General features: G+C 39.3%; 21 protein-coding genes and 2 long non-coding RNA genes across 40 annotated transcripts; 8 read left to right on the top strand and 15 right to left on the bottom strand.

Annotated features, from left to right (window-relative positions):
- Positions 1-772: 772 nt before the first annotated feature.
- pidd1 (p53-induced death domain protein 1) lies at positions 773-10160 on the bottom strand. The gene is made up of 15 exons (XM_088417366.1): positions 9689-10160; positions 8179-8592; positions 7935-8087; positions 6971-7022; positions 6691-6892; positions 6454-6603; positions 6191-6364; positions 5524-5671; positions 5147-5282; positions 4914-5064; positions 4704-4827; positions 4454-4569; positions 4155-4262; positions 3300-3496; positions 773-2406 (listed from the first exon to the last, which is right to left on the bottom strand). Exons 1-15 carry the CDS (start codon positions 10158-10160, stop codon positions 2172-2174), a joined length of 2832 nt encoding a protein of 943 aa, XP_088273492.1. The 3' UTR covers positions 773-2171.
- A 2141-nt stretch (positions 10161-12301) lies between these two features.
- On the bottom strand, positions 12302-31435 carry LOC148422408 (protein phosphatase 1 regulatory subunit 12A). 3 transcript variants are annotated; one of them, XM_088416732.1, is made up of 25 exons: positions 31056-31435; positions 25776-25906; positions 25558-25676; positions 23366-23522; positions 23132-23276; positions 22971-23045; positions 22772-22851; positions 20464-20669; positions 20266-20372; positions 19169-19363; positions 19008-19090; positions 18830-18919; positions 18592-18693; positions 18033-18137; positions 17864-17954; positions 17643-17777; positions 17467-17572; positions 16710-16813; positions 16570-16629; positions 16464-16486; positions 16341-16389; positions 16156-16260; positions 14694-14744; positions 14475-14525; positions 12302-13233 (listed from the first exon to the last, which is right to left on the bottom strand). In XM_088416732.1, exons 1-25 carry the CDS (start codon positions 31329-31331, stop codon positions 13147-13149), a joined length of 2733 nt encoding a protein of 910 aa, XP_088272858.1. In that variant the 5' UTR covers positions 31332-31435; the 3' UTR covers positions 12302-13146. The 3 variants fall into 3 exon arrangements, with proteins under 3 accessions (XP_088272858.1, XP_088272859.1, XP_088272860.1); XM_088416733.1 differs by lacking the exon at positions 14475-14525; XM_088416734.1 differs by lacking the exon at positions 18830-18919.
- A 1715-nt stretch (positions 31436-33150) lies between these two features.
- On the bottom strand, positions 33151-40175 carry pnpla2 (patatin-like phospholipase domain containing 2). The gene is made up of 9 exons (XM_088416736.1): positions 39607-40175; positions 38338-38570; positions 38132-38197; positions 36309-36518; positions 36164-36224; positions 35893-36078; positions 35658-35790; positions 35422-35544; positions 33151-34373 (listed from the first exon to the last, which is right to left on the bottom strand). Exons 1-9 carry the CDS (start codon positions 39791-39793, stop codon positions 34013-34015), a joined length of 1560 nt encoding a protein of 519 aa, XP_088272862.1. The 5' UTR covers positions 39794-40175; the 3' UTR covers positions 33151-34012.
- Positions 40176-41484: 1309 nt separating this feature from the next.
- Positions 41485-50548, top strand: pgghg (protein-glucosylgalactosylhydroxylysine glucosidase). 4 transcript variants are annotated; one of them, XM_088417173.1, is made up of 16 exons: positions 41485-41762; positions 41838-41905; positions 43778-44049; positions 45618-45828; positions 45905-46340; positions 46418-46537; positions 46951-47058; positions 47159-47290; positions 47360-47471; positions 48346-48418; positions 48500-48636; positions 48713-48846; positions 49611-49706; positions 49771-49868; positions 49941-50164; positions 50289-50548. In XM_088417173.1, exons 1-16 carry the CDS (start codon positions 41589-41591, stop codon positions 50363-50365), a joined length of 2472 nt encoding a protein of 823 aa, XP_088273299.1. In that variant the 5' UTR covers positions 41485-41588; the 3' UTR covers positions 50366-50548. The 4 variants fall into 4 exon arrangements, with proteins under 4 accessions (XP_088273299.1, XP_088273300.1, XP_088273301.1 ...); XM_088417174.1 differs by lacking the exon at positions 46951-47058; XM_088417175.1 differs by lacking the exons at positions 41485-41762; positions 41838-41905 and adding an exon at positions 42701-42882 and having other exon boundaries at positions 45890-46340.
- Positions 45453-51117, bottom strand: LOC148422405 (uncharacterized). Its single transcript, XR_015865901.1, has 3 exons — positions 51067-51117; positions 48702-48842; positions 45453-45806 (listed from the first exon to the last, which is right to left on the bottom strand). It is a non-coding gene; the product is annotated as an uncharacterized LOC148422405 (long non-coding RNA).
- Positions 51118-52222: 1105 nt separating this feature from the next.
- incenp (inner centromere protein) lies at positions 52223-60872 on the bottom strand. Of its 2 annotated transcripts, XM_088417104.1 has the most exons (21): positions 60726-60872; positions 59765-59929; positions 59352-59462; positions 58667-59274; positions 58551-58590; positions 57419-57485; positions 57232-57346; positions 57118-57151; positions 56608-56695; positions 56345-56485; positions 56164-56181; positions 55189-55298; positions 54987-55107; positions 54790-54900; positions 54456-54601; positions 53742-53841; positions 53338-53424; positions 53194-53229; positions 52931-52996; positions 52663-52816; positions 52223-52476 (listed from the first exon to the last, which is right to left on the bottom strand). In XM_088417104.1, the coding sequence occupies exons 2-21, from the start codon at positions 59902-59904 to the stop codon at positions 52304-52306; spliced, it is 2466 nt and encodes an 821-aa protein (XP_088273230.1). In that variant the 5' UTR covers positions 59905-59929; positions 60726-60872; the 3' UTR covers positions 52223-52303. The 2 variants fall into 2 exon arrangements, with proteins under 2 accessions (XP_088273230.1, XP_088273231.1); XM_088417105.1 differs by lacking the exon at positions 56164-56181.
- Positions 60873-61836: 964 nt separating this feature from the next.
- On the bottom strand, positions 61837-69789 carry best1 (bestrophin 1). 5 transcript variants are annotated; one of them, XM_088416632.1, is made up of 12 exons: positions 69344-69789; positions 68333-68472; positions 67240-67389; positions 66847-67121; positions 65887-65981; positions 65496-65729; positions 64989-65143; positions 64825-64902; positions 64488-64640; positions 64335-64415; positions 64103-64254; positions 61837-63194 (listed from the first exon to the last, which is right to left on the bottom strand). In XM_088416632.1, exons 4-12 carry the CDS (start codon positions 66996-66998, stop codon positions 62150-62152), a joined length of 2145 nt encoding a protein of 714 aa, XP_088272758.1. In that variant the 5' UTR covers positions 66999-67121; positions 67240-67389; positions 68333-68472; positions 69344-69789; the 3' UTR covers positions 61837-62149. The 5 variants fall into 5 exon arrangements, with proteins under 5 accessions (XP_088272758.1, XP_088272759.1, XP_088272760.1 ...); XM_088416633.1 differs by having other exon boundaries at positions 66847-66975; positions 67064-67121; positions 67240-68472; positions 69344-69782; XM_088416634.1 differs by having other exon boundaries at positions 66847-66975; positions 67064-67117; positions 67240-68472; positions 69344-69782.
- Positions 67656-75265, top strand: rab3il1 (RAB3A interacting protein (rabin3)-like 1). Of its 3 annotated transcripts, XM_088416635.1 has the most exons (12): positions 67656-67807; positions 68250-68487; positions 70802-70985; positions 71070-71165; positions 71272-71349; positions 71992-72204; positions 72462-72590; positions 72673-72785; positions 73245-73268; positions 73579-73678; positions 73764-73830; positions 73922-75265. In XM_088416635.1, exons 2-12 carry the CDS (start codon positions 68309-68311, stop codon positions 74005-74007), a joined length of 1269 nt encoding a protein of 422 aa, XP_088272761.1. In that variant the 5' UTR covers positions 67656-67807; positions 68250-68308; the 3' UTR covers positions 74008-75265. The 3 variants fall into 3 exon arrangements, with proteins under 3 accessions (XP_088272761.1, XP_088272762.1, XP_088272763.1); XM_088416636.1 differs by lacking the exon at positions 73245-73268; XM_088416637.1 differs by lacking the exons at positions 67656-67807; positions 68250-68487 and adding an exon at positions 69217-69531.
- epx (eosinophil peroxidase) lies at positions 74371-81921 on the bottom strand. The gene is made up of 16 exons (XM_088416628.1): positions 81178-81921; positions 80528-80612; positions 80264-80439; positions 79129-79261; positions 78879-79008; positions 78574-78780; positions 78164-78506; positions 77775-77935; positions 77377-77635; positions 77125-77295; positions 76813-77050; positions 76536-76747; positions 76300-76464; positions 76138-76221; positions 75924-76020; positions 74371-75835 (listed from the first exon to the last, which is right to left on the bottom strand). The coding sequence occupies exons 1-16, from the start codon at positions 81197-81199 to the stop codon at positions 75781-75783; spliced, it is 2538 nt and encodes an 845-aa protein (XP_088272754.1). The 5' UTR covers positions 81200-81921; the 3' UTR covers positions 74371-75780.
- A 1177-nt stretch (positions 81922-83098) lies between these two features.
- On the bottom strand, positions 83099-98271 carry hps5 (HPS5 biogenesis of lysosomal organelles complex 2 subunit 2). 2 transcript variants are annotated; one of them, XM_088417419.1, is made up of 23 exons: positions 98201-98271; positions 95693-95822; positions 94679-94789; positions 94510-94574; positions 94247-94439; positions 92941-93071; positions 92589-92807; positions 92413-92484; positions 92164-92252; positions 91909-92087; positions 91430-91588; positions 90875-91034; positions 90421-90538; positions 89885-90031; positions 89738-89818; positions 88293-88819; positions 87268-87388; positions 87048-87197; positions 86853-86972; positions 85809-85922; positions 85480-85586; positions 84894-85167; positions 83099-83459 (listed from the first exon to the last, which is right to left on the bottom strand). In XM_088417419.1, exons 2-23 carry the CDS (start codon positions 95798-95800, stop codon positions 83399-83401), a joined length of 3306 nt encoding a protein of 1101 aa, XP_088273545.1. In that variant the 5' UTR covers positions 95801-95822; positions 98201-98271; the 3' UTR covers positions 83099-83398. The 2 variants fall into 2 exon arrangements, with proteins under 2 accessions (XP_088273545.1, XP_088273546.1); XM_088417420.1 differs by having other exon boundaries at positions 89738-89806.
- Positions 91115-93895, top strand: LOC148422400 (uncharacterized). Its single transcript, XR_015865918.1, has 3 exons — positions 91115-91522; positions 91648-92234; positions 92956-93895. It is a non-coding gene; the product is annotated as an uncharacterized LOC148422400 (long non-coding RNA).
- Positions 98272-98394: 123 nt separating the features above from the next.
- gtf2h1 (general transcription factor IIH, polypeptide 1) lies at positions 98395-104331 on the bottom strand. The gene is made up of 15 exons (XM_088417421.1): positions 104166-104331; positions 103678-103847; positions 103417-103609; positions 102720-102885; positions 102530-102623; positions 102301-102450; positions 102143-102222; positions 101231-101364; positions 101071-101152; positions 100920-101008; positions 100694-100811; positions 100455-100545; positions 100212-100327; positions 99999-100091; positions 98395-99056 (listed from the first exon to the last, which is right to left on the bottom strand). Exons 2-15 carry the CDS (start codon positions 103829-103831, stop codon positions 98970-98972), a joined length of 1647 nt encoding a protein of 548 aa, XP_088273547.1. The 5' UTR covers positions 103832-103847; positions 104166-104331; the 3' UTR covers positions 98395-98969.
- Positions 104332-105171: 840 nt separating this feature from the next.
- Positions 105172-112952, bottom strand: LOC148422397 (uncharacterized). The gene is made up of 13 exons (XM_088418087.1): positions 110047-112952; positions 109632-109870; positions 108683-108854; positions 108342-108586; positions 107599-107782; positions 107300-107501; positions 107052-107230; positions 106846-106915; positions 106603-106742; positions 106488-106519; positions 106233-106398; positions 105808-105931; positions 105172-105717 (listed from the first exon to the last, which is right to left on the bottom strand). Exons 1-13 carry the CDS (start codon positions 112865-112867, stop codon positions 105525-105527), a joined length of 4767 nt encoding a protein of 1588 aa, XP_088274213.1. The 5' UTR covers positions 112868-112952; the 3' UTR covers positions 105172-105524.
- A 414-nt stretch (positions 112953-113366) lies between these two features.
- Positions 113367-129757, bottom strand: LOC148422396 (mucin-2-like). Its single transcript, XM_088416620.1, has 34 exons — positions 129679-129757; positions 128828-128863; positions 127758-128040; positions 127555-127669; positions 126628-126700; positions 126074-126171; positions 125802-126012; positions 125581-125709; positions 124036-124153; positions 123824-123962; positions 123520-123622; positions 123381-123455; positions 123137-123274; positions 122896-123060; positions 122592-122686; positions 121362-121488; positions 121031-121286; positions 120434-120483; positions 120240-120340; positions 119930-120081; positions 119714-119852; positions 119533-119640; positions 118706-118879; positions 118392-118631; positions 118161-118317; positions 117883-118011; positions 117631-117781; positions 117503-117546; positions 117240-117428; positions 116540-117120; positions 116180-116423; positions 115090-115812; positions 114295-114889; positions 113367-113700 (listed from the first exon to the last, which is right to left on the bottom strand). Exons 1-34 carry the CDS (start codon positions 129755-129757, stop codon positions 113367-113369), a joined length of 6351 nt encoding a protein of 2116 aa, XP_088272746.1.
- A 2212-nt stretch (positions 129758-131969) lies between these two features.
- muc2.1 (mucin 2.1) lies at positions 131970-157794 on the bottom strand. The gene is made up of 47 exons (XM_088416619.1): positions 157731-157794; positions 157401-157656; positions 157201-157315; positions 156697-156787; positions 156496-156633; positions 156193-156405; positions 155141-155266; positions 154953-155067; positions 154725-154875; positions 154538-154651; positions 154398-154467; positions 154185-154322; positions 153046-153210; positions 152875-152969; positions 152174-152300; positions 151305-151560; positions 150979-151031; positions 150801-150904; positions 150564-150715; positions 150326-150464; positions 150059-150169; positions 149791-149970; positions 149160-149399; positions 148929-149085; positions 148592-148720; positions 147007-147306; positions 145507-146031; positions 142711-143757; positions 139447-142611; positions 139197-139357; positions 138600-138774; positions 138243-138490; positions 137325-137508; positions 137038-137248; positions 136787-136962; positions 136636-136705; positions 135075-135175; positions 134963-134994; positions 134704-134881; positions 134525-134629; positions 134405-134445; positions 134193-134315; positions 133607-133705; positions 132678-132806; positions 132542-132581; positions 132334-132457; positions 131970-132245 (listed from the first exon to the last, which is right to left on the bottom strand). Exons 1-47 carry the CDS (start codon positions 157792-157794, stop codon positions 132035-132037), a joined length of 10944 nt encoding a protein of 3647 aa, XP_088272745.1. The 3' UTR covers positions 131970-132034.
- A 5113-nt stretch (positions 157795-162907) lies between these two features.
- On the top strand, positions 162908-169267 carry saal1 (serum amyloid A-like 1). Its single transcript, XM_088417211.1, has 13 exons — positions 162908-163050; positions 163449-163624; positions 163769-163864; positions 164696-164779; positions 164884-164963; positions 165035-165094; positions 165171-165286; positions 166597-166759; positions 166917-166999; positions 167104-167289; positions 168086-168243; positions 168337-168429; positions 168937-169267. The coding sequence occupies exons 1-13, from the start codon at positions 163047-163049 to the stop codon at positions 169012-169014; spliced, it is 1377 nt and encodes a 458-aa protein (XP_088273337.1). The 5' UTR covers positions 162908-163046; the 3' UTR covers positions 169015-169267.
- A 7984-nt stretch (positions 169268-177251) lies between these two features.
- Positions 177252-184340, top strand: tph1a (tryptophan hydroxylase 1 (tryptophan 5-monooxygenase) a). Its single transcript, XM_088417172.1, has 11 exons — positions 177252-177646; positions 179315-179446; positions 180044-180227; positions 180307-180407; positions 181370-181437; positions 181519-181715; positions 181786-181921; positions 181991-182117; positions 182190-182285; positions 183196-183329; positions 183404-184340. The coding sequence occupies exons 1-11, from the start codon at positions 177557-177559 to the stop codon at positions 183576-183578; spliced, it is 1440 nt and encodes a 479-aa protein (XP_088273298.1). The 5' UTR covers positions 177252-177556; the 3' UTR covers positions 183579-184340.
- A 117-nt stretch (positions 184341-184457) lies between these two features.
- sergef (secretion regulating guanine nucleotide exchange factor) lies at positions 184458-198019 on the top strand. The gene is made up of 11 exons (XM_088416645.1): positions 184458-184521; positions 184762-184900; positions 185279-185431; positions 185581-185675; positions 185791-185851; positions 185937-186050; positions 186128-186190; positions 187882-188040; positions 188116-188258; positions 191083-191119; positions 193969-198019. The coding sequence occupies exons 1-11, from the start codon at positions 184480-184482 to the stop codon at positions 194139-194141; spliced, it is 1179 nt and encodes a 392-aa protein (XP_088272771.1). The 5' UTR covers positions 184458-184479; the 3' UTR covers positions 194142-198019.
- On the bottom strand, positions 196326-212941 carry kcnc1b (potassium voltage-gated channel, Shaw-related subfamily, member 1b). 3 transcript variants are annotated; one of them, XM_088416643.1, is made up of 5 exons: positions 212773-212941; positions 211652-212656; positions 204244-205159; positions 202630-202803; positions 199315-201708 (listed from the first exon to the last, which is right to left on the bottom strand). In XM_088416643.1, exons 2-5 carry the CDS (start codon positions 212213-212215, stop codon positions 201569-201571), a joined length of 1794 nt encoding a protein of 597 aa, XP_088272769.1. In that variant the 5' UTR covers positions 212216-212656; positions 212773-212941; the 3' UTR covers positions 199315-201568. The 3 variants fall into 3 exon arrangements, with proteins under 3 accessions (XP_088272770.1, XP_088272769.1, XP_088272768.1); XM_088416644.1 differs by lacking the exon at positions 199315-201708 and adding an exon at positions 196326-198863 and having other exon boundaries at positions 211652-212941; XM_088416642.1 differs by having other exon boundaries at positions 211652-212941.
- Positions 212942-215167: 2226 nt separating this feature from the next.
- Positions 215168-228641, top strand: LOC148422390 (CD81 antigen-like). Its single transcript, XM_088417117.1, has 8 exons — positions 215168-215366; positions 217509-217623; positions 225778-225875; positions 227155-227229; positions 227303-227416; positions 227778-227876; positions 227982-228065; positions 228144-228641. Exons 1-8 carry the CDS (start codon positions 215301-215303, stop codon positions 228204-228206), a joined length of 714 nt encoding a protein of 237 aa, XP_088273243.1. The 5' UTR covers positions 215168-215300; the 3' UTR covers positions 228207-228641.
- A 5230-nt stretch (positions 228642-233871) lies between these two features.
- On the top strand, positions 233872-254044 carry pkp3a (plakophilin 3a). 2 transcript variants are annotated; one of them, XM_088417280.1, is made up of 14 exons: positions 233872-233993; positions 237240-237417; positions 241560-241651; positions 242049-242785; positions 244359-244482; positions 246514-246718; positions 247144-247318; positions 248312-248429; positions 248495-248659; positions 249674-249856; positions 249930-250083; positions 251594-251789; positions 251927-252014; positions 253154-254044. In XM_088417280.1, the coding sequence occupies exons 1-14, from the start codon at positions 233991-233993 to the stop codon at positions 253193-253195; spliced, it is 2460 nt and encodes an 819-aa protein (XP_088273406.1). In that variant the 5' UTR covers positions 233872-233990; the 3' UTR covers positions 253196-254044. The 2 variants fall into 2 exon arrangements, with proteins under 2 accessions (XP_088273406.1, XP_088273405.1); XM_088417279.1 differs by lacking the exon at positions 233872-233993 and having other exon boundaries at positions 237126-237417.
- sigirr (single immunoglobulin and toll-interleukin 1 receptor (TIR) domain) lies at positions 253640-259252 on the bottom strand. 2 transcript variants are annotated; one of them, XM_088417281.1, is made up of 10 exons: positions 258990-259250; positions 257941-258216; positions 257639-257846; positions 257442-257569; positions 256834-256974; positions 256624-256767; positions 255387-255489; positions 255165-255315; positions 254803-254980; positions 253641-254727 (listed from the first exon to the last, which is right to left on the bottom strand). In XM_088417281.1, exons 1-10 carry the CDS (start codon positions 259057-259059, stop codon positions 254555-254557), a joined length of 1572 nt encoding a protein of 523 aa, XP_088273407.1. In that variant the 5' UTR covers positions 259060-259250; the 3' UTR covers positions 253641-254554. The 2 variants fall into 2 exon arrangements, with proteins under 2 accessions (XP_088273408.1, XP_088273407.1); XM_088417282.1 differs by lacking the exon at positions 257941-258216 and having other exon boundaries at positions 253640-254727; positions 258990-259252.
- A 1294-nt stretch (positions 259253-260546) lies between these two features.
- On the bottom strand, positions 260547-279936 carry LOC148422387 (anoctamin-9). Its single transcript, XM_088417878.1, has 24 exons — positions 279595-279936; positions 277048-277122; positions 275497-275625; positions 275260-275396; positions 274553-274602; positions 274384-274442; positions 272424-272503; positions 271970-272104; positions 271788-271881; positions 271655-271715; positions 268915-268997; positions 268712-268816; positions 267658-267822; positions 267541-267577; positions 265581-265692; positions 265444-265501; positions 265267-265364; positions 264976-265172; positions 264739-264891; positions 263124-263271; positions 262911-263033; positions 262654-262747; positions 262444-262556; positions 260547-261168 (listed from the first exon to the last, which is right to left on the bottom strand). The coding sequence occupies exons 1-24, from the start codon at positions 279613-279615 to the stop codon at positions 261144-261146; spliced, it is 2352 nt and encodes a 783-aa protein (XP_088274004.1). The 5' UTR covers positions 279616-279936; the 3' UTR covers positions 260547-261143.
- Between the last annotated feature and the right edge of the window lie 2553 nt (positions 279937-282489).

Below are 282489 nucleotides of genomic sequence, written 5' to 3'. Positions count from 1 at the left end.
AGGAGGGTGACTTCATTCATCTAAGTTTTCACACATGAAAAAATATGTTTCCGCATTTTTAAACGAGCAAGAAAGAGCCAGCCAAAGTGCACATATTTTAATAATACATATTCATGTTCATAAGTGATGATTGAAGGATGAAACTGCAAACAAAAATGTATGTGCAAGTCAAAAGTTTGGAAACACTCTAAAAACCTTCACAATTGCATACGGATATTTAGGTCACCAAAATTATGAAGAAAAAACATTTAGATTTATGTTTACCAAATAATCCCATCAATAATTCTGCAACCTGCAAATGTGAACCAAAAATGCCCCGTTTTGTCCCCATTTCATGCTATCAAGATGAGTCATTTGCTATTACCTAATTTATCTTAATGTAAAAAAAAGCTATTTGCAAAATAACAGCCAATTAAAGTATTTACAGCAGTCAAAACCTTAGACACCATCAAATTCAAATTCTTTCAGATGCATAACAATGTCAAAAAAATTCAAGCTATCGAACTCTCGAAAAATACCTGCAGGTATTTAAAAGTCATCCACGTCATAAGGTTGGCCAAGACCACAATGTGCAACGAATCTACGATACAAAACATTTCGTTTGCTTAAGAATTTTACCTTCAGTCAGTGATTTGTTGCTGCATAGTCTGAGTGACTTCAGAATTAATTTACAACATAGGACAAAAACTAAAAACATTGAACTCCAAACTTTTGATTGAAACTGACAGCTGACATGTTTATTTTAATGTTGCAAAATCACCAGAATGTTCATCTTTGCAATTACATTTAATAAACAAACAAACCATACAATGACTTAGATTCCAATTAAATAGCCCTTATTTTTCAGTCACAGAGAGCCACAGCAAAAGAATGTTTGCAGACCACTGGCATAGACAATTAAATGTGCAGCATTTCGCTATTTAAACAGCAGTGGCAGTCCATGCGTTTCACACTTAGGCCTTCAGTGATTTGACTCAAAAACACCTGAGAAGCACACGGCTGGGCTACACAGGCTATTTTCCGGAGCATTTAAACATAAAAAATACGTGATACAGCCAAAACTTAAAATAATTAATACTAATTTCAAATGATTTGTCCACAAAGTTTCATGAAGTCCACTAAGAGCAGGCAACAAGATAGTACACTAAATTAAAAATTGCAGTTTAGTATAAGAACATAATTTTATTTATTTACCATTAATATGAACAAAATAAAATTACGAAAGCATATTAAAATGAAATATGAAATAATAAATAAATCAAATGTTTGACTCACCGAAACAGCTGTCCCCCACTTATTTTTTTACAAAATCCATGCTTTTTTCTTTCCTCAGAAAGACTGCAATTTTAAACACAATTAACAACCTCCAATGTTAAAGAAGTTTAGAACACCGCAAGATTTCTAAACCCAGCAGTCTTAGATCTAGGGAAGACAGTAGAGTGTGCTGTCTGTTACTGCTCTGCACTATTGCTAATGCTCTGCATGACAGTAAAATACACCGCTAAACGTAGTGAGAACATCAAAACCTCATCTCGTTTCATCTTTTTCTTGTCTCGTGAGACAACATCGTTGTATTTGTGTCTTGTCCCAGCCATGATCACATTTATGGTGAGTATGTGTAATTTTTTGCATGCGCCCGTGAGAGCTTTAGGGGCATTACGATAAATGCAGCAATATACACTCCCCCTCTGGCTGTCCATAGCTAGAAGACATGGCAACCCCCCATATAATGTAATTGAATGATAACTAACGATTATATTTAAAAGAAACTGTTGGTCGTTAAGCGCACATTTACTTGCAAGTTTTTAAAATTTAGAATCATTTAACTTATTCATTTTTTGTGAAAAAAAGGTCTTCCTTATTTTCATTTTACGAGCAACAAAGCTATTGTTGTCATTTCATAACTAGCATTCTGTTGTAAAACCAACAGGCAGGTAGAGTAATTATTATGACAAGTTAAAAAAAATACTGAGAAAGCTCAGCAGTTCTTAGTGTTGCTAATCTTATCCTGACAGGTAAGAATGAACCCTACAGTGTCCAGTATGGGCCAATCGAAGGTTTTATAACAAAATTGCAATATCTTTCATCCTGCATGCTATGTTGTGTAAAGTTCAACAACAACAACAACAAAAACAAAACAGGAAAGCCACCTGCACCCAGCAAGATCTTCTCTACCGCTGGCCTTCACGGAGGGGCTGCTGCTCGGCCTCCAGACCCACTCTCCTCAGTGACTCCGTGTACTTTTGCTTTCCCAGACTGACAATGTCTTCCAGCTCATGTGCGAGATCCTTCCTGTCACTCTCGATCATGGCCGCCATCAATCGCGACACCGCCCCAGGCCCGGCGCTCTTCTGTCCCTGGGCCCAGTGGAAGAGCATATCTAGCACCATAGCTCCAAGGTTGTCCCTGGTGAGAAGAGCAGAGTGTCCCAATTACAATTCACCTCAGTAGTTAATGACTACAGTGAACCCCAACAGGGAGTAATGAAGTGATATAACCAGTAGTGATACTACATGGAGATATTAGCCACCATCTGTGCATGAAATGCGTGTGTGATGAAAAATATAGCACTGGAAAGTGCTTTGGGCACAACCGTGCAACGTGAATGCACCCCATTTATCATTTTATGATCATGATTTACAGCCTGCACTGAACGATTTTATCAATGTTGAGCTTGCTAATTACACAGTACACACCAATATGGATACACACCCTGTCTTATAGAAGACATTCTTAAATCAATCTCATATGAAAATAACATGAAGCGCCATGGAAGGCACGGCGTCAAAGCTGTTAGTTTTTGCTTGGGCGCCTGCAGGATGTGTCATGCGAGCAAGCGGAGGGTGGTGGGAGGGAGGGAGATGGGCATCAGACTGCGTGTGTGTAATCTCCTGCAATGTCCCAGATGGCTTAGCAGCCTCTAACAGCGCAGATTAAAAACAATCAAAATTCTCTACCATTTCTCTCCCACTGCTGTCACGTTACAACACGCTCACGTCTTCTCTTTCAGCAGCACCAACACAAACGTCGCCATTGTGTCGTTTACAACTCAATCCTGATGAGCGTTTATAACAGCTTTGACTTTAACATCAGAACCTTACGTTTTTAGACATAAAAAGGCTCAAATTCACCTCACTTGAGATGTAGTCATTTTTTGATGTGGATCCATGACTGCTAAATAAGCCGTATCCCTTCCTACTTGTTTTATTTTTAACTAAAGACAAATGAAGAGGCCATAGTTAGCAGGGAAAAATTGATTTCATTACGATTGGATTTTCTTTTGTTTGCGATATACAAACCTGTATTTGTATTGGATGCGGTCTAATTCCTGGTAGCTTAAACCGAGATTGATGCCAATAAAGCGCCAATCCTGTCCAATCTGAAGGGAGATGGACAGCAGGTTGGCTTCTGTCAGGTAGCCGCTCTCAGGATCTCCAAGGTTAAGAGGCGGAAGCTGGAACTCTTCCATAATGTACTTGTTGTTGGCATCTAGTGCCTATAGAAACAGGAGGAAGCAATGACCTTCAGTTGATAGCTGTGCATTGTCAAGAGAAAGTATCTTGAATTTCTTGAACTCTTAGTGTATATGAGAACATTTGCATTTGATTTTGTTTCCAAATTTTTGACTGGCACTGTGAATATTTTAATCAGTGTTATTTCGCAAATAAATATTTTCCATTAAAATGAATCATTCTGAATTCAATTGGACTGACTGCATGATCCACATGCAATAAAATGATGACAACATTCACATTTCTGGGAGGCTAATTTTGGTTTGTCTTAAATTTGATGAATTAGGAATACTTTAACGTTTTATTATTTCTATTTGCCGCGTTATCCTCACTTTAGATGTCAAAAGGTTTTTGAGCCCACCACGATGTTTTCTTTTTCCTATGGCTCTTTAAATGTTGCCTACCCCTGCCATGATGTCTATTAAAAATCAATGTGAGAGCATCGTAACCTACAATTACAAAAGCGTTCAATGTTTTTTTTTCTCTCAATCTCATTAATGAGGTGCTTGTATTGGTGTTAACCGTGCATGTCTATTAATGAGATGACATAATACCATAATGCACAAGAAAAATACGAGTATTGTATTGGCCAGCATTAGACTCTGAAAAAAAGTGTCAACTGAAAATATGTTTTAAACTGACAGGAAGTCTTAGCGGTAAAGTTGCAAGCCACTGGCTGTCAAGTCCTTTTCTCTTCCTCACTACTTCCTCTGGCAAACCACTGGGAATCTCCCCTCTGTAAAATGAGACCTGTTAAGACAAAGTACACTTTCAGGGAATCATAAAATGGAAGGCAGAAATTCATCCAGAGATGAAGAGAGAAAAAAATAACCGTAATATCTGTCAATTTATTGGGTATGGAAAATGGCTTTAGTAACATTCATATAGTGTACATTTTCAGCCAAAATGGTTACTTGCTATTTAAAAAAAAACACTCTTACTTCTCCTCTAACTGGACCCTGGAGGCCCTTTGCCGGAGAGATGTAAACTTCCTTCAGATTCTTCAGGCTGGAGTAAAACACAAAACACAGTCTTCCCCCAACACAGTCTGGTCTGTCTATTAAGAGCAGGACACCAACATTTCAACTTGAAAAGCAAATACAAATCAAATATATCACAAGAGCATGTCACAAAATTTGAAAATATAAGCAGTGAAAATACTGTAGATGAAGTTAATAAATTACACCTGACCTGTGCAGATATCCAAGCCTCTCTCAAAGCCAGCAAAGAACTGCTCTCCTTCCAGAAGATCACACAGGTCTGAAGGCTGGGGTCCGTCGTACTGTTCAGACAGTGACTTCACTCTGTCTTCCACCTGAAAAGGAATCAGCAAAAAGTAACAGTGTCCCCTTTTACTGCAATCCAGTACTAAGCAAATGCAATCACAAACAGCTCACCAACCTTGTTAGCTGGTAAACACTGTAGGAGGACTTGTGAAGGGTCCGTTTTCCGCTGAAGAACCATGAACTGGACTTTAAACTGTTTTAACTTTTGGTACACTTTTCTTACCATACCACTAACACAGCTCTGAGTCTTGTACCACAGCCAGTACCTGTAATCAAATACAGAGTGAAAACCTATCACACTAAAATATTTAATGTATACAGGAATTGAGATTTCATGAAGGTACTTACCAGGAGAAATGTGTAATGTAGAAAATAGCATACAGGTGAGTAACGTGGAGTGTCACTTGTGATGTTATGTCTGTCCAGGTTTGGGCAGTGGGGTCTCCATGCAGCAGATACAAACACGACTTGTCAACTGTGTGACCTATACACAATCAGTATCATCAGTATAACATGAAATATTTCTACATTTAATGAAGATGTAAATATCTATACAGTGTCTGGATTCAAGGGAGCGGAAAGTAACAATATTTGGGAACATTGTTAAATACCAAGCAGTCTTTTACAATCAAATCCATAAATCATGCCTAGAGATTGGATATGACAATAAAGGCATTCTATTCTATTCTATTCTATTCTATTCAAATCATGCAAGCAGATTGTACCTGTAACCCCTGGTGGCAGTGGGATCTGAACTTTGATTGGTTGCAGGAAATGCATGCTGGGAATTTGTGAAAGACAGATGAGAGGACTGACACTTGCTTGTGGATCACCGCACAGCACCTGCACCTCTGATACTGACACCTGCAGCACCTACAACAGAAAACCACACCAAAGGTATTTGCAGCGCCTCTTACACCTACATTGTGTGTATTCTTATTCGAGAATAGATTACTGACATTCATTGTTCTTCCCTCTAAATTATACACACAGCATTCCATAGAACACATTATTTATGAAGAAAGAAAGAAAGAAAGAAAGAAAGAAAGAAAGAAAGAAAGAAAGAAAGAAAGAAAGAAAGAAAGAAAGAAAGAAAGAAAGAAAGAAAGAAAGAAAGAAAGAAAGAAAGAAAGAAAGAAAGAAAGAAAGAAAGAAAGAAAGAAAGAAAGAAAGAAAGAAAGAAAAAGCTTCAGGGATGACCCATTGTTCCTCAGTGGAAGCCTTTCAGAAGAACCAACCACACAAAAATGTGTTTAATAAACTTGAAATCAACCATAATCAGATAAATAAATTAATTTCATGTTGATATTATGGGGTGTTGTGTGCAGATTTATGTGAGAGGGAAATGCATTAGACATGTGTCCAGCATATAACACCTAATACTGCACCAACCTGTAAAGTTATTGTGCGTGTTTGAGTGGTGGAGTCCGGTGGAAAATGAAGCTTGACTCCAGGATCAGCGCTGGACACTAAAAGGCCCCCTGCTGGTGAAACTGAGCAAGTGTCCCTCACTGGACGTGCGACCACAATAAACCAGGAAAACTCGTTCACGGAACAGCAGGCCAGCTGCACAGACAACATGCTTTATGTAACTGATTATATTTTTTTCAAACACCGATGATATTTTTTTCAAACACATTGTGATATTTATTTACCCTGGCTGGATGTGAAAAAGAGTGAATACTGTGTCTCTCACTTCCTTTCCTGAGAGAAGTAGGCAAAGTCTTCCATGAAGTTCCATCATACTTCCTTACCACCATTTCCTTCCATTTCTTGCGGCGGTGTGCTATGCACACCTCGACCGGCTGCAAGGGCAGTTTCATTTTCACATGAGACAGTTTTTTTTTTTTTTTTTTTTTTTAAGTAAGTCCACACTGTTCAATATGCAGCACCTTGAGAAATGTCACGCCATGAGGACAAAGTTCCAGCGGACGACTGAGGAGAATGTCATGCTCCTCAAGCGACACCCACTTTCGCTGCGGCCTCCTTTCGGCCCACTCCAGAGTTGTCGATGACCGCAGGCACCCCGGGGGGAACAGCAACTGCGTCCCCCCTGGGAGAAACACATGACATCCAGCAGACGTAACACTAAAACTGAATAGGCAAAGGAGTAAAACTGTTTTATGTTTGAAAATGTAAAGAAAACACAAATCATATCATACAAATATCCACCTGTGCTGGTTAAATAACAGATGCAACTCAGGAATGTTTGGTTCTTCTTCATCTGGTGAGAAGACAGTTTCATCAATCATCAATGGACACAAACTGTAAATAAGGCTGCCGATACAATATAGTAGAGGTGCAATGAGTCATCGACTCATTATCCTAATATGGTTGATCTGAAAAGCCAATTGAGCACAGTAGTGATAACTGTGACCATTGAATGGCAGTGTTTGCACACTTATAACACAGCGATTATCTACATGCAATTCAAAGTAAGGAAAGGAAATCAATTTTTCATATTATAGCACCCATGTTTACATAGACAAAGCACACAATATTCTGTTGTCCTTGAAAGGTGAGTGAAAATGCTAAAAATACTGGCCCTGTAGATGTTTCCTTTTCTAATAAAGCTTGGCACTGAAAGAGTTAATAATGACAAACTGAGTACCGTATTTTCCGCACTATAAGGCGCACCTAAAAGCTTTAATTTTTTTAAAAAGCTGATGGTGCGCCTTATCATCAGGTGCACCTTATATGTGGATCAATATTGAGATTGGGATTGGTAGATGGGGAATGAACCGATCAAGTAAGCTTTACCTGTTTCTTTTGTGTGTTTACAGTTGAACAAGGTTGCTCATATTGACATTGAATTATTATACTATTGATAGTTTAGAGTTATTATTTGAGTTATTATTGTTATTACTTTGAGTATTACTATATTGTGATTGAAAAAGTTTTAAAATGTCATTAATTGAGGGTGCGCCTTATATATGGAAAAAGTTTTAAAATATGTCATTAACTGAGGGTGCGCTTTATAATCTGGTGCGCCTTATAGTGCGGAAAATGCGGTGTTTGTTTATATATACTGTATTTCCAAAATAATTGACAGATTCATCGATTGGTAAAATAATCATAGTTGCTGCCCGACAATAAATTGATGGAAGCACGTCTGAACACGGTTTTGCTCACCCACCAGGTGCAGGGGGAAGAGGTGGAGGAGTCGACGGTTTTCCCAGAGGATTATCACGAACATCTATTTTTAGGAACGGCATATCATTCAGGCAAGGTGGTATGAAGCGAAGGTCATTGCTGAAGATGAGGAGCTCTCTCAGGGAACGCAGCGAGCCTGGGCACCACCAAGTCAAGTGAATGATTTGATTATTGATTTGATTCGTCTCACACAAATTATAAAGACACCAAATCATTACAGCTCATACCGATGGTCTCTGGTAGCTTCTTCAGCTTGTTGTGGGACACTTCAAACTTAACAAGTCCTCCCAGGGAGCCGATTTCATCTGGTAGCTCTTGAAGGAGATTATATGAAACATCCAGTGTCTGTAGTTCTTTTAGCTGGCCTAAACTCGCAGGGAGGAAAACCAGCTTGTTTCCAATGAGGGAGAGATAGGTGAGGCTGGACAGCCGGCCTATATCAGGGGACAGTTCTGAGAAGCGGTTGTGACACAGGAGCAAGGCGGACAACGCAGGTAAGCTGAGGAGACACGATGGAAGGGCGGAGAGCTGGTTGAAGGAGAGATCCACGTGCACCAGAAGACGGAGCGAGATGAGGGATGTGGGTAAAGTGGTGAGGAGGCCAGGCAAGGGGTTTCCTTGTGCGTCATAAACACGGTGCCCTTAAAACACAGTAAACCAATTAAATATAACCTAAAAAAAAAGGGAAACTCACCAAATTACAATATTTCTTCAGTCATTTGTTTTGTCCAAGCATTAAAAGTACAGAATGCCCCCGATGTTCTGAAATTGAAGTACAAGCAACATGTTTGGGGAAAAAAATGTCTCAAAGGTCAAATAGGGAGTACAAATCATGTGACATCATGCAAAAACATCAGATAGGTTTGTGAAAACAGCTTGGTGTGTTTTGCAATGTCTTTTTTTTTCAGGGTTTTTTTTTTACAGCACTGGTGATGGCAAAGAGCAAAAGTGTCACGATAACATTTAAACGATCAAATAAAGCTATATAGTAGAGGTTCAAGGATTCCTAATAACTAATGAATGAGCAAATTAATCCGATTATTTTTGATAATCAAGATTTAGACATCTAAAATTGTCCAGGATTTTCACTCTCTCAATATTCTCAAATTATTTTATTCCTCTATTAACGGAGACTATCAATGTCTTGAATCAAAACAAATCACTTTTATTCTGGAAACTAATAATGGTAAATTGTAAATTGAAGTCAATCCAAAATAATCAATATTTGAGCAGATTATGTGATGGTATAGAGTCCAAAAGCAGTAAATGAATCATAAATGAGCTATAAGGAAATTGTCAAGTTGAAAGCAGCAAAATTCGCCCGTTTGTATCCATCTGAGGGGACGGCCATTTTGTCAGTTGCTGTGGATTGAACATGGCATCATAAATGCAGGTTGTAAATATCTCATGACCAAACCCAGAAAAGGGCTGATTGGTCATTAACTGCACCTTACACTTTTGACGTCATGTTCAATGGCATCAATTATCAAGATGGTTAAAAACAAGTGAATTTTGCTGTTTAATTCATATAGCGCATATTAACAATATACATAACATATTGCAATATTAACCAGAATGGTGTTTGTAGACTATTTGGGGTGAAATCACATATTATTGTCAAAAAATGTTTTTACTTGACTCTAAAATTAAGTGAAACCACTAAAAGTGAACTGCGACATGGCGAGGGATGAATGAAGAGTATAAGGGTCTAATAAATGTGAACTGCACATTGCATACCTCGTATGGCAAGTGAGCGAAGTTGTATCAAATGTGGGAGAGCAACCAGGGCACTATCCAGTGCACCTTTATCCTCAGAACCAAGCCTTAGGTAGCGGAGCCCCCTGAGCTGCCCTGGAATGGAACCCCATAGCAGTGGCAGTACAGATGCTCCACCCGGGTAGACATCTAGAGTCAGCCTGGTATCAGTCAACAAAGCTGAAAGCTCAACAGAAGGTGGTAATGGCGGTGTGAGACACACCACAGAAGAGGAGGAGGATGAAAGGCTGGATATGGACGGATTGAAGGTATCCATGCAGCAGGAGGGTGACACGGAGACATCTCTCTTATCCTCCTTCCTCAAAATTTCCCAAGTGGCTGCTTCTCCACATTTGGACGCAGGTGTCACTGCATCATTATCTTCCAATCCGCATCCTTCATCTTTATCTCCATCCTCGTCGTTGGTGGTCACCTCCTCGCTGTTTTTCTCCATAGAAGACACTTGACAACACTTGACTGCGAGCAAAGTCGAGTGATGTGGCCGAATTTTCTTATCGGCTTCATGTAGGACTACGTGGAACACGCCTGGACATGTTCGGTGTCAGTAAAAACGCTAACAAAAGATAAAATACCGAAGAAGAAAATATACATGACGGACTTTCTTAAAATAAGCGAGTGATAGTGTTAGAATAATTACAAATATTCTGACGAATGAACCTGACAGACAGTCTTAACTAGTACTCACCTAATCTGTAAATGCGAAATTCAGCCGCGCGTAAATGAGTTATGTCAAACTACGGACTTTAATTTCACGATTGGGTTCAAAACATGACACTTTTTATTGTGACTGGTGAAGACTTCCTCATATTCGACTGGGTCTAAAAGTGAAACGTCACATGTCACTTCAAGGTTTGCTCGTTTTGTGTATAATCTCTTAGCGGGAATAGTTCCATCTCGGGTCTCAGAGGCATAGAGACAATCTCCGCCCCTCTGGTTTATGTATATAAACAAAACGAACGTCTCTTGGTGGATGCCGCGAAAGTTTCAATTGAAGGCGGGACTACGCACATTACAGTTGAAACAAAAGGCGTCTGGCAGGAGCCTGAATGCAGGAGTTGACGTTTGTTCGGGCTAGTTAAAACAAGGGGCGTCCAGCGGGGGCCGAAAAACGATGTTGACGTTTGTTCTAAGTGACTTGCCCATTGGTTTTAAAAGGTTTATTGTGGTTAAAAAAAGTAATATAGAAAAGTCTGGGATGTAGCAGTACCACGTGTTCCCAGCAGAGGACGCACCGACCGGAAAGTTGGTTTGGGTCAGATATATTTCTATGTTCGACAAATTGTTATAAGCGGTAACTCGCAATGGGGAGCATCATTAATGCCACAATGTAATAGTTTCAAAAGAAAAAATGGCGTTAAGAATTCATATGGGTGGAGCCAAAGGTTTTGGTTCGACCCCCCCCTCCCCCCTCCAGTCTAAGTACAAACTTCTATTTTTGCAGATCAGTTACAAAACCTGACATGGAGTATTTTGTGAAAGGACCGCAAAGATGTTTCGAGGTTACGAACGCGATTGTGCAACTATATGGCCCTGTAAACTTTGGTATGCTCAGGTTTGGCATGCTCAGTTACCGTTTTTTTTTTTTTTTTTTTTTTTTTACATTCGTTGGACAGATGACCTCTTGATTTGTTTTATTATTTTTTTTGCTTTACCTACTTTTACCGAATTTGTTTTCCATTGTGGAGCTGAATGTGTGACACAAAAAGTTTTAAGCAAGGCCTGTGAGACATCCGCGCAAACCACGAACCGCCCTGCGGTCCCGCCGGCTCAAAATACCGTCCCAAATAGTTAATCAAAATCGTATTTAAAACTTTGACATGGGTTAAAATGGCTTTAACGCACTTTTCTCCCAAAGGCAAAAACGGGGTTGGTTGAGAGCATTTTCTTACATATGTTATTAGTCTGCTGCGAAAGTACCCAGCTTCCCAGAATATAGTTTGACTATTCGTTTCCGAATAATACTAATTTGATTTCAAATACCAAACAAAAGGTCGTTAACCACAAATCATAACATTTAGTGCACCTCCTGGTGGCGCCAGGGAGCTGTTTGTGCAGCATCTGGCGTCAAACCGGAGGGGGGTCACAGGCACAAACCCTGGGAAAAGCAATGCTTTGTCCATATAAGGCCGCGATCCATCCGCTTCCCTCTTCCTCCCTGCTTCCCTGCCTTTCTCAGACCTTCGGGATATTTACAGAGAGCTCCTTCCTTATTAGGAGGTCCACTTGTTGTCTAGCCCGCAGGACAGTGGTCCGTTGCTTGACTTGTATGAGATCAAAACTGATGGATCTTGACACACTCAAGCTTAAAAGACCTTGACTTTAACCAAGATCCATCCTCTGCAAACACTAATGCGTTTTTTTTTCTTTTTTTGGAGGGAGGGCGTCTGCGCTCCTTCTCGACCAAAATCCTAAAACGAGGAATGCACAGTGAGTGTGTAAACAAAAGAGCAGTAAACCAGGTAACCACAAATTACAAGTGAGCAGCGTGGTCGGTCGTTAGTACAGAGGGGGGAAATGCAATCATGATGCTGAAGTCCTCTCCATGGACATTTGAAACAAAGCACTACATTTCTTTTCAGGTGCAGACATCCATTTTAATATATTAGAAAACCAACATGTGAAGGGAGGCTATTTCTGACAGTTTACTTCGAGAAGGGTATTATTAGACTAATATTTATACACATGTACATAACCAAGCTCTCTTGGAAGAGAGAAATTTACAATGAAAAACTATGAGATTTGTATTTTTATCAATGATAAAAAAAAATGCATTCATAGCTTAACAGGGTTTAGCTGAACAGCAAATTTGTTTTTTTTTTTTTTATTGCTTTACAAGAGTAAAGTGCTGCGACCGGTTCAGCGGTCTTCATCGAATAACATGGAGTGTGTATGTGGTCAAAAAATAAAATAAAAACATAAGAGTAAGGGAGGGTGAATAGGTGGAGAGGTAGGTGGGTTCAAAAACTTGGCATGTAGTGAGAAAACAGCTTGTGGCTGAAATCTTGAAGAAACCAAACCTTTCCTGCTTGTTAACACCAGATCGGGATGGCCAGCAAGACAAACCTGTGAAGGTGTGATGCAAATGTGTTCACAAAACTCAAATACCAAGTGGGAGTTTTAAGACCAATCGGCCTCGTGCTTCATCGAAAACGTATAGAACAGGAGGGTGCGGGTCCCCTGCGATGTGGACATTTTTGGCATCTGAGGGACCGGTCAGTCACGCCAAAATGCTTCTTCCTGTGACAAAGACACAACAAGGCACACAAAAGCCACTCCAGCTGTTCAAAAAGGCATCACAAGCCAAGTCAACATTGGGCTGCCTCCTCCTCTTGCTCTTTGGCTTTGGGAGGAATGTGTGTGTGGAGGGATGGAGGAGACAGAAAAGAAGGAGGGTCCCTGCTTTCTGGGTCTTGTCCCGCCTATTTGGAGAGTTTGCTGATGACGCGGATCAGTGCTCCGTTCTCATCCTTAAGCCGTTGGTTGTCGGCTCTCAGATCAACCAGAACCTGGGGGGGTTCACAGTCGTTAAAATTTACATGCGCCCTCCTCACAATAAGGCTTTCAGTTAATTAGTGAAATCACAAGATGAACCGAAAGAGAACTATAAACTGACCAGGTGGGCATCATTTCAGCTTCTCTAAATCTCAAAATGAACTACTACTTTGCCTTTTGTGACTCTTCCAGTCTCTGACTGTCTCAAGCTGCTGGTGAAAGTATTTGACACAAAGCTCGGTGGCCACTTCTTAACTCGTTCATTACTATTTAGACCAGTATGGTTAGGTCCCAGAGAGATCATGTGACATTCATAATTCCGCGATCCGACTGAGTTGTGTTAAGAATGAATTTGTTGGTACGGATTATCTTAATTACAAAACACAACTAAAAATCAAACATTCGTGTAGGCTAAATGCTAAGAACTTTTCAATTTTTCCCATAATGCCATGGGGTATTGACGTTAACAAGGGCAAAAAAAAAGAAAAAAGTTCATTTTTGGCTTACATCGTACCAATACATTTGAAAACTAAGTAAGCATTGTTTTTCAGCATCATTTGCACAAGTCAATACCCACAAAATTGTAAAATTACGGATTTAGTCAACAAGTACTTTTGTGACTTTATGCATTTCTTATCTCGTTCGAGCATACTTGAACGCACTTTTGAACTTATTTAAATACATTTATTTACAAGTAATGTTTATTGTGGCTAAATGCTAGACAGCCTTGTTTCCCATACTGTATTACTGTTACAGGGTATTGATTTGAGCATGAACATACCTCATGGCATTATGGGAAACATTTCTGGACAGACATAAAACTTTTACAAATACTAAAAAAAATTGGCAACTTAATTTTGGAACATACTGATCTAGGCCAAATGGTATATATATATATATATATATATATATATATATATATATATATATATATATATATATATTAATTATGCACCTGTGTACTCCAAGGCATTATAGGGGGAAAATGCTATGTTTTTAGCATTTAGCCCACAAGTATGTTTTAATATATTTTGAAGTACGTTTTGAGTCTACCAGTAAAAAATGTTTACGTTACATTGACAGCTCCAGATTGTACATGAATATATAAACAAATACAGCAGATAAAAACAGAGAAAATACATGAATAGCTGTGTGGTTGAACTAGCTGAAAACCATGCCCACGATGCTCCTGCACAGCACACGCTAAAGCCAAGCTAACCAAGCAGAAGCATGCGAAGCACGCGTGAGTGCTCACCTTCAGCTCCTCCTCCAACTCCGCCATCCGCCGCTCCAGCATCCTGCGGTCCTACAGTTTCAAGTGATGAGGGACCGTGAAAGTTGAGTGGGAAAGGGTGATGCCAAGTGGTTTTGGGGAGGAGTGGAATGTCAGCGAGAGTGGGAGGGAGTGGCAATAGTGAGGCAGAAGGCCACAAACAGCAAAAAAAAAAAAAAAAAAAAAGTGAGGGTGCTTTACCTTTCTCTCAAGGTCCAGTAGGGCTGAACAGTCAGTGAAGCGCTCTTGTCTCTGGAATAGAAAAAAGGCACAGCATAAACAATGATATACAGTAACATGATGCCAAGATCAGACTAAGAGCAGGAATTACATGCATATGCTGATAGTTTCAAAGTTCAGTGGTCGGTCAAGTAAAAACCTATTTCACAAAAAAAAACATTTTGGTTTTCAAACAAATAAGGCTTTGTTCTACAAGCAGTTTGACATTTGCGCGGAGCACCTGTTTTGTTTTTTTTTATCTCACAGCGTTACAGATTACAACTGCACATGCATTACTTTCTATATACTGTACTAATCCTTCAGGATAGATGATTATCGGCACCGATATTTGGCATTTTGATGAAAATGTCATTTTGAATTCATTCATTTTGATAGCTAATGATAGATTGTTTTGAACTTAATTTGAGGGAACGAGACAGGAAACTGCACCATTTGGTTGAAAACAAAACTGTGATATTTTACCATTTGTTATTTAGAAATATTGACGAACTTGATTTATTGTAGACAAGTATAGAGAGCTACTGAACTTTTTAAGACGTACTCATGAGCTTGGCAGCTCCCTAAATTTTTTATTAGAATTTTACAAAGATGTATGTTGTGAAGAAAAAAAATATATATATATATATATATCCACTCTTGTATCCATTTTTATCTTAGCACAGTGCTTCTCAATCATAATGTTGAAGACATTTATTTCCACAGAGTGGGAGTTTGTCGAGGGTTTTTGACACCAATGTTTTCCTTTTCAGTTAAAACGATTATTGGTCCCGATGACTACTCATAATTGGTATTGGCCCGGGATGGAGGGGAAAAAGAAGAAAACCAAAAAAACATTTGTCTATCTCTAGCCCTCACTGTGTTGCCAAAGTCTGTGGTAGTGGATATCATAATTTGTGTAGGAAAAAAAAAAGAAAAATCCTAAGAATGGAAGACTTTAAATTATTTGAAAAGCTATTCTCTATTTAAGCCAAAATCTAAACAAAAACAAAATCTAAAGTTTTTTTTTTTTTTTATCATTTGATTCTCTACTTTTTTAAACCGAACCAATTTGAAAAAAAGCAAGCATAAATTGGTTCTTTGACTGAAGCGATAACATTTATTTTTCAAATCATTTTATAGGAATAAAATTGCTTCAGTTTGGCAGTAGTCTCGGTTTCACTGTAGAACCGAATGCACACACTGAAGCTGAAAATGGATTTGAGTTCTGTATTGAAAGATCAATGTCCGCGGTTGTTTAAAAAGTGGTTGTTGTGGTACAAACCAGATTTCATACCCTAAGAAAAAAAAACATTTCTGTTGAAATACAAACTGTTAGTAATGCTTTCCATGTAGCCAACAAACAGGGACATAAGTAGACAGGATGCTGCCCCCTTTAAAAAACAGTCACCATTTGAACCTGGTCTAGAAGGTGGTACTTTGGTACCTGCGTGGCCTTTTCGAGGTCCAGCCTTGTCTGACTGACAATCCTCTGAGTGTCCTGCAGCTGAGACTGCAGCTGGCTATTTTCTCTGGTCACCTCCTCAAACAGCTGAGTCCATGCGCAAAAAAAGCAAATTTAGAACAATAACGAAAAAGAGACTGTGAAATAAAAATAACTTGTGCGCTGACCTTTTTGAAATCCTTGCTCTCGCCGCCTTCATTACAGTGCGCACTGAACCTGTGAGGAAGTGAGAGGCGAATCTATTGTAGCACTGACAGGAGGAGGAAACATGTCAAAAGTATGAGTCATACCTGGAACCTAAGAGCTGGTCTGACTGTAAACAGAGGAGACAGACCCACAAGTTATGAGTGCTCTTTGATTATGGGTCCGTTGAGACCTAAAATAAAGCACACGCACCTGCGGATCCAGCCGGCTGCCTGAAGATTCTTCCTCCCCGCTGGGATCATTGTCGTCAAGCTTTGAGATGACAGTACTTTTCAATGAAGCCCTTCGCAGGTGCTGTTATCGTTTCCATTTGTCGAGAGTTAAATATGTACCTCCCCGCTCCTCTGAGCCTTCCTCCTGGCTCGAGCTTGTCTCCTCTCTCTGCGTTCCTGGGCCCACCGCTCGGTCTCGCTCTCCCCGACGCCGGCCTCCGTCGCTGGAATAAAGCCAGTCGTTTCAAGCAGAAAGTATCTTTCAAATTGCGAATGGTGAAATTTAGGGTAAAAACAATGACTTTATTTTGATTAGTAGACCATGGAGGGAAAAAAGCACTAATAGGACTTTTTTTATGATGTGTTTACTCGTTTGGCAGGTAACATTGATTGTCTCTTAAATAAATGCAGTCATTTGTAAGTGTCTTATTTTGATTCAAAACAATGATAGTAGGCTTTTTTTAGTAATTACAGAACTTAAGAAATTTGATAGAATTGTATATATACACCTCATACAAAACTCTAAATACAGTAAATGCAGTCCACATATTGATTCATGGACCCTTGTTTTATGTGCTTTGTTGTTTTCAAACTGGTACAAAACAATGACTTATGTTAACTTGCACTTGACTATTTAGTGAAGTTGCTGTAATAAAACCTGCTATTTTAATCATTTGTTTTTTTTAATTAATTGGCCAATTAATCAGCAAGCCATTTTTCTGCTCATCACCAGTGGCTTAAAAACAACCCATATCAGTCGAGCCCTGCTTAAAAGATGAATTGATTTGCCCTTATTTTAACGCAAGTCTAACCTGTAAGCAGCAGGTACTAATAATAAAGAGGATAAGGGGGCAAATACAAAAGTGGAGAAGTCTACCTCTCCCATCGGTGGTGGTGTGAGGCCGTGGTGTTCCAGCAGGCTGCGTGAGGCCTAGCAGGTCCGACTTCTGCAGGCTTGCTATTCGAGACCTCCAGCTCACCTCCTGGATATCAAAGTTTCTAGAACTGTTAAGTCACATGACACCATGAAAAGCAGCAAGACAACCAACTCACCCCTTCCTCTCCCTTCTTAGACTTTGCTTCTTTCTCTTTTTCCTTCTCATCCTCCTCCTTCTCTTTTGCTTTGTTGTCTTGCTTCATTGTCTTCATGGTCTTCTCAGCTTCCTGCAGATCTGTCAGCGTCACCCCCTTTAAACCACAGAGACACATTTGCGTAAGACTTCACAGCTGGATTTGCAGTCACGCGTCCTGTAGTGTTTTGATTGGCGACGTACCTGTGTGGAGCGACGAGACTGCCGGGCATGTCGCGAGCGAGCTTTCCTCTGCGCCTCTGCCTCCTCATCTCGAACTGGTGTAAGGTAGGACCTAAATGTGCCAAAGGTAGGTTAAAATCACCTCCAAAGCTCCAGGAACATTGTTCCACGCATTACTCTGTTGACTTACTTGCGCCGCTGCTTGGTCTCAGATTCAGGGCCGGTTGTGTTCTGAAGGTTGGAGCTGATGTCCACCGCTGACTGATCCTTCTTCTCATTCTGTTCCTGAGGAAGTCTAAATATAAAATAAAAAACAAAGGTTATGACAACAAGATATGGTGGAAAATATTCCACCTCAATCCAACTGTGATCCTATACATACGTGACATATTGAAAGACTGTCAAAAACACGTTAAAGCAACAGGTGGTGCTGTAACTCCAATTGTATGGTTTCAGCTATTTAGGCAGGATCAACACAAAACTAATAAACTCTTAACCTATTTTGAAAATGAAAATCCCACACAATGAGAAAAATAACCAGGCTTACTGCTATCATTGTGTTATACTCAAGATGACCAACACGGCACACCAAGAACATATGACTTGACTTGCAACTAGTTATTGTGACAACCTACTATTTTTTTTTCAATTTTATACGGAAAAAAACTGGTTTTAGTCTCCAACTTGCTCAAAACCAACTCAAATTGTTATAGGGAAAAGGACATTGATTACCGGCTTGTGAAACACACCTTTGTGCCAAAGCACTGTTAAGGCGACCGAGTCCAGATGTGCTAGTTCCTGTACTACCTGAGTTCACACTAGCTTCATCCAGTCTCCTTCCATAAGAAGAGCTGAAAATAAGCAGAAGAAAACCTCTTTACTCTGAAGCCCTCTAAAGCTGCAATAAGGTGGAGGCGTAGCTGCCGGTTTGTGTCAAGGACAAAAAAAAAAAAGCACACAAGCGTAGGCCAGGCATCCATGACCAACCTGCGAGGCAAACAGGGGTTGGAGCTGGTAAGATCATTCCCCGATTGGCTGTGAAGGCGGCGGGTGTACGATGAGCTGCGACTAAGCCAACTGACAGACGAGGTGAACAAAGGGCACGAATGTGGTGAGGAAAACATGCTGGTGACAAGTATGGCAAAGCGGTAGAGCCAAGACTCACCTGTTGGAGTTGTCAGAACTACTGTCTGGAATACTAAAAAGTCTTCTTGTTGGAATCGGAGGAACCCGGGCAAGTCTTGGCTCCTGTAAAGAACATATGATGCATTTAGAAAATAACAACAACGTACATCGATGGACAAAGACAGTCTCTCCGTTCCTTACCTTGGGTTCCGTCTCAGAGCTGAGACGTGGACTAGAGGCTGAGCGGGTCATCCCCAAGCCCGATTCCGGAGTCTTGTTCTGGTCTGGGATGGAGTCAGAGAGTCCAGCTGAGCCCAGAGTGACAGAGCTTCCTGCCTTCCTCAGTGATGTTCTCCACGAACCTGGAGCCTCAGTAGCTGCAGGTTTGCTGGCTTCCTATTAAACAGAAAGCGAGGTTATTTTGGTGCATAGGGTTAGTGTTAAAGTGTTGAGTTTATAAAAATGAATAAACTAATGAAGATCATACAATATTTTGCTTCTCATTGCAGCAAAACCATTTTGAAGTCTAAAAAAAAAACAGACACTTGGTTGATGGTTACTATCAAATGAGGCAATGTCTACTGGACTGTTCGTGGTCATTAAATTTAGCAAAACTTATGTTGTTTTTTTTTTTTTTGCCATTTTCAACAGGAAAATGTTAATATTAGGCTTGATTTGTTTGGTAACCATTATTTCAATGACAAGTGTTCAAAGATCAACTACAAGTAATCACGGATCAGCTTGTAAATGTCGCATGACAAAACCTAATAAAACAAGCAAGTTATGATTGTTTTTTTTTTAAGTCATCAGCACATGGTAAAATCACTTTTAAAAGGCATTAATTGTACATACACAATAATGACACTTACATTAGCTAACATACTGTAACATTTTACAGCTGAAAACGGATCAACAAATTATCCCATTCATTGTTTCCATACTACTGTAAGCAGTCATTTGACGTCTAAGTGATGTTAGTTATAAACTAAATCCCAAAGATTGCATTAGTGACACTCCAGACATTTAATCCCAAGAATTTATTTGTTTTTAATAAAGGAAAGAAAAAAAAAAAAGTGTTTGGCAACAGGAATGTCTGAAACGGCTGATACTAAATTAACTACTAAAGAAATTAATTACTTTATACATTAATGTAATCAATGACTTTAGTTTCTAAAGTAATTACTTAGTACTTAAAAACCTAAACTAATTTGAATACATATTTATTTTCCCAAGTCTGAGTTACCCACAGGTTTCACTTAGGCCTCCCCTAAAATACTGTAAATGACTGCACAGTTTACCTTTTTGACTTGGTTTGCAGTGGTGCCTGCAGGCATGGAGGTAGGAAGGCCACTGGTGTTGCGCTTGTTGTTTAAGTTGTTTATGATCTCTCGGTTCTTTGCTTTCTCTGCAGCCGTACCAAATCAAGGGATTATATCAACTTCATGTATAAAAATGTAATGCATAGATCACGCAAAGATAAACAACACATTTCTCACCCGACTCCGCGTCACTCTCCGATTCGCTCTCCTCTTCCGAGCTGGAACTACTGGAGGCTTTGGGCTGACTTTGCGACGGGTTCCTTGAGGTCTGGCCTTCGTCCTCCTCATCCTCTGCTGGGCTGCTCTGCAGGGCAGGTGGGGGGTGCTTCTCCCGCTCGTGTAGGCAGATTTTTTCTTTGCTGCTCATACGAGAGATTGAAGTCCTGAAGGAGTAGAGACACAGGTGGCATGCCGACAGCTAATCAGGTCCATGTGCAGCCAATTACAATGACCACACACACACACACACACACCAATCAACACTTGCGACACTTAAGGTGCTTAACAACCATGAAGAGAAACTTCACTCTTAGATCACTAATGTACACTATCCAGGACAGTATCAACAATTCTGCTTTGGGAACATTTGTCCATGGCGAAATCGTGTCTAACATTAATATTTCATTTCTCAACATGGGACGAAATCTTATTGTTTAGGATTTCTCAAAAAGGTTGATTAAACTAGCACCACTAGGTAGGAAATCCATTATACGTAATTGTGCAATGAAAATCACTGACAATCCAGAGCTCAAGTGAAATCCATTGTGCTTTTATATTCGTAACTATTTTAATCCATACTTTACATTTGTTCACATGAGATGCAGATGTACCAAAAAAAAAAAGTACACTATTATTATTGAGGTGATTTTTCCATAACCTGAATGAACAGGACTGTTTTAGCAAAAAAATGATTAAGTATAGATTCTAAATGAGCAAATAAATAAAATAAAAATAGAGTAACTATAAGCCACATCTTGTTTGCATTTCAAAGTGAAATAGATATGCAACATTTAAATTATTCCCCATTTTTCGTTGCAGCCTTATCGCAGCAAATATTATCCAATTTCAGTAGTCATCCACGAAAGCTGTCTTATTTTTGTGTACTTTTGTCCATTTTGTTTATTAATATATCAAAATATATTAGGGATCATTATGGGATGTTGTATGTAGAAATATTCGGGGGGGGGGGGGGGGGTATATAATTTCATTTTGGAAAGAGGATGTAACAGAATATGGAAAAAGTGAAGCACTGTGAATATTTTCCAGATGTACTGTATGCAAGACACGCAACAAATCAAGTTGAACCTGTTCAAGAGATCTTAGCTGACTCAACCAAACACCTTCATGGTAAAGCACTCTCACAGCTGTGGTTAGCATTAGGATCAATTGACCCAGGTTTGTGTGCATGTTCACATGAAATATGATATGAAAAAAAGGTTCAGGTGCCACATACGTCACCCAGTCTGGGCAAATCATATCGCTTAAAAAAATGATTATATTTGAAGCATGGAAATGCAGGAAAACCTAGAGTAGTGTTTTTTTTTTTAATGTTATTTCTGAATAAAAATCACAATCTATCAAGAAACATCATCCTGAGGTATTCTAATATGGTAGGTCGGACTGACTGAAAATGTGAATTAACCTTAAACTGCCATGCCATTTTAATATTCTTATTTGTTTATTAAATATGCTAAAACTAATCCAATGTAGGTCAACAATTTGTACTTCTTTTCTATGTGGTTCTAATCCTCCTTTGTTATGATCTGATGTGGGTCATGTTTGTTTATAATATGCCTCAGGCCAAAAAAAAAAAAAGTGCTAAAGCCTGTAAATGGGCCCTCAGGCTGGACTTACAGTGAAACCTTGTTTAAGAACAATTTGATTAAAACAATAAATAAATAAATAAATGGAAATAACACATTCGCTTTAGAGGTGCCGCGACTATTGGCAATTACTCAATCAAATTAATATTTTTGATGATCTAATAATCCTTTAGAGATCTATTGACAACACTGATTGACCAATTGTTAGAATCCTCGGAATTTCATCCTCTCATCAGTAAATATAGACCCATCATAAAATATAGACCTATATATTCCAATATAGCAGTTTCTTTCATTTGTATTATTCTAATTTGTAATTTCTACTTCATGATCGCAAAACTCCTCCAAGAAAGTGGCTGATACCAGTATCGGCTCCCATCACAAGAACGATACTATGAAAAAGGTCATTTATTGGCCCGATACTAATACTTGGCATCGGCACGCGCCCGTACCTAGGCTTTTTGTGCTTTTTATTTGTGGTTGCTCTAAATTATCTTTTAGTACGGCCAGCAGTAGTGTTATTAGAAAGAAAAAAAAAACTTGTATTTTTAGTCAGCATAAAAATATAACACTGCAGATTTAAAAATATATATATTTCCAATAAGATAATGTTGTTACTCTGGTGCATATTAGCTCTGTGCCCGCCGACAACTGGCACTAACCTGCGTGCGCGTACTGGTACAGTGGAGATTTGCAGACTGGTGTCAATGACAGGAGTCTGTTTCTCTTTCTCGGTACGTAGCTGAAAAGGAATATAAACACACATAAACACAGGGGACATTCAGAGCTCTTGCGTTATCAGTCAAATCAGTTTCATCTGACAGAATAAGAGTTGTGTCGTCTGCGTGTGGGCACACTCACAGCATTCTGTTTTTTCTGCAGCTCCTCCAGTGTGTCCACTAGGTTCTCATCTGCAACATCTAAAGGTGTTTGGCCCTACAAGGACATTCACAGCCCAGTGCGGGCGCTGAGCAATGGTTTTATACGTCACGTGGTTCAAGGAGAGTTTGTAAACAGCTCACCACGTTATTGACAGCACTCATGTCGCACATGTGCTCGGCAAGCAGCGTGCACACCTCCTCCTGTCCCCAGTGTGCTGCAGCGTGCAGGGGCGTCCAACCGTCAATGTCCTTGCAGTCCACATCTACTCCACACTGTAACAGCACTCTGCTCCATGTGGGACAAACGGTTGAAAAGACCACGTCGAACTCAAACGATCACAAATGAGGTTTTGACTGGCACGATTCGAGTCTCACTTTAATACTTCGATGTATCCTTTGGCGGCCGCGACATGCAAAGCAGTTGCTTTGGTGTTTGGGTGAGGGGTCAGGGTGCCACCGCCTTCTCGCATGGCCTTGGCGTCCTGAAGCATGATCCTCTCCTCCTCTTTTCGGGCCTGGTCCACATCAATTCCTGTAACGTGAACATGAGCACACCATTGAGTTCAAGCAATGACTGAACCCATCCATTTTCTATACCGATTGCTAAATTGTGTTACTTTTTGTGAAAATCGTCAGATGTCTTTATTTTAGCTTTTATATGGATGCGCGTTGTCATTCGTTAGATCATTTTAGGGGGTACATGGCAAAAAAATTAAAATACAAAAAAAACCTTTTCACAGGGTACATCAATGAAAAAAGGTTAAGAACCACTGTTCTGTCCAGTCCAAAAACAAGTTAGTTATTAGGGATACAGCAATTATTCACCAAGACTATGATCGGCACCGAAATTCAGCTTTTTTTTTTTTTTTTTTTTTAGTCTGATGTACAATAAAGCAATTTAAAACTTCATTTCACGGAACCCTTGGTTCAATTATTGAGTCAATTTTGGAAGTAATTCCGCAGACATTGACGAACACCACACTGTTATTTGTTTGAGATTAGTGAAATTTTAACATTTCAGTTTTTTTTGTTTTTTTTTTTTTACTGTAGAATACTATAGAGCGCTGTTTGTTTTAGTTTTCATTGTACTTTGAGGACCTGCTCATGTCCCCTGAACATGTATATTCCAAAGATGTTTACAGTGAAAAAAAGATAATATAAATAAATAAATAAATAGACATGGCATTTAACATTTTACAATCTGAAAATTTGAGCAGTGAAAACTTAGGATCACTTAGGACATTTCCCCAAAATTAAGAGTTGGTCGTTGGAGTAGCACTATTCACTATGTTTTCATCAATCCATCCATCCATCCATCCATCATCTACAACATCTTTATCCGAACTATGTTTTCAGGTTGTCATACCTAGCCTACCATTCACACATGCATATTATTTAAACCTAAGATGCACACTTTTGCATTAAATTGCATTGCAAAAAACATTCCCCCCAAATTAAAATCTACTAATTCATCTATTCTTCCACTTGATTCGAGGTCAGGTCGCAAGGGTAGGAGCTTGATCTTGGGCAGGAAAGCCCAGACTTTCCTCTCCCAGGCCACTTCATCCAGCTCCTCCAGGAGGAACCCCAGGCGTTCCCAGGCCAGCCGAGAGACATAGTCTCTCCAGCGTAACCTGGGTTGTCCCTGGAGCCTCCTTCCAAGGGAGAACCAGAACACCCTGCGGAGGAAACTCATTTCGACCCTTTGTATCTGGGATCAGCTCAGCTCTCTCATCACCATGACAGACCAGTACAGCGTCCGCACTCCGCAGCACAGCAGACGCTGCACTGATCTGCCTCTATCTTCCATTCCATCTTACCCTCACTCGTGAACAAGAACCCAAGATACTTAAACACCTTCACTTGGGGTAGGACCTCCACCCTTTTCTGGCTGAGGACCATGGTCTCCAATTTGGATGTGCTGATCTTCATCCCAGCTGCTTCACACTTACATTTACGGTTTATATATTTATTTATTTATTGGAAAGAAAAAACAACTGAACAATTACGCAATTATGTTGTACTGACCAAACTCTTTGTGAGTTACTGGCTCGGCCATCGTTTTCCAAAGTAAAAGCAGATGCTTCTCAGTGTCTTATATTGATTAAGCACAAAAGACAGTCTGCTTTCATGACAGACGACAAAAATCAGAGAATAATTACTGGTAAAAGGTAGAAATCAGAAGATTTAGATCACTTTAAGTCATACAATGGTTTTAAGCAATAATTAGATTATTGAAATAATTGTCAATTATTTAGATTATCAACTAATTTTTTCAGCTGTAAAAGTCATTTAAATATAAAAATACATTTAAAAGAAAAAGCTAGCTATGACACCAACTAGTGGTTCACAACACCTTTGCTGTTCAATTGATTTTGAGTATTTGATGAAATGTCATGTACCACTTTTTCTTTGGATCGCAGCCTGAATGGATGCTAAAGAAAAGCAAATCCATAGCAAATGCACCTTTTTAAAAGTGAACAGCAAAGAATTTGCTCTCAAATGAAATACAACATATTTGAATCAAAATTAGTAAATACATTTAACTTTTCCAGCTAGTACCACACCTTGCTTTTTGATTTCTGCTTTCAGCAGTCTTTCCATGGGGTCCTCCGTGGCAACGTCAAGCGGAAGTTCTCCTTCACTGTTCACCGCTCCGACATGGGCGCCATGTTCTATCAAGTATCTTCAAAAAGACAAGCAAACAAGTCACCCAAGAGTCAAGCTGACCGGAACAAATTGCCTCTACTCTACCCCCATGTATAGACTAAAATCCGACACTCACTTGGCGATCTGGATAAAGCCACAAGATGCGGCAGCGTGCAGGGGGGTCCAGCCCTCGTTGTCACCCGTGTTGACGTTGCTTCCACTCTCCACCAAAAACTGAACCATCTCTGCGTTCTCATCTATACAGGCCTGCAAAAAGACAGAGAAGATGGAGAACTTTATGACATTATATTATAAAATGCTGTGTTGTCAATAATATTTATAATTCTGCCAGCAAGGGCAGTGTTGTGGCTGTGTCCTGCTCCAATCTTCATTTTCATTCAGCTAATTAATAGGATCTCATTGGATTGTGCAGATGGTCCCGATATTGCGTATAGTGCTTTCCCACAGGTCATCACATGGATTGTTGAAGGGAATCTCTTGTATTGAATAAGCAAGTGTACCTAATTATGTGGCCATCCATACATCAGTTATGCTTGTATTTTCTATTGCACCATCTCTGAGTAACATTTAATTCTAGTTCTGGTTCAAAGCATTTCATTTGCTCTGTACTAGTGCTATCACTAGCAAATATTTTTAGAATTGATTGCCCCCCCATTACAGTTTATGAATAATCAGTTTGCTTGCCTTAATGACAACAGAAGCCCAAAGGTTTTTGGTGATGTAAAGGTGTACAATTTTAAGTTATACTACAGCTCAAAACAATTACTCAGTTACTAATATAGTCTATTTGTTTGCCAAATGATTGGTTGTTGTATAATCGATTAATTTTGACACCTCCACTCTGTACAGCACACAGCATGAGAATACATAAGGCCTGACAGACATGGACTTTTTTTTAAGAGGATGGCCATAATTGGTAGAAAAAAATACACATTTCCGACTAATCAGCACATTAAATTTACGAATTATAAAGAATATAATTTGTTTCCACCGATAGCATTTCAATAGCTGTCAATTATATGCAGATTTTCACTATTCACGGTCCATCCTGGCAACGATTCCCTGCAAATAGCAGAGTTCAACAGTAGAGCAGGTAAAAAAAACAAAACATCAAATTTGGTTCCCAGAATGCATTCTGTTAAGTTATAAGGACAGTAATTCTTGTCATAAGTATTTGTGTGACTAGTGGTTTAATGGGTGTCATATTTAACATGCATTTTATGATTTTTTTTTAATACAAACTGATTTTAGGTTGTGTGTCAAGTAGTGGCATCCAGGTCACAGGTCAATTTAATTGGCTGGCCGAGTAATGGGTCAAGCCCTAATCAAGCGCAATGTTACCAATCATCAATTTTAAAATGACAATTTATTCTTATAACATTTAAGATCTGAGGCCTTTCTATTTCCTGCTGCAAATCAGATTTACAATTGCTCTGTTTATAACTTTAACCTCCCTGCATTCTATTGGCAATTTTGTTTGTTAAACTTGAAGTTCCTTAGCCATCATATCGCAGAATGTAAGCATTATATTTGATAACGTAATGTATTAATATTTGTTAGAACCGTGTTCTGCTTTACTTTTCCATTCTGTCTGGACGTTTTTTTAAACTTGTGTCTGAAATATGCATTAGGAATTAAAATGCCTTGAAGCAGAAAATCGTCTGGAAGCAGTTTTGCACATTTTGCCATGTCAAAGGCAACAGAACAGGAAGTGTCGTCACTGAGCTGCAATTCCATTGATTGGAAAAAAGAATCTGAACATCTGTTGAATGAGTATGAGATTTTTTTTTTTTGCCACGAAACATTGTCAACATTTCAGAAATCTGACATGTAACAGTGGCGACAATCCATGCAGTCTGGCAGCCTTGAGTTTTAGTTGCCTCCATGTGTTGTCAGGCCTCAAAAGGATGAGGCAACAGCCCAACGTGTTCAAAAGCAGTGATTCGAAATCTGTTTTGGCTCCCTGGCACCCAAAATTTTCTTGTCATCAGGTCGTGAAGTGACAAGATCCATTTGAAATTATGAAGTCATTTTATGGATAAATTTCCGTTGTTCAAGTGGAAACTCATGAAAATGGGTGAATTATGTACTACAACAATGATTGTCCTGCTGTGGGCTCCCAAACTCACATTTTTGACACAAGGACATTTTCTACAATAAAACTTTGTAACTAATAAATTAAGTGTTTTTTTTTCTTGGCTGACTATTGGGGGGGAAAAAAATCTCTCCTTCCCAATCCCGGAAAGAAACCGAAAGTTAAAAAAAAAAATAGAATTGTCTCCTCGGATAAGGTGGGCATGTATTTACTCTTGTGTGGGTGCTACAGGGGTGGTATAGAGGTGGTAAGAGAACCAGCTATTTTCATCATCCCTGTCGCTAGATATTTTTATCTGCTCAGGCGGGGCTGGTGCTGAAGGCAGAGAATATGAGCAAGGAATTCTTAGAAATGCATCAATAAAAAAAATAACCCTTTGGGGGTGATAAATTAATATTGCAACATGGTTAAAAGGTCCAAAAGTTGGTTTTCGATAATAATCTCCTTTTAAATAGGCATCAAAACACTGAACAATATTCAGAGCCATAGCATGCAATTATTATTTTCATCAGTCATTTGCAGACCTGTCCAGGAAGCTCCAGGTGACCTTGTAGTACGTTCACTAAAGTTGAATGGCTGCCAAGACGCAATGTGCGAAAAAAAGTTTTTGTTTTTTTTCTATTCATAAAGTTTCGGCCAAACATTATCATTTCAGTGCATCCCTAATCTTTACACCATCCATCAAATCCATACACTGTGCGCTGTATGTGACATCAAAAAATCGTATATCAATCCAATCAGCATTTGAGGACTTGTAGTTTTTGTTTTCAAGCTGTTCACAATGCACCTTTGGACCCCGACCAATCAGTTGCGAATAACTGGTCGAAAGTATAAGACGAGCACACCCGCTGTTGCACCGTTGCTCTTTAGCACGTTCTCACTACAGCTACGTCGAATCTTGTCCATCAGGCTGTCTTAAGCCACCTAAGAGGCTTTGCTTTTGGGCTAAATCACAAAGCCTCTGTCCTCATTTATATTTCCAATCAAGCCTGCCAGTTGGGTGTATCGAATAAAAGACCTCCAGATGGGCAGTGAGTAATCAGGCTGGATGAATGAACAGAGGGTACTTGTGGTACCCTTGTATGTTACGAGGGGGGCAAGCGCAAGCGCAGCCTCCTTCCCTCGCTCATCAAGTGACTCATTGTGGAACGCGCCTTGGACAAGAGCAGCTCCTGCTGTTGGGGGAAAGTTTTCCATTTCCTCATCTTGAACTCCCCAAAGTCCCCTCTATGGGGAATTGCCGAGCGGGGGAGAAGGTGGAGGAGGGGGTGGCAGAGGAAAGAGAAATGGCGAAGAAGACATAAAGGCTTTGGATGGAGGGGACGGAAAGTTTGGAGTGCGCACGACTATATTTAATTCCGGTCGCTCGGCAACTGATGAGCAACACTGGGAGAAAGGGATGGAGCGCAGCGGAGGGACCACACTGGGTGACGCGTGTGACTCAACCAAAAGAGGGCACGTTTGCGGAATATTGTTGGCACACACAATTTGCACCATACAAGTCAATCAGGAGGCGGGAACAGAATGATGTCACCGGGTGCACGCGGGCCAGCGAATACGGAACAGAACAATCTTTTAGTGTGCGCGGACACTTAAATAGCAATTTTACAACTAAATCCATGCTCATGTGGGGACTTTATAAGGCGAATGGTGTGTTTATGACATGATGCATGGTAGTAAAAGGGGAAACAGTGCATCACTGAAGGCTTGTGTGACACTGAAGATTTCCAGAGTGCCTCAAGAACAGAATACAATATCATGGCAGCATGTATGTGTGCGTTAGAGGGAAAGTCAAGCGAAAAATTTACCTTACGAATGTTCTATGCAGCCGCATTTGTCTAAACACAGCACTGGAATTCTGATTAATATTGTGCTTGAGGAATATGAATTAAATAGAAGTGGAACAGTTCATCAACTGATAATCAAATTAATAAATATTTGTGATAATTAATCATTTAGAGATCATTATATATTTAAAACTGTCCAAATCATCAGAATGTTAGGCTCTCAACAGTAAATATCCTCCGAGTTCTATCGCTCCCGACGACAGCATACTGTTATGTTTTGTTTTAAAATAAGACATGTTGTGCTTCTATTTTCTATATTTCAGAGTCAGTTTCCTGACATGTAACAGACCGAACATTGAAGTGAACCATAATCAAGTTTTGCATTTTCTGTACTTTCAATTGACATATCAAGTTTCGTTTTGTTTTTAATTAAAGAATGGAAAATAAAGTCTTTTTAAAACCGGCTTCATTGACAAAATAGCTCTGGAACTGAGCAACAAAATCCACTCACTTTTAACAAGCTCAAGGGGGGCAGCCATTTTGCCACCTGCTGTCAATAGAAAACACAGTCGACAAAATTGCTCGGAACTCAGGTAACAGTTATAGCTGGCTTGTCACATGACCAATCCAAGGAAACAGGTGCTGGGATTGGTTCATCACCTGAGCAACTGCAGTGTCATTTTCGGTAGACAACAAGTGACAAAAATGACCATGAGATGGATATAGATGGACGGTTGCTGCATAAATTACAATCTACCAACACAATATTACTCAGAATGCAGTTTTTGGATTAGTGGGTGCAAATATAATTGTAAATACCTTTTTTACTTGACTTTCGCTCTGAGCTCATGATAGTATGTATTTGGGATGATTAAAATATAATTAATTGAGCACGTGAGTCCAAACTAGAAAACGATATCAACCAATTTCACTGAATGAGTCTAAAATGAATCTAACAAAAAATGCGTTTCGTGTCTGTGTCAGTGATGTATAGACAGGCAGAATAACTAAACATGCTTTGCCTAGTTACACTTCATCACCAGTGATGTGCTGCTTAAATGCTGTGTGACTTAAAAGATGAGCCTTAGCTCAAACATCGCTGCGAACAGAGCGGGTTTTTTGTCTGTTTGTTTTTTTTGCCAGCTGATGAAACAGGCAACTGAATGCAAACAACCAGCACACCCCATTAGGATCTTGTCATGTCCAAAAAGTGCATGCAGTTCGCCCTCTTGTTTGCTGTAGATGTGACGTTAAATGCGTCACCGCGAGACAAAGTGTTCAAGCGCGACACATATGGCGCTGCTAATGACGAGCTTGTTTGTTTGTTTGTTTGTTTTTTTAACACAACCTAAAGCGAACAAAGTGATGGGCATAAGTTTTAAGCGCCACGCGCGGCTAACGGAAATATTTCCATTAGCCCCGTTGTACATTCTTTTTCCCCTTAGACGCCTTGAACGTCGTTTGGCCACTTTGCGAGTGTTTTGTTCAAAGTTTCCAAAGTGCTTCGACCGACCTGGTGGAGCGCCGTCAGCCCGTCTACGTTGGCGTGGTTGATGTCAGCTCCCTGGCGGAGAAGCGCCGCCACCTCCTCCCGGTCTCCGGCGGAGCAGGCGGCCATAAACACTGCTCCCTGGGCAAAGCGGACCCTGGCCCGCCGAGTTCCCGTGTTGCTCGCGGTATCCCGAACTTCCGAGTCCGTCTGGTCCGTCTCCGAGCCCAGCCATCGCTGCAGCTGATCCTGCCGTCGCTGTTTGGCAGCTTCGGACCGGGACTGGTCAGTGGCCGCCATCTTCCCTCGTCTGTCCCGGACCAAATCAGCTCATGGTGCGGGAGAAGTTGTTTGGATGGGCTTGGATTGGGAGCCTCTCCTGGGGTGCGCCCCCTAGCGGAGAGACGCCCCAAGTGACGATGTTGAACTTTACGACAAAATTTATGAGTCGAAGTCAGGTGCTGCATTCATGGCGCCTCGGAAATCATCCACTCAACCTAGATATTTTCGATTGTAGAAAACTTGCGCGAGAAGAATTAAAAGCTTGATGACAACATTTTGACACGTGGAATGACTTTTGAGCGATGTGAAATAATAAAAAACATGAAAAAAACATGGTCCGAAAAATATTGTAAAACTGTTTTTCCAACGAGTCGTTATGAATGAATGTGGACTATTTTTGGGGGAGTTTCAATTTTAGCGAAATAATTTTCCAAAGTGGACAAAACAAGCCAAACGTTATGAATTTGTAATAAAAACGACGTGAATCTGTTTGGTTGAATTTGTTATGTGGGTGCTTAATTTGGGAAAAGGATGATTTTTTTTGTTTGGAAATCTGAATTTTTGACAATGCAAATTGTATGAGCTCAACGTTTTTTTTAATTTCAAATGGAGACAATGTGAATGTTTTTGGAAGGTGTCATTTGGAAGAATGTATTTGTGGGTATTGTCATGATCAAAATGTTGAATTATACGTCAGTAAAAATTTTTGACAAGTTAAAAAACAGGGTGATAAATTATATAAATGTAAAAAAAGTCGCAATGTTTAATATGCCTTAGGACTTAATGATAGAGAATCTCATTGGGAGTGACAGAGCTATTTTTAAGGTGAAAAATGTTGAATTTGGGGAAAAGTTGAGTTTTCAAAGTAAATAACTTAATGACATTAATTTTGACAGTGGGAATAAAAACTGAACATTATCACCTTCATTAATACATTCATTGGATCGCTTCTCACCAGCGCTTGCTGGTGTCCTTAATTTTGTGAACAAGTGAATGTCCAGCTAAGAGTTTCCCCCCACTTCCTAGAAGGTATTCTCAAATGAACTGTAGCAACCCTAGGAGCGTGAGACACTGACGATTGTGGCAGCATAAGCATTTTTGTAACCACCCTCAGTTTATCAGGAGTGACTCATTGTTTAACCGCTTATGCAATAAAGCACAACAAGATAAGCGTGTGGCGACAATTATGTAACGATTAGTGAGAGCGATAAATCACTTTGTGGAAGTAACTCAAATGTTGGCATTGATCTATGGCTGATCAATGACACGAATCGTGCTGTGATACTTTACAAACAAAAATATTTGTGCACTGATGATTTTAAACTATAACAATGGCATCGATGAATACAGAAATGTATAGCAAAAAAAAAAACTGAGTTTTGGGTGAAATTTCAGAATGAAGGTAACATGCACCACTACCTTTAGAGGCAACCTTTTCTAACCTCTTGAATTTCCAACTATCCCTTGTTTCAGATACTGTATCTCTAACATTTTGTGAGGTGTGTATATTGTCAATAGAACTGCTTGCCTGGGATCACCAAAACAAAACATTATTATCCCTAGTCAGTTTCATTGGTGTTTGTTTTGGGATCAACAGTTGCCTGAGAAGGCTTTTAAAAATTACAATAATGTCTTTATCTCAGTGCTTTCAAAATCATGAATCATCGCTGGAATATTTGTAACTTCCATTGGCTCCTTTCCCAAAAACTCCAATGGTAGTATTTAGTTAGAACTGTGTGTGTGTTGTTCTCCATTCAGTGAAAATGAGCCATGTCAAATCAGAGCTTTTCTCGTTAATGTGTCCGTCTATAAACACAAGTCAAAGCAGCTGTGGATGGTAAACAACACCATTTTTTTTTTGTTTTCTTCAGTTTCCCCGTATTCGTTTAATTACACAATTAATGCACTTGTCAATTGTAAAATGTGAGTTAACATTGAGGCTCAGTCACACAGTTAGTTTCACACAATGCAAAGTCCAAGACAACGTAGCTAGATACCACGAAATGAATTCAGTGATAAAGTATTGCTCATAAAAGGATGATTCTTTGGTTAATTAAAATTAGGTCGTATAGATAACCTGAGGTAAACAGACCTTTAGAATACTAGAAGCACATGTTATTACATGTTTCTAAAAGCTGTACATGGTTGTCATGTAAGATTATGGAGGAAAAAAAAAAAACATTTGACAGGTATAGTTTACACATGTGCATCAATTACATTTCATTCACATCCAGTATAGACTACACACCTGAAATAAAACACTGTTTAGAATAGATATTGCTGCATTGACAGTTGCTTAAAATATATGGAGTAACTTCCTGCAAAAGGCTGACTGGTGGCTTCACCATTTCCTTCCTACAGTCTCAAAAGAGCACCGAACAAACCAAGGGCCCGACTTTCATGCGTAGGGCCAAACTCCGACCCTAACCTATGCTTACATACAAGTCAAACCACATTCCGTGAAAACAAACTCCTCCTTGAACTATGTCATTTCAAAAGAGTGCATTTTTGTTTACAGTATCTCACTATTCAAGTTTGCGCCTGACTTTACAGAAAACACATCTTGGACCTTCTCCAGCAATACTGAGCAATTGCGAGCATATTGCAAGTAAGGGCTCATTTGAATTGTGTACAATAATGGTAAATTGTTACCATTTAGAATCATTAAACGCCTAAATACTTTGCTTTTTCCAACATACTTAAAACTGATAGTAATTTGTTTGATGTGCACCTGGGTTTAAAAGTGGCAAGTCAGAATCAAAGTGTCGCATGGCATCTTTGGAGTCAATTAGCCCATCTGTGTGTGTTGGAAAGCCTTCCGCAGGGAGGAAGGAAGCAGCGTTTTTGTCCACTGACACTGAGCCTGTTTGGAAGGAACCTTCCAGATCCATGTTGACGCAAAATGATCCAGACAGCAGCTGTCTCTTGTACTGGTCAAGACGCGAAAAGATGTCCTGGACGGAAAGGTTGCTGCTACCCACCCAGGTGGCGTAAAGGCTGGTGGAGCGGATCTGGGATGGGAGCGACTGGTAGTATTGCAGCTCCAGCTGACAGGAGAATCTAAAGTATCGGCAGAATGAGTAGAGTAGTAACAGTTCATCTTGGTTTTATTCTACTGTTTTTCAAAAGAAAAAAAAAAAAAGAGGACATTATCAGTTTTCATAGAACATTGTGAAATGGTTGGTCAAGTGCTGAGCAAGAACCACTTAAATGTCGGTGCAAAAACCAAGGCCATTCATTGCCCTCTACTGCGTTGTTTCTGTAAGTGTGCGCTGCGCTGATCACAAAACTTGCTGCTTACTAACATGAGAAGGGAATATTGGGTTTATGTATATGATATTGCATAGAACATTTATTCTCAAATGAAGGATTATCGGAGGAGGAGGGGGGAGGATCTGAACAGAGTTTCTGCAGGTATAAGCAAATAAAATATTATGCTAAGAAGAGTATATTTTTGAGCTTTAAAAGAAAAGCATCAGAAGTTACTGTTTTCTTGTGTAAAGACCCCAGTAATGTGCTTTGTGTGGTCTCACAGCATCTGTACACCAAGTAAACGGACGCCCTGTAAGAAAGCAATAGGCGCCTTCAAGCCATGAGATTTTCCCTGCTCTCAATCAGATTTGGTAGTTCTCTGTGCTAAATTTAAAATAACATTAAGTTTAAAGCATTAAGACACAAGCTATATATCCGTTAATAGACTGACAGTAGAGTGTTGGCATTCTGCCCATAATCGATAAACTCATTCCCAAAGACATATTTTTACATTTTCTTCAAGAGTCCAAACATTCAATCCCACGTAGTGATATTTTTTTCCCTTTTTTTTCTTCAAGTTTTTGTGTAAAGGAGGGTTTAAAATAGCTGGTACTAAGTCAAATACTAAAGTAATCAATTACTACATAAGTATAGTACTTAAGTATAAAGAAATCAATTAAGTACCAACCATGTTTACACCCTTGTTTAGCCAAATTCTTGATTAATTTCTTAAATAAAAATAAAAAATAGAAAAAGTAAGTCTTTGAGATTGAATAAGTTAGTTAATCACAGGTTGCATAAGTGACAAATTCATGCATCATTACACTCAGTGGATAGCTGTTGAAAGCACACTTACCGGGCAGAAAAATGCTGTGTAATGCTTTTGGAGGCCTGGCGCAAAACGTGTTGGAGGACTTTCACCAGCTGCTCTTGAATCCACCCAACATCCTCCTGCACATCTGGCAACCACTCTAAAAGCCTATAAATGAAGTTAGAACAATGTAACACCATGTAAAGAAACACACAAAAGAAGTGACATTTTCAGATGGGTAGGTAGACATTGAGTTCAAATGTGATGAGGGCTAGCAGTACCTGAGAGTCAAAGACAAAGCTGATTCAAGAGGGAGAGTGTAGGGGAGCATCATGGCAGATGCCATCCTGAAAGGAAGCAGGTTGCTAAGCGACTGCACCAGGCTCCTTCGCTCAGTGCAGGCCTCAATCAGGGCTACAGAGGGAGGCAAAGAAGCACATGTTAGAAAGAAGCACACTTTCCACTATTAAGTATTGATTTTGTGTTTGTACGCACACTTTTGCAGTCAGATGTTACCTTTGTGCAAAGTTGGCGGAAGGCGAACAATGATGTGTTCCTCTATTGAGGGATGAACAGTATGCATCTTTTCCTCCTCTCCAACACCTTTGGCATCAGTATGAACATAGTCAACATGATCCTCATGCTCTTCTCTGTTCGCCAGCAGGGTACGGTCTATGTGAGGGTCACTGTAATTGAGCAATCCTGAAACACATTAGCAAGCCAGTAGTGGGTTATTTTATGATGGAAAATATGGCAATAAGCACTAAATCAAAGTGTTGATTCCTACCATTCTTCTTCAGGAAGTGCAGCGCGTCATTATATCCCTGTTTACACATCGCTTTCATAACCTAGACACAACAAAAATCATTAAGTTCACTTTCGTTCACGGAATGTGTACATAGATTGGGGAAAGTGCCTTCAAGTGACCTCACCATTGGATCGGGGGGGAAAAGTGCCCGGGAAATTCTGTAGAGGTTGGTGAGTGTGAACTGGATGCTGGTGTTGGTGAAGCGGAGCTCATGTATGTTGGTGGAGGTGTCTCGCGGGCAGATATCGCTCTCGCCGGAGAATGGAGACACGGTGATTGTGTTTTTCAGCTCATAATGAGGCAAGTTGTCTGAAATTCCTCCATCCACATATCGCTGTGTAAAAGAAGAATAAGACACAAATTGTGCTTGAGGACAGTGATTCTCAATCTTTTTTTTTTCAGTTATATATGTAAAGTATTTTTGCAGCCAGGAACCTGGAATGAGCTCATATATCATTGTTTTAATGAAGTGGTGTTATGCCATTTGAGTCAGATTTGACGACATACATGTTTAGTGGCATATAATGTATATTTCCTTATGTCACACCAGAAAACAGACCATGCAACATCATCTGTTTTATTTCTGGCTTGTTTCCCGCGAAATTGTGACACTAATGACAATCTACATCCATATAAAATTTAACAAAATAAAGGCATACAATGTTTTGCAAAAAAAAAAAAGTTTTGTGACAATAAATTTGCCTCTTAATTTTAAAAGAAAACCATCCCGCTCTGGTCCCGGCATTAAAATTATTTAAATTAGATTTGCAGAGAACTACAGAAACCCTGTTAAAATCTCACATGTGCCCTAATGTGCCTTCAGTTATTCCCATCTAAGAACCACTGTTTTAGGATACCGTAAAAACAGGACAAACTGCTAGATTAGAACGCCACGTCTCCGTTAAAGCTGTGGGTTTAATTGTTCTGGAAGGACAAGCTATCTATGAACTTTGAATGATATCCAAAGAAGACTGAGGTAGTTCGGTTCAAAAGGACGCATCGAAGTAATTTTTCTGCAGTCAGCAGTCTCCCATAACTGTTAAGCAAAATTATACATTTTGCTTTGTGTTACTCTGCTGTCCGTAGCATACTTAGCTTGGCAACTTTGCTGAATGAAAACAGTTTTTTAAAATACATTTTTTTTAATTATGTGTGTGTGTGTGTTTTTAGGAAATCTAAGTTGGTTTGATGCATTCTTTTATACCAACCAATGTTTTTACGAGAATGTTGATCAGGTAAACAGGCCCTAATTGTCAGCAGATCAGTGACATTGGTTTCTGCTCCACAGAGGGGAGGAGAGGACAGAACGACCTGAAAAGTATGACCTAACATGCTCAAAACTGGCACTGCCAATCTAGAATGTTGATCACAAACCCTGTGCACACACCAGCATGCACGAGCTTGCCAAAATCCATCACAAAGGCCACAGAGGGGAGGGTGATGGGCCTGCCATTACTCAGAAATTTTTCGTAGAAAACCTCATCGGTCCTCAGCAAGTACGTCAGTAGCTAACAGAGAAGCGCAAACTAAATCCTGAAGTGTTGTTTCAACACATTTATAGATGTTCACAAAAATGTTTCCAGCGTAATGGATCATTTTGAAAGTAAATAATTAGAATTGAGCAAAACACCAACCAAACTCAAATCTCTGTTTCCATTAAAATGTGTACATAAAAGCCACTAATTTGTTTCAGCACACCGAAAAAACATTACAAAAAATTGAATATGAAAAAAAATCCCTTATAATATTGTATTTTATAAAAACCATACAATAATGCCATAATTAATTAGAATGTATGTCAATTTTTTTGCCTACATGTAATGGATATTGTGTTACCCCTTCTGATGTTGATGATTTCCTAATTACCGAAATGCACCTTCATGCTCATTTGAATGAGCTATCGATTGCTATTGCCCTTTGGCATGCATACATAAGTGTTCCACTCACCACTCCCTGCAACGTGGGAGGAATAATGCCACAGTACACTGGGATGTAGGCGCTGCAAACACATGCCTGAAAATAAGACAAGAAACTTGATAGCTGTTCCCAATCTGAACAATTACTTAATTGCCATTCATGAACTCATTCACTGCCAGCCCATTCAATGGTAGTGCAAGAGTCATAAGATAAATTAACCTCAATAACAGTCTTACCTGCACAATCTCCTCCTTGTTGTTGAAGTGAGATACAAGCACATTTTCTCCATCTGTTACTCTAGTCAGAGAGATTCCCAGTCTCCCATTGGCAATCTGGTGAGCGTTAGCGGGAAGAGTGCGCTGCAACATGAAGCGCACGATCTTCACCAGGTTGAAAGAAGGATGCATAGGACCGAGGAAGCGCTTTCTAGCTTCCTTGGCAACTTCAATGATACTGGCGCCAGCTTCTCCTGCGTATAGGAACAAGGGTTGGTAAAAATGAGACAACAGTACTCTCCGGGCAACTGCCAAAATGTACAGTAGAAATTAACCACAGTGGGCAATGGTATACGAGAGGTCTTGCGCACATTTGTTGTACTGTGTCACAGCATTCACTGTTGTATTGTGATAGCATGTCATAAATAATGTCAGATAGAGATTTGCCGACTTGTTAATTTTGCTTTATTATTATTATTTTGTTTTTTACATCTAAATCAGCTGGGATAGGCTTCAGAAAGCCCGCCACCCTCGTGATGACAAGCAATTAAGAAAATGGATGGATGGATGGATGGATGGATGGATGGATGGATGGACGGACGGACAGACAGACGGACGGAAAAAAACACTATCATTTGGATTCAAATGTCCAGACTTTGAACTAAATGTGAGGTGAATGTGCTAAATACTAGGTCATTGTGCTGTCTGAAATTAACTGGAGCATGAATGTGTGCATAAATGGGTAAATGTGAGGCTTTGTATAGCGCTTCAGGCACCATATGTTCCAGAAAAAGTGCTGTATAAGTGTACTCCTCCTAAAAATAAATATTGATAACAAAATGAAAATAATCAAACTCCCTTCAGAAAAATATTTTCACTTTATTTTGATACTTAACACTAAGATACTTGAATATTTGCTAATGTATTACTCCAAGGCATATGTTCAAGTGACATTCTTAGAGGTGGCTAAATTCCACCAAAGTTGTTTCTTGTTGTAAGATACTAGTACTTTTTACTGCATGGTCACTCTTTTTTTGTCACAACAAATTGCAAGTTGCACTGAAGAGTATGTACTTTAATACAAAAATTATATATATGTTAGTTTTTTGGAGGGCATGAACCCGACCACAAAACAAGTGTCCGATATGCTGATTGTGACATAATTCAGGCTTAAATTTTGCAAGCACAAGCTTTCCCTTGCGAAAGATTAGCTGTCGTGTGTTGTACTCTAGCGCTGATTCCAGAGGCCAGCAGGCAAAAAGGCTGATTAGCTACAACCGAGTGACATACCAAGGCAAACACCGGTGACCAGCGCGGTGGCGGTGAGCGCTCCGGCTGAAGCCCCATAAATGTGTTTGGCGTTGTGCACCAGGAAAGGTGCTCGCTCCAACAGGCAGCTGGCGACGCCGACATGGTAGATGCCCAGGAATCCGCAACCTGCGAATGAGATGTTCCAAGACGAATCTAAAGGGAACATAGCGTCCGTTGACAGGCGGGTCGAAGGTCGCCTGCCGGGGTCCCGACGAGAGCACACTGTTCCTTCCCGGATTTGGGGGCTAAATAGTTTTTGTTTTTAAACGGTCCGCAGTTGTTCGATCTCAATGACGCTCGGGATTTTGCTAGTTGCCTGTTTACATGCTTTGTTCAATCTGGCGGCGAAAAGCTTTAACTCGCCCGGTTAGCCCGCAAAGTAACCTTTGTCCCAAATAAAACCGATAAACTCACATGTTTTAAAAAAAAAAACTGTATGCCGAAAATACGCTTTTACTAAGTGAATATATCCTCGTACAAAATTAATCCGACACGGTGGTTTACCCTAGTTTGCTGCCGAGTACAGTTACGCTTTTATGCACGCAGAAGGCGGGCAATAAGTAACTTCAGTGTCCATTCACAACTGAGGACGCAGAGCACGTTGACCAATCAAAATTCACGTATTACCCGTGTGCCCAATTACAAGCGGTAGTGTTGTCACTCTACTCAACCCGATCGTGATTGGACGACATACATCCACAAACAAACGTCACGTGAAGAGCTAAAATTTGGTTGTTTTGTATTTTTTTCAAGTTGTATTTGTCCATGCGATTAATATCTTCACTTCATTGTTGACGTTGAATATGTTGACAGTTTAGTTTACCCTCATACATGTTATTACCCAAAGAGGCATCCATTTTACGTTCGAAAAATCTCACTGCGCCTCACTAAACAAAACGTCACAAAAAGTATTTAATACTGTAATAATGACGATCTCGTTTCAATTTAAACAAAAAACTTAATGACACAGTGTCGAATGATGATGATGAAAAGCTGATGTAATCTCGGGAAGTCGTTAGTAAAAACAGGTTTATAATGCCCTCTGCCCAACAGAAGTATATAAATAATTTTCGAACAAATTGAGGATGGATATGGTCATATCTAGCGGGCCACTGATCTAACAGTCACTAGATAATATTATAATTAAGAATATTCTTAGTGGTTTTGTGGGTTTGTCAGTGCGGGTATCTCTGTATTTACCTTTTAATTACTTTGTTGTCATGGTAACAGTGATAACGCAGTGGTAGCAAACATTGTGGGAACAGCACAGTGTACAAATGGGGCCACTGGGAAAATGACTTGGTCGCAATGTCACAGAGGGCCTGTTTCACAACAAGTGTTGAAATTCAGAATCCCATGCATTCTTGGAGAATGTCATCCTAGTATTTATGATTGTTTTGTGTTATGTTTTTCTCGAATGTTCCTTTCAAAAGGTTGAAGTGACAACACAAATCCCAGAAAAGAATATTCCATTGTGCAACTACTTCAGAGGATAGTTAAAAAAAAGTGTACAGTATTGATTGTTGACAGTCAGAAGATTAGATTTACCTAAAACAAAAACACCATCTGATCCACACTGTGACTATTCATCTATTTTTGTCTTATATTACAGGAAGTTTTAAAACACTATAATAATGTAAATAATGTAAATTAATAATAAATTAATAAATATAATAATAATGTAAATTTGAGCATTTTATGCTTATATACTGTGTCATGTATTTGGTTCAAAGGTATCAGTACATTTAATTTGTACGATTTATTAACAGTTGAAAATATAAATAAGTTCATGATTAGTTGTGATTCGTAAATAAGAAAAGGTTTACGGGCTACGGCTAAAACGTTACCAGTGAGATATCATTCCCGGGGATCGTTTACGATCAGCAGAGGAGCAGAGTGAGTACTCTTCCTTTTTAACCAATCTTTGAAGTTCATGTCAAATAAACGGTGGAGACCGTACGATGGAGAAAAAAAGTAAAAAGTTAGAAACGAGGACAAAAAGTCGCGTCAGAACTGCGGATGGAATCTGCTGTAAATGTCGAACTTGGAGAAAAAAATTATGTAAAAGCACCGAATCTACGCAAAGTTGTTTTCTGAGTGTTTCAAGACGTTCGAAGTTTGCTAACGGTACTCAGGTATTAACCAATTGCTAACTTTAGCAACACACCAATGTTCGTAAAGTAATTGCATTGTTTTTCTTACTGTAATAGGTACCTCACAAGAGCTCCATAAAGCAAGAAAAGAAAGCCTTGTGCTGCACACTGTCACAGACTCACAGGTATAAAAATCATTTTTACATAGTGCCGTTTGTCAGGGAATCTGAGAATTTTAACCTTGTCATTGTTAATATAATACCTGCTTTGTTTTGTTATTTTATCTATAAAGGACAGCCACTATATCAAGTAATCAGATTATATTTTATTCATTTCGTAATGTACATTTTAAAAGAGACCAAACTATACAGTCACTATATTAAGCAATAAGATTATTTTGTATTCATTTCATAATACTGTACCTTTTAAGATACCAAACTATTGAATGTTCAGATTTCTAACTAAATCGATCTTCTCTACTTTTTGCAATTAGACAGGACATATTTTACAAGTCAGTTAAGACGCATGGGAGGTTTTTTTTTTTTTTTTTTTTACTTCGCTGATAAAATTATCATCACTGATAACATGAGCTAAGTAGGTTACCTGCCACATTATCTTCTCATGTTAAGGTAGTGAGTAGCTTGACACAATGGCTTACAAAAACTTGTTGACTGCTCAATAAGTGTCTAGACTTAAACTACTCGAGTAGGCTATACATAAAAAAAAAACATTTAACAAGATACTGTCTGTTTCAGTTTTTCACCAAATTACTAAACGTGGTAAGCTCATATTTTAAAAGTACTTTATATTTGCCGATTCCCCACCCCCAACAAAAAATCTCAAGCTTTAACCTGTCCGTGGTGATTAAAAAGTTTGAAGATCCATGCTTTAAATTACAGTATATTCATGGCGCACAAGTGGCATGGAGAAGTAAAGAGCGCCCCTGGCTGGCCAATAGAAAAACACTCATGCATACAGACTCCATTGCAGCCAGGGCTCTAGTTTTTCTCCGCTGACCTCAAGTTTGGGCTACTTACAATTGTTCGCATTTCCAGAGACAGAGCTGCAAATTTCAAGTTATATACGCTTTACTCCAGCTTTAAGCATCGCTCACCAACTTTCCACTTTGTGGCAGAAATAGATGTGCCCGCTTCCCAATCACGTGAGAGAGCAACGTTACCGTTATATTTGTTGATTCACTTCGAAATGTAATGCTAGACTAGTCAAATACATGACTGTGTGTTTCATTCGTTAGAAAAGTCCGTGTGCAGGGCTTTCTGCTGTACAATCAATGTGCTATTTGTTTTGCTCAGGTTCAGTCGATCGGGTCCTCAGTTTACGACGTTGGTAGTAAAAATAAATCAGAAAGATCACTAACCCAAGCAAACGGAGTCGTAACATCTTGACTTGATTTTAGGCATTGAAAAATAATTACATGAAAAACAAGTAGTGCGGTTGCAAACGAGCATGCTTTCTTGTGCTGTACAATCAAAATTCGCTTACACAGTCACTGCGGACCCCGCAGTTTGGTACCCACGATCCATGTTTTTTCCCCGTTTTTTAGGGTTAGTTTTTGTTGTTGTTGTTCAACACCCCCTCTCCAATTACAGTTTAAGTAGCTTCAATTAATTGCTTCAATTAGTTGCAGATATTTGCTTTTCGCAAACACTTCTCGGTCATAAATGTACTGAGCGTGCTTTCTTGTGCCATGTGACTAAGTATCCGCAAAAATTGTGGTTATTGTGCGTATGAAAAAAATCTGTTATAAATTCCAATAGAAGTTGGTAAATACAGTATATCAAAAAAAGTTTATAACATTTTTATACGGTGTTGTATATCACTAAGTAACAATAGCACCAATAGTAACGTCATAATTACATTAAAAGTTAGTTAAAAGGTACTGTGCTGTATTTGAAAGTTGTATGCATCACCCCTAAAAAGCATACAAAAAGTGTTCATGTATATGGTTACTCCCTGACCTTATCAAAGTTGATTTTCATGCTTTCAATTGAGGATTGATGCCAAATAGCTCTAAAATGTTACCATATGTGACACAGTTCAGCCTCCCCTCAAGGCAATCACCAGCTCCACATGTCCGGCGACCCTTACATCTTCACCAGCGATTCTCTCCCCACCAACATCCGCTTTCTACCTCCGCTGGCCAATGGCGTTTTGGGATGGCGGGTGTACAACAACACTATGCACATGGGCGGTGTTTACAATGGGGAAGGAGGGGAATGTCACCGTGCAGATGTTCCTTGTCCCTTAGCTGTGATGGTTGAAACAGAGGAAGCTGGTCAAGACTCCTACAGCCTGGATGCCCACACAGGTTTGCTCTTGAGTACTTACCTTTTTTAGTTATCTATTTCTACAAGGACTTCCCGTTATTAGCATGGCGGATGAATTGAGTGTTCCAAATGACTTTAAAAGTCAAGAGGTCATCATGTGTTATCCAATCCAATCCACTTTGTTTATAGCAATTTATTATTTATTTATTTATAGCAAATACAGCCTTGGCTGATGGCAGTAATAAAACAAATAGTGCCGCATAGTCCAAGATTTCATCGGGTCTGGTAGGGTCTGATTTCGTAGGGTTATACATGTCGTTTCTAGGAAGTTGTCAATCATAAGTCAATCAAAAATTAGGTTATAAACACACATTGCCAGTGTTTCCTAACCTACCAAAGCAGGTGTAAATATCCCATCCACCGCTAGGGTTTCCGAAAGTGATGATATAATAAGTAAGAACGTAAGCTACGCCATAGAGACATTTATGCATAAACAATATATTGCACTTTTTTTTTTTTTGCACTACATGATATTCTGCACGACATTATTAGACCATAGTCTCTGTTTGTTATATATTGCTATTTATTGCTATTTATTTATTGCTCGATTATGGAATGTAGTCTGCTGCTCGGGGAAGTGAACAGAATAATAATACATATGACAATAAATCTCTTGAAATGTTTTGTGAAAGAGCTCAAGAGGTCTCTAGAAGACAAATTTTCAATCTTTGCCTACTGACCTTTAAAGACCCTTTCAAACTTGAATCGTTTCAGCCATTTGATCAAGTACTCATGCGCCAAAACCTAATAAATTACATTTTGGTAAAATGTCTTTCTCTTTCCATTTAAAAAAATTAATAAATTGTAAATTTAAAGTTGTTTTTTTTTAACCTAAGGTGTTGAATTTTGCTTGATCACTGTCACAATACACTGCTAATGGTTGAACAAAAATTATATTTCTTAGTATCCCCTGAAGCAAACGATGTATTTATCATAGCAATGGCAGAGGAAGTAGCATTCTTCTTTTGTCTTCATAAATACTATACTGCCTCCTTGTGGCCAAGGTGGCACAACAGAAGGAGCGGCAAAATAAACTTAATTTCTTTGCATTCTATTTTTTTAAAGTACACTTAGTGTACAATGCACTATATTTGCAATTATGAACATGCACAATACATAAAAATGGTACATTGTTAGACTAGGCTTCTTTGGCACAAATTGATTAGATAGTTGACATGATCTAAGCCGTCCTGTCGCCGTGACCTTTTCTTTGCCCTGCATCTTCATATCTATCTACACCCTGGCAGTTGTTCCTAGTTGGAACCAGTTTAAACCCTAAGAATACGCATAGTCACATGTGTGATAGGCTGCGTTGCCCTCCCAAGGGCAGAATAAGAGTAGGAACCTTTTCATGAGGGATCAGACTTTCTTTCGCCTTGAGCAGAATAAGTCTCCACAGCTGTGGACTCCATCTTTATGACATACAGTAAATAGTTTAACAGAGATCACACAATTTTCTGGTAATTGTTAATAGCATAGCGAGCATTAAAGATAAAATAACCAGATTACAGAGAAACCTTTACACAATTTTCTGTTGATTCTCATACAGGTGTTTTCACATACAAACTGACCTCACCCAACGTCACGGTCTCCCAGTCTTTCTATTCGCACCGCTACTACGGCAACCTGATGGTGATGGAAATTCTGTTGGTACGCCACATGACATCAACGGCGGCTTTCTCAGTGAAGTTGGCCACTTCCTTCACCCCTCAAAGCAAAGACATTGATTTTCAGGCTTCTGCTGAGTACAGAGGTGGGAGGTCAGTTTATCCCCCTCCCCCCCAAAAAAAAAAAAAATCATTTTTCCGTGCAAATTAATAGGTGTCTGTCTTCCAGCCATATTCAAGGTCACACACACACTGCGGAGTTCCCAGGAGGTCCCTGTCCCACGGTTCATCTTATTTGGACCCCTATTCCCTCCATCTTAACACTGCCACCTGAGCAAAGCCAGAATCACTGGTGCTTCATTGTGGTGGTGGCGGACTCTTTAGATGTGGCTAAGGCCACTTTTGATAAGGGTCTAGAGCTGATGGTGGCGGGTGACTTGCGCTCCTCTCATGAGGCGGCGTGGAATGAGTTGTGGTTAAAGAGCAAGGTGGAGGTCGTGGGATCCAAGCACCTCTTGAAAGCTGTGATAAGCTGCATGTTCTACCTCCTCAGTGCCTTTCCTTCCATTCACGACACATCCGGATTTTTTGGCGGCGTCAGTCCAGGTGGACTGTCGAATGGCTCGGAGGCCCAGGATTATTTTGGTCATGTGTTCTGGGATCAGGTTGGAATTGTGCCGCAAATGTCTACTGTTGCTTTTTATTTTGGTATGTCAAATAATAACAATATCTCACCCAACAGGAGAGCTGGATATTACCAACTGTAGCATTATTCTACCCCAAACTGGCCCGTGCAGCATTGGAATACAGGGTGCGGACTAGGGACGGAGCGAAATACAATGCTCAGCAGCAGGGATACAAGGTATGTTGGTGCATAGTTGCTTGTCATAGTTTCTCTTATTGGACAAATGTAATGAATAAAATTCAAAATCCAACTTACTGTACTAACGAGGGTTGTCCCTTGACTAGTGATATCTGACATCAGTCTGATAGCGAAAAAAAAGGTATTGTATTACATCTATGTCGCACTTACTGTATATTCAAGCAGATTTTTTTCGTATACCCTCCTCCTCCCAGTTTAATTATCAAAGCTTAATTGACCAAATTTTCTTCCGCTCATTCCCAATAAAAATAAGTTTAAAAAATGTGAAACTTAGCTGACATCTACTGACGTTGACGCTGCCTTTCAGTAGGAGTTCCGATTGATGTCTTTTCACTTTAATGGAGCTCAAAGTTTTAATTTGTGCTTTTTTTTTTTTTTTTACTATAGTCCAGGGCAAGATTGCCTGCCTGCTGCTGCAAATGCCTTATGTGAAACATTGTTTTAGCAACACCCAACAACAACAAAAAATTTGCATCCGTTGGAGGCACCTTTATTTGAAAGTATGCGTCCTTGGCAAAAATCATGCTTCAGAGATGCAGGCAAACGAGAGCACTAAGTGTGTTTTGAGTTTAAGGAATGCCAGGTGTTTCCTGTACACAGGGTCTGAAGTTTGCATGGGAGAGTGCTGTGTCAGGAAGGGAAATGTGCCCTGAGGACATTTATGGACAACAAGAAATTCACATCAATGGAGATGTCGCACTGGCCTTCCAGAGTTACTACCAGCTCACTGAGGTGTCAGTACCACCACATCATCTCACCTTTCAATAAATAAACGCACAATAACTTGGGTCTTTGTGGTAGGATGTGACAATGTTCACAGAAGGACAGGGCAGTGAGCTGATATGGGGCGTGGCTGATTACTGGGTGTCCAGAGTTACCTGGAGCCCTGACGACCAGAAGTATCATCTATTAGGTAAAGGTCACGTGGTAATCAATACCTATTGTTTTAGATTTTCTGCCTTTAAATCAACCAATTTTTGACATAATAACATTTTGGCATGAAAAAGGTGATGTTTTTATTGCATTTTTTTACTGTTCTAAAACATACTCCAAAATGTGTTGAAACAACAGAAATAAAACAGAAATATTGTTCCAACAGTGCAACAGTGTACCAATCCCTCAGTCTGTACTGGAAACAAAGGCTATTTTTTCAAACCAACACCTTATCATCTCATAAAATGCAAAAGACCAGCTTATACTTTCAGTTTGGCAACCAATATTTGCAGATTAGTTTTTAATGTCTTTTTTATTTTAAAAATTCACAATGCAGAACAGAAGCCTGACTAACAAATAGCATCTGTGGCCATTGTTCAAATCTTTTAGCAACACATTTGAACACAAATCGTGGAGTAACAAATGTGGAAAGACGGATTACAGTATATTCTTTATGCTTTGTGAAAAATGACAAATATTCCGTAAATTGATTGATTTATGAGTTATGGGTTATGAAAGAATTCGTCATGTGTCTCTCTGCATTGTACTTTTCCCAGGTGGCCAAAGCGCACAAAACAGAAGCATAATGTTAATTAAAGTGAAAGAAAAAATGTCAAACTTTAGCACTTGACATAGTATTTAATTATGTAATTCCTGTATGTTCCTGGTAGGTGATTTATTAACGTACAGGCGTTTACTGTAACAGGATTTCCGTTCAGGGAGGCAGCTGTTCACACGCTATGCTGTGTATGTGGATGGCAACATCACCAAACACAAATAAGCCACAATATCATGCATGTCGAAGACAATGATTAAAATGCAATTATAAAATTGCGAATTGTTGTTCTGTTTAGGTGTCATTCCACCAGATGAGTATTACTCCAATGTCAACAACTCTGTCTACACAAACACAGTCGCCAAATTAAGGTACTTGAATATTTCTTCCATTCGGATTTGTTTGTTTGTAATTGGAATTCATCGCTGATGAAATTACAATCTTGTTTTCAGTCTGCAGTTTGCAGTGGAATTAGCAGCTATTCTCAAACATCCCGCACCAAGGGAATGGCAAGATGTGGCAGACAACCTCCATATACCTTTTGAACAGCAATCTCTCTACCATCCTGAGTTTGATGGCTATTCTAAAGGTTTTTTTTAACCTTTTACCTTGCTCATGACGCACATTGAAATAACATATATATAGATGTTCTACCTTACTTCCAGGTTATCCAGTGAAACAGGCCGACAGCGTGATGCTGAGTTATCCTCTTGGCCTGCCCATGTTGCCTGAGATCCGAAGAAATGACCTTGAAGCTTATGAAGCAGTCACTGACCCTCATGGACCAGCCATGACCTGGGTGAGGCACAGATTCATAGTTTTATTCCACAGTAATCATTCCTGTTTATTATTAAGGTTTTAGGGTTCTGCACTGACTTAAGGATAAGGATGAGTGGCCATGGCAGTCGGAATTTTGATCTCAATTTTAACTTCTCATGATCATAAAAACTACTTCTGTCAAGAGGTAAAAGAAAATGAGGGATTCATAAAATGGAAATCTGCAATTTATCTAGTTAGTATCTTTTTAATCCCACCTAAAAGGATCAAATATTTCCAACCATTTTTTTTTCATTTCGAGATATTATTGTGGCAGATCACATGATTGATATAGAATGATCCCTAGCTGCTCATCTTTTGCGGCGTCGGTGCTTCGCAGTTTTGTTTTTGTTTTTTTCAAAGGACCTTCACCTCACAGCAGCGCATAATGCACAGCAACCCTCCCATGCTCAGTCCTAACATGGAGTCTGAAGGAATCTCACAGTCCTAAAACACAATCTTGTTCAAATGAAGGCACTTTGTTTTAAAACTAAACCACTGCTTTTTGACATGTGGCATTATATAAGGGCGACAAAAACTCTTATCAGACTTGCACCGCAGTGAGCTTGTGTCTAACGGACATGTACATGTGGGGAGGCGTAAAGTGTAGGCAGATAGATGACCTTCCATGTGAAAATTGGGGTGGGGGGCACTCAATGGGATGAAGCCACAAAAAAGTTTTAACTGCAAAAAATGAAGGAACACACACACACACATATATTAACTTTTGCCTTTTTCATCGCTCAGGGTATGTTTGCAATTGGTTGGCTAGAACTGGGGGAGGCTGAGAAAGCGCAACGTTTGCTTGATAAATGCTTCAGAAACATTCAAGGACCTTTCCAGGTATGGCTCCAGGCTGCACCAATTTCTTTATTGCATACTGAGGAAATGTGCAATGGCCTTGCAGGTGTGGAGCGAGTCAACAGACGGTACGGGCGCAGTCAACTTTCTTACGGGCATGGGAGGATTCTTGCAGGCCGTTGTGTTCGGTTACAGCGGCTTCAGGTCAATCGTCAGTCATCCCACCTTGATTGTGGAATCAAATCAATCAATATAAAACATGCTTTCAACTTCTAGAATTCAGAAGGACTGTCTGGCTTTCTCCCCTCTTCTTCCTGATGAACTGAGTGAGCTCTGCATCCAAGGTGTCAGTTACTTGGGCCATCAACTGGACTGGCTGTTTTGGAGAGATGAGGTGCGCGTCACATTGAGGGAGCAGGAAAGCGGTGCTGGAAATGCTAAGATCTGTGACCTGCAGGTGGTCCTCAAAGGATCAGGGACTAAAATCCCTTTAACTCCAGGTAACTCACACAGTTGGGCTGTCTTTTGACTCGCAACATATCAGGAGGCTTCACAATAGATTATGCCTACTTAATTCATTACATAATATACTGTATTGTTAATTGCTGGTATGTCTATTTTCAGGGAAGCCAGTGACATTTCCACGAGAGCCTGGATGTATTTGCAGACTTGAACTATCATCTTTCTGTTGGCCTTTCTAAATAATTTCACAATAATTCATTTTTTACCCCAAACTCAAGTCAGTAACATTTCTTCTTACTTAAAGGCAGGGAAAAAGAATGTTTAACATTGGGACCATATTCACTGTACTTGTTTAAAGACCCTGTAAAGTCATTTTATTAGTTGTTTTTAAATGCATTAAATGTTTAAAAATAAGTGCTAAAGGCATGTCCAACGACTGATGATTTTGGATTGCACTATGTATTAACCACTTTTAAACTTCAGCTGTATGTTTTTAAGTATCTTTCAGTATTATTCAATATAACCAACCAACACAGGCAATACAATCGACACAAAATTCCTATAATATATCCTAACTACAGTGTATTAGCATGCGTTCACGTTCTGTATTTTGACCATCAAAATAACTAGATTACAGTATAATGAACTATGTACATTTTATAGCGTAGGCCTATGCATCTAAAAAGTGAATTAACTGACATCAGTAATTTTAACTTTAGCTTAGCTAGCTTCACAATTAGCATCCAACAATTAAATATTGTCATAAGTAACACGAGCTATCGCAGCACTGATTCATTTTTAACATTAGCCTACTGCTAATTGCCAATTAGAATTCTACTCGTGTAATACAACAACGTATGTCATGGTGGAGCTAAACATTTCTAACCGATTGGTTTAAAAATGTTTTCAACAAAATCTATATAAATTTCAAATTTCCTACCGAGATTGCTTAGCCGTAGTTAATCATGGTCACTAGCCAAGTCACCTTGAGCATGTTATTAGGTATGCACCGCCTTGTGGCAGAATTAGGTATTACCTCAAAAATATTTGCAGATTTAGCAAACCATACATTTTCATGTGGACTACAAATCAATTTCTTTTTTGCTTTATATCAAGACGTAAAAAGGAATATCCATTCAAAACGATTCATCTCTTTTGTTTTTTAACTGACCCCTACTCTGTCATTATTTTAACGCACTTAAAAAGACACAAGCAGCATTGATTATTTCACATTAATTGTAGTAACAAATATAAAGAAACAGAAGGATGCTTCATTTTAGAAATTAGTATGTTTAAATGGAGATTTATTTTCTGCGTTTTTAAACTCTGAAGATTTGTGTATACAGTAGTACTAGGAACTGGAGTAAAAATCAAAACGTTGTCAATTTTTTGTTGAGACGAGGACTTAAATACAGAATGCTATGGTAATATTTAGAACATGTGTTTATAAGTTCCAAACTGCTTCATTGTGACATTTGAGCAATCATGGACGCTTTTTTTCTCAACCTGTGTTGTTAACCGCAAACTGCTTTAAAAGTGGTACACCTTGTCTGAATATGTCACACGGGGTTCATTTTAGTAAATCAAACATTCCAATAAGCGTTGGGTTTATTTCCTCTATGAAATAGTAATCAGTGATATTGACTGGGGGAGCAAATTTGGGATAAGATTTTATTTTTTTGTTCATGGCCACTCAACCCTACTTGATTTCATTTTTATTTTTTTAAGTGATTTAAAGGTGATGCTAGCTGGGATATGAGCTTGGGTTGAACCATTCTGATAAAGAGGCTGTTTTAAGGGTGAAACAGAATAGCCTATACTGAATGAAAAAAAAAAATCATAAACATAAACTAACTCTCAAATATCCACATACATTAAAAAAAAAAAAGATTTTTGGATGGCTGCTACTTTTAAAATACATATCAAAATGCCACATAGCCCATTTGAGAACCGCCGTTACATGAATGAAAGTCTATCTTCAGCAGTTAATCGCAGAAACTCAAGGTATTATGGGGGCGCATATAACATCGTGAAGAAAATTTGGGGGCTAATAATAATAATGTCGGGGGGAAAAAATGATGAGTTAACACATGATGTTTAACACAAACATTTATTTTCAAAAAAACAAATTTTATTGGAAAGTTTAAAAAAAAAATTTACAGCACAGTGCAACGAAATCAAACTTTGTTAGGGGGTGAGTGCCACACAGCAGAGCTAGTGCGTTTAAAGTAGCGTGGTTTGCTCTTGTAGAACAGGTTCTCCAGCTTTGGTGGTTCAATTTTTCCGAAAAATTCTTCAAAGTCAGGAGGGTTGAAGTATTGCCTCATAATAATCGTCTGCAGATTATGACCTGGAAGGAAGACGTTCAGATCATTTTATTCCCTTTCCGTAAACCGGCTGGGCTATATTATCAGCAGTAGTATATAATCTTATAGCAATAAAGACTGAATTACAAAGCTAACTCTTTAAATTCAAAAAATAAATAACGTCAACACTTTAGTCATAAAAATGTTTATGCGATAATTCATATGAGTACCATCTGCCCAAGATGGAATGGGCTTTCTTGGAGCAGACTCATCATCAGTTGAATCATCACTGTTTTGATCCATTCCGTAATTTTCAATATTTTTGGCCAAAGTCATAGTTTTGCCACCTCCCTTTGGAGTGATGGAGTATGACTGTGGTGATTTCTGCCCAGGAGGAAAAACACTTTGTTAGAGTGTATAGAAACGATCTCAGCGTACGCTGAAATGAGACTCGAGCACAAACATGTGCCAACGATGCACATCATTTTGCCCAGTTACCTCCAGATCCACAGTGGCATTGAGACTGCAGGCGCCTTTTGCCGCAGGCGTAGTTATCACAGAATTCTGCAAAATGCCATTTGACAAAGAACAGTCATCAAAAGAAAAAAATAAATAAAATAAGACTAAAAAATTGCTAATTGAACTGCCTAATCTCTTTATCTTGTGAGGATAATGCAATACAAATCTATGCATAGAAGCATAGAAAAAATCTCACACAAAAAATAAACGGCTGTTTTGGTAAAGTCATCTATTGATGGTACCTCAATATCCACAGTCACGTTGAGGGCGACAGCAGTCTATATGTGAAAAGTGACAGGAGGAGGGGAAAAAAAAAAAAAGACAAATCTCAGATATGGAATACAAAACACAATCATCGTGAACTTCCCGCCCTTAAGTATGTTTACATTCAGCTTGGCATTGGCAACTTGTCGAGCAGCAGCTTCTTTCTCTTTAGCAGCTTTCTCCTCTGCAGCTAACCTCTGCTGCTCCTCCTGGTGGAACAAATCACAATTACATTCAATTACATAAAACATTCAGAATACAAGTGAAAAATCATTGAAGAAGCTTTCATTTTTGTCATGTTGCTCAAACAAACAAAGTTGAGTTAGGTGTTGGTATGGATGCATAATTATTGGCGAAAAAAAAATCAAAATCGGTTATCAATTTGGAGAAGCAGAAAAAGTTATGTTATTGTTGAGGGGGGGCAGTCATGGTGCATCCCTGGTTTTTGGTATTTCTGTACATTAATGAAATTTCGATTTCATAGCAAACACTACATGCTTCTTGACAACAGCTAGCTTTACTTCACCTGTTTTCGTTTTTCCTCCTGTTCTCGTTGCGCCTTCTCTCGAGCTGCTCTCTCCAATTCCCGCTGCAGAGCAAGCGCCTTCTCTTTTTCGACTCGCTCTCTAAAGAAGCCACATAGCAATCAATGAGTATTTTTGTACGGGATTTGTCATATTGGGGATGATTCCTAATATTGTTTTTAAAACGCTAAATTTAAATCTGATTCACGCATATTTGAGGTTAATAGAGATCTTTCATGAGCTAACGTTATGAGGTACAGGAGGTTTTAATATTGTAGATGGCCAACATACAACATCCACTGGAGCACTGAAGCCAACTTTCAGACTCGCTTTTGTGACGTGATAATTCTATTGCAAACCGTATCATGTTTTAAGTGATCTTTTATGGGTTCAAAAAGGAAGATTCTAGGTCATTGAATAAAACAATTAAGAGCAAGAAGAGAAGCAACGAAGGTCCACAACTAAACTCCAGTAACATTTTGGTGTGGGAGATTTTAGATTATTATTGTATATTCCTTGCAACAAGAAAAAAAATAAATAAAAACTGCAGGCGAACTTTTGGGACGTTGAACAAACCATGACTTGAACACACATTTGCTCGCCTCCTAAACATTTTTAAACACCCTGTATTGTAGGTTGTCCTGTTTAGTTGATGAGTCTACACTTTTGCTCGCATTCAAAGGGCATTCACTTCATTAGTGATTTAAAAGTTTGACCTTTCGGCAGCAGCTAAGCGTTCCCTCTCCAGCTCCTGCTCTCTTTTTAGCTCCAAGGCTCTGTGGGCTTCTGCCAGCTTTCTCGCTTTTAGTTCGTCCTCTTTGGCTTTCTTAGCCAGCAACTCTTCTTGCCGCTTCTCCTCCTCCTAAAGTCCAAAAAGACATAAAGGAGAGTTCAGAACCAAACTTTTCCTAATGTTGTAATGAGACCAAACATGTCCATGTAGGGTGGAGCATACAGTTAACAGTGTGTGCTATATTCTTTCTTTATTTTTTTTGTACAATGACACAAAAACAGGCTGAGATGTGAAACGACCAATAAAATAGATCTCACCGCTTGTTGAATCATCTTTCGTTTAATTTCTTCTTCCAGCTTCCTTTTTTGCTCAAGCTCTTCCTGCCTTTTGATCGCGGTTCTTTTTTTGGCCATCTCTGCCGCCTGACGCTGGAGTCATGGACCAAAATTGAGCAATTTTGACATGGCACAACCAGGCCAAGTAGTTAGGCTCACCATTCAACCAATTTACTCACCTTGTCATTTTTCTCATCAATGTGGGCCATTTTTTGCTCAATCTTCTTTTTCTTTTCTTCTTCTTTCAGTTCTTCTTTCACTTTGGCCTCAAACACCTTTCTTAGCCTCTCATCCCGCTTCCTATAAAAAAAAAAAAAAAAAAAAGAAATTAATTCACTTTCACAAATTAAATGACATAGCCAGTTTGAAAACGAACTGGACCTTTTGGTTTCCTCCTGTTTCTTTTTCTTCTCCTCCTCCATTTTCCGCAGTCGCTCCTCTTCTTGTTCTTGCTTTTTTTTAAGCGCCTCCAGCTTTTGTCGCTCTTTGGCCTTTGGAATAAGTGACACCAGAAAACAAACATTGAAAGCAGGTGGCACAAGTTAATGAGAATAAAAACAAGACATTCCGGGAGCCTTGACCCAGACACTCACAGGCCAAATCACGGTCCGTGTAACATCTACAAAAAATTGTGTTTACATAAAAGTGGTGCGGAACGATTTTGCAGAAGCTACGGTAATTGGGAACTTTTAAAAACATCTCCCTCAAAAATTGCGATTGCAAACAAATGTGATTTTTTTTTTTATTTAACTTTCAACAGACAGAATGTTTGTTTCAACAAAGAATATCATATCTATAATGCATGATATCGATAAGATATCATTCACGAAAGGACAACTTTTAACAAATGTTAATTTCTCATCCTTAACACCCCCAAGTGTTATTTTCCTTCAATTCCAACGATGTAAGGAAGGGGTCATGGCAACCACACGGTTCAAGGCATGGGTTCAGTTAGAACCAGCAAAGACCAGTGAAATCATAGCCTCGGGGTTAGCAAATCACATTTGATCAAGTTGAGATCATATTGCAAACACAAATAATTGCTCAACCTGCAAAAAGGAAACGTCAGGTTTTTGTGAGTGAACTGCTCCTGCATTACAGAGGAATACTCATAAAAGAGCATGAACATTAGAATCCCAAAAAATGCCCTCAACTAACAAGTGAAGTTGTGGGCATTTTTGAAACTGGAAAGCCCGCACACAAGTTGGAAGCAACAATGGAACTTTACTAACAGATCTCATTACAAGACAAATGGAAGGAAGTAGACAGGTTAGCAGGTGTTGGAAGGGGGCTTTAGTTTAGTGATAAATGAGTAGACACTTTCATCATATAACCACACAGTGCTCATGCACTTACCACTATGTTCATGCTCATCTGGGGAGAGGAGATAAACATAAAGAAATAAACAAAAGGTATCCAATGATTCACTAATTTACTTTGGGAAATCAATGGTTAAATGACTATGGCAGTTGTATGTGAAAACTTACAAAGGTTTTTTTTTTTTATGTTGGGCGTGGTGGAGGTATTTAATACTGACCTTTGGATCAAACTTCAGAGGAGTGGTGTTTTTAATGAAGGACTTGACTACAGTGTTACGGTTGAAGGCATTCGGAGTCATCATCAGAATCTGATTCTTTTGGACGGTGTGTAGAAATGATTTCATGTTCGGTCTGACAGCCTTTGGGAGGGGGGGTCAAAACAAAAAACATCACACTTATTAATTATCATTTTGCAGCATGCCTTTATAAAGAATATCTAAATTGCGCATTGTCATAGTAATTATTTATTTGGGCATCTTACACTCTGACTCTTCTTGGCATGAGAGAACCTCTTCATTGGAGTTTCCGTCGTGATATAGGATGCTTTACGCTTGATGCTCTGAGTCGACCTGTAGAAATGGGAAGTGAGGTGAGAATGAATACCATAATAAGCTAAAAAATGTGTCAGTTGATTTTTCGAAGTAACATTTTATCAGACATCAACAGGGAGTGTTCCCAAGACAAATTGGTCAATTGTAACGAATGCACTCCAAGAAAATATTAGTTGTTTTAATTCTGTGTTGTCACTGCTTGGTGTTGCCGCTTATGGATTTATTTCCACACAAATTGGGCATCCGCACATGCTGTTGTTTCATGTGCTTAGTGAACAGATACAGACATGACACAGTAATGTCAAATACACAACAAAAATTCAATACAGTCTATAATATAAGCATTAAATTGAAACTAGTCACTTGAAAGTGCATTCTACATCCAGCCAGAGTGGGCCATGAGGGTATGGGCCAAAAGCATTTAGCAGTGTGAAACTCACCTTTGAGCAGCCTGCGGAGTATGTTGTGTGTCAACTGGAACAAAGGCAAAACAATTCGGTCACTTCTAAGGGTCAACGATTATAAACAAGTCAAAATAAAACAGAAGCAAATACCTGCTGTCTTTGGCGGATTATTCCTCTCAGGGGTAAACAGTGAAGGGGGGGCCAGTTTAGGGGAGTTTGCTGCCACAGAACGAGTGACACGTGCCAAGGATGGCGGCACACTTGTCTGCAAAAATTTAAATGTATTTATATGAGAAGTTGAAAAAGAACTGAATTGCGCATTAATATCTATTCATACCGGTGGAGTATCCACTGAACCATCAGTCACAGCAACCTCTGGATCTGCAGCCACAGGGTCAGATATTCTGTGGAAATTATTAATAAAATAATAATCACTAATACTGTAATCCTCTAAATATAAGACACACCTGTGTGTGACTTAATTTGGGGGTCAAATTCTGTTATTTTATTTTAGTGCGCTGTAGTGTATAATACGCACACAGTCAACAAAGTAAAAATGATTGTAAAACAGAATAAATCTCATCTTCCTCAACTCATTATGTTTTCGTGTTTATATCCGTAGTTTATATTTGTTGCACATTGAGCTAAGCATGTTTCAGATTTCCTACATTGTGAACGTTTTGCCAATGTAACAATGTGCATAAAGAAACTTTACTAACTTTACATTTTGCAGGATTTATATAGGCTACATCTTAGTCTGAATCTGAAAAAGAGCCTTAAAAAAAAGTCTATCCTTATTCAAACGAGAATCATTTATGACCAACTGAATCATTTTCATGCCACCTGTCTCATTGACTAACTTGTTTACTTGTGTTGACTTAATTTTTAATCGGGGTTCTACAGGTTACTCTGGAATTTAAAAAGCCTAAGTGTCTGATTTTTTTTTAAGGTCAATTTAAACTAAAAAAAAAAGGACCAACAAAACGAAAAAGATTAAATTAAATAATATAGTTAATATTTGAGAATGACTTCATAAAGGATAGACTGATTATCAGCAATAATATTAGGAGGTTTGAGGAATATCAGCATCGGCGTTTATTGATTTTCCATCTGATAACAGATAAATCAATTTAATACAGCTAAATTCTGAGAACTATTTAAAATTTCTGTTGACTTCTTGAAGAAATTTTGCTGAAGTTGGGAAATTGGGAATTTTTTGGAGAACTCAATCCAATAAACTAAAGCGAGTTATTTACAGGATTAAGTTATCATTCAACTTTTACAGATATGCTAATACATTTGGAACATTTACAAAAATGTATAAAGAAATTTCAACAAAAAGAAATGGCTTTTTTTAAAATACCAACTTCCCCCCTTGTTTACATTTTTTTTTAAACAAATCAATTTCATGATTAATTCAATTAAACAATGCAAGTAAATATAGGAAAATGATTCCTTTTAGTACTTACACTTCGTCTATCTCTTCCATGGACTCACAGGAAGAAGTTGCTACAATCAGAAAATTCATGAAATACATACATAAACTAAAGCTTGGGAGACATTTTTCAAAAGTTTTGTTTCTCACCGTCAATACTGCTGCTACGCGAAGAGTTGGCTTTGCGAGCCGCCTTCTTCATCATGGATCGCCGTGAGGTTCGGCGCAGGGACTCTTGTATTATGCTGTGTCGCAAACCTCCCAGGGAGTGACGCACCTTCGAGCACCTCACAGAACTCCGCCGAGAGCTTCTGCCTTTGCCGGCTATGGCAATTTTGGCAGCAGCACGCCCAGGGGAGGGCCCAGGTTGCAGTGCTTGTTCAGAGGACAAACGCTCCTGTGCAGGGATGCTGACAGTAACACCAGGTGACGGTATCTTAACTGGCGAATGACTGGCGCTAGATGGCTCATCCGGCTGGACTTCTGCTTCGTCCACCTCTCTATTCTTATCCACGCAGTCATTCTCAACAAACTCTGCCTTTTTATTACACTCCTCTACACTTTCAGAGCTTGTAGAGGAAACATGTGTCACATCCTCAGCAATTGGTTGGGTTTGTTTATTTTTGCGAGTTGCACGTTTTGGCCGCGTGGTTGAACTGTTTTCAGCTGCGGAAGCGCCTGCGTTGGCATCTTCAAATATGGAGTTTAGCGGTTTAACAAAAGAACCGCGCAGATTACTACGGCGTCCTTTTGAGTACCTGCATGACAAAAGGCAAATTAGGCCACACAGGGTTTAATAAACATTGAGGTGGGAGAATGTATCAAAGAATCAAACCTTCGCCTGGCTTGACCGTCCTCCTGCCGTCCAAGAGATACACGCTTCCTGCGAGTATTTCTCTTTTGTGATGGCGTTTTGGGCATCAATTCAGGCTCAGAGTTAAAATTCCTACAAAATAAAGAGCACTTATTATTAGAAGAATCACTCCATTGCTTATGCTAAAGAAAACATGAAAAATTATTTGGATTCTAATACAGCTCAACTAAAATAAATTAGAAACTTAATCAAAAAGGATTTCATTTCTCTCCCATGTTGACATCGGGTTGACTGGACAAGTACAGGTAGCAAATGCAACCAGTCAAAAGAAAAGCTGTGACTTGAATGTCCGGTTCATCGCAACAAAACAGCGATGTTGACAAAAAACAATAACTGGAACAAATCCATTTTTTATTAAATGATTTTACACCCACCGTGAGAACATGTCTACGGCCTCTTGTTTGATCTCTTCAAGCCAAACCATATGAACTGTCTCAATTTCATTCAAAAAATCTTGTGTTTTATCTTCAAACATCCTGATTAGGGACTGCAAATTCGATTGCACGGAGCTCATGGTGGCAGTCGGGGAGGTTCTCGATCTGAAACATATCAATGTAAGAAAAATACATATACATTTATTTTGTTTATAGGACCGAATTGGGGATTCTTCTGTTTGGGCAACAAAATCGCCATTGACATGCTGTGTGCATTTTATTTCACTGGTAAATTACCTTACATAGCAGCGCAGAGATTTTTATGCATTAAAGTGGTTAAACAGAATTACTAAATCTGATGCTCATTCATTTCAAAGAACCCATAAATGCTCTAACAGTTGCATCATTGTAGCGGGTCAGTGCGAGGGAACCAAGTCAAAACATAACATTTCGACTACCCTGCGGCGTAAATAATGTAAATATTTTAAAGCAAGAAATAAAAACAAAAGTCACAATACAAAAACATGGATAAACGTTTGCCGTTTGATTTATTCAGAAGCTGACAGGAAGTCTCTCCATTTTGATGTTACGAAGACTTGTCCACCCCAAACAACCGAAAATCAGCACAAATGTCGGATGAAAAAAAAAAATCAACTCAGACATTTTAATCGCAAGTACCCGACGTAATACTTGACAAGGCAGAAATTTGATTCTGTTGCATTCGCAGACGCTGTCCGAGCCTTCGCTAAAAGACGACAGCACAACATAAGATTATGGTAACGACTACAAATATTTTCGAGAGGTATTTTCTCACGTTAAATACATACACCAAACATGTCAACAATGAGTAACAAAACATAATAATTTCTCCATCTTTCTATTTCTTTCTTGAGCAGGCGCCAAAGATACACCCCACCACCATAACCTAACTTTGTTTAACGATACATGTCACGTGTTTTACCTTTGAAACACGAACCAATTCCAACTCAATCCAACGCTTACTCCTTCGAGAAATCGAATATTATCTCACGCAAGAGCCATACAACAAAATTATATAGCAAAACACAGCGAGCATGAACATGCACCTCTAACCCAACAATACTGCCGAGTGAAAACTGTTCAAATTTTAAACTGCATCAGCCAATAGGAAAGCAGAGGACTGTGGCGTCATTTCCTCTAAACCTGTGTTCGTTTTGAAAACTGCTTACCCTGAAGAGGACGGGTGTCTCGGCACAAAAAAAAAGCACATTCAAACGATCAGTTTAAGAATAACCTCCGTGGGAGTCTGATAACGATGATGACCATATGAATCAGGCATGCTGGGAGAAAGAAATTAAAAACTTGCAAGATTTGGCTCTCGAGGAACCAGAGTTTGCTACCCGCTGGGACAGTTCTGGAAAAAAAAGAAACAAATCGAACAAACCCCAAGGAAACTTTAAAGGCGGGTTATAGCCACATTTAAATCTACCACTGACACGCACGCAATGACCCACTCATTTCACGCTGCCAAATTTTAATTCATTTTGCATCGTACATAATCGCATTTACACTACTGCGCTATAACTGGGAGTTAAATCATGGTAGTGATTCACATGCAAATGAACCAAATACATATATATTTTAGATAAACAACAACAAAAATCAGCCCACTTATTCATCTTTGTCATAAGGCCGCATTTAGAAAATCGATTAAACGAGTTTGATTGATTTGATAAAGACCACAAATTGATCTGTAGCCATATAAAAAAATCCATATGTATATCTCTAATACAGTGTTCCATTGCCACTTAGCAATTCATCTTTCAGGCCCTCAGTGCTTCATGTTTTGTTTTTTCCCCCATAAAAACAAGGTATGTTGCGGAAAGATGGATGCACGACGGAAAGATGGATGGAAAAATGTACATACATTGCAGTTCATTGAAAATTATTCATTTCAATGATTAAAATGCAGAATGTAAAATGTGAATGGATGACAACATATAAATAACACATAAAGCATAGACAAAATATGATATAGCTATTTACCAAGGAGACAGATTGTTACCTTGTAAAAAGAAAACAAAGCAACAAAATACTATTTCACAGTTTTATTAAAACTAAAACAAAGCATTGTTCATAAGGCATGGAAGCAACAATCTTAAGGCCTGGAAGTTTTAAATAATCCACTTTTAGCGTTTGCATTTATTTCTTCCCCATATGTTAACACTTAAATCTTTTAAGGTGCTTTGTGCCTCACAAGTAGGTTAATTGTTCTCTTAGCACTCCCCAGGAAGTGGAGATTACTTGTTATACTTGTTGCGTATAAGGCTCCAATTGAGTTTAATACTCATACACCTAAAATAGTTCTTAGCGTGGAGTGGCATGTGACATACAAACGGCATTTTCTCAGTCTTGCTTCCTGCTTGGAGCTGCTTTGTTCCCGCCGCCATCTACTAACACACCCAGCAGGTCTCCTTCAGCCAATGAAATTCCAGAATCATTGGGGGAATTTTGTTGATTGGCTTCTTGTTGCAAAGGTGTCACACTTGAAGCGGTCAGGGTGTTAAGTCCGCCGTTGCTCGCCTTAACATTGGCGCCGAAGTTACTGAAGCTGCTAAGATTAGTGTTGAGATGACTTCCTGTTGTGCCCGTGCTGTTGCTGCCTGTCACATTAATGCTGTTCGAGCTACTGTTGGGATTATTTGGATTTGCTAGTCCGTGACGCAAGGGAGTCGTGAATGAGAATGCCCTTTCCCCCCCGCTAGTTGTCGTTCTTGCACTCGGGGGTCCTGTCTGGCTGTCGGCGGACGGCAAGGCATCCAACGTCAGGCACGGAGGCGGAGGCCTGCGAGATAGCAGGCCGTGACCACGCCTGAGTTTCGATATGGGGCAAAGCTCAGGCGGAGGGTCGGGAAAGGAGAAGGCCTGGGCGGCGGGCCCGTCGCCATCTTCGCTCAGCCAGGGGAAAGCCGATGAGGGTGGCGGGATGTGATTGGGCGTGTCAGGGGGCAGAAGCTGTGAGCCGACAGTCGGAGGAGCAAGCGAGCTACAACTTTGATCCCATTCGTTATGAGGCCGCCGGGCAGGTCGAGGTCGAGCCACTGCTGGAGGAACGCAATGGATGGGAGTCTGGGGGCAGCTGTAGAAACCTGCTCTCTCATACAAGGGCAGGCAGGGGAAGGCGTAATCCTGATCCCGCTCTGCGTTTAATGGTTGGCGGGCTTGATTTGTGACAAATGGAGCCTCTGTTTGTAAGTAAAGGGGGAAGCGACTCAGTGGCGCACCGGGGCGGCGACGTAGCAGCGAGACCCGAGAAGAGCGAGGGAAGCTGGGGGACTGGACACCCAGAAAGCGACCCAAACCTCCCAACAGTGGTGTGGAGTAGTTGGCTTCCTCGTTTTCTTTTATTTGCTCCAAGTTGGACTGAAACTCCATCTCCTCTTTAGGAACACTGTAAAGCACAACAATGTCACTAGGGCTAGAAAGAGCCTTCGGATAATTCAAGTAACTCAGTTAAAAAAAAAAAAAAAAAAATCCGTGAGCCATTTTTTTTCTTGCATACCTGCTTATTTGTGTACATGTCAGAAAAAATGTCAAGCCAAGTGAAGCAACGATTGTAGTGCTCCGCATAGTATTAAAGGGCCTGTATCATGAAAATCCAACTTTTTTTATCGACTTGTGATTTTCCTTCACAAATATATTTCTAAGAATTTGTTACTTATTCTGTGCTCTCGGCCCGAGAGGATAAAAATGGATTGAGAGACAATATGATAAATGAGCCTATACATCTCAGTAACACCCTTGCAAGATTAAATACACATTTATCTTATCCGAGGAGACGTTCCCGTTTCACTTTTCTTTACTTTTGTTTTCATTCGGGGGTTGGAGAGGAGAGACTTTGCAGCCTAGTAAACAGCAACATTTCAGTTATTAGACTTCGCCCAGACAATCAACGTTCCTATACATATTTCAGCGGGAATTGTTGAGTGGTGTTTTTTTCAAGGAGACCAATTTGATAGGAGAATGGGTATTAGTGTGTGTTCTCTTGACATGCCTTTTGCTTTGTTGGCACTGCAGTTCATTTCAATGTCAGTCAAAGAGAACTCACTCTACCTTTTGTTGTTGCTTCAAATGAATCCTGTATGTTAAACTTGTAGATTTTCAGTTATTTTAAAATTTTGGGAAAAATATTGAGAAAACCAAAGCGAGCTACAGTATTTAGTAGTTTACGTTTTTCATTAACTTTTTAAAATATATGACACTGGGATATTATTTTAATATAAAATGTCTGTTGTCTAACATGTAAAAATAAATAAATAAATAATTTAAACAATACAATTTATTTTGCTTGAAGTGTACCTGATATCCAAAGCAGAACCCATGAATGACGGTTTGCAATGATCGGCGCTGGCAGTTGTGTAGGGAGGGCGAGGCTCGGACTCATTCCAATACATGTCCTTCTCAACCAGCGGGAGATTGTCGTACATTTCATCTACAGACAACAAAGATACCTGAAACACAATGAAAAACATCAGCCAAGGTGTAAAGTTTACATTGCAGACCGATCACAACTTTCTTATAGCATCAAAACCTGCAAATTGCGATCGACAAGCCAATTTGTCTCAAAGTCGTCATCATCTTCTCCAAAAGGATTGATGAGTTGCTCGGCTACCTAAAAGCAGAACCGGGTCAGACACAAACCACTTGTCAAACTGCCTGGATGACAACATTTGTAGCGTCAAACCTTCAGCCAGCCAACGTAGAAGAAAAACTGCAATAGAGTAAACACAGGTAAATAGAAGTCCAGGTCGTGACCAGGGTAGCCTTGGGCTGGATCCAAAAACTGACGACCAATCAGACAAGCCAGGAAGAAGCTGTACACCGCCACAGTCGCCACCTAAGCAACATACACTACTCAAGTAGGGAAAAAAGTTGGCTTTCCATGTCATGTGACTCACGTCTAAAGAATGTAGTTTAATGTATGACTACTCCAATCAAAGGTGATCAAATTGAGGTTCGTGAAGCCAAATATATTGCATGTGTCGGACACATTATATTGAGGACGTAAACAGAAACAATACCTGAGTATACACGAGAGGGAGGCTGATCCAGTCGTAGCCATACAGCTTCATGCACTTTGCACGTAAACTGTTCAGCTCCTAAATAATGAGAAAGAAAAGACATGCTTTACAAATGTAATCTCAGTCGTTCGTGCCCACAGTCTGAACAAACATACTGTACGTACAGTGAGAATGGCGGTGAGAGCCACATCGTTGTTGATGCGACCGTCGGTCCGGGCCCGTAAAGCCAGACTGACAAACCACATGCAGGGAACCCAGAATTTGTTATGAGGGGAGGGCAAGTCTTCCAGATGCTTCAATTCCTCTGATGTCATCAAACCTGATGAGCACACAAAATGCATGAAGACAGATGATGAGAAAACATCAAGTTTAGATTACAAAATAAAATTAAAAATGATATAGAACAGAAAACGTCTATTATATTCTCCAGTAATTAAGCCTGTATCATTTTATACGTTCTTTGCAGAAGATATAGAATACATGCCTGAGTTAGCCTGTTGAAGGGGCTTTGTGTTGTTTGTTAACATTAGGTCACCAGACCGTCCCATGGCAAAGTTAGCTAATTATTTTGAATTCAGAGCATGTAATTTTCTTCTTGCAAAGTTCAGACTGACAATACCCCAAAACAGGGAACGGTAACCAACGTCCGGCGCTTCCATTTGCCAGCATACCTGCCTGCACCAGGTGCTCCATGGTGGGAAACCTCTTGTAGACAGCTGTGCTGACCGAACGGTAGATAAGCACGCCAGAGAGGTTGGCATACCGCATCAGAGTGCGCCGGGTCAATCTGGCAGACTCGTCTGCTCCTCGCACATGACCTCCCACCAGTGACGCCAGGCGGTCGGGCCAGGGGACGTTTTCAAACTGACCCCACCAGCGAGATACCACCAAGGTCACATAGAAACCTGTAATGCGGTTAAAGTTGGTACCAACTTGTGATTGTTTACTTTAAGGAAGCCTCAAGCTCAATGTGATACCCAGTCTAGAACTCTTGCCGGTTACAATGCTGGGGTACATACCCCTAAATTTTTAGGCCGAGGAAGCCAAATGAGAGGGACTCACCAAGAACAAAGGACACAGGGATGAGCTCTGCATAGCGGTCACAGTACATGGAGAGCTTCTCAAACAGCCTCTTCTGCTCAACATTTAACAGGAACCTAAAGTAGAAAGCCCTTTGAAGTTAGCACATAACGTCATTACGTCAGCCCTGAACACAGGTGATATCATTTTCTGTCGACAGCAAGTGGCAAAATGAAAAAAAAAAAAAAAACTCATCAAATGAAATATTGTCAAAATGTTCACTTTTTTTTTTATCGGCTGAAAATCACTAAATAAGTAAAACATCCATGTGAGTGAGGCAAGTAATGTTAAACAAGATAATAGTATTTTTATCCAGATAGACCTTGGTAATTTTTTAAATTCTTGTGTAACTTTGTTTTTTTTAAATCAAAATTCTTTTTAATATTAAAAAAAAACTTTCCATTGATTTTAAAGATGACATTATTTACACATTGTTTGTTATAATGTAGTACAATAAAAACACCCACAAGATGTCTTCTGGATTATAGATTTTGCGCTAAATCTGGCACATCCATTTTAGACTTGACATGGTCAAAAAAATCCAAATTCAGTCCTTGAAAACAGGTTGTATATGTTATAGCCTGTCCAATATGGTCCATTGACTTAAGATGTGGTTGACTGCAGTTTGAATCCTGTTCAGGGTGAACTGAAAGAAGGTCAAAGTTCTAAATAGCACAACCGCTTAGTTATCACACTACCAGAAGCGTGGCTAAAATACTGTGACAATTACGTGGAAGAAAATTACCCAAAAATGATCAAAATACTGCACAAATGTTGAAATGGACCTTTGACAATGAATGAGATAATTGTGGAAACAATACAGAGCCTGCCACATTTATCAGTGCCCAAGAAGAAACAACCTTCAAAACTGTTGGTGATCCCTGCTCAAATGTTTTCAAATGGTGATGCCAATTTGAAGAAGAAAGCCATTTTTAGCAGTACCTATAAACAACGCTGAAGAAGTAGTAGAGCAGAGTGAAGATGATGAGCTCTCTGTAGAGGAGCTTATAGATGCTGCCTTTCCAGCGCAGGAGCAGGTTGAAGAAAGTGCCGAGGCCTGCATCCGCCACTCTGCGGGAGTAAGTCACTGTCATTGCCGCTGCCGCTTCTTCTTAAAGGCCGACTCTCTCGTTTGGCATTGGCCTGACATGAAGGACACCTCTGTTGTCTCGTCAGACCACAGAATCAGCAATCGACCGGCTTGGTCTGCTATCTACCTGAATCCAGATGGCAAATATTTGAAATAACAATACAAAAATGATATGTTATTGTGAAGCTAAATCAAAACAAGAGGTCATCTTGACAGCCTGCAAATTCGGAATGGCTACTACTCACCGCTGAAAACTCAAATATTTTGCCATGGCTGCAAGTGAGAAGGAGGCGTATGGTCGACCTCCTTGGAGTGGGAATGTTGGCGAAAGAGAAGCAGGACCAGTAAAAGGAGAGAGTGGAGCTTCTACACCTCCGGTCACTTGATGTCTTAAGCTGTTTTGAGCAACAAAGCTGCATTGTGAGCTCCCTCAGGCTTTGTTAATCTCAACAAATCACACACGGCCGTAAAACTGGTTGCTAAGATACGTGTATCACTTTATGAAAGTTATTTAGAACACTCAGGTGCTCGGAATGCAAAATCCGTCTTTTATGAGTTTATGTTTGAATGAGAATTATGATTTCATTGTTATCATGAAAAAGCAGGAGTGTGTTGAGCCCTCTGATGGAAAAAATGTGCACAGCCGTACTTGTGGGCCAGGAGGTGTTAGTGATCATTAACCCTTGCTGTCTAACCAGAAAAGCAGCGGCAAGGGTGAAGTGCGGACAGAGTCCAATCGTCTAACCGCCTCGGTTACTCTAACCTATTTCGTTGGAATTACATTTAAAACAACCGAACAGTTAGTTCCATCGGGTGAGTGTGACTTTTTTATGTTATTCAAACTGCATTTGTTTTATGCCAGATTGGCTTCGGTTCACACAGGTTGTGAACAGTCCCTTGACTCCTGCATTGAACACTTTGAACAATGTTATTGTGACCTGTCAGGTGTGCTGGCACTCGTGAAAACATTTAAAGGTTTTTAGGGTCACCAACCTTTTTGAAACTTTGACACTGAGTAATACGAAGGGCTACCGCTTTATGTGAAGACCCTGATTGTGTTATTACTTTCTCACAATAATTATGAAGAAGCTGCAGTAAATATGTAAATCAAGTGTAATATGTAATGTATATGTCATATATGCATAATCGTTAGTAACATTTCCTAGAAAATCACAATGTTCTATCACTTGTAAACTATTTGCAGAACAGGTCTGCATTATTGTATTAAGCCTTGTTTCCTTCTCTCTGTTTTCAGGGGCCATCCTTGAGTTCTGGACTGGATAAAATTAAAACGAGTTAATTTTCTTGAGGGACATGGATGCTTTCGAGGGAGTTCACAGTGTTCAGATTTCCTCCTCTCCGCCCCCCGTAACGTCCTCCGGTCGGGCCTACGAAGTCCTGAAGGCTGGGAGGTCCGGAATAGCAGTGTATTCCTCTGCAGTCTTCTTTGGAGCGCCATATGAGACTGAGGAGAAGGGCTGCGTGGTAGGAAGGTATGTCATGACAAATACTGATCAGGGCAAAGAATCGGTTGACATTTTGCGATTTATGGTGTTTGAAAGAGATCAGAGTGGATTTTATGTGTCTTTCATAATGGACAAAAAAATTAGAATGAATTGTATTTTTTTTTCCAAACACCAAGTAGAACCACTAACTCAAAAAATACCCTGCACCATCATGCAACATTAATATCGCAAAGTATGCCGAAGTGTTTTTCAAAAATGAGGCAAGAGTTTTATTCCTAAAAGTATATTTAATAGTATTGTAATCCACCAGAACAATTTTAAGCATGAACACCTCACCTATATAAACTCCAGTCCTCGAGGGCTTGAGTCCTGCATGTTTTCCAAGTTTTTCTTTGCAACGCACCTGATTCCAATGATCAGGATAATTATGACACGCCTGAGGAGCTCGCAAATGAGCTACTTATTTGAACCAGGTGTGTTGCAAAGAAAAACTTTGATGAGGATACAGACCCGTGTGGATTGGAGTTTGACGTTTAAGCGGGTTAACTGAGCCTTGATCAACTGTGATATAATTCGTAAGACAAGGTACCACTAAACATTGTACTTTTAATGTCAGTAAAAAAGAGCTACGACGCTTTAAATAAAAAAAAAATATTTATATATATACAGTATATATAAACATTTGCAACCAATGTGACGTCACGTGGGACACGCAAGGACTGGCGTAAAGTGGGTGCGCTGTCACGTGACTTGGGAACAGGCTAAAAAGTGTTTGTAGTTGTTTCCGTCGCCTGGATTCATAAATCACGAATAAATTCAAGGCAGATGAAAATGTAGATATACGACAGGGAAAGGTGCAAAATATGCATTCGTGGTCACTCACTATTGTTTGCTTCGCCATCGTTGATGACGTCAGCATCCGCATTCCTCCACGTTGTGTGTGCGGCACTGATTTTAAACTCCCGAGCTAGTCACATTTCGATGACTTCTCAGCACGGACTGCCGGAGGACGCAGGCGGCGGACAAATCGAACTTTCGGCCGGCTCTTATTTTTTTTAGGAAGCTGTCAGGGTAACTGTGTCACTCTTTCTTTGACATTAACTAACATTAAGAAAGTCGCCTTGTTACCTTGAAGTGTGACTGCTCGTTAGCGCAAGACTGAGACTGGCTTTGAACTTTCACGTCATGATGTTTGGAATCATAAAATAGGCAGGAATTGATTTGTTGTTTATAACTTCTATTATTATCGTTCAAGTTTATAACGATGCTATACTAGTAAAGTTGACTTGCGTTGTCCCGTTTATGACAACCAGATGTTTTAAGTCACGTGAGTTCACTTTTGAGCCAAAACCCTGACAATACTCAAAGTCGATACTCGAGTACAAGTGCTGATTCAATTACTGTAATAAAGTAAAACACAACGATTCAAATAGTCAATAATTAAAAACACTATGTAGGTATGTGTGTAAAATGTCAAAGATTAATTAGTTGATTTAAATGAAAGCACCATTTTCAGATCGTAATGACGAGTCCGGTGATAGTTTATCTGCATTTGGCCACACCAATGAACTGAAGCAACTGTTGCAGGATCGTAAAAAAAAAAATACTACCAATGGTTCATTTACTCTGGAACATAAAGGATTAACTCGCATAGTGGGAAAAGGTTATGCTATCTCATGGGTTCCGGTCAATGGAATAATCTCGATTTGAGGATGACGTGATGCAACCGTTATGCACGTATAGCCTGCACATGCCTTATGATATAAGTTTAGTTCAGTTGGCAACGTTGAACATATTTTCCTTCACAAAATGGATATTATCTATAAACCAAATTATGACGGAATTGAGTCAGGCACAATCCAGGGCCTCAACCCTACAATGATGTGAACAGTCAGATCAATTCAGAAAATGACAACAATAAATCTGATGACATGGCAAAATTGAGACAATGGTGCAGAGATGTAGGCCAAAATGAACAGCGGCGCATCATGTGATATTTTTTTCCTCTCTTGGTTGCGGTGCTAACTTTATGAAAGTGATATATGGAGGTATCACTGCCCCACGAAGCATATTTTTTTTTAGCATATTTCTAGACAAAGCAGTCTACTATTGTTGCACTAGGTCTACATGACTTGCTTACAAAATTTTTATGGGGCAATAGTATCACATCTGTGAGTGTTGTGCGACATGAAATACACCGAGCATGAAATCACATTTACCGGTACATTCCAGACCAAAACTACAAGCAAAAACTTTTTTTTTTCTTAATTTGTCGTAGGGCGTCAATGGAGAAATGTCATGATGTTGAACCATGATCAGTTATGTTTATGATCCCATACAGGTTGGTCGATCTGGATCCTGAGCCAGACCCCAGATTGGAGGGAAGAGACCAGATTGGGCCCGCAATGGATATTGACCATGGCGTCCATTCCCGCCTTCGCAGCTCCTCATTGGAAATCCGAGAGAAAGAAATACGTGAAAAGGGCTCAGAGTTCCTCAGTGAACAGTTAGATGCTGCAAAGAAGGTTTTGTCATTATTTTAACACACCCACATACAGTCGAGTGAAAAAAAGGGAAGTGGCACACTTACAACTTCTAATTTTTTTCAGGAACTAAAACTAAAAGATAAGGAATGTGAGCGGTTGTCGCAGGTCAGGAATCAGCTGGAACAAGAACTAGAAGAGCTCACCGCTAGTTTATTTGAGGTCAGCATCTCAAAGTTCTGCTTCTTTAAATGAATTGTATGCTAGATATAATTGTATGTATGAAATTGCATGTTGAAATGAATCAGATTTTTCCTCCCCACAACAGGAGGCTCACAGGATGGTGCGGGAAGCCAACGTCAAACAAGCAGGAGCAGAGAAACAACTGAAGGAGGCTCAGGGGAAGGTTTGTGTCATAATCTTTTCCAAAGATTTGATGATATTATAATTTACGAAATCAACTTCCTAATTGTAGTCTATTAAGACCAACAACAGTCTAAATTAGGGGATTTTTAAATGATTTTGGTGAAGTTGAGTTTTTAAAGCAAAAATATCAGCTTTGAAGTGCATTTATATTCAGGAAAGTTTGTTTTCTTGACTGAGAAATTTGTTTTTGGTGAGACCAACCTGTGTTCTACTGTTTATGTTTAAAGAACATAAAGCTTCTTTTCTGGTAAAGGTAGAAGAGTGCACCCTTTCTTTTGGAAGATTCACTGGTATATTTCACAGAACACAATAATGTCTGGTTCTTTAAAGATCCGAAAATGGCTATCCCTGAATGTTTTGTTAGTTTATTTATTCAATGAGGCGAACAAAGAAAAAGGTCAGGGTAGATAAGGAACTCTGCTGTGAAAATGGCTATCCCTGAATGTTTTGTTAGTTTATTTATTCAATGAGGCGAACAAAGAAAAATTAAACGAAATAATAACACATCTGTTGAAATGGCCCACAGATCATGCATATGCCATTTCTGTTCTAAAAATATTTAGATTCAGAAAGCCTTGGAAAAGCCTGAAAGTCTTTTTTTTTTTCCGTATCCCATTGTCAGATCGATGTCCTTCAAGCCGAAGTGACGGCACTCAAGTCCCTGGTATTGACGTCCACACCATCCACGCCTAACCGTCAGCTGCATCCCCAGCTGCAGCTCCCGGTCAGCGGACACAACCGCAACAAGAGCGTGAGCGGCAGTTTCCCATCCTCACCTGGCAAAACCGAACCTCCGTCAATTCCGGTTCAGCCCGTGGTCCAAGAAGACAGAGAGGTATGAAATTGATTTAATTTGTGCCCCTTTTTTCTTTCTTCTCTTAAGCTTTCTTCTCTCAAGCTTGTTTATTCTTCTTGTAACTTTCCTTTTTTTCTCTCAGCCTGCTGTTCCTGCTCTCGTCTTATTCTGTCTGCTTTCTGGCCAGTTATTCAGTATTATTGCAGAACCGGTGACAGGGGCTTGGGTGAACAGGTAAAACACCCATCATGTGTCTTTGCTGACAAGATTATTGAGGGACTGCCTTGCCTCCACAGTTGGACTCAGTCCTGTACGCAGAGTTCCTAATGTGGAAAGAGCATCCAAGTTTAGATCGCTCATCTGCCCTCATAAGCCGCATCTACAGAGAAGACATCACACCCTGCCTCTCTTTTACACGATCAGAGGTCAGAATCTCCTCACCGCCGTCAGCTGGGAAACATTCTCTGAATATGAAAGTCTAATAGAGGCAGTCGTTCTTGTCCACAGCTGTCCCAGCTGGTGCAAAACGCCGTAGAAAACAACTCTCTGACAATCGAGCCTGTGGCCATGTCGGCGTTACCAATGGTTAAAGCCTCGGCCGTAGAGTGTGGAGGACCTAAGTGAGTTTTTTGTGTGTGTAACAACAGCCACACTGTTGTTACTTTCACCAGTCACTGCTCAATCTGGGCAGTCAATACATTATCAAGTGGAACCTCTGAGGTCAAAGACTGGGATGCTGGTCAACTTGTTTCAGCTTTGAAAGTGTTTGTCTCATAGGTAATACTTAAAGGAGAAATATAATGGGGCTTTGGTTTCCTATGGTAGCCGATGTTTGTGTTTAAGATGGGCCATTGTAAAGCAAAACCTCAATCCCAAAAATGTATGTTATGAGATCAGTCATTCCAAAGTATTTGTCTATTTTGTTTAAGAAAAATTAAAAGTTAGTAAATGCAACTTTAGCATTCGACTTCATGGGTTCCAGTTGTAGTTTAGATTCTAATTCTTAATCTTTAACAGGAGAATTAAATCAATGGGCCCTTTTCCAATCATTGTTTCACGGCCAAATCTTGTGTTTCCAGTTACTTTAGGGCTGCAGTGGAGACGTAAGTCCGCTCAGAAAGCTTGTCACTCTTTCACTAATCGACATTTACCGCAGCATGAGATGACCCCTGTTCTGACGGCATGGAGAGGCCAGCTGATATCTCTGTGACAAATGTTAATAAGTGCATCCGATGCATGTATCTCACAACGCTAACCTTTAACCTCTGACATGCCCCATCATTTTTGTTCTCATTCTCAGCCTGAATGTGCCTTATAACTAAAGGTGCATCGATTCATGTTTATTGTCTGCTGGAATGACTCAAGAGCATGTTGACATTATTGAATTCACTGAACAGTCCAATTTCCTGGCAGAAAATGTGCGCTAAGCGGCGTGTCCCGACTGTGCAGACATCGCATTAAACTTGGCGACAAGGGCAACTATTACTACATTTCCCCATCCAGCCGAGCACGGGTAAGTTCAGCTGTGTCTCTTTGTGCCTTGTCAGCATCTGCTGCTGTTTCTAATAATTCACATGGCCTTATTTTTGCCTTTCCAGATCACGGCCGTGTGCAACTTTTTTACATATATCCGCTACATCCAGCAAGGCCTGGTCAGGCATAATGGTAAGTTGATCAACAAATGACAATTTTTTTTTTTTCCTGCTTTCTCATCTTTAACCAAACCTAAAATAAGATTTGTTTTGCCGGTGACCAGCGGAGCAGATGTTCTGGGAGGTGATGCGTCTCCGAAAGGAAATGAGTGTGGCCAAGTTGGGGTTTTACCTCACAGAGCAGAGTTAGAGAATGAGGACCGGGACATGATAGGTTTATAAGAGGTCAACCAAGGCTAGGCTCACACTGCCAAATTTTTTTGGGTGAAATCGCATGTTTTTCGCAAGGTCGTTCACATTTCCACATAAATGTGACCCAAAACTAGCCCACATGGCCAATGAGGACATGGTGATATCACACAGAGCGGGCGTGCTTAACGTTAGTATTTAGGGAAGTACCTGGCGATGTTGAAATAATGTCATACCGGAGCCCAGAACATTTTCAATCTGTTACATTTAAGGAGGAATTTGGCCATGGCATTTTGTGCAGTGCCAGCAATCTCTCGCTCGCTGACTCTGATAGAGAGCGAGACAGAAACGAAATACACCTGGCTCTCCCACCTCTGCAGAGTTGTCTCGGTTACGCCCGCTATTGTTGTTTTTGTTTTTTCCAACCTGCTCCCGCCTTTTGAGTGCACAATTGTGAACTTTGTCGCTTGTTTGTTACATGCGAGTCAGACAATCCGTTCTAGGACTACATACCCAAGGGGCCTGAATCGCATTTGAAAAAAAATTATGCATGTGTCATTCATTAGGGGGCAAAAAAAAAAAATCTGAATTGGGTCGCTCCCAGGCTGCAGTGTGAACCTAGCCCAAGAAAACAGTTGTACTATCAGAATAAGACAATGAAAGGTAAAGTATATTTTTAATATGCATATAATGTCTCCATGCCTAGTTTTAATCTTGTGCATGAAATCCCCACAATCCTGTTCAACCCTATGTATTATAGTTAAGGCATTTGTGCCCGAAGACTTAAACAAGTAAATATCCAACAGAATTTTATTAATAAACAATGTTACTTATGTATGTAAGTGTCAAAAACTATACTAATATCATTACCTTTTGATGCCCACACCACTTAAGCAATTGCTGGGTGTTGTTCTGGAAAGAGATGTATTGCTCTGCACAATTTAGCTCTACAAACTTTATCACGCAAGTCAAGTTTTGCACATCCAAAATCAACACGTACTATCCTGTATGAGCCATTGACAACAATGCATAAATGTCATAAATAGCCATGTTATGTGATTAGCAATGGCTGTTTTACCTCACAGTACAGTATATATGCATGATTGTAGTTATCTTTAATAGTCAACTGTATTTTTGATGGTAAAAATGAAGAAATGCGATAAGTGCAATAGCCACTTCTTGGTCTTTAAGGCTTTGAAGTCTTCAATGTCAGTGTCCTGATGAATGCCAACACTCCATTAAAGACTTGCTATGCCACACTTGTCATTTTCTAAAATGTGTTTCTTCACTTTGTAACACACGGATTAGTTGGAAGTTTGGGAATGAGCTCTTGAGTTGTGGTCATCCCCATGAATGCCCTGTTTACAGCGGCATAAACCGCAATTGGGACACACCCACAGTTGTTCTACAGGTTTGTAAGCAGGAATTCAACACGGGCGTACTGAATAAACATTGAGGCCACGTCCCACTCAGAGGGGCTTTATGGAAAGAAAATCTTTCTTACGACGCAGACATTCCTGTAAGCCTGTGGTTTCCGGCTTGAAATACCTTTAGTAAGCTTGCTGCTCTGCTTCCGTGGTCTCTCGATGCAGCTTGCAGGAGACCTCAATAAATCATTTGTTAATAATTGAATACAGTGACTGTGTTTGGTGACATAATGGCACAAAGAACAAACCAGTGTCACTCCTTCATTTTGTTGATGCTGCTTCAGTAAATTTCCATCACAGTGGAAGCTTGTCCACAGTTTTTTTTTTTGGGGGGGGGGGGTGATTGCTTAGCTTTGCCCTGGGCAACATCCAGCACGGACTGACTCTTTGTTTGGCAAACACCTGAAACACAAAAACATTGCGAGATTTCTGTCACACCTTTTACAGATGGACGATGAATGAAAAGTCACTTGTATCTGTGCTGACTTGCCTTCGAAAACAGCAAAGGATCATCAGCATCCCGGCAACACCGCCGAGCACGACGATGACAGCCGTCACGACAGACACGGTGGATGGCGAGGAGAACTCTGAATCAGTATACGCAAACAGTCAAAAGAGAAGTTAAGCACTCAACAATGCATAGTGCGCGATGTGTAGATTTGCAGTTTGGGGCATTTCTTTGAGAAATTCCAAAATCAACCGACCTGAGCAAGAAAAGGAACCTGGCAGGTTGAGACACTCCATGTTTTGGGGGCAAACAGGAATTAGTTGTTCACATTCATTTACGTCTGAAATGACATGGACAAGTTGAATGTGATTGCTCTAGACACATTGACAACTTTCTATTAAAATTAAGATTTGAATACCTTGGCATGTTGGAGGTTGTGAGTTCCACTGCTGACTTTGTGCATCACAGCTGACAGTTGAAGAACCTTGCAGCTCAAAACCAGCTTGACACTCATAGATGATCAGAGAGTCACAGAGCAGGGAGTAGCCGGACTGAATTCTGGGTATGGGACCGCAGCGTGGATCTTTGGGAAAGGTCACCGCACAATTTTCACAACATGATGGACAACCTTGTTTTTTTGATCATACTCTTCACCTGAGTGTGGTTCTTTCCAGGCGCTGAGGTCAAGATTGGGGATGAGTGGACTGGAGCAGGCTAGCATGGTATCTAGGTTCTCGGTGCGTGAGAAGGGGTCTTCTGGCACGTGGGAGATGTGGCTGTTGTCACATATGATTCGGGCTAGAGAGACAGCCTGTAGGTGTGTCCTCTGTGCGCTGGTAAACACTCCCTTCCTCTCCCACCAAAACCTTCACATGAAAGATTTTTGTCATTTATAACGGTTTAATGGAGACTTAGCAAAGACTTATTCTACCTGTCACCGTCTCTCAGGGCTCTAAATTGTCTTGCTAGTAGGCAGGATAACAACGGTCCTACTCTGCCTCCATGTAAAGCTGGTTCAGAGATGGCCCCCACCCACACGTCGATATTGTGTGGTGTCCCGTAAAGTTGCTGGAATTTGTCGGCTAGAGTTGGATTACCCAGGATGTCTGCAAGCTTCGATGTAGTGTTGGGAACTGAGAGACCGCAGAATCTTCGCCAGGAGCTATATCCTGGTTGAGGATTAGGTGAGGAAGGTCAGCAAAAGTTTGGTGCTTTTTTTTTTTTTTTGAGTCAACGCTGGTACCTGGAAGACCGTGGTCCCGGCCCCTCTGAAGGTTGAGGGCCCCAAGATCCAGAGGCATTCCACCTTGTGCCTGAAAAAGACGCTCTGTAAGTTCCTCCACCATCATCTGACCAGGAGTTTGTAGTTTGGCGGGAGACAGCAGGAGGCCACGCAGGACTGGGTCGATACCGCCTGAGAGGACAACAGTTAAGCGTATTTATCATTAGAACAATAGAGGGCACCACTTAAATGGTGCCACATGCTAAAGCTTACCCTCCTGGACAACCCTCCATGAGGCAAATAAAGAATGATGAAGGGGGAGCGAGGGATGCTGGGAATTTGCGGCATACCCAGGCCCGAGCCTGGTCACGGTCGGCTGCACGGTGACGTGAGCAAAACGAAAAGCTGCCGTAGCGAAGATGTTGGCAATGCTAGGATCCACATTAGGGTCATAAGCCTTGTAGGGAGGCATCAGCCTGGACATGGCCTTCTCTCCAAGAATGCGAGGTAGGTAGCGCTCCCACGTAAGGATCTGGAAAGCAATGAGAATTGTCAGGCAGGAAGAGTGCCAAAATCTTTGAAGTCCTGAACTCTAATAGTCCAAGTGTTAGTATAAGAAGAAAAAAAGATATTCAAAGTCCACAGCTACTACCACGTTTGAAACGTTGTACCTGGTGCATGGCTCCAATGATCTTCCGAGCCTCTTGGTAGAGGGTGTTGGGACTCCAGTGGGGGTTGAGGTCATGAAGATCTTTGACCAGACGATTGTGTTCCCGCAGGAAAAGCGTGTGAAGGACCACCATGCCGAGATGTTCGTTGGCTCTTGAATCACCTGTCAAACGTAACTCAAAAGCTAACCCTAATACTTGGTGACTGGAGATTCCGATATCGACTTGAGTGTTTGTTTTTCTGATGACTTTTTTTCTATCTGCAGCCACCAAAGAACGCAAACCAAAAATTTGTTTAAGGACTATTTCACTGAGGGTACAATACTGTATATGTTTGCCAAATAAAATCCTGCTCTGGAGCTGTGGGTTGCACAACCCTAGATTACACTCACCAGCTTGGAAACAGGAAGTGGCGTTGTCACGTGACGGGGTGCCTTCTCTCGGGCCGCAGGGATCCGAGCGAGTCTGCGGGCGAGGCAAGAAAGGCAGGTAGGCCAGCTCCCCGTCCGAATGCTGCGAGTTGCAAGCCATTGAGCCGAGAAGCGAGGAGCGGTCACGTAGCTCCAGAGCCTGAGCATCGGAGCTACCATACACCATACTGGCGTCCACAAAAGAGGTGATGGCGTTGAGCTGCTCACGTCGCATGGGGACCTCAGCTCCATCCACACAGCTCGGAGCGGAGCGGAAGAAGGGCATGCAACTTTGGATGCCATAACGAGGGTCAGATGGTGGAATCTGGAGAGAAAGGTTTTTTGGTTTTCGAACCCCCAAATCCGCCTTGACAAAGCTAGCGAAGAAACACCTCAATGGGGAAGCAGGGCGACTCCCGGCTACATGTCCGGGTGCAATCCGCCCCGGTGCGGAAAGACACCGTGCTGGGGCTCTGCGGGGTCAGCACCAGGTCGTGGTCAATCCACTGGCCCCACTCCACCAGCAGGTGGGACAGAGTGGAGTCCAGAGAGATGTTGTCATTGTGAGTAAAAAGAATCTCCTGAGACACCAGTCGCACCTGCGCAAACCAACAAGGAGAGGTGAGGGAGGCAAACCTTCAGGCTACAGTGAAGCGGCGGGGTGTGGGAGATGCCGGGTTTGCTACACGGGTCTTACCGGCGGCAAGCTGAAGTTGTGGTAGGTGTGATCTGGATCCCAGCCTTTGGGTGTCCCCCACGTGTCTTCGTACTCTGGAGGCAACCAGCGACAATAGGGAATGTTCGCCGAGCCCCATCTGGGATGTTGTCTGGGCAGCAGGAACAGCAACCCAATAGACCTTGCGTCATTGTTTTGTTTTACGGAAAAGTGACGATGCAATATCTGAGAGCAAGAACAAGGTCTGGTTTTTCGAAAATGATGAGCTGACCTGTTGTTGCAGTGGGCGGTGATGGACCTGTAGCGTTCTGCCACACAGCCAGTGGGACAGCTGACTGTGTGCATTTGAGCCAAGCAGCCAGTGGCTTGCTGTAAATTTGCTTCGTCTGCTTCACTTAGCAGTTCTAACGCACAAAAGTGATAAGAATTAAAGAGCGTGTGCTTATGTTATATTACAAAAGGTTGTATTTACATTTTTTACATTTTTTTAACTTGTTCCAATAAATATCTAGAGTACATTTTATTCTACAAAACACTTTATTACGTCCAGGTCTAAACAGAGTAAAATTTAGTATTGGATTTACTGTGAATATTTTATTCTCAAATCTCATCTTCAATATATTATATATTAAATACTATTGTGTTTAGGTTGCTAGTACAGTACAAAAATATGTTGAGAACTTAGAAAGAAAGGCATTCAAGTACAATTTTATATTAAGTTTTTAAGTGAAATACACTGTAATTGAGTCATTAAGTATGTATAATTTGGGGTTCCATACATTTTTTTATTTTAATGTTCGCTCATTTATTGTGAGGGTTCGTTCCCCAAAATATCCTCTGTAACAAAAATTGGCAAAGTAGCAATTGAATTTTTATTTATATTGGCTTTGTTTTAAGATTTTTTTCTTTTGTTAAAACAATACATCTAATCAAAATGTTTTTATCTGGGCTTACTTAGAAGGAGGATAAATATCAAGAAAAAAACCTTCAATACATATGGCCAGTGATAACTCATGCATTCTAACAGTGGCTGAATTTGTTTCAAAAATAAAATTGCTATTTTTTGACTGGTCCGACTCAAAAGAGAAGAATTTTAAACATATTTTCTGGTTGCATAGATATTAAATCTAATTGTCTCATTCCAAACGCCCTTGTGTAAAATAACGACTGTCTCACAGGACAATATATTAGATACCAGTTCTGCATATAAATCCAAATCCAAAGTTAACTTAAACCTAATTACATTTACACAAAAAAATCATGCTGCTGTTTCTTTTTGACCATTCATGTATTGAATGTATTGATAAATAGAAAGTTCTCCACAGTATCTACTTTATACACCTCGGCTCCTATACAACACTACTAAACGCATTCCAAACATGATGTCTTGGTTTGAGATTTTGTACCGTGGCGACTGGGCCGCATCAAAGTGTGCGTGTAGACCATTTCTCGGATCAGCTCCACCGTGTTGTCCAGTAGCTCGGCGGCCCGAATGTGAGTTCTGCTTGTGCTTTGCGTCTGCTTGAAGTGAGCCAGCAGATCAGTCGGTCTCAGGGCACCTTCGGACAGAGACTTCGTCACCCTACAAATTGCGCGTTATTAAAAGGACTGAAAGGGTCTCCTCCTAGGAGATGATGCTATAGTGCAGGCGAGATGTTGATGTGGTGGACCTTGCGCTTGTGTGAGCGTAGGCGCTGTCCGTCAGCTCCGTGGCTCTGCCAAAAGCCTCTTTCATAAATACAGAGCCCACATAAACTGTTGCAGACAAACAAAGAAAATAAACGTAGATTATCAGTTGGGCCTAATTTGGAAATATCTGATATATCAAATACAGTAGTAGGCTTAGGCAATAAATTGATTTCATTTGTCATATTAATAATCAAAGATTTGAAAATGAGCTAAATTATGTAATTGAGATTCAGCATAAGTGGTGATTTACAAGACATGTTGAGAATAGGTAATAAAAACCTAATTAGAATAAAATAGAATGCTTTTAGAATGTTTCCTTTTACAATTTTTGGGATTGAGTGAGTTCATTGGATAGCATTTTCTACATGAAAAATAATGTCGTTATCAAATTGACTATAAACAAAATATCTTTTTACTACTGAAAATGGCAAAATAGACCTTTCAGCAAATTATGCATGTGATTTATTTATTTATGTATTAAAAAAACATTGAAATACTGTTTGTTTTTTTTCCCTTTAGTCGTAATCGTCCAGAATGATTGAAGAAAACGGAAATTGAGACGGTCATATTACCCAGCCCATTTGAAAGACACTCAAAGCAGCTTTCCATTAGTAACAAGTCAAAGTCCTACCTGAGGTATTGTCAAATGACATTGCTTGTCGTAGGAGGAACAAGTGCAGAATGATGGTGACCTACAAGGAGAAGCAGTTGAAAAGAAGACACCAAGCACAAAAATAGGAATTTCAACCAACTTACGCCATGTAAAGTGTCCATCTTGATATGTTCCGTTATAATCGGGCTCGCTGGTACAGAACAATATCTTACTGCTGTGCTGACTGAGGATCACGGCCAACGCCAGCAGGTGTGTGTGTGTGTGTATCAAATAGCCATTTATACACTAGCAAGTATGTGCAGAATCCCCTTATCAGACCCACTGGTGACAGGAAGGCAACATCAAACATAAGCCATGCTGCCTGCACCTCACAATCATTTTTTTTTAAATTCAATTTATGATGAAAAGCATTCTGTCATGTTAGGATCATTTCAAAGAAATCAATTCGACAGTTGTGCTTCAGAGGCGCTCCATCAGGGCTGGGCAAACTTTTGCACTCAAGGGCCACATTTGATCTGGGAAATGCCCAACGTCAGCTAGGAGGAGAAGAAAGTTTTTTAGAAAAAAATAACATAAAATAAACAGAGTGGTGCCCTGGAATATTTGTGTGTTGACGAGTTAGAAGCTGTCACTTGACCACTTGTCTTGCCATTTCAACCTTAGTTCAGATGTAGTGTGGTTCAAATCTCCACCACTAGATGGCGGCAGCAAACTAAAACACCCATTTATGCCCATCTGATCAACTTGATCTAAAATCAATGCATGTTATGTGAAATCGGTGATCGGCTGCATGCCATAATTTGTCGCGCGATCAATTATGTCATCGATCAATTCGGCAAATTATACGTTGTATTAATGTTTTGAGAGGCAACATTTGACCTTATATTATGAATTATCATAAACTAAATGTTCTTACGTTGCTTTCCCCAGTGCTACACTGCATTTGCATTTTTAAGACCTATGCTGGGACAATGTTTCTTTAAAGCAGTGCTTCTCAAATAGTGGGGTGTATGACCCCAGTAAAAAGGCTTTGTTTTTGTCATGTGAAGTATAATTGCAATAAAATAAGAATTTTCATCTTTTTTTTCAGATTTTTTTCAGTTTCAGACTAAGCTTTAATTTATATTGCTTATTTACTTTTGTTAATGTTAAGAAGGATAAAGGTTTAGCTATACTACTATACAATTTTTATAGATAATCTTATTTAAAGTTAGCACGTCCAGAAAAGTTTTCTTTTTCCTGGGGGACTCTGGCAATAATAATTGAGAAGCACTGCTTTAAAGCACTGTGCTTTAATGATGCAAGTCTGTAAAAAAAACATTAAAGAAGCTGATTGTTTCTGTGCCAGAGTCAGAGGAAGGAATCCTGCCAAACCGAATACAGGAATGAGATTGAAAAGGTCGAGATGACTCATAAGAAAGTTAGAAATGAGAACATTCAAATGTGAATCCCCAAATTAGTCCCCTCTGCTACAGCAGGTGTGTGATACAATCACAGGAATCTTAAGTCGGGTTTCATAAACTTTCTTATCAACATTGATCCACATTAGCTTGGTCTGCTTGTGCATTCAAATGTAACACACGAAAATGCCAACTTTTAATGAAGACATAAAAAAAAAAAGGCCTTGCAGTTTTAAACCATTGTAGTAAGCTTAAAATGTACAGTAGTATGAGGACACCTCTCATGTTTCTGCAGATGATTAATAATAGTGTAAATGTATTTATTGTTCCCTGAAAAAAACTGAAACCACAGCCATTAATGTCTAACCCACTGGTATTAATTACATTTTATTATTAAATTTAAATAGAAAAATAAATAAATAAAAATTCTCAGTGTTGTTCCATGAAAATATATCATGAAAATATCTGCAAAAATGTGAGGTGTGTACTGACTTTTGTGAGATATGTGATGGAAAACACTTGAAAATGTCAATGGAACATGAGCTAATACATGTACTTTTTATTTTTTTATTTTTTATAAATAACACCTGGTTATATCCATTTTTACATTGTAATTGCTGGTTAAAGTATTCTCTTCGCGACATGCAAAACAGCCTTTAAAAAAATGAGTATTGCACCAGCAGTACATTCATCTGCAAACAAGTTCCAGTGCAAAATATGAGCAAATGACATTTTTTTTTAAGGGGTGAGTACCTTCATTAGTAGTAAAGCAAATAAATTAATCTATGTCAGTAAACCTCGTATAACACGCTGGCATACTCTCACACCAATGTGTGTGGTCAGGCGTGTTGGGACCAAAGGAAGCGATCACAGCGCTCCAGCATCCTTTGGATGCTCGCCCTGAAACACAAGACGCATTACACGTCAGATGTAAACAAGAAACAATCGCGTCCATTTTGCACTTTTGGTGCTGGAAATAGAAAAACTCAGACTGCATTATTAAGCAGTGTAATTAAAAAATTTAAAAGGATTTCAAGAACTTGCAAATAAATGTGATTTTAATAACCAACAGTATGTTTTAAATATAATCATTGGTCTAGTTATCATGAAATGATATTATATGGGAGGTGGCACTTCTTCGGAGGCGGCCATGTTTGTTAGAGCTATAGACAAAGACAACCTCCTGTTGTTCATAATGAAAAACGGTCGAAATCTTACACCGTGTGTCTTTAAGGCTTATAATTACCGAAACGTCAAAGCTAATTTCATGTAGCTTGTTGATAGCTCATTTTATGTTAGCATTAAGCTAACTTGTAAAAGACGTTTCATAATTTTGCATTGTTTTATTTGTTATTTGTTCGTTGCACAGTAAAAATCACCAAGCATTACATGCCCCATTCAAAAATGGACAGTCCATAAGTAAGAGAGCCCTAGGAAATTCTTTAAAACTAATTATAAGATTAAGGAATGTTGAAAAGTGTGCTGTAATATGTTAGTGTTTTTTTTTTTTTTTAATAAGACCTATTAACAGTTTTTTTATTTTCAAATGAGAACACAGTCATAATAATTTGGGATTTTTCATATAATGTTTTATATAATTGTCACTATAAAAAAATCAATTACCCGGTAGTCATTTATATATATATATATATATATATATATATATATATATATATATATATATATATATATATATATATATATATATAGATATATATATATAGATATATATATGTATAGATAGATAGATAGATAGATAGATAGATAGATAGATAGATAGATAGATAGATAGATAGATAGCAATTTCTCTCTTTTTTTTTTTTTCAAAGCAATAAACACCCAGTAGGTTAATCGTTTTCTCAGACTGGCATTGAAGTTTTCTCAGATTTCTCTTGTTTAATTGTGTTTTCAAAATCAAACCTTGATGAAAAAAAACTAAGTAAATGCTCTATTGTGTTGGTATTAGTTGTAATTTTTTTTTTGTATATGGAGTATTTGTTGAGTGCAAAAATAAAATATTTCGTATTTAAATGCTTGTAGTTCCTCTCTAAAGGGTGGGTTTGGAAAAGCGTCCCCTCAAAAAACAAACATGTGATAATATTACTTGATATGATGACAAAAAGGTGTGTAAACAAAATAATTTCAATAATATTTTTCCTTCTTTGATTCAATTTGAATATCAAGCGTAATCTATGCCATATACTTCATACAGTAAGTATGCACATCAAAACACAACCATTTTTAGAAACAAACAAGTTTAACAACATCCACGTGTGATTATGTGATATGACATAATACCATCAGGACTTTTTGCCGTATTCAGGCCTGACTCACCGCTGGCTCCTCTCAGCCACCTTCAGCAGCTCACACACCAGCTGCGAGTGAGGAGAGAGACTCAGCTGCACCCCGCACTCCTCCAGGATGGCCATGGCGCGCTCCGGCCCGGCCGTGCGGGCCAGGCGCAGCGTCAGGGCCTCCAGGTTGATCTTCCTGCTGCAGTCCGCCGAGCCGTTGGACAAAGCGTCTCCGTTCACGTCTGGCGCACAACCGCCGTCCTGAGCCATATGGATCAGGAGCTTCCACTCGGCCAGGTTTTGAGGCTCCACGCCTGGATGTGAAAACAGTTTTTGACATTTCAACTGTTCAACTGTTCAACTCTTTCCTGGGGGGGCTTGGCAAAATATAACTGAGAAACAATGCTTTAGGTTGTGTGTAAAGTAAGACATCAAGGGTAACTCTTTGCAAACTTCTTAGAATTGCTCACTTTAGCATTGCTTGTAAAAATTAATATTTGCTTGGTTTTAAATGAAAGGTCCCCGCAATGAACTCATTAACAAATCTCAACCCTATTAAATCGTGGATACAACGTTATGGTGAAAAAGCGGTCAGTGTATCGTGAAGAGAGGAAAGTAAAACGCACCATCGGGTTCCTCCAGCAGACTGATGTCATCCAACTGATAGATTGTTGAGAAAGCTTCGGCTCGGCGTTGCAGCTCACAACAGAGATGGATATAGCCTGTCCAGTACCTGCACATACAAATTCAATGCACACATGACATGCATCTATCTAACGTACTACTGATAACAATAATTTGGATAAACATAGACATTTTCTGGTCATGCTAAGACCCAAGGGAAATATTTGCGATTAAATTACTACTGTAATCACGTTTCTCTTCATAAACCCTTGTGGCTAATTCTGGGGCGGATAAATTCGGACAACGCTGGTGCAATAGCAAGATGAAATACCCGTGAGTGCGGCAGGTTTCTGCCATCTTCTCCTTGGATGACAATTCTGCAGGAAGTTGGATCAACAGAGAAAGAAGAAGCCCGTAACCCCAATGGAAACAATGAGAATTCCACCTGCAACGCAGGTATGAAATTTTAATCTTGGAGGCACTACAATGTGGACTCCTGCAGGACAACATACACAGTTCTGTCATTTCAAAGATATTTTTTTTACGGATTTTCCAAATTGCAGCCTATTGTGATTTGGTAGTTTCATTCTACTGCAGTGTAATATTCCTTTGAATTTTATTACCCTATTTCAATGCGCAATTTTAATGAATGGCCTGTTTTCAAAGTGTTTTCATATACATATAGGCCGCACCGCATTATAAGGCACATAGAATAGAAGCTACAGTAGAGGCTGGGTTTGCGTTATGCATCCACTAGATGGAGCTGAGCTAAAGGAAACGCCAACCGAACAATCAGTTAAGCCAGTCACTTTATTCTTAGATGATCAGAAATTAAGAATAAAGATGATTTGTGGAAAGTATGGTATGAAGAATGGGGGGGGAAAAAAAGCCTTTTTTTTCATTAAAAGACTTTGGATCAATGCCAGGATGAAGGGTTTAAAAGAAAATATTTATGATTTAATTAAATATTAAACTTTTTTTCCATCAAATTAGAACCATAAACCTCAGAATATATTGATTTATTGATTTAAAAACAGATTTTGGCTTTATTTGATAAAATAGCACTTTCTTTTACAAAAACAGTTTTTGCATCTTGTCTCCATATAAATTGCTTTAAAATTGGAGCATATATAGCATATCAAAATTTCAAACAGAGTGTTATACAAATTTTAATTGTAAAAAATGCATTTATAAGAACTGCAGATGTAAAAATTTAATTGATTGTATATCATATGATATAATCGTAATATAAGATGCATCGGATTATAAAACGCATGGCCAGGTTTTTAAAAAAAATTGAAGTCTTTAAGGTGCGCTTTATAGTGAGGAAACTACGGTGATTGTTCAACCCTAATTTCGACATTGTTCAGCAGACCTGGGCTGTCCCTCGGGTGTCAGCGTATCGCGGCGCTGAGGTGCATCATGGGTAAGTGCCAGCTCAAGCCACTCCTGCCGCAGGGATTCCGGTTCAAGAAGAGACTGCAGGAATGACAACCTAGAGAGAATTCATCACAACTAAACCTTGTGTTGATGATTTCTCTTCAAGAAATTGTCCATCTGAAAGCGTTACTTGTGTTCTTCAGGCTGGGACTGGACCAGGTTGTCGAGGTAAGCCAGGAAATGACTTTTGTGAGCCATCCGCATCACATCCGCAGGGGTGATGGTGGGGTAGAACGGGGAAAAGGAGCGGACGGCCGCCTCTCCGTGTTTCTCGTACAACCTAGAAATCAATAATTCAGTGATAATTTCAGATGTTTTGCATATAAAAGAAAATGGGGATATTGACTTGCCTGTATGAGTGAGCGAGCAGAACGGGAGGACTCCAGGGATGCAGTTCTCGCAAGTAGCGTAGTGATCTCTGTAAATCTCCTTTGTGAATGATTTCCACCACTTTACTGGACTGTGTCACACCTGTGTTAACACACAATCATAACAAAGCATTGACATTTCATATGGAGAAATGATAACATTTTCTGTTGTACAGAGTGAAAAGGAAATAGAAAATTGTATTCCACATTGCGAGCTTTTATGAACAACTCAAGTTTTCCAGTGTCACAGACTTATTTCACTGAGTTTTTGATAAATGGACCACCGTTTGGCCCCTGTTTGATGAAGCCAGGGAGCAGCCATTTTACATTGCCACTGGCAACACTCAATGGATGTTACACCAGGAACATTGTATACTATACACTAAGAAGAGCCTCTTCTGGGATGATTTCTAGTTTGCAGACCATTCAGATCAAAAGAATAGGTTTTGACATGGACCGCAATGCAAATTTAAAAAAGGTAACACAAATAATTGACGGGATTGGAAGAAACCATTACAGGTGTGAAAAAAATATCCTCATTTTACCTAATCAATTTTAACAGAAAGTCTTGATGTAGCAGTTATTGTTAAATGACTGCATGAATATAGACAACGTTTGATTGGTTGCTTTATTGATTTTTACCATGTTTAATGAACAAAAACAAAAATGTTACCCTTACGTCTTTCAATTTTTCTATAAGCGACCCTCAAAGTAAAAAGTTTACACACCCCCGATTCAGTTTATATCACCCTGGTATTATGAATTGAGACTGACAGCTGTTTGGTTGACATTTTGCAGCTTGCTTTCATTTCAATGTTGTTGGTTTTGACATGTTGCAGATGAATCTTTAAGTAGCACTCAAATTCACCATATAAGAGAAACATTTATATCAAATATTACCCATGAAAATGCATGTAGAGCCAGAATTATTAGTACAATCATAAGCCATACACAGTAACATTCTCGCCATAGAGACAGATAATAATGTGAAAAGAGGGATGTCAGACCTAGCATGGCCTCGATGAAGGAGCTCAGCACGCCCTGCTGCTCCTGGGGGCAGAGCAGACACATGCGTCTAATGCGCTCTTGGTCCAGCAAGAAGAAGTAGCGGCGCAGGAACGTCGTGCAGCTCAACTCCTGGCTTTCTGCCTTCTTACTGAAGCAGCTCATCTCTGTATAAAGCGTAGCCAACTGGGTGAGATTCGTCAGAAGATCGGAGGGCAGCGCTTTGGGAGACACCAATCGCACGGGTTCTTCGGGCGCCAACGTCTCGTTTTCTGAGGCCGGCTGACAGTCATGGTCCACCTCTAGAGGTATCATGCTGTTCTCCTGTGGGGAGCTCTCTGTAAGTTCTTCTGTTGACTCTTCTGGTTTCTGTGACACTTGGCCGGCTTCAGAAGTGTCTGAAGGAAGTCCTGCATTGGACTCAGGCTGAGCCGGCCTGAGGACTCGCACCAACACCTTCAACCATTCTTGTAAGGTGTCCTCCAGGAAGACAGGATCCATCAGAATCAAGGGATCTTGGATCTGGTAACTGATGTCAGAACAATGTTTCACAGATTTTGCATCCCAAAATAAGGTAAGGGTGTGCATTTTAAAAAGTACAAGTTGTGATTATTGAGGCTAATTCAAGGCAAAAAATAAAATATTTGCAATAATTTGTTCTATGGGTCCTCACTAGTCTAAACATGGAATGTTCATGACCTCATTCACTACCATTGGCAGAAGATCCATTTTTACTGGGCTGGCATAAGTCAAATAATAAAAATGCATTGCTTGCGGTAAATAACTACGTTAATCCGACATTTTGTGGAAGAATGTTCACCTCTTTCACAACCATTAACGTCAAAGGCACATTTTTTTTGACTGGCAGTGAATGAGTTAAGATTGCGTTTGTGGAAAAAAGCAATGTCTACACATAGCTGGGGTTTTTTTGAACGGGGGAAATGTCTCCGGTTTGCCCTATCTGCTATATGTGGCCGGGTTTTTTTTCCCATTGAAACTGAAGTTTACATCTTCAACCAAAGAGGAGCTTTGCCAAATTCTCAGAAGTCGCAAATGACTGGTGCCTAGCGGCTTGGCATGCTTGTAAAGGAATAAAACCGCACTATGCAGATTTGTGTAGCAGCAATTTCAGTTAACAAAGGTATTGGGTGGATTTTCTTTTTCTTTTTTTTTACGGTAGCTGGAGGATGCAGGTTAAAATAGCCCTGGTTCGGTGTAGGTAAGAATCAAATTGCATTACTGTTTTCAAACAACTCAAGCAAATTTTGGCACAACAGCGCCCTCTGCTGTTGACTGAAATCTGCCATACTCCCATTGAGCTCGAAATGCGATTGTGTTTGAGCTTGTAATATTTTTCTGGCATTAAAAAAAAAAAACAACAACAAAAAACCCGTTTAACTTAAATAATTCTTTTTACCTCATGATCAGCACAAATCCCTGTACTTACATGGCCTGCTTAGTTGCAGACTGAAGGTCGAGCAATTCAGACTCCGTGTTGGGCATGTCTGTATAAACCCTGTGACAACAACTTTACGGTCATCGATTTAATCATATCCACAAAATTTAAGTTAGAACGGAATCTTTGCATACTCACTCAATATCCGCTTCTTCCGTGAATGGAGCAGAGGTGACAGACGCCTCAGCGTGAGCACTCTCTCTGAAATCAGGTCTCTGCCACAGTTCCGAGTTCATCTGGAGCGTATTGATCTTCTCGGTTGTCTTCTTGACAAAACTAGAAACGCTGAAAATTGGATTTAAAAAAAAAAAGGATGAGCTTCAATTAATATCGAACAGCTAACATGTAGGGTCTGGTTGACAAATTAATGTGATGCTCAAAAATGAAACACGCTCTCCTTTTACCGACAGATGAACGAAAATAAAACTAATGTGGGTTGAAATCTGTACTGGAAAGGGGAAGTTGAAAGCCACTGCTACACCTCAGTCCGTTCTTTTAAGTTTCAGTTCATTTTTCGAATAAAAGACAAAAATGACCTCATTTGCATCACAAAGGTTTTTATAGTTAACGAAAATGGGAAAAAGGTACAACTGGAGATACCATGCAGATTTACAAGCAATATTTGCTACATTCAATAATAATAATAAATATAATTGCTGTGACATTTTGTGCACCTGTCTTTGACGGCCTGCAATGCAATGCGGGGGGGTTTGGTGCGGAAGGAGAGGGGCAGGTGGAACTGCAGGCCTTGCTCGGATCGCTCGCCTTCTGCACGCTCGCCACTCTGTGGATCTGAATGGAGATGGGGCGAGAGCCGGAGAAAAAACACAAAGATGGATGGAACCCTGGTGGAGTACGATGAGAGGGTGAAGACCACATGCATCTAGCTGGAGGACAGGGTAAATGCTGTGTAATGCAAATAAAACTGAACACAGGTGGTGATGCGTGTGTAGGATACAATGACACAAAGAATAGGAGAACATTATTAGAAATATAGCAGGAAAAAGCTCAAATATTGTGTTCACAATTTAACTCTACCGATCACATTTCTTTTTTGCATGTGAGGAATAAATTTTTTTCCTAGTTTTTGGCTAGCGAATATTTACGAATATGGGTATATGGCCCTACCATGGTCCACTTGATCATCTTCCTGCGCAAAGCAAAACTCTTTGAGCCGCTCCTCCTCCGATGCGGACTGATTAACGAGGGAGATCGTCTCTTCGTCGGACTGGCTCCCTCGGCGACTGATCACTCGGTAGATCCCACAGTCCAGGACATTGAAGCTTTCCTGGATTTTAAGACAAGGCGACAGATATCAAGAGTCCAACAAGAGTAAGGTCATATCACACATATTTGGGATGTGATTAAGCATGCGGAACACTTTTTACAAAATTATTTGGAAAAGGTTTGAATTTTGTCAGCATGGTGCACTTGCGGTTAGCAGAGCCGCCTTTAAATACATTTTAAAAATTGTTAACTTATTATGAATTGGTTTTAAAGTGTATAATTAATTAAAAAAAGGCTTTTTATTGTGTGTGTGTGAGAGTGTGCGTGTTTTAAACCTCATTTATGAATACCCTGGCCCTAGGCTCATTTTTCAAAGTCCAAGTGCAACATTTTGCCCACTCCAGGAATACATCATCGTTATAACACACAACTGGTGAACACATGATTTTCACATACGTGTGATGAAATGCTGCTTCTGCGGCTGCTGCAGGCCGAGTCCAGGGGTTCAAGCTTGGCAATCACCTCATCCAATTGAACGATCAACTCGGGGTGAGTGCTGGAACTGAGCTGGGTCCGAAGGTGCTCCAGGCGATCAATAGGAATTGATTTTCTTGCCTGGAGTAGACAACAAAGTTGAGTTCTACCTTTACTTATTAATTTTTTTCCATGTGTAGATTGACAATGTGGCAGTGTGTGCAGACTGGCTCCTCAACACAAAGGAGCAGCGGCTCGACACCAAGTCCCTCCGGGATGGCCGAGCTTCTCACCCAATCTCAAAGGGAGAAACCTTAAACCCATTTCGGCCGCTTGTATCCGGGATCCCATTGTTTCGGTCAACACTGACACAATTTCATTCATCAAGGACATGTATTTCGTCAGATATTCAACTGTCCTGTAACTCTTAAAAACCAAGTGCAAAGCACAAGCCAACCTACCCGACTGATGCAGATGGTGTGCTGGAACATACAGCAGACAGAAGCCGCCAGAGGCCAGGACTCCCGTCGCAGAAGGCGTTCAACGCAGCGTTCCGCGGACAACAGGGAGAGGTGGGACAAACGGCCGCCGCCATGGAGGCAGAAGAGCTCGTTGCGGTACACTGCGATGTCTAGCACGTCTGCAACACCAACAAAGAAAGATGATTGTCTGATTGATTGCAAATATTCACCTGAGTGCACATCAATTACAATTACTTTTGAGTTCTGTCCACAGGAGAACTTGGCCGTTGTGAGGCGTAAAGATATAAATGGCTGAATCAGTCCAGGTAAGCAAATTTTGGTCTCTGTTGAAACAAGATACAATTGGTCAGCTGAATGTCATTATTTGATGTCATTATTCAAAAATATATGCTGTGAATCCATATGAATTAAATGAGGTTCCATTAATCATAGCTGCCAGTATAAATAAACAGAAACAAACATATTTGAAATGCGACTCATTACCCAAAATACAGTAGTTTTGGGAAGGCAATTGATTGGGGGCTCTTCTGGCCTGGATTGTATTGTGGCTCACTTCTGCAGATAGAGGTTTAAAGGCCTTCAGTGTTATTTCACTTAGAGAAGAGAACAGTTGCTTTAAGTTATCGGTAACGTTACCTCTAAGGCCTGTAGTTTATTACCTGTATGTGATGAGAGGTAAAGGAGGGCAGTTGAGCGCCTGTTTGAACTGTTGCGTGCTTAAAACCTCCCCATTAAAACTGGCTTCCCAAATCCGAGATCCCGGCCGGGCGCAGTAGAGCAGCGGGGGCTGGCCTGCTAGCAATCCCTTGTTCTGAGGGAAAAAACAAGCTCCATACTCCCCGTCACGCTCCTTGTTCCCCACACGCCAAAACTTCTCCCTGACGACAAGATATGAAAGCATGAAATCTTGTAAATGTAACTTTCATAAACAATGGGATTGAATGGATTCTTTTTCAATAAAAGTATATTGGTTCTAACTCCTTTTGAAAAAAAAAAAAAAAAAGGACTCACCTCTCTGTATCACAGAGGTAACAACGGTTGAGAGAAGACACCAGCAGCCGACCCTCCTGGTATCCAAGCTGAACCACTTTAGAGTCAACGGTGGTGACAGTCTGAACAGGAAACATAACGAATCCTGATCCCTGTCCAAAAAACAAAACATTTATTAATGCTTAAATAATCATTACACATTCTGCAAGAATGGAATTCATTTGCCACAATGTAAAATCACAATGCAATTTGGTGTCAGTCCACACAGTAAAACTGGACAAAAATACTTTAAATTGGAAGTCAATCACGCCTGTCTCCCCGGACATGTCAAACAAACCAATGTGGTACATTTGGAGACAATTGAGACAATTACCTACCAAGTAAGACAATTACCTACATTTGGGTCAAAAAAAGAGAGAACATTTTGTCTTATCGATTTACCCCAATCAAGTTGGGTTGTTATTATTAATTCATGTTGAGTCAAAAGAAATAACCCACAAATTAATTCAATTTTGGGTTGTTTTTTGACTGACCCAACTTTTTTGGATTATTATCTCCCCAAACAATCAACAATCAATTTTGGAGTTTGCCTTTGGATTAGTTCATATATTTATTAACCTACATTCCTAAACTATTTGGTCAAAAATTACCCAAATTTAAACAAACAGACTGACAACTTTATGGGTATTTCATTTAACCCCTAAAGTTGGTCATTCCTAATTGCTGTTGAGTGAAAAGCAACAAACCAACAAACAAACATAGTTTGGGGATTTAACCAAAAATACTGGGTCATGATTGAGTCAAAGGAAATAACCAACACAATTTTGGATTTGTTTTTGGTCAAAAACCACCCAAATTAAGTCAAAAGGGGACTGATCCAACTTCCTGGGATATTTATTTACCCAAAGAAGAACCACATTTTCAGTTGTTTCATAGGTTATTCATTTTAACCAAACTTTTGGGATAAAATAAGGAATTTGGCGACACCCAAAATTGGATTACAGAACAACCCCAAAACTCAGTATGTTTTATTCATATGACCCAATGCTTCAATATATAACCTAAAATGTCAAGTTGCTCCCTTTTTGACCCAATTTGGGTTATTTTTTAACCAACTATTTTTAGTTGCCTCTGGAATGCCTTTGGAAAGGGGAAAAGGCCAAATGCTGAAAAAGAAAAAGAGGACAAACCCATAACCTCCCAAAACAACAAAAACCTTGAAGACTGATTATGTAATTATTGAATTCTTGAATAAAAACCTTTGCCAGTTTAAACAACACCGAATGGATCAACACTTAATTAAGGCACATTAGTTTGCTGGAATTACCTTTCCTAACTTTGAGGATCCTGCCCGGAGAAAAGACACTTTTCCGGCCGAATCTCCAACAAACAACTTAAGCACGTTGGTGTCCCAACAGAGCGCAGTGATGTCTTGGCCTCTGTGCTCCCAGGACACGCTCACTCTCTCTGGACGCCCACGCCGCTCCAGCTGCAGCTCCCACACCACCACCAGACCCTGACTAAAACCACACATTGTCAATCATAAATAGATGATGAAGGCTAAAACACACTTTGATGTTCAACTACTACCTTGTGGCAACAGCAATAAAATCTTCATCATGAGGACAACATGCCACCTGCGTAATTAATCCTTCCTGAAATGTAGGTCAAATCAATTAATCAGGAATTAATTTCATGAATTCATTTATGTGTAGCAGTGTTCCAAGAAGCATTCTCTCAACATTAAGTTACATGTTACCTTATGAGTAAGTATAAGCCTTTGTTTCCAGCCTTCTCTCTGAATCAGGTGCAACCCCCCAGCCGATGTTCCTAACGCTAGCCACTTCCTTGACACAGCCAAACATGTGCACTAAAATGCAAAAGAAATGCAGAGTTAAATAAATTGGATAGTTCTGATTTCCGTTCTGACACACTGTAACTTGGTGTTCCACAGGGTTCAATTTTGGGCCCCCTGCTGTTTTCGTTGTATTGTATTGGCTGTCAAAGCACGGTATTTTCTTAATGCTAAATGTTATCTTGGATGACAGTTCCTCGGTGCTAACCTGGTCAACGCACTTACCAAGATAGAAACCTTTTTACTTGGGTGTTGTATCAGTATAGTTGAGATGCAGCTGTTATCTTTTTTTTCAAACTCTAGTTCATTAACTTGGCAATGTTTTGGAACATTCTTGTGCCACATTGGAAACACGGCGCCAGAAAGCACAACTTGCTATGGTTTCATTTAATTTCTCATGATTCATCAAAATTGAAGCAGGAAGTAATTTCAGTTCTGCTATGATGTAAAATCTGCTAGGACTTGGGACACAGGGCTCAAAATCTGAACTGTCCTTGTCAAAATGGGAAGTCTGATCACTTCATCTTTCAATTAAGCTGAGTTATGAATAAATATACTTTGAAATATCAAAAAACAATGATGTAACAATGATGTAAAGTGCTTCTCACCCAATTTCAGGCGAAATAATAATAAAAAAAATACAAAAAACCCCCACATTTTTTTAAACATGAACAGTTATTATTTTTACATGGAGCTTGCCAAAAATTGGTCAGGAGTAAATATAATTTCGATGATTTCAACTGTTGCGAAAACCAGACAAGAATGTGATGCTTCTAAAACCAAGGACATACTGTACATAAATAAGATGAAATACTCATCTTATTTATGTACAGTATGTTTCAGCTATCAAAAAAAGGTAAGTCACGATTTATTGTCATAACTTGTAATGGATGTTATGATACACATGATTCCATCTACCTTGAGCCTGCCAGAGTCTAAGCGCAGAGTGGAGAGAAGAGGGTCGAGGCAGTCAAATTCTGCCAAGACGTGACTGTGGACATCTGGTAAGACCGCTATCCGAGGCATCTTCGCTCACGGTCGTCCACAGCTGGAAAAGAACGAGACAGACGGTCTTTGGTAGTCGCGTTTATGCTTGGTCACGTATATTGTGGCATCATATGACTCTCAGCAGGGTTCTTAAGTCTCTCAAATTGGCTAGCCATGACTATGGTTATACAAGCCTACACAGTCGGTGTGAAAGAGCTGAATAGGAAAAAAAAGAGAAACAATCGCATCCTCTATCTAAAAGTGAAATTACCATTTTGCACTAATGTTTTCTTTCAATTTGACAGCATATTGTGATTTGTGTTTGATTTCCGTGTGGTGGTTTTGTAAAGATATAAGGAGGTCGCAAAGTGCTAAAATATCACTCACAGTTTGTGAGAAACAGCAGCCATCTCTGACGTTTTCCTTTATTTTCAAGCACTGTAATCTAAGTGGGTGAATATCTTGCATCATGGGATTATTTGTGACCTAAAAACTACAGGCTGATCATGAACAAGTATAATCCAAAACCTAACTTTGTGCTGGAACAAATGACTAAGTGATCCGTCAAACCTGCTTATTTAACCTGGGTTTTGAAACAAGAACCATTGTTTCGTGAAATAAAAGAGAGAGCGGAAATGATTTGCCAAACTGATTATCCGTGTTCAACTTGTGCCTTACACACACTGGTGGGGAAAACACTAAGGCCTTAATGAGTAGAAAATAGCAATCAGTATCCTCTTTTGCATATGGGTAGAGTAAAACAGTATAAACAGGATTAGTCTCAGGCATCTTAATTGAGGATGACTACAGTCAAAACAGGAAGAAAACTTGAGGTGTTTCCACTCAACTGGACAACTCCAGCTAAAGTGATCAGAGACAGGTAAGAAAGTAGATAAGGAGACATGATGGTGGAATGAGGAGGTGCAGGAGTGTATACAGAGAAAAAGGTTATCTAAAAAGAAGTGGGACACTGAAAGGACCACAGAGCGAAGACAGAAGTACATGGATGGGACAGACAGAGATGGGAAAGACATGCAGGCGGTCAGGGTGATCAAGGATAGAGATGGAAACGTCCTGACTGATGCCAGCAGCGTGATTTTGAAGAATGAACGAGTAATTTGAAGAGTTGATAAATGAGGAAAATGAGAGAGAACTAGGAACAGAAAAAGGTGACTGTGGTGGAACATGAAAGAGCTAAGATTAGTAAGGATGAAGTAAGAAGGGCATTGAAGAGGATGAAGAGTGACAAGGCACTTGGCCCTGTGCTTAAGGAATGGAGGAGAAGTGTGCTGGTGGAATTTTTTTTAAGAACAAAGGGAGATGTGTAGAGTTGAGGTAACTACAGAAGAAAAAGGTTGATGAACCATACAATGAAGTTACGGGAAAGAGAAGTTCAATCTACACTAAGGGCATAAGTAAGCATCTGTGAGCAGCAGTATGGTTTCATGCAAAAAAAAAAAAAAGTACTACAGATGCAGTATTTATTTTGATAGAAAAGTACAGAGAAGGTCAGTGAGAGCTAAAGTGCGTCTTAAAGCCTCTGACAGGGTGCCCAGGGGTGAACTATGGTATTGTACGAAGAGGTCTGGGGTGGCAGAGAAGTATGTCAAAACAGTGCAGGACATGCACAAAGGCAGTGGTGAGACGTGCTGTAGGTATGATAGAAGAGTTCAAGGTAGAGGTGGGACTACATCAGGGATCAGCTCTGAGCCCCCTCTTGTTTGCTATGGTGATGGACAGACTGATAGACAAGGTTTAGAGTTGAAGAAGGTGTGCAGGCAGGCTAGAACGGGTGGAGAAACCTGTCAGGTGTGATGTATGACAGAAGAGTTTCAGCTAAAATGAACGGAAAGGTGCAACAGGAAAAAAAAACCTGGAAAACATGTAGGACAGCAGCCCTCGAGGGCCGACTTTGGACACCACTGGTCTAGGTAGAACCAGTGCAAATGCGCACCACGTGACCATATCAGGAAGTAGTGTACATTCTAGCTTGTTGTAAAATCGCCGAAAGTGACGTCACACCACCGAACCGTACAGTTACGCCGATAAACAGTTGACAAACACATTTGTGATTACATTTATCTGAAAGCAGTTTTGCTCGCTTCGGTCGATTAGTGGCGCTCTCGCAAATAACCTAGAGGGGCGAGTCGGTCACGAGACCACACACCCTTGCCTGCTGACACTGGAAATAAACACTTGTGTTCGAACTAAACAACGCAACAAATTTAACCTACCAATAAACTACAGTAAGTAGAGCTGAAAAGTTGTACATTTCCTCGTTGAATTCTTGTATGAAGACGATAGCAAGCAAGCTAGCTGTTATCGTTTGGTCGTCCAGTTTTAAATGATGAAATGCGAGCATAACCATACATTTAGCACGTTTTTTTTCTTGCCTCGCATCTTCATCTCATATTTTTTTTTCCGAGAAATACACGTTACCGTGGGAGCTGCAGCGGAGTGGTCAGCCTCCCTCGGATAGCGAAGAGTCGACTGACTTCCTGAAAGCGTGCTGACTACTGAGCATGTTTTGAATTTTAAGTGGATGGATGACACGCCTCATGATGAATCAGAAATCAGAAAAAAAAACAACCTCAAAAAATGATCTCTACCTGAAATGAACCCATGAATCAAGATTTCCGTCACCAGACTGCAGCTAACAACAACTTTACTTGTTTAATCCAGAGAAACATTTTTTTTTTGTATATACAGTACAGTGCAGACAGAACCTGACAATGTGAAATGCATCTCACAAAAAACACTCTCCATCATCAGGTGTCATTAGAATATTGCTAAATTCACTAAATCTGGAACACTTTTTCCATACTTTATCCTGTTCCCAGGGGCACTCTGCACTGACTAAAAGTCCGGCAGTCCTCTGCTTGTCATCCTGAGAACCTACATGATCTCCATGAGAAACATGGTCAAACAGTATTGTACCATTATAAAAGTCCCATGACCGAACTCAATCTCTCATTTGTAGAAAGAACACAAAGATTAGGAAACAAGTTTTTGTGACTGAAATGCCATATGCCTCCCGCAAACGTTAACTTAATGCGGCGATGGCGGCAGCATCCATCGATGTCTTCGTCACAAGCCTCCCGTGAAGCCACCTGGCTGCTATCTGTCATCTCAGCAGGCGCCGAAGGCCTCCACGGGACATCCTTGTCCACTTTGTCTTCATTGTCCTTCGCCGACAAAGCGTCTGGCCTCAGGTTTTCCTCATCATGCGACGCGATTGCCAGACGTGAAACTTGCTGTATGCCGCCTGCAGCATCTGCTCTAAGTGTGCTGTGAGCTGCAGGGGATTCAATAATTAAACAAGAAGCTCTGGGTAACTACAGTACTTTACGTTAACATTAATCAGAAATAAATGAGTAAAGGAAGAATGTAAACTCTCAGTGCAACTTGAAACTACTCAAATTAAATATTGGCCTCAAACATGCCACATTTTTGGTTGTGAAGGAAAGTGACAATCTGTGATAGGAAATATTGCACTTGAGTATTAATTGAGTATAGAGTTTTAATTTTTTCTTAGTGTTGGAGTAGTGCTGCATTACTGGTTAACTGGGTGGGAGGGCACGTATGACCCTGGGGAGCAGGCTTCAGTTTTCCTGTGGGAAGTGTAATTGCACATCCACGACACAAGGTGGTGCTGTGGCACTTTCATTGTTAAAGTAGGGGTCCTTTATAAGTGTTGTCAACAGGCACCTCAAGAGACACCATGAAGATATATTTAACAGTAACGAAAAGAAAGATAGACATCTCACTATCAACATGCTCATTGTGCCCATTAATGATTATTTCATTTGTGATATTCAGATAAAAAAGAATAGCACAATGTTTTATAACTTTTTCTTCAGGTTAAAACGTTTAATTTATTGGTGCACCTGTGTGAATGTTCCAAATCAATTTACATTAATAATTATTTAATTCAATATTTATTTCAGCATAAAAGAGATGTTTCTAGTTTAAGTTATTGACTTTTTTTTTATTCAGGCACTGTGGTTCTTTTATTTCTGTGAGAGACTAACTTGTAACCTGTAGAAACCCTGTAAAAAGTCAAGTTAGGTTGGCAAAATAGTCACTGAGGCAGGGGAAATGTTTTCGCTTTCCTTGGGGGGGGGGCTTTGCAAAATATAGTTGAGAAGCACTGCTAAAAGTTAAAGTTTTGGTTGATCAATGTGGAGAAACATTGAAAAGCATTTACCTGAGTCAGTTTACATAATCGTGTACTTACATTTTTATTTAAGTATTGTCGTTGAATCTTCTCTTGAAAAGGACAAAGCTTGGTTGTCTGAAATCTCTCAAGGTTGGATTTCATTTTAATCAACTGGAAAAAGATAGAACAGATGAGGTTGAAAGTATGGAATGGTAGCAATCATGTACTGTGTAAACTCAGCTAAATTGAAAAAGGGTGGCTAGTAATTATTGTGACTCAACAATTAATCACCTTCTCTTCCATGAATGGTGTGTTGACGGGAAAACAAGACCAGAAATGTCTTAACAACTCTCCAGCAGCTGTATAAAGATGTTTCAGTTCCCCTTGAATGTCAGATGGTACCATCTCTGCAAGTATCACAAATGAGAAAGGGCAAAGAAATGAAATCCGTTTGCGGTGGGAAAACTGCATTGTTCTATCGGCAAAACTGGGATGTTTTTCCAATGAGATTTGGCTACGTGCTGCATGACGTACGATTTATGGCTTGCTGCGATCCCGTCTGCATGAGGATGCCGCCGGGAGAAAGCGTCGCAATGGCGGAGGTTGCCTCTGCGCTGGTCAAAACCTGCAGAGAGAGATACTTGTATTATAATTGTGAAATTCCATATCACAAATGTGAGGGTACTTAGACTGCAGTTTTGCTCTCTAAACAACACAAACGAGCACAATTAAAGCGAGGCCACATAATGGGAGTGTAAAGTGGTGGCTCAAACCTGAGTTAGGTTGGGTTTGTAATTGGCCATCTCGTGCCGGACGTGGTTGATGGAGTTGATGATTTCTTGGCTTGTTGTGTACTTAAGCGACTGAAGAGGTACGGGACCATGAGCATACCTTTATAAGAAAAATAATTGTCTGATTTCAGTATGGTTAGCGGTCAGATTTTGCATAATGGTGGCAATTTGGGGACAATACCAGGTGAATACTGTGAATACTACTAACCTGTCTGACTTTTTGAGGTTTAATGCAACCACTTTTGGTCCGTTTTCCCTTTGCAAGTCCTCATACTCTATGGCTTCTTGTAATTTCACCTACAACAAGCAATGTGAATGGTTAATGTGTGAATACCGGACAAAAAAACAAACCATTTTACCTTCTTGATGGGAGGCTGGAAGAGGTCGGAATCCCGCGAGTTTCCATCAGTGCTGCTCGTCTCGCTACCTTGGTCATTGTCCCTTTAAAACAATGGTGGTGAAGATTTAAGGTGATGTCGTTCTTTGTAAAGCGGCAATCTGTAATATTTATATTTTTACCCTTTGCGCGAGCCTGCTGCCAGCACCATGGCACTGTGATGGTTGAAGCGCTTTATAATGGCAGAGTTGCTGCTCTCCTTCACTGTTCTGTTTGAATTTGAAGTGGAGGGCAGTGGTGTGCTGACACCGTAACCCTATAACAAACACGTGACAGAACAAAGTATTTTGTTTTGTTTTTCTAACAAGGACATTCCCACGTCTCGCACATCATTTTACGAACGAGTTACGTAAATTGACACGCGTCACTAAATGTGACAAATCAGTCTGAGACACAGTAGCCACAAATTTACACTTTGCTGCTCGTATATTTGGGCTGAAATGTAAATCACATCTAAGGTATGAGAAGATGAAACCTCAAGATGATTTTCATTTTTGCTGACAAAAGCCTGGTTTTGGTCATCACATTTTAGTTTTTTTCTTATCATACAGTGTCTTTTAATTTATTATTTTCATTTGCTTCATTAGTTTATTTTGTTCATTAAACATTTTTATGTTTTTTTTTCATCTTTTATATTGCATCAAAATGTCTGTTTACATTGTTAGTTCACGGTTTTCCTTGTTTTCATTTTCTTTTTACATCTATGTTTAATGTACTGCATCATTTATCAGTTTTTTCATGTTTCCCTGTTTTTGTTTATTATAAGTCTTTCATTAGTTGTTGTTGTATTGTATGTCTTATGTTTTTTTTCTCATTTAATCATCATCTAGTATACACTACGTGTTTTAAGGCTGTAAATCCTTCCACCACACACATAATATGTAATGCTTTTTTCGGGTAGGCATTAACATTTTGTTCAGTTTCTCTGAGCTTAAACGCTCAAAATATGTGAAACACCAAGTATGCAAAAGGTGAAACACTGCTTGTATGAAATTAATGAAAGTAATACATCATCATTCATCTCAGTAATTTACCTCATCCAAGGATTTATCTTCTAAAGATTGCAGATCAACCAGGGGATTCTTAACTCCTTGCACCACCATTGATTTTAAACCTTTTCAAACAAACAGTTTCTTATGTAATATCACTTAATGACACATGTATTTCTATGTGCAACACTTAACACTTTTACCTTTTTCATCCAGCTTTGCACACTCTGTGAAGATGTCCTGTGTACCAGTGCTGATGCGATCTCGGTGAAAATACTGGGACTGGAAGAAGCGTGTCCAAAACTCCTTCTCGGTCAGTTCATGAGGCACACTCTCACAATACTTTTGTTTTACTGCAAAGGCCAGTGTAAAGTTGACATAGGTTGTGTGCACACATAGAGTATATAGAGACACCTAGTAATCCACATTTACCTGCAGGATAGGTTCTGAAGATCGATTCAATGATATCAGCTGTCAAATTATATCTCAAGCCGTTGCAGCCGTCTGTTTGAGGCCGTATGTCTGCCTATAAACATTAAAAAACAAAACAAAAAAACACAGATTTAAAAAGGAGTTGAAATTCGGGATTAAATTGTACATAAGGGTTTATTGGGTCACTTACCAAAAACGCTCCAGATATACCAACTTCCTGCTTATTGTTGCAAATTGTAGCAACTGCGTGATTTAGGCCCCCTAATCGGTTAGTCCAAAATTCCTCGGCACTGATCACTTGGCTGACAACTAAATCTTTATACAGTTGAAAAAGCATTGGATCTTCTTGAAGCATCCTACAAATGAAAAAGAACGTTTTTTTTTTTTTTTTAAAGGAGTAGGCCCTACCGATTGATCGATCAGCTGATTAAATCGGCCAATTATGGCCCTTCAAACATCAGCAAAATATAATCAGATAAATGACTGATATTTGTAGATTATTTTAACATTTTTATCTTTATGCACTCTAACATTTACAGCAGTTCCACATAAGTAACCCGGTGTGGTTATTTATTACACATATAACATATCATAACATTGTAGCCTTAAATATAAGAATAATAATTGACACCTATTAAAATTGGGAATTTGGGAGGGAACAAATGCAATTTTATTCATCAGAATTTTCAAGGTTAATCAGCCGATTATTCATAATGTTTACTTTTTCTGCCAAAATCATTATCATGCTAAAAAAATACATATAGTTCAGACTCTATTGTGGAGATATGCAATACCAATTGTTATGGATGATTTTAGACGCGTTTGACATGCTCGCTCAATTTTTGGGTTGGAGAAAATTCCTGTTGTGTTGCAACCGAGAAGCTCACCTGTTTTTCTCCTCCAGCTCCTTGTTAGCCTTCTTCTTGAATTTGGGCAGGAGCGTTTGCAGCAGTTCTTTTGCAGCCTCCCGTTCTTTAAGTGCAGTGCTCTCATTAGAAAAGTGGAATGTGGTACTCTCGCCGGAGTGCAGGACCAGTTGGAGCTGAACTTTTGCTTTGCCGTCGGGGCTGATTTTCTGACCTGTGCAGACCAGAAATAACATCACACATTGTCCTTGCATTGCAACGTTGATGTAAAAAAGCACTCACAGCGTATATCCGCATAAAGGTGGCTGACAGTAAAGCGGTCCTTGCCCTCTGGACTCCACGCTATGCGTTCAGCCATCAAATAAAGGGTGCCATCCTGTTTCTTCTGGCGAACCTTTTTCACCACCAGAAGCACCTCTTCTGACAGTGAGGCCATGGCTCGGACGTGTAAACTGAAAAAGAGGAGCGGGTTGTGTCTTTGTTTAAATCGTTATTAATCGTGTATCTGCACACCGACTCAACGCTTGTCATCTATGCAAGATGATTAATGCTGTAACTGCCGACAGATCATTTTTTAATGCATAATCATACCTTCTCTCAAACTAATACCTCTGCTACTCCGACTACGAACAACATAGTCACTTTACTATCTAGAAGTATGTAAAATGAATTATACCAACTCATCTATCCAGCATTACATTACGTTAGCTAGCCCTAAGAGTGAAGAGAACAAGCGTGTGAGCAAAAGTCGGCAGAAAAACTTACTTTACCTTAAAACTGGTGGACCCTGCTGCGGATACTTCACCGTTATTTAACACATTATCGCAAAATGAATACCTTGTAGGCCCCGATTCTAAATAAATGAGCCATCTGGCAAAAAAATGTAGACTACTCTGATAATGAAGACATACTTGAGCGCAGACATAGCTGGCTGACACTGAGTTGCAATCAAAATGTCCGAGTATAAAAGAAAGCGCGACATTAGTTCCGACACGAACACGATCCTAATGCAAGCATACTTTTTTTTTTTATTTAAATTGTAGTTAAATTTAATTTACATATTTGTCATAAATATAAATAAATACCGACATAAAATAATACTTAGTTTTGTAGCTATACTTTGAAGAGGTTTGGTCGACTACTATGACCACTGATGATGGGAGCGCAGTGTATGAAATTTATTTAAATTTACGTGACAGAAATTAAATTACTTACGTTCAGTTATAACGCCTGAAGGGGAATTTCCCTTCACATTTTGCACCTGTCAGGATGGTGCCTCGCTCAAGGGCTCCTCAAAAATAGTCAAGAAGCAAAATGTTTTCTTAGTTCCTTTCATATTTCTGAAGTAAGGACTTTTTAAAAGTGCTGTGTGTGTGTGTTTGCGTGTGTGCGCGCGTGCTTGTGTCCGTGTGTACGTGTATTTAATTCACTGTGAAAGAAGGTTGAAGATATTGAGTTTCCTTTCTGACCATGATGACGATGATGATTAATTTATTGCACCTTTTCACATGTTAACTTTCATAATTTCACTGTCGGAATTTGATTACAGTCAAAAATGATTAATGCATTTTGCATAGTGACGTTATAATAGAGTTATATTTTAATATTTTTTGAGTACGGGTAAATATGTTGAGGGAGGTCAGGTAACGAGAACATAATTCAATCTGACATTTACCTGAATTGATTTTAAATGTTAATGTGCCACATAAAAATAATAATTGATGTATATGACATTGCACAAAATAAATAACACATGAATTGTTGCAATATGGAAATGTTTATTAGAAAGAAGAGTTTTTAAGAATGCCAAGAGGAAAATCAGTGTTTTGGAACTAACCAGCATGTACTGTATGATAAACAATTTCTCAGATGCAATGTACAAATCACAGCTGCGTGATGCCATATTCCATTTATTTACTGGTACAAATATTCTCAAATAAGATGTGAATTCTTAAATTTGTTTAGGCTTGGATGTTTCTGAGCCATGTCCATTTTTTTAACCAGTGGAATAAGCATGCTGTGCGGCTTAGATTGTATACATGTGGTCAATACATGTAAAACCTTGATTCTCTAACTGTTATTTAGCAGAGTGATAACAAAAAAGGACTTCTTTGCATATAACACAGCCTTTAAAAATGTCCAAATTGATGGTTTGTATTTTGTGTACAATGAGTGGGTTGACAGCCACACTTTTCAATTGAGACGTAGGAGTGTTTCTTTTTGCTTCCATCCTTACAAATCATCTCCACTTCCTTCTTACTGGTGACTGTTTCTTGACAACAGGAACAAGAGTGCGTCAGGCTGTTGCTTTCTGCTGAGTACCTGAGTAGATCAATAAAGTTTCATGCATAATCTCTGTTGCCAAACACACCTTACAATGAAGTACTAATTCATCTTAGTGTTAAATCTCACATTGATGTTGACGCCCCACAGGATCCTTCGCAGGTCATCATTTCCACTGGCTCAACTGACTTGCAGTTGTTTACATGCAAGTAGGTGGTGTTCGTATTTAGTTTACATTTGGAAGGAAGAGGAACTGGGAATGACAACAGATTGCACATAGATACTTAGTGGAACATTCCCCACAACATATTACTGATTATGAGGCCATTAACATGAATTTCTATCTATCTATCTATCTATCTATCTATCTATCTATCTATCTATCTATCTATCTATCTATCTATCTATCTATCTATCTATCTATCTATCTATCTATCTATCTATCTATCTATCTATCCATCCATCCATCCATCCATCCATCCATCCATCCATCCATCCATCCATCCATCCATCCATCCATCCATCCACATATACTGTGTATAAACTCAATTTACCACATGTAAGGGTCTGGCAGCAGTCCACTGTTTGGTTCATCAACACCTCGCCTTCCTTACAGGTTATGGGTGCTTGAGTGGGGCACACACGAGGTTCACATCGCACACTGAGCGTGTCCGCATCACAGACGCACTGCTGGCAGCCACTCAGCCACGTGTCACCAATCTTTGGGTGGCAAAACACATAGTTAACCATGACCATTACAATATAAGTAAAGTGAACCAGGAAAGTGATGATCTAATTGCCACATATACCTCTTTGGGTTCGCCATCAGGTCCTGTGCAACCTTTGACAGGAAATATTCTTTAGGACTTTAAATGAATCTAATTACGTATACAATGAACTGATAATTGCATGTCTGTGACTTACAGGCAAAGACACAGATGTCGGAACTGGAACTGAACAAAATTGTGCCTGGTGGACAGAAACATCCCTCCACAAATGTATTACAGTCAGACCTCTGGTAATAGTTTTCTCCCTGGCATGTCTGTGTATACTTGATATTGTATCTACAATGATGAAAGGGGCAGTTAGGAAAATACTAGGACATCACAACAAATGACAAGCAACCATGCAAGTACATAAATAAACATGGAAACCAAATGGGTTTACCTTGCATTGCAAGTTGGTTCCACCATAGGTCCACATGGTTTGTAGACTTTATGTGCAGGACATTTATATTCTGCAAGAGAAAAATAAATTAATTGCAGACAAAATGAAACATTTTTTAACTAATGTTTCAAGTCTGTGACTGTGTAATGTGGGATATCCATGCCCAATCTATACAGTGAGTTAGTTAGTTATTCAAATGCCTTTACCGCACTGCCCCTGTGTAGCGTTCCTCCAATCTACACAGATTGACGCCGCCGTACACATCATGGCGTACGCCTCCAAACTGGAGCATCCTACTTTGGTGTTTGGCATGTTGCAAACATCAAATTTACAGGCCTCATAATAGTCCTCTGGTGCAACGAGTTTGTGGCACTCCTTAAAAACACTGAGGGCAAAATGTAAATAAATAAACAGACAATTATTCATAGGCAGATATTGTATTGTGCTCACTTACCTGCTGATTATAATTTCACAAATTTCAGGGTTACAAGTAGGTTGAGTTGGTGTTGGATTCGGTGTTGGTGGAAGAGGCGGCTTCTCGCAGTAGGGTTTGTTCTTATCTGGTACATGCCACTCATGAGCCATATCGGCGCAAGAGGTGACAATATCCCCGTTGGGTAATCTGCAGTCATTCTTTCTATTATTGTCACATGTACCTGGTGAAAACAGATAATAACCCTCGCAATTGGACCGTAACATTAAAAAAAAAAAGTCTTTCATGTTTTTCTCAGAGCAAATATATGATTGTCTCACCACACTGTCCCTCTGTGTTGTTGTGGAAAAGGGAAAACGGTAAATCAACACTGAATAAAAGTCCCTTGAACGTCACAACAGCTTCAATTGCCGGAATTTTTAGGAGCAACTCGATTGCAGTGCTTGTGATGATGAAGTCCTCATTGGCGTATGTTGGAATTACTTTCTTGCCGTTGACGTAAACCTGTACGCATCATTCGAGTAATGTTCAACACGCATATTCAACTTACTTCAACTTAAGCGTTAAGTGCCAACAAACTCAAATAAATTGAACATGATAAATCAAACATATATAAATCCAACATGATAAAGGCCAGGGGGGAAAAGAGCCATACGAATAGGGATTTTGTGGCTTTTTCACAATGTCTTAGCATCTTGTGTTGATGAAAGTTTGAGGCTTCTGTCAGCTCCTGTATGTCAAAATCTCACAATCTTCACAAATCAAAAGATGTTGCTCGCCATTGATTATTCCATGTAACGTACGAGAAATTGTGCAGTATCTCCATAGTGTAGCCTGCTTTCCTGCTATTACAATGTCAATTCTGATATCCCTAGCAGTGGCTAAATAACTACTTGAGGCATTGCAGGGAAAAACTGGGAATGCTCAAGTGAAGCCTACTTTTTAAACAAACTATGGTTGATAACGTCCTACAAATGACATGGATGTATTGGAAAACAACAATGAAAATATGAATCTGAACATGAAGTCTTTGCCCCCTGACCTTTAAGATGACAACATGTACCGTATTGACTGTAGTTGTGCCCCTCTCCTGTGTGAGAATCACTTCGTAGCTCTTGTAATACACAATCAAGCTGTTAGCACAGGTTATTTCACCGGTGGCATCACAGTTTTCATTGTCAATAAGGACGGTGAAATTGTGTCGAGGAACAATCTCTTTAACCAAGACATAGGTGCAGTTTTTCTGAAAGCTGTAGTATTGACCATCAAATGTTACATAGTGTGGATCTCCCCAGCCGCTGCAAATACCTACAGAGTGATAGAAATCAATGTGGACAAGACTATTAGGCATCTTATGATCAGTTTTGCATGTGGAATCCCTGAAATGCTTTCAATTGAACTCACATGAGCATTCGTAATGGAAACAGCAACCGTCTTCATCATAGACCCTCCGTGGTGGTTGCCCATTTTCACAAACAGGCATGATTATTGGTTCACATGGCTTATGCTCTGTGAGGACTTTTCCATCATCACACATTGAAAAGGTACAGTTGCTGGAAAGCCAAGATTCACCATGCTAAAAGAACAAATTACACATCAACACATGAGGCCCTTTTATAATGGCAAGCCAAGCATTTTTTCCCCACTGTGCTTAAAATGGTAATAGTACAATAAGAACTTTTTCAACTTTCTAAACCTCTTCACCCGTGATCAAGTCTTTAAAATTAAACATGATTTATAATTGGGAACCACCGAGTCTATGTATTCATCCATGTTCTACATCCCTTATTTTCAGGGTTCTAGATTGCTGGATTTTATCCAAAGGGCAAAAGGCAGACCACCCCCGAGATTAATCGCCAGTCAATTATATATACACATATCCCATACAGTATCAGATACAACAACACCCATTCACTTCATCACTGAGTGTGACCGAACACAGAATTCAGCCGAACGCTTCACTCCAGTCAGTCGTAGAATAGATTTTCTGGTTCCGCTACTGGTCAATAAATCTGAATAGTTTATTGAATATAAACCCAGTCCTTGTTTTTTTTCCTTTCGATAATTAATGGAGTTCAAAGCAAACATGGTATTGCAACATTTAGCTGTTCTGCTGCACACAAATGGAATAAGATGCCAAAAGAAGTGAAGTCAGTCCCCGGAGTAAAAGCTTTTAAATCCAGGTTAAAAGTTATGCTCCTCTGACTCCACAAGGTTTAGTTAGTGTTACTTTAACTTTTGGGATATAAGGTTTGAGGATTTTTGATCAAATAATACGACTTGATTCTCATTGCTTTCATGAGCAAATAGACAATAGTTACTCCAAAGGCCGATGTTTGTTGAAGTCAGGTACCTTTCTTGGAGGGATGAGAAAATCGCAATCTTTGGGGGGCGCTTCAGTGGATACACTTGTTGTACTGGCTGTTGTTGTGACAACTTTTGTCGTTATGGCAATTGTTGTTAAAGTGGTAGTAGGCCTTGGTGGAGTGGTTGGTTGACACGGTCCTGCAAACTTCTCAACATTGCAAGTCTTATTGCAGTATGCAATGAAACACCAACCTGCTCCATCTGTCTTATTATAAATTGTTGTACCTAAAAATAATCAATGAAAAGACACAGTTTGAGAAAGAACTTAGAAGAACTGGACAGAGTGACATTATTATGTTTTGTTATGGCTCTTATAGTGATGGATTGCCCCAAATAGGCACTTTGGTGTATAATACCAATATATCACTAAAATATATGAACAAAGAAAAAACAGTATTTACCAGGAGCAAAAATCTGATCAAGGTATCTGCAGAAACATTCAGTGGTTCTTCCTGCTGTTGTCTGAATTGTTGAAGTTTTTTCTGTTGGCACTGTGGTAGGTTTTGTGATGATGGTGGTTGGAGTGAAGGTAACCAAGGGTCCTGTTGATGGCGTTGTATCTGTGACAATTTCAGGGGTTGTTGCGGTCACTGGTTTACCAGTCATGACTGCAGTTGTTGTGGGACCTTCTGGTGTTGTTCTTGGTGGTTTTGTTGTGGGTACTTTCTCGGTTGTTATGGTGGTAGGCTTTTCTGTGACTTCTGTGGTTGATTTTTCTGTGGATTTTGCAGTGGAGCTAGGTAGTTGTGTGGTTGCACCGGTCACTTTTTCTGTAACATTCGATGTAGTGGTGGTAATACCAGCAGTTCCTGAAACTGTGGTTGTGGGGTTTTGTACTATGGTGGTTGCGGTAGTTGGCCTCTCTGTAGCTATTGTGGGGTTTTCACTGGTAGTTGAGGGTCTTTCTGTTGTTGTAATAATTGTGCTTGTCTTTTCTGTTGATGCCATGCTGGGTTTTGCTGTAACTACTGTTGTGGTTTGGATCTCTGTTGCTGTGCTTGGAGATTCTGTAAGAGTTGTTGGTTTTGCTGTGGCTGGGGTGGTTTTAGTCTGTTGAGTAGTAAATGTAGTTGTCTTTGTTGGAGTAGTTGTTGGTATGGATGGCTTTTGTGTGGTTGTTGTCATGGTTGTGGGTTCTATTATAATTGTAGTCGGCGTTTCCATGGGTGAAATAGTTGTTTTGACATTAGTTGTTGACCTTTCAGTGGTTGTGGCTACAGTGGTTGTGGCCTTTTCAGTTATTGGTCTTGTAGTTGTAGCTTTGGTTGTTACTGAGATTGTTGAGGTTTGGGTCGCTTTTGCTGTGCTTGCAGATTCTGTAACAGTTGTTGGTCTTTCTGTTACTGTGGTGGGTTCTTCTGTGGCTTTGATTGTTGTAACAGCCACAGTAGTAGGGTTTTCAGTAGCTATGCTAACAGTAGTGGCCTTTTGTGTAACTGTGGTGGGATTTTTAGTGGTTGTCGTGATAGTGGTAGGTTTTTCTGTAATTGTTGTGGATTGGAGGGTTACTGTGGTGGGTCTTCCTGTTGTCGTTGTTCGACTCTCTGTACTAAATGTAATCAAGGGTTTGGTTGAGGATGCAGTTGGAACAGTTGCGTTTGTAACCATTTCAGGGAGTGTGGTTTTTGGTTTTCCAGTCGATGTGACTGCAGTTGTGGTGGGAGTTTTTGTGGTTGTTCTCGGTGGCTTTGTAGTGGCTACAGTTTCTGTTGTTATGGTGGTAGGCTTTTCTGTTACCTCTGTGGTCACATTTTCTGTGGTTTTGGTAGTGGTTGCAGGGTTTTCTGTTTTGGTTGTGACTTTTTCTGTCGTTGGAACAACTGTGCTTATCTTTTCTGTTGATGCTGTGCTGGGTTTTTCTGTAACTACGATTGTTGTGGTTTGGAACCCAGGTGCTGTGCTTGGAGATTCTGCAACAGTTGTTGGTTTTGCTGTGGCTGGGGTGGTTTTAGTCTGTTGAGTAGTAAATGTAGTTGTCTTTGTTGGAGTAGTTGTTGGTATGGATGGCTTTTGTGTGGTTGTTGTCATGGTTGTGGGTTCTATTGTAATTGTAGTCGGCGTTTCCATGGGTGAAATAGTTGTTTTGACATTAGTTGTTGACCTTTCAGTGGTTGTGGCTACAGTGGTTGTGGCCTTTTCAGTTATTGGTCTTGTAGTTGTAGCTTTGGTTGTTACTGAGATTGTTGAGGTTTGGGTCGCTTTTGCTGTGCTTGCAGATTCTGTAACAGTTGTTGGTCTTTCTGTTACTGTGGTGGGTTCTTCTGTGGCTCTGATTGTTGTAACAGACACAGTAGTAGGGTTTTCAGTGGCTATGATAACAGTAGTGGCCTTTTGTGTAACTGTGGTGGGGTTTTTAGTGGTTGTTGTGATAGTGGTAGGTTTTCCTGTAATTGTTGTGGATTGGAGGGTTACTGTGGTGGGTCTTCCTGTTGTCGTTGTTCGAGTCTCTGTACTAAATGTAATCAAGGGTTTGGTTGAGGATGCAATTGGAACAGTTGCGTTTGTAACCATTTCAGGGAGTGTGGTTTTTGGTTTTCCAGTCGATGTGACTGCAGTTGTGGTGGGAGTTTTTGTGGTTGTTCTTGGTGGCTTTGTAGTGGCTACAGTTTCTGTTGTTATGGTGGTAGGCTTTTCTGTAACCTCTGTGGTCACATTTTCTGTGGTTTTGGTAGTGGTTGCAGGGTTTTCTGTTTTGGTTGTGACTTTTTCTGTCGTTGGAACAACTGTGCTTAGCTTTTCTGTTGATGCTGTGCTTGGTTTTTCTGTAACTACGATTGTTGTGGTTTGGAACCCAGGTGCTGTGCTTGGAGATTCTGCAATAGTTGTTGGTCTTTCTGTGGTTGTGGAGGGTAGTTCCGTGGCTGTGATTGTTGTTACAGCTACCGTTGTTGGCTTTTCTGTTGTTATAGCAACAATTGTGCTGGCTTTTTCTGTAGCTGTGGTGGGATTTTCTGTGGCTGTGATGGTTGTTATAGCAGTGCTGGCTATTTCTGTTACCGTGGTGGGATTTTCTGTGGCTGTGATGGTTGTTATAGCAGTGCTGGCCTTTTGTGTAACTGTGGCGATGGGATTTTCTGTAATGGCCATTGTTGTTGTTGGTACTTCTGTGACTGTGGTAGGTTTTTCTGTGGTTGCGGTTGTTTGATCCTGTTCAGTAATAGATGTGGTTGCCTTTGTTGAAATAGTTGTTGGAACGGATGGTTTTTGTGTGGTAGTTGTCATAGTTGTGGGTTCTTCTGTAATTGTGGTGGGTTGTTCTGTGGGTACAGTTGTAGTTTTGGTTATAGTTATTGGCTTCTCTGTGGTTTTGCCTACAGTAGTTGTGGCCTTTTCTGTTGTTGTGGCACTTGTAGTTGCAGCTTTGGTTGGAGTAACACATTGATTGATGCAACATTTGACTCGAATCTCATAGTCATAACAAATTGGAGGTATGCCTTGCTCTTTGTTATGGCAGATCAGTCCATCTGTTGGGTTGCAGGTTACTTTTTGACCTAGCTGATCCAAAGGTACATCAGGAAATGCTTTCGCTCGACATTCTATTTCGAGTTGTTGTTTACAGTCATTCAGACTTGGATCAGTTATGTTTTCTATAGATTCATAGTCTCCACCATTGAGGGTAGGATCAGGGTAATGATTGTTTATCCAATGTGACGAGTGACAGACAAAACAGTCAGATGGTGTTGGTGATGTTTGGTCTGCATTTGTGGTGGTTTGGGCCTTTTCAGTTGTAACTGTTGTTGGAATTGTTGTTGGTATAGATGGTGTATGTGTAGTTGTTGTGATAGTGGTAGGTTTTTCTGTAATTGTTGTGGGTTGGGTGGTTGCTGTGGTGGGATTTCCAGGTGTCATAGTTTGGGACTCTGTACCAGTTACCAAAGCAGTTGTTGAAAGTGCAGTTGGAACCATTGTATTTGTGATAATTACAGGGGTTGTTGTGGTAATTGGTTTTCCAGTTGATGTGACTGCAGTTGTGGTGGGAGTTTTTGTGGTTGTTCTTGGTGGCTTTGTAGTGGCTACAGTTTCTGTTGTTATGGTGGTAGGCTTTTCTGTAACCTCTGTGGTCACATTTTCTGTGGTTTTGGTAGTGGTTGCAGGGTTTTCTGTTTTGGTTGTGACTTTTTCTGTTGTTGGAACAACTGTGCTTATCTTTTCTGTTGATGCTGTGCTGGGTTTATTTGTAACTACGATTGTTGTGGTTTGGAACCCAGGTGCTGTGCTTGGAGATTCTGCAACAGTTGTTGGTTGTGCTGTGGCTAGGGTGGTTTTAGTCTGTTGAGTAGTAAATTTAGTTGTCTTTGTTGGAGTAGTTGTTGGTATGGATGGCTTTTGTGTGGTTGTCGTCATGGTTGTGGGTTGTATTGTAATTGTAGTCGGGGTTTCCATGGGTGAAGTAGTTGTTTTGACATTAGTTGTTGACCTTTCAGTGGTTGTGGCCTTTTCAGTTATTGGTCTTGTAGTTGTACCTTTAGTTGTTACTGAGATTGTTGAGGTTTGGGTTGCTGTTGCTGTGCTTGCAGATTCTGTAGCAGTTGGTCTTTCAGTTACTGTGGTGGGTTCTTCTGTGGTTCTGATTGTTGTAACAACCACAGTAGTGGTTTCAGCGTTTTCTGTGCTGGTTGTGACTTTTTTTGTTGTTGGAACAACTGTACTTATCTTTTCTGTTGATGCAGTGCTGGGTTTTGTTGTGGTAATTGGTTTTCCAGTTGATGTGATTGCAGTTGTGGTGGGAGTTTTTGTGGTTGTTCTTGGTGGCTTTGTAGTGGCTACAGTTTCTGTTGTAATGGTGGTAGGCTTTTCTGTAACCTCTGTGGTCACATTTTCTGTGGTTTTGGTCGTGGTTGCAGGTTTTTCTGTGCTGGTTGTGACTTTTGTTGGAACAACTGTGCTTATCTTTTCTGTTGATGCTGTGCTGGGTTCTTCTGTAATTACGGTTGTTGTGGTTTGGAACCCAGGTGCTGTGCTTGGAGATTCTGCAATAGTTGTTGGTCTCTCTGTGGTTGTGGAGGGGAGTTCCGTGGCTGTGATTGTTGTTACAGCTACCGTCGTTGGCTTTTCTGTTGTTATAGCAACAGTTGTGCTGGCTTTTTCTGTAACTGTGGTGGGTTTTTCTGTGGCTTTGATGGTTGTTATAGCAGTGCTGGCCTTTTGTGTAACTGTGGCGATGGGATTTTCTGAAATTGCCATTGTTGTTGTTGGTATTTCTGTGACTGTGGTAGGTTTTTCTGTGGTTGTGGTTGTTTGACCCTGTTCAGTAATAAATGTGGTTGTCTTTGTTGAAATAGTTGTTGGAACGGATGGTTTTTGTGTGGTAGTTGTCATAGTTGTGGGTTCTTCTGTAATTGTGGTGGGTTGTTCTGTGGGTACAGTTGTAGTTTTGGTTATAGTTATTGGCTTCTCTGTGGTTTTGCCTACAGTAGTTGTGGCCTTGTCTGTTGTTGTGGCACTTGTAGTTGCAGCTTCGGTTGGAGTAACACATTGGTTGATGCAACATTTGACTCGAATCTCATAGTCATAACAAATTGGAGGTATGCCTTGCTCTTTGTTATGGCATATCAGTCCATCTGTTGGGTTACAGGTTACTTTTTGACCTAGCTGATCCAAAGGTACATCAGGAAATGCTTTCGCTCGGCATTCTATTTCGAGTTGTTGTTTACAGTCATTCAGACTTGGATCCGTTATGTTTTCTATAGATTCATAGTCTCCACCATTGAGGGTAGGATCAGGGTAATGATTGTTTATCCAATGTGACGAGTGACAGACAAAACAGTCAGATGGAGTTGATGATGTTTGGTCTGCATTTGTGGTGGTTTGGGCCTGTTCAGTTGTAACTGTTGTTGGAATTGTTGTTGGTATAGATGGTGTATGTGTAGTTGTTGTGATGGTAGGCTTTTCTGTAATTGTTGTGGGTTGGGTGGTTGCTGTGGTGGGGTAGCCGGTTGTTGTCATAGTTTGGGACTCTGTACCCGTTACCAAATTAGCTGTTGAAAGTGCCGTTGGAACCATTGTATTTGTGACAATTACAGTGGTTGTCGTGGCAATTGGTTTTACAGTCGATGGGACTGCAGTTGTGCTAGGACTTTCAGTAGTTGTTCTTAGTGGTTTTGTAGTTGCTACACTTTCTGTTGTTAGGGTGGCAGGCTTCTCTGTAGCTTGCGTCGTCATTTTTTCTGTGGTTTTGGCAGTGGAGCTTGGTTGTTGTGTAGTTGTTCCAGTTACGTTTTTTGTAACATTAGCTGAAGTAGTAGTAATGCCAACAGTTTTTGAGGCAGTGGTTGTGGATTTTTGTACTGTGGTGGTATTAGTATTTGGTTCTTCGGTAGTTGTTGTGGGTTTTTTAGTAGTGGTTATTTGATTTTCTGTTGTTAGTACAGCTGTGCTTATCTTCTCTGTTGATGCTGTGCTGGGTTTTTCTGTAACTGCAATTGTTGTAGTATGGATCGATGTCGCTATTGCTGTGCTTGATGACTCTGTAACTGTGGTGGGTTTTTCTGTAGCTGTGGTAGTTTTAGTCTGTTCGGTAGTAAATGTAGTTGCCTTTGTTGGAGTAGTTGTTGGCATGGACGGCTTTTGTGTGATTGTTGTTATAGTTGTGGGTTCTATTGTAATGGTAGCTGGGGTTTCCGTGGGTGAAATGGTTGTTCTGACAATAGTTGTTGGATTTTCTGTGGTTGTAGATACAGTGGTTGTGGCCTTTTCTGTTGTGGCTCTTGTAGTTGTAGCTTTGGTTGTCACTGTGATTGTTGTGGTTTGGATTGCTGTTGCTGTGCTTGGAGATTCTCTAACAGTTGTTGGTCTTTCTGTAACAGTGGTGGGTAGTTCTGTAGATTTAATGGTCGTAACAGCCACAGTTGTGGTTTTTTCTGTTGAAGTCTGTTCAATAGTAAATGTGGTTGCCTTCGTTGGAGTGGTTGTTGGTATGGATGGCTTTTGTGTGGTTGTTGTCATGGTTGCTGGTTCTGTTGTAATAGTGGTGGGCTCTGCTGTGGTTTTGGCTACAGTAGTTGTGGCCTTTTCTGTTGTAAATGCATTTGTTGTGGCACTTGTGGTTGTGCCTTTGGTTGGAGTAACACATTGGTTGATGCAACATTTGACTCTAATTTCATAGTCATAACAAATTGGAGGTATGCCTTGCTCTTTGTTATGGCAGATCAGTCCATCTGTTGGGTTGCATGTTACTTTTTGACCTAGCTGATCCAAAGGTATATCAGGAAATGCTTTTGCTCTGCACTCAATTTCAAGTGGTTGTTCGCAGTCATTCAGATTTTGATCATTCACTTGTGCTATAGATTCATAATCTCCACTATTGGGGTTAGGATCAGGGTAGTGATCGTTGACCCAAGATGACCAGTGGCAAACAAAACACTCAGATGGTGTCGGTGGTTGACCTGTTGTAACTATGGTTGGAGTTGTTCTTGTAATTGTGGTGGTTTCTTTTGTTACTGTAGTGGGTTGCAATATTGTTGTGATGGGCTTCTCTGTGGTGGTATGGGCTTTTGTAGTAGTTGATGTTTCTAGGAAAGTCAAAACATAACAATTGGTGTGTTGTTTTACAGGCTTCTTGTTATTATCTATGTCATTCACGGTTGATGTATACCTGTTGTCGTAAACACAAATTCTGTTGTTGTTGGCTTCAGCGTAGTTGAGTAACTACAGACTTTTACTTCTCTTGTAATATTTCCATGTTCTCCACAAGTAGCAGTAATACAGGTTCCGTCCCCATCATGAGTGTCATACACTATATCTCCATAATTGTATACGTTCTCATTATATGAACAAATGCAAGCTGCAAAATATTACAAAACATTATAACGACAAGCTTTAATTCAAAAGAAGTTTGAAGTGCGTCATTGTCTTTACCTTCAACACTGTGGGTACACTGCGTTTTTGATGATGAACATTCGCTAAAAAGCAAATTGAAACAAAAATAAGTAAATTTACACAACTAAAGTGTTTTTTTTTTAATGATTTGATTAAAAATATCTGACCATTTCTGGCAGTTTTCTCTTGAAGGCATTGTCTCTCCTTCTACATAATGCTTTCCGTCATCATCATAGCATCCACATTGCTCCAGTGACACACACTTCATTGTTACCTCTTCCAAATATGCTTGATCGGGGGGGCACCTTGGATAGCAGCCTGAAAAAAAACAAAATATAATTGAAACAGGTGTACAATCAAGGATGTATTAGATGCAACCATTTTATTGACTGATCCTGATCATCACAAATGTACAGTACCTTCTAACGCTGGAATATGAGTATAGCACTTTCCAGAGGGATTTTTGCAGGTCTTCATACAAGGTTTTCCACAAGCTTCATAATGCCATTCACACTCACCGTCAGAATTGTAGTAATCACAGAAAAGAGCTGATCAAAGCAAAAAAAAAAGTTTAGAAAGAATTCATCTTGATAAAAGCTAATAATATAACAATACTGTATATTTCAAATGCGAACCAGTGAGGATCGCATACGCATAGGTTATATTTAATTTTTCTCTGCATAAAATAGGCACTTACGACAGATAGTGGGAGTTCTCCATTTTATACAAGCTCCAGCCTTATTACAAGCAGCTGCATATGCCGCTACAGCCGAGCAGAAGCACTCACAATCCCCTCCAGAATTACAGGAACATGTGTCTCTTACACAGGCATTATAGTAATGCTGGGAATCCACCTTTGAAGAATAATCATCGTAAAAATGAATAGAGTTTGATTTATAAAGCACATGTGTAAGGTGTACAGCATTACCTTCGTATGGCAGCTACCAAACACCGCACTGTTGATGATGCTGCAGCGTTTCAGTGCCCATGCCTGCCTGTGTGAATACAGCGTGCAGGGACTTTTAAGTGCATTTGTGTTGGCGCAGGTCTGCGACACTTTCCAGCTGTTCCCAAACTCAAAGGCATCTACCACCACTTCTTTGTTTCGGGTGGTGAAATCATTCTTGATGTTTCCATCATAGTTCCCACAAAGGCCACAAACCTTTCCCTGTGATGGAATAAGATAGCATTACTTTATATTTATAGACAACATCAAACAATCACAGATGCTGGTTCACTCACCTTAAATGTGGAGCTCAGTTTGATAATGAGTGTTGTCTTCTTATTCCAAATGAGAACAAGACCATTCTTAGCTTCAATGACAAGATATAATCCAATAGTATGGACTTTATAAGGTATATCTAAACCTGTGTTTTGTTTGACTACGGTTCCCTCTTTAAGGACAATTTCACTGTTCTGAAAAAAAAAAAAGTAATGTAAATTGAAAACATAATGAAGCAAAATGCAATTTTTACACAAGTCTAATGCACCAAGCTCAGAACACATCATTAATTTGGAACTCCTGTCAGATAGTGCAGCAGTTGTCAACTGGGGGTACAAGTACCCCTGATGGTACATGAAGGAACTTCAGGGGGCATGGGAATTTATAACAGGGTTTCTGCAAATCTAAATAAATGATTTTTAGCACTGTGACAGGAATAGTACTTTCTTCGAATTAAGAGCAAATTAATCAGAGTATGACGCACCTTATTGCTAAACTGTGTTATAGTGACTTCTTTGGAAAATGCTCAAGCCTGTATTTGGTTAAGTTTTATGCCAATGTGCATTGTCATTAGTGACACAATTTTTCTGCAGATGAGCCAGAAATAAACTAATCATGTTAAGCTATTTTTGGAGTTCCTGAATAAAATATGTATCCCTATAGATACCACTACAAATAAAATTCCATAATTGAATAAATCACATCCAGGTGAAAAAAAAGTCTGTTTTTTTTTCCTTTGAGTTGGTTAGGGGTTACTTGGCAGAAAAATATTTCACGTAGAGAACTTAAAAAAGTTGATAAGCACTGTGATAGTTTGCATGCAACAATTTATTACAGAATGATGTACCCCTAAGTAGAGCTTGATCGCAGTAGAGCAGATGTTTTCACTTGGCCCACATGGAATGCTCTCAGTCAGAACCCTAAAGGTACCATGCATGTTGTCGCCACAGTAATCCTAGATGACAATGAGGTCAGAGGAATATAAGAAATATTCAAAAAGGTAATCCCACATCTAACACATGTGATACCTGAGTAAAGACGTAACCACAGTCTCCATTAAAGGAGAATTTCTTGTCATCGTAGGTGATGTAATGGCCTTCTCCATAAATTGTACAGGTTCCGTCACAATGCTGATTGGTGCATTCCCATTGCCGGCTCTTACAAGTGCTTTCAGCACATCATAAAGTTCACATAAGACAAGTAAAATACAACACTGTTACAAAGACATAAAAGAGTATACCTACCAGGTGTTACAGTCCACTTTAACAGTCTCTCCAGGCTTGTAGGACTGTCCATTATACGTACAGGGACAATGCATCTCTTCAATACAACCTCCTTTACCGTCAGACAACAGGCCAGCAGGACATACGCATCCTGAGACGCAATGTGTGCTAACCTGTACAATGAAGTTACTAAATTATGGACAGATCAAGGCAAAACTACATCCTGACCTTATACAATACTAAAATTCATTCAATTCAATACTATTCATTAATGCAGATGATCTCTATTCAATTTGTATCACCAAATCATATTTTTGAGGGGGAATCTTACACATTCTGTGTCCAGAGTCTGACAAGTCTTTTGGCACTCTGACCCCGTGTCACCGGGCTTTGCACTCGAGCAGTTGAAGAAAGTCATTGGATTACTGCATGCTGGTCAGTGAACAAATTTGTTAGAAAGGACAAAAGTGTACAGTACAAGAAAGAAGATCATGTCCTGATGGGCACTTTTTGTATTGTACTTACATTCAATCAAATGGTTTCCTGTACAGTTGAGTTTCCCACCACGGCAGACACTGAAATGCGAGGAATAGATGCGTAAAATTGAGGTGTGTCCGATAAACAGATTCCTTGCGATCAATTATTGTTATAGTTTAGGCATTATTAGGCATTTTATTTGTGTGAATCTCATTTTGAAACCTGCTTTCTATATGCTGATTGGATCCATTTTTATCATTTTTTGAAGTCTCTTGACAGCACTTATAAAGTTATAGTTGATCCTTTTTGAAAGTGACATTTTATGTTTATTAAGGAAAATAGTCCAAAGAGCTTTATATTCTTGACATCTGTATTCAAGATTAAACCACAGGGAATTCTGTCGCCCCATTGCTCAATTTCACCATGGGAAATATGACAATGATGGATGATTTTTGAGACAACATAAAACTCAATTTTGAGATAATGTCTATTAAGATTAGGAATTTGTAAAGTCATGCTAAAATCAAATAATGATTTTAAATCTTCAAAAGTCCCCTTTAAGTTCACCTTTAAAGATTTGCGTTGCATTTTAGGGAATATCCTGAAGTTTTGCCCAAAACCCGAAGCATCAACTTCGGTGCTCACCAAGTTTGTCCATGGACCCTAATGCTCTGCTTGGGCCGCAACACCATATCCCCCACATAGCAGGAGCACTGAGAGGCTGGCACACACTCGCCCCTCTCGTTGAGGTAAGTGCCCTCAGCGCAACCGCAGCCATCCATGGGGGTCAAATCAGCATCGCAGGTTAAGTCAGGCTGACCCAGAGAGCGACACGTGCGACCACAGCTTGTCATGTGGTAGTCAAACACAAAAGTTTGAGGGCAGGTTGATGTGTATGTCTCTGTCGAAAGAACGCACAATAGCATTAGCCTCAATCCAAATAATCCAACTGTGAATTGATTGGGTCAAAACTCACCACACACGACCTCACGCCATCCTGCCAAAGAGACACCAGCAGCGGCGCATGCATGAGCATAGGACGACATGGTAGCACATACAGAATCCAAACTGTTTTCACCAGCACACGTGTCATATATGCAAGACTGTAAGAAGAGAATGCATCAAGCTGAATTTGTTGAATATGAAATATTGCCTTTAATAAGGTGCTTATGTTGTCGTCTAGGAATTGAAGTTGCAAAATATATTAAAACTTACATGGGGTTCTTGGTCTGTGGCATAAGAATACATGACACAGAACATATTTAGGAGACATTTATTTACCTAATTTGTCATGCGAGTGTGTTATATTTCTGGCATGAAAGCGTCCTTCATACAAATATATTTACTGTTATGTTTTGTGGTTTGGAAATCAGTTTGCACGGCAGTCTGAGAAAATGTCTTAAGTCATAAGATAGCCCACTCAGTTTAATCTATTTTAAATGTATGGACCAAAAGTCTTTTTTTTTTTTTCTATTTAAAAATATACTGAAAATAAATCTTTAAGCTGCTATCCCACTAAGAGGTGAACACTGGCAAGTGTTGGCGAAGTTAGGGTCTGTTTGAAGCGCATCATGTTTTTTTTCAAGTTCGCCAACATTCGCCAAAATGTTAAAAGAGAATGCCAAAGGTTGCCAATTGATGGTGAAATGTCCACCAATGCTTTTAATGTCTTTGTTTTGAATTGTTGGCAAGCTTGAACGCATTCTGACTATATCAAGACCCACTACCTTAATGGACACTCGCCAACGTTTGCCCCTCAGTGGGGCAGGGGCTGCACAATTGGAAGTTAGTTCACACTTCACATTACGTCGCTGCCATTGGAAAAAAAAAATGTAGGGACTGCAATGGACCAAAGACTCTCTGTAGCTATACAAGACCTTGTAGCGTGGGCAGTAATGTGCGAAAATTTCTTCTCATTCGGCATTATTGTAATTTCACGATGAATAATGCAGAAGCTCACAGAAAATGTCCTCCAAATTGTGTCAAATGGTTCCAAATGGCTAAAGTGAAGGATATTAAGTTTGGCCAAAGAAAACCCTACCAAATATCTGTGTGGATCCAAATTACCCATACATTTAATATATATATATATATTTTACATGTAGGAAATGTGTAAGATATTTTCTTAGTTATTATTTTTTAGTAAGCAATGTATTTAAAAAAAAATGACAACTGTTTTCAACAAGTATGTAGCACAAATATCTACCGTTAGATAGTCCTCTGGGTTTATCTCAGAATGGCACTTGGAAAACACCCCTGTTGTGTCAGTCAGTATGGGACACCAGTGATGAGCATATTTCTCTAAAAAAGACGCATAAACATTCTGTTTTAGACACTGCAGAATAATTTTAAAATAAAACTTAAAAATACACTGTTAATGAATTATATCATTTCTAGTTCCAATATTTTCATTGGAATTTTTTTTCCTCCTTTAAAGTGATTTTAACATGATCACTATATTTGATAAAACATTGCAATAATATTGTATTTTTTAAATGACAACAACTTACCCTTGTCTACACTCAAAAGGCAGGGGTCACTAAATGTATTGTTGACATCTGGACAGTCCCCTTTTGTCTTCCATGAGTTAGCAAACGCGGCAGCCGTCCCCTCAATCATCCCACTTCTGGTTCTGAAGTCATTGCATTCAACATCGTTGAAATCTCCACAAAGACCTGCAAAGAGAAAGGGAAAGAGAGAGAATAATTACCTGATAGAATAGAATAGCCAGGCAAGATAATGATAACTTACCAAGGAGTTTGCCTTTATGGGGAGGACTGGCTTTGATATAAACCTGCATGATTGGGATGAGCTGAATTTCAAGGTGAAGCCCATAGACAGTGTGGATCACAATGTAAAATGTAGATGGGCTGAAGATTGTTACGTCATCTGCCGGGAAAACCATACATTATTATTGACGGGATGAAAGTGATTCACATCACATGAAAGTCTTCATTTTTTTGAGAAATGACATGAAGAGGAAAAAAGCACTCACCGTTGAAAAATGGCAGACGAGAGGTTAGTTTATTGACTAAAACTTGACTGTTTGAATCAACAGCAATCATCTGTAGATGGACAATGCATTAAATATAATAGAATATATCTTCTAACATGTTTCAACAAAGCAAACCTTACCGTGGATTTCGGCAGCAGTACGGTGACTGCAGTCAAGCATGTGGATTCATCGGATTTTTCACATTTGACAAGGTCACCCAGGACAACAAAAGTCCCATTCATCTCCTGCAGAAGAGAACATACATGATTACATATATGTATACATAAATAAATATATAAAACTGTCTTTCCCATTCTCTCTAAATATATGTGTACATACAGTATGTACATATACTGTATGTATGTGTATACTGTATGTATTTTAAATATATTTTAAAATTAGAGCAGCATTTTCATTCTGCCCTTTCTTGTTTTACTATGTACCTTTGTTAGAACATAAGAGCAGTCCCCATGGAAAGTGTATGTCTTTCCATCATAGGTGGAGATGTGTGAGCCACCCAGAACAGAGCAGACACCAGGACAGTCAGTGTCATGGCACCTCCATTCACCCTTTGTACACGTGCTGCCGAAACAATTAAGTCGGTTTTATAAAACAGTTTGACTAAACATTAGGAAGAAGTGAGCTTAATATTTACCATTTCTGACAGGCCTTGGAGTAGGATTCACCGGGATTGTAAGGCTTGCCGTTATGCATACAGGAGCACTGGTCCACAGGTAAACAGCCACGATGACCAATGTCATCCAGGAGTGTCCCTGAGCAGACAAATTCCGTCAGGAGGTTGAAGTTCAGATTCAGGAGAAGCAGTGTGGTTTTCGTCCCGGCCGTGGAACAGCGGACGAGCTCTACACCCTGGCCAGGATCCTCAAGGGTGCATGGCCATGTAGTATACATGTGTATTATGTCCCTCTGGCAGTTCTGTGGAGGGTGCTTCAGGAGTACAGGGTACTGAACCCCTTGATAAGGGCTGTACGATCCCTCTACCCTGTACCTTGAGACTTCGGTGATTTAGGGCTATACAAATAAAATTTGATTGATTTGATTGATGTCAGAGTTTGGTCCGCATTTCCGGCAGTAAGTCAAATCCGTTTCCAGTGGCGGTTGGACTCCGCCAAGGCTTTCCTTTGTCACTGATTCTGTTCATTTACTTTGTGGACAGAATTTCTAGTCGCAGCCAAAGCGTTGAGGGTGTCTGGTTTAGGAGTCTCAACATTGCCCTCTCCGAGTCGGGGATGAGGACCTGCCCCAAGGGGAGGAGTTTAAGTATATTGGCGTCTTGTTCACGAGTGAGAGTAGGATGGAAAAGGAGATCAACAAGCGGATCGGTGCAGCGTCTGCTGTAATGCGGACTCTGTACTGGTCTGTAGTGGTGAAGGAAGAGCTGAGCCGAAAGGCGAAGCTCTCAAATTACCGGTCGATCTACATTCCTGCCCTCACCAATGGTCACAAGCGGTGGGTCGTGACCGAAAGAAAGAACGAGATCAAACGTTTTCTTCGCAGGGTCTCCAAGCTTTCCCATAGAGATAGAGTGAGAAGCTCAGTCATCGGGGAGGGACTCAGTGCCGAGCCGCTGCTCCTCAGCGTTGAGAGGAGCCAGTTGAGGTGGTTGGGGCATCTGTTGGGGATCCCTCCCCGACGCCTGCCTCCCTGGTGAGGTGTTTTGGCCCTGTCCCACTGGGAGGGGGCCCCCGGGGACGACCCAGCACACGGAGAGACTATGTCTCTCTGCTGTCCCCACGATCCAGATGGACTTGTATAAGGCAATGCACCTAACACTATGCACCTACACATTAATGACGTTAGAGCCAATGTATGTACTGTGGTGACTGATTGTGGTGACATCATGCTACATGCGTGAGCCTCTGTCATTCTCGCTCCCAAAGTGGCCAAGCTAAAATGTTTACATAGCTCTACATACATTCTCAATAATTAAAGCAATACAACTCTGTTACAGTATTTGGGTGGTTCTATGATGATTAATTTGTTGATCAGTTGATTAGTTTGAGCCACTCCTGCTTGAAAAGTACATCTTCGGTTAAAAAAAAAAAGTGGTCCTATGTTGTGATTTTTGCTCATAGATCATACCAAAAAAAAAAAAAAATCCATTTAACAGCTTGAATCTCAAAAACTCTAAATTGAACCAATCTGGAGGTAGAACTAGTCTGTATGTATGAAACCTTACCAGATGGACAGAAGCATCCATCCACGCAGTGTTCCTCACACACTTGACTCCTCTGTGGGTCGCTGCAGGTGTCAATGCAAGGGCTCCCACATTCTTTGTACTCCATGTTAAACGGACATGTTTTTTTAGCTATTGATTATAAAATAGGAGCAAATGTTAATTAAAACAATTTCAACGAATGAGCATTTGCAGCAAACACAGCAAACATTTGTTTTCCTTACCGCACAAATGTGCATTCCATTCCTTCGGCTCACCACCCGCATGTGCGCATTGGCGTGAGTACTCTGCCATGGTTGAACACAAGCAGGATGTAGAGTTGCTTTTGCAGGAGCACAAGTCCTTCACACAAGCTTCCACGAAGGCCGCACTGTCCACTCGATCTTGACAGCTGAGGAAAGAAGCTCCTGACACGAAGTTCTCACATTCGACTCTCTGTGAAGCATAGCAACATGTTTGACAAATATTCATTTGAGAGTATCCTTCCATTAAATACCTGACTCATGGAGCAGGTTTGGGAAGAGGCTGAAATTTCTTCGCAGTTGATAGTCGGACCGTTGATTTTCCAGGCCTCGGCTAACTCCTCAGGTGACCCTGGAAAAGAAGGTTTAGTACATTTAAATACTGGGATTGCGGTTTCCAAACGGTTCACATAGCCCAGTTTATTTGGCCCAATTACAGCTCTAGTTTAGTAAATCGCAGATGGTGAACTGGTTAGCACATCTGCCTCATATGCGGGGAACGTGGGTTCAATTCTAGCTTCAGCCTTTGTGTGTGGAGTTTGCATTGTCTCCCCGTGCTTGTGTAGGTTAACCATACTGTGACCATAGCATTTTGTGTATATATCACCAGTACTTAAAGCAAAAACAAACAAAAAACCTCAGTAAGTCCATCTCGGTGCTACACTGCAGCAATTTAACATAAACCATCATAAGGATCTTTGCACTCATGTATCTGTCATTGTGGTAATTTGAATTTTATGGATTGAAAAAACAAGTGAAAGTGGTATTATCAGTAGTATCAAAAAGGTCTCTTAGGATATTTACTCACCATCAGTGTGGTCTTCATTGAAGTCACCGCACAAACCACAAGTCTGATTTTTGTACTTAGCATCCAACTCAACCTGAAAATTACACAAAAATTGCATGTAAAAATTAATCAACAATTTATTGCACACACAGGTCCATTCAAACAAAACAAAATACAATCACAAAACATAAATCATGATAAAAGATACAAAGGTGTAGAAATACACATTATTTACTTAACTTACAATTTCTTTATTTACAATTTATACAAAATATTGCGCCAATCAGTCTAACCCTAGAGTTAAATTTATAACAGCTTTTTCAAGGCTTCTATTATGTGATTCTTTGTTTTGTCTAGTTGCCTAATAAAGCTAAAAGTCAGCTGTGTTAACGGCTGGCACTCATTTTTTCGAAGAAGGGGCCTCGGTGCATAGCTGTAAGCAACTTCAAGCCTTTGTAAACTTGACTTCTTATAGCTGGACCACAATTGAGCAGTATAATATAAGTTCTGAACTGAGCATTTAACATAATCAGAGCACAGAAAACTTTCTAATCAGCAAATTAGAAGATATTTGCTGTCGTGAGATATTTTTATCATCCATCCAGAGATGACGGAAATTGAGATAACTATTCTTATTATTTCATTTTGGCAAAATTCCATCATGAACATATAATATAATATAATATAATATAATATAATATAATATAATATAATATAATATATATATATATATATATATATATATATATATATATATATATATATATATATATATATATATATATATATATATATATATATATATATATATATATATATATATTTTTTTTTTTTTTTTTTTTTTTTTTTTTTTTAAATAAAATCCAGACCTTAATTTTCGTTACATTTGGAACAAATTCAATGCACATTCATTCAGTTCAATTGGCGAAGATTATTCCATAGACTTACCCAGAGCGTGTCTTCTCCATTCCACATAACAACCACGCCGCTCGAGGCCTCAAACTTAACATAGGAGAATGTCCCTACGATAGAGAGGCCTGCCTGGCTGAAAGGCAACGTCACACTACAGGACGAAAAGCCATCGCAGGTATGGGTTTAGCTCCATGTATGACCAATAAAAAACATATTTATTTTCAAATATTTACACATACATCTCATCATTGACCATGATGGAGGAGTTGAACATTTCCACCACCATTCCCTCCAGTCTCATGGTGACCCGCTTGAGAGGAGCGGCCCAGCCCGTCTGCTGCCGTTGCACTTGGATATTAAAGTCCTCGTAGCTGTCCTTGCAGTTGGATGCAAGCAGATAGTTGCAGTTGGAACGAAGCTGGAAGAATTTTCCGTCAAAAGTCCTGAAGTGGTAGTTTCCCCATGTGCTGCAGAACTGGTTATCTTGGGACGCGCTCAATTCTGAAATGGTATTTGAAATTAAATGTTAATGGAAAAAGCTGAAAAGTTTTTTTTTTTTTTTTGTACTTTTTTCATTCGAAACTGGAACATTATATTATTTAAAAAATACCTTTCAATGGCCTTCATAAGGGCCATACCAACAGGGATTTTTTGCACTTCGGCACAATAAAATTCAGACAACCAGTTTATTTAAAAGATGCTGTAACGACTAATATGATATTTTTTTCTTGTAATACGTAGATCAATAAAGATATGAATTACAGGCATTTGATAAGTTTATAATACTTTGTCCTTTTAAGTTTGTTTGTTTCATTTTATAATGGAGACAAAAATTGGCAACAAACAACTCATTTCTTTTTTGCTGATAATGTCATGATTTCCATTTTTGTTTTAGTGTGAGATTTTCAGGGCATAAATTGAAAAAAAATATCTGACAAATTTTGTCAAAAAATGTGAAAAAGGCTGTTTATTGGCTCACATAAAATACAAAAATTGCTTTTACATGTGTGTAGGAACATTTGCACTGGAAAGTATTGACTTTAACAAAAAAAGTTAGAAAAGAAAATGGTTAATATCAGCTGATTTAATCGCCCAACTGATTAATTGCCACTTAATGTGAAATTTCATTCATTTCAATTTTCAAAAATACTAGAATTTTTCTATAAATACAAGAAACACGGATTGCAGTTTAGGGGTGGAGTAAAATAATTGATATTTGAGGCATTTTGCTGGATGCTTGTACCAGACATGATATTAAGATCCTTGAGAAGTTACAATCATGAAAAATTGTTTAAGTTGATCTCACCAGTAAATATTGGGATTGATGTCACCACCTGTACTGGGACTACAAAGGAAAAAGAGAAATTGTTTCCAATCATTCATTGATAGTGTACGAATGTGATCATTAATATTTGGACGGAGACTCAAAATCATACAAATACAAGCAGTCCCCAAAAATCTAACATTAAAGCCCATATCCAATTTGCAAACTGAAAACAGACGAAGATTAAATACATATTCTCATTGAACTAAACCAGAATTTTTCTTCAACACCAAGTCATGTTTCACACTCATTTCACACTCACTTGAATAGAAACACTTGCGCACACACTCAAAAGGTAGAACACGAGAGCAGCATTTGAATGATTATTTTATATTTCTAACATTGCTTTTCAACTTTCCGTCATAGTCCACTAGATTAATGCTAACACTGAAACGCTATAAGCCTAATGAGGAGCATCCGCTGTATGTGTCAGTGTTTAAATTCCTTAAAGTTTAAATGCATATATGAACATAAATGTTGCTGCAACACATGTAGACAGAAAATAGAAAGCGCCTAGGTCACAGGCATGTATTCGTTATCCTCTGAGGAAAACTAGATTGCAGCAGTTTATTGCATAATTAAATGAATCTCATTCATTTATCTGAGGATTGTTATACTGACTACAGCGGCCAAATCATGCTTAGTAGAAGTTTACTGCTCAATTATGTGATTATCACGTTTTGATTCAGTAAAAATATATGTACATAGGTTTTTTGTTTTTTTTTGGGAAGGATTGGAACATTTTAATGGCATTTCCGTTGTAACAATAATATAGCTCTTGCATTGGATGATAATGCGGGTGTATCTAATGAAGAGTCCAATATAAGTTTACGTACCACTGGTTGCAGCAGATAGTCCAAAGTAGAGGCTAAACCACGATATCACCCATCCAATCGCCATCCCGCTTGCTCCCATCGCCACCAACTGGGTGAACTGGTCCCAAATGCCCATTGCCATTTAATATAGTTGATTGGCTGTTTGCAGTTAAGGAGGGGTGACATTGTTACACTATGGGTGTCAGCATCTTATCACACGTACGAGGAGTTTGCTTACAACAACACATCTCCATTTCCGTGTGACAAACAGGGTTATATTTTCATGCTAATCTTTTAACATTATAAGTCCTCCTGTAAGTAAAACAAACATTTGTAATGGCCATAATGTATCGTCAATCCAGATGAATCATGGATACGTATGCTTTCCTTATGATGATCTTTTGTTCATGTACTTCTTAGTTTTTTCTACAAGGAAGATGCTAGTGTGTTGTATTGATACTAGAACAAAGCGTGTGTGCTCTTCTCAGTCAACTAGAACAGTTTAAGCAGTGGGTGTTCATGTCTTAGTAAGGTTGTTCTCTATATCAACTGAGTGTACGTTGACTAAATATTAGCCAGCTATCAATTCCAATCAAGCATGGACACAAAAGGACAAGCATGGGAAGACTTAGGGTGAGTTAGCGCCCTTTTTGTTTTTTTCACAAATAACCCTCTGACACTAAATCTGAAAAACACACTATCCCCTCCCCAAAAAAGTCTGAAAACTATCCAGACTATGTGAAAACCTATTCACATATAACCAAAAATCTCTGACATGCTTCAACATTTCAAATGTGACATGAGGCCTTGCTGCAATTTTGATGCAATTCCGGGTCTCCTTTCAAACACAGATTTGATCTCCCTCTGACCATTTTCAGTGTGTGCGTTTTGATTTTGGTAATAAGAGAGTTGCTTTCTTTTAGTTTAGAGTTAAAGCATAAGGTTTTTTTTCCGTGTGAGTGAGGGTTGTTTGGTGCTTATTATTCAATAGAGAGGCAGATGATGTTTGGCTCTTGGTGAACAAGAAATGATTCCCATGTCCACCAGGTAATAGAATAGAACAGCATAGAATGCCTTTGTTGTCATTGGACAGCAGGTATGCATTGTAATTGAGTGTGCTGCTCCAAATGGTGCATATTAAATAAATATGAACAATAAATCGTATCGAAAAAAAATCACTTTCACAGGCGTGTAATTGTTATTTTCAGTTTGTTCGTGTTTTGATGTTTTTCAGGGCGTTAATAGCTGTGAGGGAAAAGCTGTCTCTGAGTCTGTTTACCGGCTTTTATGAATCCTCTAGTGTCCACTTTCCTTTATCCAAAATGCAAAAGTAGTCTTGTCCTGGGCCATCCTACTCAAAGATTTCTGTTTATATAAATCCAATGAGTCAATGATAGCGCAGGTTTATGGAATAAAAACAGATACAGAATTTAAACATCATTATGTCAACACTCTTTCAAAACATTCGGCTCAGTCCAGCCCCTCATCAAGCCTTTCCTGAATGATTTGGCAAACCCTCTGAAAACAAACATTGCCCAATGCTATGCTAAGACTAGCGCAAGTGGAGCTTCCCACTCTTTCATCGTAGGTGAGGCTCACAACAGTGTGTGTAGGATTTATACAATAGTATGAAACAATCCAACTTTTTCCAATACGTAGATTTAAAACGTCTACACATACATGTTCAAATGTCAGGGTTTTGTGCTTAAAAATAAATCAAATAATTTAAAAAACATGTTCTACTATTAATGTGCCTGTACAACACAATTCATAAAAAAAGTGTCAGAGTGTAAGTAAAGCTAAACAACTGCGATATGGTGGTTGCACAAGTGTGCAAAGCCTCCTAACGGGATATGATGGTGTTCAGAATTAACTCATCATATTCCAACCTGCCACCATTCAAAATGCCTCTCATTTACTCCAAATAAAGTTCAGATATTCTAGTAAGCTTTACTTACATTTGATTTGTCATTAAAAAGAGAATTCCAATTAAAGAATTTACTGTGGTGTGTTAGCAACAAAAATCACACTTTTGTTTCATCAAACCGCAAGGCATTTTCTTGCATAAATTTGAAATGTTTTGTTACGGTTCGATGAAAGTTGAAGTTTTTATTCCCAAAATTTCAAAAGTGTGTTTGCCACAAACATAACAGTATGGGTTCATCAAAGGCAATTGGAATTGTTGCAGGTGTGCACACCCCTATTTACCATACGTCTGAATGCGATTGGTTAATTGTGATTCTGCGAGAGTGAAATCCAAAAGCAAAAAGACACCAAGAATAGGCATTTGATGCTGTACTTTTATTTGATTTTGAATGTTGATAACAAGTGTATTAATTTCATTTTTTGAGTGTTTGTTCAAAGTTCAACTTGGAAATTATAAGAGTGTAAAACTTCGCCTCCTTCGAGCTGGAGCTGCCAGAGTTTTGGTGCAGTCGCTGAAGGCGCATCTACACTCGTCCACGTGGATGTAGGAGTAGGGGATAATGTCTCCATTCAGACACAGCAAATCAACTGTGCGATTGCTAGATCGGAACCCCTTACAACCGGAGCAGGTCACCTGCAGCGTGGACGTCTCCTCTGAGTATCTGAAGGAGCAAACAGAATGCAAAATCAATCGATAAAATGACATTTGCTTGAGTTTTTTTTTTTTAAGTGTGTAAATAAAGAGCTTACTTTGTGTAAGTGTTGCAATATCCTTCACAATATGGAATGTCTACCTCCTCCCTAGATTGGCAGTTCTTGTGCATGATCTGCACTTTATTAGGCACAGGCTTGCAAGCCTTTTCCTGTTCCACACCTGGGAATAAAACAAGCATAATTTACTTCTTTTTAATGACTTTACCACTAGGGGCGGAAAAGTAAGGACATCATGAGTACTCACAAATTTGACAGCATCCATTTGCTGCAGTTTGGATGGTGTCCTAAAGAAAGAAATATGAATGCAACATGGCATTTTTCTTTTCTTTTTTTTTTCAATTTGATTGTGAATTGTTTTCCAATCGATTGGTGAAACTTACAGGTTGGCAATTGCTTTGCAGGAAAGGCGGACACACAATTCGTGTGCCGATGGCTGTCAAAGTCTCACCGCTGCTTACGCATGTGTAATGTTCACACTTATTGTCCGGTGGTGACCACGTATCACCTTGCTGGAGACATGATTTAAATCTGTTACTTCTAACTATGAACCACGAGTGTGTATTGCTTGCTTGTAATTGATTATGGTTCAGTCCAAGGTTTCCCAACCTTTGTAGACGAAAGGCATACATTTTACACTTGGACAAATCTTACTGCACACCACTTAACAAAAATGTGCTAAAATGTGTATACTGTCTTCTGAAAAAAATCATCTTATCTGTTATAGCCGCGTCTAGCATAAATTAGCTTCCAGTTCAGTGCTTGAGTGCTCCATATAGGCTGGCGTAATAAATGTAAATGACTCTGCACACTTTGATGACATATTTGCTATTGCTACATTTCATATGTAATCAAGCCTTGCTGATTCAACGTGCTGTTTCAGTCGGCAGGTTTGTCTCATTGACCCAAATTTATGGGGAGAGCATTGTAGGAGTAGGAAAGTAGTGTGTGGCTTAGCACAGTGTAAATTTATTTATCTAAAAAAGTCATCATTACAAAAATTTGGTCATTCATAATGAAAAAAAAGTGTTGTTTGGGCTTTCCCTACGCAAAAAAAAAATAAAAAAAATTGCTATATATTTTTATCCAAATACTCGATTCAAATTTTCTGAAGGAGATCCAAATACCAAAAACACTTGATAGCTGCATCCCTAAACAAAACTATATTACTTTATGTAAATAATACTTTTGTTGATGAACTACTGAATTGTCTCCTTCACTCTGGCATTCCTAACAGGTCACTAGTGCCTGGTTTAGTCTAGGTAGCCAGCTCTTGAATAAAACAAAATAATATTGAAGTCATTCCACTCACCCTGAGCAGCTGCTCACTCCCACTAACATTGAAGATGCAATGTGTCTGTACACACCTTCCACAGCATTCATTTGTTCTGGGCTCTGCATAGCTATAACCCTGAAATGGAGATGTAATGAAAAAACAATGTCAAAATGTATTTTATTATTATTATTATTATTTTAACTTTTTATTTTTTTTTGTTCCAGCTCAATTGCCATTGTGTTTCTGCTTCTAGTGTGTGTCCCTTGGCCATGGAGACAGTCACAACTTCACGGTACACTAGTAATATTAGTTGGTCTTCACAGAGGATAAAGAATATGTAACTGTTATTATATTACTTGTTTCCATATGTCGTTTTACTGTTTGTGCTCAAATATCTGTTGCTTTGAGGGTTACAACGTAGCAACAATTCTGCTATTCACTATTCCACTTATGGCATTTTGAATTGTGTATTAGCATTAAAGGGGAAGTCAACACAAAACATTTCTTGACATTAGTATGTTCTATGGGCCTCAATAGTCCAAACACAAGAATATGTGGGAACTTCATAGAGCAATTAGTGAAGAAAATCTGGGGGTTGACTAGTGTATTTATTTTTACACACCTGTTCACATAGTTGTTGACATTGCTGAACTTCACAATTTATTTGTAATAAACCCGTTTTGGGATCCACGAGATTGGTGCAGACACACTCCTGACATGGAACCACCGGAACTGACTCACCAGGCTGTAAAAAAAAGAGAAAGGGTTCATAATGTAACACTTTTAGCACTTTTAATTTACTGGGGCTAGCAAATATTATATTAAAAATTGTACCTGATATTCAGCATTTTTGTGGACGCAAACATTTTTCGGCTCTAAAATGCAGGAAGAGACATGCACGCATCATGTGAATTGACATGTGAATTAAATTCAACCGTAAACTGAAGGTCTCACCACATGTGTGTTCTGGACAGCATTTCCCCTCTGGCACACTGACAACTACAGTATATCCAATTGGACACTCCATGTCGATGTGTGGACACGTGTTACTTATACACCCTGTGGACGTGATGACAATAATACCTGAGACCAGCTGTATCTTCATGATACATAAAAATGACTGCGCATCTTACGGCAAGCTAGGCCAGAGCAGCATGGGTCTGCTGGGTTGGTCTGGTTGACCAGGACAAAGCCTGGAAGGGTGCAGTTAACCGCGGGCGATGGTGGGCAAACCTTAGGTTGGCATGTTATGCTCTTGGTGCTCTCCTCGCAGATGCAGTTTTGGCATTTGTACTCGAACCTTTCGTTAAACTGACAGAACAAACAGCAGTTAGTCACTGAAATTTTTCTTCCCGGCTTCGATGGCCCAAAAAAATTCTGGACTTGACTCACCTCACGAGGATTACCCTCAGCATCAATACACCCTGTTGGAATATCGGCCATTAGACTTAATTCATAATTGATGACGGAGGTCTGCTCGGTAACAGGCAGAGGATAAGCTCACCGCATTTGTCGACACATATGCCAGACTCTTTGTTGAAGAGCTTCATTCCATCAGGACAGAAGCAGCCTTCCGTCACATAGTCAAGCCTTTGTTTATTTGGACTGTGAAGATTCAAGCATAATTTCCACTTATTTTACTCAATAAACAAATGCACAACAAATGGCAGAGCCATCATTGTATCTTTAAAATGCAGCAGAGATATCCCATGGTGGAGTTCTGTGCCTTGTGCTTGTTTACGTTTTGCCGATATTAAGCATAAATATCACAAGTCACAATTTGGTAAATTTGATATTTTTCCAAAAAGTATACATCCACATGTGTGGATGGGATTTTCACAAATTATTGAACCATCTGTAGTTTTGAAATGGGCTTGCTCTTTAGATATGCAATGTTAAAGGAACCATTTATTTTGTTTATTTTGCCATTTTCTGCAGTCAATTGTTAATATTTACTCTATCATTAACATGATAGCTTGATTATTTTTGATGTACTATTAATACCTCTGAGAAAATCATTTTGCCACTTCCTGTTAACTGAAAATGATATAACAGTTGCTCAGACCCTTTTTGGTCATGTGATATTCACAAACTTAGTCGTGATTCATTGTTGCCTGAGCCCTGAGCACAAGTTATGTCATTTTCAGGTGACAGCAACTAGCAAAATGCATTTTAAAATTATTAATTGTATATGAAAAAAAGTTATTGAATTTATTACAAAGTATTAATTTTTTACTGCTGATATTGCAGGTATTGGACTCATGCCCCCAATTTGTTGCATAAAAAAGGCACACACATGAATACGCTCACAAACAATGACATTATGTCTGCCAAACAATTCATGGAGTAGATCATAATACTGTACATACATTTGGCATTCATAATGTGATTCATCAAATTCAAAACTAATTGAGGTGGTTAATTTTTTTCTTTGAATACCGGTTCTAGGGTAAGTGTGTTGAACCAGTGAACAGGAGGTATAGTTTGCATGCCGCAATGACTTTTCGGAATTTCAGATAATATTCTTGCTTAAAATTATATTAAAAAAAACAAAAAAGAAATGTGTGGCCAAATTATTAATATTTCTATTGTTTAAAGAAAAATGAAAGTAAGTTTTTATAAAGAAAAAACATCCATGTAAATTGAGGTTTTTTTCTGAAAAAAAAAAAAAAGAAAAATCAAGCTGTACACTTCAGTAAAAGATTCAGACTTAAAACGATTTAAAGTATTTTTTCAAAGAAAAAACTGATGATATAAAGAATGGTGTTTTTTTTTTGCTCTTTCTTTAAATGAAAACAATGCCTTCGGACACATCTTATTGATTTTGGAAGCTTTTACACTTCCTGTTGATTTGGGGGGTTTCCAAGTCACATTCTGTTGATTTTGGTTCACTTTTTGTTGATTTCCTAAATTTACGGTGTTCTTTGAAATGCCTTAGGGCTGACTTGGAATGAATCACAAGAAGGCGTCATGCCATATCTGTCGCGCGGTTTTACATCATGCACCCAATTGCCAGAGTAAATGCATAAATGAAGACAAAAATACATCTGTTAATGGGAACATACCTGTCTTCACACGTTGGTGGCTCTGCAGGACCACATGGTTTGTAGACTTTGTCAGGCGGGCAATCACTTTCTGGAAGTGAAGAAAAGATATGTCTGATATGTCCATTAAGTTTCTGATTACACTGAAAAAAAATGTTTTTGTTTTTTTTACCACAGTGTGCTGTATGATTTCTCCAGTGCAAACAAACTCCAGCCTGAGCACAAGCGTCGGCATAGATGTGCAAACTTGTGCATTCTATTGCGGGGTTGGTGACGTGGCAGCTGTCAAAAACGCATCCTTGATAGTAATCGTCCGGATTGACAACGTGGTGGCACTCTTCGAAGACACTGTGGAAGAAAAACACACAAATTAAAGGTGGACGGCAAACAATAAGGTACGCAAATTACGTGTCAATGATCTACCTGCTCAAGATCAGATCACATTCAGAGTCTGGCCTGCATGGGGTTAGCGTGGGCGGGGGTAGAGGTTCGTCGGTCGGAACCACAGATGGTATCTGGCAGTTTGGTTGGTAAATGTCTTTGGCTGGCCAAAAGTCCGCCATCACACTGCAGCTCTGCACAATCTGACCCCCGGGCAGCATGCAGTCATCTGCCTGGTTGTTGTTGCATTTTCCTGGTTGCCGCACAAATCATCTTGATATCTCAAAGTAAAATCGTACAATTATAACCAACTGGAATGGAATTCTTACCACATTGGCCCTGTGTGTTGCTGTCAAAATATTTATAAGGCAGATTGACAGTGAAGTCACTTAATCCAAATTTGATAATGGCTTCTATTGGCACAATCTCGACAATCAAGTCAATGCCTGAATTGAAGATCTTAATTCCTGGTTGTAAATAAGGAAGTTTCAAGCGCTTTTCGTCTTTGTAGGCCTAAAGGACAAAAATGTTATTATTAAAGTGTCATCAATGTTTGGGGTCGAACCGCTGAATCACCATACGTTTGGATTTTATGACGGCTATTTCTGTCAATGGCAGTGAATGAGACAATATATGAAACAATATATAATTCTTTTTAATACAAAATGACCATGAGAACATATTTTGAATGTATCAAAGACAGACCATCAAATATCAAGTCATTAACTCATTCAATTCCAAAGACATATTTTCAGTTTTTTTCAGTTTTTACATGAGTCCAGACAGTTACCGGGTACTTTAAAAAAAGTTTTTTCCAATTCATAATTTTTTTTCTTTTCTTTTTCCAAGTTTGGTTAAAGGAGTGTCTAAAAATGGCTGGTAATAATCAATCAACTCATTAATTAATTAATTACTTCAGTACTTTAGTGCCTAAAATAACTTTCTTTCGTACTCCAATTGCTAAATAGTTAAATACTTTAGTATTGAATTAACCAAAGTAATTGATTACTTGCTTTCAATTATTTATAGACCACCCGTAAGCAAAATACTTGGATTTTTTTTTTAAATTTTTTTTAAACATAACTGCCTGGATTGAATCTCTGGACTCTTTAAACACATCTTTGGGATTGAACGAGTTAATAGGATCCATTTTAGCATTCAAATTATTTAGAATCTACTATTCCAATTTACAAATATTGTGGTGATGATTTACAAAACTTATCTCCGATCCAAACATTTTTTTTTACCTCCAATTCTGATGCTCCCACGAGGTTTTGACTCTTAAGTACAATCACATCCGATTTGTATGAAATAATTAGTGACCGCGGGCAGGAAACATGTTGAGTGGCGTCACAGTAGACATTGTCTACATAAATCTTCAAATTGTGCTTTGGTGTAATTTCTTCCATTAGGACATATGTACAATTTCCTTGGTAGTTGTAGTAAAGGCCATCAAATGTGATGTAATGGGGATCTCCCCAACCTTTGCATTCACCTGTAAAACAACAAAAACAGAAAACGCAAACAAAAACTCAATTCAATAAGGACAATACATAAATATGACGATCAACTAAAAAATCGGTGTAAAGCAATGAATTGCTTACAGTCACAAGCATAATGTTGGCAGCAGTAGTTCTCATCATAAACAAGCACAGGATCCTTTCCATTGGTGCAAGTGATATTCTTTAAGGGCGGGCATTCATATGGAATAATTTCAATTGTATTGTTCTCAATGCATCTTGCCATAGTGCAGTTACACAACAAGAAGGTTTCATTTTGCTGGAAGACAAAAAGGCATGCTCAACTTTGTTTACTAATACAAAAATGTAAAATTATATAGTGTATAGTGTTTATATGTACAGTGGTGCCCATATATCTGACGAGATCAAGGGCCACTATCTTCGCCGACACTTGCCAACTGTGAGATAGGGGCTTAAGAAAATTTGCACTCCGTAATATTGTATTCCGCATAGAGAGAAAAAAAATACCACAGCGTAAATGATTAATGACGAAATTCTTATTATTTTCTATCATGGCCACCGGGGGCAGTATATTGGGACCAGAAGACTCACAACTAGTTTCAGTGATTCAATATGCTGCAATAACAGCAGTCACAATTTATCTAGGTGACATTTATGTCAGAGCATCACTGTACAAATGGCTAAAGGCTTATTAGATTCTAAAGAAATCGAAGTTCTTACTACAACATCCCATTCAGGACACCAAGGAACAGTGGGAGTGGGCTTTGGCAAGGGTGTGGTCCAGCAAGGTTCAGTCTTGTTGTGAATCTCACAAGTCTTAGAACAAATCATTGTGAGACAAATTCCCGATCCAATGTGCTCCATGTCCAAAATGGTTTCACCTGAACATGAGTAAAAATAGTTGACAAAAGGAAATTTTAAAAGAAATGGCAAATAATGCTTCATATTTGACTGAGATAGATGTCTTTACCTGGGTTGTAGTGCTTGCCATTTATTATACAGAAGCATGGTGTAGTGTGGCCTGGAGTAGTAGTGATGGTGCTCGGTTGTACTGTTGTGCTTGTGGGTCCGACTGGGGTGGTTGTGGATTTTGTAGTTGTAGTTGGTTCTTCAGTTGTAGTGCTGACTCCTGATGGTGTGGTTGTAGATTTAGGTGTGGTAGTTGGACCTTCAGTTGAGGAGGCGGGTCCCGCAGTTGTGGTTGTAGATTCAGTTGTGGTAGTTGGTCCTTCAGTAGTGGTGGTGGGTCCTGATGATGTGGTTGTAGATTTAGATGTAGTAGTTGGACCTTCTGTTGTGGTGGTTGGCCCTGATGGTGTGGTTGTAGATTGAGTAGTGGTGGTTGGTCCTGATGGTGAGGTTGTAGATTTAGTCGTGGTAGTTTCTCCTTCAGTTGTGGTAGTTGGTCCTGATGGTGAGGTTGTAGATTTAGTCGTGGTAGTTTCTCCTTCAGTTGTGGTGGTGGGTCCTGATGGTGTAGTTGTAGATTTTGTTGTTGTAGTTGACCCTTCAGTTGTGATGATTGGTCCTTTAGTTGTGGTGGAGTGTCCTGATGGTGTGGTTGTAGATTCAGTTGTGGTAGTGGGACCTTCAGGTGTGGTGGTTTGTCCTGATGGTGTGGTTGTAGATTTTGTTGTGGTAGTTGGACCTTCAGTAGTGGTGGTTGGTCTTTCAGTTGTGGTGATTGGTCCTACAGCTGTGGTGGTTGGTCCTGATGGTGTGGTTGTAGATATAGTCGTTGTAGTTTCTCCTTCAGTTGTGGTGGTGGGTCCTGATGGTGTAGTTGTAGATTTTGTTGTTGTAGTTGACCCTTCAGTTGTGGTGATTGGTCCTTTAGTTGTGGTGGAGGGTCCTGATGGTGTGGTTGTAGATTCAGTTGTGGTAGTTGGACCTTCGGTTGTTGTGGTTTGTCCTGATGGTGTGGTTGTAGATTTTGTTGTAGTAGTTGGACCTTCAGTAGTAGTGGTTGGTCCTTCAGTTGTGGTGATTGGTCCAACAGTTGTGGTGGATTGTCCTGATGGTGTGGTTGTAGATTTAGTCGTGGTAGTTTCTCCTTCAGTTGTGGTGGTGGGTCCTGATGGTGTAGTTGTAGATTTTGTTGTTGTAGTTGACCCTTCAGTTGTGGTGATAGGTCCTTTAGTTGTGGTGGAGGGTCCTGATGGGGTGGTTGTAGATTCAGTTGTGGTAGTTGGACCTTCAGTTGTGGTGGTTTGTCCTGATGGTGTGGTTGTAGATTTTGTTGTGGTAGTTGGACCTTCAGTAGTGGTGGTTGGTCCTTCAGTTGTGGTGATTGGTCCTACAGTTGTGGTGGAGGGTCCTGATGGAGTGGTTGTAGATTTTGTTGTGGTTGTTGGACTTTCAGTAGTGGTGGTTGGTCCTGATGGTGTCGTTGTAGATTTAGTTGTGGTAGTTGGACTTTCAGTTGTGGTGGTTTGTCCTGATGGTGTCGTTGTAGATTTTGTTGTGGTAGTTGGTCCTTCAGTTGCGGTGGTGTGTCCTGATGGTGTGGTCGTGGATTTTGTTGTGGTAGTTGGACCTTCAGTAGTGGTGGTTGCTCCTTCAATTGTGGTTGTTGGTCCTGGTGGTTTGGTTGTAGATTTTGTTGTGGTAGTTGGACTCCCAATAGTAGTGGTTGGTCCTGCAGTTGTGGTTGCAGATTTAGTTGTGGTAGTTGGTCCTTCAGTTGTGGTGGTGGGTCCTGATGGTGTGGTTGTAGATTTAGTTGTGGTAGTTGGACCTTCAGTCGTGGTGGTTGGTCCTGACGGTGTGGTTGTAGATTTCGTTGTGGTAGTTGGACTTTCAGTTGTGGTGGTTTGTCCTGATGGTGTCGTTGTAGATTTTGTTGTGGTAGTTGGACCTTCAGTAGTGGTGGTTGGTCCTGATGGTGTGGTTGTAGATTTAGTTGTGGTAGTTGGACCTTCAGTAGTGGTGGTTGCTCCTTCAATTGTGGTTGTTGGCCCTGGTGGTTTGGTTGTAGATTGTGTTGTGGAAGTTGGACTCTCAATAGCGGTGGTTAGTCCTGCAGTTGTGGTTGTAGATTTAGTTGTGGTAGTTGGTCCTTCAGTTGTTGGACTTTCAGTTGTGGTGGTTTGTCCTGATAGTGTTGTAGATTTTGTTGTGGTAGTTGGACTTTCAGTTGTGGTGGTTTGTCCTGATGGTGTCGTTGTAGATTTTGTTGTGGTAGTTGGACCTTCAGTAGTGGTTGTTGGTCCTGATGGTGTGGTTGTAGATTTCGTTGTGGTAGTTGGACTTTCAGTTGTGGTGGTTTGTCCTGATGGTGTCGTTGTAGATTTTGTTGTGGTAGTTGGACCTTCAGTAGTGGTGGTTGGTCCTGATGGTGTGGTTGTAGATTTAGTTGTGGTAGTTGGACCTTCAGTAGTGGTGGTTGCTCCTTCAGTTGTGGTTGTTGGCCCTGGTGGTTTGGTTGTAGATTGTGTTGTGGAAGTTGGACTCTCAATAGTGGTGGTTAGTCCTGCAGTTGTGGTTGTAGATTTTGTTGTGGTAGTTGGACCTTCAGTCGTGGTGGTTGGTCCTGATGGTGTGGTTGTAGATTTCGTTGTGGTAGTTGGACTTTCAATTGTGGTGGTTTGTCCTGATGTTGTGGTTGTAGATGTAGTTGTGGTAGTTGGACTTTCAGTTGTGGTGGTTTGTCCTGATGGAGTGGTTGTAGATTTTGTTGTGGTGGTTGGACCTTCAGTAGTGGTGGTTGCTCCTTCAATTGTGGTTGTTGGTCCCGGTGGTTTGGTTGTAGATTTTGTTGTGGTAGTTGGACTCTCAATAGTGGTGGTTGGTCCTGCAGTTGTGGTTGCAGATTTAGTTGTGGTAGTTGGTCCTTCAGTTGTGGTGGTGGGTCCTGATGGTGTGGTTGTTGATTTTGTTGTGGTAGTTGGACCTTCAGTAGTGGTGGTTGGTCCTTCAGTTGTGGTGATTGGTCCTACAGTTGTGGTGGAGGGTCCTGATGTTGTGGTTGTAGATTTTGTTGTGGTAGTTGGACTTTCAGTTGTGGTGGTTTGTCCTGATGGTGTCGTTGTAGATTTTGTTGTGGTAGTTGGACCTTCAGTAGTGGTTGTTGGTCCTGATGGTGTGGTTGTAGATTTCGTTGTGGTAGTTGGACTTTCAGTTGTGGTGGTTTGTCCTGATGGTGTCGTTGTAGATTTTGTTGTGGTAGTTGGACCTTCAGTAGTGGTGGTTGGTCCTGATGGTGTGGTTGTAGATTTAGTTGTGGTAGTTGGACCTTCAGTAGTGGTGGTTGCTCCTTCAGTTGTGGTTGTTGGCCCTGGTGGTTTGGTTGTAGATTGTGTTGTGGAAGTTGGACTCTCAATAGTGGTGGTAAGTCCTGCAGTTGTGGTTGTAGATTTCGTTGTGGTAGTTGGACTTTCAGTTGTGGTGGTTTGTCCTGATGGTGTCGTTGTAGATTTTGTTGTGGTAGTTGGACCTTCAGTCGTGGTGGTTGGTCCTGATGGTGTGGTTGTAGATTTCGTTGTGGTAGTCGGACTTTCAGTTGTGGTGGTGGGTCCTGATGGTGTGGTTGTAGATTTAGTTGTGGTAGTTGGACCTTCAGTCGTGGTAGTTGGTCCTGATGGTGTGGTTGTAGATTTCGTTGTGGTAGTTGGACTTTCAGTTGTGGTGGTTTGTCCTGATGGTGTCGTTGTAGATTTTGTTGTGGTAGTTGGTTCTTCAGTCGTGGTGGTTGGTCCTGATGGTGTGGTTGTAGATTTAGTTGTGGTAGTTGGACCTTCAGTAGTGGTGGTTGCTCCTTCAATTGTGGTTGTTGGCCCCGGTGGTTTGGTTGTAGATTGTGTTGTGGAAGTTGGACTCTCAATAGTGGTGGTTGGTCCTGCAGTTGTGGTTGTAGATTTAGTTGTGGTAGTTGGTCCTTCAGTTGTGGTGGTTTGTCCTGATGGTGTAGTCGTAGATTTTGTTGTGGTAGTTGGACCTTCAGTAGTGGTGGTTGGTCCTTCAGATGTGGTGATTGGTCCTACAGTTGTGGTGGAGGGTACTGATGTTGTGGTTGTAGATTTAGTTGTTATTGTTGGACTTTCAGTAGTGGTGGTTGGTCCTGATGGTGTGGTTGTAGATTTAGTTGTGGTAGTTGGACTTTCAGTTGTGGTGGTTTGTCCTGGTGGTGTCGTTGTTGATTTTGTTGTGGTAGTTGGACCTTCAGTAGTGGTGGTTGGTCTTTCAGTTGTGGTGATTGGTCCTACAGTTGTGGTGGTGGGTCCTGATGTTGTGGTTGTAGATTTTGTTGTGGTAGTTGGACTTTCAGTAGTGGTGGTTGGTCCTGATGGTGTGGTTGTAGATTTCGTTGTGGTAGTCGGACTTTCAGTTGTGGTGGTTTGTCCTGATGGTGTCGTTGTAGATTTTGTTGTGGTAGTAGGACCTTCAGTAGTGGTGGTTGGTCCTGATGGTGTGGTTGTAGATTTAGTTGTGGTAGTTGGACCTTCAGTAGTGGTGGTTGCTCCTTCAATTGTGGTTGTTGGCCCCGGTGGTTTGGTTGTAGATTGTGTTGTGGAAGTTGGACTCTCAATAGTGGTGGTTGGTCCTGCAGTTGTGGTTGTAGATTTAGTTGTGGTAGTTGGTCCTTCAGTTGTGGTGGTGTGTCCTGCTGGTGTAGTCGTAGATTTTGTTGTGGTAGTTGGACCTTCAGTAGTGGTGGTTGGTCCTTCAGTTGTGGTGATTGGTCCTACAGTTGTGGTGGAGGGTACTGATGTTGTGGTTGTAGATTTAGTTGTTGTTGTTGGATTTTCAGTAGTGGTGGTTGGTCCTGATGGTGTGGTTGTAGATTTAGTTGTGGTAGTTGGACTTTCAGTTGTGGTGGTTTGTCCTGGTGGTGTCGTTGTTGATTTTGTTGTGGTAGTTGGACCTTCAGTAGTGGTGGTTGGTCCTTCAGTTGTGGTGATTGGTCCTACAGTTGTGGTGGAGGGTCCTGATGTTGTGGTTGTAGATTTTGTTGTGGTCGTTGGACTTTCAGTAGTGGTGGTTGGTCCTGATGGTGTGGTTGTAGATTTCGTTGTGGTAGTCGGACTTTCAGTTGTGGTGGTTTGTCCTGATGGTGTCGTTGTAGATTTTGTTGTGGTAGTTGGACCTTCAGTCGTGGTGGTTGGTCCTGATGGTGTGGTTGTAGATTTAGTTGTGGTAGTTGGACCTTCAGTAGTGGTGGTTGCTCCTTCAATTGTGGTTGTTGGCCCCGGTGGTTTGGTTGTAGATTGTGTTGTGGAAGTTGGACTCTCAATAGTGGTGGTTGGTCCTGCAGTTGTGGTTGTAGATTTAGTTGTGGTAGTTGGTCCTTCAGTTGTGGTGGTTTGTCCTGCTGGTGTAGTCGTAGATTTTGTTGTGGTAGTTGGACCTTCAGTAGTGGTGGTTGGTCCTTCAGTTGTGGTGATTGGTCCTACAGTTGTGGTGGAGGGTACTGATGTTGTGGTTGTAGATTTAGTTGTTGTTGTTGGACTTTCAGTAGTGGTGGTTGGTCCTGATGTTGTGGTTGTAGATTTAGTTGTGGTAGTTGGACTTTCAGTTGTGTTGGTTTGTCCTGGTGGTGTCGTTGTTGATTTTGTTGTGGTAGTTGGACCTTCAGTAGTGGTGGTTGGTCCTTCAGTTGTGGTGATTGGTCCTACAGTTGTGGTGGAGGGTCCTGATGTTGTGGTTGTAGATTTTGTTGTGGTCGTTGGACTTTCAGTAGTGGTGGTTGGTTCTGATGGTGTGGTTGTAGATTTCGTTGTGGTAGTCGGACTTTCAGTTGTGGTGGTTTGTCCTGATGGTGTCGTTGTAGATTTTGTTGTGGTAGTTGGACCTTCAGTCGTGGTGGTTGGTCCTGATGGTGTGGTTGTAGATTTAGTTGTGGTAGTTGGACTTTCAGTTGTGGTGGTTTGTCCTGATGGTGTCGTTGTAGATTTTGTTGTGGTAGTTGGACCTTCAGTAGTGGTGGTTGGTCCTGATGGTGTGGTTGTAGATTTAGTTGTGGTAGTTGGACTTTCAGTTGTGGTGGTTTGTCCTGGTGGTGTCGTTGTTGATTTTGTTGTGGTAGTTGGACCTTCAGTAGTGGTGGTTGGTCCTTCAGTTGTGGTGATTGGTCCTACAGTTGTGGTGGAGGGTCCTGATGTTGTGGTTGTAGATTTTGTTGTGGTAGTTGGACTTGCAGTAGTGGTGGTTTGTCCTGATGGTGTGGTTGTAGATTTCGTTGTGGTAGTTGGACTTTCAGTTGTGGTGGTTTGTGCTGGTCGTGTCGTTGTAGATTTTGTTGTGGTAGTTGGACCTTCAGTAGTGGTGGTTGGTCCTTCAGTTGTGGTGATTGGTCCTACAGTTGTGGTGGAGGGTCCTGATGTTGTGGTTGTAGATTTTGTTGTGGTAGTTGGACTTTCAGTAGTGGTGGTTGGTCCTGATGGTGTCGTTGTAGATTTTGTTGTGGTAGTTGGACCTTCAGTTGTGGTGTTTGGTACTGATGGCGTGGTTGTAGATTTATTTGTGGTAGTTGGACTTTCAGTTGTGGTGGTTTGTCCTGATGGTGTCGTTGTAGATTTTGTTGTGGTAGTTGGACCTTCAGTAGTGGTGGTTTGTCCTGATGGTGTGGTTGTAGATTCAGTTGTGGTAGTTGGACTTTCAGTTGTGGTGGTTTGTCCTGATTGTGTCGTTGTAGATTTTGTTGTGGTAGTTGGACCTTCAGTAGTGGTTGTTGTGATTTTTCCTTCAGTTGTTGTTGTAGGTCTTAATGGTGTGGTTGTAGATTTAGTTGTGGTTGTTGGACTTTCAGTAGTGGTGGGTGGTCCTTCAGTTGTGGTGGTGGGTGCTGATGGTGTGGTTGTATATTTAGTTGTGATTATTGGACTCTTAGTAGTGGTGGTTGGTCCTTCAGTTGTAGTGGTGGTTGGTCCTTCAGTTGTGGTGATGAGTCCTGATGGAGTGGTTGAAGATTTTCTTGTGGTAGTTGGACCTTCAGTCGTGGTGGTTTGTTCTTCAGTTGTGGTACTAGATTTAGTTGTGGTAGTCGGACCTTCAGTTGTGGTTGTAGGTCCTGGTGGTTTGGTTGTAGATTGTGTTGTGGTAGTTGGTCCTTCAGTTGATGTGGAGGGTCCTGATGGTGTGGTTGTAGATTTCGTTGTGGTAGTTGGACCTTCAGTAGTGGTGGTTGGTCCTGCAGTTGTGGTTGTAGATTCAGTTGTGGTAGTTGGACTCTCAATAGTGGTGGTTGGTCCTGCAGTTGTGGTTGTAGATTGAGTTGTGGTAGTTGGTCCTTCAGTTGATGTGGAGGGTCCTGATGGTGTGGTTGTAAATTTCGTTGTGGTAGTTGGACCTTCAGTAGTGGTGGTTGGTCCTTCAGTTGTGGTGGTATGTCCTGATGGTGTGGTTGTATGTTTTATTGTTGTAGTTGGACCTTCAGTAGTGGTAGTTGGTCCTTCAGCTGTGGCGGTGGGTCCTGATGGTGTGGTTGTAGACTTTGTTGTGGGAGTTGGAACTTCAGTGGTGGTGCTTGGTCCTGCAGCTGTCGTAGTGGGTTCTGATGGTGTGGTTGTAGATTTAGTTGTGGTGCTTGGACCTTCAGTTGTGGTTGTTGTTCCTTCTGTCACAACAGGCGCAGTTGCTGGTTCTGTCGTCTCCATGGTAACAGGAGGTCCCGTTGTTGTGCCTGTAGTTTCGCAGGATTCATTTCCGAAAATTACTGTGGTATTAATACATATTGCATAGTAGCACATTCCAAGGTTGTCAGTCACATTGTAAATGACTTCATAGTCGTCATATCTTGTTCCATTGTAAAAGCAACCTTCACATTCTTCAACACATATCTGGTGATCTTCATCGAATATAGGTTTATCCTCTGGGCACACAGGATAACAACCTGCAAATAAAGTAACACAAAAATCATCTCACCTTTATTTCTCTTGCTTTTTATTACCTTGTTAATTAAATCTGTTCAAATACAAAATATGGATGTGTTTAATCTTGAATGACAAGATTTTTCAAATTTTCAATTTTGAGGGACGAAAGATCGAAAATTAAATAAAGAAATGTACCATTAAATAAATATTACAAATTTCATTAATTAATAAATCTTTCAATCATTAATTATATGTTTAGTTAATCAATCAAATATGGAATTAAATGTTAAATGTTTTAAATGTTTTATTCAATAAAAGTTTTTTTTAATAAATTTCAGTTAAGTATCAAATAAAAAAAAATCAGTAAATGTGTTGTTAATTAAAATATATTTTAAAAAATATACATACATATAATTATTTATCTATTTCATAAGTTTTATCACCGTCTGTGATGTGGAGTTTCATGATTTTTTTTTTCAAACTGTCAAACTCTCCCGTCAAAGTTTGATGGGCTAATTTGGTTAACCTGCTTTTCAAGCTAAGACAGAGCAGGGTAAGCAATGTGTAGTACTTCTTCGGTCACTCTTGGGTCAATGTCGTGATCGGAAAGTGCGGAAATAACTCCAACTCCTCCACGTTATGTTGTATAAAATTGTATAAAATGCCCTGGTTCCATACTTTCAACACGGTTTAAAATATCTCTATATAACGCTCTGAAATGTTAATGAAGGTCCTCCCTCATCGTAGCCGCCATGTTTCCAACCACCTCAGGCCATCGCAATGGATTGGACAAGATTTGAACTAAGTAGGGTGTGTATGTGCGTGAGTGTGTATGTGTGTGTGTGTGTGTGTACAATTAATGAAACATTGATTTATTCATTTGCATATTTAAGTAATTATCTAAATATTTAATTAAATGAGGACACTTTTAGTTAATTATTTAATGGTACATTTATTTCTTAATTTAATTTTGGCACTTTCGGTACTCTACTTCATTTGGGAAGGAGTTATTTCATTTAAAATAGAGGCAAAATAACAAATACTAATGAGACATCGAACAGGATATTTCCTGATATATAATCGCAAATTCATATATTCGCAATACTGCACTGTTGGGGCATTATAATGAAATCATATTTCTGATTGATTGAAAAGCTCAGTCTTGTAATGTAATCATGTATCTTAAATTGAAACTTCTAACTTTGAATTTCTAATGTATTTCAAGGAATATCTTCACAAGGCAGCATCACAGCAATAAATGCAATTATCTTTTTGTCCTGTAACATATTACATTAATAAGCTTACCCTCTAGGTTGGGTAAGGGGTTGCTACAAATTCCCTCAGGATTCAAACAGGTCTTGTAGCAAGGTTGATGACATGGGTTGTAGTGCCACCGACATTCTTCTGGGTTGTTATAGTAGTCGCAGTACACGGCTAAGGAGAAAGAAATGAAAACGTCACATTGAAATCGTAAATCCATCCATCCATTTTCTCAACCAGTTTAGGGTCACAGGTAAACCGAATAGTTGCCGCTATTTTAGATCATTAAACAACTTTGAAAGCTTATTCAGTACCTTCAAATAAACAAACACTATTTAATTATTTTAATCTCACTTCTGGTATTGAGGACAAATTTACTCACGACAGATGTCTGGTGTTCGCCATGCAACGCATACACCGGCCTCATTACAAGCTTGTGCATAGGCTGCCACCGCGGTGCAGAAACATTCACAGTCGCCCCCAGTATCACAGGCACATGAGTCTTTCACACAGTTTTCATAAAATGGAAGCGGATCCACCTATTCAGACAAATCATATGCCCAATCAGGTAAACTGAAAAGATTCCAAATTTCTAAGCCAAATCCGCTATTACCGTATTGTGACATGCTTGGAATGTTTTTCCGGTTATAATGCTGCACATCATTTTGGACCAGTGGTGACGGGAAGGTGTCACCGTACAGGGGTCAAGGTTTGTTTCCACATTTGGGCAACTGCTGCTGGTTTTCCAGCTGTTTGCAAATTCTAACACATTTGCCACTACCAGCTGACCCTGAGTGGTGAAGTCATTTTGTTCATTTCCATCAAAATCCCCACATAGACCACATACTTCTCCCTGTGCAAGAAAGCATTTGAGTTAGTACATTTCTTAAAATACTGTTTTTTTACTTAGTATGATATGTATGTGTATATCATATATCATCTCAGAATTTTCCATAATCAATCACATTTTTCAACAAATATTTTCTACAAAGCTTGTAAAGATTTACTTGAGATAACGCTTGAACTTATGGTAAAATCATCAAAAGAAAAAAAGAACCCACACTACCAAATCTGACTCATCATTACAGGCATTTTTTTTGGTTATAGTTTTCGTACAAAAAATATACATACGAACAATGTATCGTCAGAGTTGGTAAATTTGGACTTCAGAATCTCTCTATGTAATTTCGGGTGTCCTAATGATCTCAGGATACAATATTGCATGGTGTTTAACTTGGACTTACACTGAGCTGAGGTTCCAAGAGGATGCGAACAGTCGTTTTGCGATCCCACATCACTGCCATGCCAATGACTGATTCTACGACCAGATACATGCCAACTGTCCTTATTGTGTACTTGATTTGGTTGCCTTGTCCCAAGTCGACCTCCTCATACTTCCCTTTGGATAGTTTGATTTCCATTCGCTGCAATGTGAAGAAAGTTCATGTTGACTGTATTACAATGATAACATCAGAGTTTTCTACAGCATTTCCACCTTAAATTAAGTCTTACCCCTAGCTGGATTCGGACAGTTTTTGAGCATGTGGTGCCTGTAGTGCCACAGGGGACGTTCTCTGTGATAACTCCAAAGTAGTCTTCTACTGTTTTATTGCCGCATTTGTTCTTAAAAGGGAGAAAAATTATATTGTGAATCAATGATTTGTAATGACTTGCGTTGATGTTTGTATCATTCAGACTGTAATTTGATAACAATTCTCCTCACTGACTGAAAAGGCATAAAAGCTTTGGTATTTCAACCAAGTAGTATTCTATATTAACCTTGACTGCAACATAGCTGCAGTGGCCCTGAAAGCCGTACGTCCGCTCATCAAATGTGTTATAATGACCACTTCCGTAAATGATGCAGGTTCCAGGGCAATTTTCCTCAGTGCACTCCCATTTTCCACTTTTGCAGGTACTGAATTAAAAAAAGAGTCAAAACAGTGGTTAATATGCAGATTTTGTAAAACAATCTATGTACCGCACTTTATAGTGCGCAGTAACATCAAGATCCTACCATGTGTTGCACTGATTCGGAATTTGTGCTCCAGGAGCATAGAATATTCCATCATGTTTACATGGACATTGTGACCTTTCTACACAGTAACCTCTGCCGTCATCAAAAAGCCCATCTGGACACCGACAACCCGATTCACAATCGTTGGAGTCCTGCCAAGAAAGACCAAAGAGCTACCTGAAAATTAACTGGAACTCTTCCCAGATTGGAGGGAAACTTGACAAGAAAAGAGCTTACACAATCATCGCTGTCCAAATTCAAACAGGTTGGTGCACACTGGACTCCAAGTTGCCCTGAGCCAGGATTGGAGCAGTTGAAGTAGACTTTGTGTGGTGGACATGCTGGAAGATAAGCAGAATGTTTGCATTGTTCAACCCAATGCTTTGGGCAGTTTACACACACGAGCATGATTTACCTGATGATCGAATTTTCCAAGAGTGGCAATGCAGCACCCCGTTACTGCACACACTAAAGAAAAACACAGATCATATATATACTATTAGAACGCTATAAAAAAAAGAAGCAAAAACTGAAACTTTTGATATTTGAGCAATAGTGTCAGAACGATATTCTATTTGGAAGTTTCCTTTGTAATTTCCAGCAGTGTAAAGCTGCTCCTTGTCATTTTAGAGAAGTGTTTTTTAATATTTTACCCCTTTAACTGTGCCAAATAGGGCAACAAACTATGTCTACAAAGAAAGAAAAAAAAAACTCCCAATGAGCAAAAGCCGTTAAACTAACCAGTGTTCGTCCTTGATGTTCATCGACTTCCCTGGCTGGATGATGGCCTCATTGTGGTAACATGGACACCTTTCTTTGGGGATGCAGATGGCGTGTTCGTCCAAGTATTGACCCTCGGGGCAGGAGCAGCCGTCCACAGGCAGGAAATCAGACGAGACCGTCTGCAGTGTTGAACTCAACGATCTGCAGGTCAGCTCACTTCGTTGATGCTTGTATGAGAAGATCTGAGATTCTGGGCAGGTCCTTGTGTATTTTTCTGTATAGTAGCAAAACGTTAAAAGCTTATGCTGAAAATATGTTTTCAATGCAACATTTTTAGCCTTTAGCTCACAAATATGTTCAAATGTGCTAACAAATACATTATAGGTAAATTTGTATTTTCAAAAATGTTTGATTGTACTTGCAAATTCATTTGAACATACTTGTGAGTTAAATGCTTAAAACTGCATTTTTTTTCCCCATAATGTTACAGGTTATGTTCATTAAAACACCGAGCCTACAAGAATGATCGGGTGTATTTGCAAGTACTTTCAAACGTATTTTGGGGGGTGGGGGGGGAACTTATCATATATATTGCGGTTGTGTTTTTTCTATATTTGAAAAAACATTCAAATGTATTTTTGAATATGTGTGAACAGATTTAAATACGTTCACATACTTCTAAATACGTTCAAACGTGTTTGCCAGTCAAAAATTTTGTTATCGTCTAATATAATATTATTTTGCCTTAAAAAAATGATACAAATGTTTACCAATTATCTATCGAGCTATTTTTTATAAAACAAGGATTTAAAAAAGTCGACAAATAGAACACAACCGGGTCCAAGTCCTATGTAGAGGCTCCACTATAGAGTATAGGAAGTACTTACCGCACACGTTGGCTCTCCAGTCTGTCAAGAAGATCCCTTTTGATGCACAAGCTCGGGCGTAGGAGGAGAAAACTGCACACAGGCAGGCTTCACTCTTGTCACAGTTGCAGCTGGCGTAAGTGCAACGCTGTGGTGTGTAGCACACAAAGTGGTAAAGTTCAGTTCGGCACAGTGCCAGCGAACAGTTACGACCCCCAAAAAAACTTTTCTCGTGTCCCAACGTAAGTTCACATGTGGCTCTTATGATTTTGGTGTGTGAAATAAATTATAAAATGTTTCCACATATCCCACACACTAGTAACTGCTGTTTTGTGGATTGGATTAATATTTCTATTGATGTTTGAGATGTTATACTTTATGACTGGTCATGGAACGTAGCCCGAGCCCGCAGCCGAAGGCGAGCTAGTGCAGTACTTGCTCTCTTTTCATTTCTTTTTCTCAAAAGCTTGCTTACAAAATCGAAAGTCAATAATCACAAAAATTTCTGCATGTCTTTAAATGAAAACGAGCAAGTAATAACATAACAATGTGAGGTCGCAACCGTAGCACTTGATACCATTTTTTTCAGGGGTGACCACATTGGCATAAATCAGCATTTCCATTGTCAAAAATTGTGAAGGGTGACAATTAAAATAACCAACCGTACTAGGCACATCACTTGGAATACCAAGTATACATACTGAACTGCATTAAATAAATACCTTGTAATATGCCTGAGGATCCACGAATGAGTGGCACTGTTCAAAAGTGCTATTTGGATTTAACAGCAAGGCACACCAATGTTTGGCATACAAGTCTGCAAAAAATTGAAAACATTTTAAAACAAAATCATGACAAACAAACGCGAGGGTTTAAACGGTGTCGGCGAGTACCATTGTCCACATTGAGGGAACAGGGGTCATCAAGTCTTTCCCTGGTGTCTCGGCACATGAGGTTGGACTTCCAGCTGTTACTAAACGCTGTCGCTGTTCCCTCGACAATCTCCTGAGGGGTTTTGAAGTCATCAGACACCACCAGGTTGTAGTTGCCACATAAACCTGATGAAATCAAGGAATTTAAGATACGTTTTACTTCATCGATCGGAAGAGGCATTTGGCAGCTTATGCTTTGCATTTTTGGATAATTGAAAGGATGGTTTTACAATGACCAACATTTTTTTACAGATTTTGTCACATGCTTGGGTTATTTTATTTTTCTTATGTTTCAACTACAATTTTAACCTTTTGGGCTACTGGGAAATGAAAATAGAGACATTAAGGGGGAATTAATGAAGAAATTGGAGGATTTGAGAATGTTCCAACATACTTATTTGAACAGATTCACAGGTATGTTTGAAAGAGTTTTTCAGTGAATTTTTTTTAGTCTACATTGGCTCCTCCACACTTCTGTCCCAGCCGCTCGTCACAAGGGATCGGGCTACATATTACAAAACATGTTCAAACGTGCTCAACATTTTACAAAAGACAACATTTTAAGCACAAACAGGCATATGTAAGTCTTTAGTTTGATTTCATGATGGAGGGTAACATGATGATGTATTATTGACTTAATATGCTTATTTGTTTATAGTATTTGTGAAATGACGTTTGATCTTAAAAGAGCTTGCTTGTCAGATAAAAACATCTTGGCAATGATGCGCATCACCTGCTGATTCCTTATTTTAATACATTTTGACTAGGATTTAGACAACTTTGTCATTGCATTATCGATTCCAAATTGTTTTTTTTTTTTTTAAATAAAGGGATGGAAATTAAAACACGGTTTTAAAAGATCTGGTTCACTGATTAATCAACAAGACAATTGACAGATTCATCGATTCTTAAATAATTTTTGTTGCAGCCCTAACAGCATTATTGAATTTAATCACAATTTGAGCCTAAATGTCCAGCCAGAGTACTTCTGTGTACCAGTCATACAATCCAAAATTCATCTTGTTTTACTGTATAACTTCACCTTTTACATGTGTATTGAGAATTGACATAGTTTCCATTTTTAGAAAGGTCCAACTCACCGCGCGTCTTGCCATTGTAGCTTTCATTCAGCCGCACATAAACTTGCATGAGCGGCACGTGCTGAATCTGAATTTGCAAGCCAAAACTGGTTTGTAGCATGATGTGAAAAGACGAGGCGTGGAATATGTTGATGTCCGCTTTGAAACACAACAAGTATCACTTGATGACAGAAAGGGACAAAGTAATGATGAGGTAAGAATTGTGCGACCTACCTGTATGGTACGGCAAAGTGATGGTTTGCTGGTTCTGCTTTACTGTCCCATCAGAAATGAACATTAACACCTAAGCATAATGAGTCAGTTAAAAGCTGCATCCAACAGGTACAACGCTAAGGTAAGAATAATCCACTCACATTATTTCTGTCATTGTTTAGCAGGACTTTAAGTATCTTGAGGCAAGTGTCAAAGCGTTGGTTTATACAAGGCACTAACTGCACTTGGAGGGTAAACTTTGGACTTGAAGCATCCTGGAACGCACATCGACATTTGAATGAGACTCATGTCGTAGTTCCCAACCAATCAAAACGCGGATCTATTCACCTTGCTTTCCACTTTGGCTAGTGTGTAATAACAGTCTCCATGGTAAGTGTAAGATTTGCCGTCAAAGGTGGTTATGTGAGAACCCTCTTCCACTGCACATGTAGCCGGGCCTTGAAGATACTCACAGGACCATCTGCCCTCAAAACATGTACTGAGACGACACATGCAATTTAAACACGTGATCAAGAGGAAAATTTACCGTAATAAATGATGGAACATCCCCCTTACCATATCTCTTTGTCTTGTTGGTAACCTTCACTAGAGTTGTAGATCCTTCCGTGCTTGCACTGACATTCAGATTGATCAATGCACCCTCTCATGGAAATGTCATCAAACACAGTGCCTAAAACGCATACAAGTTTAGGAAAACGAAATTACAATTATAATATTAGAAAAAAAATGGGAAGTGGACCAACCAGGCGGGCAGAAGCAGCCATCCATTCTGTGGTCCTCACACAATGAACTGGTGTCCTGGTGTGTGCATGTGTCCATGCAAGGAGAACCGCTTTCCTCATACACCATGTTGTAAGGACACTGCTTAGCTGTAGGCGGTAACATTCATGTGAGTGACCTTACTGTAACCGATTGCAGTTCTTTTTGCATTAAGCCATTGGCGTTTGGCTTTTTCCTCCATGAGCCGCAAACAGAAAAATAGAAACATGAAAATGCCACTTGATTTTACTTTGACTTGTTAAACACAGTAAAAGCAATCAATCAAGCTTCATGCATCATTTACTATATCATGTATTTATATAGAAAAAATGTTACATTAAAGCTATCTGTTAAAAATGTTGCTGAGGATTGCTTTCTTTGTTTTGTCTTAGGCTTTCTCATTTGAACAGACCCCCACACATACACACACATCCACAACCAAAAATAAAGAGCAAATCTGACCTGATTTGAGAATCATTAATCTGATGAATTCATTCATCAGAATTTAACACAAAGCAGAAAGTGGAAGAAACTATTTTTGCTCATGAAATGAAATTATCTTCATAGATTTATACTCTGAAACTAGTTGGATCAAAAATCATCCCATTATGGTTCTGAATTGACGAACCCAATTTTCGGGTCCGTAAGATCCACCTTTCTGGGTTGTTTTGCACAAAGCAATCCCCCAGAATGGGTCATTTTGTTCCCAAATAGAATTGTAAGGCATGTTAAAAATGTATTTTTCTGTGGGCTGCAAACGGTCATAGTTTGGACACCACTGCATCAAGTCGGGCATTTGAGAGAGATAATACTAACCAAATCGATTACTTTCATTTGTTGATTGAGTTTCATGAGTGATATTTTAGAATTCATCACAAATATCTAATGCACATAGTTTAGAACTGCTGCTGCTAAATGAAATTAGAGGTTAAGGTAAAAGAATATCACACCTGAGAATGCTGTAAATTTCCAGCTATAAAGCCTAAGTTCTTATAATTTAAAATGTGAAAATAAATGATAAGAAGTAAAACTATACCACAGAAGTCCGAGGTCCTCCAGTTAGGCGGCACTCCGCCAGCATGAGAACACTGTCGCGAGAACTCGGACAGTGTGCTGCAAACACAGGTGTCGTTTGTGCGGTTGTTGCAGCCACACATGTCCTGCATGCAAGCAAGCACGTATGGCGCCGGGTCGATAAGTTGGGTGCAGGGGCGCCAAGGATCTGAAAGCAGCATTTGGTTGCAAGTGGCTTTCTAAAAGACAGCCGAGAACCCAGGAGACACAGCTATCATTAGGTTTTGAATAGTACCTATGCTACTTTTGATAAGCCAAATAAAACTCACAAATTCCTCGCACGAAACCTCAGCCGGAACATCTTCAGGAGATTCTGCCAACTCCTCGAATGGGTCCTCACAATCAAAATTTGGGTTATGAATCTTCTGGAGATTGCCAAACTCGATGTGGCTGATTATTCGATCTGCAATGGATTTTATTCATGTCAAGTGGTCTAGATAAATGAGGATTATAAAGATAAACCAACCATTGTACAGCAACTCATTGTAGATAGGAATGGCGTTGTAATCGCCACAAAGGCCGCAAGTGCGATTAGCGTAGTCACGATCAACTTCCACCTACATTTGCAAAGATAATTGAAGAATAATAAGATTAGTCATGTCAGACGATTGTAAACTTGTGCAGAGTCAAGAAAAATCATAAACTTTGTAGTCACACTGCAAAATTATTGACTAAAATGGTAATGGTAATGGTAAACAGCCCAAAAAATCCTGACATTTCAGTAGCTCTCTCTCTCTCTCGCTATATAAACACAGTACATTTAAATACATTTATAAGTACATATATAATACATATATTACCTCATTCACTGCCATTGACAGCTATAGATGTACGCATTGCTTTTATGTGGGACTGGCAGTGAACAAATGAACTCATTCACTGCCATTGACACACCGTAATATCCATTTTTACAGGCTGGGCAGTCAGTAAATGACTAAATTTTGCAAAGTCATAACAATCTGATCCTTACCATAATTGCATCGTCCCCATTCCACATGACAACAATGCCAACTTTGGATTGCAGTTTGATGTAGGCAGCATTATTTTCCACTTGAACTCCGCTATTAAAGTATGGAAGAATGACCCTAAACAAACAAAGGAAGACATCTCATTATACAGGCATGAAATTCTAAGTACAGCTTCATTTTTTTGCTTTGTTTTTGGACTCACTGATTCCCATTAACAGTGACCGCTTCCTTGGTGAGGTGGAAGGCAAGATCATTGATAATGACCACCACATAGGCGATAGTCGGGTTCCCATCATTCTGCTCCCTCCTCATGTGCACCGCAAACTCCTCCATGGATTCATGGCAATCTGAAGCCAGGTTGTATTCACACGAGCCGGAAAACTGGTAAACGTCCCCGTCGAATGTCTTGAAGTGCTCTCTGCCCCACGTGCTGCAGATACTGCCGACATGGTTGCTGACTGAACGGGATGGAAAGTCGGGGTGAGATTATGTTTTCGGACGAAGTGACGAAAAGGTGTTTGATTGGTCTTACCCAGTCTGGCCTTGACTTCGATGACAACAGCGAAGAAACACAAGGCCAGACATTTCCACCTCATGGCTGCCACGCTTGCCATCACCACCGCAGGTAATGTCGACTGACTCTTCTCGGCAGCTCCTTATATTTAGACTGCTCAATTTGATCACACCTTCTTTCAGCCAAGTTTTATTACCACCACATGGAAAACGTGTTGAATGGACTTCTGACGCCAATGTAATGATACCCACATCCTCCTTGTGACATCATTAAGCAAATTTGCTTGCAGATCTATTGAGAGATTTTCAGGAACAAGACATTCAAAAACATGACCTAATGCGGTCACTCCAATATTAATCATGAAGAATTCATAAATTGAAAGATATTTTTTCACATAGTTCACACCCTAGTTTCACACATAACACAGTAAAAAAACCAAGGCCTTCCTATCAAGTGTGGCAGATATTAAAAGTAAAAAGACACTATTGCAAATCAAGCAATGTTTTACAGTAGATCATACTTTTGACAACACCAGACACACAGAAACACACCAGAAATAAGACATAACACTCCTCACACAAGCATCACACAGCCCACTATCAGCTTCAGCATATCTCAACACACGCAGTTCCCAAAACTCAACAGATAAACACAGCTAGGATATGGCACCATTACTCTAAACACAAAATAGATTAGGTCAAAGAATGCGTCATTATGGGAAGGCTTATACAAAGTTTAGGTGATTTGCAAACATGTAAACATATAAATGTGTCATTATCATATGCATATCCGTAAAAACCATCTTAACGTTGTGAATTTCTTGGATAGAAAATATACAGTGTTTCACTGAGCAATTTTAACAAATACATAGAGGTGCAACAAAAAAAATTGGTTAGTTGTTAATCAAGTTAAATTGTTTAAAGAACTAAAATTGTTGAAATCCTCAAAATTTCAGTCTCTTGTTAGATTATTCCTTCATAAAACAAAATGAGACATTTACAAACATCTCCATTTATTTTGGAAACCAACCAAAATGTTTGCCTTTTTTCTGGCATTACAAATCAAAACAAATCACTGAATTAAAGTATTTTTTGATTGTATAGTTGATTAATTGAACATACAAACACATTTTGAGATTTCAAAACAAAATCCAGAGGAAAAAAGTGTTATCAATGGATATCACAGTTCAATACTAGGGTGAGATGTCTCGTGAGATTGAATCCACGAGAAGGAGACGAGATGAAATTTTCACACAATTTGTAATATACAATAATGGCCAGTATAGATTTTCCAGTTTCAGTTTTCTTTTCATGAAAAAGACTGCAAGACAATCAACAAGCTAGCATGCAAACGTAAACTTAAACAGGAGAGGCCCTTTCGTTCCATGCTGATTTCTCAGCTGCAGCTGTGCTGGTTTAACAAAGCGCACACAGTTTGTGTTGGCTGCAGTAGTTGGTGTATATTTTTGTTTGTTTGTTTACTAACCTTTTCTGTTTGATATGCCAATACTTTTCCAGTAATTTCTTCAATTGGAAAACCAAAATTTTGCCACGCAGGTGATTTAAAAGTGATACGTGCACCTTGTAATTCTCCTTTTATTAAGTATGCATTTTGGTGTTTGGATAAACAAAACCTTATTTTTGTGTGTGGTGAAAAACAATGACAGACACCAGAGGACCAAATAACACATTTTCACCTAAAGGAATTACCCAATTCTATATATTTTAGAACACATTTTTAAATTAAATGTAAGCTGTGGGAATTTAGGCAACTCTCTCCTCATCATTACTTTTTCAATGAGACAAGAAGATGTTGAATTGCGATCAGCAGCAACAGCAAACGTGTCAGGATTTCAGGATCAAAGTGTACAGTTTTGATTTACGTCTTTCAAACTGCCTCAGCAAAGTCATCCGACTGCTCTCAGGGGCATTTGAGCGATGCTAGCTAGTGGCTAATTGATGCTAAATGCTGCGCTAAACGTTGGCAACAGGCACTGTACAATAAAATGTCAGCACAATTAAGTCTTTGTTTATTGCCTTGAATAGGCCATTGAAAGTGATTTCAGAACAACTTTGTGTTGTCTATGTTGGGGATCATAACTCGCAATTCATTCTGGAAGGGAGGAACAGTTTGTGCAGTAGAAAGAGTTGCCACCGGCTGACGTGCTTTTGGAAAGAATTTCAAGATAAAAGAGTTCCAGGGTGTTTGTGTTCATGCATTATTTGGACATTAGCATTCGCATCATGTTTTATTATTATTATTATTATTATTATTATTATTATTATTATTATTATTATTATTATTATTATTATCATCATCATCATCATCATCATCATCATCATCATCATCATCATCATCATCATCATTATTATTATTATTATTATTATTGTTGTTGTTGTTGTTGTTGTTGTTGTTGTTGTTGTGTTGGAGTGCATTCCGTTTCACTTGTGGCCCAACAAGCCCAAACAAATAAATTAATAGAGCTTGTGCTGTTCAGGAACGAGAAATCTTATCGTCCCATCCCTATTCAGTACAGTTTACATGATTAAGAAGTAGTACAAAAAATTGTCTAGACATTTTCACATTTTCAAATGATCAGCGTTCAAACTTTCTTAGGAAATCAGAATGCCCCAGCACTTGTGGGCTATTTTCCGAACATATAGATGACCCTTACTCTATTCTTTTTTTTTTTTTTTTAAACATGGCAATTCAATAATAAGAGGTTTACAATGTCATGCGCATATCTTGATGCATTTAGTATATGATTGAATATATAAAAGGCTGTTAAAGTGTAGTATTTTATTGCCGTTTGTGTATCTTGTTCAGTAGCTACACAAAAACTACATACGACTTAGATACTGCATGTTGTGGTGATTATAATTCTGTTCGGGTTGTGTATGTATATACAGATTGATAATTAAGTGAGTATTATATTGATTAGATCCCAAAGAGTTAGCAGAGTTATTTAATACCTTTTCAGTGTATGCGCTTGCACATGGGCCAAGCTTGACAGCCCACCATGCTTTAGCTAAAATCATTAAAATTTTTAGTATTGTTCAGTTCTATTTTGGAGCACAGTTGCATGTGATTTGCACAAGATGTTTTTAATTGTATGATGGTATTTTTAAATAAATGGATTATTGTTGAAATACCAGAATATTTTATTAACATAAAAGTACTTGGTATTGGTATCGGTGATACTGGCACCACTATTTACTTGGTATCGATCAAAAACAAAATCTCAAGTATCGCACAGCTCTACTGTTTAGAGTGAATGCTGTATTGCACAACCACCTTGCACAAATCCCACTATACAAATGCCTAACTCGCTTTCTTATTTAGTCATTCTCCATTATTTGTTCACTCTCATTCTATAGAATTAGTTTTATTAATTTATGGATATGGGTAACTCCCAATACTAAGTGTTGTATTCGGCACTCAATCTGGCAACTGATATTCATATTAGCTGCTCCCCAGGAGCAGTTTTATGATCACAAACTAGAAAATAAATATAGAAGAAGAACAGAAATATGTATTTAATTTCTTTAAATTTGAAGGAATATTGCTATATTGGAATTGGCATATATATATATATATATATATATATATATATATATATATATATATATATATATATATATATATATATATATATATATATATATATATATATATATATATATATATACATTTAATTTATTTATTTTTATTTTTTTTAATGACATGACATTGTTTTGTTTGGAGGGGTGGAGTTTTGTATATCGAAAGTTCTGGTGGTATCAGTACACGCTGACTACTAGCGTTGAGTTCTCTTTTAGTCTGAGTTGTATCTAACATCCCTAAATAGTTACATTCTTTTTTTTTGTAGATTAATTCCTTAACTGGACAAGTACCAAATCCCATTTTATAAATTTGTATGGATATGATCAGAAAAGTTGGATTTCATTGGTCATTTAAACTAATTGGGGGGGTAAATATGGTGCAAATGGATGAGCGATGTGTGCATGTGTTCATTAGTATTAGCCTAAAGATGCTCCAAAAGTTTGTTAGTATTCTTATCACATCCCACCATGCACGCTAAGTCTATAAAATGTGTTTACGCATGTGTTTTATCTGTGATCACTTTTTGAAAACAAACAAATGGGTTATTTTGCATGAGCCCAAATAGTGATTTCATGTAAGCTCCTCCAAGTGCAAACAGGCTTTTGGACTACTCCCACTATTGGACAGCTGTATGATGAGGATGTGAAGAATCCTTCTTGACTGACAGCTTTTATTGTGTTGACCAAAGGAGGACAGCCGACGCGCCAAATTGCTGGATAGAAGTGTTGATTAGCATGTGGACAATTTCTGACTGAGCATTTCTTGTTGATGCCATTACGATTAGCTTTCAACGGGTTAACTGTAACTCAGATTTGAATGTCTTGTCCTTTAGAGGTCTATACACTTGAGCTTGCTTTAGTTTTTGTGAAAATTTCAACCTTGACAGCACCACATTTGCAAATGTCAAACAGTGCTTCTCCAGTATTGTCAGAGCTTAGTGTTCTATTTGCATATAACCTTACAAATAAAGCAGCTAACCTACGTAAGAATATTTCCGTTGACATGACAAGTTAATGCTGTTCCTTGGCGGTGTTGACCGGAGCAAAACAAACAAATCGTAACTATTTGATTTGGTATGGCTGTTTGGTTTGACATGACTTTGACATAGGTCAATGGCTTAATAGTCATTCATCTAGGTTTGCACCAAAGAATTTTACTTAACTATTGACAGTGTTTTACTATTGAACTTAAGAAAAAAAAAATCAATGTTAAAGGGAGAACGTTTTAGATTTAGATCGTTTTTTAATTAAAAAGGGATAAATTAAATGTTTATAAATTTCAAAAACTTGCAGATAAATGTTTTTCTAATGACCAACAGTATGTTTTAAATATTATCAAGCAATTACAGCTGCTTAGTAACAGCAATTATTCTGCTACATTTTCATGATGTTTTAGAGATATTTATTTGGGGAACCGACCGATTCTTTAAAAAGTATCACATTTTGTAAAAACAAAGAGTATGCAAACGTAATGTTAGATACAGTAGATACAGAACCAGAGGGCTTATACTTCCACAAGTAGAGCACATGTAGGCGCGATCTTTCACTTGTACATGTGAGGGCGACATAGCTTATCTGTGACGCGTAGATAAAACGAAGAAGACAATGACGTTATGAGTGCGCATGCGCTCGTGTTCCAACCCGCTGCTTGGTACCTGTAGTCGTGAACATTGATTCCTAGGCAGCACATAATAGTTCCCTATTGATTATGTCGACCAAATAAACGGTAACAATGGGTGAGTAGAATTTTTTACATCGTTGGCGTGCACACATAAAATTGCTTACTGCAAAAATTTGCCAATGGTTAGCCGCTAGTTAAAGTTTTAAACAAGTTGATGCACACTGAGACAGTCATCATAAAGAGCCCTGAATGTTTTTTTTAAAAACTATTTCTCTTAATTGTCATAATTGGGTCGAACATTATCTTGGACTGCTAAGGTTATTTCGGTTTAGGTTAACTTCGTTGACGGGTTGTAGCCTAAATTATGCCTGTGTTTATGTACTAAGATTTCGTGCAGTTTTATTTCTGTTTTTTTATGTACTTTTGACAAAAACAGACTGCACTCGAGGAATACATTATTTCACATTCTGTATCCTTTTCTACTTTCAATTTGCGGTATTGATGGTGCTGAAGACGTAGCACGTGAGTCATGCTCGCCACAGAGAGGAGATCCCTCTCCAGAAATGGAACGTAACCCATCACCTCCCCCGGACACAGCCGTTGACGGCGAGACTGAAGATGCAGATGCTATTGGAGACACAATATACAGCAAGCACTGGCTTTTCAGCACACTGTCTCATCTAATTCAGGTTACACGATTGAAGTCATTCTTTGCATTCTTGGGAATACAAGTTTGGGAAAACTATGATGCATGGCTAATCTGCAAGTTTTGCAGTCTTGTAATATTAGGCTTTTTTGTATGTCACACTTTAATTGTGTCATGTGTCCTGCAGATGGTCACAAAACCTCCAGAGACAGACGGTCAGATGCAACTCACTGATGAGGAGGAAGAAGATCTGTGTCGAGTTTGGGACATGGCAATGGATAAGGTGACTGCTTCACGCATGCTCAGCATTTTGTACTTGATCTCCCTTTCCTAATCTGTACAATATCATGGATAGCTGAATTCATGCATTAGTCTTTAACGTGGCACTTATTTATAAAATAGGATCAGAGGGATGGACTGTGAAAAAAGCATGGTAAATGTAAAATAAAAAATAACACTGCCAATGTGTACACGGTTGACTCCATGTGAACACACTTTAAAAAAAAAAATAGCACCAACCATTCTATGGACCACCTGCATACCCAATCGTGTATGTATAGAGTAGAGATAGACTGATATAATTTTTTTATACGTAGTGAAGGAGTCTGTGATCAACTGTATTTGGAGCTGACATTAATTTTTCCTAGAAAGGGAAAATTTGCCATGATATATACATGAAAAAAAAAATCAATACAAATTTTAAAGTCCAAGCACCTGCTTGTTGAGCGACTTTTAGATTTGCACAATGTTGATGTTACTGTTTTAAATTAAATTTTATGCAACATAAATTTTTAGTGTAGAATTCTAACAGAGATCAAGGAGCTCCCGGGGTCATCACCATGACTTTAAAATGGAAAACATAACAGGTAAATCGCTCCTGTAATTTGCAAAGCAAGTCCTCAAGTGTCAAAATAACCGAAATGTTGAAACTTAAGTTATGTATCGCAAATAATCAGCCTAGCCGCAAACCTGTCTATCCTTCATGGGGAGTAATCAATACAGTATGTATCATGGATGATAGAAGATAAAATTCACTTGGCAATTCAATTGGCAGGTTTTAGTCAAGTGCTGTATAAAGTATATATTTATTTTTTTAATTGACTTAAATGTGTAGGATGTGGCTGGTTTCCTGCTGGAGTTCAAAGCTCTAGACATCCTTCTTGGAGTGATAGCCAAATCTTCTAATCCACGTCTGACTGTGAGTGATCCTATTATGTCCATTCAGATCTGTAACATTTTAATTTTAACTCAAATTACAATCACAAATGAGCTTCAAAAATGTTTTTTGTTGTGCATCCTCAGGAAATTTGTGTAGGAATACTTGGGAACATAGCTTGCTTTCCGGAAACTTGTTTGACTCTGAGCCAAAATGAAGATTTGGGGTAAGTGACACTGTGTGTGTGTTAAATTGTCTTATGATCTTTTGATGATGCAAATCCCCGTTTGTCCACAGGGCTGTGCTGTTGCTTCTTTTCGGCGATACGGATCCGCCAACTCTTCTTGAGCTTAGCAGGTGTCGTGAACATTTTCGGAGAGGGAGTCAGACAACCCTCAGCAAATTTCTTTATTTTCTCTTGTGATGTTTCCAGGTTGCTTCTGACTTGTATTTCCCAAAAAGATGTCACTTCTCTTTGGCTCCAGCGAATACGACAGCAGACGTCCTTACGCGCCAATCTCCTTTTCATCATGTCCAGTTCAACCAACAGTTTGTACTTTTACTCCCTTATACACATTTCTACAGTGCTATGTGCATTCACCGGCCACAACTTCAGCTCCAAATGCACAATGTAAAATTTGCCTTGACAATGATCTCTGCAACTGGTACTTTGTCACAGCTGAACTAGTAAAGTGAGCCCGAATCGCCTGATTTTGATGGTCTGGGGTGGCGTTATTTTTAACAAAACTCTTTATTAACTTTATTTATTTATTTTTTTCCCAAAAGCTACCTCAACATGAGACCTTTTAGTAGAGTAGTGGTTTACGCCAAGGTAAAATTTTTAATCCTTTCTTTTGGGGGGCATTGTGCAACATGCTCAATTTGCACTTTTTGCAAGTCACTGATCTATTGTTTTCGTTTTCCACATAAAAACACACACACACACACACACACACTTAAAACATGTGAGTTGCACGGAAGGGTATCAGAATTTGACGGTATGAGAAAATATCACTGCTATTTCGGCATGAAAAATACAGCTCGAAAATATATCTTTTTAAAATCTTTTGTTGGTAGCCATATTTTCTAGTTTAAATCAACATTTTTGAACAGAATATATATTGCAGCATTTGCTTCAATAACAAACATTTACCATGCACAATTTGCAATCAATCATTCAACTACTATGTGTATTAATTAATATTACAATGTGGATTCTGTCATTTCATTTCGATAATGGTTCGCTCTTTGACGCACGCTTTAGCTCATTTGACTGCCCGAACGATATCACATAAAACGCTCTGTAAAAGTAGCATGGACATTAGCCATGTTAGCTACATTAACCGCGGTAGTTAGCTACAGTAGCTATACTTACAGTCATACTGAAGCCAATAAACCAGGAAGTGGATGCGATTGGCTGCGGCAACCAAAGAGTATGAGTTTTACCGCTCTTTAAAAAAAAAAAAAAAAAAACGAGAATTTTTTTGCAAAAGGTACAAGATAATTATTGTTGGAATAACCTGACAGAGAAGATGATTTCATATTACAGACATTTGTTTTTCCAGTGTCTTTCTAAGTTATTTTAAATACAGTGGACCATTGTGATGCAATATAAACAGATCGTTTTGAGGCCAAGTAATACTAATAACATGATTTTTTTTTTTTTTTTAAACGTATCAGTAATGTTTTGGAAGTCATTTGCACATTGTTTAAAGGCATGTGACTGCATTTTATATAACATGCAATTCAATTATACAACGTTTTGTCCTTGTCAGCAACTCTTTGTCTGCTCCGTGTTATCGATTGCTGACGTGAGTGCTGACGTGTTTTTTTTTTTTTTAATCTTTTTTTCTTTCCAGCTGACCTGCTTGAGAAAGTCGGTGAGCTCGTTGACAAGCTGTTTGACCTTGATGAGGAACTGATGAAAAGTTGGATCACAGCTCGGCCCGGTGAGGAGGGCGATGATGGCGACAGCTGTCTAGATTTAGCCCCATGCCTTCTTGAAGCTGCCAAGCAGCTTAGGTATGATTCTCTCGCTAAGACTGTGGATAGAAAGTATAATAAATGTGGCATCTAGCGCATATTAATGAGATTTCACATCACTACTGTCTTATATTATTGAGTAACGGCTTTACATCTACTTTTCCTCAGCCCTTATTATTAAATGTCATTTTCACAGAACAGAGAGTCCAAATGCCTTGGAGGTTTACCTTCACATCATGCAGCTCTTAACTACAGTAAATGAGGGCATTCAAATGTTTGGTAAGTGTGAAAAGTACTGCTCTACTTATATTGATCTTATTCTGTTAGTCTGTTAGTAGTTAATGAATGATGAAACAAATAGTTGTCCCATTTCTTTCTTGCAGCTACCGGTGAAGGACCAGGAAAAGCTGTCTGGAATTTTGTGTGTGAAGTAGTCTGTGATGACTTCTGCCAATCAAATGATCTTGCAGTTGTTCTGGAGGAGCAGAAAGGCGCTTTGGTACAGGCCTTTTCTGTTTTGCAAGCACTCTATGGTATCAAGGAACAATGGGGAAGCAAGGAGGACACAAGTAAGTGAAATTGGTGTTGCGACAATTTCTGAAGATCCCAAGTAGAATGTAACTTTAGTGGTATTTGTATGAAACATTATTATAAACTAGAAAATGTTCAATTCTGAAGAAATTGCGCGTGAAGGCAAAAACGCTTCAGGGAGAGGCATTGAAAGGTGGAATGATGTGGAATGTTTGAATGGCTTTAATCTGTGAAGTATTCTGAATATTACAAGGCTGGAACAGTTTGAATAAGCCATAATTATGTAGAATATGCAAGGGAAAACTGAAAAAAGCGGAATTGTGGGAACATTTTGAATTGTGGGAAATCTGTAAATATTTGGAATGAGAAAAATGGAAGCAGTTGTTGCACAATTAATTGGAATAATATGAAATTGGAACGGTGTGAATCGGATGAACTGGGAATGAATTGAAACGAGTGAAAAAACGGGCGGAATACAAAGGAGGAATAACTAATGTCCATTTACGTATTCCCTTCGCTCCTCGAGTAGCGGACTACAATTCCATGCTCGAGCAATAAATACATAGATTTTAAAATCTAAACAATACAACAACAGAAACAATGGTGATAATAATACAGTGCAAATAAAGAAAGTAGATTATAAATTCTGACTTTTATCATCACAACATTGACTGTTAAATATGTCATGAGACGAATGGCCGGTTTGTCATGGCATTGTGGCTACTTTAAAAGTAGATCTTGGGGCAAAAAGGTTGAGGCATCCCTGCTATAAAATTCTAAATCATTTGCTGTAACCCTAACCCTGTGTTTTTTTGTTGTTGTTATTTTTTTCAGGTCTCTCTCTTGTTGGAACCATGTTGCGGGTGATACAATGCCAGAGTGAACACAAAGAAGAGTCTAACAGTAAGGAAGATGCACAAGATGAGCAGCTCCTGACTTTATCCGAAATCACGAGTGAATTTCTGTCTGACATATGTTGTCATATTTCCAAGGTATTGTTGAAATGATAACAGCCTCAAGTATTTTGTAGAATGGTGAAACTGAGGCCGACAAAGGAATTATTCATGGAGTGTGTTTTTTTGCAGGACACAGTAGGAGCCTTAATAAAGAGAGGCTATCTGACAGAGAAGAACTTTCTAACAGCTTTTGGATGTTTACTTCCCAAATATGAGAAATCAGTAAGTGAACCTTAGTCACCTTGTTGTAGCCAAAAGACTCCTTCTAATAATAATAATTAAAAAAAAAAAAAAAACCTCAGTATAATCTATAATGCACATTATGGCCGGGTGATACAGCCCAAAAATATATTTTTCTTCAATCATTTTGGCTAATTATGATTTTAATGAATTTAACCAATCCAACTTTTATTAAAAGGTTGGATTATATTTAAAAAAAAATAAAAACCTGTGGAAAATAAGACAAAATTCATTCATTCATTCAGACTAAATTTGCTGAATGGTATATATATGGTAATGAATGGTTTTTAGCAGTAAAAAATATTTTTCGTCATTATTTTAATATCAAAATTATTATTCATGTAAAATTAATAGCTTTAAAAACACATTTTTCTTGTTGCTGTTGGACATGCACTGCTGTTAGCATGCAAGTCATGGGAAACTAACAAAACATTGTTTTTTTGTTTTTTTTGTCCCCTCCCCCCCAATTTCTTCTCTTTCCTCTCCTAGTTTCAACACCTGCTGCTCATGTTGTCCCAAACAGATCCCGAGTTGGCTGACAAGGTGAGGAAACACTTTCCTGTCTGATGTCCGCCGCAGGTCAGTGTTCAGCACTCGCTTGGACAGTTCTGCCTGCTTCTTCTACGAGATTTGATTTTCCACTCTTAACCTGCCTCAATCTCAATATTTGACTTTCTACTGGATAGCAACATTAAATCATCTGAAACAGAATATGTTGTCTTTAGCGTTTACCCCCATTTTATATTGTTCTGTGAAGGTATTTTTTGTATTTTGTGATTCCCTTTTTTTAAACCATTAAAGATGCTCTCTTTTTTGTAAAGTAAGGTTTCTTGTATTCTAACGGACAGTGATGAGTGATCCTGATGAAATTAGACATGTTCGCTAAAGAAGTGAAACTAAATTTTGGGATCAAAGTAAAGATTAGATCAAAAAACGAATAGCATCTTTCATTCCATTCTTCTTAACATCATAAAATAAAATAGAGCTATACCAAAGACTTTGTCTGTGCTCAGTTTCAACTCACTACTAATATATCAATAGCTTGATTATTGCTCTTGGGGTTCATGTGTTTTTGCAATGTTTGACTTCTTGTAGAGGTGCATCAAATAATTGACAAGTCATCAATTACCAAGTTAATTGATCTTTGTTTTTTGATAATCGATTAATTGTTCAGACCTAACTTTTTCCAAAAGCTCAGCCTCTTAACTATAAATTTTTTTCAGATTTTTTTAGTCCTGTAATAAATATAACAAAATAAAACATTTGCAAACATCGGCTTATACTTTAGCAAACATTGCACATTTGTCCTGACTTTCTGACATTATGGATCAAAGCAGCCACCAAATTAAACAATAAAGAATGTTTTTTTTCCTTGTCTTATTTCTTCATACACTGTATGTGAATGGATGTTAAAACATATTTAAAAAAAAACGGATTCATCGATTAGCTCATTCACTGCAAGCCCAGTTCAAATTGATTTTTTTTACTTATATTCTTATACATGAAGCTATAAATAGCAGTGAATGTGTTAACTTATTTGCTGCCAGCCCACTAAAAACTGTTTTTTTGACATCTATAGCTGCCTTTCTTTTCTGTGTGGAGGTACAAATTGTGGACATATCACATGAATGATTCCAAAGTAAATGCTTCTAAAACGGCGACCCTGTGACAGACTGCACTTGGATATAATGATTGTATTGTGTTTACTGCAGGTACAGATATTTTTAGTGGGTTAGAAGCTCTACAATGCACCCCAAATTCTTGTAAAATTCTTAACAATTTGTCTGTAAAACATTTCAATCAAAGGTGTCCAAACTATGGACCGTGGGCCATTTATAGGCCGCCATCCATTTTTAAGTGGCCCTCAACATTTACTAAAAATGGCATATGTCACAAAATTCAGTAGATATGTTGTAGGGATTTTCTTAATATGCAAAGATGTAAATTAACAACTAAAGTAGAAATGACAGCGTCATGGATAAAATAATTTTTACAAGCAGTAATGGTTTCATCCACTTTCTTTTCTGTGTTGAGGTACAAATTATGCACATATCTCATGAACGATTCCAAAGTAAATGTTTTAAAAATTGTAATCCTATGACAAATTGCTTTTGTTTAGGTTCTGGGTGTAATGCGCAGATACAGAGCTTCAGGTTGCACTTAAAAAAAAAAATACAAACAATTATACCCCTCAATTTTTCCTTAGGAATATTTTTAGAAACTCCCGATTTAAATAAAATGTGTATATTCGTGAATATGATGGCGACGTACGCACTGAAGCCTTTTGAATTCAATTCTTTCATGTATTTCTCCTTGTGTGAGGTGAACCTCACTGAACTGGTATTGAGTCATCTCTCCAAGCGTATGAGTAATGATGCTAACGCTGATGGCAACATCAAGTGTTTACCCGAGGGTGACAGTCACTCAGTAAGGACAATAATGTTAGATGAAAGGCTGGGGCCTGGCAACAATGAGCTCATTTGCTTTCCAAATACACCATTTGGTCCACTCGTGGCAAAGAACAGGCCTGCCTACGTATTAGCGGCGTGCTTACCAGGCCGCTGTGAATATAGCAGCTTTTTAATTAAAGCTCGGATTGATATGTAGAACACTCTTTCTAATGGAAATCTGGAGATGGTGAGCATGTAAGCAGGGACACAGTTCACCTCGTGACGTTTAAATCCACTTCTCCCTTCGCGTAAGCAATATGCGATCGCGCATCGATGACCAAGGCCTCGCTCACGTCTTGTTTGTGTAGGCAACGCATGGAATGATTCAGATAGAAACGTGCATGGCCTTTCAAGATGGCCGCCGGCCGGTGACTTACACTCCAGCGGGCGCTCGGGCCAGAGGCGGCCCTCGCGGGCGAGTCACGTCACCCAGATGAGGCTGAAGCGCAGATGCTCGGCGCCGCCCTGCCAAACTTGATCGGCGGCCTGCCAGTCTTAGGCGCCGCGTGATATGATCGGACGCCGCGCTCGCAACGTCAAGGTGCCGAGCCGCGTGAGGCTGTCCGTCTTGACGCTGATGTCTGATGTCAGTTATTAACTTTTTGAAATTCGCCGCCGCGCACACTGTTCTTTGTCACGGCCTGACATTTCACTGTTCTATTTTCATCGTGTCTTTTGGTGAATGTTTACATGCTAATATCCATCCATCCATTTTCTAGAGACGCTTATCCTCACAAGGGTCGCAGGCTTGCTGTTGTCTATCCCAGCCGGCTTCGGGCAATAGCCCGGGATACCTTGATCCAATCGCAGGACACGACCATTCACGCACCCGATCATACCCAAGGACATTTTTGTATGTCCAATACACGAGTGTGGGAGGAAACCGGAGAAAACCCACATGGGCTTGGGGTGAACATGAAAACTCCGCACAGAAAGGCCAGAGCAAGGTGGATTTGAGCTCATGTCCCTTTATCTGTGAGGTGGATGTGCCATTATTAAACTTTATTAATGAAGTTCATATCATTAATAAACTTGTTTTTTTTCTATTACTTTTGACGAGTAAGTTGTAACAGATATTTCCCAAGGTATTGTTTTGCAATAAATATAACATCATAATAGATGTGATCTGCAGTAAATATGCAGGTACGCAAGATACATGCTGTCTAACTTTCAATTTAGCAAGATAAATACTGACTGCACCCCCAAAAACAAAAAGAAAAAACAATTTGTTATTTATCATGTAAATTAATTTGTAGTCTTGAGTATTTACAAAATAAATTAGAAAAGAATGAAAATTTGCTTAATGCAAAGCTTACAAATACATTGCAGCATTTGCATTAAGTTTAAAATCAAATTATGGTTTTTAGTTGTGTGTGTGTTGTTTCCATTGTGCCTGTAGCAGGTGTTTGCAAGTGCCCTGTTTACAGTCTGCCCTGTCCTTGTGTACACGATGCTTGTCACCAAGTAGCATATGCCACTATTATGCACAAACATATGCGCTGTTTGCCGTGCAACGAAAGAATTGGAGCTAATTAAAGAGACGAGAGGAAGTGCACGTAAGCAGACCATTCACTGTTCTCATTAGTTTGTTGTTCAAACAAGAGCTAGGGTCATGTCAAAAGAGCGGAATTCTATTCATTGAAATCATCCACAGGGCCTTGAGTTCACTTTGGAAATTCAAATAGCATAATGTACAGTACTTTGAAAAAGATGTTGATTTAAAACAGCAGCGCATCATTCTAGCAACTGTTTCGAACACTTGATGTCATGTCTATTGCGGCCATTGCTTTGTATAATTACCGTATTTTCTGCACTATAAGGCGCACCAAAAAGCCTCAATTTTTTTTTTAAAAAAAGCTGATGGTGCGCCTTATAATGAGGTGCGCCTTATATATGGATCAATATTGAGATTGGGATTCGCAGATGGGGAATGAACTGATAAAGTAAGCTTTACTTGTTTCTTTTGTGTGTTTACAGTTGAACAAGGTTGGTCATATTGACATTGAATTAGTATACTATTGAGAGTTGAGTTGATTCTTTGAGTTGTTATTGTTATTACTTGGAGTATTACTATACTGTGATTGCACTGGAGGAAAAGTTCCCTGATATAAATGTTGCACTACATGTTGTACCTTGCTGTTAAAAGATAAACTGTCACGGAAATAATAATAAAATAAAACAAAAGACCATTTTTTTTATTCATTTTGGGGGGGGGAATGGAGTTGTCAAAAAGCTGGTTTGTAATCTACTAATAAACTTTGACTGTTTCTACTGTTGCGCCTTATAATGCGGTGCACCTTATATATGGAAAAAGTTTTAAAATGTCATTAATTGGGGGTGCGCCTTATAATCCGGTGCTCCTTATAGTTCAGAAAATATGGTACATTGAATCGCAATGCTTTGTCATTCAAGCAACAAACTCCCAATGACTTTTTTTTTTTTTTTTTTGCCACAGGCACTGAAAAAAACATGCACCACATGGTATGACGCAAGTCTTTGTTGGCAAAAATATTGAATTTTTATTTTTTTCTACAAATTGTTACTGTATTAGAAAACATTAAGAAGATTTGCAAACCATATTAAAGCAGAAAATGTATTCCGCCCATCTTTTTCCATTTTCATACATTTTTGAAAAAGTTACATGGAGCCACTAGGGCGGCGCAAAAGAGCCACATGCGGCTCTGGAGCTGCAGATTCCCTACCCCTGGTCTAAACAGAGCATTGTGTTTTTGTAATATGTATTAAGTAGCAAATCGTTTTAATGATGATGATGTTTGGCCATTTGCTAACAACTGAAAATAACATGACATTTGCTCAGGTACCGTCTAATCTTAGCTCACCTGTTTTCTGAGTTTGGTTCGGTGACATTGACAAGTTGAGCCATGATTGGTCGTTTGCTGATCGCTGTGCTCCGATGTCATTTTCATTCGACAGCAAGTGGCAAAATGGCCGCCCTCTGAAATGGAAAACAAGTGGATTTTGCCTCCTAATTCACATTCTACAAACACAAAATGAATCAGAATAGCATTTTTAGACTATTGAACCTGCATAAAGAAATTTTAAATTCACTTCCCCTTCAACATAAAATGAAAATACAGTATTGCGAGAGATTGTTGCCACTGACAGGAACTTAAATCTCTGCTGGGATCTTCGCATTGGTGAATTATCAGTGCATTTTGGAGCTTTCCAAGTCCAGTCACTTGTAGTGAGATTTCGATTTGTCGTGAATGTGTTGGGCAGCGCCTTGAGTGAGATTAGCTGTTCAAATCTGCTGTAGCTTGATGCTCAGACACAGAGCAAATCCCTGATTAAAGTATAGAACTGGGACAGACTCACGCTCAGATACGTCTGCGACACAATGGGGAAAGTCTTTCTAATCTTTAGTGATTAATGATTCTAAAAACTTAACATCATTGAGTTAGTGAGTTTTGTCATATTTTGAGGCAACTGTGACAGTGGCTTCGGTTAATGTGTTTTTCAGACTAGCTCGTATATGCGTTCAATCTGCCTCTTTTTATTGCTATTTTTACTGCTATTTATTTATTTGCTCAATTGCGGAATGTAGTCAGCTCCTCGGGAAGTGAACAGAATAAGAATTTCATTGTGTGCTATAATAATACTAATACATACTGTATATTTTGACTACAAACACTATATGCGTACATCGGAGTTTCAGCCAAGCAGCTTTGATTGAATTTTATTCTATTCTCGATTCTCCAATGAGCCACCTTATTCATTAGTTGCCGTCTGGGCCTTCTCTGAGTGCTTGTGCTCCTGAAGCAACTGTCCGTGGGTGTCAGATGACAAAAGCAAGGGCACATCATTAAAGGAACGTTCTGGATCACAAAGATGCTCAAATAAGTGGCGTCTGCTACTTGTCAAAGCCGGTGAGCTGAAAGTGTGCTTTGAAGTAACTCTAGTTCCCGCCCAAACAACCGCACCTTAGAGCTTTTGCGTCATTTGCGAGGACTCTTGCAAGTCAAAGAAAATAATATGGTTCTGATTGTGTTTTTCTTTTTTATTCTGTGATTCATGAAACTATACCACATACAGTGTTTAGGATGACCAGTGCTAACTGTGTCAGTCCCAATTTTGAGACTTGTGTCTTAAATCCTGTTGTTGTTGTTTTTTTTTCCCCCCTAGTCCAGCAAGCAAATTTTTTAAGGCCAAGTGTATGTCAATTGCACTGTTGTCAGACTGATTTTTATGATAAACCAATTAAAAAGGAATCCAAAGTCTTCACATCATGCCGGAACTGGAACTACTTCCTGCTACCTTGTCGACGATCATGGGAAATGTAGTATGAACATCGAGAGTTGTAATTTCTGGCGCTCCATTGGGACATTGAGGTATGTTGTGACCGTTGATTTTTTTGAACAAGGTTTTCCAGAAGACAAAGCTCAATTATTGATAGCAAGAAACAAAAGAAGACAAGTACTCTACTTGTTCACACAGTTGACCAGAGATGCGTTCAATGACTGCTCTCAGAGCAGGATATTCCAAATGTCAATAGAAATACTAATTATGTAAATGCCCCAAACAGCAGTGACTTGCTCGTGAGCACATTGCGGGGGTATGTGGAAACATTTGATCATTTATTTGACCAACGCAAATCATAACCGTTATAGCCAGCCATAACCAATGTTTTGGTCATTAAACTGCTTTGCTTTTATCTATTACTATTCAAATTAGCAGTATTTTGTATTATCATGCACTAAGCTTTTTATTATTAAATATGGTAACTGCTTGGAGCCATAGCTTCGTCATTAAACTTTAATTAGGCATATTTATTACTGTGTGTTTTACAGCCTGGATAATGAATATCCTGTGTTGGAACACATTCAGTTGTTTTCTTTAGAAGAAAGATTCTCTGTGAATGGGAAACACTGTTTTCTAGTTTGGTTAGACAGATTTTTTTTTGCTCTCTTGTCCGGTAGTTTTCCACCTTTTTTCATTGATATAGTCCCAGTGCAATATTTGTTTTTAGCCCTGTTTCCTCGATCCAGTGTAAAGCATTTTTGTATTTAAAAAAAGGCTCAATATTGCTGTTAAAGTTTATGAACTGAATTTGTAGGGGTCTTTCCAGGCATATTTTGTGTTGCAACTCAAGAAATCAGAAAATAATTTGTTTTATTTTTGGCCTGTGTCACTTAAGACAATGCGCATCTGTTTAAAACTTCACAAAATAAAGATATATTGTACAGTGTTTTGCAATTGAGAATTTAGCGATAATTTCATAGTCATAGTTTATAGTTCATCTTCCAATTAATTTGCTCTTAATTTGAAAAGAAAACGATCCTGTCCCAAATTTAAAAAGCATTTTCTGATACCTGCAGAAACCCTGTTGCCTGAAAATCACATCACAATTGCTCATGACTCAAGCAACGTCATGACTCATTTGTTTTCTGAGTTTGGTCATGTGACATTTGCAAACGGAACCGTTACTGGTCGTTACCTGAGCCCTTAGCAACTGTGATGTCATTTTCAGTCAATAGCAAATGGCAAAATGGCCCCGATCTGAGATGGATGAAAATCTAGCAGATTTGGTTGCTTATCTCTTAATCCACACAAACAATATTCATCCCAATACGGTGTTTAGACAAGTGGTGCCACTTATGACTTACTATTACAAATCCAACAATTGATTAGACTTTCACTTTAACCAGTGTGGTTCCTAAAGAGCATTGTTGTAAACACATGTATAAACACTGGCATTATTTTTATGTTTACTGCCCCCCCATCCTCCTCCCCTTTGCATTAATCATATCTACAATAAGTGCTGATCTAGGTTCAGCTTGTGACGGGGGGGAAGTTGGCCTCGCTGCTTCCTCGATTGTGTAAACCACCTGTCACGGGTGACACAGGCCAGGACCACCTGAGACGGGCAGCATGCACAGCCGCCACATGTACCAACACACATCACAGGGAACAGCCCACTACAGTCGTCATCTCATCTGCTCATCTCCGCCGGGCGAGCGTGGCCATGTTGTTTTAAGTATCTTAAATCTTGCACTCGTTTTAATTGGCCTTTTTCACTGATTGCCTTGAGCTTATTAAACGGCTCGCAAAACACGTAGACGATTGGTGTCATGTGCACCCGAAACCCGAAGCTGCTTACGGCGCAGAGCAGTGGGTTTTAACAAGGGGGGCGGGGGGGCACAATGAAGGCAGGTTGTCCACACTTAAATCCTCTTAAACCTTGACCCCTCTTCGGCTAAACAACAGGAATTACATAAAACACAAGGTTATTGAGCATCAATGTCAATCTGCGCTTAAACATGCTTGAGCTCAACATGATTTTTTTCCCCAATACTTCCTGTGCATAAAAATGACTTCTCAACCATGAAAAACATTTTGTTTTGTTTGCCAAAAAAAGACATTCTGATTGGTATCAAAAAGTTTCTTGAAAAAAAAATTAGATGACACTTTATTTGCCACCCAAATTACGTGAGGGATGCTGCTCTTTTTTCATTTGCTGCTGTCCCTGAGATTATTGCCCTCCCAAGCCCCCTCCTTGTTCTCTGGTGGTTAAATAGCAAAGCGTGCTGCTTCATAGGGTTACACATCCTACTTTACATCCAGGGGCTTACTCAGAAAACCCACCTGTGCTGACTGTATAATTAAACTAGAGGTAGAAAAAGGCAAGCCGCACTTTTGAAATGTACTCCAACAGGATCGATGGACCTCGAAGGGGGAGATCGTTTGACTCCATGAATAATGCCTATGAAGAGAAACTATTCAACAACGAGGTAAGAACAAATGCATTCTTCTGAAAAAAAGAATGTAGTCATTTTTGTGTGTGTTTTTTTTTTTATTAAATGAACTGAAATCGAACAGTTACATGAATTTGATATACGTGTTTGTACAGTACACAGGTAGGCACTTCGAGGCAAAACACTGGCAAATTATTACAATAAGCTTTTAGAACTAATAACAGATTTTGTCTTGATAATATTGTATGCATTTAAAAAAATACAGTACTGTATATTTATTTGCCATGAACAAATCATGAGCACCAACCATCCTGTTTCTAGCATATGACTTCCACAGGGGGGAAAAAAAAAAAAAAACCAACATTAACCCCTGGGTCTGTGGTTCACCCCAAAAGGGGTATAAATATCCCTGGATGTATGTAAAGGCATGCCAGGGGTAGGGGGGAACTTTAACAGTGCTTCTTCAGGTAAAAGCAGAGCTAATATTTTTTAATGTTGGAAAGAGAACAGAACACATTTTTCTTTTTTAAACAAAAGGCAAATTAATTGAAACATGAAGCAACTCATTAATAAATTTGTTATCAGGACTTCTTTGCAAAATGTTCAATACCTTTTTTGAAGTTTTAAATGTACGGGCATTATCATTAGTGTTGCAATTTTTCAGCAGATGAGCAGAAATAAAACATGATTTTGTACGATCTAGCTTCTAGAGGTGTTGAATAAAATATTCGAAGGTATTCCACAACAAATATAGTTCCAGAATTCAGTGAATCAAAGAATGGCACAGCATTGTGCTGTAAACTTCTTCTTCTTTTTTTTTTACTTTTTTTTTTTTTTTTTTTTTACAATCCAGCTTTGTTCTCATTGAGGGAATTTGGGTGGAATTTTTTTCACATGGTGAGAAGCACTGCACTAGGTGGTAAAATACATGCTGCCTGTTCAACGCTGAGCCCACTAGGGGTTAATAATAGGCTTTCCCTTATGCTAAAAGCGATCGCTGCAAGGCGATTTGAGGAAACAGAGACAAGTTCATCTTGGTTAAACCGAGACGCAAAGAATTGACCCCGGGCAACCTGGTCCAGTGATGTTTTCAGGGGCGCTCCAGACAACATGGATCCAGCGAAAAATACTCACCCGGGTGGTCTGTGCTACATTTGAAAGACAAAATATGGTAGGCGGCCAAAAATAATTCCACAAGACTTGATTTAATTTTCACGTTTTCCAAATGCTGCATTCATTATATTTTCTCGCCATGCCAATTTGTTAGCGGTTACTCCAACAGGATTATAATGCGTGAGCATATGTGCGTCAACGTGAGGGTACTGTCCCAGGTTCTGAAATGGGAGTCTCGTGACGTTAATCTCTGCATGCGTGCATACTGCTCGGCCTCTTTGTGTCTGAGACATTGACATACTTACCAAGCCCTTATCTGCTTGCATGTAAACACTTGGAAACAATAACCATGTGGTATTGCATGTTCCCAAGCTGTTTCTGATTTTTGGATGTGCCATTATATTTATTCACTGACTGTAAAAATAATTTAAAAAAAGATGTACTGTATATAGTCGAAAGAGTTAAGTGGTAAGTATTCCCATTTGCAATGAGACTGAGTACAAGAGAAGTTGCGAAATCCTTTGTTCCTTGATCGGACTTCTTTCATGATACATCCTTTCACTAGAACTATCAATGATATTTTTTTTTCAGATAAACAAATCAACCTTCACAAAAATCGAAGAAAATACTGAGAAGAATATACCAGAGAAAGGCAGAGCAACGATTATATTTTCGCTCAAGAATGAAGTGGGAGGACTTGTAAAGGCACTCAAACTTTTCCAGGTATGTGCTTGTTTACTTATTCATGTATTTAAATATTATAATAATTATTAATTTTCAGTTATAGTTGTTAGTTCAGCTGTACTGGGGCTATGGGAAGGTGCTTTAGGGGTTGCGTGAGATTTTAACAAGATTTCTTCAGGTATCAGCAAATCTAATTTAATGCATTTTAAGGCCATTACAGAAACTGTATTTTTTTTCAGATTTTCAAATGAAAAGCAAATCAATTTGAACGTATAGTGACTTGAATTGTTATATTACGTTGTACTAAATTCTTTGCAAAGAATTCTATGTCTCTATTTTGTTTTTTTGTTTTTTTCACGGATGGGTTTTATTTAAAATATGCCTAGATACCACTACAGATGTGATTGCAAAGTGTTTGAAATCAAACCAGTATGGCACATGAGTGGTTTTGAGGTTTTTTTTGTTTTTTTTTTTCCCATCCAAATTTGCTTAGTGCTGGTTCGGGTGGCTGAAAAAAAAAAAATACAAGCAATAACTCACTGAAAAGAGATGGAGAACCACTATCTTACTTTACAGCCACATTAACATATTAAATAGCAATTCATCTGGAAGGTCAATTCCTATTTTTGGTTACAGGAAAATCACGTCAACCTTGTGCACATCGAGTCCAGGAAATCTAAAAGGCGCAACTCGGAGTTTGAAATCTTCGTGGACTGCGACAGCAACCACGAGCAACTCAATGAAATCATCCAGCTACTGCGGAAGCACGTCAGCGTGGTGGACATAGAGCCTCCGGATAATTCTTGTCTACAGGAGGAAGGTACAGTATAGATTGTCACATGTATATTTTGCAACCCCAAGCCATGCAGTTTGTTAATCATTTTTGCATGTCTTCCCAGACATGAATAACGTGCCGTGGTTCCCAAAGAAAATATCGGACTTGGACAAGTGTGCTAATCGTGTCTTGATGTATGGTTCCGATTTGGATGCTGACCATCCGGTATGTAAAACCAACTTCGTATAACTATACTAAACCTCTCTTATCCTTTTTAAAACTCTTATCGTGTTGAAGGCTGAAGGACTTCACATTGTTATTCCTTTTTTTTTTTATTCTTACAATTTTTTTTGACATGGGTCTCCTACCACAAAATTCATCAGATTGACTTGATTCTAATTTCTACATATTCCTAAAATACACACAAAAGGGGCTTGTCATTTTCTCATTCCGAATATTCAAGTTTTTCTCAAAATTGAACATTTTTTTCTGTGAAATTCCCAATGCATAGCCTATTAAGCTAAGCTTTGTTAGGTTTTATTATTGTTATTATTATTATTCATTCCAATGACACATTCATCATTCATTTGCACACCCACATTGTTCCTATTTGAACTTTAAATAATGCAGCTCATTCATTTTTCATGATTTTCATCTTGCCAAAATTCCCACTGACAAAATATTCAACATTTTCACCAATGCGATACTAACAAAAAAATTCTTATTCATTCCCAATGGCTTCTCTAACATAACAAATTCACATTTGTGACTCAAAACCTTTAAAACATTCAATTTGCATGCCAAAAATTCTGCTTTACCAGAAATATAACGTTTTCCAAAAGTTTCCACCCCCCTAAAAAAATCACTATTAATTTTAATGACACATTCACCAAAAACAAATTCCTGTTCCCATTATAAGTTCCAAATGTTCATCTCATGCAAGTTACACTGGGAAAGATTTTCAACATGCAAAATTTCCTTGTCCCACAAAAATATTACACATTCATTCTCAATGACACATTTGAAAAAGCATTCATTACATTCAGTATCGTTTCACTTCTATAGCATTTTGTATCATCCCATATTTTTTTATTTTTATTTTATGTTTCTTTTTTTTTCAATAAACATTTCAGCTTTCACCCGCAATTCCTCCAGAAATGTCTTATTTGATATATTTCCTGCTTCAGGGCTTCAAGGACAATGTCTACCGCAAAAGAAGAAAGTATTTTGCAGATCTCGCAATGGCCTACAAACAGTAAGCTTTTGTTAAATCCCATTTAGGAATTAGTTGACTGTTTTCCTCATAACTGATGGAGGATTTCCTGTTTTTGCGCAGCGGTGAGCCGATTCCTCGCATAGAGTTCACAGAAGAGGAAGTGAAGACATGGGGCGTTGTGTACAGAGAGCTCAACAAGTTGTACCCCAGTCACGCTTGTAGGGAATACTTAAAAAACCTGCCACTGCTGTCCAAATACTGTGAATGTCGAGAAGACAACATTCCCCAACTGGAGGACGTCTCTCGCTTTCTCAGGGGTGAGATTCTATTCATTGTGATGTGTCATCACGTTGATTTCGAAATCCTGAAAATGTTTGTGTTCTTCAGAACGCACCGGGTTTACCATCAGGCCCGTGGCTGGATACCTGTCCCCTCGTGACTTTCTGGCCGGTTTGGCCTTCCGTGTTTTCCACTGCACCCAGTATGTGCGACACAGCTCTGACCCCTTATACACCCCTGAGCCGTGAGTATTACGCAGCACGCGAATGTGAAGAAGAAAGCAGGCATTCATGAAAACCTGGTCATTATCCAGGGACACGTGTCACGAGCTGCTGGGTCACGTCCCCCTACTGGCCGAGCCCAGTTTTGCACAATTTTCCCAGGAGATCGGCCTGGCTTCACTGGGAGCCTCGGACGACTCTGTTCAGAAACTGGCCACAGTGAGTGAATTGATCTTTAAATTCATGTTGTATTATCATGACTTTGTTTATTTATTTATTTTTTTGTTTCAGTGTTACTTTTTCACAGTGGAGTTTGGCCTATGCAAACAGGAAGGACAGCTGAGAGCATATGGAGCTGGACTGCTATCATCCATCAGTGAGCTTAAGGTGAAATCATTTTATAAACAAGAAGCCCCTTTAAGACCAAATCATTTCAATTTGGATAAAATTGAAAATTCCTCACATACTGTTCATACAATCTCTGTCAGAAAAGTTCCGGGACTGGCATTTTCTGCTTCAGAGTATTCCGACTGGAAAGCGCTGTCACGACGTGCTCATCCGGCTCACATTTAAGTAGAAATGTGACAAACATGCAAAGGGGTTTTAAATAGCCCAAAACAAATCAATTTAAATAAATGATAAACAGTTGACTACTTTTGTCAATGACCTATTCCGTTGCCCGCATGACTTTTCTCACCAATAATCTTCCCTCTGCGCCATCAAGTTTTTGGGCAAGTATCAGCATATTGAAACAGGATGAAGATTTTGACCTGTTAACTTCTTAGAATTTTGGCTTGCCAAAAAACGGGTGGATTTTTTTTTTTAACTGAAATTTGTCAGAAGTAGAGGATTCCCCTGAGTAGGAGACAAAATCAAAGCATTGTTTTTTTTTCCAATGGGAATGAATGGAGAAAACGTTTGAAAAAAACACTATGGTCAGTCAGAATTCTCAAATGGCTGGCATCAAAAGAGTTAAGGGGAAAACTGGTAGTTTGTCGCATGGGTCGGAAATATACAGTATCTTTCATAACCCCAGTCTTGGAACTTTCCTCACTCATATTGAGATACTCTTTTTCTGCATTTCATGCAAAGGGTTGTCGATGCAGTTAAGCTAGTGGAAGCTAACATATATCATGACACGGTTTATCTTTGCATAAATCAAAAACTTGGAAGTCGCATAAATGGTCGGGCCTCGCATTCCTCATAAAAGTCACCTCATGATACATAGGCAATCAGCCCAGCGATTAGATTCAATCAAATGTCTGCCATTGCTAAAGTGTATTGTTCTCTTTTGCAGCATGCGCTTTCTGGAAAATCAAGGATCATGCCATTTGACCCCAAAGTAACATCCAAACAAGATTGCATCATTACAACCTTTCAGGATGTTTACTTTGTATCAGACAGTTTTGAGGAGGCCAAAGTCAAGATGAGGTAAACACTCGAGAGTCTTCTTCCAAAATTCAGACAACAGATGAGGAAAATGACTCGGATCTCGTTTCTTTCAGGGAGTTTGCCAAGACCATCAAGCGTCCCTTTACGGTACGGTACAATCCCTACACCCAGAGTGTGGATGTTCTTAAAGACACTCCCAGCATCAACAGCGTAGTGGAGGAACTCCGACACGAGCTCGACATCGTGGGCGACGCTCTGAACCGCCTCAACAAGCAGCTGGGAGTCTGAAATTTCAAAGCCCACTTGCGGGCCGTTTGTGTCGTAATTCCCATACAATGCTCTAGACATGCTGCTTTGTGTATCATCTTTGTCATTGCAATGAATGTGCACTAATTTTGGCAAAAACACTCTGTGGTTTCCCCCGCGTGCAGAGACACACTTGCTATGATATTAGTGCAAAACCCAAAGAACACTTTTTTTTTACCTATTTGGCTTCAAACGTGTGACTTGTCAGTCTGCTTTTGTACTAGAAAATCTGCAAGTTTAAGTCAATTTTGTTGTCCAACCTGCTCCTGTACATGATCTTGTGATGTTTGTTTTTATTTTGTTTCATTATCCAATTAATCTTCCTCACAAAGTGATTGAATATAACATATAGCTTTGTATTTTTACTGTGCATGTATTATGTTTCTTTCTATGTAATATTGAGGGAAATTATACGAGCCATGTAACGAAATTATTTTAGTGGTTTATGCTGACAGCTCTAGACGTGCACCGCTTCCAGTAATAGGCCTACATTTTAATAAGTGAAAAGAATCCGAGCCCGCCTGAAATAAAAATATTTTTCTACAAATCAGTATACAAACGTAATACATAATGTATAGGTTACGCATGCAAATATGAAATATATATATTTATTATTGTGTCAAATATGTGTTTATGACTTCTTTGCCTCAACTGTTTAATAATTGTAACGTTATGATTTGTACTGTAGTATGTTGCATTTGTAGTCATTTGCTGGATTCAATTAAAATATTGTTTGAATCACTCTTTGGAATTCCATTTCAAGGACAGATTTGATCATCTAATTACAATGATAGAGTTAGGAATGCGCTTAGAATCGTTCCATTGTATTGGCAACGATGTACGACAGTGTCGCGAATCATCCGAGCGCAAGCATATACGGCCCATGGCAACTAGCTTACGGCAGGAATTTTGTTTACTTGCGTGGGTAAGTTTATAAACTCATATTAAATGTAAACTTAGTTGTGTTTTTATTGTTTAGTCAAAGTTTTCATCCGTTTTGAAAACTTCAGTGATGTTCTTTCTTACTGTTATCGATCGGTGAGAAGGAATTAGCTTGAATGCTCTTCAACTTGGGTGGCGAGCAAACAGATTTAAAAAAATGTTAGACAAATCGAATGTTTTAAAACGTTTCTGTTTGACAGCGAATGTTAAATATGTCTATCAGGGGGCCAACAGTTACGGGCAACATGGACAGGGAGACGAGGAGGACCAGGCAGTCCCACGACTGTCCAATATTGATGCTCTGCATGGGAGGACAGTCCGAGCTGTTTGTGGTGGCGGAGGACACTCAGTGGTTGTCACTGGTACGCCATCAGTAATTGAATCAAACAAGCCTTTACATTGCAAATCGTGTAATCATGTCATACAATCTTTGAATAGTCATATACAGTATTGGTATATTAGCCACATTGGCACTAACTGCTCTTGCATTATTCAGCAAGTTCGTTTCCCACTTTCAACTATGTCTTTAATCAACTTAACTTACTTTTTTAAAAATAACAATTCATCATTGGCAGCATTGACTGTGTGCGTCGTGTGAAGTATGCGTATTTACTAAAGACTGATCAGTTTGTCAATGAGGGTGTACTTTGAGAAAGGTTTTTTTGTTTTTTTTTTTTTTTTTTAAGGAAACATCAAAACAGCGCAAGCAGAGCTTCACGATTGTTTTTGTTTTTGTCCAGACGATGGAGAGGCGTTTGTGTGTGGGCAAAATCACAGAGGCCAGCTTGGACTCGGCCACACTGCCAGCTGCTCAACACTTCAGCATTGCTCAGGCCTGACTCATAGGGTCACAAATGTTGCATGTGGCTGGGATTTTACTCTTCTTCTTTCTGGTGATTAATGACTATATTTCACTTAAGAAACACTGCAGTTCTTTTCACTAATTTCTCTGATGTGTGGTGCTCTACATCGTTTAAAAGAGTTTGACAAAAATGATTGTACGACTTTTCTATTACCTAAATGTCTTGTTTCTTTTACACAGATTGTGGTAAAATATTAGCTTGTGGCTCCAACGTGTTTGGACAGCTGGGTACTGGTCAGATGACTTCGTACTCTGCAGACCTAGTGATCATTGAGGTGAGCACTTAAAAGATGCAGGCAGTCTTTATGAATGATAATGAATATTATTGTTAAGTATGTACAGGAGTTGCGCCTTGCAGCTTGTGATTCACCATTATGTTGCCTTTTTTAGGGTTTGAAGGGACTTGTGATGAACATAGCAGCAGGACTCCGACACGCTCTCGCAATTACAGGTAGAGTATACGTACTATAGATGGATCGCTAAGTTTACTATCAACAAAAAATCCTGCCCAATCTCATCCTCTCTTCTGCTCTCAGACTCAGGTTGCGTCTACCAGTGGGGGACGGGTCTCCGCAGCCTTGCCAGGAGAGCACTGAGTCCAGACCCTGTTCCGTCACACCTCGACTCCAAAGTTCCTTCTTTAGTACCAGGTGAGAAGAAGGTTTATTTACAAAAGCAGAGGTTTGATGTTATTTGTGGTGACAGGATTTTTTGGACCATGTTGCAGGTCTGCATCAAAAGATGCCTCGTGTTGTCTCTGCGGGCTCAGCACATTGTGTGTGCCTTACAGGTATTGCTGCAGCATGTACAATACTGTATTTCAAGGATCCAAAAATATAAGTTAAAAAAATATTTGACATCAGTTTGGCATTGTGAATACAGCTTCAAAAGAAGAGGCTTCAAGCTGTTTAACACAATTCCCAGTTAAGGTTTACTGTCAAACCTATGAGAGAAATATGTGTTCTGTAGTCAAAACAGTCACATAGCTTTGTTTTTAAAATAGCATGCTAAATATCGCACCCATTAATTACTCAACACAAACACATATGACAAGAATTAAAGTCCTTGTAAGTTCCTTATAATGTCTTTATAATGCATTGTGCCTCGCAATGCGTTCTGTGAACTGAAAAGGAGCATCTTTATTTATTTTTTTCAAACAATTTTTATTGTTGACCTCTGCTATTTGGGAATAGATAGCAAGTTGGCCCATGAATAGTGAAAATATGCATATATTTGGCACCTATTGAAATGCATTGGGAGGAAACTAATGCTATTTTATTCATTAGAAATTTTAAAATTCATCAATCGTTTATCTGTAATCTGCTATTTTTTTTCTGACGGTCGGTTTAAAATAATCTACATTGATTGGGCCCTAATCTTTTGCTGATTACTGAGTATCATTATTTGAATAAAACACTTGCTTCTTAGACAAACTATTTGATTCATTCAAATGATGTCATTACTACAGGTTTTTATATACTGTAGTCCTTTATTACACTCTCCAATTTATATTATTAAAAATGAAAGTTGAATTTCACCGCTGTTGCTTCTGAGCTGTCATTTTTGCAGTGGTAAAATAGTTCACCAAGGCCTATTTAAAATCATACATGTATACAGTGGTACCTCGGTACTCGACCATAATCCGTTCTGAGGTGGTGGTCGAGCACCGATTTGTTCGAACACCGAAACCAATTTTCCCTTAAGAAATAATGGAAAGTATGTGTGCACAAGTAAATGTGCACAAGCAGTACATAATAAAGATAAATAAAGCATTATAAACCATTTTGTATAATTTACTTACGTTTTGGAGAGTGGTTGATGGCATAAAGGAATGGATGTGGAGAGATCGGGAGGGGGGGTTACTCCTTGGAAGGGGAATCCCCTTCCATGTTTACGCTAGGTAACTGCGACGCGAGGTTGGACACTCGTACACCACTTTCATATTTTGCTATAATTTCCTTCTTCAATTCAATAGTGGTCCTCGCTGTTTTCCTCTTTGCCTTCACCTTATCACTGTCTTTCTTTGGAGCCATTATTAAGGGCTACAGCAACACAAAAAAGTTTAAATCCGGGAAGAAATACTCGAACAAACTGCGTACGTCTTACTCCGCTGGCGGTCTGAATTGAACTGGCGCTTAGCCGCTGGCCGAGAAGGGCCGAGGAGCGCGTTCGGATCGGCTCGGCTAGTCGAGAACCGAAAATCTGTTCGAGGTCCGATGCATTTTCTACTTGAATTTTTTGGTCGAGCACCGATTTGGTCGAGTATAGAGGCGGTCGAGTACCGAGGTACCACTGTATATAAGTGCATTGCGTATATTTTTCTGCTCGCTAAGCCTCCTGCTTTGCACTTTTGAACTGCGGTGCACAACTTCACCATCTTCTCTTCAGTGTGTCCTGTAATTAGTGCATCGCTGGCTTCTGATTACTTTGCTGCCTCTGCCAAATGAAGACTAATGTTGTCCCCATCTATGTTGCGTGCAGGAGATGGTGATTTATTTCTGTGGGGAAGCAACAAACACAGCCAGCTGACTGGCTCTCAGGCCTTCTTGGCCACTCCCGCTCCCCTCCAGCGCTCCCATTTGAATGGAGAGAAAGTCGTCAAAGTGTGGAGCGGTTGGACTCATGTCATTGCCCAAACAGGTGAGTTGCACTTGAAAGCATCTGATTTTTCTGAGGCTCACATCTGCTGTAATTTAAGAGTGCTATAAATTGCAGAGACCGGGAGAGTCTTCACCTGGGGCAGGGGGGATTACGGACAACTGGGTCGACTTCTGGCAAATGGCCTAAATCCTGAGGACCAATCAGCAGGCAGGGATTCCCTGCCTGCTGAAGTGAAAGTCCTTTGTGGAGCCACACAGGTAATCTCTTTTCAATAATATACACCTTGTGCCATCCATGTTTGATTTCTTAAATGTTGGAACTATGTTTGTAATGTTATCTCTGGGCCGATTTTTTTCAGCAACTCCAGAAGATATATCATGTTACATCATCTGTTTTACAAAAGTGCAACATTTATGACAATGCACATTTGTACAAAACCTTTCAAATTGAAGGCATATCACATTTTGCAAAGCAGCCACTTTTATACAATTTAGAAATTTGTTGTCATGTTCCTATTACTTTGCTCTTAACTTAAAAATTAAATAAAAGTACCTGTTACGCATTAAAGAGCATTAAATTAGATTTCCTGATATGTGCAAAATGTCGGTTAATATATCACATACCTCCTGAAGTGCCCCCACATCTCCCCGGGTAGTCATGCCTAGGGCCCGACCGATAAGGATTTTTTTTTTTTTTTTGGCCAATGACGATTTTTAGCAGAAGAAAAAATACCAATGACTGATTAATCAGTCAATTCATTTTAAAATTAGATTGAAGCGGCATTTGTTTCCTTCCAATGAAATTTAACTGATGTCATTAATAAAGCAGATTCCACTATTCACGGTGCCTGATACTTTTCCCTAATAGTAGCGGGGGTCAACAGTAAATATATTGTTTAAAAAAAAATCCTTTTCGTTTAACAGAATGCATTGCATGGCGCCATTAATATACTGTACAAGGACGCTAATTCTTGTCATACAAAAAATTTGAAACAATCGGCCATTTGGCCAATTATTTTTGGCTGATGTTGAAAGGGCCATAATTGGCGATGTAATCGGTCAGGCCCATGTCGTCTCACCATTTGTGATCTACCGATCAAGTGGTTTGGCAGGTCACTGTGGAATTGGTATGTTGGCCTTGTGCTCGTGTTGCTTTTGTTTTTGGAAACCAGTTTCCTTGATTATAAAATAATTTATGTTTGGTTAATAGAAGGCTCAAAATTGTCTCCAAGTGTAGGTGTGACTTGTGTGTGTGTGTGTCTTGAGGTTATGGTTTTGACGATTTTCATTTAAGATTCGGCAGGGGTCTATCATGTAGTACTTGAGTAGGCCGGAAGGAGGCAGCCAACACCCACAAATGAAAGACAATCTTGAACGATGTCTGGTATGGGATGTGCCAGAGTTGACCAAGTGAGAGTGAGCCACCTTGATGAAATACGTCATTATATGTACAATAAAAAAACAAAAAAAACACATGCACACTTTTCCATTATCGCCCACAAGGGAGAGAACCATTAATATCTTGCACAGTCAGAGGTTTCTTCTCCCATAAGGGCCATTGTATGGCATCAGGGGAACTGCGCCAGTTAACCTGGATCCCAAATGGTTGCTGTATGACAGCAGAGGCCTGCTAATAAAGCAGATGTCAAGGTTGGCCAGGGGTGAACTGCAGATCGTTCTTATCCAACGCGCGTGGACTGTCGATTCCGCAGCGGCGGCGTATGTCATTATGCCGTCACCTTCCGTGCGTAAAGCTAAAGGTGAAGATGGATTTGCTGAGTGGACAATGAATCTCCTTGCCCGCTGGGGCTCCGCGTGACGTGCGCACACACCCACAGAGTCAATGTTTAGTTAGCTGTCACATTTTTATGAGCCATACGAGCATAACAAATAATAGCCTGTCGTTGGTTGGGCTTACATGCCACACTTATACGCTGAAGCTCAAACAGACAGACAGCGGACAAAGTCTGATTATTACGCATGTTGATTAGGATGGGGGAAAGCTATTGCCATGTTAAGCAGCACTTTGAGACCTCTGTGCTTCCACTCAAGTAGAGATTTATACATTTGCTGGTAGGTGTCACTTCCAATTTCTGCTGTTGTTGGGAACTGTGCTTCTTGCATCAATTCCTCTGGCAACACGGTAATGTTTTGGTAGCTCTAAAAAGATTGCTGCTTCTTTTCTTGACCAACAATCAAATTATTAAAAAGATAAATTTACAATTAAATAGCTGATTTATTTTTTAAATCTGTGTTGTCCAAACCATGCATCATGGGCCTTTTTAAGATATATATGTATGTGTGTATATATATATATATATATATATATATATATATATATATATATATATATATATATATATATATATATATATATATATATATATATATCTATAAACAGTATTTGTTTTGAAGTAATTGAATTTTGAGGCCTACAATAGTCCTCGCAACTGGAAATAATCTCAGATTTTAATGAATGCAAGTAGACTGATCGTCATGGTATTGAATCAAAATAAGACATTTGCAAACAACTGCTTTTACATTGGAAACAAAACAATCAACATATTTCTGACTTGTTACAGGACAAAACTAAAAAAAAAGGTTTTCAATAAACGAATGGGACCTAATATTTGATAAGATCCAACCAATCAACAAAATCGTCAGATTCATGATTGTAAGTTGCAGCCCTAGTTGAATCCTAATGAAACATTTGAAAACATCTACTTCAATTTTGAAAAAAACTATGATGAACTTTTTTGCTCTTTTTATGACATGTTACTGACCAAACAAGTCAGTGAATCATAAAACAATGTCAGTGTGTTTTCAGCGCTCTCTATTCTAAAAAAAAATGTCTTGATTTTGAATCAAGCGATGGGAATTCAACCGACAAAATAAACAACAGAATAGTCGATTATTAAAATTATAATTAGTTACAACCCTAAATTCAATCAGTTGATTTCAATGCAATCAGTTGCAGTGTGTGGTGGCCCAGCAATTTTTTTTCCAACGACGTCCTTTGTGAAAGTTCAGTGTCAGCCTCCAGCATGCATTTTAATGTCTTGTCTTTTTTCCCCCCCTGCAGATTACATGTGGATCTGAACATAACCTTGCCATTGTAGGTGAGTACTCTCCTTAAAGATCCTGTAAAGATCTTTGTTGACGATGTAATATTAGCTTGATACAACCAAAAATGTCTGACAATTAGCCGATTATGCCAAATACAAAAAAAAAGAGAGCGAAGACATGAATAATTCTGTTTGACCTAGCAAAGGCTTACTGGGGAGTCGTGCACTGTCTTAGAGATTACACGTGGTTGTGAAACATTTATCCTTCTGTTGGCTTGCGAAGATTTCTGAGGTCATTTCAGCGCTGTGCGGCATTTTCCAGAAGGAAGTAATTACAGCTCACTTGGATGGGGATCACTGACAGATGCGATTAGGCGAACAGGACTGTACAGTAAATGAGCCCAATTGGTCACACACGGATTTTCTGGCTACTTTTTCCCGTGGCGGGATTTAGAGAAGTGTCTGACTTTGAGACACACGACAGCAAAATGTCATTTATGAACCAGGAACCAGCAAATCTTCTTGCGCTTCCTCATCAAATATATAAGAATTTGCGCCTTGTTCATTCCCCACTGCACAGCCACCAACCGAAGGAGAATTTTTAGAAGTCAAATTTTTCTCACATTAAATTTTGAACGCTGACCCAGTTGTTACATCAGAGTGAATATAAATACATCCGAGGAAGATGAAACATGAGCAGAATGTTCTTTCAAAGCGCACGCAGGTATTTTTAAAAGGCTGCACTTTATGCTATTCAGACAGGCTGTCAAAATGTAGAATTAGGAAGCGGCATCAGTATTGGCGCTCACTGAGATCTATGGGCGCTTCATTTATGCAAAAGGCCACATTTTACTTTTTAAACAGAAAGGTGAGCCTGTTATGATAAAGTAAATTTTATTTTTTGGGGAAAAAAAACATTGCTTTTCATTAAATACAAAAAAAAATGTATTCTTCTGAGAGAGCACTAGCCATTTTCAGGACTTTAATTTGGTCAATAATTTGTACAAACATATCTGGACTGACAAGTTGTTTTGTTTGTGGGAAAAAAAACAGGATTTTGTTTTGGACAAGGGAACTTAATAGTCAATAGTTTGGAAACACCCTCTAATTCAGTGTTTGCTTTTCATAATTTCAAAGTTTTGTGATTTGTACATTTAATTTTATATTTAAGTCATTGACATAATGAGTAAATATTGACAGACTTATATGGTAAACAAAAATATTAATCAAAATGTAATGTTTTTCTTTTTTTTTTATAGATTTTTTAAGATAGACCCCTTTTTGCCTTTTGCCAATTCAACACTTTCATATCTTTTTTTTTTTTCCATTCGGCTTTATGATGTAGCAGATGCTTTATGATCTGGAATGACTTTCAGTTCACGGGTGTATATCATCAGGAGTTAATAGGGCACAGCCAATATGGATTTTTTGAGACAGATATTAAATTATCTTTTTTTTTTAAACAAACTTGCCAAACTTTAGGTTGTGTGTAAAATATTGACATCCAGCTCAATTTCTTGCAAATCATTTTTGTATTTCTCACCTAATCATTGACAACAGTGTTAGTTGTATACAACTGCAATAAATTGATAAGTTTACACAATCATAAAAAGTTATAAAAGTTGTAAAATTCAATTCATTCACCTGTTTGACGTCCATAGCCGTCAGTGGCAGTGTACAGTATGTGCTAAACAGTAGACTTTGGTGTGGGCCATATGTGGCCCTTGAGCTATACTGTGCCCAAGCCTGCACCAAACCCTGAGAAGGCAGAAAAAGGGAACGTGAGCGCTGAAATGAACCTCTGCCGGTCTTCCCTTGGTATCCTCCAACCGTCTTGAGCATGGCAGCGGAAGAAGCATTGAAATAGCAAAACAGAATTGGAAGTAGAGACCTGAGTGCTGCTATTTCTGGTGCTCAACTAGGTCAGGCGGAAACCAACCAAGAGCACTGCATGCTGCTTAGGATATCTGTTGCTGGCTCCGCATCTCCATTTTCACACCTGAAGAAGTACTTCTCACTGAAAAGATTTGTGGTCCAAGGTTGAGAGAGGGTCTGAAGATGCTCGTGATCCGATACAAGAAAACATCCTTCATGTTCACTAAAAATTGGATGAGACGTCATCCAAAACTGCAAGTGGTAATTATTTGACATTTAGTTGGCCCAGCAGAAAATTGTTATCAACAGGATGCAGTGAAAGGGAACTTGCTTTTGGTCTGAGCGTCTTGATTTCAATCCTTTTTTTTTTTTTTTGTGCTGAAAGTGCAACACTTTGTTGCCATGGAAACACTGATGTGCTGTATGCTCCTGTCAGTGAGTCCATGAATAAAGCACAGCGCCCAAATAAGGCTCTCTCCCCCATTGAGCTTCCAAAGTGAAAATTCACTGAGAGATTAACACTTGAATAACAAATAGCGATGCATTATGAAAGGCTGTGGCGCATTTTTGTTCGTAGCCCTTGCTGGCAGATTGTCAGACCGACATAAGCTCGCTGGCATGACATCTCGCCGCGCTCGCTGGCAAACGCATATGTTTCGGTGCGCCCGTCCAAATCTTTGAGGAGCCCGGGACGGACAAAGCGTGAAAGACAGATTGGGAGAGCTCGAGGATGTTTTATCCTTGAGAAAGCAAGCTCGCTTCTGTTGCCATGGCAATGGAGCCTATTAGGTAACTGTGTTGCCATGGCACGTGTCTCCTCGGCGATGCGGCCCTGACCACACCCACCAACAAACCGCCCAGCTGTGATGATCAGGGAAGCTTGATTACCCGCTGACTGGGTGTCAGCGTGGGTCCGTGTTTGTTTTCTCATGTCTTTTCTTCTTTGCCGCTCGCCGTCACCCGCCCCCAGGCTGCTAATATTAGCTCACGCGTTGCTACACTGACCCCCTGATCCCTCTGCTTCTCAGGGGAGCATCTCCTATCCTGGGGCTGGAACGAACACGGGATGTGCGGAGACGGCTCGCTGGCCGACGTCTTTGAGCCGCGGGTCGTTCCCGGCCTCCGACCGCGTGCCGTCGGCTGCGGGGCCGGGCACTCCGTGGCGGTGTGCGAGGGGAATATGTGCGGCGGAAACAAGTGATGGACTCAGACTTGCATCTCAATTGCTATAATGTCATTATTTTATGAATGAACTGATTCTCTTTAGGCCACCCATTGTAACATAATGTCTGAAATTCATAAATTGTGCACTTAACTCAATCAGAAATGTCATAAAACCTAATAATGTCATAATTTCACCAATAATGTGCAAAAACAAAACCTGACTGATATTTCGATAAGATTTTTGCCAATAATGTGGTGACTTGTAGCGTGAACATGAACATGTTATTCAGTTAAAAGAAACAGGCGCATTTAATTGAAACCTAGGGTCATAAAGTAATACCAATTTTGGGTCCAAAAGAGACCAATATACTTTGGCTCAATATGACTAAACAATCTAAAAACAACTGGCTAAAAAAATAAACGTTTTGTGTCCAAAATGGTGTCAATTTAACCCAACTTACTTGCTTGTTTTCCACCAAAGAATCTCCCCAAATTGGTCATTTAGTACATAAGACTTCAACAAGGTTTCTGCAAGTATCAGAAAATCTAATCTAATTCTGTGACAAGAACAGTTCATTTTTCCTTTTTGAATCAAGAGCAAATTAATTGGAACATCAAGCACCTTGTTGCTAAATTGTGACTCCTTTGCAAAACATTGTGTGCCTTTACTTACAAAACCAGAAATAAAACAAGTGATATTAAATGATCTATCTTTGGAGTTTCAAAAAATACGCCTACAGATAAAATGGGTTGTGCAATTGTCTAATAAGTCCAGCCCTGAGCTCCATTTAAATGAGGTAGTGTTAAATGAGACACATTGCTGTTTGAAATCAATTCGAAAATATTAACGGTTACACCAACATTTTAACATTCCAGTATTTGCTGCATAGGTGTATAATAGTTTTAGATTCTCTAAACACAAAATGTAGAAGACATTTTGAGAAAAAAGACCCATCTGACAATGTAAATCCCCAAATACATTATTTGCAAAAAAATGATTAAAATTTCAGTCAGGAATTTTTTTCTTTTTTTTACATTATTAGTGAAATTATTACAATTTGGGATTTTATTTCTTTTTTTGTTTGAGGTAAGTGATTTTTTAAATAATAACTTCCACCAAATCTTCTTTTGGTAGAGAAATGGCAGAATCACATGTGTGCCATAAATACCTCTGCGTGTGCAGACATGTGTCAGAGGTCATCACTCCTCTCGTCACTAGTGGGTCCGTCAATTCGGTGGCCATGATGGAGGCGATATGTTTAAGTGACACGGCCATTTCTACACTTGACGGTCCTCCGGCCACCTTGGCCGTCCCGGATGAATGAAGGAAGGCGCCGATAATGTGAGAGATGGGCCCGGCCCAGCTGTGGCTACGGCTTCATCTTTCCATGTCAGCGCGTTTTATCGCCGTCGTCTTGAGTATTAGGAGGCGCTCGAATATCTTCTATGGCCTCATGGTTCACTGCTCGCTCATGCTTACTGCTTGTTAGTTTTTGGCAACTTGACTTTCAGACTGTTCGTGTCATTTATTCCACTTGCGGACGTTTACTTGCTGCGTTTGAGTCATCGTGCATACTGTATTTCTAAGTTATGCAGATATCTGCAGTGCGCTATCTGGCGACCACGTGCAGGTCAAAGGCAATGAGCGCTTGTTGGATTGTTATTTTGACTTGAATTTTATTGAAATGCATTGATGCTTATATAACATGTTTTAAGGCTGGGCAGTAAATCGGATTAATTTGTCATTTTTGGACACCCTTTTTAGCTCACCACTGGACTCTTAAAAAGGTAAAACTCCGTCTTTGGAATTTAATGAGGTAATTTGATAACTCCATGTGCTCAAGGCGCAGGTCAATAACAGTTCATTTATCACATGACCAAAAAGTGAGGCATGATTGCCTGTCTGTCGACAGCAGCAGTAGAAAGATAGGTTTGTAAACGTATTAAATGTACATGAAAAATAATTTACATATCGAATCATATCTAGACAAACATGTACTTTTTACTGCAAAAAGTGGTAAAAGTGGTAAAATGAATCAAACATCCCTTAAAGCATGTTATGCAAACTATAAATGTTAAGGTTTCATGATTGATTTCATTGATTTTAAATTAGTATGCATTATCTTTGAATACTTTCCATATGATTTTTTTAGACAAATCCTTTAAATAAATCGTTGTTAGGTTTATTACTCCCATTAAAATCGATTAAAATCGTTACTGTCATGAATGACAGGCCAAAATCAAGACTTTATTATTTATGCATATTGCACAGCCCTAATATGTCCACAAACCTTTAACCATGATTTGAAGAAAAATAAACAAACACCCCCTGAAAATCTTGTGTTTGTTATTTTTTTAAATTTTATTTAACACTATTTCTTGTACAAGTCCGAGAACCGTGTAGTTCAGGAAATACACCAAAAACCCTGAACCAACAAACCAATCAAAACTACCACTGAACACCCGACTAAGAGATAACACACACACACACACACACTCACACACTCTTTAAATCTCACTTAGTCACTCACTCATTGCCTCATATGTGTTATGATATTATATTATTTTTATGAACGCTTTAATGAGTGTTTTTAATCTTACACTGTTGTTGATGTTATGTTGTGTGTCAGACAGTAATTAGGACACAGTTCCCAGTGGTAGCTTGGCAGTGTATTGGCAGTTGTTTGTTAAAAAGTTGGTCCCTTTCATATTCAACTTTTCCAAACAATGAAAGCTGCACTTAGAACAAGGCTATCGCGGTTGTTATCTACTCGTTACGATGCTTGTTGCCTGTCCGCACCAATCCGCACTGGAGTCCTGCGTCTATAAAAAAAAGTTAACACTCCCCTGTAAGATGTTGGTTTTTCAAAAGTGAAAATTAGACTGTCAAATTTACATTAATCATATCAAAACAAGTAACTTATGAAAAGGGTACTTTTTGACGTCAACTCCTGATTTGTCAAAACAATTTTCCCCAAACCCAGAAAAAGGGCATGTTTGATGTCTTTTTAATCTCACCTCAAAATTTCAGAGACAAACCCTCAACCATTTTTTCAAAATGTAGCTAGAGCTGTGTTCTTTGCATTTATGTGGTAAGCTAAACTTGAGCTGCTTCTGTGGTAAGCAAGCTACTTCATCCAAAGAATGCATTTCACTTTCCCTTTATCAAAGTTGGGACTTTTTTTTTTTTTAGCATTAACTTTATCATTCGTCTGACGGACTTGCTCATCCGCTTTCATGTCTTTCTTCTGCTTCTGAATTTGCCCTCCCAAACACAGCAGGAGTCAGTAGTGACAAACTTTTTGCAGGGTCTGATATGAACCGTTTTTGGGACCAATGTGTGTTGTAGCGCACCTATCAGGACCACCACAGGCCCTGATTAACGCAGTACGTATTTAACAAACTATGTCACTATATCTAGGCCTAAATAGTGAAGTGTGTAGGATCAACAGCTAAAATGTACCCCAGTTTTCACCACCTGGTATATAGAAATGGGATTTAAAACAATCCTTCACACAATTTTAATTGATGTACTCTGTTGGCCTACCAGTGGATGAAGTCATCAAAATGCACAAAAGTAGCACCAGTATAGAGATATTGTGATTCAGAACAATATTGAACAAAACCTATATGTATATGCAATATACTGACTTTGGATGGAAAAGTTTGACAGTCACATGATAGCGACATGCCATCAAGGAACAGTTCATATCGGACTCTGATTGTGTGAGTTTTAGAATGTCACATTTTATGGATAAATCTTTCTGATGTTGACAGTTAAACATCAAAATGTGGTATTTTACAGGAGGTGTTAACTTTATGCAATATATCAACTTGTCTGTGTGTTTTCCGAACCGCCTGTTGAAATGTTTGTCTATGAATTGCTTTTGATTGAATAAAATGAAATTACCGGTACCCTTGGTTCATTATTTCATCACGTTCTACAACTTTGCATGACAGAGGCACTTGTCCAGTATGGTGTTTACAGTGTTTTGGCATCTTTGAGCACAGATATTACTAATTTGAACAGAGGGGAAACTATGCCAATTCTACATGATTGTCAACTAAAAAGTCACTGTAAAAACGTCTTTTATTAAAATACATAATCGTTAGGGTTGGGTTAAATAGCTTCCGATGGAAGTACTCAACTATTTTACTGACTTCTAAACAGCACATTCGACCATTTAATGCCTCAAAAATTCAAGTATGACATTTTTTTGTGGATATTTGCTAAAAAAAAAAAAATCAAAGTGTAAAAGTGCAAAAGTCTAAAAAGAGGTGAGCATGAGTGTGCAAATTTAACGGTGCGTTTCCTCGTGACAGGCGAAGGTGATTTCAAATCAGAGCAACCGTTTTGAACACAGGAACCACACAAATATTTGATGACCACTCCAAAACATTGGTACACACAACATTGTCACACACTCTCACACACACACACACAAAAAGCATATTTACAGCACTGGCACACACGGAAAATAGGCACACAGATTACAACACATTAACCAGTCACAGATACTTAGCTACATAAGGCTTGACAACAAAACGTCCTCAGTGCTACATCTATGCTGAGTTTGTGATGTTCAGGTTGCCACTTTCACACCCATTTAAAAGTACTAAGTAATACACACAACAATGCTACAGCACTATCAGGTGGGTGATGGGCCATTATGGGTCATACACATAGTGGTTGGTACACCATGGTTCATAACACAAACTGACTCGGTTGGTTGTCTGCTCCGGTGTTGTCTCTGCATCTCTATAAACATATAAAAAAAAAAAAATAATGAAAATAAATTATTACACCAAGTATGTTTTATGTGGGAATTGATGGTGATGGCTGATAACCTCTGCGGCGCAGGGAGAGGTGAAATGACACTTGGAGGGTAAAGAAAATGTGCTCCGTTAGTCGTTCATGGTAAAGGCAGCTTTACCATGTGTATTCCCATGCGTAGCCAAGGCATCAGACAAAAAATGTATTGTCTGGTCCGGACTCTTGAGTCGGTTAATCAACATGCCCAATCATGCCGCCTTTACAGCTTGAAGTACACTTTCCAGTCATCGTCATGCGGATTTTTTTTTTTTTTTTGGTCATGCTCTCACCGTCGGTCTCCTTGTTTAGTTTTTCTTCGGTACCCGTACACGAGTATAGACAAAAGGAAAGATGTGTATGCATGTGCAGTTGAAGAAAAATGGAGTCTAAACGCTCATTGAGTACAAAATTTATTTCATGCAAGGACTTATCTGTACATATTTTTATTTGAATACTTTTCTGTTGCATAAATGGAAAATACATGCATTTACCTTTCCCCAAGAAGACCCACAGCCCATAATGTTTTGTATTTTTTTCCCCCACCTGCATCTTTTCACAACAAATCTTCACAATATTTTTTTTTTCTGAATATATAACGTCCATTGATCACCACAAAAGACATGACTTGAATTGTAAAACTCTTCTCATTCAGAAGAAATGGACTCATGTACTTAAATATTCTCCAAATTTGTCAAATTTCTGATTGGTCAACATAAAAGCTTTTAAAGTGCCTTGAGAATAATTGTATATAATTGCTGGGAAAGTATCTGGACATGTGTTGCAGTATTGATACATTTATATATTTTTTTATTAGTGCATGCCTCTTGATAACTGCAGTTTATTGTAACCTTACAGTACCAGACAAAAGTTTGGAAACATACTGTAATTAAGTGTTTTTTTTTTTCCTATCATTTACATTTTTCCTGAATCATAGATTAATCCTGAAGGTATCGACATTATGAAGAAATACTGGTGAAATGTTAACTCATTCACTGTTAAAATGGAAGTTTTTTACTTATTTAGCTGTCAATGGCAGGTTAAGTTGATTTATTCACTGCTAGCCAAGAAAAAAATGATCATTGACATATAGAGCCGTCAAAGGTTGCGAATGAGTTAATCAAATATGTTTATAGAATATGTTTTATAATTTGTTATTTTCTCATTCAGCTTTATGATGAAGATGATGCTTTATGACTTGGAATGATTTTCACTTCATAGCCGTGCATGTTCAAAAGTTAATAGCTTAAATTTGTTGACTTCTCAAACTCTTTTTAAGATTTTGAGAATTTGAAGGTGTTTCCGATTTTTTGACCATTACTGTATACTGTAAATGTTTTGGAGTGGCCCTAGATTAATATTATGCTTCATTATGCAAATATTTTTTAACAAAAATATTTTTTAACAAAATATTTCTAACAGCATAACCAAAAGGACAAATCTCTTGCTGTGTGTCGCGAAATGAAATCTTAGCAGCTTTCAAAGAAATTTATGCTACAACAATGTTGCATTGTGTCACAAATATTTTTTTAGCTTTGCCTTACCCTGTACAAAGGCACCATTGTAATAAATCTTGTCTAAATTTCTGCATTTTAAACGTAAGAGCAGCTGCAGCGGGCGCATTTCTTAAAAAGATCCTAACCACCGATTGATATATTTGTTTAAAAAAAAAAAAACCTCATGCCAGCAAGCTGGCTTTGTACCAAATACGTCCAAGTGAAATATTTTCAAATGTCAAATGAAGTCAAATGAATACAAGAAAAGATATAATATATTGGGGAAAGGCAAAGAATGGTAGCTACATAAAAATCTTGCTGTGACTGAGTCTCTTGTAAAGCTGTCTCAGAAATGCATAAAAATGGCAAAGCTTTTCGATGCTTTTAAAAGACAAATGTTTTCTCTTACAGGTACTGCAATACAATTAGCTTCTTGAAGAACATAATTTCTCATGCAGTTCATGCAAAGGACCAAACAGTTTTAGTTCTGTTGACATAATTCATCACTAGTATCAGAGGAATTGTCATCATCTCCATAGTGCATCGGACATCGTCTTGCTGTTGTTGTTGTTGTTTTTTTTTTTTTTGTGGCCACTCCGATAACATTGGCTGGTTTGCGCTTTCGTAATTGTAACGTCTCTACTTTGCAACATAGGAGTTTCCTTAACACCTGGCGATGATACATTTAGGATATGTTTTCAAAGCGTTAATGTCCAGCATAATGTTTCCATCTTATGAACGTTTCTTTCACATAATTGCCAAAAGCAGATGAGTATTAGAAAAAAAAAGTCGTTGGCAGATAAGTATGCGAGATCAAAAGCAACAGAGCAACAGGAAATGAAGTCAACGTAGGGAAAAAGAGGCGGAGTTAGCCTGTGGAACCGAGCTTTGTCAGCAACTGAGGTGACCCATGCACTTGTGGCGTCTCGCCAATGTGACTTCTAGTCTAGGGGATGATGACACCCCCAAGGAAGAACCCTTGGGAAGCCGGAGTATCGGAACAGTCGAGATGCAGTTTTCCAGGAAAATAAAAATGAGAAATCAGAAACGGTGTCAAAAGAAACCAAAAAAAAAGGAGGGAGGGGGCCTTTGACAGAAAACGATACGGAGAAGTGCGGACTGGCCTTCCAATGGCATTGTATCTGCTACTCAACCATGCTACATAATGGATGGGATGGGAGAATGTGAGTGCTGCATTAGACAGGGTGGGCTGCAGGGCAGGGCGGACACTGAGGACACTCCAGAGGCATCCCCGCTCATGCCAGACATGCTGTTAAGGCTCCAAGGCTTTTCATAACCTTCAGTTGAAAAACAGAGAACGTTCTGAGTACACCGCAGCACTGGATCCATGACATGTTTTTTTGTTTTTTTTTGTGCTCCTCATTGGTAATACTACACCTGTTGCTTTCTTGTTTTTGTCTCCAAAGAGAGGTCAACACACACTTGAGACAGATCAAATTTCTCCATGCATTGAGTGCATCCGGAGTTACAAGGGCATGCACCGGGCGGTACTGGAATGGTTCGGAGTAGAACACCATAAAAGGTAGGCACCTCAGGTAAGGGAATGTACAGCTACTGGCGATACTTGTGTTTTTTGGGACGCACCTGTAGCGTTATTGGGAATGTTTGTTTTCAATCAAAAAAGTGGGACTAAGCCTCTTTAGAGATGAAATCTCAAATTGTGTTGTGCTCCTCCACCATTCTGATAGCACCCATCAGCAAGACACTTCATGCACCATTATGGCCAAGAGCAATGTACTCAAAGTCAGGATCCCACATGGTATTTATCATTAAAAACACATACATACATACTTGGTACACACATAGCACATCAATATATTCTTAAGCATGTAAGACAGCACATTCTAGATCTTATAAATCTTCAAAATATTTTTTTTTCTTACTGGTAAATAAATAGGGGTATTACATTATGCATGGTATCAAAAAATATATTATGTAGATGTAGACAACTATTATTGACATTTGCGGTGATTGTGCTTGGCCTTAACTCGGATTATGTACAATTCCCTAGGGAATAATTGAGGAGAAGCTGTGAAGGTGTCGCATTACGAGGTTTGCAGTTGTGTGAGTGTGTTTTGGTGAGTGTGAGTACTAACACTCAGCAAAGAAGGGGAGATAAAAGGGGGCGTGTCCTGTCTAGGGCCTTAGAGCGTGTCAGTATCTTACGGGGGCTTGTGATTGGCTGTTACTGTACGTACCCCTCCTCACTCTTCCCCCCGTGTGGTTGGGCCGCTCGGCCGTGGTGACCAGGAAGCAGGGCCGCTCTCTTTCGCTGGGGCTGAAGATTTCCTCGGGAGATATGGCCTGGTCGATGTGAGGGCAATCCTCGTTGGCCAGGGCGGCGTTAGCAGCCTCGCCGTTCAGCTTGGAATCTTAACATACAACAAGGAACAAATAAAAGAGCGCATAGGGGGAAAAACATCTAGCCATCTTCAACATTAGGTTTAATATCTGGTGTCCGCGCAGTGGCTCCATATGTGGACTGTTTTATGCATTGTGTAGCTGCTGTGTAATGTTTACCTTGCAATCTGTCTTACTAACGTTTGTGTGCACATATGGGCTCTGTATATTTACCGAGGTAAAAATGTAAGTGCGGGAGGTAGCCCGCTGTTTGGTTTGCAGTTTGTTAGCCAGTTCGTTGGTTAGTGGGATTACCCACTAAGTACAGGGAAGGCACATGTGCTAAGATAGAATACATTAAAGCCCCTGTAAAGTGAAAATGAACATATACGTTTGACACACCACACCAAAATATCACCTTGTCTATGGCTTCAAACATGTTAAAATCTAGTTTTAAATCTCCACTCTCTAACGCTGTAAAAAGGTATATCAACTTAAAGTTAAATTTAGCCAACCATGTAGCTATAGGACTTTCTACAGTACTAGATGCGCTAGCCGCCAGCTAGCTTAAAACAGACTTGCGGTTAGGTATAAAAACTGAGTTCCCCCTTTTTTCGATGGATAACTGCTAATCCAAACAAAGATGCTCAATTTATTATGTAGTGTGAGGGGGAGGAATATATCCAAAAGTGTAATCATAAAACTTTCCACAGTGCAATAAGAACCGCTAGCTTGCAAGCTAACAGTCTTGGGCCTTGTCATAAAAACTGATCAATATGCAACTTCAGTGGATAACTGCTACTGCAAACAAAGCTGCTGAAGATTGTACATAGCATTAGAGGGGAAACTTAACATGGTTTTAGCTGCGTTCAAAACGTCAGGAAAATTCAAATCAGAAAAACAATACAATTGCTTGCTAACGCATGTCATTTGATATGATAGTTGTAGTAGGTTTTCAGTCTCTGTGCATTCTCTTCAAACATATATTATGTATGCAGAAACAGATCTCAAATTTTAAAATAAAATTAAATTACATTTAATAGTAATAATAATAATAGTAATAATAGTTCAAAGATGGTGGAGTCCCGTACTGTGAGTGTTTTAGGTATGTCTTCTTTTTGAGCAGCATGTTCTTACCATTGTAAAACGTGAATATGCCTGACATTTTGCTCTTTACAAAAAGAAAAAAAATGAATGGATCACTGAAGTTCTCAACAGTCAAGCACAAATCTACTAAAGAATTGCCGAAATCTCTATTCCCTCCATTCAGAGTTAGAAAATCATGTATTTTATTGATCATGCGCTGGGAAAGTCTGCTGTTTAATCTCATGCCTGACTCATCAGCTGACTGAAGTGTGGGAAGAGAGAAACAGCCGAACAGTGATATGTGTTTTTTCAGGCCAGCAAGCTGTTGATGAGGCAACAAGTTATGGGAATGTTTTAGTTCCACAGATAAAAAAGCTTCATCCTACCTTGAAACTTTATCTCGAAAACGTCGTCGTGGGCCACAGGACTCTGATGTTGTGAGCTGATGCTTGATTTACAGAAATTCGGAGAGCCAGGTTGTGGAGCCCGTGGGATATGCCTATTTTTTTTCTTTGGTAGTTTCTGTTTCGCCATGGCCAGGGAGTAATACATTCCAAAGTTGTTGACAATCACAGGAACAGGCATAGCGATGGTCAGCACACCTGCCAGGGCGCATAAGGCTCCCACCAGCATACCAGAGGTGGTCTGAGGGTACATGTCGCCGTAGCCCAGGGTCGTCATGGTCACCACGGCCCACCAGAATCCGATCGGGATGTTCTTGAACTGCGTGTGCTCGCTGGCTCGAGGGTCATTGGGGTTGGCGCCGATCCGTTCCGCGTAGTAGATCATGGTTGCGAAGATGAGGACACCCAAGGCGAGGAAGATGATGAGGAGAAGGAACTCGTTGGTGCTGGCTCTCAACGTGTGGCCCAACACCCTCAGACCCACAAAGTGGCGAGTGAGCTTGAAGATACGCAGGATCCGAACGAAGCGGACCACTCGGAGGAATCCCAACACATCCTTAGCTGCCTTTGACGAGAGCCCGCTGAGACCCACCTCCAAGTAGAAGGGCAGGATGGCCACAAAGTCGATAATGTTCAGCGCGTTCCGGATGAAGTCAAATTTGTTTGGACAGAAAGTTATTCGCATGAGGAATTCAAAAGTGAACCACACTACGCAAACTCCTTCGATGTAGGTGAGGTAGGCCGCCGTCTCTGGTTCCTGGTAGGTGTGCTCCACCGTGACGTTCCCCACCAGCTCCACTTCGGTGCGGTTGATGATGGGGTTGAAGGCCTCGTGGGTCTCCAGACAGAATGTGGTGATGGAAACCAGGATAAAGAACAGCGAGGCCAGTGCCACCCACTGGGTAGGAAATCGCAGAGATTGAGGAGAAGGCAACAGGAAAGGAGAGATGGAAGGGAGGGGGGGTGGTAAGAGGGTGAGGAAGGACAGAGAGGAGAGTGAGCACAGTAATACACACAATGTAATCAAGCCCAGGCAGCCATTCTTAGCAATGCAATTTAATCGGCATCTGCTTCAACCGTGACAGTGACGGTTTTTGCGCTCCGCTCTTGATTCCGAAGCGTCATTAAACTGGAACAATCAATGGGAGCTCTCGCGCCTCTCCTTACTGTGCTCAAGCTCAAGGTCACGGCATTTTCAAGGCTGCGCTACGTGCGACTTTTCTCAAGAGCCGCCAGCAGTAACATATGGGACATTTATGAATATGTGTAAAACTCTCGTATTCGGCGCCATACCTGAGCTTTTCCGCTCAAGGTCATACTGACTAGATAATCAACTCCTGGGAATCATGGTGGGTGATTAGAACGAGGTTCGTTTTTATGACAGAGCAACGTCATCCCTGATAACTGTTGAGTGCTTTACCTTTCATCGTCATTGATTTGACGATCGCATTTCATCACATTTAGCCTCTGATATTTCTGATACCTGCTACATATGTAGGTGTAACTGATACAGTATGCTCTCCTGGGTATTGATCGTAGCCCTGTCCTTGCGCTATCCTCTGATCATACCGGATTACAGTATGTGTTACCACGCCTGCGGGTTGGGGGGAAAACAGCTGGAAGCCTGCCACCGGCAGATCAAGTCGATGCGCTGAGAAATGGATCGCGAGATGCGTTATCACTCCATAAAGTCACCAAATTTGTATCAGTTTGGATTTAGTGGCGCTAAGTGCGCTCTCAAGCTAATGCACGGCCTTGTTAAGAGGCTGGCGGGAGTAATGAATGAACAAGGGAGGGACAACGAAGCCGGGCATGTCTAGGCATGAGAGAATCCTATATTCCACAGAGCAAAGGGGGAAACAGCATCTCGGTCGGTGGAATCCATTCATGCAGGCTGAGATGGAAAGCAGGCCCTCATTACAGCAAGTCATCAGTGGCTATTCTTTGAATTGTGCCGAGGAAATTGTTTGCTTGGGAACGTCTGCTTCCTGTTCGGCTAAGAGTTCTCGTTGATTCGACGCTCTGGCTCACTGGCTTTAGTTCTGTCGGCCTGCCCGTCCTTTAGCTTTCACCAATGGTACCAATGGTAGTGCAGAAAGTTTAGCGCTGCATCACGCCTCTGCAAGCTTTGTGCGCGTATACAAACCCCCGCAGCCACGCACTCTAAAATAAAGGTTTAACTCTGCAGTAGCAAACACCACACACATACTTTAACCGCACAGGCTCCATCCATCCATTTTCTATAGCCACTTATCCTCACTAGGTTTGCTGGCTTGCTGCTGCCTATCCCAGCTGTTTTCGGGCACCCTGGACAAGCTGCCAGCCAATCGCAGGGCACACAGAGACGGAGAAAACCTACGCGGGCATGGGGAGGAGATGCAAACTCCACATAGGAAGGTCAGGGCGACACCACCACAGTTGCGCAGGACTCAGGTGATGACCACTCTTGCGAATGTCACATGACTAAACTCAGAAAATATGTGAGCTGTCTTTGGTCAACAATGATGTCATTTTCAGTCGACTGCAAGAGGCAAAACAGCCACTGGCCTGAAATGATTAAACCGGGTAGAATTTGCTGCTATAAGGTATGTTAAACTTATTCTGCAGTATTTTCAGTAATAAAAAATACGTATTTTGCCTTTACTGTGATAGTTAAATTATATATCATGTACAAATAATACATTTAAAAACAAAATTTGCCACTTGCTGTCAACAGGGAATGACATCATAGATGCACAAGTCTTAGGTAATGAGCAGTTACAGTTCAGTTTGCGAACATCACATTCCCAAACCCTGAAAATACGGGAGCCAAGATTGGTCATTCCAGTATCTGAGCCCTGAGCAACTGTGGTATCATTTTAATTTGACAGCAGATGTCAAAATGGCCGCCTCTTGAGACATATATGGGTGCATTTTGCTATTTAAAGGGACCCCAAACTTTATTTGCCATTTATATCAATAAAAAAACGGAATACTTTGTCTATAATATACTAACTACATTTTTATGTACATTTCATACCTTTGAAAACACATTTCGACACTTGCTATAAAGGGAAAATGACATAATATTTGCAAGTCAAAGATAACAGTGAGCTTGCGGATGTCACATGAGCAAACATAGAAAACAGGTAAGCTGTGATTGGTTGTTACCTGAGCCTTGAGCAAACGCAATGTCGTTTTCAGTCAGGAAAAAATGTGTTCTTAAATCACTCGCTGTCACCGACGATGACGGATGCGGAAAGTACACACTTTCACTATTGAATGAACTAGAAACAAAATATAACCTTTTTTCTGCTGAAAATTGTTCAATAAGTTTAGTCTATCTTAAATTTTTCCTCCCCAAATGCAATATTACTCAAAATGTTTTCACTAGTGTGAGCTTATAGAACACATTATTGTGGCTTGATTTCCCTTTTAACACACTTTGCTCTTTTTTTGTCATTTTTGAGAAGTGACACACGCAAACTTCATTGTAATCGTTTTGGTTCCAAACATTGATGTGCCAACACTGTGATGTATTGCATAATGTTGTTGTGCGGTACGCCTCCTCTTCTGATGTGGTGCGCACAAAATAACTCCCTACAATAACATGACAATGCAATAGTGTGCAAACGACAACCTCAAAAATGCAATCCAGGCCACGCAGGCATGTCATAATGTGATTACGATAACAAAAAATGCCTCGGGAATACCTCATCTCTAACTTATAGCTATAATTAGATCATGCATAATTCAAAAGTCAAAAAGGCCAATCAACTTATTACATTGATGGATGTTTGATGTCAAACACGGAGGAGCGTTGCTTCAATGTTTAAAACAATAATGTTTGTATTTTGCCAGCACAAAGTATGTTGTAATGTAGGTAATTGCTTTTGGCAAGTGCTTTTATTATTATTGATTTCAAAGATGGAATCGCTTCCCCTGACTATTAGGCATTGTTATTTTTGGCAAAGCGTAGGTCATTATCGGTCACCCGCCTCTTGGCTTGTTCAGGCCTGCGAGCAATCGCACCCTTCAAACGTTTCATGTCATCACACCGCCCTTCGCATGATGTCCCGGTGACACTTGGGAACATTGCGAGCGTTGGGGGGAGGGTGCCAGGTGAGCACCGTTGCCTGCTCATTGGTTGACTCTCAGCGGTGCCGGCAAGCGGAGAGCTCGCGCTGATGTGCTGTGACAAGGCTTTTGCGCTGATGTATCCACTGTGAATAGAGTCTGTAATTAAGTCTGGGGTTCGCTTCTAATTAATTTTCTTGCCTGTTTTACTGGCGCTTTGTCCAACCTTGCACTGCTTATGTCTAAAGAAAGAAGACGTGCTGTGCATCTTGGCTGTGCTTGATTTCAAGGTGATGGGACGTTTTTTTTCTGCTTTCTAGCAAAGCGAAGGTTTTATGCTAACACTGATTTCAAGTCATTCGCATTCCCAACACTACGTCTATGCCCCAGACATTGTCAGGAAAGGCGCATGAGAAAAACGTAACTTTCTTTGGGTACGGTCTGCTGAGCACTATCTAACGTGACTTTGTGATATATGAATCTGATTGGTTAGTTCTGAACAGTTACATCCGAGTTGAGTTTTATTTGTTTTCCTGCTTCACAACGATTTAATTCAAGGAATTACACTCAATTTTACAGGTTAGAAATCATTTAAGGAGGTTTTAAAAGCCTTTACGTGATCAGGATTGTAGATCTGATAACTGATAGGCGAGTTAAAAAAACAATAGCCAGCGATCACTATTTAAAATCCTGCTTATTTACTGTATGGTCAATACCTGCTTTTCATGGGGATTGGGCCTTGTCCTGCATACAGTGACTCCAAATTTATATGTAAATGGGCCCATTTAAATGCATTGAAAAAACATAGTAACAGTAAATATCCCCAGAATTCTCCCCAAAACACTGGTAAACCAATACATGGAAAAAGAAATTAAGAGCAACTCAACCCAAAGATATTGTTTACAATAATATGTTCTGTGAAGCCTCACTGGTATGAACACATGGTTTCTGATGTTGTCTTTATGGATTATAAATTAAGCAGCAGAATCCATACGGCCCTTTTGCCACTTGATGTCCACTGAAAATGACATCACATTTCTCAATTTGTGAATGTCACCTGACCAAACTCAGGAAACAGGTGCGCTGCGATTTGTTGTTACCTGAGCAACTGTGATGTCATTTTTAGTCAACAGCCAGTCATAAAACGGCTGCCCCATGAGATGGATTCAAAACAAATACAATATTAAGCAGAATGTCATGTTTCAACTAGTTGGGCTGCATATAACATATTGTCGTTTTTTTTTTTACTTGCCATTTTCTTTAATTATTGGGAAAGAATTTGAAAAAAAAAATCGTAAATGCCACGAAACTTTGAATTATTATCAATGACAGCACAAAACATTCCTGGATTGAAGTAGATTGTGTTTACTGTCCATCTGATCAGATCTGTTTAAAGTCTACTTTTAAATGATTTCTCTCTGTCTTATTTTTATAACAGAAAAACCTAGCATACAGGGGTGTGTAGACTTTTTATATCCACCGCACACGAGTGTAAAACAGCTGATAGAATTGGCTACTTCTGGATGGGGGGGCTGATAATCTGGCTGCTGCAGCTGTTAAAGCAGCATGCATCGCAGCAGGCTTCAGAGGAGGACGCTTGTCAAAAAAACATGTGGAGCTGTAAAGTAATTGTCGCTTTCTAGAGGCTCGAATGGGAAACATGCCCAAAAGCAAGGACCAAAAATGTCACCTCCTACAGTAACCTGATTTAGTCTGGAGGCTTGCCACTGAAATGTTGCTGCGTGCTGCAAAAGATACGCTTCCCTAATGTGCTGTTGACCCATTTAGCCAGTCTACCCAGGGAACCTTGTACCCCGGAAAGATTATTCCTAATTTTACCCTCCTTCCTCCTATCGTTCTTAATATGAACTGTGGCCACTGTGGGTTGGGGAATGTTTGCATTTCTTATTCATTACTAGTTTTTAACTGATATAAAATCGCGATTCAATTGAAAATCAGGGTGGATATTTAACTACATTTCCTCAAATGCAAAACTGTACTTATTTCCATACCACTTATCTCAGCAGACGTCGAGGTGTCTCAGCAGACTTTGGGGTAAAGACGGGCTCCAACTTGGACTGTTCGGCAGCCAAATTGCAGAATTAGCAAGCCTCTTTTTTTTTTTTTTTAATGAGATGAGTAAATCTGAACATCTTGAACTGATGAGCGTAGTAATGCAGCGTGAAAAAAAGAACAAGGTTAACTTTCCACAGCTGGCTCTGTTGTTCTTAATTAGACTGAAAAAGTTACGACTTACTCAAGCAAACTTTCAATTCCACTCAATCCTTTTTTTCTTCCTTTAATTTTGAAGCTATGCCAATTTTCACTTATATATTCATTGCTATTCCAAAGGTCTGATGTTATTTTGTTGTGCATGCTTTTTGGAGTATGTTGAATTGTCTTCAATGGTGCATTCTTACTCATTCACTGCCATTTGGGACTATAGACATCAAAGATCCATTTTTACTAGTCTGGCAGTGAATAAGTCAAATTTACTGTCATTGGCAGTTAAATAGGTCAAAAGTCTATTTTAACTGGATGGGCAGGGAGTGAGTTAAGTCCCCCTCGTGCAAACATTTCAAAACCTTTGTTGAATCAAGTAACTACCATTGGAAAAAAAAATCAAAAACAAATAGCAAGGAGAATATATACTGACCTCCTAAATTGAGGAATCTGGAACACAAATCTGGTATACATAAAAAACCTTGACTTTTTTTTTTTTTAATGGCAACAGGTGGCTATTTGGGCCATTTGCTATTTAATGGACTACCTCATATGGTTCTGAATGCCAGTATATGTCACTGGCATAGAAAGATGAACAAAGGTGTACAGTATTTGTAGTTAATAAATGATACTTTCACGACAAATCAAGTGATATTGGATCGTTTCCCTCCGTTTGCTCTCACTGCACGCTAGTGCCATGACACCAATGCTTGGGTGCCTTTCTGATTGACTTCATATTCCTTATTGGCTCTCTGTCCAAGACAGAGTCCCATCAGTCCCTTGTCCATCAGCAACTCTGCCTAGCAACAAGTGTTCAATTTGAATATTTGTATCTGCATTGCATGAAAATTTGCATTGCAGTTGATGAATCACCAATTATTTTTGTCAATGCATAAAAATGGCAGACAAAGGTGAATATTCAACAGTGGAATTTTTTTAAAAAATTATTTTCTATCGAGCAGTTAGATATTCGGTTTATGATCTAGCTTGCCATGCATCTGGGGGTATCAATTTCAAGGTCACCAAGCGCCCTAAAAAGGCTCCCAGTCATTAATGATTTGAGTCATGACAAAAACAACAACAAAAAAAATGAAGCGTGCGAGCAACTCACCCTTGCATATTTGGAGGAGTAGGGATCCTCAAAGAGAGCCCAAACGCGCTTCTGCCAGCGGCTCCACAAAGTGCCGGAGCGGGCGTCGGGAGAATCTCCGTGCGCCAGCCTCCGCGTCATCTCATCCACGTCGTCCTCCCCGTGCTCCGGCTCGGGCTCGGCATCGTCACTTCCCAGGTCCAAGAGTCCCCCCCCGCCGAAACTATCGAGGGCCTCCTCCGCCTCCCGGTGCTGGCGATAGGTCATCCAGCAGCACGGCTCCACATCCGTCTCGTCGATGCCCCAGAACGCCAACTCCTCCTCGTAGAGCGGGCCGCACACATCGGCCGGGCAGTGCAGCTTACCTGTCCTGTAATAGTTGAGGATGTGCGCGAAGACGCCCGGGTGGCGGTCGAAAAAGAACTCCTCGATCTTGGCGTCATAGTCAAAGTGGTTGGGAGCGTCGGGCTCGGCCAGCCACGACAGGCGGGTGCCGGGTAGGGTGCGAAGGGTGCTGCGGTACGTCTGGTGCCGGATCCCTCCCACGTTGATCACGATGCGATCCTTGTCGTCGCTCAGGCCCATCGCGTCCCTTAAACATCGCTCAGCGGAGTTCCCCTCGTCATGGTGGCAAAGGTGAGAGCCTCGCGCCGCGCCGAGCCACCTGTCGTGCCCCCCTCCCCGCCTCGACGCGCGTCAGGCGGCGGCGCGCTTTCGGGATGTGCCCGTCGGGCTGGAGGCGAAATCCGAAATGAACGCGGCGGCCAACGGCTTCACATCGTCGCCGAATCCGCACAACGGACACGGATTCTTCCCCTTTTATCGGCTCGTCCGAGTCAAGGTGACTGCGGCCCCGGGGCTGCTTCTGGTGCTGAGCGGACAGCGCCTGTCCTGCTGCTCGTGGTCCTTCTGGTGTTCGAGCCCTCCTCCAGACGCGCCTCCTTCACACCGACGCGCAGCAGCCTAGTGCATGCAGCTCTTTGTCTCGACAGCTCCGACACGTCTCCCTCTCCTCCTCTACTGTTGCTGCTCATGCAAAAATAAAAAAAAATAAAAGGGGGCGAGCACCCAGTCAAGCAGCTCAAGAAGTGGAAAGAAACAATACAAAGATATGAATTGGGCTCACAACATTTCCCTCTCACATCAGAAGGAGCATGCCCAGTGATGCGCCCCTCTCCAATTACCGTGCCGCGATGTCCCCCTTGTCACTCAGGAGGCGAAAAACAGTAATGAATAAATATTCATTTGTGCAGCGACCAAGTCTGGAATCGCACGAAAGAGTAACCATGCGTCAGATGTGTCCGTGCGCATCTGTTCATAACAAAAGAGGGCTTTTGTCTATTTTCAAATCACCGACAGAGGGGGCTGTTGTTCACAAAAACGAGTGGTTACAGGCAGCCCTTTAGTGCTGTATATTTGCTGATCTCGAATGTAAACCTCATTCAGTCCTAATAGAAGCATACGACCCTCTGGACACTTCATTTTGCACTTTTGCACATCTGATGATGATGGTAATTCCGTCTCTACTGATGTAATAATGATTGCTTTTGCAACACGGCAAGTGGTTAATGATTCTTCTGCGACACTGTTTTTGAGATGCTGGGTTCTCAAACCAGTCTGGGTTTAAGTGAGATCTTCTATCGTAGTCCAAAAACATACAGGTTGGATTTGAACAAAAACCTCACAATTTATTCTATGCGGTGCCACTAGTCTAAAAAGCGTAATTTTGCTTAACTCATTATATATATATATATATATATATATATATATATATATATATATATATATATATATATATATATATATATATATATATATATATATATATATATATATATATATATATATATATATATATATATATATTACAAGTTGTTAACAAACAAGAATGTTTGGAATGTTTAATCTTGTGGGACGCACAAAGGTCATCTTCGTCCTGAATTCCCGACTTCTCCATAAGTGTCAATGTGAATAAATGTTTATATGTTTGATATAAAAGTCGACACACTCCTGTTCAAATGCCAGGATTTTTTTTCCTGATATGACAGAATAAGACTCAACATAAATCAAATGGAACTGTTCATGTCTTGCTCCATCTTGAACCAGACCAGAGTTCCAGCTGAAGAAAAATGACTCCAAAACATAATCCTGCCACCACTACCATGATTCATTGTAGTTATGGTGTTCTTTTGAGATGAGCAATGTTGTGTTGGCTCGAACGTACTACTTTTTGGAACTATGGCCATAATGGTCAACCCTGGTTCCACTGAACCATAACTCAGTTTTTCTTTCCATAAAATATATCTTTGGGGGATTTTTTTTTCTTTTTTTACTGTCGAATGAAATGAAGGTTGAACTTTCTGGCCATCAACCAAAAGGTATGTTTGGTGCAAACAGTGCTCATCATCTAAAGAACATATCTACATGGTGGTGGCAGCACCATACTTTTTTTTTCCTTGCAAAAACCCATTAGGCTTCTTTCCTGACATTGTTTGGAGCAGTGGAAATTCAATTTCTTTTGAAATATGAGGGGTTTTTTTTGGCTGCATTTCTAACCAGGAGGTGAAGATACTCGTTCACTGAAACTCCGCCCCTTACCGTGCGGCTGCCGGGCACTCTTTATTCTAAAGCTGATCGCTATGACAAAACAACAACAAAAAAATAATGTTGTAGCGATCAGTAATGAGTCAGAGTTGGACTAAATGAAGAGGCCAAAAACAGCCTTGTACTGACACTGAAATGATTTTGTTGACAACAAAGTCAATGACGTGTCAAGTGAGCACACCCAGTTCTCCTACTAAATTGGTGCCCTCGGGAAACCACTACTCATAACAACAGTTCCATCTGTGGGTGAATTATTCTTTCACCACTTGGACATTTTCTACAGTAAAACTTTGTAAAAAAAAAAAAAAAAACAACAACAAAAATAGTGCTGTTTAATTGGCTGACTCCATTAAAAAAAACTCTCCTTTCAAACTCCGGAATGAAAACAAAAGTGAAAAGGGAAAAGTCTCCTTGTTTAAGGTGGGTGTGTATTTACTCTTGCACTGGCAGTACAGAGGCGCTGTAGAGACAGTCCGGAGGCCTGCTATCGTTATAATGCTTCTTTCAAATTATGTTTATCTGCTCGGGCATGGCTGATGCTGAGAGCGCAGAATAAACAAGAAATGTTTCAAAATACAATCAAAGAAGGAAAATAAACCTTTTGTGGTGTTTAGGGTGAGAAATTACCTTTGTAACCTGTTCAAAACTTCAAAAAATTGAATTTTCATGATACAGGGGCCCTTTAAATGTGGTAATTTAAGATCCAACTTTACCATTCCAAAATACCTTTGTTTTTTGTTCTCTATGTGTATCTTGAATTTTCCTTTAACTTTTTGAGAACCAAAGTCAAACTTTATATCTCCGTCCATGTCTTTGTATTGTGTGTGTTCAGACTTGGGAACAAAGTGGGGCATCCCTATTGACTCACGCAGACGGGGGCCATGTTATTCCCTCCGTCTCCCCCTTCCTGGTGGGCAGTTCCGTGTCTCAGTTTTCACTCTTCGTTAAAAGGAGGAGTTTGCAGCATTGAGGCTCTTATACTTCAAACTGGCAAAGAGTTTGCCTGATTCTGGATTGTTGACTGCCCTCAGATAGAAAGAAAAGAAACTGACCAAAAGCTTACAACATGGCGGTGACGGGATGCACGCAATGCATTAAATATATGTTATTCTTCTTTAATTTCATTTTTTGGGTAAGTCCTTGCTTTTCTGTTGAATCGTTTAAGGTTTTGGGTTACAAACTTAAATATTTGTTTGATTGAGCTGCCTAACATTTCAGTACATTTGCATGGTTAACTGATTAGATGCAGGACACGTCCCACACTGCTTTGCTAATTGTGCGAGGGGCTCGTGTAGGAGAGGCGCATCAATTGAGGAGGCAACGCGCGCCAAATGTCGCTCTAACCCCACAGTTATTTTCTGCATGGTTGAGCAGCTGTGTGAAAGAGGAAAGGAGACGGGAGGCTTTCAGGCTGGGTGGGCTTCAATCTAAACTTTAACTCCTCTCTCTGCACATCTCACGTTTACAGTGTCGCCCTATCAGAAACAGAGACATGGGCAACAAGGAAAGATTGAAAAATTCCCAATTGACGGATGATTTCTCACCGACTGTTCCCCCGCTCCCGAATAAACATTTAAAAACCAGAGACTAAACAGAGCTATTAGAAATTTGGGAGGGGGAGAGTTGTGCTGACTCTGAAGCTTTCACAAGTTCAGGAAACGGGCAGCACTTCCATCCCTTGTTTGACACAAATTTCTATTTGGAACTTGCCACCATCCTATAACGCTTCCTGAATGTTCACATTCTTTATTCTTGCTTCCTAAACACCCGGAATTGACAGGCTGTGAAATTCCACTGGCGTTTTCTGGTGACTTATCTTTTTTTAGATGACCAGCATATCCTGGACACGCCGCACATGAGTGTTTCCTCTGTCGGCTTTGCCCGCCTGCTTGTCATTGTGAAAAACTTGCCATTTTTCATGTCCAGATTTTGGCTTCCTGTCTCTTAGAGAACAATGCAATGCACTCATGGCACTAAATGTGGGGATGACTTTTTATAAACAAGAAACAAACAGCACATTTGTACAATAATGTAACTTCTGTGTAACCGCAGCATAGGACGCTTTGATTTTTGGGGTTTGCATTCTTTCAATGTTGTACAGGAGAAAAACAGAGATAAGACGATGTTAGGGAGTTACTTTTTAAGGCCGTGGATGGTACCGCAGGTCACTGCTATGTCAGGATGTCCTCTCACTTCCCTGAAGAGCAAGTGGACAGTTCGCAGCCTCCTGATGGCGTTGTACACAAATATTAGCAGAAAGTAGGGCTAGGCGATAAATATAAATAATTTGATAAAATCGCCTTTTTAAAATTTGAGGATTTGAAAATTTGCTAAAATTTGAAATTGAGATTTTGCAAATAGGCAGAATGCTGGATGGTTGCGTTTAGAATTGGCACTAACTACTTCATTGTGGTATTGACAGTTATTCGTCTTTAGCGAAAAAAAGTTCATATTTTGTCTAAAATTAACTTGTTTTAGTTCCAGACATTTGCATACATGCCTTTAACCCAACACTTGAACATTTTTGAAAAAAATATAAATAAGTACACGAGAATTCATGTCTGGACTATTAAAACTATGAAATTTTACATCTTTGGGATTGAACAAGGTCATTTGAGCGCTGAATTATTTTTGACATACAAAAACGTCATCGCCTGTGCTCAAGGCTCGGAAAACGACCGATCAGAGTTCAGCCTGAATGCCACATGACCAACAGGTGAGCTATGATTGGTTGTTACCCAAGCACAGGTGATGTCATTTTGAGTCGACAACAGGTGAAAACATTTTCTTTAAAAGTATTCATTTAAAACTATTAAAAGCAAACGTGTTTTAAAGATATGTACATGAAAATAATTTAGTAATAAAAAATATAACAAAATATTAACTAAAATGACAAAATAAATGCACTATCCCTTTAAGTAATTTATGCACAAGCTATGACTTGCGTTTAATTTAAAACAAATTTTAAAATTGTATTACTTTTGTCTGAATACTTACCACATGATTTAAAAAAAACACAAATCATACTTTTACATAAGCATTTGTTGAGTTTATCCATTAAATTGGATTAAAACAGTAATCATCCCGATGTTTGAAGAAAATCTAGATTTTTTTTTTTGGGCCATAGCCAAGCCCAGGCAGAAAGTTTAGCCGGCTAATTTGATCTCATTGGAGCGATTTTACAGCAAAACGTTTAGATTTCTCCTTGCTTGATTCGATGAAAGGACTGAGAATAACTGACATCATAATGATAGCGTCCCTCATTTGATTGCAGCTGGCTGGAGGAGTGATCCTGGGAGTGGCCCTGTGGCTCCGTCATGACAGTCAAACAAGCAACCTCCTCATTCTTCAGTTTGAAGGCCAACAGGCACCAGGCACCTTCTATATCAGTGAGTCGAGTGCTTCCACGTACAAAATAAACACGGAGAGTTTTTAAATCTGACAAATTCTGTTTTGTGACAAATTTCTCCATAACAAAATCCTTAACTAACTGTGCATGCACTACTTGAGGTGCCATTTTAACATAAAAGCTAAAATAACCACTCACACCTACAGAATTCTATCACCTCTTAATTTGTCATAAATTGGCAACTAACTATTATTGTGACAGTTTTCACTCAATTTATATCGCGTTTTTTTGGAAATATTCGTTCAACTTTTTTGCATCTTATTTGGTCAAGAAATTTTCAGCATATGTCTGTCCTGTCTCTTTATGTAAAAGTGTAGCGAGGACACGGGGATTATAACCCCAGACTTGTTTCGGTGAGTGAGTCGAATGAGTGTCTTGGCCCTGTTTCTGTGTGTGTGCCGAATGACTGTCTTGGTCCAATTGCGAATGGACAGTAGAACAGTGAAAGGATCATGAAAAAAAAAATATTGCATGTGATGTGATGTGACCATTTCTAGGTAATTATATGCAGTCTTGATTTTATTTGAGCAGCAAAAATGTATAAAATATTCATGTCTAACGAAATGTCAAAATTGGTATAAATTTGATTGCTCAAACAAGAGTGGAAACTAATCTACTAATAGGACTCACTAAAAGTGCGTAACTGCCATGCAGTGCATTTTACTCATCTGTGGAGATGTATTTGCAAATTGATATATTTTTCATACACAAAAGTGTATTATCCAGTTTAAGAAAATTAAGATGACTCATTTTATGCATTTTTTTTTTACCCTTCTGGTGTCATTTGAGCCAAAAATGGGACATTCTAAGCAATGCCAGCATAGCTCAAGCAGACTGGTTGCCTAGGCCCAAGTTTTCTGATTCTGCTGGCCCAAGTTTTAAAACAGATTATGTGGGATGGGCACATACAGCATCTCTAATTGTCCCACACAAGGAACAAGTTAAATCGAGCATTTACCTGGTAGCTGGCTTTCATTAAAAGGCACCTTGTTGTCCCAGTTTGAGGTATTAAACAAATATTTGGCGTTCCCATTTTGTGTCGAGTTTTGCGGTAGCCAAAACAATCCATATAGTTAATTTTAAGACGTAGACTGGGCTATGTTAGGACCAGATGTGACGTCAAGCCGTTGACTGGGCCATCCCTTGCACCCACCATTTGCTGTTGAGGGTTATGTTTTTGTTTTTGCTAGGTGGCCCTAATAAGCCGTCAATGAAAAGGTCTGTAAAAAGCTGGCCAAGATGGCTGTTAACGCTATGTATTTTATATGATCTCTATAGGGAATTAAGGAATAACAAAGATATTTTTTGATTAGTAATTGACAGTGTCAACAGTAACCATTATCGAAGTGAGTTAAAAGCCGATGTTTTGATTCCGGATCGGAATGTGTATAGCGAATGAAGTGATCGTTGAGTGGGCGTCCATCTCCAGAGTGAGGCTTAAATATTTAATAGTAGAAAAGGGAAACATTGGCAGGAGTGGAATGTTAAATGGAGCCTTGGCACATATCCTTATTAAATCACACTATTTTATTTTCTAGATGTATTCAACCCTTGAAGTTGCTCAGTCATGACTTTCAGACGTCATTTAACCTCTAAGAAAAGACTAGCGAACGGAACCTGTGTAAATCCGTGGCATGAGCCAGCTGTTACTCTGACACTCCGAAGGTGATGCATTCAGTCTCGCACCCCCACGTCTTTAAAAAAAAAATAGAACCGTCTCGCATGCTCCGTTGAGAGTGGCCAGATGTCGTCAACAGATGTTGCGGCCGCTGCGGCCACTGAGCAGCGGGCGTGTGAGCACGGTGCAAAAATAAAGCCATCTTGTGTGTTCACCCGCTCGACAGTTTCTTTCGTTTCCTTTAGAAAAATCTGAATTCCACAATCAGGAATGCGCTCCTCAGGTTGCCTTTTACTAATGCCATTCGTCATTTTCCTCCAGCTGGCCACAAACTGGCCCCAAAACATGGCAAACACGATACATTTTTAACATTTTCATCATGTTGCCTTGTTGTGGCGCCGAAGTGCCGTGAACCCATTCATTTCCATTTGGCCCGGTCCCGGTTCTCCCATACTTCCCCGCTCACTAAGTATAAGGAAGCGTCACAAACTTTGGCTTTTTATAGAGGAAAGTCCAACTAGTGATTTTCGAGAGGCCCACCCAGGCAAGATCAAGGAAATGTTTCTTTCTTTCGCCCGCCCTTAAATATACGCCCCGGCGTAATTCAAATAACCTTGGACATCTGCACATTAACCCTCAAATTAGTGTTTAGCCTGGATGTTTTTAGCACGCTGGCACACCAACCTGCTGTTTATGTAAGTCTCAAAATACATATTGTCCAAACGCTGAGCTCAGTTGCTGCTGGCACACTGCTTGAGTAAAGCTCACAACTGACAATTTTCCCAGAACTCAGAACGCAAAGGACAGTAATGGCCACGGTCAAAGTACATTTTTGATTGTTTGACTTTATGCGAGATGTCCTTAATCTTAAAGGGGAAAAAAGAATCATAAATAAAATATTTGCAATCATGTGGTCTGGGGAGCGAATCCTCGGGTAACTCGAGTACCTCAGTTAAAAAGAAAAAAGATCATTATTTCTCTCACCGCATACCAGCTTCGTAGTTTGCACATTACAAAAAATGTCAAGCCAATCGCAGCCACAATTGTTAATGCTCTGCATGACAGTTAGTGTAAACACGTCGCAAACGCGGTGAGAAGGCCTTCGTCAAAATAAACTTTCGTTTACCAATATATGGAGCTGAAAGCTTTAGGTATGCTTTTATTTTGAAGTTGTTCCCCGCAGCATGTTACAGAGTAACAGCTTGACAATTTTTCTACCTCAACTGTTACTCTTGCCTCCCGATACAGACAACACAACGTTGTTATGAAATTGTGGCCAATTGCCAATCCAGGACTTCATTACACTGATATTAGCATAAATTAGCTGCTATCTAGCACCGCTTGAGTTCTACTTATAGCTGACATGATAGACGTAAACGACCCTATACACTTTGATGCTGACGGTCCGACTTAGATGTCGCTCCAACTGATCACTTTTTTAAAAAAAAAATGCTGATTCAGATGTGCTTTCAATTGGCAAATTTGTCAAATAGGCCAGAATTTATGGGGAGGGAATTGTCTAAAATCTAATGTTTCTGCAGAGCGAGGTAATATAAATGTAAGTTAAAAAAAAAAAAAGATAATTAAAAATTCATTAAAATTTGATGTTATCCCAGTCAACCCAATTTTTTGTTGTTGTTTTTATCCAAACACTCAATGGCTGCAGCCCGCATATGATACGTGGTCTACCACTAGTCCAAACACAGAATCCTGATAAATATTAGGTTTGTGGAATGAGCATTACAAATCTTGAGCTCGTCATTTTTGTCCATCTAACGGGGCTGTCTTTTTGGCCTTGTGCCGCCCTCAGTTGTCAACCAATTGACATGAAACTGCCCTTCGGCTCGCAGTGCAATCGTCACAACGCGTCTGTCTCCTGGGTTTTTGGTCTCGTGACATTGGCAATGCAAGCCCGAAGGCAGTTTTGGGTCAATCTTAGTCGACTGCAGAGGAAAGTCCAGGACAAAATGGTAGCCTCCTGAGATGGAGTTTCTGCTTGGTCCTTGCTTCATAACCAAACACGATATTAATCAGAATACGGTGTTCAGACGAGTGGGGGCAACGATTACATTCATTCACCCTACCGATACATATTTTATAAATCACTGCTTTCAGTTTCGTAAGAAATTTGTAGAAACACTTTGGAGAAGATCTATTTTTTTCTGTGGTGTTTTGTATGAAAACAAGTGAGGCACCAGCTACTTAAAAGGGTGTTAAAGACGTTCCTTGCTAAACAACATATTCAGGCTTTCCGTGTAACTGCAAGCTTGATGGAATGCTGGTGATTTGAGGGTTATTTATCACATGAGCAATTTGAGCTTCTCTCTCCTTTCGAATAAATGTGAAGCCAGCTTTGGGTCTGTTTTCAAACCAAGAGCTGTCCTGAGCCTTCTCCATTTGTCAAATGCCTCCAGTTTACGCTTGTCCTATGATTGTCCGAGGAAGGTGGGAAGTTTGATGTTTCCTGGAAAATCGCAAACTCCCCTTTGAACTGGGAGGTTCTGGTTGCAAAGTGGGAAAAGGGAACCCTGACTACACACACACACACACACACACAAACAAAACAATATCAGCCATCTTTGTTGTCTACATTTGCCTCGAATGCTTTGAGGTCGTTACTGAAACAATCCAAGAGGGACGTTTCCGACTTCCCACATTCCCCGAATACAGCATTTGAGTCTGCGACCAAAGTTTGGGCCATTGTAAGTGCCTTAATAGGCTTATCGCACTTCTTGCTGTGACTATGTCAGGGCTTTTTGTACTCATCATCAAGGAATCCCTTGAGCGCTTATGGGGCAGAAAATATGTATTTTTAACGTTTAAAATTTCTTAGTGCACCTTTAACTGGGCTATTCACTGTATTATATTCTTTATTTTGCCGCAAGATATGCTTTTCTTATTTTTATTTCTCTTTCTACAGCTGTGTTTTACCAAAGGAAGCAATATATTGTTTACATTCATTTAATAACATTTCACAACTGCAAAACACAAATTAGCTTTGATCATCAGAATCCCTGAGATTATTTTCTCGGTCACGCTCACGTAGCACCCTGTTGGTTGTGGACTACGGGCCAATGTAAAAAAAAAAAAAAAGGGCTTATGGCAGTCATCTAGTTTCCGGTCTGAAATGTAGACACAGACTAAACATATTACTTGCACTGGAATTCCACTTGCCATTTTGGTGATTGTGTTTGGTGTGGGAGTAGTGATTCCATCAAACAATTTTGTATATGTATTCATAAGAAGATGAAATTACAGGAATTTTGACCATTTATTGAAAATAAATTATCTCAACGATTGATTATCAAAATAGGTGTCAAATATTAGAATATAGAATTAATCAGTTGTTGATTAATGGAATAATTGTTGCACATCAACGATACACCAAGGAATGCCAATTTCATCATCAATTCTTGTCCAACAATTGATATTAATGTGCCAAAGTGAGGAATTCCAGAATAATTAAAAATAAATAACGATACATAAAGAAAGTGACTTTCTTTTTGATCTCCTAAATAATAGCATTATTCCTTAAAATGCATAAAATGAATGTAAAATGTGTATCTTTTTTCTATTTAGTCAAAACGACATATTGTGTATGGAGGACATACGAAAATAAACTAACAAAAAATAAATAAATAAAACCAGACACAAATATCCAGTGGAAAACGCCCCGAACAAACCAAGTGTTTTTTTTTTCAAGAAGTATGGTGAAATTTGGGGGGGAAATTAAAAATGGAGTCAGTGTTTGTTTAAAAAATTTCTGCACTGAGCAGCAGCACGATGAAGTTAGACGCTAATGCTAATAATACAATAATTTGATGCAATTTGTTGCAATACTTTCTCTAAATAGATTGACCCCGATTTTATTCTCAGTGTATACAATTAATTTTAGGAGTGTCGCTTGCTATAGTTTTAGAATAAGAAATATAAAACTAAGATTACCATAATTGTCAATGTTCATTTTCTAGTCTTTAGTGAACATAAAAAAGAACAATAAAAGAATATCACACGTGAGTGACTGATTTAGTCACCAAACCTTATGAAATTAATTCCCTGATGAACTGATGAAAATATCTTATTTTGATGAAAAAAAAAATCTGTCTCAAGCTGTAATTATTGTAATTTTTAATGATTAAGTACGTTAGTGGACAAATGATTTCAGTGCTCATTAATATGTGGGTTCAACCAATATCACTGTATAAACACAATCACTGCTTCTAATGATTAGTCTTTAAAAATAGACCAACAAACACTCACTAAGACTGGGACTGGGATGCAAAAGACAGCGGGGACTTTGCAACCTTTCTTTTTTTTTTTTTTTTTGTTAATCGTGGATGAGAGAAGAAGGAGACATCCAAGTGGGGCTTTTAGTGGCAACCCCCCTCCCCTATTGAGATTACACAGAGAGACAAGAAATAAATGAAGTTCCCCGGTGCCGTCTCAATGGCCTTCAAACCTCAAAGGGTGTTGTCATAGTAATGGAAGGCAGTGAAAATAATGGCTGCTTTTGCCACATTGCTGGGTTACCGAGCCCGGTAGCTCGGCTCACGCGAACAAAAAAAATGCTCAGGGTCTTGTGAGGGGGAGGAGGGGGGGGGGGGGGGGGGGGGAAGAGGCTTGATGGAGATATATAGAAGGATTGCGCCTATGTTGTATGTGAGGTCTGCGGGGAGTCGGAATCTGTCCGTCTCTTTTTCGACCACTGTCGGGCCGCATTAGAGAGGATGTTGTTTTTCAAATAGGACCGCTTCCCAAAGCATCTGCCTGAAAGGATTTCATTCTTCGGGTTCAGTGCGGTCAGGGAGAAAGGAAAAAGGGCAAAAGGCCTTGGACGCACTGATTTTTAATGGCAGACTGACACACCGATGAATCTTTTTACCTTAGTCTTGCTTTCGACTGAAAAATTCTGATGGCAATGCATATTTTTATTCAGATTTTTAGTGTAGACAAACACATTCTTGACGGAATTGGTGCAGTTTTCTCTTTATTCATGTTTTTTTCTTTTGGTCATGTATGGGTGCATCTTAACTCATTCAGTGCCAGGGACGTAATTTCACGTTTTTAAGAATCCAGACATGAAATCCCAGATACTTAACTCATTCCATGCCAGTGACATATTTTCACTCTTTTTAATAGTCCAGACATTGAAACGCTGATATTTAACTATCAAGATTCAATCATTTAATGTCTGGACTTTTTAAAAACGTGATATTACGTCCCTGGCATCGAATGAGTTATTTAAAAGGAATCCTTCCATGTTTGCATTTTCTTCACCATTATCCTGCTCAGTGCTTTGATGAATTAAAATATTAGGAAAAACAGATTATACTATACAGTTTGTGAAATTTTTCACAATAAAAGATACATGTTTTTTTTATGATTATAGTCTAGAGATAACCCTAGACAAAACCCTCAATTCATCATCTCTAGAAATGAGAATACCCACTAAGAAATCTAAAGTAATTTTTCACAGAAATTAAATATTGAATTAGAATATTGTGAAATCCAGATTTTATTTCAGAAGTTTAAGCAGGGTGTATACAGTAGTTTGAATACAGTTAGTGAACATTTTCATAATACAAGATAAACGATTTTTATGGTTATAGTTTATAGAGATAATGAAAACCCTCAATTCATCATCTCTAGAAATGAGAATATACCATTAAAATAATCTAAAGTCATTATTCACATAGAAATTTAGTAGAACATGTTTTTTATATGCACAGTAAATACAATGGTGGCACCACACAGTTATATTTGTAGTATTTTCAAATTTCACATAAATATTGAAGGTACGGACCAATATAGAGATTTGCAGTTTAAAATGCAAAATGTATTCAAGTTAGGCAATAGTGATTCTAAGTTTGATTATTCTAGCATTTCAGCTTTCAGAGATAGAGCACAGTACAAGGGGGAGGGAGGGGGGCAGAAATTTTACCCATTGTTCAGTTTCCTTTTTGTTATCATTTTTATTCAGTTTGACCTTAGTGAGTGTGGACAGAATAAAAATGTCTTGTAAAAATGTCTTTCATTATTTTGTCCAGTCCAACCAGACTAAACTCCCATTCAAATCAGTTATTGTCGTATTTATTGAGAATGTCAAGAAAGCCGTCCATCTTAAGTGTGAGAATGCGTAGATTCGTTTATCTTCGCGGCGCTCACGTCTCCTGCGTGGGATGGATAATGCCGAGGGTGAGAGGTCAGAGGAGTTAATTGCGCAAGGGAGAGCGAATGCGTGTGCAAGGCACTTCCCGGGTTGAGGCTCCGCCCGTTCTCCTCACACAGGATCTGGGAGCTGTTTATCTCCAGGATGTCAATAATGTCGTGTCACCCCACAGGGAGCGCGGGAGACATCCAGGAAGTCCATTACCAAACAGCGTACGGATCAATGAACAGGGAACATACAGTGCACGTTCTTTCTCGTCTTTGCCGCCCCCTAGCGGCGGGGGCGGGGAACGCACAACATTGCTTCCTGCGTCATTTCATGTTAGTGTGTGCGCGTGTTTTTGGCAGGTGTCTACATCCTGATTGCTGTCGGCGCGGTGATGATGCTGGTGGGCTTCCTCGGCTGTTACGGTGCCATTCAGGAATCTCAGTGTCTCTTGGGAACGGTGAGAAAATAATCATTCTTCGTTTGTGGACAAAAGTCTTGGGACACCATAACGAATCATTCAATTAGATAACGTTTATTCTTTTCCAAGTCCCTCTCTCTTTCTCTAATTTTTTTTTTTCCCACACATCCTAAAACACATGAACTCAACAGTGAGGTATCAACACATTCAATCTCAAATATATATTTTGACGTTTTTAGGTGTTCAGACATTCAGTTCGACGTACTTATTTATAAATTCTTTTCACGTGTTTGGCTAAATGATGGTGTACAAACGGCTAGTACTAAATGACTTAAGAGCTAAGGAATCAATTATCTTTAAATTATGGAATTGATTACTTTAGAAAATTAAGTACTAAACTACTTTATCGCTTAACTATTTAGTGGCTTTATTACCTAAAATAATTGATTAGTTAAGCAAGACATTCCCGAAAATTTGGGATTACTTTTGGAAATTAAATACTAAGTACCATTAGTACCTAATTACTTTAGTACCTACAGTATTCAGTTACACTAGTATCAAATTATTTTAGTAGTATTTCAGACTACTCAATTACTTTCATACCTATTACCTTAATAGCTAGACTATTCAATTGTTATAGTACCTAAGTCCTTCAGATAATTATTATAAAAGTGTTCTTATTGTCTAACAATATGTTTTAAATCTAATCATGGGTCTAGTTATTATGAAATGATATCACATGGGGGGTGGCACTTCTCTGGAGGCGGCCATGTTTGTTATAGCTACGGTCAATGGTAAATGCAGCACCTATAGCACCTGTGATGAAAAACGGTCTAAATCTTACACAATGTCCCTTTAGGTTTTTGATTACTTCCTCAAGTATTTGATTACTTTAAGAAGTTAAGTATTAAGTAAGTAATCAATTAATTTAGTATTTAATTGTGTGAGTGCCCAAGTACCTGAAGTAATTGATTAATTTAGCATTTCATTATTTATAGTAATCAATTACTTTGGCTACTAATTATTTAGACTAAGGAAATTGAATACTTTAACTGATTGATTACTTTAGTTTTTGTATCACTTAATACCCACTATTTTTAGACCTTCATTATTGCCAAACAAAAAAAAAAACCATGTTAATACGGAAAGTAATTGCGATTAATGTTTGGACTTATCAGAATCTGTCCCGGAATCTGTATCGACCTCCAAAAATCCATATCAGTCGAGTCTTAATATCTTCCGCGCTCTAGTAATATCTTGTTTCATCCATGACTGAAAACTGCTGGAGTGTAGTTCCCTTTTCAATTTTTTTCTGCAGTTCTTCTTCTTTTTGGTCATCCTCTTTGCCTGCGAAGTAGCAGCAGCCATTTGGGGTTTCATGAACAGAGACACGGTGAGGACACGTTTGCGACCGACGCTCACCGCATCCGTCGTTCTGATCGACAATAACGACAAGTTGTCCGCAGATCTCCAAAGAATTGATCAACTTCTACGACTCGGCGTACATCAAGGCTGTAGACGTCTCGGGCTCTCCCAGTAAGGACGCTGCCATCAAGGTGCTGGATGTTTTCCACACCACGGTAGGCCCAACATTTTTTTTTTTTTTTTTGAGGGGGGGCCCATGTTAGGTGTACAATACCCTATCCATTTGTGTCCACTGTTGTGTCCATTTTGTCTCAACAAAACGGCAATCTTAAGTGCATTCCGAGCAAACAGAAGACAGCATCGGAAAGACCAGGGTGTCCTCGACTGAGCACACTAGGACTTAATAGGGTAGCTTGAATGAGATAAAACATATGGACCAATGACAAATGTCCCCACAGTGGACACAAATGAATAGGCAGGTTTTCAGGAGGATTTTGCTGGTGCACCAATTGTGTGGGCAGTTTGACGACATTTGGATGATGAAGTTGTGATTTGTGTCCTCGACCTTCACTTCAGCTGGACTGCTGCGGTAAAGGAGACGACACGGCGCTCTTCAAACAAGTCGTTGGCACCTTATGCCCCAGAAAGTCTCCGGAAGATTTTCTCAAGTCTCAGGTAATGAACGTTTATCTTTTCTTAAAGTGGTATTCAACAAAGTGAGTTGTGGTGGTGTCAATATGATTTTTTTTTTTTAAATCTCCGTCTTGTACTTCCAAACAGAGCTGCCACGACAAACTGATCGAGCTTTTTTCCGAGAAGCTTTATCTGATCGGTCTGGCGGCGTTGGTGGTGGCCGTCATCATGGTGAGCCGGGTGGCCCGTCGTCCCCTTCTCCCCGCATGTTGACGCAGCATAACGTGTCACTTCTTTGTTCCCCTTTAGATCTTCGAGATGATCTTCACCATGGTGCTTTGCTGCGGGATCCATAACGCACCCGCGTACTGAGTCCGCACATTGACGTGCACCAGTACTCTTTCATGGACTTCCATTGGTTTTTATGCAATAGCTCCTCCTCTTATTAGAACACAGCATGGTGGATATTTCTGCTTTTATTTTTTTTATACTAAAAAGTACAATTAGGGTCTTGTCTATTTATCATAGGACATAACTATAACTTCTTATATCTATACAGTGTATATACAGTATGCTGTGGAATAGTTTGCTGAATTAATGCTGTTTTTATGGATGTATAAATTGTACATATGCACGTCTTATGTTGATAACGCGAGAGGCTATGTTTGATTGCGACATGTCTCTTTTGTGTTACACGGTTGTTGGACCAGGAGGGTTTCAACTGTCACCTGCAGATTCACTATCTTAATGTTACGCAGTGTGTTTTTTGTCAACTTTGTTTTAATAAAACCATCGTGCTGTATCGTCGTTTGTCTTCTGCAACGTGATGGATTAGTGGTAAGCATGCCTTCCTCTGAGTTCTGATGTTCAATCTTGACTGACCTGTTTGGAGTTTGCATTTATTTTTTTATTGGAAGGTAAAAATGATCAAATTCAATGAGGAGGTAAAATTTTTTTAAAAGTAGGCTTTTTTTGTTTTGTTTTTTACCCTGAAAAACAATATCCAGATTTTATCATGAAAGAAAACAGCGATTGTAATTATTTTTTCCACATATAGTATGTATTAGGTAGCTTTTTTTTCCTCAATAAAGACAACCATGTATAGAAGGTTTTTTTTTTTAAATAAAAATAACACTGCATTGTAAGGTGGGGAAAAAAAAAAACGTATAGTAAGGCATCAGGTTTTGTTCATAAAAACCAACCACATATTTATTTTTTTAGGAGAAGGGGCGGTTATAGTGAAGTGTTTTCATTATCTTTTTTGGGGGGGAAGCGATTATGTATAGTAAAGAGTTTTTGTTGGGGGTGGGAGCTGGGAAAAATCATCCATGAATAGAAAGGCATGTTTTTGTTGAATAAAACTGACCATGTATTGGAAGTTTTCTAAAAAAAAACGACTACGTGGTGTGAAGCATTAAAAAACGCCAAGAAAATAAAACAACATTCATTTAAACCCTACTTTCAAACCTCACCTTAATTTGAAAGCATACTTTGAACCCCAAACTCTCATTAGAACCCTACTTTGAAACCCTAATATTGTGAATGCTAAACACATTCACAAGTTTAAGGTATTGGGTCTCAAAGTAACGTTGCAAACTCAAAATCGGGCTTCAAACTTGGATTAGTATTCTAAAGTAGGGTTCAAGGTAACCGTTTCAAACTAACGTTAGTTTAAACTAGTCAGGGTTTCAAAATAGTGTTCACGTGTAACGATGGGTTAAAATCTAAAATCAATCAAAACAGGAATATTGTTTTAATGGCGTTTTTTAAAGAAGAGTTAAGTGTTTCAATTCAGGGTTTTCAACTAATGTAATGCTTCAATTTAGGCTTTTCAACTAGAGTATGTCTTTCAAAGTACAACTTTAACTTATGGTGACCATGAATAGTAACGCATGCATAGTTGAGAATTCATGTGGCATTGTGGTTGTGTTGTTTTTTTAAACCATGTTAGGCGTTTATGTACATATTTTTGTTTAGAGTAGTCAGAAACAAGGTAGAATCCAAGCCATTAGGAACGCAGAAATCCTGAAAACATTTGGAAAAAAAAGGGACTGTTCACGACTGTTCTCAATGTATATGTCAAGACAGCACTGTGAGAGTAAAAAAGAGACATTTCTTTTAGTACATCATACATATTTTATTTTAAAAGTGCACATCTTAAAATGCAGTAGATGTACTAATTTGAAAAGCAGGAGACGCTGATTCGTTTGCTGTAATACCTTACATCTCCACGGGGAGGCAGACTGATCAACATCTTTTCTCCAAATTAATAAAAGCGCATATACTGTAGTCTGAATATCTAAAAGCCATCTGACTTGAATTTCTGGCACAGACGCACCCAGTGCGCGTTTTCCGTCACTGAAACTCGCTGATTAGGTCACAAGCACTAACGTGGTGATTAAGACGTCATCAAACTTGGGGGGCTTGAAAGAGCCTGGTTCACATAGTCTTTGTACAATATTGCATAACTACAGCAGGTTTATCAATATTTTAAATACACACACGTGATACAAACACATCTTGTATCAGGTTAAATCAAGCCTTCAAAATAAAAGCATTTCAGTAGAATTAGAACACAATGCATTATTGAAAACGCCAATTAAGTTTTGTCGCTTTACGGTACAAGTAGACGTTACTGACGAGAAGCAACAAACTAATACCACAAACAGGACTTTCAAAAAAAGGCAGCTTTAAATAGTGACAAAAGAGCTGACTACAGCGTTTCTTTTTTCGATCTGATAAAGGTTAGCAGGTCCTGTTCTTTGTACCGTTAATGAGGGCAATGTAGTGTGACTTTCCTGTGGCACGAAGCGTCCATTGTGCGCAACCAACCGTCAAGTGTGAGAACACCTCAAACAATGACTTCACTCAACTTATTGTACTTGATGAATGTGAACGTTTTTACCCATCATCTGATCCCCGCCAGCCAGCACCGCGGCGATCTGATCGTTACCATTATTGATCCTCAAAAATGAGATCATCTGCAAAATAGTGTATTACTTTCGAGCCGTATACTGTACTGTGTATACGACATTGTAATTGCCATTAGTGGTCAGCAGAGGTCGCTACTATAGCTACTCCAAATGTTTTTGAGTACTGAGTATTATTTGACCAACCGGTATTTGTGGCTATCGATAATTACATAAATAAAATAAAATATCAATTACCACCAGAGCGACAAACCAACAGAAACGTGATTATATTCATGAAAGCATTTTTAAGCTTAATATAAAAAAAAATATTTAGACAAAATTCAGGTAGCATTTTTACTCTGCTGCATTCCAATGAAAAGAATTCTGGATGAGAAAAAAAAAGTTTCATTGAATATAAATCAGAGCTGCTCGCCTCATGTCTTTTAAATATTTTCAAACAGTAAATCCTCAGATCCAGGTGTTGTGACTGGATATTTGCCAGTACCTTCCTGACTGAAAATACTACTATTGCAGTTTCCATTTTATTTTATTTGTGGACGCTGCTGATCATAATAGTTTTCTTCTGCAGAATAATCTGGCAGGGGAGGGGAAGAGGATTACTGTACTATACCACCTTATTATTTGGAAACGGAGAGCAGTTGCCTGGCGACTGGTGCAAACGTCTGTTTGTTACTGTCATCTGTTAAGAAGAATTCTCCCACATTAAAGTGAGATCCGTTTCCTAAAAAAAGAACTTTGTTCTGATAAATAATATAACCTAAAGAGGCCTCTGGGAGACCATTTGGAGCTCTCCGCTTGTGTTCACGCTTTAGAAATGATTACTTTTGTCATTTTGAACTAGAAACCTTTAAATGTCATCAAAACATGAACTTTTTGATATTTACATATTACAAGCGCATTGTTGCCCATTTGACTACATTTGTTTGCTTAGTTTATTAGTCGGGAAGTATGTCTAAGTGCTGGTACTCCGGTTTCTCCTACATTTGCAAAAATATGCATGGTATGTATATTAGACGCTTCAAAATACCCTCAGTTGTGTTTGTGTGATTGGTTGTTTGATGATGTATGCCCTGCGACTGGCTGGCAACCAGCAGTTCAGGTTGTACCTTGCCTACTGCCTGAAGACAACTGGCTTTGGCACCTGCACACCCGCGTCCCTAGTGAGGATAAACAGCGAAGAATACAGGTGGACGGATGGAAAACGATCCTGTCTAGTAAGGCGTTTGAAAAAAAAAACAATCGTACACACTAAGGATTAAAAAAATGATGTACAGTAAGGCATTTTTGGGGAGATCAAATTGAGCACAAGGTGGGTATAAAACAAATGTGCAAATGAACATCTTAAAAACTGGCATGTTACAATTTTTAAACGATTTTTTGCTATCTTTCAAACTGCATACTGCCTATATTCTCTCTCTCTATATCTATATATATATATATATATATATCTATATATATATATATATATATATATATATATATATATATATATATATATATATATATATATATATATAATGTGTACACCAACCTTTGTGAAAATGATTCAGTCACATCAGTCACTCTTATTTTGATGAATAGTCTTTTAAAAAAGGACTACTACGTCAGTGAGTAAATTACTGCTGAGAGGCCAAAATCTGAGAAAATGGACAGTAAAACAAACAAACAAAAAGGCTTTAAACCACGGCTGGACAAACGTTTTGACTCGAGTGCCACTAAACTTTAACAAAAGAGCCGGATCAGGAGCAGATGAATGGAGCATTGTGATAATCTACCTCATAAAAGAAAAAAAAGCTAGATATCTAGAAAAAGTGTTTAATTTTAATAGAATATCTAGAAAACATTACAAGAGTTCCATGTATATAACTAGTTATTGTTAGTCAAACAACTGAAAATTACCGTATTTTCTGCACTATAAGGCGCATCCAAAAGCCTTTAAAAAAAAAAAAAGCTAATGGTGCGCCTTATAATCAGGTGCACCTTATATATTGAGATTGGGATTGGTAGATGGGGAATGAAGTGATAAAGTAAGCTTTACCTGTTTCCTTTGTGTGTTTACAGTTGAAGAGGGTTGCTCCTATTGACATTGAGTTATTATGCTATTGAGAGTTTAGAGTTATTATTTGAGTTATTATTGTTACTACTTTGAGTATTACTATATTGTGATTGAAAAAGTTTTCAAATATGTCATTAATTGAGGGTGCGCCTTATAATTCGGTGCACCTTATAGTTTTGAAAATAAGGTAAATGAACGAAATACAGTTGTTGTTTTTTTTTAAATATAAATTACTGTTTGAAAGCATTGATAGTTCCATAATCTTCAGGACATTAACATTATCACTCTCCTCCTGACTCTGAATTTTTCTGGGCCGGATTAAAAAGCTTAAAAGGCTAGTTCTGTCATTCTATTACATCGAAAACTCCATTTTATTTTTTGACACTGTTTGACACCGGGCCAAAGTTTGCCCACGTCTGCTTTGAACAATGACTCCATTTTCAAAAAGGTCATGGAATCAATGACCTTTCGATAGCTCTATTTTTTATCGATTTGTTTTTGATGAGTGCCTGTACCGATATCAGCTGCGCATCCCACGTCAATAAAAAGACAGACGAATGGATCTTATGCGGTGACTGTCGCAGACGGTTTTCTCCTCGGGTATGAGTGAGTCAGCTCGCAAAACAAGCTTATCACTCTCACTTGCCAATCGCGCTCTCATATCAACCCCAAACACGCCCTGACCGGAGTGACTAACAGTGACGGGATCAAGCAATTCCTGTCGCTCGCTCTGTCTGGATGGGACAGAGGAAAGCAAAGTGTCATCCCCGAGTCATCCCTTCACAAATGTAACACCCTTCAACTTAAGTGCGGCGCACAACTATTAATAAAACTCTGACATTCAGCAGAAAAAAGTCAGAATCTGGTCATGGAACTTTCCCGCATGGTGTAGGGAAGCAAGTGACTTCTCCTTTCTGACAACGTACATTCCCCTGCGGCGTTGGGCTAACACACCCTGCTGCGCTGTCACCGGCCGCTGCTTGACTCATCTTTTGTTTGGGGCCTGTCTTGTATTTACATGCAGCCGGAATTGAAATGTTTCAGGGCGGTGACAGTTCACACGGACTCAACAATTGACACATTGCAACAAATTTGTAACACATCTGCTCACCTGGCTTGAAAGAAGGAAGGCGCACCAATTCCACAATCAGCTGAGCCTCAGTGGGAATGGTAGGTTCAGCTTTTACTCATCTTGGATATATGACTACAAAACTGTTTATTTTATGATTGATGATTTTTTTTCCCCCATTGTGACTTGAGAACGTGAATTCAAACATACAGCATAAAACATTTCTCCATTCAGTAGTTTCAAAATATTACTATTAAAAAGTCATTATATTCTCTCTGCTGTATTGTATTTTTAAGGTTACATTGTTAAATATATATTTCATTTAAATGAATTCTGTGCCTTAAAATTTGTCTTATGTTTTACTATTTGCCCATTTAATCTCAAGCTAAGACTTGAGTGAGTGTTTAAATATTTTTTAAATAGTGTTAAACTTACAGGGCACTTGAGAATGTTATCATAAGACTTCAAATATTACCTGAAAGTTGGAAGCAAGTACTTACTTAAACATTTAATTATCTACATTCACTGTAGCGTACTGTAAATTTTATAGTTACAGTTCTAATCACATATCTCTCAATATATTTCATTTGAACTCATTCTGTTGTGCCTTAAAAGAGCTTTTTACGGTTTACAATTTGCCTGTTTAATCTTAAGACAAAACTGGAGTGTTTATATAGTTTTATTCCAAAAAAATGTCTAACTTGAAGAGCACGCAAGACTCAAAATATTAGCTGACTCATAAGTTTATCGAAATCACATGCTTTCATGTGGACTCAAGTGATCTTTTTTTTTACATGTAGTCTTTCTTGTATTACTATGTAGTAAAGTAATATCTGTGCTACTATTGTTGGTCTACAATTGATGTATGAGTATTATTCCTACTATTCAGGCATCTGCAAACTTGCTCTTTGCTTGGTGTTCGATCACTGACTCATAGTAACACACTTCAGATAAACGTTGGGCGTGGAGTCGCCTAACGACTGTGCCACACCTTGTACCCGTTTGCTGTTCACACGTAAGGTTGAATCCAAATTGAAAATCGACAAAACATATTAAGATGAACTGCTGTAGTTTGTCACGCATGTGCAGTATTTTGTACGCCGTGTGTAACTTGAAGATGGTCATGGGAATCCAAATGCACTACATAGCTTGGGTTTAACTTACAAATGTCTTGTTTAGAAAAAAAAATGGAAAACTTGGAACAGTGCTGAAAAAAATGCATCCTGGTGTTTGTTAGTTTGAGGGCAAAAAAAAAACCTTCAAATTTGATGAGCCTGTTTAGCAGGAAGGAGCTTCTGCTCATTCACAAGCACATGCTCTCAATGTGTGTTCACGCCACAATCTAATCACAATCATGTAGTTATTATGTATTTTATGCTGTGTGTTTTCAAAAAGAAGAAGTATGCCTTAAGATTCTAATGTAAATAAGAAACATAGCGCCCCCCCCCAAACTAACAATTCATCATGATGACATCACAATGAAGATTCCCACAGTGTGTCTTGTTTATTCTTAATTTAACCAGAGAGCGAGTTGCACACAATGAATAAGCCAGACAAATGTCTGTATTGTGTCTGCTGGGAAATACGTTTTGTTCTTTTTATTTTTATTTTTTTGATAGACTTGGCCAGCTAGTCAAAGATGAGGTCAAACAAATATGTGAAAGGTTGTAGATTTCAATAACAATATAGTAAGGAACACTCATTTTTAGCTGTTTAGAATGTATTCATATTAAAAATATCTCTTTAATTAAAGAAAACCTAAACATTTGATCAGTGCTTTAATTATTTCCAAAACCAAACATTCAACAGGAAGAAATCAATTTCAAAATACTGACACACTACCTTAATACGTCCTATAATACGTCATTAATATGTCCTGATTTTAGAAAAATGCAACAAAAAGTGTTGAAATCACGATGACCTCATCTGGTTTCCTCATAGATGTGCTCAGTGTGAAATCTGGGACTGTCGGATTGAACGCAAACTATTACTGGAGTTTTCTTTTTTTGTCAGATACACAAATGGCTAATGTGTTGTATTTTGTGCTAGCGTAAAAACAACCAGTTTTTGCTGGTCAAAATTCTCCTAGTGGAAACGACAAACCACAAGTGACCCGTTTTCTGGTTTGGTCATGTAACATTCAAACGCTAGGCACTTACAAGTGATGTCATCTGTGGCCGCCAGCAAGTGGTAATATGATAGATAATCAAAAGAGATGGATTTGGCTGATAAAATCACATTCCACAAATGTGACATTAATTCAAAATGCCATGCTTAGATTAGTAGAGCAGCATAGAACACCTTAGCGTAATGAGTTTTATTTCTTGACGTCACCTTTAGATATAGTAGAGTTAAAAATACAGCATTGGCCTTTCTGTGTGGAGTTTGTCTTTGTAATAAATAATGATGATGAATACAAGACTAATTTCACTAAAAACTGTAGAAAAAAAGGACTGGAAAGTTTGTTCGAATGTTGTCAATATGTTAAAATTTGAATCAGTTATGACATTTTAAAGACATAAAGAAGCTGACAAAACTGAGCCCAAAACAAAATTAAAAAAAAAAAAAAAAAAACCTAAACAATGGTTCTCTCCTGCATCTCCTGACCACGATCCTGACAACTTAAATTTTGCCACCATCATTTTATTCAGCATTGCAAAAATTGAATGACACTTTGTCTGGATCCTCTAATAGCTCAAAATTTGACATTATTAATGAATCTATTAAAAAAAAAAAATCAAGCTAGCTTTCATAATTTGGGGTCATGCAAAAATGTGTTAATGTGCCTGCGATATAGAAATATTTCATGCAAATCAAAAATTTGAAAATAGAGTGACAGAAGGGTACATTGCCAAAAAAGAGAGAAAGAAAACACATCGTTTAACCAGCGGAATGCGCTAACAGACATACGTGACATAACCACACAAAAATGGCGGCCTAGAAACGTCGGAAACAATTCAATTGTAACACACCTGAGTGAGGTGTTTTTTTTATTCCTCTTTGACTTTTTAAGACACGAACCGAATCGGTGCTTTTACTTCAACCACAAAGATGTTTTTACACAAGTATTTGCACTTGTAAAGTACTTTCCTCGTCGTTCTACGTATGTTGTAAAAGTGGTATTACGTAAGAAGCGTCGCACTCACCTAAGCGCGTGCGTGCGCGCGCTTGTCAGGTGCGTACACGCCAAAGTCCAGTGTAGTAAGACTCCGCCCCCGCCTAGTGCACCTCTGCTGAGTGGGGGAGCGTCAGTGCTCCTTCACTCCGCCAGCACCGCGCCAGGACGCGCTACTTTTTCCAACATGAGCACCGTGGCCTCTGAGAATGTCTTTCTTTCCGCTCTGCAGCCCAACAACTCGGTCACCACCTACGGCCTCCCGTCCGAGATTCATCTCGGGAGCGGCACCTCGAGCTCGGACGAGGTGTCGAGGGCTCGCCGGGTCCAGCAGCAGGTTCAGATGCGGCTGGCCGAGAAGTCCACACTTCCGCGTCACAATGGCTCCGCTTCCACCTCCGCCATGTCAGGTAAGACAACAAATAGTCCGCCTTTATTGAAGAAAAGAACGCGTCAGAAGTTGCGAAAAGTTTTTTTTCTTTCTTTTAAAACTGTTGTCACGTGTGCTGAAATTTAATAAGTGAAAAAAAAATATTTGCAAACTGTGTGATTGTTAGTGCTAAGATGTGTCATTCTCGACGTTGCAATATAGTTATTCAAATAAATCACTTAAAAATACGTTTGGCTGTCATAACCCAACAGCACTTGAGACACTTTTACTAAAAATTTAGCATGTTGCATAATTTATGTATTACCTGGGAAAATAAATATGAGAAGACAAATATTAATGTGTTCATAATGATTTAATACAATTTCTTCCAATGTTCAAATGTTTTTTCTTGGCTCAAGCCCCACCCCCTCCCAAAGTTATCAAAACAATAAACGAGCCTGCACACAATCATGAGCCCACGTTGCATAATTGACAGTATTTAGTTGAATCCATCAACAGAGACAAACCACCTTCACATGAGGCTCATCACACACATTACCTGCCATAGTAGTCCAAATAGATTATATTTTTGATGAATTTGACCCTTCTGAATTATGTTTTTCAAAATCAAGCCACCAACTACAAAACCAAAGCTAATTTTAAATTTACTACAGTACCTAGTTTGCCCAAAACATCATCAACTACTAATGGAATGTGTCTGGGGGTTCTTGCTCCACCAAGCCAAGTTTCATGCAACCTGCGCTTTTGAAAGGGTTAATGTATAACAGGCTGCAACAAGTGTTGCTTTCATGAACGTTCCTGTGATAGCAGAGGGAGGTTAACATGTGCCTCTGGGCTGCGGCCACGAGTTTTTGCTCATACTCAGACTAAAGAAGACAACGCATGGACAAACGGACACCTTGATTGTGGCCTGCTTATTTGTCAGCGCTGTGTTGTGAAGAAGCTTGTGCGTGATCACATCTCCATGTGGTGCTTACATAACCCGTGGTTGTCCAAATGGGAAGTGAAAAGTCATTGTTCGACTTCCTTAAGAGGTGTAGCAATTGTTCTATTTTTAATTTGACAACCGAAAATGAAAACGTTCAATCTGTCAAAACGGTGATTTCTTTTCTTACTTGCACTCGACAAGTACTCCATATACAGTATTTTGCAAAATGAAAACTGAAACAAATGCATGATTAAATAAATCAAACTAATTAAAACAAACTGAAGATATAACTTTTTTATTTAGATGTTTTTTAAAGGTTTGGGAGCTTAATGGTTTTATGTTTTTTTGGAAAAAAAGAAATGTTTTTTTTCTAGGCATGAACAGAGAAGACCTGCAACCAATTATGTATTTTACCCCTGAAACTTTCCAAGTGGAATAATTGGGTTGATTATAATTAGAGCCTTTGGTACATCAATAATTCATAACATCACTGATTTCAATATTTTTTTTTGTTTTTTGGGTAGGGGCATTTTTAAGTTTTATGCTTTTTTTTTTTGGCAGGACAATCACTTATTTTTTCCAAGGAACAAACACAAAATATGTATTCCCCCCCAAAAAAAAATTCAAAGGGCCATCATTAAAATAATCGTATTAGGGCCTTTGGTAGGTCAATAATTCATAGCCACTGATCTCAATGCATTTTTCTTTTTATTTTAGGAGCAATGACAGTATTTAAAAAAAAAAAATAACAAGCTATGTTTCACCAGCCATATTATATCAAGGACAAACGTGTATTAAATATTTTTTAATTGGTTGGCGTCATGTGTTAAACCTGAAACGGAATGTTCAGTATGCTTTTCCTGCAGTCAGATCAAGTTTATGAATATTTTCCTTCCATTTGTTTGTTTTGTTTTTTTACACCATACTGCGCTGTACTAACTTTCTGGGGCCACACCCCCCAAGTGAGACTTTGTACACAATTGCACAAAGGTTGAATGGAGAATGAAAATACATAATGTTGTGATTTGTCCAAAGTCTACTGCACATGAATTAAATAACAAAAACACTGCGATAGGGCAGTGGGAAAAATAACATTGGTAATAATAATGATAATTGATTTTCTAACTGTGCATAATGTTGTAGTGGCTGATAGAAATATTAAATATACCTTTTAAGATTAGAACCATTGTCTTCGGGCCTTCTATGCTGATGTATGCTAATGTCGGTACTTGAACCAGTAGCTAAAGCTTGATTTAAACCTGACTCCTCTTCTGGGAAGACCGCTTCCACTTGCAAGTTGCCACGTCACATCAAACGCCCTCTTTTGAAACCTCCGCAACAAGCAGCTGCAAAGGAGACGCCCATTTCTAAAAAATGAGGAGTATTCAAAATAGGAATGCCCTCCTCCGTTTTCTGTACAGTACAGGATTCCTGTAAATATTATCGTTTGAGGGAGGCTGTGTTGTCATCGATGACGTGGAGTGGAAGAAAAGAATGATCTCAGGTTAAAATGGTGACGGGTGCATTTTGTGTGCGACGTCTCAGGTGTTTGGGCGTTGCCATGGGGCGGGTTAGGGACGCATCAGTCATCGTTTGGCTCTTTTCAGACCGGTTTGTCATGCATTTTGTGTGTATTTGCTCTCTGTCAAGCGTTACGCCATTCAAACTTGAAGCCTACATGTTTGGACTGGACAAAAAGAAATTCGAAAGTCCCCTTTAGGACTCCAAGATTATTACACTGGCTATAACTGCTTAGTTGTGACTATCCCACCTTTGTTTGACTTGCCGGTTGACATTTTTGCCGTCAAGTGAAATTGCCTTCAAGTGAAAATAAAAAGAGCAACTTGAAGGTGACCAAGTTGCAAATAAGTAAGTTCTAAGTTCTTCAGCATCAAAACAAGCTTGCTTTGTGCACTGGAATATAAAAGCACCTTATTCTTTGATTAAGAGGTGTGTCCCAAGGCTTTTGTCAGTAGCATGCCCCTGAGGTGTTTGGAACAAAATAGGACAACACCTCCATACAAAATCCAAGAGGCTTTACTGTCTTCCGTTGACCCATATATTTCAATGGATATCTGTTTTGTGTTGTGGAGCAGAGTGCTGAGAAAGCTGAGGGAGGAGTGTGTTTTAGTTGGAAACTGTAAATAAACGTCAAGCAACGATGAAAAGTCATGGGGGTTAAGCCTTCTAATTATCCTACTATTTCATTTTTTAAATAGAATGTGTATTGTTGTGGATCAGAATGTTGTCTGGATTCAAAAGAAAAAAGGAAAAACAATATAAATATGGTGTTAAAGCTGTCAATTCAAATTGATGTCGCAATGTAGGGAAATTTTCAAGTGAAAAAACAAAGGCCCTGCTTAAATATTTATTTTGGGTATCATTCATATAACAGGAAAAGTTTAAGTAATAAAACCTATTTTTTGTTCATTATAACAATAATCTGGTTTGTTTAAACGCCACTATAATTTTGTGAAGATTTCATGGTGAATGCTTAAAATACTGAGTCAAAGTTTTTATGTTGAAAACTCTTGTTGATGGTCAGAAATAGACCCAAATTCTCAACCAATCCAAAACTATTATGCATAATAAATCGGATTATTTTTTGTGGTATAGATAGATGTGGCAGTGATAAATAAAATGCATGTGAAGAAGGCCGAGAAATTCACAAGAAAAATGAATTACTACATTTCACTGGTAGTATTAAGGGGGAAAACTCCATTACATTTCTCAAAATTGTTAATCCTTACTGCTGAGTGTGTATTACACACCCAGAAATGTAAAAAATGTATGAGTCTGTTTTTCCACTCGTCTCTGACCTCTATGTGGCCTTCTGAGTCAGCTTTTCTGAAGTGCCATGCTTGTAAAATAATCAAAAAAAGACAATTCATATGAACAGAAACAGTGATGGGAAGTTAAGTGCGTGGGAGAGCCCATTTTGGGAAAGGCCTCAAGTTGTTTTGGTTGTTTTTCTGCCTTGACCTGTTTGGACTCTCTCCCGCCCTTTTAGTCGCTAAACCGTTTAGCAAACAGATTGACTTGTATACCGTCCTGACTTGAAGTAACAAATGTATTTCAAACAGAAATGTGAAAATTCTTGCTCTTCATACAAATTTTTCCTCAGCCATGTGAGAAGATTTAAGTGGCATGTCAGGAGGCCGCGATTCACTCGTATAACTGACATCGCTGTGATATTGCCGTAATGACGCTCAATTGTATTTGTTTTACTCCAGACTACGGTGGGTCTTCCACTATGAAATACCAGACGTACAATCCAGGTTACAGCTCCAAGTCGTCCTACGTGTTCTCAGGCTCCAGGACAATGGTGAGTATTTCGCTCCCACTTTGAATGCGTATTCTCCTACTTTGTAAAGTGTGAGCGCTTCCCCTGCTGGCATGTGTGGTATTTCACAGGCCCCTGTCAAAGGATCAGTTCAGGGAATTCAGATCCACCCTCGAGATTCCAATTTTAGTTTTTTCGCTGGAGGTCACTGGATTAGTTTGGATTTAATGCTGACACGGAGTTTTAGACCTCTGTGGAGTATACGACAAATTAATAACCTTTGCCTAAGTGGTTGTCACATCTCTTAGGGTATTGGGAAAGCGTTGATGATTCCCCTGTACCGAGTGACGCATAAACTCTCCCACACATGCAGCAAGCAGATTGTAATAAGTAACACTCCCTCAACGTTGAAGACTAACACTCGCTCCCTCGTCTCCAGACGCCACAGATATCGCAGAGGTCCGGCTTTAGCTCTATGTCAGCCGGCCCGGATATGGCCCAGTTCCCCAGGATCAGCGTTGGCGGCGGACGCGGCGGAGGTTATTACCGCGAAGATGTCCACACGGGCACTTATCAAGGGAACCAGTACCAGGCCCGCATGGAACCGGAAATCGTCAACTTGCACGCCATGAGACAGCAGACGATGCCGGCAAACGCCTGGATGGTGGACGGCAGCGACGGCGCCAGCATGGCTTCCGACCGCGACGCCGGCTTCAGCCGCCACTACGTGCAGTCCAACGGCTACGTGGGCCAGATGAGGCAAGGGGCCGGAACCATGACCTTCCCGGGGTCCATGCGTCGAGCCCACAGCGGCACCATCTCGCGCGGCCCAGAGATGGACATGGGGATGGTCCAGCAATGTTCCTACAAAGGCCCGGCCTACCGCACCATCAACAGGATTAACAACCGAAACCGGATGAGCATGGGCTCCATGTCTGGGACCCTGCAGCGCCAGATGTCAAGCGCCTCCAGCATGTTCGGAGGGGGAGTGGACAAAGTGGACTCGGGCTTCATAGGGCCGGGAATGTCCTCTGCTTCCCAGGGGAACTTAACGATGCAGCGGCGTCAAAGCACCATGTCCCGGGCCATGTCGGTCAAGAGCATGCAGAGCGTGGGTCGCGGAGTCGACATCTTCAATGGGCAGATGGGAATCGGAAGCATGGGAAATCTCAACGGGTAAGACAAATTCTCATTTGTAAGAATGTCCGTTTTGTTCCACTGCCAAATTGAGTCCTTGATGGATGGATGGATGGATGGATGGACAAATATATTGCAGTTTTATAATATCACAGTATTGCAATAACAGATCTAAAATGAATTGTTTTGAAATGTTTGAGTAAATATCTTTGTTTTTGATTGAATCAATATACTGTATTTTCTGTTTTGAACTAATAGAATATACTGTAGAAAAAATATAAATATTCTTTCTACATAAATTAATGTACTACAGGAGTAAAACAAAGGTATTCCTGGAAATATTTGTATCTACTTCTTTTTGTGATAGCAAAAATGAGCTGATGTCAGCCATGTTATTTAGCCTCATTATCTGTCTCAAGGCAGTAGAAAGCCAACAGCATTTATTTCTTTTTTATTTAAGATATTGTTAATGTAATTTAAGTAACCCCCTCCCAAAATAGTAGCTACTTCTTCGCGCTTCTCAGTTCAGGAAAGTAACATCAGAGTGAAAAAGGATCTAATGTTAGCTATGCTAGTTATCCATACTAAATGCCTGGCAAGCAAGTCTACAGTATTTGATTCAACAATTGTGGACATGCTAAGTCAAATCTGGTTTCAAATGTTCATTACAAGACAGCTTTATAGGAATATAATAATATTTTTTAGGGTGTGATTTAGGGTGAGAGTGTGGAGACTATTGTAAATATGCGTTAAAGCACGTTATAAAGTGTACAGTAGTATATAATGTAGTACAGCAGTAAAACAAACATATCTCTGAAAATGTACAGCTATTTCTTTGCTCTTTTCTGTTTAGTGAGAGCGGAAATGAGCTGATGTCAGCCATGCTAGTTAGCCATGTTATCTGTCTCGTGATAAAGTCAATAGTATTTATTATGTTTATTTGAAGAAAGCATCATAGTAATGTCATTGTTTCCTTTAGTTTGTCTTCATTTTCATAGAAAAAAATAGCCATTTTGAAACAATGGGGTATTTAACATTGTAGTAATATACCTTGAAAATCAAACATAAACCGCTCAGGCCTTGATATCTTCCTGAAGCTCATGGTGGAACTGAAAAAATATCGTGCCCTATTTACTAGGAACTTAATGGCAATGATTGGCAGGTGGGGATCAAATTAGCATTTAAGTGATCGGTTTCTCCTCGATCAATGTCTCACCTGTGTTCTCATTCCACCCGTTCCGAGACAAAGTGCACTCATGACGGTGTCCCGTCTTTTCTGCGAGTGTTTTACAGTGCTGCGAGCTCACAGTACGCGCGATGGATTGTGACCTTGCTTCATAGCTGTAGGACTGGTTTTGGGTGTGGCGGCTCCAATTCAGGCCTCGTATTTCACACATCCCACATGGTGTGGTTAGCCAAGTGGATTTAGACATCTGTGAGACCTAGGGGCAATTCATCACACTGAACCGCGCAATAAGAAAACCCAACAACTCCTTGAGATTAATGTTGCTGCTTCTGCTGCTTCCTACAAAAAAAATAAAAAATGGTGACGTTATATTTTGTGCAACACAAGCCACTGTCTTGAAAAAGTCCTCCTGTGTTTCTTGAACAGGATCGAAACTTTGGACATGGCCAGAGCTGTCCAGTACCTGAGTGAACCGGACCCCGATTTGCAAGTCCTGGGTGCAGCTTACATTCAACACGAGTGTTATAATGACAGTGACGCCAAAAATGAGGTATGACAAACAGATGAGCTTCGTGGTTTGGAATACCATAGGCTAATTTCTCTGTAACACATTATCTAGGAATTCAAACCACAAAAATTCATTTTGCGTTCAACATGTTTTACTGCGCTTGGTAAGGCGCCTTCCATATATCACTGTTGTTGACATTTTGGTCAACAGTCAACATTAAGGTGTCAAATGGCAGGCGTGCATGATGGAGTAGAAAACATTTAACCGCTCACTTAGCCCCGTTTGGCCCTGTAAAATTTCGCTTTTTTTCTCAGCTTCTTGTTTAGTGCTGGGAACTGGCGTCTGAGGACCACATAAAATAAATGATGACGCTAGAGATTTTTTCTTTCCTCCCTACAAAAATTGCAGGAAAAAATGCGGTGGACCATTTTGAAAGTCGAGGCCAATAAAAGGTAGCATTTCTTCATCAAACTGATTTTAAAAAAAAATAAAAATTAAAGTATCAGTGGGTATTGTATTATCACTATTTGAGGAAAATTTGCTCATTTAATCTGAACCTTCTGTACATTGGAGCTGTCTTTATCAAATCTTTGCAAAACTTGATGATCCAATCAACATTATTTCATCGAGTAATCGACCTCCTAGTCAGTATAATTGATTGATTTATTTTTATAATCTATTAAAAGGTTGAACGTGAGTTGAAGTGAGCAAATATAGCTACTCATCGTTTATTATCTTCTATCAAAATGTTGCCGATGCTAACTGGTTAGCAACCGCAATCGATTAGCATCAGTGCGCTAGCCAATACATTTAAGGTCAACAAACTCTAACTAGCGTTTAATTCACACCTTCATATTGTTATACGTACGTTACACATGAAATAGTGTCCTTAAAGTCACTTACGGACGATGCTTCAACAATATTCCATTACTAAACTTGCTATGATATGAATACTTGCTGCTATGAGGTCAATAACTTTCTATTTTTCTTCGTCTTCCTTTTCGCCTTCTTGATGAGGCATGTTTTATGTTTGCCTGCTCCCTATATATAAAACGTGAGCTCCTAAAACAGCTGCCTTACAGTAATTGTTTGCAGTAACAGGTTGCTGTATGTTCTCGGCTAATAAAGCCCTGGTGATTTTTGGGAAGTTCTTTCCTTTATTTTGGGAAGCGCTATGTGCTACTTTTTAATGAAAGTTCAATAACTACTGAATGTGTTTTTAAGTACACAAATGAGGTGGCGCGCCAACACAAGAAATGGAGCCCTTTGTCAAGATGGTCTTTGCATATGTAAAGGCTCTGAAACATTGTCGAAGTACAGTTCCACTTGGAAAAATGGAATATTATTTCTTCGGTCATTCTTTTTTTTCATTAGAATTAATCCCAAACTTCTGACATCCTTCGTTTTTTGGGGGTTATTCTTTCTCCCTCATCATCATATCAACACTACATGGTTCCGGCGGATATTTTTAGTCAACCTATTTATACATCTATAAGTCAACTACCCAATTAGATTGACTTTTTTTTTCCCAGCCCTACTGTACATCATATATTTCCAAAGCAACTGTCATAGATGACATGACCTATTTTGACATGTGGCAAAGGTATTTCGATGTCATTACTTCATGGTGAAGAAAATAATGGAGTAGAATAATTGTGGTTTCCCTTTAAAGGTCACTATACGTGAGTCATGGTTTTTATGCCAGTAACATCAGTCATTATGTTGCTTACGTATGGCGTATATTTATTGCCTCAGTCATGTTTTATTTGTGTTTTTTTGTTCTTGAGGATCCCTCCTTGTCGTGTAATTAAACAAATACCAAAGGATAAAGAAAGTGGTAAAATTAAGCAAATACTAAAGGACAAAGTAAATAAGCATTTAAAAACAATTATAATCATTTTTTTTAAATGTCAATTATCAAATTGGTCCTCAAAAAATCCAAATGAACCCAGGTGTAATATTACTATACCATGTGCCGTATATGATCTTTTAAGAGCCTAAATTTAATTTTATGCCATAAATAGCATGACCTAAACTAGAACGCAAGTAAAAGTATTCCCACCTGTATTGAAGGTGCGTCAATGCAAGGGCATCAGCGAGCTGGTGAAGCTGTTCAACTCGGAGAATCAGGAAGTGCAGCGCTACGCCACCGGCGCCACGCGCAACCTCATCTACGAGAACATGGACAACAAGGTGGCGCTGATTGAGGAGGGCGGCATCCCCCAGCTGGTGGAGGCCCTCAAGGAACCCGACGACGAGCTCCAAAAGAACATCACCGGTAGGAATTTGCAGTCTGAGCGAGACACGACATGCAGAGTTCATCTTGTTGTTCTTGCCTAATCTCCTCCCACAAGCAACCTGATCTCTCATTCTTACACATCAAGCTTGTGGAACCCTTAAATATTAATTTTATGAAGGAACGAACGTCAGGGTCAAATTGCAGCTAACAAGGCACATGCAGCCTTCATTTCAACAAGAAGCACGTGAGACAGCTTTTTTAACCTGTGGACTACCAGCGTACCAGCGAATAGGCGTGGACGCTTCTGTTTGCCATAATATGGAATAATACGGAAGGTTTTTTTTTTTTGCATGACCTCCATAAAAAAAATAAATAAAGAATTCTCAAACACCTATCCCTATAGCAGTATTTATTTTTAGTAACCCAAAACATGAGCTCGATACATCCCCCGTGTGTTTGTGCAGGTATCCTTTGGAACCTTTCATCCAAAGACACCCTAAAAGAGAAACTGGCTCGAGAGGCTCTCCCGGATCTGACCGATAAGATCCTCATCCCTCTGTCGGGTAGCGAGGGGTCGGAGGGCATCAAGCAGTCGGCCTCCGAGGCAGAAATCTTCTTCAACACCACCGGCTGCCTCAGGTGCGCCTCACTTGATACTTGTATTGCTTGGGTAATCTTGCACCATGCTCTTCTGTTCAAATATTTTTGGTTTCACCATATTTTTTACCGGATCAACTTTGCATTTGCGAACATGCCTCCCAGCGACCGGCTGGTGTTTGTATCATACGAAAAGGCTCGCGGCACCGCAGTTCGGTTTGTTGTGAGCAAACTGGCTGTTGAAAATGTCCATTGCTACAGTCTTTTATCAATGTGTACAAAAGAGAATTGAAGCATATTTGCTGTCATATTACAAAAAACATATTTTTTTTCTAACGAATGCATTATTGATAAGGCGAATTCTTTTATATGCCATATTAAGTTATTTTGAAGGCCGTCAACGTTCAAGCGTAAACTTTGCAGTTTGTAACACCTTTCTTTTTTAGCCTTTTTCATCAGTAAAACATTATTATCTTGTCTATAATGAATTTGATGACCAAATTATTTTTGTAGGAAAAATACTTTGCAAAACATTTTGCCACTTGCTATCAACTTGCACTGATGCAAGGCTCAGGTAACGACAAATCACAACTCTGCTTATGAAAGCCACATGACCAACAGTTGAAGCACAATTGGTTGTTGACAGAGTCTTTAAGCACAGATGATGTCACAAGTGTAAAAATGTGTTTCTAAAAGTATTAATTGTAAGTGAAAAAGAATTGTGTTTTCAATTTTATTGCTGGAAATGGCTAAATAAGTGCACTATCCTTTTAACCCTTTCAGTGCCATGGACGAGAATTCTCGTCTTTTAGAAGAAGAAGAAGAATAACTATAATAAACAATAAAATCCTGGTCAAATACGTTTTTTTATGGAGATGTGCTGACATACTTGACTAATGCTAACTTAGTATTAATATTTCTCAAAAAAAAATTAAAAAAACAACTGTCCTGGTTAAAAAAATAGAAGCCCAAACAAAATTAAAACAACCATAATGAAAAATCCTGAACTACTATTATATGATACATATTTGGTAGGAACCTGAGCTCAGTGAATGAAAAGACCCGTCAGCAGATGAGACAAACCCACGGATTGGTCGACTCTTTAGTCAGCTACATCAAGGCCTCGTTGGAGGAGAACAAGGCAGAGGACAAGGTGAGGCTCCCGGCTCAGAGGCACTTCGCGGTGCCCGTTTCTTCATCCTCGTGTGTGTCCTTCAGGGGGTGGAAAATGCAGTGTGTGTCCTGAGGAACCTCTCCTATCAGCTCTACGGCGAGATGCCGCCGTCGGCTCTGCTCCGCCTGGAGGGGCCGAGCCGAGCCGAGGACTCCGGGAAGGGCGAAGCCATCGGCTGCTTCACGCCTCAGAGCAAGAAGGCCAACAAAGTAGGCGCACGTGGCATTTGCCTTTCTCCTCTTTGAATTTCACGTGCGGCACCGCCGACAAGGAAAACGTTTGCACGTGCTGGCCCCGCCCACTGGGCTGTTTGAATGTCAAACAAGGCGCTGATGGCACCAAACCGGACACGCCGTGGAAATAACGCAAATAATTTACCATATTTTGATTAGTAATACTCCCAATCATAATGTAATGTGTACTTCAAAGATAAAACTGCAGTTTGCAGGGTTAAAAAAATACCTAAAAATCTTTATTTTAAGCATGTGTTACAAGAAAAAGGTTTATGAGGATTTCTTTTTGTTTATTTTAAAAGAAAAATGTCAAACTGAGCAAAAAATTCAATTCAAGAGTTTTATTGTCACATGCATAGTAATACTACACAATGAAATTCTTATTCTGTTCACTTCTCCGAGCTGACTACATTTCATAATAGCAAATAATAAAGTAGGCAATAAAACAAAAGCATTTATTTTTAGGTGCCCTAATTTACATAATAAATTTGCATTATGCATATACCACTTTAAAAAAACTGCTTCATACAAAGTGCTGTTCGCAATGTAAAAATCACATAAAAGCTAAGAATAATTACATTATTACATACTATTACATAAAAGAATAAATTATGAACAAAAACACCATTATACACAAGCCACGCCAAGTCAAAAGCTGAAGAGTAAAAATGTGTTGAACTTCTTTTTTTAAATAGACAAAATTATTTCTGTTTGCTGTATCAATTTGAATGTTTTTAACACTAAAACAGAATGAAATTATAAGAGCGCGACTAATCAGCTCATATTCCCTCGTTTAAAATTGTTCGGGTTTTTTTGACAAAGATGACATTCAAATATCCCCCTCAAATCAAACTTATTCACTCTTGTAAATTTAAAGACTAAAGGATAAAGTATCGTTAAACAGTCAAATGTTCTGCCTCTATTATATAGGACGAAATAATAATTGACTTCATTCATCACGTAATATTTTTGTCTTTCTCGTCCCCACAGAGCAGGAACCAGGACCTGTCCACATTCACCGAGGTGACCCGCGTCCCAAAGGGGATGGAGTGGCTGTGGCACCCGCAGATCGTGGGCTTGTACAACCGCGTTCTGCAGCAGTGCGAGATCAACTCCACCACGCGGGAGGCAGCGGCGGGAGCGCTGCAGAACATCACGGCCGGAGACAAGCGGGTAAGCGCTCGGCTACTTGAACCTCAGATTTGCTTGGAAACCGCTGACGAATGGAAGTCCGACTTGGTTTCAGTGGGCGGGGGTGCTGAGCCGCGTGGCCATGGACCAGGAGCGCATGTTGCCCGTTCTGCTGGACCTGCTGCGCACCAACAACGACCTGGAGCTGCGTTCTATCACGGGCTTCCTACGAAATTTGTCACGCCATGCCAAGGATAAGAACCACATGGGTGAGTCTCTGTCTCGGTGACCCGATCCCTTGGCACCCGGTGACGTTTAATGCTGTACATAACGCTAAAAATTGCAAAACAATTTGAGAATCATTCATGTTATGGCAACAAAAGACCGGGAAAGATCCTTGTAACAAGCCTTCCTGGAACTAAAGCATTCCTGTGGCTCATGTGGTTTGCATACAGCCTCACCTTAAAGTTCAGCTTATTTCTACAATAGAGGGTGACGTTCGCAGGAATTTTCAAAACAGGTTCCGGAAAGAGCATAGTTGCAAGAAGGAACTAAATTGGTGGCTTGGAGAACATTTCCACCTGCGTAGTTTTTGGTAGACACGCATGAGATGTAGCTAGTGAAGGGATTTTGGTTATGGGTGCCACAAGATGGTGGCAAATCACTTCAAACAGAGGATCATAAAATATCATGACCATACTTCTCAGCCCCGGGACCGGGGTCCAGATCTGGTCCACCATTTCATTTTTCTGTGACTCTTTAAAACACGTCAAGTGTCTGCTGCAATAATACAATTGCAAGTCGGCTGTGTAGCATATATACTAATAGGCAGAGGGAAGTAAGGTGCAGCACTAGGTCAAGATTTCACGTGTGGTAAGATTATAAACTCTTTCAGTACCATGGACGAGAATTCTCCTTGTTTAAAATAACAATAATACATAATAACATTCTCATTATACTTTTTTTATGGAGAGTAGCTGACACCCTTGACTAATACTTAATATAGGCCAAATGAGCACTGTAGTGATGACTGGGACCATTGGATGGCAGTGTTTCCACACTTTCATCATAGCTATTACCAACATGCAATTCAAAGTAAGGAATGGAAGTCAAGCTTTCATATGATACCACCCGTATTTACATAGACCTAGCACACAATATTCTGTCAGCCTTGAAAGATCACGAAGATGCCAAATATACTGGTCCTCGAGGCGTTTCTTTCCCCGATAAAGCTTTGCACTATTTAGCAATTTTTAGCATGAATTCATGCTAATTGATAATTATTATTTTGTCCGTAATTAATTTGATGACTACATTGTTCTTTATGTACAACTATTACATTTTGAAATACATTTTGCCACTTTTGCCACATTTGACGACTGAAAATGCCATCCCATGCGTTCCACCAATCACGGCTCACCTGTTGGTCATGTGATTTTTACAAGCTTTAAAAAGCCATTATTATAGTTGACACGCAAATGATATGTCAACTTACAATTATGTAATAGACCTATTAGGTTTGTTTGTCTGTCCATCCATCCGTCCTCTAACTAGCTAACTGGCGGTACGCCAATTCTAATAATGTTTAAATAGTGCAAGCATTTTTTGTTTATACTCAGTTTTAAAATATATACAAATTTAAACAAACATTCCGGTACTATCTTTGACCTCTGATTTAAAAACTAGGGTTTAAATAATTTATTGTGTATAAAGTGAATCTTTGTTGAGTCCCCATGGAAAAATGGCCATTAAAAAACTGTCCGTTGCTTTCATTGGCAGCCACAAAAGTGGTGAACAACCTGGTGAGCAAGCTGCCCGTGGACGGCTACCAGAAGGAGCCGTCCAGTGACGCGGTGGTCAACATCTGCGGGATTCTCAACAACTTGGTGACGAGCAGCTCGGTAGCCGCCAGAGACGTGTGCTTTTTCGACGGACTGCCGAAACTGGTCGCCATCAAAAATACCAACGACTCCAGGTGAGGCAGCAATCAGTCAAACTGGCTGTGGATAAAGAGCAGCGACATTCCATTTGAATCTGTGGTGTTCAACCGCGTCGAATAAACGGGTTTCGGTGTGCCCGCATGTGATTTTTGGGGTTTTTATTTTTTTCCAGTTCTGGAAAGATGAAAGCAGCCAAAGCAGCAGCCACAGTGCTCAGCAACATGTTCCAGTACAAGAAACTGCACAAAGACTACAAAAATGTATGGAAAATCACTCACTCGCTTTGAATAACTTTTTGGGTCAGGGTAGCGCTTGGCAGTTTATCAAAATGTGTTTGGAGTTTCTTTAAACAAAAAAACTCAACTAAACTAAAAAATTGTGCGCATTTAATATTTGATTGTAGTACATACTTAGTTTGAGCAACATTGCTAGTGCTAATGCTAGCAGTCAATATAAAGTCCCATTGAAAGGCTAATATATAATTTGCGGTCAAAGTCCGAGAATTATATTCTTTCAAATCTCAAATGTTCACACTCAAAGGCTATAGGAACACATACGGACAAGTATAATGAAAGAGATTGAAAAAGTAGTTATGGTGATCATTTTCATTCATATTTTCTTCTACTCTTTTTGTCACAATGAAAGCGTGTACTACATGCATATACGGCACCACACTGCCCCTCAGAGGCCAAACTGGACAGAAGAACAGCCAGCGTTCCTATTGATGAATAATTTATTTTGTGGTCGTTCGTTCAAGTTACTCTTCAGTTTTGATAGATGAATAAGTACGAACTTTTGAATTCAATGGATTGTGATTTCAAGATAATTCCAAATGAAATAACTACGATCATTATTTTTTCCATAATTGCCCAGTCACATTAGGAAGGTATTCCATGTATTCCGTTGTATCCACTGTATTCTGAAGGCCACACCCTCACTTGACTTCAAAACACATCGGAAACCCCCTCGTGTCAATTTAGTGTTTGAATGCGTTCTTTGAGGCTTGTTCAGATGAGGAATGGGGGAAAAAAATGACAAGTAATGTGTGTTTCTGAGTATGTGTGTTTCACTTTGAAGCCACTCTTTCAAACACCATATACTTAATCTTCAATAGTTTTGTGAACTCTTGCAAGTCGGCCAAGACTCAAAAGGTGAACCACCGTCTGCATCTTCTGACTTGCCCCACCCAAGGGTGCAGCATTTAGTTTAAGTTCTAATGAACAAGTTCTGACAGCGCGAAAATGCCTTCACCTCTTGTAGGGAAAAAAAAAAAATGTCGTGTATTTGATGTACGCGAGCTACAGGTATTTCGGGGTCAAGTATGATTCATGTCGGTTATGTTTACGCACAACCGCTCGAAAGGATACTTAACCGTCTCTTTCTTTGTCGAACATTACAGAAAGGTTTTACGAGACCGGACTTTGCGGACACGACCATCTGAAAGGGAAGGTGGCCTGCTTCTACAGCGGTGATCTGTCCTGCACGCCACGGGTAGAAGACTTCATGTCAGCCATTTCTCCTATTCCAACATAACCCAGGCTCAGTTTTTATCTGCCGTAAAATTTGTGATAAGAACACTCAGTGGACGTCGTAGGAGGAGGAGTGGAGTATGCTGGACTTCAGCTAAGCAAATGTGAGCACTATATTCTAGTGCAGGGATGTGTGTTTTCTACAAGCAGATGTAAAAACAGTGTGAAACTATGATTGACTTTCTAACCTATGTGGTACTTAAATGGCTTATTTGTATATATTGTTGCTGAAAGTTCAACTTAAGAATCAGGTTTTATACACTGTAACCATGGACTTTCTCATATTGTGACTTAGTGACATATATTTTTTAATATTCTTTATGAATGAGAGTACATTTTACTGAGTTTTACTCCAGAAATGCTTTTGCCTCCGAAAAGTTGGGATATAGGTGTTCCTCTATAGCTGTCATGTGTTTTATTCAGTCACTTACGCTATGCTGCAAATGTTTGTAATCTGTTAAAATGTCTGACTTGCAATTTAGAAAAATGATGTAAGGGTAGAGTGTGAGTGTGTGCATGCATGAGTGGTTGCGAATCAATGCATTTGCTAAAAGAATGCAGTCCTAACAAGTTTTCATGTGTGTTTAGTCACTGGTTTTTATTTTTGTAAATGATCCGTTGTTTAATTTGACACCTGTCAAGATATGGAGTCTTTACTTTGGCAATTGGATCAATCTTTCTAATAATGAATTGACAACCTGTCAGGCAGTTTCAACTTTGGTGACCGGCGTCCGTATTGAAAATAAAAGTTATTTGCTAAATGTGTAGTTGTGATTGAATAAAGAAAGGGATCTGCCAATTGAGGTGCAAGCGTAGCTGCGGCTGGAACAGGCCAACAGGCCGACCGCTCCCTGTTTACATATTTTCTCTTGCTCAGACAGGAATAATTCCGGCCCTTCCCTGCCGCACCCTTCTTTAGGCTCCCTCTTCGCCATGGCTCAAAATGATGCCATGGGAGCGCACAGAGGCAAATAGCTACTGATTTTATGTAACCAAAGTCATCAGTTTGAGCCACAGGTGGTCAAAGGGTGTGTTTGCCTCCCGAACAAAAGCTGAGCTCTGCAGCGCCTTTGAACTTTGCACTTGATATGCTGACTGCTGTCAGTACAGTGTTTTCACCTTACCTGTCATGAGTCTGCCCTCTGCTGGAAATAAAGCAACATATTCCAACATAGCAACCCAGTGTATAAACAAATTGTACTGTCAAAATATAAAAATACATACAAATATTGCTTTAGAAAGCACACAAATGATGTTAATCAGAAGTGATGTCAGAGGTGCTCCTTTGTGACTAGGCAGTAGAAGTCCGAACGGGCTCCGTAGTTGCGTTCTCCCAGGTCTGACGCGTCGAAGTCTGCGTTTTTCGGTTCTCGCTTATCACTGGACAAAACTGGGAAAACCGGGGCCTTTGAGGTCATGGCTTTGTATACGGGGAGACGCACACCTGCAAAACCATTCATACGACATTTATGTGACACATTCACTTAATGAATGAAAAGTTTCCACCCTAGAACTTTACCCAGGTCTCCAGCTGGGTCTGTGTCAGAGCGGCAGTCCAGATAGTCTGGGTCAAGGGTCAGCATGGGGTCTTTGTCATCCTGTAGGATCGTCTGTGGGTCTCCCGCCGCCTCACTGCGGAAGACGACCCTGCGAGGCATGGCTAAGGCCAGCTCTTTCCAGAATGTGGACGAAGGAGTCTGCAAATCGGCCCACGGACATATTCTTAGACCTCTCTCCCATTGCCAAAGCGACTGGAAATGGGAACACACTCATCTTGCTTTTCCTCACAAGCGTGTAATTTGAGCAAATGGGAGCAGGAAATTAATTCATGCTCCACTACTGACATGATGGGAGCTACTGTACTTGGCTGTGTTTTCTTACCACAGAGTTGTGCTTCCAAGTCAGTATGGTGAGAGCGTGTTGGTGCTCACTGAGCTGCTGCCTTATTTCAGGCCTCATGCGCTTCAGCTGACCCTCCAGCATGATGACAATAGGCTGTCGGCACAGCTCCAACAAATGCAGCAGACCCTGTCTGTGCAAACGCACGCAAAGGCACACATCACGCAAACATGATATATTACATTCATATGAGTGTGTTCTGACCTGAAGTTGTTGGAGCACCAGTCCTGCTCCAGGTACGCGTGAGACAGCAGCACGATGAGACGTCGGGAGCGACTTATGTTCGTTAACAACTCTGCCGAGGGTTCTTTAAACAGAGTTGGGTCGATATGCCGATGGGTCACAAAGAAAAGATGTGCAGTGTGCATCATATTTACATTCAGGACTTATTGTGTTCAATTCTTACTCCAAGGAACTCAGCATTGATTTTGGTATTGTGAATTTGTGTGAATTTGCTAGTGCAGGATTGTTTTAAGTTTGAAACTTCCCCTTTAAGTTTTCTGGGAGGTGGGGTTGAAAAATACAAGGTGAGCTTTGGCTTGACGGCCAAATATTCATCATTGCAAGTCGTCCAGGTCCTGAGGGAGCAAACTGCCCACACTATCACACTACCGCAACCATGTACTGTATGACTATTGGTAAGATGTTCTTGTGAAAAAATGTCATTCTATGCGAAATAAAAAAAATAAGAATGTGTGACGAGGCCAATACTTTTCTACAGTACATAATTACCAATTTGCATGAAACGAGCTAATAATAATAAGAATGGATTTTATTTATTAAGCACTTTACATTCAACTGAATCTCAAAGTGCTGCAGAAGAGACAAAACAGCATCAATAAAAATAGCAGTATAAAACAATGACCTCTGGAAAAACTGTGCAACCTAAGTAAATGCTTTACTAAAAAGGTGCGTTTTAAGACCTCTCTTAAAAGAGAGGCGCTCTTAGATTTGGTGGAAGAGCATTCCACAGTTAGGGAGCGACTGAGCAGTACGCCTGGTCACCCACCCATGGTTCATTGGTTAGTCTTTACAGGTTTGAGGAGGTTAGTGTTTGAAGAGCAGAGTTGTGAGTTGATGATTGTGGGGAAAGTTGTAGCGCTAGCAAAAAAGGGTCCTCCCACTGAAGCTTGTTCCAGTATTGCTAATTGTGTATGTGAATGGGAGGTGTCAGCTAGCTAGCCGAGCAAACATATAGTATGTAAGCAATGACGTGCATAGTCTACTAATCCCTTATTATCATACACTTGGGAGGCAATTTTTGGCTGCTGGGAAATTAAAACCTTAAGGAGACAACTTCTGCAGAAATCTCAGAAATGATCATTTTGTCCATGTGATCTTTAATTGTCATTTAGACAAAACTTTATCCACTGACTTGCGGACCCTGTTGCCAAAGCAGGTCACACATGATATGATATGTTGAGTTAAAATATGGTCTTACCTGAACCGGGCATGATGTCATTGTCATTGAGATGCACCTTGTGTGCATGTTTATTCTCCAGGTGAGGCCTGAGAATGAAGTTAACAAACTTCCTGTCGTAGTCATTGTTCACATAAGAGATGTAGGCATCGTACAACTTCCCATCTGGTGAAAGCACAAAACAGAGACTTATCATCAGCATCCACACACGCGGCCACTCTTCCCACTCACCGCTCATCTCGTAGTCTCCGTAAGCGTCACGATACCATAGTTTGATGTTCAGGTGGCACTTGGAGTAGATGACAGCAGCCGCAGCCAGCAGGAGGAGGAGGACGAAGGCCCCGGTGACAGCAGCGGTGTGGCTTGGGCTGCCTGACGGTTGGAAAAAAAACAAATAGAAAAAAACATGAAGGTGTAGAGTTAGTGAAAGAATGTCTCCAGGGGGTGAAAGCTGTCTGAAACACAATTATGTAAATGCCCTCTAGTGAATGTGATTGCTAATTGTAGATTAGTGCCAGGGGAAGATATTAAACTAATATACAGCATACAAGTTGTTGCATCCATCATGCTAGCCATTAGAGTGTGTTTTTTTTTTTAAATCATAAGTTTGTCTACCTTATTAAGCTGATTGAATGAATGAAGTGAAGACTGTGAGCTTTAGCGTTTTTTGTTTTTTTGGAGGGGTGGTTGTTTTGATTTTCAAGTGATGGCAGGAGTGACATGAATATTTAGCTGAAAGAGCTACAGGCTGGCGGTTATAGTTTGGCTGAACCTCCACAGGCGACAAATTCTTACTGATGGATCAAATACAAAACTGTGTAATACGACTGTGTTTTTACTTGATTCCTGAAGGTTGTATTCAGTCGAAGAATTCCTCACTGTGCAACTGTACAGTCCGAAGTCTTGCAACTCCTGAAGGTGCACCGGCAGAACACTGCTCACTACCAACAGACCTCCAGCTTGAAACCTATAGCAAGAAGGAAAAACTATCATGTCCTCATTCTCCACACACTGTCTGACAGTTGCTTCCAATCACCATGACGAAGTGTTTTCCAAACGCTTGGATCCATTGCTCAGGGGAAGGCTGTCTTTCGTCCAGTGCAGTGAGGCATCACAATGCTCATCAGTTGGATCCCAGGAAAGTAAGGCAGTGCAATTTAGATTCACACTGGATCCCACTTTTTCCCAAAGGGTGCTGGGAACCTCATTAGACATGAACTCTGGGGCTTTGGAGCACTTGGAAGCTGTGGAAAACACACATACATGCAATAAATGTATCTGTATCTGTAATTGGAATTGTTCAGCCCTGATTACGTAAGAGGCTCATCTGAGGCTTACCTTTAACAACAATGCGCACAGTGAATGAAGCTGTGCTGTTGCCTTGCGGCAAACAGGTGTAGTTACCACCTGCTTTGATAGAGATGTTTGCAAACTCCAGGTAGTAATTCCCCTGCTGGGCATCAAGCAACTGGCAGTCTTTCAGCCAAGTGAGCTGGGGTCGGGGGTCACCCGGGTTGTGAGGAACCAACTCCAAGGAGCAGTTGAGTCGGTATGGGGGACTCTGCTGCCCCGCATAGAGTATGTGTTCTTCAAAATGTTCCTCGTCAACACAAGCTTGACATTGTTTTGCAAACACAGGGGAGTTAACACACTTAAGATTAGTGATATCTGTTTGGTGAAATTATAGTGAAGTTGTAGTGAATGCTTTAAAAAACTGCAAGTCAGAGTGTTTTGAACACGAATTGAAGTAGATAGATAAGCGTTTTCACATTAATTCATGGTTCATTTGCCTTAATTTTAGCGTAAGCCTGACGTATAACACCAAAACTTTGGTTTAAAGTGTAATACATTGTTATATCAATTTATTGATTTTTTTTTTTCAAAACAATACATGGTCATTCAAAAATATATATTTTTTTTCTGTAAGAGGGAACTGGCCATTTGTAACATGAAACATTTTAGACGACAGAAATAAATTTGATGAGTCGCTGATGGACCAGTTCGACAGGCTATTCCGCGCATGCGCACATTCGTCATTTGAGGTACTCAAAACCTCCAAATAACAAACACGGCTGGCCCTGTTTGATTTCTCATAGATATTCTTTTGTTTTGGCCTCTTTACGCTTGCTGTAAGAACATTCACACACTAAGCATTACTCATCCCACTCCTAAGTCCGCACCTGGTCCACCTGTTGCCTGGCAACGGCATGTGACTAGACAGCTAGCTTGACCCCGCGTACAATGACCGAAACCATTCAGCAGTACACTAATTATTACTTTTTATGACTAAAGTAAACATAAAAAATAGACTGTATGACATATCAAGCGCAAACGTCTGTCTATTTCAGCCAAAGGTAAACAAACTGTGTGATTTACGGCATCCTTACCGAGCGAGAGGACCGAGCTGTTCCACGAAAACAAGGTCACCAAAATGAAGGCGACAAAAACGGGAGCCATGTTGTCCACTGTTCTGCTCCGCTTACAGAGATAAACATTTAAAACTCCCAGGATTTTATTTTGTTGGTTATAAAGGAGTTAAAATAGCAGTGTGTGTTCCAAGGTAAAGAGCCAACAGTCTTCGAACACCTGCACCTGGAGAGACTTGAGAACCTCTGCTTATTGGGTGCGCGTTGTCACGTGGTCTCGACCGCGCGTATCACCTGTTTCTTAGAAAAGGAAGTGCTGTACACAGAAACTGGGCCAAGCTCAAAAAGCAAATTAAACACGCACACATACGAGTGCAAGTACTTTGAGTAAAATAAAAGGTGAAAGGTACGGAAATGTACGGATATACAAAAGCAAACATTTTCTTATACGTTGTATACTATAACCAAATGGAGTTCCTGAAAGCCCCCCCAAACCAAAACTGAACAGATTCCCGTTACAGTATTTATTTATGTATTTATTTTTTGCATGACTATAAAAATGATAATTTTAAATCAAACGTTAAATAAACAGGAGTATCTTGTTATGTCGTTGATACACTGAGTGATGATTCAAAAAAGCTAGCAAGCTTTTGTCATGCCAAAACGTGTTCCCATTGATATGCTAACATTATAGCATACTAACAAAAAACTGACAAAAAAGCCAACGTTAACTGAAAAAAATACACGTTTTTTTTTCCACGTTAGACAATATTATACACAAGCCGTTTGAGTTGTTTTTTGTTGTTGCTGCCATTAGATTAGGCAGCACAACCATTCTTCCCTGTGCGCATTGTAAATTATTAATGGAAACCTTGAAACATTTTTTCTCTTTTTAGATGTTTCTTGGATTGTGTCTTTTGTAATATAAGTAGGAAAAGGTAAGGAGCCTATTTTTACAAAGAAAAAAGTAATAAGTACATAGTATATCTGCTTTCAAATGTTGACAGTAAACCTAAAAAGGTCATTAGAAACACTCGAATGCAAATATTTCAACAATCCTTTTAAGTATTTCGAGTGAAATTCCTAGCTGGCATCACAAAATGACTTAAACGAGTACACTGCACATTGAAGAAACTAAATCTGTATGCTTCAATCTATAGCTATATAAAAGATTAACAAAAAATACAGGACAGATTGTTCACTAAACCACTCATTGTATCAAAAGCGTCAGAAACAATCACAATAAACATACAATTGTGACAGCATTTATCAAACATGGTTTACTCCTAACTTTGAAAGATAATTTTACAAAAAGTATCGTTAATAAAGCTGTTACATGAATGATTCTCAGTTTTTTTTCACTGGCTTTTCACATGCCATGTTATGCAAGCCCAGCGGCAACAAATCACAATTAATTAATACCAGAAATATGTATTCCTTGTTGAGGTGTCAGCCTTTCATTTGTTGATTGTTGAGATGTGTTGAGTGTTGCGGAAAACTATTCTCCAATCGCCATATTCATCAAAAGATGAATGATCGGGCATGGAAAGTGAATCATTCCAAACAACTCTGAAAAGCAACTGTAAACATTTTTTTAATATGTATAAGAAAACCTCAGGCAGAATTAGATTTACATGCACTGTCAAAAATATGTAATTTGGCATACTTTTTTTTTAAAAACATCTCTCCGCTGTCACACTCAAGACAACCTTATATTTCTATGAGGATTTGACTGTTTTTTATTTAATTATAAAACATTATGAACATTTCTAAGCCCTGTGTCAGTCTGTCTGCAATAATAATGATTACCACAACGCTTGTCACGATATAAGGCAATATTGTAATACAATCAGCACAGACTGTGCACCAGAAATTCAAATTATCGTAAGGCGAGGACTACAAACAAAAGTCACAAATTCATTAGAAAAACATTCAGTGCATTCTTGCAAAATAATACAGTTCCAATAATCTCACTGAAGACAACAGCAAAATGAGTGACTGTACGTCCGTTCATTTCATACGTGAGAATCCACACAGCCATTACGCAGATAGAGCTGGAGCATTCCATCTGAACACCTCAAGGTGATAAATGGCTTGGAAGTTGACTTCTCAACTGTGATCGTTTCAAAGCGCAAGGCAACACCGGGTTCACCTTTCATTTGCTCCGGCAAAATGTCAGCGCTGGCTTTCTTCAAATGACCTGTGGAGAGAGGTCATTTGCTTTTTAATTTCCCAATCAAGAAAACATTTGGATTCAAAGTTCACTACTTTTCAATCCGAACGATGGAAAAGGCAGATATGCCAAGGTAATGGCCAGGTTGCAAAGCAGTATTAACAGCTTTGACTTCATTTGCAGAACACAAGACCTTGGCGCGAAACACATTTGTTGTGCGTTGCATTGCAATTAGATGACTTAAATGTTAAAATATGCACGGTGAGCAGTGAGATTCTGAAGTGGCTCATACTTGGTCATAGCTCCAGATGTTATTTGTTGTCATAGTTAAAAAGAATACCCCAAGTTAATACAATGGTGTGGATTTTTTTTCTTTTAAAAATAACAGCAACAAAAAAACAGTGTTCCCTCATTTTTTATTTTTTTACAGTTAACAAGGAACTGGAAATTCCCGCAAAAAGTGGATTCCGCGAAGTAAGATTTGACACCCCCTGTACGAAATGTGTTTAATAAAACCTCTTTGCATCGCTGCAAACATCCAATGGTCTGTCTTCCACTTTGTGCTATTTTTCCACATTATTAACAACTTTTAATGACTGTAATCAGAGCCAGCTGACCCATAAGATGAAACGGGCCTGGGACTCCAGGGAAGCAAAAATGGATATAGATAATTATTATTTTTTTTTTGTATATATATATATATATATATATATATATATATATATATATATATATATATATATAATTACATTACTTCCAATTATATCTTGGAGGGAAAAGTGGGAAAGATAATAAGCCTAAAGATGGCCCCACCCCCAACTACACTCTTTTGCTGCCATCTTTTGGCTGATTGGTATAACTGACGGGTTTGTTCATAGTTAATGGTGATGGCTAATCAGTACTTTTTTCATTTTTATCTAGCATTTGCAAAGATTACTATGCCTTTATATCTGACAGAGTAACAATTGTTACATAATTCTTTTGCAGAACAGTTCTGTAACCATTGAGGAGCGACTTTCTATACTTGGGTGCTTTTTTTTTTTTTTTTTTAAACTGGTTTATCCCAGGGACCTGAAACACATTTTATTTGTTAGAAAATAACATGACATTATTAACAATGATTATTTTTAAATATTATTATGGATAATCAATAAGCAAGATGGTGTTTTTTGATTTCCTAAATAGTGATTTCAGAGATAAAAGGCCCATAAATGAAGACATGTGAATCCATCTCTATTAAGGATCGATTTTGACAGTTGAACTGTGAAACAAAATAACTTAAGCACAAACATAGAATCTCACCTGAGCTCTTCTTTTAGTCTTTTGAGTTTATCAAAGAGACTGTCGTTCTTGACCTGCATGGGCGCGGCTGGCACGAACCATGCCGCGATAAATTTACATATGACCACAATGTGCTGCAAGTAGAGATGAGGTCAGTTTCTTCAGGGATAACGACAGGATATTGACAATATGGTGTCTGTTCACATTCGGCCGCATCGTGCTCAAGTTTACCTCAAACAGGATAACAAATGCGAAGCGCACGGCTAAAATAAGCCAGAACTGTGGAGTAAGGCTGTAGTCCTCGCGGTTTCTGTAGTCTTTATAGCTGTGAAGATGTGGGCTAGTTACTATCCCATTCAATGCATTTCAAAGACTGACTAAAAGCAAAAGTTGAATTGGACGGTTTTCTGCTCAATATGTAATGCGGGCCTCACTACTGAAAAATGCAATTATGCAAGTGAAAAGCTCTCTTTATGAGGGGAACCAACCTGCAGGAAGTGACATTCATTCCATTCGGAGTTTCCATCTGAAAAGGGGAAAATTCCTTGCGGATTTCCGGGTTAGCCGTGGAGACAGTGGATAGAGTATTGTTGATGTAGCCAACCATGCAACTTGAAAGAAATAGAAATACACAAATACACATTTAGTGTGCATTGCATAGCAAAACGTTGACAGTTTCTTTTGAAGGACAACACACTTACTCTATATCTGTCGCCGTGCCGTTGGCGCAAGGTCCATAGTGGTAACGGTACACCAGTCGAGGGATGAAGTCTGAGGACACGCCGATGACCAGTCCGTTAGCAATGACGGCTAAGACTCCGATAGCCTCCAGCAAATCTGTCCACACACCTGAAGAAAAGCAAACATTTGAACAAATGTATCCACTACATGAGTGGATTTTGATACACACATTATATGAAATGGCCACAAGGAAATCCTTTGAGCAAAACGTCACAAAGAGAAGTTCTCACACTATTGACCCCAGATACTACACCCGTCAAAAGTATCACAAAACTGGAAGTGGAACTTACTGAATAAGATGAATATTTAAAAAAAAGGCACACCAGCACATCCCGTTCACAGCTCTGGTCGTTAGCACTAAAAGTTTCATATTTTCGACTTAGGCTGTCATATTTTAAAACAGCAATTAAGAAAAGTAAATTTTGAATTCAGAATTAGTTATAATAGTGAAAACGGCCTTGTTATTGGACATTTCAATTAACCAGGTGTTGTTTTGCTTATTTTTCTCCATTCTGAAGTGTTCTTATGGTTATCATTGCTTGTCAGTTCAGCATTAAAAAGGGACTGTGTTTACACTTGAGAACTTGACTTGAGTGTTTATTAAAAATATACAAAAGTGCCTTGAGATACGAATCCCCCTTTTTTTACTTTCTTCTTTCTTTTTTTACATGCAAAATTTGAGTCACAACAAGCAGTGGTTTGGCGGAGAGGACAAATCGCTAAAAAAGAGCCTTTATGTTGGTTAAACTAAATCTAAAAACAAACATCTGCTTAACTCAATGCTAACACATATTGGGAAATGCCCTCGATGAGCTAACAAATAGCATGTATGGAGTGGTGTTAAAAGGAACAGATATTTGAACAACAGCAACACAGGTAGACAGAAAATAAAACAATTTTCACAGGCATAATCTTTATTCTGTCAAAAAAAAAAAAACAACAACTAATATTTGTGCCCTTTCCAAAGTCATCTATAGTGTTTGAGTAAAACTCTCCTTTGCTAGCATGACTGTATTATGCTGTTGGCCAAAACAGAAGGCAATAAATTAATCGTGACGCACAAAGTCTTTACAATAAATCCGTTCTATTTACTGTACTGTTTTCATCTCATTCGCTTCCAGCCCAAATATAATGGATTTTTGACTTATGATATAGCGTTGTCAATGGCTGTGAAGGAGTTAACTTATGCAAGGCAAGTCCAGTTAAAAGGGATCTTTTGTCAGATATAGTCATCAATGGCAGTGAATAAGTTCAAAAATGGTATTATAAAGTATGATATTAACAAAGTGGGGTTTTTTTTTGCTGCTACAGATTTAGACAATGAGGAAAGATAGTTTCAAGACAACCTTTATAGGTAGACAGATCAGATATTGCCCAAGGGTGAAAATGAACTTTTCATCTAAATAAATGCATGATTGAAATAAAAATAATCTTTTTTGCACATTTCTTATGACATTTTTCAAATAACTCATTCACCACATTCTTTGACTAAAATCTGACCGTTTCAGATATGATCTCAAATCAGTTTTGTGAGTCATCTAGGGAAAAAAAAAAAAAAAACATTGTCCCACTTACCGATATCATTGGTCTTTTTGGGAACCAGTCTGCGCTCAAGAGTGACCATCTTGATGGCATCCAGGCGAATCTCAATGACGTTATTGATGAGGGCCAGCAGTGGAGCCAGAGGAAACGCGGCCACAAATATGGTGGTGAAGCTGAATTGGATCACTGCATGGAGGGCGAAAAAAAAAATCAATTCAATCAAATCAGCCATTTCACTCTTTTTGTTTTTTCATTTCACACATTATGTACCCATTTCAAGAAACTCTTTAAAGAGGCTAAAGGAGTCGACGCCATTGAGGCGGTAGTTGTTCAGCCAATCCCGCAGCTTGCAGTTATCGCACAGCTCAGTTCCATGTTTAGCCTGGGATTCGTCTTTTAGATAGCAGTGGGCACATTTTCTCTGAAGTTTTTGAGTTCTCCTCCTCTTCAGCCACTTGCCAAACCACCTGATGCCAGCAGGAGGGAAAAAAGAATATTTTTGGACACATTGCTGATAGAGTGTGAACTTGAATAAGGTCAGTTTAAGTGCTTCATACGTACGGGCCGGTGAACTCAAAGATATTGCTTATAGTTTGCTTCAGGACCATGATGATGGCCATTTGGATAAAGAGGTCCGTCAGACATCCACTGGGATGACACTGAATGGAAGGATTAAAAACAGTAACGTGCAAATGGGGGAAAAAAAAGGGAAATTTTAGCTGTCTCATGCTTACTCACCTCTTCTAACCTCCATTTACTCGCAATGCGCACATAATGACCAGGATGACCATTTATCCTGTTGATTCACGTCATGACAAACATCAGCCATCCGAGACATGAATTTTAATGTATTTGTGTTTATTGTAGTTTCTTACCTGCCGAGAAAAAATGCTACGTAGAAGAGCGAGGAGAAATAGGTGAAAAACTGGAAGGTAAACATCTTAACGGTGAAACTCCTCTCAGTGGTAGCAAAAGATCTGGTTTTCTCTGCCACAGATAAAATTCTTGTTAGCAACAAGCGTGCGCGTTTACATTAAAACTGATGTTAAATCAGTATTCATTATTTTTTTTAATCTGAATTCGCAATTGTCCAGAATAAATGGAGAAAATGAACATTTTATGTTTGGGCCTTATTGCCCAGCCCTAATTCAGTGTATATTATAGCTTCACAGCTATAGTGTCATGATCTATATAGCCTGCTTTTAAAATAAACTTGCAATTCCTCAAGCAGCCTCTCATCAACATCGATGAGCTTCCCTTTTGGCTGTCACCTGCTGTTTCACGTGACTGACATGTGGTGGCCCAGTTCCAGAGTTCACTGGAAGTTAGTCACCTAATTGTTGCTTTGTGACCACACCTTGATCTCGAAACAACACTTTATTTATACTTTGTATACAAATAAACATTTTCTTAACTGAATCTGTTGCAAAAACTGGGAAACGGGCACAAATGTAACCCTTCACAGGCTTTTTGTTTAATACCAAAAGATGAAGAGTATATGTTTTAACGTGTGCCTAGTAAATGGATCTGGGCCACATAGCTTTTGGACTTTTGGGCCACGAATTTTGGTGCCAAGCTGCTTTGCTACAAGTAATAGGTGTGACAGCTTTTTCTGTATGATCTCCATCAATTTTCAAAAGTCATAAACAGTTTTTGTAAGTGTTAGCCGTTTTTCAAACTCAAAACCTGCTCGGTTATTTGACGATTACATCTGGAAAGGATTCATCCATGCTTTGCAAGCCGTTATTATTATACGACCATGTGAATTGATATTTGCAATTTTTCGTGTGAGTGTGCATGCTGGACGCGTTTGTTTTGCTTAACGGAGGAATGCGTGTGAACCAAATTTGGCTCGCCTTCAGCTCTTCAAACCAGTTTGGACTGTCAATCAAATATAAACACCTTTTCAAATTCTGAAAACAATTATCTGTAGAAAGAATTTAATAATAAATAAGGAGGAGCCAGCTTTGGTGTTTTGATGACGTTTGCCGCGGACGCGCCATTTGCTTTGACGTGGCAAAGCAGTAACGGGAAATAAAAACATTCACTGCCAGCCCACTCTTTCAGTGCGAAGCGTTATCTGAAAAGGCAAACCCAAGAGTGCCAGCCGATGTCGAGCATTTTGACGCATCTTTCAAGGCCGACAGGCTATTGTATTGTACGATTATTTAGACAATGATTGTACCATTTGAAAGATTGGATTCCATTCTTTACCTAGAAAAAGAAAATAAGATTCTTATTTATTGCGTTCTTTAGTAATCACTGCTTCAGAATAGATTTGAGTGACACAAAGCTATTTTGGACAAAAGGAGAAAATTTGCTTTTTTGTGAAGATGTGTTTTTTGCACAACAATGACTGACGCAAAAAGATTTGTTAGTAGCATCAGAACCATCTCAAAAGTCCTTCACATTGATAATACATGAAAAAAAACAGTGAAAATGTGTTTTTGATGGCAAAATAATGCATTTCAACAGTGTTCGATTGGCATAATATTAAGAGGAGCACTGCCCGTGTCATCTTTTCATTCATTTAAAAAAAATAAAAACTTAATGGATAAGAATTCTTGTCACTGGCACACAACCTAAGTATTTTACATGAACAACATTTTTCATCCACGGCACTGAAATAGTTATCTTGGATTTCGACCTACTGTTATCTGTCAGTCATTGGCAATGAATAAGTTAATCGCTGCCAGCCCCCCAAAACTGGATATTTGATGTCTATAGATGTCAATGGCAATAGTGAAATATTTTTGCACCTAACTGTACACTAATAGGCAGCCAAATTCTGCACCTGGTACAAAACGAAGCCAAAGAGAGATTCACATACTCTACCTAATTCACAAAGTTTCATGGCCACGCTCCTGTTGACCTGCAATCATAAAGACGCGAACAAACATCACAAAGGATGCTACTAAATGGAGACAATGATGCACTTCAATCTTTTTGTACCTTCGTCATGACGGTGATGATTAGGTAATGCAGGACTGCACCCAGCATCATAGCTATGCTGTTGGCGTGCGTGGTCATGAACTCCCATGACCCCTCGGCCAATTGAACCGCTGCGATCACCCTGAACACCACCAGTGCGTGCGTCAGACCGATGATCAACAGTATCTGTGAGAACACATTATTTAGATTGGCAGTTCTCAAATTGGGGTATGAGGACCCCTAAAGGTACATGAACTCACTTCAGGGAGATTTTAAAAGAGTTTTTGCAGGTAATAGCGAATTGGATACACTTGGATATGCTTTTAAATGCCGTGCCGGGAACAGTACATTTCTCTTTTCAAATAAAGAGAAAATTAATTAGAACATGAAGCAACTCACTGCAAAATTGTGTTATAGTAACTCCACTGCATTAGGTTGGATGCCTTTATTTTGTTAGGTCTTATGTTTTCCAGGAGGCTATCCAAAAAGAAATTAGATAATGCTACACAATTTATCTTCTGTAATTGCTGAATAAAATATGTTTAGACATACCACGGCAAAGTTTAATAAATCAGAAACAGATGGTACAACACGTTTTTTTTGTCCAGTTGCAAGTCTTTTTTTGTTCAACCACAAATTAAAGTACAAACCCATCTACAAAAAAACATTATACAATACAGTAATAGCCAAATGTTTGGAAATCGCCTTCACATTGAATGTTCATAGATTTTTTTGTACAATGTTAATTCATAATTAAGTAATTCATACTATGCAGCAACATTTTAGGAAGTATTTAAGAAAGTTAAAAATGTAGTTTAAACAGACATATGTTTTAGATTTTAAATTTATAGACACATTTTTCTGGGTTTGCATATCTTTGTATTTTATCAGTGAGATTCATGATGTGGGTGATGCTCTTATGATCTGGAATGAGTTTCAGGTCACGGCTGTGCTTCTGTATAATTCAAATGTGTTTCCAAACTTTTGAATGGCGCTGCATTGTATCCTCATCACAATAGCAAGTAAGTCCGGACTTTCCTTTGAACTTCTGTGATTTTACTGGCGACGCGCTCACCATAATTATGACACAGATCAAAACCAGCGTGCTGCGCAGATAGGAGTGCTTGAATTTTTTGGGTTCACAGTTAACATTGTTAACAATCTCCAAGATAAGTTCCTCCTGAAAAAAAAGAAATAAATAATGATGAGATGCAAAGATAATCAAGCATTAGCCTAGCATGGAAAAAGAGGTTCATTTAAAAAGACGGTTGACTGTACCTCCTCCTCACACCAATCAGACACCTTCCATTCACACACATAGGAAGTTCGGTGTCTTTTCCAGAACTCCAAAAACAGTGTGGCTGTTTAAACACACACACACACACACACACACACACACACACACACATGCAAAACAAATCCAAAATTAATCAACATTGCCTTAGTGAACCGGAGTATGTACTTTGGTATTATTTGCTTTAATTAGATGGCATTGCAGTAATGTTTAGGGAAATATTTTTAAACAGGTCACATTTGAAATTGAACAGAAAGTCCCAAGTCCAAAGTGCAAAGTAAAAAGATAAAATGACAACATCTGTGCTCCACTTTTATACCCTCAATCCACATTCTTTATCTTTGGAGCGCACCCCACCCTTTTTTATGTGCAGTCATGTAGCGCCTTTGTTACTTCGGAGGACTGCTCTTGCTGCCAGTTGTGTCCTCTTCACAGGACTGTTCAAATAAAGTTAGATCAACAGTCATTGGCTGAATCAATATTGTGCTGCCTAACTACTCAGATTGCATTCCGAAAAAATAGTGACCAAAATATTTTCAGAAAAAAATATCTGCTGGGTTTTTTTTTCTATACTAATATTTGTTCCATGAAATTGTCTCATCTGACCAGGGTCTCCAGAATCAGCATTGCTGGCTGGTTAAACTATATTAGCAACAGGTCAGTTTCTTAATCCAATTACATTTCAAATTTGCATCAGAGTGGCCACCTAGGTGGCTCCGAATGATGTTAGCATTATTTTTTGTCTTCTGATTGTTTGGTCAAACAAAACTAGCAGGTAAAGAACCCACGACTTTGAATATTGTTATGTCTTTCTGCATGTGTTGCTTTATCGTGTGTGTCCAAATATGCCATTATCATTTGTTCACACGCAGCAATCGCGGGAGCCCAAGAAGGTTCTCACAAAAGAGACAATTCTAGTTTCCCAGTGTGTTATTTAACTCCATTCAGCAATAAAAGTTAAAAAGAAGGAACCGGATATCTCGCTATTGATGTCAAGGGAAATAATAATGGCATTTGAGGCTACAACCTAGAGTGACCTGATTTTCCAAATTAAAAACTGAGATACAGCAGGTTCGCAGAAAATGAAAAATGCAATTCATTCTCAACGGGAGCTATTTATTACTACTTTAATTGTGAGTCTAATTGCAAGTCAATCAAGTGGTGATTAATATTATTTTGGATGTCAATGCACCCGCGGATACACAACCTTTTTTTTTTTTTTTTTTTTTTTTGCCTGGTCCAAGTGTTGTGTCAGTGTGTTAAAATTTGTATCCCCTGCAACTTGAGTTGATAGGCGGCTGATCTGATTTTGGTTTGACATATTATTTATTTATTTATTTATTTCCACATACCCTCCACAATCTGCTCATGGACTAGCAGATGTTTGGTGCATTGAATTCGTATTTCTATTGACATTTGACATGTCCTACTGTGTAAGTGACCTTTGAGAGCACTTCCAGTACTGCCTTTGATTTGCTTCTCCGCATAGGTATCGATTGCTGAATGCAAGCATTTTTTTTTCTTTTTCAAAACCTCGTTCATAAAACTGAAAATCAATTGGCACAAAATAAATAGTGCCGGACCAAAAACAGTAAGTAAAATATTAACATTTATGCAACTCTACCCAATGGGGTATGGATTTTTCTCCTGCCTAGAAAACCTAATGACCTAAAAACCTTGGTGGTTTTAAGAACAATCTAAGAGCTAAAACATGTCAGAAATTTCTCATGTCAGAAAGTTGCATACAAAATTTAGCTAAATAGTTCTCAATAGAAGATAACGTTTAAGAAAGTCCTTTTTTTAATGGACACATACTTATATAGAAATTTCCTACATTGGGTACTCAAAGCACAATGATGGGGGTATCGAACCCACAGCTTCTTGGAAGACAACTCAACCATTCATCAATGCCTGCAGTAAATAAAAATCTTTAAAAATCTACAATCAACTATTTTTATATGTGTCTTAAAATAAGCTTTTTTTATTCCCCTAAATTGAGCATAGATTTAAGCAAATGGATCTAAAATGTAAGCAATAGTTTCTCACTAATTTAAATATTCAGGTTGCTAGAGAACTTTGAGCAAAATTTCCCTAGATCCATTTTCTTAAACTAATCAAAAATTAGAACATTTTTCTAAAAATTATACTCACACAAAGCTGGAGTTTTAAAACAAAGCAACCCCCAAATTAATCGTTATGATTTTTCTTTAAATAAAACAACAAATTTAAGTAAACATAATTCTAATATGTAATTCAACAAATTACAGAGTAGGAAAACAGGTGTCTTGTTATAAATGCTTATATGTAAATCTGGTCTTATAATAACATCTTGTTTTCGCTATCATTTCCTAAATTAAGAAAAATTGTCTTAGTCTTGAACTGAATATGATTCACAAGTATCTTTCATCTCACTGTGAGAAAAAATATGTCTTGAACAAAGAAATCTTGAGAAAATAATAGATATAATACCTCAGAATTAGCATTCTTCTCCTTTTCCTTTTCAGATAAAAAATAAGAATGGATTTCTTCTTATAAGCCTTTTTTTTTAGTTTCTTAAAATTGACTTTTAAGAGTAAAATTTAGTAAAAAAGCGCTTCCAAAATACAGTTTGGGGACGCACAAATTAATTTTCATTTTATCAGGGAACCTTGCCTTCATTTGGATTCCTAAGTTGACACTTAAAGAAAAAGTTAAAGAAAATGGTTTTAAGGGCACTGGACTCACCCCACACAGCCATTACCATGGCAAACAGCACCGTGCCTTCGTTATCAAACAGCAAGCTCACCTGAGGACATGTGAAACCAACAATAAGACCCCCCCCAAAAAAAAACATTGGGAAGCCAATGCGCCGACCTACCTTGGCGTAAGTGCACGTGTCGGACAACAGCCACACTTTGCATCTCTTGTCACAAAGAGGGCACATGACCAAATCATTGTCGCAGACCTCCTTTCTACAAGGCAACACGATTTTTCACAGAGGCCCCTCCATGCTGCTGCTTTATTAGATCTACAGTACAATATGCTTGAGTCAAACCTTACATGAGAGGTGATGTGTTGAAGAAGGCGAGGCCATAGAGGAAGACTATGACCCCGATGACAGCAGGAGGGATGAGCATATATGTGTACCAGCCCAACCACAGGTAATATAAGGCCACCTTCTCTCCAAAATAGTTTCTAGAAACACACAGCAATGTTGTTTAACCTTCATTGAGCCAATTTATAAGACCATTTTGTGAATGCAGTGTTTTATACAATAACGCCCACAATAAAGCCATGGCATTGTTTCCCTCCAGGACTATTTTTACCAAAGTGAACCTGGAGAACCCATCTCATAATTACTTTCTTTGTAACTGACATGCTGTGTGTCATGTGTGAAGGATGACACACTCACTGTACCCTACCTCACAGAAGAATAAAAATATCAACAACATGGCGGCAAAGGCTTGATGTGTGGACAAGCAGAAAGCGTGTGGAGAGGTGTTGCAATCCCAACCTGACAGCAGTAATGGGTTGCCCTTGGAAACAAGCAGTCCATCGAGCCCAGCGCTCCGTCAGCTCTCGCTGTTTCTTTTTCTGCGGAGGTAAAGCAAATCGGCAACATAAAGAGAATGAGAGCACACGGTGGGGATGGGGGCCATCAATAAACACTGACACCACTGCCTATTACAGTCATGCATCCATCCATTTTCTAGAGTCGCTTATCCCCACAAGGGTCGCAGGCTTGCTGGTGCCTATCCCAGCTGGTTTCGGGCAGTAGGTGAGTTAACTGGTTGCCAGCCAATCGCAGGGCACACAAAGACGAACAACCATTCACGCACCCGATCACACATCATAATGTTATATATATTCCATAAATGGCACCATTAATATTCAGTGAATGCAAAATGGATATCGTCAACTTACAGATCCCTCTGGTGCACTGCAACAACGTAATACTACTATGCCCAGTTGCAATAATGAAAAAGAAAGACATCTTGAGTGACAAAAATGGATAATTTGTAAAAGAACCAACCAAACAAACAAACAAACACATTTTTACGTGGGCGATTTAATCCAAGTGACCTAAACCATTTAACCTTCTGTGTTTACTGTTTCCGGCTATGTTGCAATGTTGCGTACATTACATAAATATATACATTTATTCATTTGGCAATATCCGTTTACTTTTCTAGCTCTTAAAATAGAAAAAAAAGTTCTGCTGAATTTCCTGACACAGACAGACAGACAGACAGACAGACAGACAGACAGACAGACAGACAGACAGACAGACAGACAGACAGACAGACAGACAGATAGATAGATAGATAGATAGATAGATAGATAGATAGATAGATAGATAGATAGATAGATAGATAGATAGATAGATAGATAGATAGATAGATAGATAGATAGATAGATAGATAGATAGATAGATAGATGAATTTATGAATGATACCAATAATGCAATGATACCAGTAAAACAAATTGACCTGCAAAAGGCTATTGAGTGGGGTGTGTCTCCCCTGTTATTGATATGAAAATGAACCGGACACAAATAAGAGCAGGAAGTCAGCACTTTAAGTAACATGTGTCTTTTTCACTTCCTCTTTCACTGCAGTCAATCTTGTGAGAGGAAAAACCTGCTGACATAAAGAGGCGCAGGCCTGAAGAAATCTAAAACTCACACTTGAATGCTTGGATGACTCACTGGCATGAGACGTCAATTAATGACTCACATACAGCCGCTGTCGGTGAACTTCACTAGCACCGGTCTATTGTTTGGAAAGGCCGAGTTGTGTTTTACTGCAGGAACGTAAAACACTTTGGTGACCTGTGATACACTGATATTTAACAGTTGCCAACAGTGTTACAAGCTCTCTCTCCCTCTCTTTTGTGTTATCGGGACAAATTACATGACCTATTTTTTTTCTTTTACTTTCCTGGTGACTATTTTCTATTAAAAAAAAAATTAAACTATTAAACCTGAAGATCCCACCCAAAGCTTAAAACTGCTAATAACGTCTACCTGGAATAAGTTGAGTTAATCTATTTATCATCTGTTTTTTTTCCGCATTTATAAGGTAATTCAAGTGCTGAGAATAGAGTGAGAATAAATTTAACCGTCTAACACTCAACTGAATGAGAAGCGTTTTTGTAAATTTCAGCCTCTTTCCTCACTGCAAATTCCATGCAGCATTATGTCACCTCGAGATTGAAAGTCTGGATCATTTTTAGATTGTGATAATAATTGGGTTAGAAACAATTGGGTAGACAAGTGTGAGCTGATGAATGTTCAATAAAATTGCTTCCTAAGCACAGCATTATAATTATAATATCACACACGGCTTTTGGACTTCTGAAAAAGAGTTTAGAAAGATGGCAGTTTTTTTTTATTTTAAGCATTAAAGTGCATTGTTGTGGGAAGCCACCAATTAAATCAACAAAAGCATAATGGACTCAAATGTGGTTTTTACCTCATGCAGGCAGTACCTTGCCTCAAAAACCTTCGTCTTCATCAGATCTCGCAGACCCTCTTGCAAGATTAACATAGGAGCCAAGATTAGTTTTCGCCTTTATTTAAAAGGACTGGCAGTATTTGAAAAAAATAAAAAAAAAATATATAAAATGAATTAAACATCTTACCTCCTGAACTGATAGGTGTGTGATTCAAAATGAAGTGGACAACCCTAATCCTGAAGCAAGAAGAACCATAATTTCAACAGCAATTGAGTGAAACATCAAACGCCCCAATAGTGGAACAGATTCAACCGTAACATTTGTGGAGCAATGGAAGGTCTGGAGCACACTAGTAATGAAAATCAGCACTTGTGAGGCAATATATAGAAGGGGTGTTAGATTAACAGAATATAATCAAATAATGCCATCAAACAATTACAAAGCACACAGCTGTCACAATAACACATACTGTCTACACATACATATAAAGTCAAAGATTATACATATATTATACAATAATATTATTGTTAGAAATCTACTGAGCATTACCTTGTATCTCAAAAAGCATACATTGTAAAGTGGGGGCACTTGTAAATTGAGGTATCACTGTAACTATAATTCCGAAGAGAAAAATTACGCAATTGGATGTCAACTAGTATCTTGGAATGTTGAACTGCATTTTCATTTCAAACACAAACAAACGCGCTGTATCAAAAGTGTATTGTGAAAACAGACTTATCCTGTTCATGCAGGCTTAAGCGCTACAGTAGAGTAGTGTGCTAGTACATTTGTATTATTTTGAAAGTAAATAAATGGTTGTATGTCGTGTAGCTGTCACTTGTCGACACTTAACATAATCAACACTCAACAGGCAGAAAGGGAGACTGTTTTACCTGGTGCTGAGAGGCAGATTGTTCTGGTCTGAGCTCCAATTACAGGTATCAGAAACTTTGAGCAAATATCTGTACTTTTCAAAAACCTCAATAGGAGCTTGCATGCCATAGAAGACCAGGTCATCGTCTATAATTTTCTGTTCAAAAGAAAGGTGAATAAAGTCACTTAAGTGCTGCATGTGGACAGAATTGTTGAATAGCACATGAAAAGACAGATCTTTTCGATTCCACACTTACTGTGATTTTGAAATTCTTCTTTTTCAGTGCCTCGATTAATTCATGTTGCTTCTTGATGGACTCTCGATCCAGGTGCTCTCTCGTTTTTGCCACCAGGACATAGTCGTAGGAGAGCGGGTTGTACTGCAGCTCAAAAACAACAGAGCATCATATTTCCATTTAACAGAGATGTCAGTCAGACTGTCGGTGATTTGATTTTTCTAGTGGGTTGATAGACAAAGCGGTAGTGAGATCCAAAGCTGTATATAGGTTTCGATTGACACTGTCAATCAAAAGAATTTAACGATTACAGTTTAGTGTGGTCGCTGTTGGCAGTGGTGCAGAAATGCCAACGTTCGTTCATCACGTAGACAAATAGAGTTAAAAAAAAATGTGAAATGGTCACAAAAACTGGATAAAATACTTAAATAAATCCTGTCATTAAACAAAAAAAAAAACAGAACGGTCAAAGAGATTTTAAAGATAACGTCAAGTTAAGTTTTTTGACAATAACATATTCGACGCGCAAGCATTCATATTGTGTTCATGAAATATGGATTAAGCCTAATAAATGTAAAAAGAAAAAATAAATAAATATATATATATATATATATATATATATATATATATATATATATATATATATATATATATATATATATATATATACACACACACACACAGTATGTATACATAGTATGTACTCATATTTTGATTGGTGAAAACCAGTTATAAAGACATAAGGCAGAATGAATGATGAATTCTATAAGTTTTGATTATCAACATTTATTTAACTTAAATTTAAACTTAGAACACAATTTTCCTCTCTCGAAATATTAGACTTAATTTTGGTCAAGGAAAATTTGCCACCTGCGACAGCACAATTGGGTCAACATAGTTTGTTAAAAAGTGATCAGTAGGAACATCAGCAGTGTCAGACTGTCGGCATTAAAGTGTGCAGATGCATTTACATCTATGACACCAGCCTATATGAAGCACTTGAGCGTTGTTCTAGCTAGCGGCTAAATTATGCTAGACACAGCAATAACAGAGCCGGAACCAATGGTAAACACTGGAAACAAGGGCTGTATTTCAATGTCATTGTAAGTGTAATTAAGTCATTTGTTAGCGCCCTGAATTGGCAATTGAGTGTGATTTCAGAACAACGTTGTGTTGTTTGTATCGGTATTCGGGAGCAACAGTTGCAGTAAAAAGACTAATCAAGTGAACAAGTCCAAAATAAAAGCGTATCAACAAGGCATTCAAATATTTTTTTAGTAAACTTAGGTTTATTTTGAAAATGGCCTTTTCAGCATGTTTCCAGCATATTTAACTGACAAAAATTGTTACGGCGATTGGCTTGACATATTTTTTTTTCCTGATTCGTACAATAAGCATGTATCCATCCTTTGATACGAGGCAGTCGAATTACTCGAATTACGACTTTTGACTTTTCAACCCTAGGAGTTACATAGAACATAATATTGTGAAGAAATGTTTGGACTTCCCATTTAATGCAGTCTTGGGAATAGCCCATAAAATCTATTAGGATAAAAACTTGAATTGACTTACCAAATGAGGAAACGACATCTGCTCGTTGCCGTTCTCTTTTACAACTCCCATTAACTCCAGCAGCTCTATGCTGGGCTATTGAACACATCAATAAGAAGCAACACATTATTTAATTTCCGAATAATTCCTTTTCAACACAGCAATATGAGTGAAACACGGCTGTCATATTTAAAAGAATAACACGCGGGTTATGATCAAATCTGTTGAAGGATCACTATCAAGAAAAGAATCCAGTTAAACACTAACGTGGGCGTTTGTACATGTTTGTGCACGTAAGCAGAGGCCGCTGTTCATCACCCCTCTGCGGCCATTTCTGACTCACCAGCGTCAGCGGACGAGGTTAATCTAATGTGACTGAGGCGCATGTGGTGGTATGTGCGCTCGCAATGTCACGCTGTGTTATTCACAGACACTTTTCCCACATCGCCGCATGCGGCGGGCCGCGATTGTGTTCCGACATGATGACAACATAATGGCACTACATTGGGTACGCCTACGCGAGCCTCACAGCAATCAGATGCAACATATTGAACATCATGATTTCAAACGGTGGAATAGTGGATAGTACAGCTAAAAGTTTAGTCATATTCAACAGGGTGTGTGGAAGAACCATGTTCTAAAACAAATGAAGAAAGGCTGAAATTTCAAGATTAACATTTTTAAGTTAAACAATGGTTAAATTATTACTCAATTGTTTGTGCAAATGCTGATTTCCACATTTTTTTGAGGGATGCAACCAGGTCCAACTGTAAAATGTTCAGCTCATACCTGGTACAAAGGTTTTCCTCAAATTTCTAAATAAAAGCAAACAATTCAGATTTTTCTTGCGTTTGCCTCCAATTTCACCATTTTATGACCCCAGATCCCAAACTGTCCAGCTCATCTCTTACCACTGCAATTTTTCATAATTTCAAAATCCATACATTAATGTTTTGGTGTTTCTTTTTGGTCCTTTAATCTATTTTTTTTCTTTTTTTTCTTTTTTACTTTAAGTGTTCCAACTTTAACCTTTTCAGTTTATCCCTTCAACAATTTTGCTTCAAAAATTCAAAAGAAAAACAAACAAAAAAAAACATTTTAAACTTCTTGTTTGTCCCCCTTCAATTTAACTTTTTTTAAAAATCAATTAAAGTACAGTATTCCAAAGTTAAACTGTTCTGGAAATACCAATTACAATTACACTTCTCAAGTTTCCATTAGAAATAAAAAAAAAAAAAAAGATTTTTCTTAGTATGGCATTCAATAATATATCATTCAAAATCATTCAATTATATTCTATGATTTCAAAGCATTCCACATGCTTACACAAATTGTCATTCATTTTCAGCCTACACTCACAATTTCTTCAGAAATTTCTTAATCTAGTTAAAATTATTGTTGATTAATTTGGTAATTGATAATCCATCCAACCAGCCATCTGTTTTTCTTATCCTTAGGAGGATCACTGGCGTACTGGAGAATATCCCAGCTGTCGCAGGGCTGCATAAACACATAACCACTGACACTGACTAAGATCAATTTGGAGTATCCAATATAGCTGCCATGCATGTGTTAGGAATGTGTGAGTAACCCAGAGTTTCTGGAGAAAACCCAGGCAGGCTGGGAGAACATGCAAACTTCACGCAGGAAGGCTGGGGCCATTAATGCTTACTCTTATTGTGTGGACTCTTTTGTTTGTTATTTCCCTCTTGAAAAGATTTGTAAAAATCGGATTGTTTCATGCAAATTATGTAATAGGTTACATTAATTGTGGAAAACGTTTTGTAATTATTTCTGTTGGTGTCAATGGTACACATCTCAAAAACCTGAAATTTGAATTAGGGATGTGTAAACTTTTAAAATACAGTGTACAGATTACTGCTGTCCAACTTTCTTTTTTATAACAGCCATTTTATTGGTTTTTATTGTTGTAGTGTATGTAGAAGCAATACCATTGAGTGCTTTGGTCATCAGAGATAACTCAAAATCAATTGACACGCATACACATCATAAAAGCTGATAAACAACAATTAGGTTACAGTACTAACAAATCACATTGTAACCAGGAAATCTCGGGTATAAAGAATGCGCAGTTTTGTTTGGCAAAATCACACAGGTACTGATGTAAAACGTATTCTCTCTCGTTGTGGCAGTTTGCAATGGTAGCGAATCGATTCACACATCATCATCTTGTCCAGTGGCTAAATATGGTAAACAAAATATCAAAGAAAAACTTCTCTGTATGAAGAGTGGTGTAATTCAACAATCTAAAGTGTCGATTAAAACTCAGCTGCGCATTGTCTTTAAAGGGACGACCTTTACAGGCTTTTCTTGTGTTTTGATCGACATATCATGGTTACGTGAAACCATTCCGGTGGCCATGCTGTCATACTGTGAAGTGGAGTGTTATGTTAACCGCATCCATGTGTCAGTGTGGCTGATGAATTCTTGATTGTGTGACATTTAAAACACAAGGAATGTAGCTACCAAGCAACATAACATACGAATGTACTTGGCGTGTGGTCTTAAACTTAAACTATATAGCTTGTGTGCAGTATCATTTCTTACCTGCCTCCTGTGTCCTGACATGATTGGCAGCTATCAGATTTTAAAAAATAAATAAATATACACGCAGAAGGAAAAAAAAAATAACTCCCCTTCCGTGGCCTGCTGAGAGTTCCTGTGATCCGACAGGTAACTTCCGTAGTCTTCCTCTGCAAAGAACGTGTCGTTGCAAGGAATGTCGAAGCGACTCCACCTGTTGCTGACGCTGTCACGAGCCTCCGCCTTTGTTTCGCTTTGACGTAAACACGGGAGCCACGGGCGAGCTGCGCGCTGTGAGCTCCAAGCAGAGCAAATTTGCTTTTTTTCCTGGTGCAGAATAGCTCTTTTCAGGTGCGATGGAATGAATTTGCCGTTGCCGCCTCCTCAAGCGATGAGGAGTGACTTGTCTCGACCACTAGGTAGCAGCAAATACAATCATTCAAACCAGGGCGGAGCAAACCTGAGTGCACAAGGGTCACATCATTCGTGCGATAAAATGAACAGAGGCAAAGTTATTCGATGTGTGTGTACACACATGGGCGTTTCTAGCCCACTTTGTGGATGCCGAAGCACTCCTAAAATAACTAAATCCAATCCTCTTGAGCAAGACCTTTAAAACAAGCTGGAAGTATGTATTAACATGCAGTACTTTGTCGGAAGGTAGTATTTATTTAATCATTCTTTCATCCAGCCATGCATCTTAACTGCTTAAAACAAATTTACATCAAAACAACGCATTGCAGTCATGCAGTAAGTACACAGAAAATTTGGACTACAGTTGGGCCCATTATAAGTAAAATGCATCATGTTCTGTTGGTATTTGTTAGTTATCTGTTGTGGGTTAGTATCTGGGTTTTCTGTTCTTTTCCGTTTTGGTCTTTTTCTGGGTTATTAATTGTGTTTTGAGTTGTGGCGTTTTTCATCATGTGTTTAGTCCATGTTTGGTTCCCCTCGTGTCTGTCCTCGTCAGTGTGATTGTGTCCACCTGTCTGTGTTAACCTGCTTCCCTTGTGGTGGCCAATCAGCTCCCTCTTCCAATTGTTTCTTGTCTAGGTGTTCAGTGTCGTCTCGTTTGATGTGAGTATATTTAGTTTCCTGTTTCCGTTCAGTTCTCGTTGGATCATTGTTTAAATGTCTAATGGTCTAACTGTCATTGTCATAGTAGTTCTGTAGCCTGTTGTTCCTGTCACCTGTTTTTGTTGTTTTCCTGGGTTGAAAGTACGACATAGGCTTACTGTGAGGGTATATTTTTGCGATTTCCAACATTGAAAATGCGGACTAAACGTTTCTTACGTTTATTTGATCTTACAACCAAACACTGAATTTCACAGTCAGTGCCACAAATTAAAAAAAAAAAAAAAAAAAAGCAAACCGAAATATTTGGATTGATTTATGTTTGTGCAGGAACACAAACCTGAAGAAAAATAGAATAGCATTGACGTTCTATTTACATTGCAGTTTGTCTTTTTACATCTTAAATTGAATCAACTTTCTACCAGTACTTGTGAAATTAAGGGCATAAACTTTTTTTTTTAAGAATCAGACAACCTGGAAAAAAGGATGCAATTACAAAAGCAACATAGACACAAACTTAGAAGAAATGTAAAAGAAAAAAAAAATCACAAAATGAGAATAAAACGACTGTAATGGAAGGAGTGGTGCCACTAGGGGGCAGCACATTGACCAGTCAAGTCACACTACAAGCATGCTTAAGTTTTAATAATTTTTCAAATACAGAGAGCAAGACAATGTCACATTTGAAAACTCTCTCCCACCCTCCTCAAATGCAGCCAAAGCGACAACAAATGTCATTATTGTTTTTTTAAAGTAGCAGAATAATCCAAACAATTCAAAATGTTACTGTTGCACTTGTCAGCATCCTTCACTTCTCAAAAAGAAGTTAAATGATTGATTTCTGAAAAGAAAATATCCATGCTGTCGATATTTTAGTTTAAATGTCTTTGAATCTGTTTCTGTTTACACAAAATACAAGTGGTTTGTTCCACGTTTAGAGCCCTTATTGTGTGTGTGTGTGTGTGTGTGTGTGTGTGTGTGTGTTGTTTTCATGTGACTTCACTGTTTTAACTGCCCCTCTTCTTGATATATTCTTTTGTTGACTGATCGTAAGTTTTGTCTCATGGTACCCTTTGCAAAAACATTTATTCCTTTTCCAAACATGACAGGTCGAGTTGATGCCAACAACTTTGGTCTCATCCGACCACAGCATTTTCATCTTCACCGGTGAAACTAAGCTGGGCCTCCACACAAATGCCTGCAAGATTGTAGGAGGATCAAATCTGGGAGTTTTTGGACACATACCAAAGTCATATTAATATCATTTAACCTTGTATTCTGATCAAAACGTTAAGAGAAGGCTTGTCATTTCTACACAACATGAAGAAGTATACCCTAGTTTATATTTTTTCACTTTGAACTTTATTTTCCGACCGTGATTTACTGGATTACATAGTGTATATTTTACCGGTGCAAAATCAATGGGGGTCTTGCTTGTCTTGTCATTACCGGCAAATGTTTACCATTAGACATTGGCAGTGCACACCCAAGAAGTGCCACATGTTGTGGGGAATGCACAATATGAGGGTGAAGAAAAAGTGGTTTGGACAAATGAGTAGCTGTATTTCCCTGCATGCTGCCACACCCGGCAGTGGAGCCCAGTGTAATTACATGAGTACAGGAACATGGAGGCCACATGAAGGACAGCAAGAGGACCTTGACACTAAATTTAAACTCAGAGAAAATGTATGGGAGATGGCGATGGGAGGTTGTAAGTGAGAAGCTTTCTTGAACTGGAGGATTGGGTGCAGAGTGGAATTAAGGTTAAACACTGTGAAACTGCACCAGATGCAAAAATGCTCTCGTGAAAAATCTTCAGTACACCTTTGTAGTAGTTCCTTACTT

Source organism: Hippichthys cyanospilos, chromosome 6 (genome assembly GCF_059441005.1).
Source record: "Hippichthys cyanospilos isolate Australia breed blue-spotted pipefish chromosome 6, RoL_Hcya_1.0, whole genome shotgun sequence".
In the NCBI taxonomy this organism is placed as follows: domain Eukaryota; kingdom Metazoa; phylum Chordata; class Actinopteri; order Syngnathiformes; family Syngnathidae; genus Hippichthys; species Hippichthys cyanospilos.
The sequence above is the reverse complement of the archived record's forward strand: the minus strand, read 5'-3'. Positions and strand labels throughout refer to the sequence as shown.

Bases quoted from the DNA above. Each gene is read 5' to 3' on its own strand.
- LOC148422390 (XM_088417117.1), top strand. From the start codon at position 215,301: ATGGCGGTGACGGGATGCACGCAATGCATTAAATATATGTTATTCTTC. The intron at 227,877-227,981 runs GTAATGAACGTT...ACTTCCAAACAG, and splicing joins AAGATTTTCTCAAGTCTCAG to AGCTGCCACGACAAACTGAT. The intron at 228,066-228,143 runs GTGAGCCGGGTG...GTTCCCCTTTAG, and splicing joins TGGTGGTGGCCGTCATCATG to ATCTTCGAGATGATCTTCAC.
- LOC148422387 (XM_088417878.1), bottom strand. From the start codon at position 279,615: ATGTCAGGACACAGGAGGCAG. The intron at 268,817-268,914 runs GTACAGTCAACC...CTTTTTTTTCAG, and splicing joins CTGATTGGTGTGAGGAGGAG to GAGGAACTTATCTTGGAGAT. The intron at 262,748-262,910 runs GTTGGTTCCCCT...ACATCTTCACAG, and splicing joins ATGAATGTCACTTCCTGCAG to CTATAAAGACTACAGAAACC.
- LOC148422397 (XM_088418087.1), bottom strand. From the start codon at position 112,867: ATGACAACTACCACACAAAAACCATCCGTTCCAACAACTATTTCAACA. The intron at 107,231-107,299 runs GTAAGTGAGCAC...TTTTGCCCTCAG, and splicing joins TGTGAAATTATAATCAGCAG to TGTTTTTAAGGAGTGCCACA. The intron at 106,399-106,487 runs GTATATGTGGCA...TGCCACCCAAAG, and splicing joins CTGATGGCGAACCCAAAGAG to ATTGGTGACACGTGGCTGAG.
- muc2.1 (XM_088416619.1), bottom strand. From the start codon at position 157,794: ATGAGGTGGAAATGTCTGGCCTTGTGTTTCTTCGCTGTTGTCATCGAA. The intron at 157,657-157,730 runs GTAAGACCAATC...CATCCCGTTCAG, and splicing joins CGAAGTCAAGGCCAGACTGG to TCAGCAACCATGTCGGCAGT. The intron at 154,468-154,537 runs GTGAGTGGATTA...CATTATGCTTAG, and splicing joins TAAACAATGACAGAAATAAT to GTGTTAATGTTCATTTCTGA.
- pidd1 (XM_088417366.1), bottom strand. From the start codon at position 10,160: ATGGAGAAAAACAGCGAGGAGGTGACCACCAACGACGAGGATGGAGAT. The intron at 5,672-6,190 runs GTTGGTGCAGTA...TTTCTGTTGTAG, and splicing joins CACGCACAATAACTTTACAG to GTGCTGCAGGTGTCAGTATC. The intron at 5,065-5,146 runs GTAAGTACCTTC...ATTTGATTACAG, and splicing joins TACATTACACATTTCTCCTG to GTACTGGCTGTGGTACAAGA.
- LOC148422408 (XM_088416732.1), bottom strand. From the start codon at position 31,331: ATGGCGGCCACTGACCAGTCCCGGTCCGAAGCTGCCAAACAGCGACGG. The intron at 18,920-19,007 runs GTGAGTCTTGGC...CTCGTCTGTCAG, and splicing joins AGTTCTGACAACTCCAACAG to TTGGCTTAGTCGCAGCTCAT. The intron at 13,234-14,474 runs GTGAGCACTCAC...GAACCCCCCCAG, and splicing joins AGTTGGAGGAGGAGCTGAAG to GTTCTGGTTGATCTGAGAGC.
- kcnc1b (XM_088416642.1), bottom strand. From the start codon at position 212,215: ATGGGCCTGAGCGACGACAAGGATCGCATCGTGATCAACGTGGGAGGG. The intron at 202,804-204,243 runs GTAGGATGAAGC...TTGTATGTTAAG, and splicing joins TTTCGAGATAAAGTTTCAAG to ATTCCAAGCTGAACGGCGAG. The intron at 201,709-202,629 runs GTACGTACAGTA...TTTCAACTGAAG, and splicing joins GGGGGGAAGAGTGAGGAGGG to GTTATGAAAAGCCTTGGAGC.
- incenp (XM_088417104.1), bottom strand. From the start codon at position 59,904: ATGAGCTCCGTGCAATCGAATTTGCAGTCCCTAATCAGGATGTTTGAA. The intron at 59,275-59,351 runs GTTTGATTCTTT...TTTGTCATGCAG, and splicing joins GACGGTCAAGCCAGGCGAAG to GTACTCAAAAGGACGCCGTA. The intron at 52,817-52,930 runs GTAACTGGGCAA...CCTCCTGGGCAG, and splicing joins ATGCCACTGTGGATCTGGAG to AAATCACCACAGTCATACTC.
- saal1 (XM_088417211.1), top strand. The intron at 163,625-163,768 runs GTTACACGATTG...TGTGTCCTGCAG, and splicing joins CACTGTCTCATCTAATTCAG to ATGGTCACAAAACCTCCAGA. The intron at 164,780-164,883 runs GTGAGTGATCCT...GTGCATCCTCAG, and splicing joins CTTCTAATCCACGTCTGACT to GAAATTTGTGTAGGAATACT.
- sergef (XM_088416645.1), top strand. From the start codon at position 184,480: ATGGCAACTAGCTTACGGCAGGAATTTTGTTTACTTGCGTGG. The intron at 184,901-185,278 runs GTACGCCATCAG...GTTTTTGTCCAG, and splicing joins ACACTCAGTGGTTGTCACTG to ACGATGGAGAGGCGTTTGTG. The intron at 188,041-188,115 runs GTGAGTTGCACT...TATAAATTGCAG, and splicing joins TCATGTCATTGCCCAAACAG to AGACCGGGAGAGTCTTCACC.
- pnpla2 (XM_088416736.1), bottom strand. From the start codon at position 39,793: ATGTTCCCTTTAGATTCGTCTTGGAACATCTCATTCGCAGGTTGCGGA. The intron at 38,571-39,606 runs GTATGTCACTCG...TCCTATACGCAG, and splicing joins GGTCACCGGTGTTTGCCTTG to GAGAAGCTGGCGCCAGTATC. The intron at 36,519-38,131 runs GTGAGTGGAACA...TCTTTTACACAG, and splicing joins CTCCCACGTTGCAGGGAGTG to CGATATGTGGATGGAGGAAT.
- hps5 (XM_088417419.1), bottom strand. From the start codon at position 95,800: ATGCCTCGGATAGCGGTCTTACCAGATGTCCACAGTCACGTCTTGGCA. The intron at 90,032-90,420 runs GTGCACAAAATG...TCCAATTTTCAG, and splicing joins TTGCAGGCCGTCAAAGACAG to CGTTTCTAGTTTTGTCAAGA. The intron at 87,389-88,292 runs GTCTGACATCCC...GTGTTAACACAG, and splicing joins CTTCATCGAGGCCATGCTAG to GTGTGACACAGTCCAGTAAA.
- LOC148422396 (XM_088416620.1), bottom strand. From the start codon at position 129,757: ATGGGAGCAAGCGGGATGGCGATTGGATGGGTGATATCGTGGTTTAGC. The intron at 117,121-117,239 runs GTATACATCAAC...ATACCACCACAG, and splicing joins ATTTGTGTTTACGACAACAG to AGAAGCCCATCACAACAATA. The intron at 115,813-116,179 runs GCAACTACATTT...CCAAAACCACAG, and splicing joins CAACAACTACTCCAACAAAG to AAAAAATGACGACGCAAGCT.
- epx (XM_088416628.1), bottom strand. From the start codon at position 81,199: ATGTCATTTGACAATACCTCAG. The intron at 77,936-78,163 runs GTGAGTGTAATC...TACGTTTGACAG, and splicing joins CACTTCCTGTTTCCAAGCTG to GTGATTCAAGAGCCAACGAA. The intron at 76,021-76,137 runs GTCGGTTGATTT...ATACTGATTCAG, and splicing joins AGGTTCCTTTTCTTGCTCAG to AGTTCTCCTCGCCATCCACC.
- pkp3a (XM_088417279.1), top strand. From the start codon at position 237,195: ATGAGCACCGTGGCCTCTGAGAATGTCTTTCTTTCCGCTCTGCAGCCC. The intron at 241,652-242,048 runs GTGAGTATTTCG...CCTCGTCTCCAG, and splicing joins TCTCAGGCTCCAGGACAATG to ACGCCACAGATATCGCAGAG. The intron at 250,084-251,593 runs GTGAGTCTCTGT...TTTCATTGGCAG, and splicing joins CAAGGATAAGAACCACATGG to CCACAAAAGTGGTGAACAAC.
- rab3il1 (XM_088416635.1), top strand. From the start codon at position 68,309: ATGGATGCTTTCGAGGGAGTTCACAGTGTTCAGATTTCCTCCTCTCCG. The intron at 71,166-71,271 runs GTCAGCATCTCA...TCCCCACAACAG, and splicing joins TCACCGCTAGTTTATTTGAG to GAGGCTCACAGGATGGTGCG. The intron at 72,786-73,244 runs GTGAGTTTTTTG...TTGTGTTTCCAG, and splicing joins GTAGAGTGTGGAGGACCTAA to TTACTTTAGGGCTGCAGTGG.
- sigirr (XM_088417281.1), bottom strand. From the start codon at position 259,059: ATGGCTCCCGTTTTTGTCGCCTTCATTTTGGTGACCTTGTTTTCGTGG. The intron at 257,847-257,940 runs GTAAGCCTCAGA...TGTTTTCCACAG, and splicing joins TGTGCGCATTGTTGTTAAAG to CTTCCAAGTGCTCCAAAGCC. The intron at 255,490-256,623 runs GTAAGACCATAT...CTCTGTTTAAAG, and splicing joins TGACATCATGCCCGGTTCAG to AACCCTCGGCAGAGTTGTTA.
- tph1a (XM_088417172.1), top strand. From the start codon at position 177,557: ATGTACTCCAACAGGATCGATGGACCTCGAAGGGGGAGATCGTTTGAC. The intron at 181,716-181,785 runs GTGAGATTCTAT...TGTGTTCTTCAG, and splicing joins CGTCTCTCGCTTTCTCAGGG to AACGCACCGGGTTTACCATC. The intron at 183,330-183,403 runs GTAAACACTCGA...CGTTTCTTTCAG, and splicing joins GAGGCCAAAGTCAAGATGAG to GGAGTTTGCCAAGACCATCA.
- pgghg (XM_088417173.1), top strand. From the start codon at position 41,589: ATGGAGAAAAAAAGTAAAAAGTTAGAAACGAGGACAAAAAGTCGCGTC. The intron at 46,538-46,950 runs GTATGTTGGTGC...ACTATAGTCCAG, and splicing joins CTCAGCAGCAGGGATACAAG to GGCAAGATTGCCTGCCTGCT. The intron at 48,637-48,712 runs GTTTTTTTTAAC...CCTTACTTCCAG, and splicing joins GTTTGATGGCTATTCTAAAG to GTTATCCAGTGAAACAGGCC.
- gtf2h1 (XM_088417421.1), bottom strand. From the start codon at position 103,831: ATGGCCTCACTGTCAGAAGAGGTGCTTCTGGTGGTGAAAAAGGTTCGC. The intron at 102,624-102,719 runs GTAAGTGACCCA...TAATGTTTATAG, and splicing joins GTATATCTGGAGCGTTTTTG to GCAGACATACGGCCTCAAAC. The intron at 100,092-100,211 runs GTGATTAATTGT...ATCTTTTTCCAG, and splicing joins CACCATTCATGGAAGAGAAG to TTGATTAAAATGAAATCCAA.
- best1 (XM_088416630.1), bottom strand. From the start codon at position 66,998: ATGACAGTGACTTACTCCCGCAGAGTGGCGGATGCAGGCCTCGGCACT. The intron at 65,982-66,846 runs GTACTGCTAAAA...TTTCTACTTTAG, and splicing joins TTCTTCAGCGTTGTTTATAG to GTTCCTGTTAAATGTTGAGC. The intron at 65,730-65,886 runs GTGAGTCCCTCT...ACCGCATTACAG, and splicing joins CCCTGTGTCCTTTGTTCTTG to GTTTCTATGTGACCTTGGTG.